The 287,897-nt window shown below is 40.0% G+C and overlaps 1 protein-coding gene and 1 long non-coding RNA gene across 5 annotated transcripts; one reads left to right on the top strand and one right to left on the bottom strand.

Moving 5' to 3' along the window:
- Positions 1 to 7,972: 7,972 nt before the first annotated feature.
- Positions 7,973 to 231,075, top strand: pik3r3b (phosphoinositide-3-kinase, regulatory subunit 3b (gamma)). 4 transcript variants are annotated; one of them, XM_066662909.1, is made up of 16 exons: positions 7,973 to 8,106; positions 8,439 to 9,308; positions 89,941 to 90,033; positions 91,242 to 91,319; positions 110,644 to 110,775; positions 117,174 to 117,375; positions 120,289 to 120,374; positions 218,299 to 218,410; positions 222,468 to 222,566; positions 222,874 to 223,054; positions 223,600 to 223,725; positions 224,130 to 224,272; positions 224,401 to 224,577; positions 224,673 to 224,747; positions 224,861 to 225,031; positions 225,495 to 231,075. In XM_066662909.1, the coding sequence occupies exons 2-16, from the start codon at positions 8,966 to 8,968 to the stop codon at positions 225,694 to 225,696; spliced, it is 2,220 nt and encodes a 739-aa protein (XP_066519006.1). In that variant the 5' UTR covers positions 7,973 to 8,106; positions 8,439 to 8,965; the 3' UTR covers positions 225,697 to 231,075. The 4 variants fall into 4 exon arrangements, with proteins under 4 accessions (XP_066519006.1, XP_066519007.1, XP_066519009.1 ...); XM_066662910.1 differs by lacking the exons at positions 7,973 to 8,106; positions 8,439 to 9,308; positions 89,941 to 90,033; ... (2 more) ...; positions 117,174 to 117,375; positions 120,289 to 120,374 and adding an exon at positions 206,477 to 206,960; XM_066662912.1 differs by lacking the exons at positions 7,973 to 8,106; positions 8,439 to 9,308; positions 89,941 to 90,033; ... (2 more) ...; positions 117,174 to 117,375; positions 120,289 to 120,374 and adding an exon at positions 206,955 to 207,079.
- LOC136690858 (uncharacterized) lies at positions 200,455 to 207,657 on the bottom strand. The gene is made up of 3 exons (XR_010801794.1): positions 207,593 to 207,657; positions 201,234 to 201,395; positions 200,455 to 200,919 (listed from the first exon to the last, which is right to left on the bottom strand). It is a non-coding gene; the product is annotated as an uncharacterized lncRNA (long non-coding RNA).
- Positions 231,076 to 287,897: the final 56,822 nt, after the last annotated feature.

The following is a 287,897-nucleotide window of genomic DNA, read 5'->3' on the forward strand; positions in this document are numbered from 1 at the left end:
ATTTCACTTATTTGCAGCTGTAAAATAAAAAGTAACAAACAATAAGAATTAGAATTAGACTCTTATCAACTGTGCGATATCTGGTACAGCACAAAAACTACCCCCAGCAGTTAAGCAGTACTCAAGCTAAACACTGATGTACCTCTGACATGTTTCCTTTCCTGACATTGCTCCCTCTCCTCCTTACCTAGACACACATACCCACTTAATGAGAGACTGACATATGTCAGTTTAGACTGTTCTACTTTTGGCATGTCATGCGTCTCAGAAAGTAGAATGTGAAAATCTGACACAATCCATTTTCTGAAATATTGCATTGTGTAGAGGTTGCTCATGAACCCATACTTGGATCCAAACATAAAACACATTAGTCTCATAGACGTTATGGAGTTATAAGTCTTTAACTTCTGGGTTAGAATTAATGTGTAGATAAGTTTAAGTTTAGCTTTAATGTTTTAAAACCATTATACATAGCATAGAATATGTACCAAACTGATATCAGTAACACATAACATGTGTTACAGTTGTGATAAGAACCACATATCAAGGATGTAATGTTGTTTTAAGCTCTCTTACAGATTGCTATGTTGGAATGTTTACAAATACGGTGCCTGAAAGCTGTGATGTTGTTTTGCTCTAGTACTGTGAGATCATTTTTGCCTAATAACCTCTCAAATACCCATTTCACATCAAACCACTGTGAGTGGCTTTGTTTTTATCTCAAGCGTTTAATTATGTAGCAGTTTTTAACCACATCCATGCAGTTTCCTTTTAAGGTATGTTTACATTTCCATCCCCAACCAAATTGAAGAAATGTATGGTTTAATTAATGGTTGAAATAAAAAGCTGTTTCCAGGCTTCCAGTGATCATATCCACAACCTCACAACATCAGCTAAAGTCCCTTAAGAACCCTTTGTAGAAAGTGTGAATGTGGATCAAACGGCCCTTTTTCAAAGAATCTCTTTTCTACAGAGGGTTTGAAAACCCAGTGGACATTAGTCTTCAACATAATAGTCAACGCTTGTGTGGATTTCTTGCTCTATGCAGACATGATAAAGAAAGTAGCCTAAGGTTTTACACTAAGACCCTAAGGCCAAGAAAGATTTCAAGGGCCGTTACATATGATGCAATCCTTTAGAAGTTTTCTTACAGAGGACTGTGTGACAGAGGAGGAAAACATGTTAAAACATTTCATCAATAGCAATAAGGATCTCAGTCAATTTGGAAAGCTTGTTCCAAATCCTGGTGATTTTAGTCAATTGAATGTTGGTCTGTGTGAGAGACACCCTCAGGGCCTGTTCACTCTTTCTTAAAAACACCTGCTCTGCCATACCCTGCTCTTACCTGATCCCATATAGATACAGCTAGTCCAGTAAGCCTCTCTGATACCTTCCATTACACACTTCATCAGTCAGTGTTTCTCCTGCTACTCCAACTCCAGACACGTTTTTTCACTCGATAAGAGGACTGTGCATTCTTTACAATTATTTCATTATTATTTTTGTAATTACATCACAGGCAGTAATCATGTACTGCTTTACCAGCTGTGGAGTTCAGCACTAGCTTGTAGCACTCATACAGTTAAAGTAAAATATAGTGTATTTACATAGGGTTAGAAGCACCAGACGTACAGACAGGCACTTGAACGCCAATGGATGAAACTCATCTTCTAGAAGACTGCTGGAGGGGGAGTAGTAAATGAAAGCATGTAAACTTCAGGATCCAACCCTGAGGGCTACCGTGTCTGCATACGTTCTTATAGAAGACTTTGGATATGGTATTGCTGTATATTGGCTAACTACACTCTATGACAGAACTCTCATATATAAATTGTGATTGAATATGACGGCAAGTAGCTCTGTATATAAGCATCATCTTCAAGCCTAATTGAAAGCGCGTGGGTGAGGGGATGTGCTGTCCGGTCCGTTCCAACTTGATCCGGATCCAGTGCTGGGCTAATTAAAAAAGGACTGGAGCACGTTCTTAGCCGGCAGCTGAAAGCAGATGTGCTCCTCCAATACATCTGGCACTGTGTGCCTTTGGCCCTGTGTGTTGGGGGGTGAGGAGCGACTCTAGCTTTGATGCACACCACAGAGGCTGGAGGAAAGGCGCTTTACAAAAACACTGCATGCGCCACAGCTAGCATAGACGCTTTGAACACTTTCTGAAGTCAGACGAGCTCTGCTTTGAATCTAGTTTCAAACAGAGGATTATTGCTGATCTCTTACCTGAACCCTCAGGGTCTTAGCAGTCCAGAGTGAGTGAGTCCTACTTCAGCAGAAGAGCTTATACACGTACAGTAGGAGTGATGTAGGTTGTAGGGCTAACATCAAGGAGGTGGAGTATTTCTATAAACTTATGTACTTTCACTTTATTTCACAGACTTGTCTTAAATGCTTAACATGATTCTAGCAAGTCTAGAAATCAATCACACAACAACATGTCAATAGTTTCTATTGTTTCCCATGTAACTACTGAATAAAAGGAACTAGAATGTGGATTTTTTTAGACATTACACAAAAAAGAACAAAAAATGTGGTGATGGTGGTTTAAACTTCCTATTAATCTAAGGTTCCTAAGTGATTCTTAGAATAAATGCTGGGCTCTAGATAACATATTTAATTAGATATGTGATATTTGGGGTTACATTATGCATAGATGTCTTTATTACAAAGTGTCCTCTTAGAATAAAATATTTAATTCTAGACATTTGAAGAACTAAACCTTGAAAAGTGGTTCTTCTATGCAAAAAATTAGCATGATCCCATGAGCTTTTTTAAAATCTAATATATGTGGATAAAATATAAAAAATATATAAAACATTAATCCTGATATATTCCTTGAGGGTACAATCACAGCAACCTAATGGGAACCAACCCATTGATAATTTATTACATTCTGAGAGTGGTGTACAAGGCATATATATATATATACCTTATTTTTGAATCTTCAGTGGACTGTCCCCAGTCTTTCATCCACTTTGGGCCTTTTGTTCTAGAGTCCGCAGTGGACCCTGGCTGTCCAAAAAACCCTGACACTGGCTGCATTGGCCACATCAGTAAACCAACCAGCTCCACTTCAGAAAATACATATTGGTACACAAAATAATCCTCTCAGCCTGGCAGCCTCGTTTGAAGAGTATTTTATGAATTTTGTGTTTAAAAATAAATTGTTTAGTTAGTCTTTTTAACGTCAAGGTTGTCATTTCAACTTTACACAATATTCCAGAGCAAATGCACTTGGGGTAATGGCCGTCTCTGCCAGAACTGCAACTAGAGCATTGAATGAAACCCAGCATTACTTTCTCAGCTTGGCTGATTCCGATGGTGAGTGAAGATTTCATTCCACTTAGATTTTTGTGCCGTCTGAGGCTGTGTGGATGCCACAAAGCTCTGTTCATGCGTGAACACTACAAGCAAAACAGTTTGTCCATCTTTGTGCATAATATGTCTTTATGCCATGGAGGAGAAGCCAGCTGACTGCCTTTCAGGTTCATTTGAGCAGTGGCTGAGCCGTTAGTGTCAAGGGGGCATTGGATGTTATTTTGTCGTCTTTTTTTTCCCCTATTATATTCTCACAAGCTTTTGCCACTGACGAAACATTTGCTTGTAAATGGTCTCAGCAGATGTGAGCACATATGGTGTAGATTATGTGTGAGGACCTAGGTCTGACAAGGTACTTTGTCTTGATTACATCTTATCCGTCATTCAGCGAAGAGGCATTGATGTCTGTCACTTTGCATTTGCATAAGAACTTGACCCTGGTGACAGCAGCTCTGCTGCAGATGGTCTAATGCACTTCAGTCTCGCGAGTTATGAAAGAACAATTAAATCATGTGTAATGAGCACTAAATCTGAAACATTATTTCTGAAACATAGGTCCTAATAATAGTATAATTACACAGATCTGTCCTAGGTAAAGGCATAAGAAAAGAGCATCCTGTTGCACTTTAAGGAGAATCAGCAAAGTCCTTACAGAAGAGCTGAAGATAAACTGAAGAGGCATATTTATTATTTGAGCATGCATCTCAGTGTGGCTGAGCATTCAAAAATACATTTCATATAAATTTTTCATCACTACTGTGCTATTTATTCAGTAAATACACAGAATAAATCATCACATGCACTGACTTCTATAGACGAGTATAGCACACATTTGAATATATTTTCTTTTTTTGAGCTGATACACACTAAAACTGGCCTCAAAAAGAGGCAGTGTGCTTTATACTTGTGTATAGAAGTCAACTTATATGATGTATTATTCTGTGTAACTTACACATTAATAATTTTTAGTCAAGTGCATTACTCCCAGATGTTCCAAAAGCACTTCAAGGTGAAATTTACCCCTGAAACAACAAATAGACTAGAATATAGAAGAAAAAGAGCTGACAGAACAGCCTCACTGCTCCTCAGTACACATTGGCAAAGACTAGAAAGTTCCCTTGGATTTGATGAGTGTGTTGGGGAGAACTTTCACATCAGTCTCAAAACTCTCAGGTGTTCAAATGAATTGTGACCTGGTGACTGTGAAAGCCAGTGTGTTTAATTTACCCCATTACACTGAGCATGTTTATACACATTAAACCATATCCTGTGGATTAGGACATTGCTTTTCTGGAATATTTCATAATCTTTTAATTAAACTTTCCCACTGGTGCAGCAACTGGACCCATATAATGGGAGCAAATTTCCTCCAAAGCAGAACAGAGCAACCAAAATTCTCTGCAGGTGTCAAAGATTTAAACTTGTACATTTCTCCTTGTGAACGCTTCACACTGAATTACATTTTGTAGAGTTTGGTGAAAGATGATGCATGTGACTATGTCTGTTTTCCTCATTCCCATAGACCAGAGACTATGGTTACAGAATAGTTTTGTGATGTTTATAGCTTTAGCTTAAGCATTTCTCTTATACTAGCTCTTTCTATGTAGTGGTGAATGGACTGTTTTTGCTGATACAGTCTGATCACGTCTCCATTTTTTCTCTGAACAAATATTTATTCTGCTGTTTTCCTTACATACCTCACTAAATCACAATCATTTCAGTCAGTGAATGTGCGTTCTGTAATTATGTCTTTCCTGAAGACCTAAATGAACTGAGCAATCTTGATCCAAATTTAAACTGGATCTCCCGTGCATTTCTGTACATGACAAAGCACAGCAGGATCAGAATAAAAATGAAAACTAATCTTACTCTGAGAGGCCCTGCTCTGTTAGTAGTGAAATATTTTCTGCACATAAAGTGCTGCACTGCACATATTTAATAGGCCAAAATCTTACTCTTTTGTTTCTCCAAATAAAAATCTATGATGTCAACTAATTTTTTCAACATTTACTAAAGCTGCAGTGCATTTACCAACAACCTCTAAGAGCGTGTGTATCATAAAGCAAATTGCATGAAATGTGTCCCAGGTTTAACTGTGCCAGCAAATGCTATACTAAATAAAATACAGCAAAGTAATATAAACCAAATACTAATATACTAAACAAAATTGGAAACAGTTTGATGTTGTTTTCCATTTAATATTTCCTAAGCCGAAAGCCTGTCGGTTCTGGACAGATACAAAATCGTCTGAATATCCAAAATGGTAGGAAACTGCTGCATGAATAATAGCCATGAATGTTGAAAGTCATGTTCTGATGATGCAGTGGCTGCTAACTTAGATGCAATGTTAACTAAATTTTAAAAAGACAAATTTCATTTTCGGTCTAACTTGATTGTGTACTCTAGATCAAAGAAAAGAAAAGAGAAGAAAAAAGAGGAGGAGCTAGACCACTGAGCTGGTTTGTCATTGAGCTTTTTTGCCAGTTCTATGCTGTTAAGGAATATTGTGATCATATATTAAAATAGTTTTATTGAATATTTCCTTAGGGTCCAGGCGTGGTGAAAGAAGAGAGGGGAGATTAAGACACTTCCAGGGGCCCTTAGAAAATGGGGGCCAAGGAAGGTTGCAGTCCTTGTATATGTGTTTCTAGGCTTCTTAATTACAATGCTTAATTTATTAATGAATAATAGAAGATTAGTTTTAGGTACAGTGCCAACGGCAGAGCATCTTCCAATGGGGCCAAAAATCTACTAATCCAATTTTAAAACCACCAGGAACATGAAATAAAAATGGACAAAACTTTACGTTTTATTCATAAGCTTCTTTATCTAATCTTCTGTTCTACCTTACATGACATAGCAAATAGTCTTGCTTTTTCACTGCTGCTTTTAAAGTGTAATGGAAAATTTTAATTACAGGTGCCTCAGGTTTCATAATGTTATTCGTGAACCATTTACTGTGACAAACAAAAAAAAAACAAACAAACAAACCCCCTGTCAAATAGGAAAACAAATCCTTGTAAAATGAAGGCCATCAAATCAGGGAATACAATGACACCCAGTTTTTAAAATTATTTAATGGTGCCGTTAATAGAACGTAAGATTATGCTGCAGTAACCACAGTCGCTGAATAGAAATGATGGAAATTTCTCAATCACAAAAACACAAAGATTTGATCTTTGTTCTTTGGAAAATATTCTTTAGAAGAACCTTCTTGAGAAGACACCTTGCAAGTGCAAACTCATGATACCACAATAAATGATGGGACTTTCATGTCATTGTCATTGGCAAGTCACAAGCCAATGCAGCCTTGTTGTTTGGGATTGATCAAGAACAAGATCCTGGTCCTTTAACTGCTCTGTTCTTAAATATTGGAATGTAGCTTGAGCAGTGAAGGTGTATGTCAGGCAAGAACAGGAGAATGTAAGATCACACAAGAACACATTGAGAAACAGCTGATGTGATGAAATGCTGTGTAAACAAATCCCTCCATGTCCTTCTTGACGTGTACAGCTCTTACAGAGTTTTTTGCTCGTAAATCAATAGCGCAACATACCTGCTGTTTCTGTGTTAAGATCATGCTCTCTTGGCCACAGAACTGTAAGAGATTGAAAGTAAATATGAATGTTGAGGGTGATCTGATGAAAGGAACGCTGGCCTCGCCTTCTATCTTTCAGCCTGAATAAATTATGAAATAAAACCATCTTAATTCTTCCCTGACTGAATTTCCATAACTGTTTGTGGAGATTTCAGTGGACTTTTAATAATCTATCTGCCTGATACAAACAAAAACAATTAACTAGCTGTATGATTTTGTATGGTTTTAAGAGGCATTTGAACTTGCTGCTGTTATTAATTGATTTTTTGTGCTACCTAAGAATGAGTTATAACAAAATTAACAGGATTTGAATATTTTGTCAGATTATAAGTTTGGTTTATTAGCATCAAGTTGCTAAGGGACAAATAAACAAAGGCCCAGGCCTACAAATCTATATTTAAATATGTATTTAGGATACTATTTACTCTCATTAAATAAACATGCAACATCTGAAATATTACTGATACAATCAATTAAAATTAAGTTTTGGTTAATTCTATAATGGTGTTCGGCCGCAGTCAGCTGACCTGAATTAAAAAACAGAAAATATTTATAGTATTCTGTGAATGATTGAGCAGTTTGATGCAGAAATATGTTGGTCATACTCTTCTGAGGGCATTAAGGAAATGCATTAATTCTCCAAACCTTTTTATATTCGCCTGAAGTACAGACAACTTCTCTCCCGCTGTTGCCCGTGACTTTGTCTGGGGTAGGCGACGGGGGCGTGGGCTCTGACGTCACACGTACAACTGTACTCCAGACTGGCTGTTTTTCTTTACACCCGCTTTTAGACAAAGCACCGCCTTCTGGGTTTTGATTGGCTGTCAGTTCATATTGCCAAGTAGTTCCCCCAGAGCCATATATATACGTATATATACGACTCTGATTTCCCCTATTGGAGTACGGGGATTTCTCGCTAGCTGGGAATATCAGCCTATAGCGCTGGAGGAGGCGCGTTGCTCTCAGCCAATCGGAGCTGAGAAGGCGGGATATGACGGAATACGGGTGTGACAAAGAACGCTGGCTGCACGTCTGAGTCGGACTCAGCCACGCAGACTTATGAGGCAAACTAAACGCGTGCTGTCTTTAAACTGACCTCGCTGGCCGTCCCGCTCCTTCTGGTTTCCGTTGGACGCGTTTGCATTTCTTTTTGCGGTCGCGACAGTTTTAGCGAGCGAGAGAAGGTAAGTTTTACACTTAGACTAGTTTCTCTGCATGCTCAAGTTGCCAATAGCCCAGTCATGCTCTCCCAAGTCACCTCCATCTGTACTCTGCCCCTGTCTCTGGGTTTGAAATTATTAGCGAATGTAAGTCTAGAAAGAAAATGTAGAAAACGGCCAGATGCAATGCATATGCTATTTCCATTCCAGTGCAGAAGTTGCTTACTACGCACTATAGCCCAAATTGTTGCATAATGAAGGGCATGCAGCTGAGTGTTTGGATAATGACAGGCAGAATAATGTAATTACTTTAGTGAAATGCCTTGTAATCATTTCTGAAAACAACACATTTTCAGGTTGCAGATTAAAGCTTCTGGAGCACCAAGTGAAGTGCACTAAGTGTGTGGATGAATGGACAGAGGGCATGCTGATGTCTGTCTTACTGTGAGCACATCTCAAACCAGAGGATAATTTAATAAATGTTACTTTACCACCCGGGGGCTACTGCCAGCTCTGCAGGACTTAGGAACGTCCACACTCTGCCCCCAAATCTGCGCTTCCACCCACTTTCCCCCACTCCTTTTCTACTCCCTCTTTTAATGGGACTGGGACTGTTACTGTGTTATCCAAATTTCTGTGTACACCACCACAGACTACGAGGGTCCGTCGAACGGATTCAGAAAGGACACAACATTGGCCTCCCCCCATCGCCATGAACTTGTAACCTCTAAGAGGAATTAATCCAAATGTTCATCAACTCTCAGGACATGCTTCAAGGACTGTTTTGAACTAGGAGTACACAGGATTTTTTTTAAAGAGACACTCGTAAATCAAGAACCTTTATACAGCAAAAGGACTTTAAAGCTCATGCAAAGTGTACATCATGAGCTCAGATAGTTTTCAGTACCGTGCACTGTTTGAGTACAAGCGGGAAAGGGGTGACGACATCTCCCTGCAACCTGGAGACCTCCTCACCGTCAGTAGGTTGGCACTCATGACTCCAGAATACCAGGAGGGTGATGAGAAAACTCCCAAGGGCTGGCTCCATGGCACTAATGAGCGCACCAAGGAGAAGGGTGACTTCCCGGGCACCTTTGTGGAGTATGTGGGGGTGGTGCGGGTGGGCCTACCTGCCGGGAAGCCCTGGCCTAGGCCTGTGCCCCCAACTCCTGGAGGGCCCCAAACACCTTTAATGCCCCAGCCTCCAGGGGCTTGTGCATCAGGGGGTAAGTGTTGGCATGTGTGGCCCTTGTGCTTTACATGTTGTGCGGATATGTGTGTGAAACTATAAAATATCAAGTAGTCATCATATTAGAAGAGTATACCTTGTGTTTTGCTGCACACTGGGATCAAGATATTGCTGTGGCGTCACAGCAGCAATTTCCAGGTCACTATTACATACAAATGAATTCTTAAAGCTGCTTCATTTAAAACAGAAATTTACAGGTTAACACAAGACAAAATGAAGAAAAAATAATAATATTAATTTGTTGTTTAGATAGCTATTCGGCCAATGGCACTGGAAGTGATTTTCGAGATTAAAGGTTGGGAAAACTCCCTTCTGATGATGTATTTTGAAGGTTGGGGGAACTTGTTAGAGTCCCCAAAACTCATAGGACATATTTGTGAAATACAGGTTGATTCTTTTCTTGAAAGAACACATGAGCAAATATAAAAATCACAATTTCTGTCCAATCAAGAAGGCAAAGATTTGTAAATCTGATACTAAAAATATTGCATTAAATGACAAATAACACATGTTACGTTTAGGGTGTAATGCCACTTTATAATAGGTTCCAAAATGTCACACATTTCTTACTGCATTATTCGTATGTAGAAAACCTGTGAACAAAGGTTTGATGATTCAGAAAATGCTGTCTGTCTAAATATTACCATGTAACTGATTCTAAGCAGTGATTTTGGATTAAGAGTCTATCTGATGTGATAAAAGGATAGGAAACCCAGGAACTAAATGCTCAAAAATCATACAATGTTTAAAGGTTATCGTCATCATATTCTACTTGGTACTGGACCTGCTTCTCCCTGGCCTTTCAGTGTCTGGCTGGGCAGGATGAGGAGGAGTGGCATGGACTGTGCTTGCGGGTGTTCATATGCTAACTAGGTCAGATGGCTAACTCTGCCTGTCCCAAGATGGCTGCATTCCCTGACTGTATGGAAGGCTTGTCTGTTCATTGTGTGCAGTTTTGGTCAGTTTTACAGTGTAAGTCTTTGATCACTCTTGGATCTCCTATAGTAGTTCCACCCAAGGCTCAGTATAATGAGCAGCGTGACTGAACTATTTCTTAGCTCCGTAAGAGAGAGGAAGAAACACGGGCTCATCGTGAATTATTGATTGCTGGTGCGTTGGGTGGCTGACATGCTACACGCAGCCAATCGTTACCAAGTGCCAAAGACTCCCTATGGAGCACTGTCAGCTCACACAGTGGAAGATTTCCTTAGGCTGGGAAATTTGGAGCTTAACAGAAAGAAAGCTTGAAAGTAGGAAGGTTAGGGCCAAGAAAATAATAGCAACCCAAGCAGAGTTGTTGAGTATGATTGTGAGCAGTGCTGATTGTATCAAGATATATGGATTAGGTGTTTAATCAGAAGTGTCACTGGTAGGAAGGTCACACCCTGCCCCCGGAATATGATGGAGGTTGTGAACTTCAAGATGCCGAGTCCTGAAGGCAGAAAATGTCGGCCTTATCTTTCCCACATCTCTGCAATTGAAGCAGCATGGATTAAGGGCATGAGACCTGTCATAGCACTTCATTTGATCACACCATGATCCCTACAATGCGCTACCTACCTAGACAGGCAACTGGCACCCTTTGAAATGGATAGAGCTCTTATCCAACGGCTTACTGAGACACTAGTTAACAGCAGTTTCATCACCTTTAGCTCCCACCCACTGCTTTGCTGAGGATGTTTGATAACAAGAGTGTAGTAACTTATTGCTAGTTAATCCTTGAATATACTGCGCGTCTTCTAAAGTCAGAGCATGTTGTAAACAGACTCTGTATCTGGGCATCTTTATTTTGCAGATTTTTATGGAGACATGAATAATGTCAGACACACCCTACATGAGTGGGGATAATACACTACATGACTCCAAACTCCTGAACTAAACACACGTTCCCTAGGTGGCACAGATAAACATGGATGTACAACTGCTCCCTGCAGTTATTGTTCGCACTGCTATTTGTGTAGATGCAAAAAGGAAAATAGTAAAGAAAAGAGCTTAAAAAATATCTTTGGGTCATGGATGGGAAGACATGGTCCACACAGTCTCTACACACTGCAGAGGGAGCTGGAAATAAGTCGAATAGCACATACTTGAATCTATGTTCCACCTTAAATGTTTCAGAGCAGACGTGCAGCAGTAACGACTCCACAATGTAGTTGTGGTTTCTTCCAGAACGAAAGGGATAATTATAATAAAGTAGGAATAAAATCTGTTAGGCATTGTTATGTGGCCTAGTATGTTGTTTTGTTACAGATACTTGTTATTTGAGGATGTGTGTGTCTAGCCCTATGTAATGTCTTTTAGTTTTCCAGGATTTGACCATTTAATCCACTGTAGAACATCACTACAGTTGTGGAAATTGTAGGTATCCTGTATCTCCTGCCTGCGTCTACTTTCTGTGCTGCGTTTTCATTGGCTGTTGACTGGACTCATTCAAACTTGGGTTGGTGAAGTGTTTACACTATGTAGATTCATCCGAAGTCAGGTAGAAAAATAGAAAATGTTTGATATGCTGCAACTGGTATAAAACCTGTGATCTGGGGGCAAAAATAAATAAATAAATAAATAGATTTGGTCGAAGCCCCCCACAGACTACCCAGCTTTCTCTCCAACTGTCAACTCACACTGCACCAGAGTCTGCAGACTACAGCCAATGAGCACAAACTCTGTCCAACTCTAAATGAGTTAAAATCGGGCTAAAAGTCGTGTAGTGTAACCCCAGCTTTAGCTAGCAGGCCAACTGAACAAAATGACATTACAAGTATATGACAAAATCTGACCCTATACATTATATGACAGTTTGTTGACACTTCTAATTAGTAATCCACTTAGAAAAGCTTTGCCCAATAGAATGGGATACTCTGAAGCAGCAGCACCTCACTCAGTCAGGTGCTTTATTGTCATTATGTAAGCACAACAAAATTACAAGCCTAATGTCTATACATTCTAAGCCAAGCGTGGACTCAAGCCATTTGTGATCCAGAACTTTTAGTCCAATATTAGTATCTGACCTCACTAATACACTCGTGGCTGAATACCATCACAGTCTTCCAGCAATGTTTTTACATCCAAGTGTAAGTTCCCAGTAGAGGATCTTACCACAGTAAAGAGGAGATAAACATCCTATGGGTGCTCATGATTTTAGATGAAACATCAGAAGAGGTAATGAAAAATGCTTTTTTTTTTTTTTGAGCATATACTTACAGTGGTATGATACAGTGTGTAAAAGGGCTTACATTTGATGATGACTGCTTGCTGCATTGCTTGCATGTAACAACTTGGTTGAAGGTTTCTAAGAAAGCCTGTGGGATTACACTACTGGGTTTTGATAAGGTGGTTAAGTCAAGGGCTTTGACGTGCATACACATTTGAAAGAGCAATATGCAAGTTGTTTTCCACATTCAGATGTTTCATGCAATTTGGATTATGCATGCTATATCAGACAACATTATAAACACACACAGCATTCACATTAAACCACTGGCTTGACACTCTGCTTTCACTTTGGACTATAGTATTATGCGAATAAGCTGAACATTGAGCATCCAGTTTGATATGTGATTGTATTATGCCCATAGTCAACCAACATGCTAAGATTAAGATAGCAAAATGTATATTTAACAACCTTCTGTTTGTAATGTGTGATAAAGTGGTTGCTGTAGGCTATGAACATATATAAATGAAAAAAAAAAAACTAACATTCAGACTCCAGCCTAAAACAAGCATGCATATATTTAATACATTGAAAGAACTATTAAAGACAAATAGAGTTCTGCACTTTAGCAAAAAATAGACCTGGACAACAGTTAAATTACAAATCACTGAGGTAGACTTTGTATGAGTTGACTATGATCATCCTCCCTATATAAACTGCTCACCAGATACTGAAGCACAGTGACGTGTGTTTAAAGAAATAATAGCAGATGAAAAACTGTTAATCTGTTATTAATGGTGGATTCAAAGCTTGTTATTGCCAAATCAATGTGCCAACAAAACAAATGAACAGTTACAGCACTAGCAACCAGCTAATCCAGTTGCTACAGAGCTGTTTAGCATGCATTATTAGAGACATTAATGGGACATAAAAGTTGATGACAGCTGTCAGTGCGTCTAATATCACATTTTGAAAGGGAAGAATATCTTTATTCAGAGGGCATTATGAAGTGAGATGCTTCGATAATGAGATTCCTCACACTTCACCCCCACCCACACACACTGAGTGTCATTAAATGGAGTGGCATCATCTGGAGATTGAGACAGACATTATACTATCCCTTGCTCATTAGGACAAATTACACCTTAAGCTTAGTCCAGCCTCACCTGTTCTTGCATAATTTGCATGGTGCCGTTTGATCCTGAAACAAGGGGCAAAATATACATGGAATATCTCTGTTTAATTTTTTTCCCCATTAACCTCTTTATCTGCAAGGGCCTGTATGCGGACCCTCACTTCACTTTCTCACTCTTTTAGCTACAAAACTTACTTAGTAGTTACCACATCATTTGTAGTCATTATTGAACAAGAAGTCTTAAGGTTAATGGCTGAATAATAAGCCTGAGGTTGAGACATTAATGGGTTGCTAACAATGTAGCCTTGCCGAACAGCAGAAAAATATCTGCTTGGGTGCCACAGGAATGTGCTTTTCTATTAATTTGACCCCTAACGATGCTCATTACTGATGAAAAGGGCAGCCAACCTTTATCCAATCCTCATCTGGTCTAATTTGCTAAAGATTTGCATATATTGAGCAATGGTTATTTCTTTAGTGACTGCAGTTTTTTTACCTACCTTAACAGCTAAGCTACATTTTAACGAGTAGGCCTAATTATTATGCCGAATTGGCCAGTAGCACCTGAGGTAGATGGCAACAACCTTGATAATTTTTTTGGGGAGGGCTGGTTTGCACAGTAGTTGTTCTCCATTTTTATTCCAATGCAAATCATTTTCTCTTACTTTGTTTCTCTTTCTCAGTCAGAAAAATGGACCATCGTGCTGGATTACACAGTTCTGGTAGTTAGATTGTTAGCGCATATAAATAATTCTAACTGCTGCTGTCTCTATTTTCCTTACTGAGATATGTTATGTTCAACAGTTTTTAAAAACCACTTGTAGTATTTATTCAGCTACTTTAAGGTGTAGATATTGTGGACATAGTTCACCATGCTAAATTCCACCTATAGATGCCCCCAGCACTGATCTGTAAAGCAGTAGACCTGTGTTCTCTGTAGTGATAGAGCATCAACACATATTTATGAGATTTTTATGCATCATTTGGGATTCAAAATGCACCACCCAAAATCAGTATCCGAGTCTTGTTCTCATGGCTGGATAACATCAAATCCTCACAGCAATGTTTCGTCATCTGCTGTAAAACTTACAGAAGATTAGTAACTCTAAAGGCAGATTTATACTTCTGCGTTTACTCAACACAGAGCCTATGCCGCAGACTATGCAAGAGCCCTACACCATTGTAAGTGTTTATACTTCTGCATTGGTTCCTGTAGTTACACTGCCACACCACTATGGTCTCAAACATCTTCCTCCATATTATGTAGTACACAATGTAGTAGTGTAGTAGAATTACTTTTATTATTCTATTTTTCCTTTGTTCAACATTTTTATCCACAAACCATGTCTGAGGAAATTTCTTGCCATGAATTTGTGCTGTCTGTGGTTTCTATAGTGTGGAGGAGAGTAGTTCTCCCTGTGCTACTTTGGTTCCACATAAACAATGTTCGTCCAATTACTGAGCAATCACAGTCATTGAGGTGTGTGTCGATGCAGTGCATAGTTATAATTCTGGAGAGGTACGCGTCCGTCTACGTAGGGTCTGCGTTGACATGTTGCCTATGGCGTAGGGTCGATTCAGAAGTATAAATTGGGTTTTACTGCAGCAAAAGAGACTACCCCACTATAATACTCTTGAGTACAGAAGAAAGGTCAGATGAGCAGGTGTCCTAATGTTTGGCAATTTATTGTAGCCAGAATTCAAAGGTCTTGCTATGTGGTTAATATGACACGGCTGCTTGTCTGGACTTACCCCAATCAAGGCTACTAAGAAGGGCTAACGATCAGACTATTGTTCAAAGATCAAATGTGAATGCTTCTTGTCTGGGATCAATGGGTTTGCAGCAGCCAGGCGTGCAGGTCATGCTGCATTGCCTCATTTGTGGCTATATTTAGTGACGGAGAGGACACAGCAGTACACTGCTGCAGACACAAAGCTGTGTCCTTTACCTGGGAATCATTAACCTGGTCTTATCTAATAGTGTAACATCTACACATTCAGACTTAAATTTTAATTTCACACTGGCCATGGTGAAATATATCAACATGTGAAATCAGTGATTTCTGTGTATTATCTTGATACTTATCACTAGGTAAAAGAAGCACAATGCTGCCTTTATTGTTGGATGCGCTGTGACAATGTCTGAAGGAATATGGGCACACATTCAGAATTCAGATTCCACTTTTCAGAGTTTTGAATGAGATACAGTAAATATGAACGCCATTGCTTTAACCTATATGGCTTAAAGGGGTCATATTATGAAAAAGCAAATTTTCATATGCAGTTACATGTTCATTTGGGTATTTGGAGCCTACCAACCCATAAATTGTGCAACAAGACCACCCAGTCAAATTTTGTGGGCTGCTTATTTCAGAACACATATTATGTGAAAGCGTGTGGGGGTGAGGGGTGTTAAACTGTGTAATACATACCAAGTTACAGCAGATAAATAAGAGGACACAGTGAAGATGGCAAATTTGAAAGTGGAAAAAATAGAACTCAGCAAAACTGTGAAATCAAGAGCTTCACACTAAATTCTCAATGCTGCATGCTCTGAGGTGGGGTGAGCCTCATTGTCATTTAAAATGTCCATTCTGAACAGGGCTGTTAAGACAGGGGATAAACTGTGCTGTGTTGCTTGATCTTAGTGGTATTTTGACCAAAGAAAATCTTAGATATTTCATTAAATTGTTTGTTTTTAAAAATGCAATGTATTGTTTAACCAATACCTCCTGTTTAAGGGGTAAATGTGGTGGTCATGTAAAATGGATTATATAAAATGGATTGGTGCATAAACCTGAACTAAACTCAAAAGTAGGCCTTGAACAAACAATAAATCAATACAACAAATGTAGGGTATTGACCCTTCAAGGGAAAAAGATAAAAGCAAAAAGTTGATGCTTTACTGAAGAGTTAAAAAAAACAAAAAGCAGTGCACTTGATTTTTAGAGAGCTTTCATAAGTAATACAAGCATCAACAGAAGCTTTTCCCCCACCTGTCCCATGTGGACCCTCCATCTTGGCAGCTGTTGAAGTGCTGTGTTACCCACCCTCTCCTTCAAAAAAAATAAAGAGGAAAAATCAGCGCTAAGTTTGGTGTTTGTGGCCCTGGACCTGAACAGCTGCGGCTCATTCGTTTCTCAATCTACATCAAGCTCCATCGTCTCCTGTGGCAGGGAGGTGCGGATTCAACTGACTTTCTGGCAGAACACTCCTTGGCCCCCACACTGATTTAACTCCACTCAACTCCACTGTGGCTGCGAATGTGGTGGAGCAATTTTACCTATTTAACCTTCTTAAAATGTGATTAAGCCCTCCAGATATTACGGCATCAATTAGAATTTCCTAAGCAAAAGTGGCTCTGCAAAACCCAGATGGACGTAGGCCAGTTGAATGTGGCTGCCCCAGAAAAAGTGGTGAGGAAATGGCATGCCAGCTTGTGATTCACTGGGGATAGCAGGGGACTATAACTTTTAAAAATAGCTTTTGTAGCTCTTAAAAAATCATTAGTAACCCTTCCTATAAATCCTGTTTTCATAACACTTTAAAAATGCATTAATAAGTTGTTATATGTCACTAACCTTAACAAACAATATATAATATATATTCCACAATTAACATGTTATAGAATCTAATGTTATGAAGTCATACACTCCTATTTTGTGAAGCGTTAGACATGGAATCATTATTACTTAAGAGAAGTTCACTTCTAACACCATAGTGATACTTCCTAGCAAGCATTACTGAAATCTCTAGTTGCAGATTTGTAACATATAACATTAACACATTTAAGACCTTTTTGGATCAGTACAATTAATCAATGGGAGAGCCAGCATGGTGGAAAAGTAGTTAAGTCCATGTGACATGCCGATGTAGTGCAGTTAGTGTAGCAGCCAAATTGCTGAGATCAAATTTAAAAAGAAGGGCTTTACTAGGAGTTTTCCATGAGGCAGATTTTCTTCCTGGTGCACTGAAAAAAAGTAGAGCATTCACTTCCCATGCAGAGCTCCCGAGTGGGTGCGAATTTGCACCCGTTAAACTAATTCTGCATTGGACTGGCTTCACATCCTATAAACAGGGCCGACAATGTGTTTAATCTCTGCAGTACTGTAGCTTTTTAATGTTTCTGAGATAAATAGCCCCTGTTTCCAGAGCTAGCATGTGCATTAAACTGGCAGTTTATAGCCATTGCCTAGGGGGCAGTTGAAAATTAAAAGCATTGCTATTCATGAGAAACAATCAAGCAGATGAATGTTTTCCTCTTTGAAGGAAAAAAAGAGGGTTTATTTCAACCAGTATCTTAATGTTACAAAAAGAAAGTCAGGTGTTTGGAGAACAGACCAGATTGAGTTGTGCTTGGTCAGCACTGCCTTCGGAGATAGTGGCCTGTGGGATGTTCCAGGGTGTCATACAGGCGTCTGCCTATAGGGACAAACCTGGAGCCCACTGACAAGTGTACAAAACAATCCATCGCAAATGACCAATTATTTATTTAGTCATAATTGTAATCTCACTGGTAAAAGCTACCCTCTAAAACCATTGCACATTCCTATCAGCTCTGAGGTAGAAGAGAAAATACAAGGTTGTACAAAAACATCTACCACTATGTAAAGTGCACAGAGTGTGTGGTTTCTGAATAATAATGTATTCTGTGTGGTTGGGCTGTTGTCTTCTTTCTCCATCTGTTTAATTTAAGCTAGATTAGATGCTTCAAAAGATTGTTGTCCAAATTTGCAGCAGTTATTTTACATTGATGTTATTCGCAGTTCAAAATGCACTGCAACATCTGTTGCAGGTAGCACACACATGCACACAGATTAATTAAAACAAATTTTATTTTATGTTATATTAAGATTTTAAGTTATGTTAGGATTTTATTAGTTACTGTAATTTGTTTACAAAAATTACATCTGGAGTGTGTTACTCTTCTTCTGTGATAAGTAATCACATTGTACCACATTGTTACCACATTACCCCAACTCTGCATTTGACCTTGGTCAAATCTGATCTGGCTTCCAGTTTTAAAGCAAAATGTATCAAGACACCATTAAGAATATTAATCTAAAATGTTGCATAAGCTATGCAAATGAAATTAAATTGATTCCATTGTGTTGCATTGTACATACCTTTGCACATATGTGCTTTGTTGATTTTCCAACAAATGCAAATTAGCACAGTTCCCACGCAGAAACACAAAGCCCACATATGTTTTTGGAATAGCTAAACTTGTTTTTGAGTTAAAAGTGCTATATAAGCAGCGTGTATTTTTTTTTTTTCCCAGATCATTTGAAATGCAGGTCGGCGGCTTTGCTCACACAGCATTTCGCCTGCAGTTCATCATTTGCTGCTTGGTGCATTTTGAACAGGCATTTTCATTCTGTGATCACACTCTAACTGTGATATCAAAGGAGCGGCATCCTTCAAGACTGGCAACAACCCCTCCTGGTCATGAACAATGAGTGTGTTTCTATGTAAATCCCCATCCCTGCAATTCCACCTCAAAGCGATGCCAAGCCAGCATGAAGCTGTGGCTTTTAATGTGTATGTATGCTGTTTCAGACTGCTATTGTGTGTCCTCAGTATGTCTGTTTTTCACGAGTCCTGCAGATGATGATAAACACTTCCTTTGCACGGGAGAACGTTGTGCCATAAATCTGTTTTTGTCTGCACTGGTGTGTGGTGGCTCAGGACAGAGACTTTATAAAAATCGGGGGGAGAAAAGCTCAAACCAGTTCAAACTGCTTCTCAATATCACCCTTTCACTAGCTATTTATGATCACCAGTAAAGAAGACACATGCTTTTTATGACCTTATTTTATATCCCCTTTCGGCTGTGCATTTTAGATGTGGTCTTAAGCCTCTGGCTACATTTGCCTCAGTGTAATGTCCACTGAAGGAAATGCACCAGTACGATTGGAATGTGATGCCTCTTGTATTTGTCTTATGTTTCTGTGGTTGTTTTCAGAGACGCGTTGGTTTATATTTGCTTTTTTTATAGGCTTTCAGACGGGTAGAAGACAAGTGGATGACACAAGCTTAAAGGAAAGCTTAAAGGAAAGAAACAAGCATCCATGCTTTCAGGGGCGTATGGTTGTATGTGCAGTAAAGATTCTTAACACAAGTACCTGCTGTGAGAATGGCAATGGCAGTAAATTAGTCAGAATTATTAGAAATAGAAAAAATGTAATACAATGAAACATGTCACTCTTTTAACTTTAGCTGCTGACAGTCATGATAAATTTGCCAGATTAACAGCCTGGAGAAACAAGGACATTTCAGATGCACTCTTTTGACAATGTTTGATGGACATAGGATGGACATGCAGGACTTCATTACAGTTACAGTTCCATGACCAGCAAGATAACTTTTTATATATTCTATAATTTAGCAGTTTAATAGATCCATTAAGGCATTAACTTTTGTGTGTTTTGCATCGCCGGCAAAATGGGCATGGCTAAGGTTGGAGACAGAATCAGAGGTGTAAACAGTCCTACATTTTGGTTCGGCAGTGTTAGCATAGCATCTGTTTTGAAACTCTAACAATCAGTGCTTCCTCCATGTTGGTTCAGACAGATGCGTCATAGGTCACATAGCCAGAGCAGCAGCGCTATTGGTAGGGGGATGCAAATTTATGGGTCAAAGTTCACCACAGTTGAAATTCGCAGACAGTGTCTTATTTGGAGATCTAGAGCTCCTCCCAACCTGCATACTGTGAAATAAGCCTGGTATAAAATAAGTGGTTCTGATTTTATGCTTCATTATACATAGACTGCAGGCACAGTAAAGTTGGCCCGCCTCCTTCTCTGGGACTCTCCAATCACAGGACTTATGTTTGTGTGAGAATGAAATGATGAGGTTAAACAGAGCAAAACATATTAATGAGTGCCTTGAGAAATAAGAGTACCGACTAAGTATGACAAAAACAATACCGGAGAAGAAAGAGAACCAAGTTAAAATGGCTAAAAACTAGAGCTCCTGCTTCTCACTCCTTACTCCTGGGTTCTCGTGCTGAACTGGGGCTTGTTCTTATTTAAAGCAAAGACTTTACTGAAGCTTAAAGAATTAAGCTCCAGTTTCTCTCTGACTGTTGTATAAATGTTTTTTGCCCTGTTAACAGGTTGCCATGAGCCTCATTTTCTCCTGAGGACGTATAGGACTGGTTTATCACACTCAGATTAAGCTGGAATCTGAAGTACAAAAGCTTTATACTGGTAAATCACCATTGGTTTTCCAGTGCAGTTGCAGACATAATCCTAGTCCAGGAAACCAGCTCATGATATGCTCCTATATCCTCTCATCATGTTTTTGTCTGAAACAGAACAGATTGAGACAGTCTCTTAGAGAGACTGTGTTTAGGTGGTCATCATTGTTATGCAACAAAACTGCAGTGGCCCACTGCACTGACACACTAATATTAGTAACTCTTCCTGGAGGCACTCTGTCTTTGATGGGTAACTGTTTTGTCAAGTGCATACAAAGCGAAGAGCCTCACACGATCGCACGCACACCACACATACACACAAGCATGCAGATGCACATATACTCACACACGTGCAAACCTCTCTCTAATACAATTTAGAGGTCATACAGTGGGCAGAGTGATGTTATATGTACACTTCCATTTGCATTAGCTGGACGACCTGCAAATTGGTGCAAGCCATTAACACTAATGCATCGCTGGAAAGCAAAGTTTGCTGCAGGCAACTTGCACAGCAGAACTTACTTAATCAACACTCCAGGGGCTTTCCAAAGCTGTTCAATTCTCTTGCTCCCTGGCAGGATTTCAGCATGAGCCAAGAGCTGGAGATTAGTCCTACCAGTTTAATACACCGAGCCAAAAGGACACACACAAATGAAATCTTGGCAAGTATAATCACCTCAAATCTGGTCCGTGTAGCTGATAGTTCTCATTATGAGGATTCAGTTAGAATGTTGTAAGATGCCTTTTAAGGCATTTTATTTTAGCAAAAATACCTTATTATAGGTGATCTGACTTTATTTAATTAGATAGAACTATAGACTGGTCATCACAGACCAAAATAAATACAAGAGCGAGGAAATCAGCAGGAGTTTGAAGTTTATCTTCTGGTACATTTCAAACCCCTCATGCCCATACCAGGGCTTTCTTCTCCGTTGAATGGTGTTCTTGTTTTGGCGTTTAGGAACTGGGGGAAGGCATGCAAATCATGCCATAACGAGAGTGTGAGAGAGGAAAGGAGGGAGGGATGGAGAGGAAGAGTAAAGCCTATCCAGTTGTGGGTGAAATCATGCCAACTGAGAGTGAGCTGCGGAGAAGAGAGCCTCTGTCTTCTGGGATATGCTGGGACTAACCGTCCATTCACTGTCCTTCATGGAGATTCTCATTGCCTCTTAATATCCGCCTTTCAAGAAAGAGGCTTCGTTCAAGATGACGGGACATTTTTGTCATTCTTGGTTTAAACCAATCTAGGAGTCTTTTATTTGTCAGGATTAATAACAGTTTTCCCGACTACTGAGGAAGAGGGAACACAGCGTGCTGAGATTAATGTATCATAGCATGAGATTACAAACTTTTTAATGAAGGACGTATAATACTGAGCAAAACAAGACATCCCCTGCATTTATTACCACTTAAAAACAGTGATTAATGCATTCATTTTTTCAGTAGTGGGAAAGAAATGTACCTAAAAAAAAATGCACAGGAAGCTCATCAAATAATGTTTTCAAACTTTACGTTCAATCTTTGCCTTATATTTTCCATTCTGTTTGGCAGACATACTTTGAGCTTTGAAATACTTTTCCACACCTCCAAAGTTCATTCTAAAATGTATTTCTGCCTCTCACCATCCAAGTAATACTTAACACATTCAGAGGTGTTGACGTTTGAGCTCTGAGTTCTCGCAAATGCTGTACTATTCAAATTATTATAGTAAATAATAACTAGATTAAATACAAACACAAACAAATTAAAAGCCGTAATAAAAGCATAACATATTCACATACAGAATATACTTACTGTAATAATGTTATTTCTATTAATTCTAATATTAGAATGATTTTAGCAAATATACTAGTAAACTAGTGCTTAACACATGATGTTGTGTTTTTTTTTTTTAACGCAAATTAATACTTTTACCAAATTTGGCCACAATTTACTCTTTTTACAGAGACCAGTGACATATTAATGGTTTTATTTAACAATGTAAACACAGCATCTCTACTACATTTTATTTTTGCTGAAATATGTATTCAGTTTCATATTTATCCCTCCTTCCTCCTCTTGTTCATCACTTGCCAGTTTGTCATGCCTACCACACTACATGTTTTCTCCCTCCCAAATATACAATGAAGTGCCAGCATTTTAACTTTAATCATGATTAATCACAAAATATTGTGGTAATAAACACAATTCGTTTTTTCCAAACTATTGACACGATTAAAATAAACTCTTACTGCTCAGATAAATAGCTTTTTTTTAAATCTAATTTTCTCAAGTACCCAAAACATCTGCACAGAAATATATCTCTATGTAAATTAAAAATATAAAAAATGAATAATGTATCTAAAATAAGTTTTGGCTGTTAACTAAATAAAAGAAGAAACACTTTTGCCCATTAGTGTTCTGTAGGAAATTAAGAATTCTTTTGTACCTTCTGTTAAGCTGGGACTGTTCATACATTCCCCTAGCAAGAGAAGTTTAGATTAGCTTTAAGTTTGCCAAAGACAGCAGTTTGCCCGTCTTCCTGAGCTGTGCCCTGGAGTTAAAGAGCTGCTCCGCATCCCTTACCTTCTGTCTTCTTTCATCTTCTCTGTAAACCTACAGTGTCTCTGGAAGAGACAGCGGTCGGTCCAGCGAGATTAATGATGCTTCTGTAAATATGGCCTAAGGAGCTGTGTTGACACAGGTGCTGCTCTTTTTGCCATGGCCTTGTCCCCAGTTTGTTCTGCTTTTACTAATAGTTAGCATTAGTCTGTTAACTCTGACTATATGTTCTGGCCAGTGCACTTAGACCATGTGGAACACATGAATCACAAAGAAAAATGTACATGTTTCAAGGCAGATGATTCCAGGGTTTCACTAAACACACAAAAACACTGGAGGTATTTGATTTGCACACACAAGAACCTGCTAATCCAGGTTTTACCCATATTAGCGGTTTATGGGATGGATGTTTGCTAAGGCAGCTAAGGTTAAGCAAATAGTAGCAGTACACTGCAGGTAGGTTTCTTCCAGAAGTGACCACGGGCATTTAAGGTCACCCACTCAGAATCAAACATGTGAGAGGTGATCTGTGATGTTGCGTGCCACTGTCATGGAAAGTTGGCGCGTCTGAGCTGGAGTGATGGCGGCCTGGAGGCAGCCTTGGCTCTCACTCGTCTCAGCTGTCTCCAAGACGCCAAGGATTTCCACTAGGAAGGTGAACACTTTGATTTTCTATTCATCTTTGGGCACATGCGTCAGGAGCTTGGTGGTTGAGGGAAAAATCAAAGATTCGCAGAGATCAGAGAGGCAGCTCTGCTAACTCGGTCAAATTCACATTACAGCAAAAAACACTCATACAAATAAAGGTTATCCATCGTGGCAGAGAGGCTGTTACTCTGGCGCCACTAACAGTTTGAAGGTCAGGCATTAGCAGCAGTGGGAGTGCTGGCCTCTCTCTCCTTCTCTTTACATTTAAGACACGTCTGTAATAGGAGATGACATTTTCTTCTTGACTTTAGATTCTCTGGTCATTTTCTTTTTTCCCCCTCTGCATCTTTCAGTGAACCCTCAGTTTAGCTCTTTCTCTGAGCTAATTTTATCCTTTTATCCAGTCTCAGAAGAGTGCTGTCCTATCAACAGGCCATTTTCAGGGGATGATCTCTTTTCATGCATGCCAAGAGTCACAAAAGCTGGTTTGTGGAGGATTTGAAGTTGTGTCGAGAACCAGTGTTGAGGCATTAATCCTCATAAGTTCTTGCAATTTTCTTGTAGATATGAAGCACGGCATGTAGTTTGCTTTAAAAAAATACATTTAAGAGCTCATTTAGTCACTCATTCAGGCAGTCGCTCACTCAGTTATGTTTAGTAAATATAATAATCTAATTTGAAATAAAGGGGTGTTTTGCACTGCACAGTAAAACACCAGCGCGGTTCCATTCCTTCATTTCAAAATGAAAGCACTTTTGATTGAACAGACTGTTTAGACCTAGTGATACAGTGGCTGGTTTGGGTACACATGGGCAGGGCTCAATGTGTAACCGTAGTTGATAAGGAGAGCTGGTTGCTGATCCGATCATAAATGGCCACAGCAACCTTAATGTTGAGGTGTAGGACTCAACAGGAATTTTGGTGGTGGCAGATAGGAAGTGGGGTGGGAATAGTGTCAACAGTAAAACAACAAATAAAATTTGATAATGAAATTTGAGCCACTTTTACCTTCTGTGTGAATGTAGCAATTGTGTCACACCAGCTGGCCATTTTAAAACCCAGGCCTGGCACCTGAATCCAAGGTCCGGATTTAGGTTTCCACAAAATTTTGCAATATTACTTCCGTGACTTTCAGAAATGTTGCCTAAAAAACTTTTACTCTCATAAGGTACTGCACATCAAAAAGTAGACCCTCAATCGCTCACGTTAGCCCAGATCTTGTTGCTCTCTCAGTGGAGCTTGGATCTCAGTGATGTCAACCTTGATAGTTTTTCTGCTTTGGAACGTGTTGGGATTTCAGTGCTTGCAGAGCTCTTTAACTGCTTTACTGCTTTCCCACTCATTTTATTCCCCCAAGACACTCACATGAGCTCACTTGGATGGTGTTTTGTTTTTAATGCTTGCATTTCCAAGACTTGGTCTGAACTGCCCTTGAACCTCTCTTATGGGTTTGGCCCCTTGTCCCCTGGCTCCAGTATGGCCCCACTCTTCCTTCTCCTTCCCCCTCTCTGTCTCTACGCCTCAACCCTGTCCTTTGTGGTACGCCTGTGGACGTTCCAGTCCTCTCCATTCTGCTTTCCTCGCCCTTGGATAAGGAGAGTGTTGCAAAAACTGAAAATGATGGATGGAGATTTTGTTTCTTGGCTTTGCGTGCTCTTCATTTGAATGGAGGTGAAAGGAAAGGGGTCACCACCACAAAGACTCAAATTCCTGTCTTTTCAGAAATGTTCTTTTTGTGTCCTTGATGTTGTCTGCAGCTCGGCTCCATCAGGGTTATGCAGGAGGTGCCGCAGTCCCCATGGAGGACTTGGACTATTTGAAGCACATGCTCTGGTGATGGGGCCCTTCACATCATCCTAATCAAAGCAGTAAGCTCAGGAAGTTCTAAAAGTTCACTTTGTCGTTCACTTGGCGGTCTTTCCTTGGAGACGGGACCACTGATGACATTTCGTTTGCTTGTTCTCGCCTATTTTCAAAAGATAAATTGTGACGCTTCAGTTTGCTGAAGTCCTTGGCTTAAGATGAAGACTATGAAGTCAAAAGGACATGGTGAGAGTTGAGTTGGCGAAGGGATAAAGTTGGTTGTCTGTTGGCTGTTGGGGGTTATTGTTCCTAAGGTGACGGAACAGGAACATACTAACACTATGGAACCACCTCTCAGCAGAGCATGTGAAAGTTACTAACTATGCAGCCAGAGTCACTTTGAGAGAGAGGGAGAGAGAGGCCATGACTGTTGAAAGGCCTTGGTTTCAGTCCCATGGCATGAACTGAGTTTGCATCGATGGTGCTAGTAAACAGTGAGTGACTGCCATAGCAACGGAGGGACGTTCTCAGTCTTCTGTGGCACACTTGTGGCTTCAGTGAGCAGTTGCTCGGGTCCAGAATGGACCGCATAATGGCAGGGTGTGCTTGGATCAAGGCCCCCCTTGGCCCTTGCTGGGCCCCTTGCCAAACTAACAGCAGAGCAGAGCAAAGCCAGGCCTCTGGATTGGTCATAATTCAGCTTGAAGGGAAACTCCCTGGTCTAACTAGTGTGGTCTCTACCTGCCACGCTAAGCTTGTGTCCATTAGGACAAATTTGGATGCAATGTTTACAAGTCAGTTCTCAATTCTAGAGTCTCAGTCGAGTGAGAGTTGGGTTTTGAGCCTTCAGCTGAGAAATGTAAAAGGGTCATTGTAGTGGTACCCTCAAGGGTACTTATTCAGTACTGTTAGTTCGGTACTAGTTAAAAGTTGTGTTTATTTCATACACTCAATTTCATCTCCGGGTGGCAGGTGGTGTTGCAGTCACACAGCTCCAGGGACCTGGAGGTTGTGGGTTCAAGTCCCACTCCAGGTGACTGTTTGTGAGGAGTTTGGTGTGTTCTCCCCATGTCCGCGTGTGTTTCCTCTGGGTGCTCTGGTTTCCTCCCACGGTCCCACATGCCTCAATGATATGTGAATTAGTGACTCAAAAGTGTCTGTAGGTGTGTGTTTGTGTTTGTGTGTGTGTCGCCCTGTGAAGGACTGGCTCCCCCCTCCAGGGTGTGTTACTGCCTTGTGCCCAGTGAGGCTCCGGATCCACTGCGACTCTGAACTGGATAAGTGATTACAGACAATGAATGAATTTTATCTCAGTACTTGTATTATGTTTTTTTGTATTTTACACAGTTCTGTAGTGAAATCTTACAAACATTCACCTCTTTCTGGAGAAGAGAATGTAATGTACCTTTAGGGAACACAACTGGACTTTAAGACCACTGTTGTATCTATAAAGGCACAGGCAAAGTAGAGTTTTGAGTTTTAAAATGACTTCAAATAATGACCCTTTTAATGACAAAGGACAGAAATATGGTGCTTACTTAAATGTTTAAAGGAATTGGGCAAAGATACCACATTGAAATTGTGGATTTGTCTGTTGTTGTTTTTTTATTGTGTAAGCCATCTAGCTTGCTCAAAATTTAGTCCAACTAATATTTTAGATTTAAAGGATTGTGATATGTGCTTGTTTACACTTCAGCTAGATTAGCTAGTAGGGTGGAGGCCTGACTTTTTGCTTAATTGACTATTTGAGTTTAAATTTTTTTGGGGGAAAAAATTTGTTTAACCCTATAAAGCCAAACATATCAAATATGATACTTGATCTTTAGAGGTGGCTCTTACATCATCTAATGAAGAGAAATACTGAAACAAACTTCCATCCTTTTGAGACAAGTGTTCACTGTGAATGAAGTGGAAGCTTTTTCATGCATTTACCAAACCATTACAAGTTGTTGTTATCATCATGAAATCACAGGAAATCTCAAGGCTACTTCTTTTGCTAAACTGAAGCAACTACAGGTATGATTTATATGATGTTACTTGTAGTAAAACTAAGCATTTCCATTGTATTTCCATTTCCATTATATTCCATTGCAGGTGTATTCTACCTGTCAAATCCTCATTAATTTTAATAAATATTCAGAAAATTCAGTCTGTTCTTTACAGCTGCAAAACATGTTTAGACAATTTTACAAAATATTTTTATGAAACAAATGTATTTTTAGTTTTCCAAAAGCCTTTGTGTGCGCAAAATGTGTTCGCTCAGTTGTCGACATAGATTTCGTGAGACAGATTCAGAGGAAGAAGATGATGATACAGATGAGTGTGGGAGGTCTCTAGAATGACCTCATACCTCAAGCCAAGGTTCAGACGGTAACAGAAACAACTTTAGTTTCTCTAAATATGGAAACACAGCTGTGCAGATCAACAAAAAAGAGCCTTTGTGGTTTTGGTGTTTTATTACCATCTGTATATGAAATGTAAAAAGGTCAGAGAGAAGAACAGAGTACTCATAGGTCAAGGACCTCTCATCGGCTCAATGTTACATTTTCCTGAAAAGTTCTGAAGAACAGAGACAATCATTTGATTATCGATTGTTTCATTGAAATTAATCAAAATTAAGACAGAATTGTAAAAAAAGTCTGAAGAACTGTTTTACCTGATGCAGTGAACTAAATGAAAGACCAAAAAAAAAAAAAAAAAATTGGTAAATGCCTTAATATGATGCATTCAGAAATTATATAATCCAAAATTTATACATTAATAACATTTAGATTTAGCCACGTGTGATTTTATTGTGTTATTATTTAATATGTCAGGCTTTAAAGGGTTAAAAATCAATTTGATTTTCTATTGTTACTCCTTTTCATTTAACTGCCATATGTCTGAACCAAATATATTTCTGAATTCTGTGCTCCAATGGAGTGCACTATAAAACTTGACAGTTGGTTAAGCGCAGATACCGGCTAGTTCTGTTAGCCAGTTAGCAGCTCAAGTATTGGAGCTCAGATTCTTCGATTATTAAATAATTTACGCTGTGAAAGGTCAGTTATTAACACTGACTGAAAGCCCTTCCCTCATGGCTAGTTGTATACTTGTTAGTCCAACTTTAACCTAGTTTCAAGTCATTCTGCTCTTTTTTTGCCATATTTATTAGTGTTGTGTTCTGTCTGTGAGATTGCAGATTTTCAAAAAAACTGTTTATTAGTTCTGTTTACTAATTGATGCCATTGCTGTTTTTAAGTTCAGTACAGTTTTCAGTTCGCAAGTTAATAATTAATGGAATTTGATATTTTTGTGTGTTAAAACTTACTTAACAAAGCACTATTAAATGTATTCAGACAGGCCTGACTCATAAATAAATATTCCCAAAAAACTATACCCCTTTAGATTTTATAATTGATTCGTAAAGAGCCCAGTCATCGCTCTGTGTGTGTTTGTGTGTAAAAAAACAAGCCCAATATTCTCTTCCTTATCCAATAATCTCTGGTGGTATGGTCCCAGATGTTGTTTTGGATTCTGATGGTAGTTTCAGTGAAATATGATAAATGAGGGACCCTCTATGACACAGAGAAGCTTATTGTGCTTCAGTGTCAGATTAAAATTTGTATTGATATTGTATTTGCAGCTATGTTTTAGATTCTCAGTTACAGTCCCACAGAGGTCTGGGAATAAACTCTCCCAGACTGAGCTGCCCTGACACCACTCTTTATTTGTACTGTTAAGGAACCTGCTGGTTTCCAGTAGAGTGCAGTAGTGTGGGAGAGAAGGAGAACGTTAGCAAAATGGGGCCATGGTGGAGCGATTAGCTGCAGCTCCTTTGTTTTACCTGCTCTCTCTCGCGCTCAAGCAGAGCTCAGGCCAAGAGCTAGTGATTCCTGCCAAGGCACATTAGCCACCCTGCAGATCTCCCTCCACACACTGCTTTCTCCCTCTCTCTCTCTCTCCCTCCTCTTTTTTCCTTTCACCATCTCTTTCTGTTTTCCCCACTCTTACTTTTCTCTTGTTCTCATTGTGACTCACACATTCACTCTATCTCTCTCACAGTAATTTTGCCTCTCATTCTTTCTCACTATTTCTTTTTCACTCTCTTTCTGCCTCTCTCTCTCTCACTCGGCCTACCTTTCTCTTTATCGCTCTCAGCTTTGCTCTTTCCCTCTTCATGATTGCTCTCTCTTACTCTCTCACCAGTATCTTTCTTTACTTCTCTCCCATCCTTTCTCTGCCTTCCTCTCTCTCTCCCACACTCTCTCCCTCCCCTCACTTATTTTCTGTTTTTGCCTGTCACTTTCATCTTTGTCTCCTTTTTTCCTCTATTTCTGCTCTACATTTCTCTTCCTCTCTTCATCTTTCCATCCTTCTCTTTCTCTCAAGCTCTCTTCATCTGCCTTGGTTCTACCTCTCTTCATCTTTGTCTATAAAGTACATACATACTCTTGCTCAGTCACACTCATCTTTATCTAGGTTCTTTCTCTCTCTCTCTCTGTTTCTGATTTGATTACCCAGCACTAGTCTGCAGTTCAATTTCCTTCATTTGTTCACGTTCATTTTTTTTCACCAGAATGCCCGTCTCACTGTTGCTCCTAATCATCCGTCTTCATCAGACTTCGTTAAAGCTTTTAAGCTGAGGGTGTTTTTCAGCTCACTCTTCTCTCTGATTTAGGGTTTCTGCCCTATTCTTTAAGAGCACCAGAGCGTCTTTGCTGCGTGAAATGAAATACGTCCGCTTCTTTGGGCACCGTCTCATTTTGGTTAGTCTCAGGCACGGTGTCATTTGGAAGGAATTGCTTAAAATGGTCATGAGTTGCAGACTGAATTGTAAAACCATTTTACTCAAATGCTACCCACAAGCAAATTGAAGGCTGCTGGGCGTCTTGGCGGTCGTGACCCTTTGACACCTCTGGAAATCCTTCAATTGCCCGTCTGAGGCGGTGGGATTATGAGTGAGGGAGTGGGTTAGGGTCCAGTTCACCAGTGTAGATTTCAGATGATAAGGAATATAGAAAAAAACTTTCATATTTCCACGGCACCGTCAGAGGTAGCAGCACTAGGGCAGTGGCAGCGACAGACAGGGACGTGGCTGACAGGACTAATGGTGGGAAGATATTAAGGTGTTTTTTTTTTTTTCTTTTTTTTTTTTTAAAGCTGTGCTCATTGGGGAAATTACAGTCATTGACTGGACAGACAGCTTCAAGTACCTTAAAGACACAGCGGTGCGCTCACTTCAGCTCCACAGACTGTCACTCAGCCTCCTCCCAGCCTCTCCCCCCTGCAATTTCTCAACACTCTTAAGTGTCAGGGTTCTATCATTTCTACCATCACCTCCTCATTCCACTTCTCTCTCCTTCCATTCTCATCCTTCCTTCTTTCTTTCTCTCTGTCCTTATTTCTCCAGCACAGCCTCTCTCTCTCTTTCACTCACTCACTCTCTATCCCACCTCACAAAGCACATATGAAGAGCAGGAAATCATCAGTTTAGCTTAGGCGCATCCCAAAATAGATATGCAGCACCATAGATAAAGATCAAAGAGCATGAGCTACTCCTCTGTTCCTTCTCTCTCTCTCTCTCTCTCTCTCTCTCTCTCTCAGTGGAAATGAGGGCAAGTTGAGGCAGGGTGGGGGGTGAAGGGGTGGGAGGAAGAGGAGGAGGAGGAGATTGAGGAAGAGGCGGTGTACTAAGCCTCGGGGATGAGGGGAGTGATTAGGATTTGAGTTAAATTTGGAAGAGGGGAGACACAAGAGGGAAGGTTTTCTCTTTTCTTATTGAAATAGACTGGGCTTTTTGCTGGTGTGTGTGTGTGTGTTTCTGGTGGAAATGTAGCTCATTCTAACACTCAGCTTAATTAAAGCGTGCGCAGCAGCCAGTGTTCCAGCTCAGCAGGGAAGTTGCCCAGAGAAAAGCAGATCACTTAAAAATAATTTTTATATGCACCACATGACATAGAGTAAGATTCTGGTTCCTTTCTTTCTGTCTATAAAAATATAAACATTTCCAAAACAGTTCTTAATTCCTGAGTATTTTCTTTTCTCTGGAGTGCGACATATCTGCAGCGTGCAGCTGGGAGCGGAGGAACTGTGTTCTTCATTGTGCCGCAGAGAGACAAAGCTGTTACTTTTTCCACACTGATGAAGGCATGTGTAGTGAACTATTCTGAACTATGGCCAAAAAATTGAAACCACACTTTGCTCTGATATTTATACATTACATATATTATCTCTTATACAGAGAGACTGAGCTCTGACCATGTCACACAGGGGGTTAACATGGTGCTGGGGGTCTTAGATAAGGGCGGTCACTGGTGCACTGTGCTGTGGTTATTACCTGAACAGGGAATCAAACCCTAGTCTTGTACACAGACCACACAGCAGTTTTAACTTCTACACGTCACCAGTCACTGTTACATAATTTACTGCAGCTGAGGACCCTCAGCAACCTTCCCTGTGTTTAAACACCCTGGCCACTTTATTAGAAACACCTTCCCTGTGTTTAAACACCCTGGCCACTTTATTAGAAAAACACTTTCCTTTGTTTAAACACCCTGGCCACTTTATTAGAAACACCTTCCCTGTGTTTAAACACCCTGGCCACTTTATTAGAAACACCTTCCCTGTGTTTAAACACCCTGGCCACTTTATTAGAAAAACACTTTCCTTTGTTTAAACACCCTGGCCACTTTATTAGAAACACCTTCCCTGTGTTTAAACACTCTGGCCACTTTATTAGAAAAACACTTTCCTTTGTTTAAACACCCTGGCCACTTTATTAGAAACACCTTCCCTGTGTTTAAACACCCTGGCCACTTTATTAGAAACACCTTCCCTGTGTTTAAACACTCTGGCCACTTTATTAGAAACACCTTCCCTGTGTTTAAACACTCTGGCCACTTTATTAGAAACACCTTCCCTGTGTTTAAACACTCTGGCCACTTTATTAGAAACACCTTCCCTGTGTTTAAACACTCTGGCCACTTTATTAGAAACACCTTCCCTGTGTTTAAACACTCTGGCCACTTTATTAGAAACACCTTCCCTGTGTTTAAACACTCTGGCCACTTTATTAGAAACACCTTCCCTGTGTTTAAACACTCTGGCCACTTTATTAGAAACACATTCCCTGTGTTTAAACACTCTGGCCACTTTATTAGAAACACCTTCCCTGTACTTTAACACTGGCTAAATGGACTAATTATTTCTTTTATTATATTACACAAATCGGTGTGCTCTACGGTAGTCTGACCACTGACAAATTGCTAGCTGATGACTCACAGGTATTCATGTAGTTTGGGACTTGCTACAGTCCCAAACTACTTACCCGCAAGATGGAACTTCAAGTGACATGTTTCATATAAAGTAGCCAGTGGCTGTATTTGCACTTTATTAAATACTACATTTGACAGTTAATGATTAAGTACTGAAGGGGTTTGGCAAAAATGACTGTACTTTTGGCAGACTTTATGAAGGTCTGTGACTTGTCAAAACACTCACAGATAAGTCACCAAGGTCATCTGAGCATGCGCACATGCTCATGGCAGTGTTCCAGTATCTGTGGCTTAAATCTTTTCCAGAAGAGCAAAACCTGCCACTGCAGGAACAGGGGGCATATTCTCACGGTATAAGATTTTGTTATTAACACTTTTAATTTTAGATGTTTGATGAAGAGGTCCATTTATATATTTTTGGCCTTATGCCATGAGACATCAGCCCAAATTCATTTTTTAACCAATAACAATATGACACTGATATCACCTCAGATAGAATGGAGGGTAAATTAACATTTCATTCATGTAATATTTAAAAATATGAATTTTACTCTTGATTTTTATTAGTCTGCATGCATATAGCTCCAGATTTTATTTTGGTCAAATGTTCAGATCCCACCTCACATTGTCCAGAAATCCCAGGCCCAGTTCCATTCACTGAATGCATGGAACAAATAAAAATGGAGCTTAGGAAATACCACCCCCCCCCAACCCCCTTTCCAAAAAATAAAATAAAGAAATAGTACATATTCTATATTCATTCAAAATGTTAACCAGCTATTCAGCTCAGTTTCAAATATTTAATATCAGATATGACCAAAGAGCTAATGCTGTGTTAGCCTGCCAGCTTGGTAGCTAGCTAGCTAACTAAGAAGTTATATAGGAGCTGATCTGGAAATTGTAGGGTTTACCCAACTTTTTTAACCACTGCATCACTGGATATCACACATCATTAACTGGGATTGTGCAGTTGTTTAGCCTTTTGACAGATGGTATTACAGAGTGAGGGTTGTGAAAGGAAGAGTATATTGAGTGTTGATGCTACGGAGACAAAAGTTTGAACAGGGATATATTTGGAGCTGTGGAAGAGCTCTGCGCTCTTTCGCGGCTTAGAAGAGATATGAGGAGCTTATCTGATTTGGCATTAAAGGTATCTGCCTGTTATTCCCCACTGCACTCAGATCTCTCTGGAGTAGTGGATGTGACATGCTGTCACCCTCAGTAAATCACATGAGCTTTAATGTAATTTTATGCATTTTTTTTATACATTCATTCATCCCACCCATTATTTATTTTATTTCTATGCATTTGAGCGCTCATGCAAAAAATGCGCCGCACTTGCCTCTAAACCTTCGCTGTGATCCCGCTTACATCAGCTCAGGCCATTTTTTTTCTTTTTTTTTTTTGCTTGTGCTCACACCTTTGCACATATTAAAGCGCTAGCACTTCCTTTGTGTATCAGGCCCCTGGAGTTTTACGCTAACAGAAAAGAGTGGGGAGTGTGATTTCCATCGCCTGGTTACAGTTATCCGAGGGAGAAAAAAAAAAGATGAACAACAAAGAAATTCCGTATTTTCCCTCATTCTCTGGAGCTTCAAAGGGGACCACCTACCCCACTCCCCCCACTTTCTCATCTTTTCGCTGGGTTCCCCAGAGGACAGAAAGAGACTCAACAGGAAACTGATGCTTAACAAAAACTATTACCATTTCCTGTCAGTTTCAGCGATGAGCCTCTGCTCTTCCTGTGAAGGCGATAGTGGGGGACAGATTCAAATACAGAATTCTAACTGTCATCGTCCCACATGACAGCGACTGTGGAGCAGTATGAGTGTAAGAGCCGTGTGCAGATGGCGCTCCTGTTGTGAGTGATAGGAAAACTCATCCATTAAACAAAGGCAAGCCTCGCAGGTAACTTTTCCTCTCAATATTTGATGCCCCTGCCGCACTGCTCCTGTCGTCGTTACCTCCATCACACTCACTACATCAAGCTCTCCGGCTGTGGTGGTGGGGGGGCAGCAGCTTTTTTTAGTTCTTGACATTCCCTAGAGGACTGCCAGGCTGTCCATGTACTTACGACTATGTACTGCCAAATGCCAGGTCTCTGTCTTGATATGCGAGTGGCTTTGTGGTAAGGGGGAATGTCATGGCAAAAATATAACATGATACTTGGAAAACTTTCAGCTTCACTTTCAACTTTTCAGTAAGGTTTATATCAGGATATTCAGTTTGTCTGATAGTTTTAATTAGCGGAATACAACAGCAAGAGAGTGGTGTTATGTTTTTTGGATTTTAAACCGTTTAAACCATATAAAAATAGACAACGCATGGTTAATATTTCACTCTGCTAGATTCTATTCATTTAATGTACAAATGTGTACTGTAATGTACTATTATACAAATTTGGTATTTAAAATTGGTTGGAAAAACAATATTTATTCTTCTTGAAGCAATACATATAAAATGTTTTCTTCACTTCTGATGTTTTAACAAACATTGAATAAGTGTCCCACAGACTGATTTGCAAATTGTGTTCTTTTTCCATATTCTTTTTCTCATAAATGGCCTAGTAGTTGATCAGTGTTGTTGAGGCACTTACTGTACCTATTGTGTACTTATTAAAGCACAACCTGACATGCTTTCCTGCAGTAATAATACCATATTATCATAATGCCTTTCCCATTTGGCTTTGTGTGTGGCTTTGTTTTGCAGAGTAAAGTCCTCTGGGAGAACTGCACACATCTTATTTTCTTTTATGGAGGAAGACATACTGGATGATCCTATTACAGTCCTAGCTTTCAGTAGTGTACATTTGAATATTTGTATTTAAAACTGTTTACAACTTCCCTGACTAGCCTTTAATGATGACCAAACACTGAGTTCAGCCTCAATTAACAGTGGCTCAGTATTATCTGGAACAATCATCTCCTCCCCATGGATTACCACTCACCTTCACTAAACACACGCTACTCACAGGCTCTCGCCACCTATTACACGCGCACCGTCCCACTCTCACGCATTCTTACTAGACCTTTAGCACATATGCACTATAATCTCATCCCTGCATTAATCTTCCTGAGCTCTCAGTGAATCCGCTCAGCCATCCCCTCTAGTTCTCATTATCCCACTCTCTAATTTTACCTCTGCACTCAGCTCATTCTTCCATTTTACCTTCACTCTGAAATAATACACTTCGGAAGCTTTAAAAATCACACACCCACAGCCTGAATATCCAGCTTGATCTTAAGGTGGGCAACCTGTATTATATGGAGAAATTGGAATTCTGAAGCTAAACCAGTTTAGCTTCATAGTTAGATTTATCTCCAGAGTCACTCAGATGGAACATTTTTCTTATTTTATTTCCTTGCAATTTTTTTGTTTGTTTTCAAATCAGAAAGCAAAAAAAGGGGTCTGTTGTGCCTTAACTCTTTAATCGCTGTCTTAAGTTCTTTAGCTTAACATGCCCTCAGACATCGTCACGAGTAATGCTGAACGTACCTACTATTTTTTGGTTCCAGATGGGAAGGGACATTTGGGGTTCCGGAGCCTATTTATGTTCGTGGAAGTGTCCAGTTTGCACACCTCTGTAATTCCCTAAGAACAAACCACAAGAAAAACTGCTACAATGAATCTCTCACATAGATAACAGCTACAGCCCTACCCAGTACATATTCTATAGAGTATACACACACACACACACACATACACACAGTGGTAAAGTAGTTTTACACATAGCTGCTGCAGAAATGATGTTTCTACAGTTCAATTAAACTTTAGTTAATTAGCAGTTAATCCTAGTTAAAGAAATGCCGCCGGGTTCATCTCACACATGTCTGCACACTCATTCTTTTGAGAATGTTTCTCCCCTCTTCGTCTCGCTGCTCTGTTCCTGTAGACATGGATTTCTGACCCACTGAGCCTGTTACTGATCCTGTTATGAGTACTGTAATATCATCTGGTACGTTTTGCATATCAGGCCTAATCAAACCGTGTCTGTTATGAGAAGAGAGAGCTTCAGTGTTTTGTACATTTATAAAAACAAAAGGTTAATTTTAAGTAAGCTTCACTAAAGGTGTGTTTGCTTTACAGTTCATATGTAATGGTCAAACCACTTGTTTTGTAACTTAGTAAGTGACACCATGAATTAGGCCTACATTTACATTGTCCCTGTCCAATGAAAAACAGCTATCAATGAAAGCCAGCATTTCTATTTGAAGCATTTCTATTGTTGCATGAAATCTTCACACAGAGTGAAGGACTAGAGGTATGCAACTAGACGTAGAATTAGCTGAATCCAGGGGGGTGTAGTTTTCATTTACAAATACTATGAATAGGGTGGCTGCTACATGTTGGCAATTACAATTACACTGTGTAGTAAAGTTATTCAGTTTAGTTATAAAGACATAATATCACACATAACATTGGAAAGTCATAGGTAAATGTTTTAAACAAAAGAGATTTAAAAAAGTTGTTAAGCAATAAGTCATGACGACATATTTTTGCCATTTACCTTAACATATCAAATAAAGTTTTGTGATTTCAACTGGATTTTATGAGTTTTCAGCCTTTCAACTCAGGTTTTTTAATTACTCCAATGAAGAAGAAATTAGGAGTTAAATGAACTTGAAATGGTGAGTTATGGTTATGGGTGGGACTTTGGTACGCACAGGAAGAGCTCCCAGAATGCACCGCGGGACCACCTTTTTCACTTTTTTGAGATTTTATTTTCACTGTTGTGTGCTGTGAGGGTGGGAGTAATATATATGATGCTTTTAGGTCATTTATTGGTGTTTGGACCTATTAGGTCTTTCTTTGTAGCGAGAAATGTGTGTGAAACACTGAAGCTTTGGTAAGGTTCCGGCTGAGTCCCTTTACAAGACATGCTCAAACGGTGCCTGTCGCTTTTTCTTATTCTCTGATGTTCTTTTCAGAGAGTTTTAATTAAAGGCAACTATGACGCTGGACTTTCTTCCTGACACTAATCATCACAAATAATTAAATTAAAAAATGCAATGTCAGTTCTTCTTTTAACATAAATAACTACGTTGGAATGAGTCATGTACTTTCAAATCAACTTGGGAAAGAAATGTAATGCAAAGCCAAACTTGGCTTAAAGTCATGAGTTGAAATAAATATTAATTCTAATTGGATTTAACTTAAAATTTTAAGGCAACTTTTGAATTCATGTTTTTGAGTTGAAGCTGGTAAAATGTTTTTACAGCGCAGGACCTATTTCAAACCATTATGAAAAGATTGAGAGGAAACTGGGTGCTTAACAATCATACAAGACCTGGCACATCACCACAGCTATAAACTGTACATGAGTTAGAACATGTTTTACTAGGATAGAATCATTCGTACAACGTATATGAAATGCATGCTCAGCCTTTATGGATTTAAAGGTTACTTTCTAAATTGTGTCCCATGGGGAAAAAACATTTTTTTCAGATTTTGTCTTTGAAAGTGTTGAGAAAACAATATTTCAGTCATCTACAAATCTAAAACAGTCCACATGCGGTGAGATGACAGCTCTGATACTGAGAAAAGTAATAGAGAAAAATCTGCAGATCTCATGCAAAGAACCTGCAGTTCTGTGGTGTTTAGGACTTATTTGGGACAACCTGGATCCTGAGAAAAAGAAAATGCAGCCAACTTCTCTCACTATAGAAGAGTAAAACTAAAGAACTGATACATATATAAACTCTAGTCAGTTATAACATTATAGCCACTTTATTTCTACACTCACTGTCCATTCTCTCAGCTCCACAATTCAGGAGATGACCCTGAATATGAGTATGACATGTACATACAATTACACACAAAAAGTGTGTGAATGCATGCATTAAACACCACCTCTGTTGTTCAAGGATAACTTTGTCTATTTGTACATTAATATCAGCTTTTTTGCCAGTCAGAACTGACAGGTGCTCCCCTCCATTCTGAGATTGTGTAATCCTCCTAGATTTATCCTTTTTGTTTTTCTCCTACCTTCAATCGCACTCTCGTTCTGCGTCATGTACACAGTAGATGAGAAGGGAAAGAGGTGGCGTCCATCATTCTGCCAGCAGCGTTAATTATTAAAGCCAAACTGAGTATAAAACAATGGACCATAATCTGGCCAGTGATGGACTCGTTCCCACTGGAACGCCTATGATACGTGGGCATTACTTACAGAGCGTTTGAGTTAGACACAGAGACAAAGAGAGAGAGACAGAGCAAAAAAAAAAAAAAGAAAAGTGCAGCACACTGTAGGGCTGTGCCATAACGTATTTTGTGCAAAAATATCACAAAATATTTTAAATGATAAAAAAAAAATCTATATTGTGATTATCATGTGGAACGGTGGAAATTTGCTATGTGTTCAATAATTTGCTCCAAAAGAAGAGTGACTTCAGTCGTATGGAGGTGGTTTGAATATAAAATATATTTATTTATTTATTTATTGGTATATTATAGTTGTTTACAAAATAAGCAAATGTTTACACATTTATTTGTTGTTTCTTCTGAATGTTTGAAATTGTTAGATTGGTACTAAAACATAATGTAATTAAATATAATTTAAATAGGAAATTCAATATATTATTAAATTAATATTAGTATTAGTATAACATTAACTTTGTTGCAATAGAGTGTTCTTGAAATTAATAAAATTTGTTTTCAGTGCTTTATCATATCGCCAAGAATATTGTTATTGCCAAAAAACCCTGAAATATTGTGCTATTTTTTAGGGCCATATCGCCCACCTCTAGCACATAGTAACACACCAGTTCTAGTCAGTTTCACTGCATTGATTTGAATGATCCACCACCCAGGTACCTGCTCTGTGGTTGTCCTTTGTGGGTCCTCACCTTTGAAGAACTGGGTGCAAGGAAGCAAACAATGTATGCAGAGCAACAGATGGATTGAAGTCTGTAATTTTAGAGCTAAAATGTGCTCCTTTATGATCAGTGAAGAATGAGCTGAGAGCATGAACAGATAATATAGATTTAAGGATGTGGTTGTAATGTTATGGTGGCTGTGTGTGTGTGTTTGTGTGTGTATGTGTGTGAGAGAGAATTTGAGACAGCAGAACACAACATAAAACTTACTTTTCCCCACACGCTAGAATATCCTTAAACTAAATCTGAACACTCTTTCTACGTTCCGGTCATGGTCTGCATCTATTAAACTCCCAGAGGACGACAGCATGGGAGGAGAAACTATGTATTTTGTCTCACTGAATCAAATCTAACCTTATAATTGGATCAATTATTAAAATGGATTATTCCAAAAGACTGCACACATCGATTAGGTTAAAGGGGCTATTTTTAAATATCGCTGCCTCTGCAGAAAGGTATATGTAGAGACAGACACACACACACACACACACACACAGTGTTGCAGTAAACCACAGCCACAATGCAGAAGGAATAGATAAGATATAAACTCCTGATATTGCTGTTTCTGATCCCACCATGGACAGTGAAGCTGAGAGAACGGACAGTGAGTGTAGAAACAAGCAGGTGGCTTTAATGTTATGCCACATGGTTTTAAATGCATGACTGCTTTGTTCATTTGTGTTCTGATATACTTAAGGCAGCTGATGTTTTTTTCAACAGCAGAAACCTTCAAACTGATGAGTTGAGTTTTTGACTTGACAGCGAAGACTTTGCTGGAAGAAATCTTTTCCGTCTCAGTGTTCCTCCAGTGCCAGCACTTTTTGGACGTGCAGTGAAGGCAGTAGTGCCCTTTCAGAATTAGAGTTAGATCTCGTTGGCAGAGCAGCCGGATTGGGCGGTGTGATTAGTCAGGGTTTTCACTGTGCTCTGAATGAAGCTCTGTTGGAGACGGCTTTGCTTTGTAGCGAAGCGCCGTGGAGTGTGTGCCTGTGTAATTCACCCATTGTTCAGAGCAAGAGAACAAGCGCTTTTCTCTTTCTCTCTTCTCACTGTGCCCAACCGAGCAGATACAGAAATATAGACGGAATGAGAGAAAGCTCTTGCATGTCAGGAGAATGTCCCTGTATTGGTGTCGGTGTGTGTGTGTGTCTGTGTGTGTGCATAGAGGCTCAGTATTAGTGTGCTGGCTTTAATTTATTCTGCACGCTCATAGCGTGAGAGGAGAGGGGCTTAGCTGGCTCTTTGTCACAATGAGAAGTTCTTAAGCCATTAACTCCACTATCTTTTTCTCTCTCTCTCTCTCTCTCTCTCTCTCTCTCTCTCTCTCTCTCTCTCTCTCTCTCATTCTCTCAGGCTCTGTCCTTCTCTGAATGTATATTACTCTGTCCATCGCTCTCTTTCTCTACTGCAGTCCCTCTGTTGCTCTGCGGTCTCTCTCTAATTTCACTCTATCTTTCTCAGTCTCATGTCTCTCTCTTTCTTTCTCCCTCTCTCTCTCTCTCTCTCTCTCCCTCTGCTCTCACCCTTGGCCCCATTAAAGAACAATAGGAGCACACTCTATAACTGTTATTACTATTGCTTTAAATCCTGTTTTTTGCTAAAGGTATAAATGGTTTCACCTGTTTTTATCTTTTGAACATGTTGATGTCATTGAGGTTTCTATTGAATTGTCTCCTCATCGGCATCAGGTGATGCACAGCATTCTTTTGTAGGACACATTATGCAAATGACAGTGAAGAAATTGGCAACTGAATGTGTGTATTGTTGCTGAGTAAAAGTAAAGTGTGTAGTAAAAAACTACTCACGTAGCAGAACAAAGCTGTAGAATCACAGCCTGATACAAAACACCAAACCAAACGCTGTTCAAACTAAACATTACTCCTCTTTACACCAAGAAATGAGGCAGACGACAAAATCCTCGGTGTGTGTTTGTGTGTGTGTGATGTTGTATTCTCACTTAATTTTCTTAATTTTTTTGTTTTGATGCTCTTTTCTTTGCTTCCAGTTTTGTTGACAGTAGTTTGTGACCTTTTGTTGATATTTAGTGATGCTTTATTTATTTGCATGCATCCAGTGATTTACAATGGAATGATTGAAATGATCAGTTCCACCTTAAATGGTGGATGTGAAAAGGCGTGTTTAAAGCTGGTCTACACTGCGGGAATAACTAAAATATATCTCTGGCTTTTACGAAACAATGGAAATGGTTTAGAGCAGACAGCTGAAGACTGAGAGGTTTATTTGTCTGTTTCCGTTTTCCATTTTCAACCGGTGTTCCTTGTGATCTCTGGAAACAATCATCAGGAATTCAGAGAGTTGCATCTGTGTTGTTAAGTTTAGGAGAAACAGAGGAGGGAGGACAGTTGTTAATGGCATAACTGGAATAAGAGCAAATTTTTTTTACTGTTTTGAAACCATACTTACAACACAGTTTCTTCAACACTACACTAAACATTTGGTGTTTTTGCTCATGGGTTTCCCCTACAGTGGCAGAGTATAATTTATGGTGCTTTTCCACCACATGGTTCTGTCTCTACATGACTTGAATCAACTCGCTTAAAGCATGTCGGTTTCCACTGGCAAGGCTCCCTAGCGAAATGGAACTGTTGACGTCGCAAAACCCTGTCTCTAGGAATCGCTGGCTTTGAAAACCGCAACAATGGTGATGGAATGAGCTCTACATTTCATGGGGATTGACATATCTCTCTGGCCAATCAGTGCTCTGCAGGGTTTACACATCACCATTTAGTACCTGCTCTGCAAGGTTGGAACCCAAGCTGAGCTGGGACTGAAAACTGAAAACTACGAGTCAAGTAGTCATGTAGGTTCCATGCAGTGGAAAATTGCCATGCAGTGGGAGAAGGGGGTGGGGGGGTGGAGGTTCCTATCCTTCTCCAAATCTTACATAGTGTGGATTCTGCAGTGCTGAGCCCAGAGTGTCAAAAAGAGAGTCTCTAATCTCCCTTTTACCGGTGGAGCATCACAATTATTTTGAAGCTGTAATTTTAAGGTAAAAATAGAATGGTAGGAATACCACATCGCTACCCTCCTCTCTCTGTCACACTGCTCTTTATCCTCTGCTGTCTGTTAAAGATTTGTTGTAATCTTAGAATTCATTCTTGTTTGGAATTGATGTGTGTGTGACACACAGAACTGAAGTTGCCTGATATTAAATTTTTTGACCTTCGTTGTCGGTGTCTCTGCTATTCGCTTGTGTGTGTGTGTGTGGCTATAGTACGGCTTCCTATAAAAATGAGTCTGCAGTTGATATTTGTGATAAATGTTGAGGTTTAATCAGTGCTGCAGTGGTGTGTGTGTGTGTGTGTCCATATCCTTAGGTTGGGGGGGAATCACTCACACTGAGGGAAGCCTGGGGGTCTGACATCTGCCCACTGCGCTGACATGCCTTTATTAAAAGTGAGCCTATCTCTGCTGATTAGGTGTGTGATCTACAGGGCCAGTGCCCCATCTAGGTCACCCCTGCAGCCACGGGGAGATGAAATGCACCCACCCACCCAGCTCACACACACACACACACAGTTGTAGCTTAATAAAAAGACAAGCCACAGACTTATAGCCAGGTGGAGCTGCTGAAGCAAATAATAATGCAGTGATGAAGAGATACAGAAACAGGAGAGGAAGGGGTGGTAGAGTTTTGAACTCTCTCTCTCTCTCTCTGTGTGTGTGTGTGTGTGTGTGTGTGTGTGTGTGTGTGTGTGTGTGTGTGTGTGTGTGTGTGTGTGTGTGTGTGTGTGTGGTTTAGCCTAATTACTACTCCCCGGTTTGCAGGACTGCTTTAATTGGCTCATATCTCTCCTGTTAGTGGCAGTCACTTCAGCTCTAGAAATACACACACACACACACACACATTCACAGGTGCACTCACATCCGCCACTAATTTAATAATTCAACACAGCTGTCTTTAAAGATGCCCTGGGCCGCTCTCAACACAGGTTTGTGTGTGTGTGTATTTGATCTGTGTCTTTGAGGGGCTCAGGGCACAGCTGCAGAAATCTCTACCTTAACTGCAAATCCGTACACAGTGGGCCACGTGTGTACATGTCCCTGGAGGTGTGTGTGTGTGTGTGTAATATCACCTGGCTGTACACACTCTATAGGTGACTTACTCTTTGCCCTTTGTCTCTGGGGTATTTGTTTGGCTCTTTTGGAGCAGGGCACATATGTGCCTTTTGTGTTTTTGTCTCTGCAATAGTGTGTCTGTCTGAATTTTATTTACAATCAAGTGAAATGCGCAGTGTATTGATCTTCAGTACAGTGAACACTCAGAAGAAGAATTTCAGTCGGATTTGATAATACATTTTCACAGAAATGGAGTCATTTAGCATTTATTTTACTTAAATTTACAACAGCACAGCGGGCTCGAACGTTTGCTTGTTTTCAATAATTTTTTACCCTTTATCATTAGATTAGTGCAGTATATTAAACATAAATAACACAATGTACGTACGGCATCCATAGCATTTAATTTTGTGTTAATGCTAAGTGAATATTTCATGAAGTTCCATGTTACTGTACCCTGATGTTTTTTTTCTCTTCTGAATATTTAAAATCAGCCATTCTACAGTTCTGTATTTCTGTCTCTGGGTCGAGGCGAGAATGAAGCCAGCTGAGAATGACATAATAACATGCCCTACCCTAGAAAATAGGTACTCAGATGACTCTGAGCTTAGGCTGCAGCTTGGAGATGCAATGAGGTGGCAAAGCTGCTAACTGGAAATGTGTGTATTGTGTATATTCACGTAAATGTTTTTTTTTCTTTATATATATATATATATATAAAATACACTATGTGTTTGTATGAATGTTTTTGATTGTGAATATGAGTGCATGTGTGTGTGTTTGTGTTTTTCTCCTGTGTCAGGAGTTGACCTCTCTTTAGCATTCCTCTGAGTGTGCTGGCATCACTAAGCTTTTACCCAGCAGTGCTGTGTTGCCGAGGCTGGATGAATGATGAGTGTGTGTGTGTGTGTGTGTGTGTGTGTGTCGCTTGATTGACAGCTCTTTTGCAGCGGGAGGCCAAGGGGATGGCCTCAGTTCAGTATGTTCACTGTCTGCTTCACTAACACACACCAGCTATGAACATCGCTCCACACTTCTGCCCCTGCTTCGTCTCTCTTAACATGGCAGCCACTGAAAGTTCGGTTCATTTAAATGTTACTGTATATGTGTCTAATGTGTAACTGGCGAGACTTGATTTAACCTTTTGAAACATCAAGAGTCAATGTTGATTTGTCTGATATGTTTGATTTATGTTACAGTTATTTACGTATACTTTCATAAATACTATGTATATTACGTTCAGCTTGTATAAATGGCAGTGTTTATCTGTGTATTTTGTGGACGGTTTAACCTTTAGAAGATTGGCACCTACAGTACATTTAACTTATTAAATGCGACCCTGAACTGGATAAGCTGTTCCAGATAATGAATGAATGAATGAATAACAGTTATTTTATTTGATTACAAAATTATTAGTTGCAAAACAAGACTGATCAGTACTAATTTTACAAGATGTGTATATTTAACAAAATTGTAATAAATATCTAACAAATAATACCAATAGGTTTGATATCAAGAGATGTGTTTGAGTGAAAAATGAGTGAGTTAATTTTAATTTTTTTTAATTTTATTTCACTATTGATAACTCTTCTAAACTTTAATGGCCTTGTTTAGTGGGTGTCTCAAACTTATACTTTATATAAGCCATGCTCCAGCACTACCTATTCATGACAAGTGTGTATCAGTATGGGGGGCATTGTGAGGGCTTGAAGAAGCGAGTCAGTGCTTTGACATGCTTGCTGAGAGCTGATTAGACACACATGGTACAAATGGCACCTCATTAGTGCTAATGGCAGGTAAATAGATAATGCAGAAGCGATGTTATTATTGGATTAGCATAAGTCACAGCTCCACACTGTCTCTCACACGTGCATTTAAAAGCAAGTACCCTAACCCCAGACAGATGTCTGCTCCCATTTAAATGACTATGGGAGTGCTAAAATTGCCTGAAAATGCAATGTTTGCACGGTCCGTGCTATATGTATATATATTTAATATGTATGTAAATAAGGCGATTCCTTGGACATGCACCCATGAATTAATCGTTGGAATGTGTGCATGGGTGTAGACAGCATCCCCTCAGGCATTGGATACGGGGGAAATGCTATCTATAGTGTGATGGTAGGTGCGTGCGTGTGTGTGTGTGTCCTAAGCATCATGTTATGATTTGAGCTTGGGTCGTTTGTGTGTTGTGATATGGAAATGAGTTTACCTGCTGGCCCTTGATTTCTTTCCCTCTCACATCTCCCTTTATTCATTTACATAATCACCTCCACATGCACCAGAGCCCTATTTTCCCCAGCGATTGGACCTACACTCCACATTCGGCATGGTTCAGCCAATGTTGATGAACATATGGACAGTATATGATTCTCTCTCATTCATCCCCTGGGTTTATACCTCTCACTGGCCCCAGGGCAAGTCAATGCTGGCACTTTAAACAGAACTGAGACCAGGTTAATTTTACAAGCTGAAACCCAAACCCCAAAGTTTACTTTCAGTCAAATTATTCTGCACCTATATTTAAAAAAAAATTCTGGGCCATTCTCTATCTAATTTGTCAGGGACACTTACCATTAATGAAACATAACAATATCATTAATTCACTTCCAGTGTATATACACACTTGGTTCAACAAGATGGTTCTTTATTAAAGGAAATGGTTCTATATAGAACTCTGAACATTTAAAGAATCTTTTGCATGGGTAAAGGGTACTTTTGCATCAAGGGGTTCTTCAGATTGAAGGAGAATTTGTGATAGATGGTTCTGTGTAACACCTTTTAGAAAAGGGCTGGATATGGCACCAAAAGCTGTTCCTCTATTGTAACAAGCTTGACATCGTAACAATAGAAGAACAGTTTTTGGTGCCCTATAGAACCCTTCTCTAAAAGGTTTGATATATAGAACCATCTATAGCACATTCTGCATCAATCTGAAGAACCCTCATGAGGCAAAGAACCCTTTAATCTGGCAAAAGATTCTTTAAATGTTCGCGATTCTATATTGAACCATCATTGCATGTAGATAAACACCCAGAATGTACAACAGCATCTATAGCTCCTCTAATTAAATAACATTAAAACAGAACAAGCGTTAAAAGAATATCAGTCACAAAGCTGTAGGATTCATCAACAAAGGGTACTTTTAATATTTTGGAATTATCATCTTTATAATCAGTAATTATAAAGGCCTGAGTGAAAGGGTGAGTAATTAGCCAGTGAGGATGTTTTAATGTGATAGCTGTTGTGCTGAGAAAGAAAACTGAGAAATATAGATGACAAATGTAATTTAAAACTCACTAAAGCTCAATAAACAATACAGAATAATATAAATAACGTTACCTTTACATTTAAAGGGGGAATGTTCTATTTAAAAAAAAACCTGGGCAAATTTCGTGTGAGAAAGCAAGAACGGGAAGAAACAGAACAAAGTGAAAGTAACTAAAACCTGCTTTTCTGCTCCTCGCACTTCACTCCTGGGCTCGCATGCTTGAAAGTAAACAGAGACTCCTTCCCAACAGCAGCTGAAACTGGTCTGAACACTATTCAGCACATTAAGGATCTACAACTTTCAAAATCAGAAGTGAAATGTGTGTGAGGGAGTAAGTAATCAATAATTAATGTATAATCAATAATAAAATAATTAATCTCAACTTTATTACAATTTGATTATAATCACTTTGGCCTGCTATGAATAGCGGTGACATCAAGAAATATGTTAAATAAAATTGAATAATTGAGCCCTTGCAATGGAGAATTATGTATGTGAAACTTTTTGTAACAACATTATAAGCTTGTAATGACCTTGTTTGTTGGCCACTGTTTAAAATAATGCTTTTCTTTTGTTTGTAGGCTGTTTGTTTAGTGTAAACATACACTCACTTTAAAAAACTCTGAAAAGCATGCAGTGTTACCAGGTAAAGAAATGGATGATATATAGTTTTTCAGGGGAAGAGCTCAATTAAAATTTCTCTGTAAAGCACCTCAATTTAAAGCTCATTCTTTTAAGGCTTTGAGGCTCAGAATACTTTACCATCCACTGTATTGTCCACAGTATTTCCATAAAATTCAAATTCATCTTGTGCACTGACATATGAACGCCATACCATCCACAATATTTGAACATAGAGAGTAAATGAAGTATGACGTGGAAGTACTGAATAACAGATTAACAGCCATAGCGATGATGAATTATCATCATACTGGGGGCATGGGTATGACAAATGGCTTTGTGACTGCTCAGGCAGAACCCAGGCTAATTGATCATTTAAGTGGTGTATCAGTCAGCCTGTAGATTGTCCTGCGTTACATGTGTCTCATGTTAGTTCAGACTGGACGTTTACGCTCATTTTTGATACACCACCGGGTCACTCCCGTTTAGTTCCATTATCCAGACGCTGTAATCCTGGTCATGTGATCAGGTGTCATTGCTGGTCAGCAGTGCGTTTCCCTCCATCGCTCATGTCTTTGGGGATTAGGGGGTTAATTATAACTAAGGAGATGTTATGGGATTGATGTCAGATACGGTTTGATTGAGTGAATGTCTGTCCAAAGCTTGGCTCATATCACCTTAGGTCAAATCTTCCAATAGTGCAGCTCACCATCTGACCTTTTAAACAGTGTCAGAATGTTGTCAGAGTTGGATTTTGTCAGAATCCACATTGTTTATAATTCACTGGACACCTTTCTGTTTAAATAGCGATATGTCACATTTAATCTGAAGTATGTGACGTCCAATGCGTCAGCTCAGTAATCCATTACAGAGGTGAGGTGAGGTCCCTACAAAAACTGTGAACAACTCTATGAACAACTGCCCATGCTTTGCAATGAGCGCAGTAACCTTAATCTCATGTGTAGCTGATCCAGAGCATCCCATTTCACTTCGTGCTGTTATATGAAGGTTGTAAATGTCTGTGTTAGCATCTCTGTCATGCATTTCCAGGGTCCTGGACTTGTGGGTTCAAACCCCACCTCAAGACACTGGTTGTTTGGTGTGTTCTCTCTATGTCTGTGTGGGTTTCCTCTGGGTGCTCCATTTTCTTCCCACAGATCGAAAACACATCAGTAGGTGCATTAACTGTGCAATAGTGTTCATATGTGCAAGTGTGGGATGACCCAGTGATTCCAGGTAGACTCTGAACCCTAAAGAGCATAAAGCAGTTACAGAAAATGAATAAATGAATGTAAAATGTGCCTACAGACTGTTGTGCCTTATTGGTATAGACTTGTGTGGTGGTCTGATTATATAATACAGATTACACATAATCCAATTCTTCCCAACACCACACATAGACACATGCATACACAAACACACACATTCCCTTAGGAAGTCCTCTTTGTTGTAGGGTAATGTATAGATGAAGCAACATTTCAACAATGCACATGTCTCCCACACACACACACACACACACACACATTCACTCCCCGAAGAGGAATCGTGGGCTTTATTCTTTTCCAGTGGGCTGAGGAGCCTATGGGGAGAGCAGATAATAACATCTGTGTTTGATATTCATTCTGTACCTACTGTAGGTGTCGTTACACGCTTTACGCTCATTTCTGGAGAGCCGTGGGGGAGTGACAGGCTTTTTTTTCTCACTGTTGCTCACTGTGGTAACCCACACACTTGGCCACAGGCTGATTGTGCATGAATGATTAAAGTGATAATTTGGAACAAAAACACGTAACATGACTCACTAGACCCACATGGAATCAATCAGCCAGGACGTGTTTGCAGTGTGTTTGTGTCTTCAGTTCAGTACCGGGATCTTAAATACGTCTGTGTTTCTTGTGCTCATTGTACAGGTTTTGTTGATGTCTAGAGAAATCTACAGCTGTGCATTTTGTTTCAGCTGATACTAGAGGGGTATGGTTTGTTTTCACAGCAGGAGGGCTTCACCTATCTGCTCCCTCATTGCTCACTAACAGCTCAACATATTTCCTTCACAAAGATCCCACAGTGACCTGGTAATATGCTGTTATTAGTAATTTATCATATACATTTATCATTCAGTTATTGTTTAAAATATAAGATTTTCTAATTCCAATCAATTATATTCAACATTTTGCCAAAATAGTTTTGTAGAGTTTGGGAGGAGATTAACCACGGTGCTAAAAAACACCAGCTATTAGGTATAGTGTGTGTGCATGTGTTACCAGTGATTCTGATGTTGTGTAGGATGCATGAAGTTGGATGTATGTTGAGGTGAACCAGGTCAGGTGTGCAATGTGCAAATTGTATTTTATATAAACGTTATTATGTCAAATAGATGCACAGAGCAGGTAAAGGAACACTTATGTAGTTTATGTAGAAAATAGGGTGTAAAATGCATTTGTTTATTTATTTATTTATAGTATAAAATAAAATGGGTTTCCGTTGGTTTTTCCCAATTTTCGAGTTTTTCATTACTGCTGTAGGAAAATCAAAAAAGTCTTGATACTTTTACAATTTTGTTAATAAGTGTAACACTGATTAATTGATAAAGGGTATACACTTACTGTACTATAGTACAACAGGCTATATTCACTAATCAAATACATTAATACAATCATTCATTTTCTGTAAATGCTAATCCAGTTTAGGGTCTGGAGCCTACCCGGAATCACTGGGCACACGGTGGGAACGCACCCTGGACGGGGCCCCACACTCACACATTCACTCACTCACTCACACCTATGGACACTTTTCAGTAGCCAATCCACATACCAACATGTGTTTTTGGACCATGGGATTAAACTGGAGCCAAATCAAATACACAATTGAGAAACCATATCAGCCCCGCACTCCCTTGCCCCCAGTCTGTGTTTAATGTTTGCCCTTGATAAGTACCAAGGAGTTTTTCACTGTTTAGTGGAATGTTTTTATGTGCTGAGAGGTACAGCATATACTACATAGCCGCGCCAGTACTCAGTTCATCAGTTCTGTGCGGCAGGAGACTTTAATGGCTTTGATTGTTCAAGACGAGTGCAGGTGGATTTATGGAAAAAACACATTTCTTATTTACAATTCCCGATTAAAGGTGAAATAATACAATTTTACAATTTTGCCTCAAATGGTCAGAAAATTTAAATGATAAATGGCACAATGGTCACTTCCATAACTATCTCCAATGGAAATCTAAGGGTGTTTTCACACCTGTAGTTTTTGTTCTGATCCCGATCAGTTAAGAAGCTTGTGATCTTGGCTTGGTTTGGTTTGTTTTCACACCTTGGAAAAATCCAAGGCACCAAATGCGTCACCACAAACCACATGAGAATGTTCTCACCACTGATTGGTCAGATCTGACTGAGACTAAACTTTAACCAGTTTTCTGTTTACCTGCCTACTGCTTCCAATATAAAAAGCACACCCTGGCTATGAATGTCATTTAGCTCCAATCTGCGGCGTACACTTTATTGTTGGGTCGGATCAAGGTCGGATCACGTTGTCACCCGAAACGAACCACACCCTTAGGGGGTTTTCACACCTGCACTTCTTAGTCCTGTTAAATCGAACTCTGGTTCACTTTCATCCTTGGTGCGGTTTGCTTGGGCAAGTGTAAAAGAAGTAATTGCACTCAGATGCGGACCAAAACCACCGCACAGAGACCCTTGAGAGGAGGTGGTCGCAGTCTGGTTCCAAATGAACTCTGGTGTTGTTCGTTTCTGGTGAGACCCTGAGCCAACAATTTAACAATTCACTACATTTGGGGTAAAGGGGTATCTCTCTCTCTCTCTCTCTCTCTCCTTCCCTGCTCTTTCTTTCTTTGTTCTCCGTTTTCTCTCTGTTGGTCATGCTCCACTGGGTTGGTGTGATGTGTGCCAGCCTGTGCCACTCAAACATGGCACTGTGCACCTGTTCCTCTCCTCCTCGTCTTCCTCCCAGCAGTGCTGCCCTCCCCCCACTCCTCCTCCTCCTTCCCCCCTCCCTCCTGCCACCTTTTATTCCTTCTCCCTTCCTCAAAGTGCTTTTTATTAGCTCGCGTGTAAACGTGCGGTGCTTAGAAAGCGCTCGGCAGAAAGCCCTTTGTTCTCTGTTCCCAGAAGTCCTTCACTCTTCTGTTGTCCTTTCTTCTCCTCCCGCATTCTCTGTCTTTGTGCCTCAGATCCCTCCCTCTGTTTCTCTGTGTGCCTTTAACTCTCATTTGACCTCCCTTTCTGTCTCTTTGTCTTCATTTCTCTTTTTCTTTGTCAAGCCTTCTGCTACCAATGTCCTTGTAAATCACCATCTATAGAGAGAGAGAGAGAGAGAATGACATGGTCCGAAGTGAAGTTCACTAAAAGCATCATTGAAAGAGAAGTGTTTTGTAACTTCCTCTAAAGCATAACTCTCTCTAAGCCCACTTCCCCACTCACAGCCAGAGGATTAGAGGCAGCAGGACGCTGGCTGAGATCTGCAGGAGGAGGATATATATATGAGGAGGAGGTGGGCTCATAAGCTCCACAGTGGAATGCGTTCCAGAGGGAGGGATATCACCTCTCTCCTCTTTTCTACTCTCCTCCTCTTATTTTTTCCCTCGCCTCCGTGAGCCTGGAGCTCATAGCATCCCGCCACACTGCCGCAGCCAGCAACACGCTGCTTTTTCAGTTTCATTCTTACTCAAACTTAGAGAAACTTTTTACTCTCGCTTTCTCTCTTTCAGACATTCTTTCCCTCCCTGTTTCTTTCTCTTTTTCACTTCCCCATGGTCTCTTTTACAAATTCTGTCTTTCTCTTTCTTTCCTTTACACACTCTCTCTCTCTCTCACACACAAACACACACTCTCTCTTCCTTTCCTTGCACGCCCTCTCTCTTGCTCTCTGCCTATCTTTCTAGGCTCTGTCTAATAGTCTCAAGCTTTTTGTTCACTCCCACACACTCTCACTCTGTCATTCTCTTCTTCTCCCTCTCTCTCTCTCTCTCCTTCCCTGTCTCTCTTTCTTCCTTTCTTTTACCTCCCTCTTCCTTTTAGTCTTAAGCTTTTTCTTCACTCCCACACTCTCGCTATGTCACTCTGTCATTCTCCTCTCTCTCTCTCTCTCTCTCTCTCTCCCTCTCTCCGCTGCTGCTGCTCTTCTCTCTCTGGCCTAGAACACAGGTGATAAGTTTGAGTTGTGCTTTTAAAGGAACTTCATGAATATGCAATACACATGTTTATTTAAGCAGCGTGAGTGTGTGTGTGTGTGTGTGTGTGTGTGTGTGTGTCACTTTCTCTCTCTCTCTCTCTCTCTCTCTCTGGCACTTTTAGGCACACACACACATGCGCACACACACACTTCTCTCTCACTTAGTCATTCTTGTTGTGTAGAGTCCAGTCTGAACAGCAGCTGCCCCTTGGCCACCACCTGCTCTTCTCCAAGCCCCCTGCTATGGATCAGAACTCCATTTCCCACAGTGCATTTGGCAACAGAAGGCTTTCTCTGAATGTACAGTATATAATCTTATATTTGAACACTATGTACAATGCTAGAGAACACATACAGTAGAGCAGTGTTTCCCTGACTGTTTGATTTCCCCAAATACTGTGTGGAATTAAATAAAAATATGTTGTAATTATGTAAATTATGTAACCGATCCATTTGTACAGTCCCTGTAAAGTCTGTTTGTTTGGAGAATGTATACAATAGGAATGATTGCACTTAATTTTATGCAACACAACAGAACATTATCAACTAATTACCTACCTGCATACGAATGTCCAGTGGCACCTCGGTAGATTAGAGTGCAGTTCTATAGATGGAAAACAATGCTGGGGATGTGTAAGTGAAAACATAGAAACTCTGTTATCTACAGTTCGGTAGAGATAAACAGGTCAAGGCTGTTCGGCTTATGGGTGCTATTGTGTAAATCTGGAATCGTTTTAGATTCCAACCAAACAAATACAGAGATTCACTGCATGTCACTAGTGTTACACAAAGATTTATGTATTTGGAAATTACATAGGGTCATAGGGTAAGACTCTGTAAGGGTTACGGAAATTAAATCACAGTTAGATTGTAATATGTTTTGAACAGAATCCTTTTTCTAAAATGTTCTAATCATCTATTCATTTCCCAATCCTGGTCCTGGACGTTCCTGTGTCCTGCATATTTTTGTGTTTTCCGATGGGATTACCTTACAGTAGCTGAAATGATTAGAAGAGGTTTTCATCCATTTTAAATTATTCTGATAATAAAGGGAAATGAAGCAAAGAACATGATATGCCTAGATTATTTGATTAATTAAATAATGGCTGCTAGACTTATTAAATATCGATTAATCATTACTATCTTTAGGCCAAGTTCTCATCCATTAGACGACTGACAGCGTCTCTGAAATGCTTTCCCCTTTCTCATCTTAAAGTCATCTAAAATGCAGGAAGGTTGTCAGTTGTAGTAACTTGGAGTGAATTCCCTGTTTTCTTTAGCATTCACTTCTGTCATAACAGCAGCAGATGTGTCAGTGTACTGTGGACATGGAGCTCTACAGTGGGGCTCAGCACAGTTGAGATGTATGAAGGCAGCTTTAATTTGGTCTAGAAGTCATCTGAACAGCTCGCCTTTTCTCGCTTCACTTACAGGTGCATTTCTGCTGTGTGGAGCGTTTTCCTGTTCCCTTACTCTTTCCTCTGTCACCATTTCTCCTCATTATTTTCAGCCAAGTCAAGCTGGGTTGTGTGGAGGAACCTCGCTCAGGTCTGAGTTACCCTCCTGTTGAGGCTGGATGTTTAACGCATCTCGCTGCTGCTGCTCTTTGTCTATAAGCAGGTCTGTGTGCATCTCTGGATTCTCCTCCACTGCTCAGACGTATCCCCCCCACTGTGAGTACAGGACGTCCGGCTGAGTTGGAGGGTCTATCTCTTGCTATCTCTCTCTCTTTCTCTCTCTCTCTCGTTTCTTAGCCCCACCATCACCAGCCTGTTCTTATCTCTGTCTCAAAATAGCAGCCCACCCTCCCCACCACATTCATTTTTCATAGTCCTGAATTCTTGATGCCACGGCCTTCACATGTGGCTTCAAAGCGCGGCAAAGCTGCATGAATTGTGCATGAGGAGAAGTCGTACTTTCCCAAAACTCTTGCGAGACACGGGAGGGGGTGCATGAGAGGTCAGTGCCGATATGCTCACGTCACTTTACAGAGGAGTTGGGACCAGAACGAGTTTGATTCCTCCCTCTTGAACTGTTTATAGAATCCTCCACTGCTTAATCTTTACTGCCCAAGGGTGACAGACTCTGCTGCTGTGTTGTGGGGAGGGGGGAGGGGGGCACACTGCTTACATAACCCAGATTTGTGTCCTCATGTCACTGTCATCTCCTTTAAGACAGAGTTGAGATTTAGTCCATGCTCCTGTTGTCATTAAGCACAGTGACTTGAGACGTAGGCACAGCTGCTCCAGAGTGTCCCATTCTAATAGCAATACATTCTAATGTAGTACATTTTGCTTGGAATATTCTCAAGCTCCAGTCGTGTGGTGTAGTATTGCTGATCTTCATTCTGTTTGGGGCAGACTTTTGTGGAACTGCTTAAGCAGCTTAATATTATCCATCTAATAAAAGGTTTGGGCTAAAATTTGATAAGGTACGACTGGGTTTAAAAGATTTTTACTGAGGTATAGTTGGGTTTGCAAGAATTTTATAGCAGTACAGTTGGATTTGAGAGAATTTTATTGAGGTACAGTTGGGCTTCAGTGACTCTTACTGAGATACAGTTGAGTTTGAGAGAATTGTATTCAGGTAGAGTAGGGTCTGAGAGAATTTTATTGAGGTACGGTTGGGCTACAGTGACTTATAGAAAGGTACAGTTGGATTTGAGAGAGTTTTACTAAAGTGCAGTTGGGTTTGAGGGAAATCTTTTTGAGGTACAGTTGGGTTTAAGAGAAATTTATTGAGGTACAGGTGAGTTTGAGAGAATTTCATTGAGGAGCATTTGGATTTGAGGGAATTTTATTGAGGTACAGTTGGGTTTGCGAGCTGCAGTTTTGTTTAGAAAACATTTGGTTAAACTGCCATCAGGTTGGAGAGACTGGTGTTGGTCTACACTGAGGTTGCGATAGAATCCTGTTTGGTTGTGGCTGAATTTCAGGCCACAGTTGGAATGAAGTGTATTGAGGCTCTAGAGAACGTTAGACTACAAACTTGATGCTGGGGCAGAATATATGAAAAATGGATTGAAACCAATGTTTTAGGCTTGAATGAATCTATTACATTTGCCTGTAAAAGGAAGGATGATGAAGTTCATGGCACACTGCAGGAGACATGGTGTGAAACTCAAGCAGCACAAACAGACAGTGGTGTCTGTGTGTGAGAGAGAGAGCGTGCACATGTGTGTGAGTTGAGCTGTCACTGACCCCAGTAATGCAGGTTATGTCTTCCATCAATACAGTGTCTTCAGCAGGGGGCAGGAGGCGGGGGTTAATGGACAGTGCAGTCCTCCTTCTGACAGCCCACTAATAACTGGCCTCTAAGAGCAGGCGAGAAACAGAGAAAGGGAGTGAGCGATAGGGTGGACAAAATGAAGACTCACAGCACCATGAGTTTCACACACACACACACATACATGCACACACACTTGTACATTGAGCTCATGGTCTCTGAGGTGTACTTGAAGCACACAAAGACTCATAAAGCCCCAACTAAAAAGGGCTCTACGCTGTTAGACTGGGAACGAAACCATTATAGAGTCAGAATGGATCAGGAAAGTACAGAGAAGACACTGTTACGCCTTTGGACCGCTTAAAAGAGATAGTTTGGCAAAAGAACAGACAAAATGCAGTCTTCAGTATGGCTCCTGGTTGTGTTTTTAGCTATGCAGTGCACTTTTGTAGACAACGGTACATCCCAGAAGTGTAAGAACCGTAACAGGCGAGTGTATTTGAGATTACTTAGCAGCCCCACACAGCTTGAGGCGAGAGTATGATGATTTAGGCATGCAGTTAGCACAATACTAATTGGACTACATATGCTTCCTTTACTAGCTACAAAGGCCTCAGAGCTCCAGTATAAAACTTAAGACACAAAATGCAGATAAAACAGCATGTACACTAAAAACTTCGTACCCACATTTTAAACCCCTCAGCATCCTTTAAATGTGCCCCCACTGTGGACACAGACATCCAGTTGTAAAGATACACATTGTACAGTCTGTGTTTAAACACATAGCTAAGAGAACAGAGTGCTCTGGAGAAGCCTCACAGAGTCTAATTACATCTCACTCAATGCCAAGTGTGGAATAGCGGGGTATTAAACCCCCTAGAAATGAGTTATGGGACAGGGGTTCTGTGCTCTCTAGAGTGATGGTGCTCCATAAGATACCCCTGGGATGAGTTAGATGTTAATCCCTGACCTCACTGATGCATGTGGCCATCAAATCCTCACAGAAATGTTTGGAAGTAGTTTTAAGGAGAACTAGGTAGATTTCGTACCAATAATAACAGCATCAAAATCATGGAGAACAGAGAATAGAAACTCTGCTTAGGGTCAGCACTGCAGAAACTGCACTGTTTAACTTTTGGGGGAGGGTTGGAGACCACCCTCCCTCCCTCCCCCTCCTCCTAGCTGTAAAAGTGAATTACACTCTGCGGCTCTAAGGGGAGCCCAAGAGCAAAAATGAACTACAAATACTACTGATTGTCTTGAATTGAGGTAAGATTAAATGTGTAGATGTTTTTGTCCACATTGTCCCTTTAAGCCTTGGAAATGTTGTATGTGTCTGAGTTACACAATAATGTTCAGACCCCCCCCTCACTCCCCCACACCAAGGCTTCTACAGTGGCACATTGATGTCCCACAGCATGCTTATAATTCATTGCTTGCTGGTTATTAAGATCTTTGAGATGGATTGTGGTCCTACACACGAACCACTGAGCATCGCCATGAGGAGCTCTAATAACTTTATAATACGTTTAATGGCCCAGCGGTCGCCCATAAAGAGATGCTCCGAGCGCGAGCCCCAATGAGTCTCAAGGTTGATCCGCTGCTGCTGCTCGGGCACGTATGGTCCTTTTTCACTGTATCAGCATAAATTGCGTCTTAAGGAAGGGGACATTAGTGATGATGAATGCATTTTACGTTCCATTAATCACTTGGTTGAAAGGTGTGCGGAGAGTGAGGGAGATTCTTCGCTTTGTTTGCCGTCCAGTCGCTCACACATGATTTATGTTCCCCCCGGTGGTGAACGCCACCTGAATGGTGAAAAAAAAAAATAAGGTGCTCCAATCAAACTGACAAAGTGAAATACATAACGCATAACACACAGGAGCTCTGCTCGTGGAGTAACCATAAGGATACACATGCGGAGGGGCGTCTTTAACGCCGCTGTACACTGGAGGTCTGTCAGTAATTGCGTCTCGTGTCCTTCGTTTACACGAGTGTGACCAATTAACGTCCCTTTCATCTTTTAGTGGTGCCTCGTTGAGACCAGTTTCATTAGCATTATTTCCATGAAGGTTTAATTAGAAAATCCATTTTCGCCCTAAATGCTTGCAGGGTCAGCGCTTTGACCCCCGGGAACTGTGCACAATACACATCCTCAGCGTTTAGTATTCCTCTCCAGAACAGAAACACCACATTTGCAATGTATTTTACACATCTCTCGCTTTCCTCCCGAGATAAGCACCCATTCCCTCCCATTCCTGCCTGAATAGAACCAGTGCCTGGGATAAGAAAAAAAAAGGGATTAGCTTGTGTTTATCGGCTTATGAAATTTTATCTCTCTCATCGTGAATGTATTTCACCCGTATTTGTCAGTGTTTAGAGGGGAGACGCCTTTTCTAACCGCACGGATCCATCTCCGGCCCCGTGCACAGTCCGTCCTTTCTCTTTGTATCTTTGTTATGGTAAAAGTTTTATTTAGATTCCGTTCAGCTGCGTCTCATGGCTGGAGATAGGGTTTCTTTGTCTCCTCTGCCACGCTAGAAACCCAGCCGCTGGAAGAACGCAGGTAACAAAAGATACTGCCCGATTTATTATTTTTTTTTTTTTTTCTTTTTTTTTTTTTTTTACTTCAGAGGCATGAAAAATAGCCTCTGCGCCTGTTTTCTCTCCCGCTCTAATTAAACGTGAATATTAATAATTAGATCCGGGCTGTTCCTCTGGAGGAGGATCCCTTTGAATTTACTTTCTTCATTTAGCATCACATCAGGTTTTTAGTGTTTGCACACAGAGAGAGAGAGAGAGAGAGAGAGAGAGAGAGAGAGAAAGAGAGAGAGAGAGAGAGAGAGGTTGATAGGAAGAGTGACATTCACACAGAGAGAGCGAGAGAGCAAGCGAGGTTGATAGGAAGAGTGACATTCACAGAGAGTGAGCGAGAGAGCAAGCGAGGTTGATAGGAAGAGTGACATTCACAGAGAGTGAGCGAGAGAAAGAGCGAGGTTGATAGGAAGAGTGACATTCACAGAGAGAGAGAGCGAGAGAAAGAGCGAAGTTGATAGGAAGAGTGACATTCACAGAGAGAGAGAGCGAGAGAGCAAGCATGGTTGATAGGAAGAGTGACATTCTCAGAGAGAGTGAGAGAAAGAGAGAGAGTGTGAGAGAAAGAGGTTGATAAGAAGAGTGACATTCACACAGAGATTGATAGGAAGAGTGATGTTCACAAAGAGAGAGAGAGAGAGAGAGAGAGAGAGATTGATAGGAAGAGAGAAACAGAGAGAGAGATTGATAGGAAGAGGGAAACAGAGAGAGAGAGAGAGAGAGAGAGAGAGGATTTCATTTTGCACGTTTGAGTTACGGAGCAGAGTTTGATTGAAAACTGCTCTGTTAACATTTGTCGAATTCTTTTAGCCACAAATTAACAAGATACCAAGCTCAGTGAGACTGAAATTAAATAAACTAAATGCTAAGATGGCTAAGCCTGAAATTAATTTAGCAAAGTGTTAAACTCGGCAAGACTGAAATTAAATGAACCAAATGTTGGGTGAGATAGCAATTAAGAAATGCATTGGTGCTGGATGGTATCTTAATTATAAAGAAGATGACCTGGATGCTTTGGAGTAAATGGTGAAGTCAGGGCTAATAAACTGTGCTGGCTCTTCTCTAATCATCCCACGTTTCCCTGGGGAGAGTGAGTGTCCCAGGACGGAGGGAACGAGGGTGTGCGCTGTCTGAGTGGAACAGGTGGAGCGGCGGAGGAGGACTTCTTTAATTGCTTTCACACACCCCTCCTTCTTCTCATCCATCTTCATGCAGAGAGGGAACGGGGAGTTGGGGGGTGGGTAGCCCAGCACTTGTTAGTGTCTGTCATGGTCAAAACAGTGTTCTCATTACATTACTGTTCAAGAGAATCACCTTCCTGAGGTTTGAAATCAGTGTTTTCAGTAATACTTGACTGCAGTGCTGGACACATTGACATGATTTAATGATTGTTATAAGCTTGTTCTCTGAAAAAGCAGAGCCAGATATGATATAAAATTTTTGGAAATGCACCATGTTAGTATCTTATTCATCCTTAAAGCAACACGAGCTAATATTTTCACCTTAACATTACAGCTTCAAAATCATTGGTTTGCTTCATTGACCTGCAATACGGAGAATCTGTCGTTACGTCATTCATTCATCATCTGTAACCGCTTATCCAATTCAGGGTTGTTGTGGGTCCGGAGCCTAACCGAAATCACTGGGCGCAAGGTGGGAATACACCCTGGAGGGGGCACTAAACCTTCACAGGGTGACACACATTCACGGACACTTTTTAGTTGCTTATCCACCTTCCAGGGGGAGAAAACCCATGTGGACACGGGGAGAACACACCAAACTCCTCACAGACAGCTACCTGGAACGGGACTTGAACCCACAACCTCCAGATCTCTGGAGCTGTGTGGCTGCGACACTACCACTACTGTGCCACTGTGCCACCTGTTGTTACCTCAGCACTGCAGAAATTGCACTTTAACTTTGAGAATCCACACTTAGCCCCTAGATTTAAGGACAGAGTTGTAAATGTGAAGTACACAATGCAACTCTAGGGGGAGCCCTAGAGCAAAATACCAAATCTTACCTATATATTGTTCTGAAACAGTGATTATATTAAATATTACCACACAGTACCATTTTTATTGGACTAATCCTCATGACATATTCATGTAAAAAGCAGATGCCATTTTTTTATTTTATAAAAACAATTAGGAGATGCTAGGTTTTACCCATCACATCAGCACTGACACTGAACATTTTTTCACTTTTTTTTTCTTAGTTTCAGTCATGGGGATCCACTGCCCTGTATCAATCCAATTTCTAGAACCTTTGCTCTAGAACCTCTGATCCAACTCCTCACCAAGCTTCTTTTGACTTCCATTACGTGTATCAGAGCAGGGGGGCGTCAAAACTGTGGAATATTCAGGGAAGGTTACCAGTCCACTCCTATGGTCCTGTCAAGTGGTCTTGTGTGTCATTTTGCAGTATAATTTGTATAGATACATTCATTCAATCGTTGCCTGTAACCTCTTATCCAGTTCAGGGTCATGGTGGGTACTGGGCGTAAGGTGGGAACACACCCTGGACGGGGCGCCTGTCCTTGACAGGGCAACGCACACTCACATATTCACACCTATGGACACTTTTGAGTCACCCACCCACATGGACACAGGGAGAACACACTAAACTCCTCACAGACAGTAACCCTGCAAAACTACCTACTGTGCCACCATGCCACCCTTGTATAGATACAGTACTGTGCAAAACACTCAGGCACCTGGAAAAAATTTGATTTAATTAGCTATTTGCCTGAGTAGGGAGATTATTAGCTCAAAAAACAATAAAGCCCTAATAATAAAATAAAATCTTTGTTTTAGTAAGTAGTGATACTCTGTGTGAAAGTGTGGGTTTAACCCTTTCAGTGGGTTTAATCATTTAATACCTGGTTTTACCTGTTAACAAATACAGCATTATATTAAATCAAGTGTGCTGTTGATTTACTTTTACTGTATTTATGTTTGTATATTTATTGTATTAATATATAAGATTATACAAGAACCATGCTCCAATTCAATTTATCTTAAGAAGATAAATGAATGTAAATATAAGTTATAACCTTATGTGCCTAAGACTTTTACACAGTACTGTACGCCACACGTTATAGCTACAAATGAGGTGGTAGAAATCCCACACCGCTCCTCCCAGTGACCAGACATTAAACTGAACAAGTGAAAGTGGTATCAGCTGATCTTTTGCACTGATGTAGGAATTGGTGTTGGGGGAGAAGAGGTAGGTATTACACTCCTGTTCAGGACTGCCTGACTGCATGGACTGCATTTCAATGCCATGAGTGTTTATACCATATATGTATAAGTGTATATGTGTGCATATGTTGATGCTCTTCTGGTGGCCTTTACCCTACAAGAGCTGTAGTAAATGGCTTTAAGGATGGCACAGTGCAGATTGTTCTGTCACGCACGGTCTCTCCTGTCCCTTCCATTAAACTAGAACCATGCAGCGGAGTGAGTGATGATGGGGGATGTAGAGAGAGAGAGAAGAGTGGGGGATTCTTTATACACACTGAGCTGCTCCGACTCCATCACTTTCCACTGTTTAAAACACACTCCAGATCTGTTCGGAATGCCATTCCCACCGCACAGCACTCAGAGCACAAACACTCCGCTCCCAGATGCTCTCCTAGTTTACCCAGCATTCCGTCTCACAAACACTCTTTCTAAATGGCTTCCAAATCACTTCTAAATTACTCCATCATTAAGCCGGCATATTGTCCGCATTCCCACCCAGAGCAATGTTAATGAGTTAATGAGGAGCTGCAGGCAGGCGTGCTGTAGTGAGGGTCTGCTTTACTAAGGGTGTAGCGGGTGAGGGGACTGAGGAGGGTTTTGGGAAGTGCACTTCAGAGGGGTAATTAGACAGGGGGAGTGTACTTATGGGGCTGGTGGCGCTCCTCTGGTGACAGAAGGAGCAGGAGTTACTAACACAGTGACAGTTGCTTGGTGAAGCAGGGAAAATAACCCGAGATGCTGCAAAGCAAACTGCTGATCTGTGTCCTGGGACTGCTCCACCCCCCCTCTCCAACACACACACACACACACACACACATATCACAAGCACTTCACTGTAGACAGCACTCTTGGGAGACACTTCATTTCGATAGTCCACTATAGGGCTTCACAGGACTATACATCTATAATCAATGGATTTATAAACTAACTGTTCATTTGAATTATAAATTAAAAATTTCCCATCTATTAATTACTTTCCATTTTGTCAGCTTAGCATTGTCCCTGATTTTCCCCCCTTTTTATACGGAACGTCCTTTTCTGTCCCACTAGCAACAATTCTATTACGGCAGCTAACCGATGCTTGCATTGGCCGAACAACATCTGAGACGGAGGGCTGTACATCCAACACAGAAAAGAACGGCTTAAATCACTTATACAAAAGACCTCTTGCATTTTTCAGCTTCTTCTGGCCATTGCACCTATGCATATCTCTATAATGAGGGTGGGCTCTGCTGCTCATGAGTTTACCAGCATGCTGATTGGCTATTTTCACTGAGGGGTGATCCTTTGAGCCCTACAGGAGATTACCCAATATCTGATTTGGAAAGAAAACCAGGAAATAAAAACAGGAAACTGCTCTCTCTGTGTGAGCTGTGGTAAGCACAGCAGGAGGTAGAACCAAGCAACCCAACAACATCCATATCCATGGTTCCCATTAAAACTGTGTAATGTAGGCTGGTTCACTGGATAGCATCAGAGAATTCTGAATGGAATCCGTTCAAGATACAGCCTTTTTTAGGCAGAAAAATAAGGTAATTGTGTTAGTTGTAGGGGATCAGCATATTGAAGTGTGACCTTATTCTCGTTTGAGTGTCCACCACTGAAAACCTTGAAAAGCATGAGAAGGAGGAGGAGCTCTATGCCAGTCCCGACACCGGTGCTGTTCTGTAGAGGTTCTGCCTGAGCACAAGTCTTCTCAGAAGTGATATCTATTCCAGTACAATTTTCCAGGCCGCTGCCTCGCCTGCAGAGGCTCTAAAAATGATTAATCCGGCTCTTAGTGTTGGGAAGTACCCGTCTCTCAGTGGGACGGAGGAGCAGAGAGCTCATACCGGAGCTTATTTCCCGGCCTCTGAGCTATGGGACAGCTCACACCATGGAGTACAGCACTGCTGAGAGTGGATGCTTAATGCTGAAGGAACTATGAGCTGCAGGTTATTTTCAAAGACGCACAGGACGCCAAGGGAAGAGACGCACAAGAAGGGCTCCAGAGTCCCTTAATTCATTACACACAGTATTCTGACATCATATCCTGAATACTAACTCAGCCTATGTTTAACATGTACATAAATTCTTATTTGGAGGCTGTTATATTTACTACAGTGTAAATTTACTGCCTGCCTCAAATCACGACTGTGCCGACAGCAGCGATGAGTTATGTTGCTGTTGCTGTTGATCAAAGTAGGATGCAACATGGTGTGTGTGTGTGTAGTAGGCCTGCACAATATATTGTTGTTTAAAAAGTTATCTGCATTCACAATTCAGAAATTGTTGTAGTATGCAGTGCAGGAGCCTCTAGCCGATCACTGAATGTTTATACTGTACTGTATGTCAGTCTGGATTTTATTTCCCATGGATTTTATTTTTTGTGTCTTACCTGAGGCAATAGGTTTAAATATGATTTAAGTGTGTTTAATAATATGATTCATTATTTAGCAATATAATTACAGTCTGATTATAGTGATATAATGCTATCATGACAATGAAAAAAATATATAACAAACAAATTTGAAAAATAATTCAATTGAAACTTTTTTTTGAAAATTCATAAAATAAATAGCATGGGGCTCTCTGTGTCTGCATGAGTTTCCATTTAGTGCGCCTGTTTCCTCACACAGTCCAAAACCATGTTGGTATGTGGATTGGACATGCAAAAGTGTCCATCCATATGTGTGTCAGAGACAGAGTGAATGTGTAATGCCCTGGGTTGGACTGGTGTCTCGTTCAGGGTGTGTTCGTGTTTTGCGCCCCATGATCCTGGGTAGGCTCTAAACCCACCATGACCCTGAACTGGATGTTGTGGTTACAGACATTGATTGAATGACGGTATTAATGTCACCAGTTCACCGAACATTTAAAAACATTTGGATTAATTTACTGGAATTGTTATGTCAAGCACCACATCCCTAGTTCTGTACAAAATACTCATAAGCAGACTCTCCCAATAGTGGATCCAATATTCCCAAATTATTATCCAAATAATAGATCCAGTATTCCAAATATGCGGCATTTCCCAGCACTGGATCTGGTATTCACAGTATTTGTCCAAATTATGTATCTGATTTATACAAATAATAATTTGTCCAGTCACATGATTTGACATGGTCAGTCATACTCAGGCATACTCAGTTTGAGTCCAGTGTCCAGGTTTGGGCTCCTAGGGCCCACAATTCTGTACCAGAAATGTATCATTTTAACATTTTAGGCCTGGTGGACCCTCACATGACATGTGTTGACCAAGTGTGATTTGGTTGCTATGGGTGCTGCTGAATGATCCTGTTCTTTTGACTCAGAGTTCTTTTGCGTTGAGTCTCAGAGTCTAGGGTCAGCTGAACTGCTCAGCATTTCTCAGCTGTTATGTCACTGATGGCTGTTCCAGTATTAATTCTCCTTTGTGCCCCTAGAGGACTGTCAATGAAAACAAGATCACAATCTTAGGTGCCAAGTTCATGGAATGTCTTGGTACCAAATTATTGATCTATAAATTCCAAGATATTGATCTGATCTATGATTCCAGAATGCTGGTGTCCAAGATATTGATTTCATTGCTGATTTCTAAAATATGAATTCATAATTTCCAAAATGTTGATCATGGGGATAGTTTCAAATAATTTATTCATAATATCCAAGGAAGTGATCTAATCAATACATGTATTGATCTCAGGCATGACCAAAGTATTAATCCAAGACTTGGAATGTGGACTGGGAATACATTAATCTCCCTTTATTTTGTCGGACCTGACGAGTCAGGGTGGAAAATACCCAAGGAGCAAGATTTCAAAACAATATAAAAATTCCAAGAAAATGATCTAATCACTAAATTTAATATTGAGCTACTTTCGCCTGATAGAATGATGATTATTTCAGTTTGACATGTTGGGACTTGTCTAGATGGGATAATATGTGACTCCTTTATATTTTTTCATGTATTGTAATATTCATAAAAATAAATATAAGATTGCAGCTTGTTTCTCAGTATTTTTGCGCCCTAATAATGTGTGTGCGCATGTGTTCTTCACTTGGGGGGTTTGTAACACAGAGATAGCGAATAAGTCGCACAAGGAGCTCACGCATGACAGTGTTGACATGTTTTCAGTCCAGCAGCTGATGTTGTTTGTGCTGTTTTTGACTGGTGATATGTGTGTTATTTTAATTGAGCCTGCGCTGAGGCATCGCTCACATTCAAGTGGAGGTGGGAATTGGCTGCTGGATTCCTTTAGGTCTAATCTAAAGCTTCCGTGGCATCCAGGCTGAACAAAAAATACTCCCACTTTGTCTGCGTTGTTATTTACGGTGAGTTTATTACAGCCAATAGATCAAATCCTCCTACACATGCAGGGATAGGAATTTTATTCCATGTGGCCCATGTGGAAATATTTCTTCAGGCTCTGCGACAGCTCTTTGTTTTGCTGACATGTTAGCGCTGAGGCTAAGCCTGTGGTGCTGCGCTAAGCTAACGATCGCTGCTGACGGAGAGTCGATGTGAGCGGAGGCCTATAAAAACTCATTAACCCCTGATCCAAAATACTAACCACATGCGAACACCACTCCGCTTCTGGCCCTGTCACTTATCTTTTATAAGGCTCTGCCTGTGTGAATGAGATCGTAGTGCAGAGGCTACCGCAGGTGGTTTGACACCTGTCACTTCACACAGAGTGTGCTAGCTCAGGGGTCAAATCACTGGTGGCAGTTAGAAGAGTGAGAGAAGAGTGATTTTAGTCACTGAGATGGCAAAAAGCCACAGCTGTCTCTAATATGGCTAGGTGTGAGGTAAAGTTAACCAACGCTGAAAGTGTTTTCCTAAGTGGATAAGCTGAATTTTTGACAAATTTTACGCAATTCCACATCCTCCTCAACCGCCTTCCCCCACCCTACACCATTTTGGTAATTAAGAATGCTACCCACTTGCTAGGCCTCCCAAATTACAAACTCGATCAACCTGGGAGGATGAAAGCTAGCACATAATTTCTCCAATACATATTAAACCAGTCTCTGCATCTTTACAAACTGCAGCTAGCACAAGTGTCATAAAAGAGCACAACATGCTTGGAGTAGAGCACTAACTGACAACTGATAACTGCTGCTAACACAAAGCCACTGAACAGGTCAACATACGCTCAGTGGCAAAAAGAAAATAAGTAGGAGTTACATTGGAAAAATAGTGCAACAACTTTCAAAAAAAAAAATTAATTGAAACAATATGATAATTGAGGAAAACAGCACATTTTAAATGATGTTCTAATACCCTGATGGGTTACCTCTAGCTTGGATACAAGATGAGATACAGTTGGCATAAAGGCACATGTTCCGTATGACATCCTGCAGAACGGATGCACCCAGAAAGGTTAAGGAAGTGTTGAATTATGGTGGAGACATCCCTGGGAAACCTTCGCTCTTTGTGGGCGATCATTATCCTGTGCCAGCTGGAAGCTCGGACATGAGTTGCAACACGTGGCTGCAGGATTTAAATCTATTAATATATTTGTTTATTTGTCAATGAGTGTATTTTTCGGAGAATACTAAACCCCTAGTTGTGTTATGTTAGCTAACAGACGCCCACACTGCATAGCTTTGCCCTAGCTGATGAGTGGAGAGGCTGTGCTGTTTTTGACCTTCAGCCTCAAATTGCTGATGGAACTTGTAGTCTCTCACTGATAGGGGAGAGGAATAGTTCATCGCTGAGCTTGTATTATAACAACTGTTTGCTTTTTTTCAACTTACTCAGTTGCAAACCTCTAATGACGTCCTACCACTCTTGGGCTTTTATTATGTTTGGAGCCTCGAGTTGGTTCAATAACTTCTGAATTCAATATCTATTGTCAGACAGTGTCCAGGGGGAGGTTTCGAAAACCACAATGCTCACAATGGATTTAGAGTCAACAGACATTTTATCAGATAAAGACTGTGTTGATCCAAGATCAGTTTGATAGTGCTGGTGTACTCGTTCCTTCACGTACAACTGCACAATAGTGAAACACTCAGCCAAACTCTGTTCACCAGGGCCCACCGACTCAGGCCACAGTGTCCTCGTTCCAAAACTGAGGCAAAACATGCAGATCATCCACTATGATTAATGTTCTGACTTGATGCTAGAGGGAAAGGGAAATTTATTCAGTAGTTGTGCGTTACAGAGGGTTACAGAAGACACAGAGCTCAGACCTCCACTCACTTAATATTCTAAATGTCCACCATTTACTGCACTAGATACTGGAACATCGCTGTCAGGACTTGATTGCATTCAGCCACATAAAGGGGTCCATTTTATTTATTTATTTATTTTTTTAGATTTTTGATTTAAAAAAAGTCCCTCTAGTTCACCCCAATTCTCCAAGTCTCTTTCTTATTATTCTTTCTTTTTTCTTTACTTGTTACTTTCTATTTTTCACTTTCTTTTTACTCTTTCTTGCTTTCTTTTTATTCTTTCATTTATTTTTTCCTAATTTTTGATTTCTTTATTTGTTTTTGTGTCATTCTTCCTTACTTTCTTATTCTTTCTTTCTGACTTTTTTATTCTTTCCTTTTCCTTTCTTTCTTGCCATTAAAAGCCATCATAGTGCTTGGTGAAGGCTCCTATGTTGTTTCAGGGTTTAGCGTGTGTTATGTACACGATGTGTATACAATGTATACGATGTGTATACAGACACGGTGTGTCAGCGTTAAGCCCCTCTGTGAGCGCGGTGTTTGGATTGATGTTATAAAGGGCTATTAGAGATAAATTGTTAATGAGGAACAGGCAGGGCATTACACAGAACTCATTAAGATTTATTTCTCTGTAAACCCCAGCGTCTTTACCTCCTTCAGTTCAGTGCACACACACACACACACACACACACACACACACACACACACATAAAGGAAGGACCCTCAGGCTACACACACCTGGGCATCTCCTGTCTGCAGAGAGACCTCCATTTTTCTCTGTTTGCTCTGGGCCTCTCGCACCTGTACACCTGTCTGTGCAGTAACCAGGTCAAACACACACATCACACTGCCTTTTCCCACCGGACGCCTCTTCCTCCCAGTGTGTCATACGCACACACTCGCTGACCTGAGCCATACATCTGTGTCCTCCATCTATGCCTCTCTCTCTCGCTCATCATCATCTCTCATCGCTATCATTTTTTTCTTCTTCTCCTCGTTCTTCTCAATATTAGTTTATTAATTATTTTTGCTTTTTTTTTTAAAAGTTCTTTGTCTTCTGTGTTTGTCTTCTCAATGTTCTTTGTTTCTTTGCTCTTCTTTCTTTCTCTTTTTCTTTCACTCAGATTTATTGTCTCTCTCTTTGTTTCTTTGTCTCTCTACTTTTCGCATTCTTCCTCATTTTTGTTTTCATTGTTTTTTGTTCTCTCTCTTCACCCCACCTCTCTCTTGCACTGTCCAGTCCAGCTGTAGTGATCTGTTCATTAGCTCTCTTGGACAGCACAGTCAACAGCAAAATACAGCTTCACCAGAGATACTGGCCAAAGCTAATCTAGCGCAGGTGTGGAGCACCAAAATACTGTAAATCATCTGCCAGGGTAAGGTGCGTGCGTGTGTGTGTGTGTGTGTGTGTGTGTGTGTGTGTGTGTGTGTTTTGGTAACCTACAATTCCCTCACCCTCACCAATATCTCCTCCTTCATACACACCGCCATTCTATAATCAAACATCTCTCTCTGGGGTTTGAGGTGGCCATGATAGAAGTCATCAGTGATCTGTCTCTGTCTGAAGCCTGCAGAAAGAGGAGGCTGTAGACTAAAAGGGATGTCACACACAAAAAAACACAGACACACACACACACTACAGATCCTACAGACAGGCAGTAAAAGGATACCACACAACACCAGGACATTACACTAGATGTTGGAAGTATCTGTGATTATTTGATGGCCTGAGCTAGGTTTTCCATTCCTTTGATAGTGTTTTCTATGGAGATGATAACAACAAACGCAGTTAGCAGAATGATTTCACAATAAAATGGTAATGAGCATTAGGTTTAATATCATAGCATAGACCTGGGTGATAAAAAGATAGCAATATTTTTCAAGATTGACATGTCACCAGAAAAAATGTTCAATGTAACGTTCAATACTTTCAATTAAATGAGTTAACATGCAGTATTTCACTTTATGAACCAACCTCAATGAACCTGCCCTGGCTCTTAAACAGCCCATCAGAATCCTTCATAATCAACCGTGCTACAAGTGACACTCAACCAACCAATCACCTGCAACATTCTGTGCATGTTAATGTGGATAAAACCAAAGTCTTTAAAATGGACGGCTCAGCCAATTAGTGGGGCAGTTTTTATCAGAACATTAACTCTTCCAAACAAGAGTGAGAATATAGTGCTGCACACTGATTCGTAGTGAATAAAATGTGGATAACTCCTGTGTTTGTCAGTAGTGCGGTGATCTCTCTGGAGCGTGAGCATACCAGCTAATTTAGCAGTTAGCTAACAGTTAAAAACATTACACCTCATATATCATGCAGTACTACATGCTATATAATGTTGTTTTGAGGTGTTTTAATTGGTAAATTTGAGCACAGTGGGGTGATTATGAATTTTGTTTGAGTAGACAAACCGATAATTAGCCGATTAGCATCATCTTACAACAGCATATGCACAGATATAAATATGATTATACAGTCTCCAGACAAAGAGTTTTAACATGAAATAGGTTCATTTATAGCTAGTGAGGAAGAAGTGGTGATGAAGTGGCTCTGGTTGGGTTTAGACTTGGTTAAATGTGTTTTTATTTTCCAGAGCCGAGTCTGCACTGAACTGTGGAGATGATTTTGTTGTAAGAAAGTCTTTTTCATTATCTGAGCAGAATAATCAAAATAAGTCTAGTGAAATATTTAATTGTGTTTGAGGACTTGCTGAATTCTGATAAATATGATCAACAATGATAATATAATTAAATCATTAACATAAAAGAATTTTGTTATATTCACTCTAAAATTTTCAGAAGAATTTACTTTAAAAATTTTACAAAATTGATATCTATAAATATAGAATAATTTATCATGATAAAATTTTTGTACGCCCTGATCTATGACAGCTTAAAATTTGAAACCATCTCCACACATTATTAATGTAAACACTATTCAGACTCATTACTGCAGCATTCCTCAGGCCTGCAGATTCAACCCATTCATGTAGAAAACTAGTTTTTTTCTTAAGAAAAACATAGGGGCAGTATATCCCATGGAAATGTACTGATGTGACATCCCTTCAGAAGAATGTTAATGTGTGTGTGTGGGTGTGTTTTGTTGTATCCTGAGACAATAAGCTGCAAGTGTGATGATTATGAGACCCACTGGAACATAAAGGATGACAGTTCTTCAGATCTGAGGCTTTGTGTGTTTGTATGTGTGTGTATTTGCACGGCATGGGTCCTCCTACACAAGCCACAGAAAGGAATAATCAAATATTACTTCAAGCCGAGGCTTCAGGTTTCCGTGCCTTTGATTCCTACATCAGTATGAACTGTGACAAACTACCGCATCTCCTTTTATTAAGCAGCATTTATTGGAGAAAAACAGGAGACAGTGTTTGTTGTTGTTTATTTTTCCCCTATTTCTCCTGGGTCAGAGATTTATTCCAGCAGAATACGATCAAAGAAATGAAGAATGTGTGTTGTACGAAGGAGAAACGATTCATTGATTTCCTGCTGACGTGTCTCATGGCCCTCAGCGTTTCCTGCTGGCCCTGTACAGTAAACCAGCATCCAGGAACAAAGACACATCAATGACATTTGGCCTCATGCAAAGAGGCGGATTGATATATGCATTAGAGCTCCAATTAGGGCTGACAAGGACGGATGCATATCTGTACTGAAATTGCACAGGCTGCTCAATAGAAAAGAATGTAGTACAGTATGTACCATAGTACAGAAGTACCATCAGTAGAGTATTACAATAGCACTATTGGTAAAACTGTATAGTCGGTACAGTAGCACAGTCCATTGTGTAGTACGGGTTTTATAGTAGTACAGCTCGAATATCAGTGCAGTAGAACAGCGTACATTAGTACCATACTACAGTCAATAGAGTAATACAGTAGGCTCAGTGTATCTGTATATATAAATGTGTGTGTTTCCTTGTCTGTCATGTGCTCTTAGCACATGGTTTTGTTTTGTTTTGCCTTGTCATCCATGTTTCCACCTGTGCCTCATTTGTGGTCCCGCCCCTTCATCATACTTCCCAAGTGTTCACAGGTGTATATATAGCCCCTTGTTTGTTTTGATTCAGTCCTTTTCTTTATCCTGTTTGCCTTTATCTTTGGATTGTGATTCTATGTTGTTTGGTTTTGTTTGTGTTAATAAATATTACCCGCATCTACATCTGCCTCCTTGTCCCAGCCTCACAGATCCTCAGTATCTTACCAGCACTAATCGAGTGAACATTATCCGCCTCAGACCTCAGACATGTGCTGATTTTGGTTTCTGTAGAGGGTCCTCAAATCAGTCCCTCATGGATGCCAATGAAAACTGTACAGCAATGCAATCATGTCCAAATGTAAGCATAAATATATTTACTTCAGGTGTCAGATGTCACTATTCTTGCATTTTTGCATTTTTTAAAAATGATATAATTAATTATATACTTAGTGATCAAGTACTCTAAGAAATACCTGTAGATTTTTTCAGATTCATAGCAAGAGTAGAGCTGGGTTTTCTCCTGAGAGGTTAGGAACAAACCTTTTCAGAGGTTAGGTTCTGACATTGAGTAATTAGTTTTGGATCCTGAACACCACTCCAGCTCCTTCCAATGGTGCTAAATGCTTCCACTGGTCTAATGCTGTAGGGCTTTTTGCCCCATTAGCTGATGCCTGCCATTGGGCTCATGTGCCACTGCTCTAGAATATCCCACTTGGTTAGGGTGTTTTCTATGGGGAATATCCCAGTGCTGTCAGTTCACAACTGAATGATTGTTATATTGGGGGCACCTTAAAGTATAGTGCACTCTCTGACAAAAAGTACGGTAGAGGTACAATATTGGTCACTAAAGGTACAAACGGTGTAAATGTACCTTTAAAAGGTACAGCAGTGTTTAAAAGTCCAGTTTTGTTCCTTAAAGGAACATTACATTTTCTTCTCCAGAAGGAGAGATGCATGTTTGTAATATTTCATTATAGAACTGTGTCATATAAAAAAAACATAATAAAAGTCCTGGAGATAAAACAGGGCGTTTGAAATCAACATAATTTTTTTTTTTAAATCTACAATTATAATATAATACAATTATGTTCCCTAATTAAAGGTACACATATGTACCCCTGAGGGTAACACCACAGAGACAGCAAACGATATCACTACAGTGGGAAAATTTCTAACAGTGTGGATTCACTTGTTATAGGTGGCGTCTACAAAGTTTTGGACATATTGGGTATTTGCAGTGCTGTGTCCAGTTCTTTTTATAAGCTCTACAGTCATAGTTGAGAACTGTGTGTTGCATTGGATGAAAGGCTTTTATCTTTTGCCTGTGCTTTTGGTGTGCTGTGTAATATGCAAATTGGAAGAGAAATGCGGTGCATTCAATTTGGGGCTTTTGCATCGTTTATGACCTGAGGGGAAACACACATGTGCACACACATACAGGATGACGAGTGTGAGTTTATTGTCCCTGTTGTCATTACATCACAAATGTCTTTTTTTTTCTAATACATTTTTTGAACTAGTATATTTTCTCCTTCCTTTTCCCATTCTTTGTTCAGCAGCAGTGTGTGTGTGTGTGTGTGTGTGTGTGTGTGTTTGTGTGTGTGTGTACGAACACGCATGGTGGGTGCAGTGTTAGAGCCAGAGGGGGTGGATGGGCAATATCTGATAAATATTTTGTGGCTAGCAGGAGCAAGTTGGCCTACATTTACTTTCTCTCCTGCTTCTCTTAAGGGTGCCAATTACTGCAAGAAACATGACTAATCTCATCCACTCAAACACACACACACGGGCTTAAGGGCTCAGAACACACACATGCACAGATGCACCACACAGACACACGTTTGAGCTCCAAAGCAGTACACACACACACACACACACACAGAGAGTTGAAAAAATAACTTCAGTCTGCTTTTATCTCCCCTCCCTTATTAATTATGCATGCCCCAGTGGTCTAGAGCCGGGAGCTCATGAATGAGTACATTTGGGGCAAATGCAGTCTCTCTCACACAAACACTCCCTTACACAGACACACTCATACCGGAGCCACACTTTCAGGGGAGGTCTCTAATAGCCCTATAACGAGCCCCCACTAAATGAGCATTATCCTCACACTGCACTGCATTATGATGCTACCACACTGTCCCCATTTCACACACAGAACTAACACACACACACACACACACACACACACTTTCAAATGGGCTGGCCTGCGCCCTGCTGTCACACACTCACACTTACTCTACACGCTTAAATACTGGCTGCAGTGTGGCTTGCTGAGTTTTTGACAGCTCTCTCTCTCTCTCTCTCTCTCTTTCTCTCTGTTATTTCTTGAGAGAACATGTTCTGTTGCATTAAAGTATTGCCTTTGTACTTCATGATACACTGCCAGGTGAACTAGCCTTAAATATATGCAGTTTGTGTCTCATTATGAGATGTCTGTTAAATTAACCCTCTGTTGTTAAGAAGAATGTAGGAGGACTGTCACAATAATTATTGACTTATCATACAGTATATGGACATTTTCACAATAATTATTTTTGACCTCAATATTGTCCACTGTGTTAATTTGTGTGTTTGTTTACGTAAGAATGAACATCAGCATTTTAACCGCTAGCTCTGTTTTGTTCTCTGGCTCTCTCTGCTCTCTCTGTTCTGGGGCCTTTATGTCAATTTGTTTGAAAACACTGGTTTTGCTTTATTTTGGTTTTATATATTTGGTATATTTAAATATCTATGTTCCAGTTCCAGTGTCTGGATATACTTAATAAATAAGTTTTTGCCAAAGGTTAATTGTTCATTAAAGGGGTGTAATCTCGTTGTTATGCTGTTTTATAATCTTTACACCAGTGGCACAAAATGGTCTTACTATAACAATAATATCATTTTTTATCAATTGCAATTGTTTCTGGGACAATATACTGAGCACAAAAATGGCAATCATGAATGGGCTACCAAATTGTAAAAATATATAGTTAGTTAATAGGTAGTTTGTTTTAAACACTGTACCATAAAAGATGATATGTTACTTTAAAGTGTAGCACTACAGTTGCTAAGGTGCAAAAGATGAATCATGTGCCATTAAAAGGCTATTTTATGTTAACCTAGTAGTGTGCTACGGGCTGCCCTGAACACCATTTTAGAGCTTCGGCCAGGATATTCGAATATTTGTAGAGTGCGGTGGTGTATATAGTTGACATTAACAAAAGGCTGGCACACCACTGACTGTAGACCACTGCTGGTCCACCATCGGACCACTCAGATTACTGTCCTGTACAGGATATAACTCATTTATAATCTCCTCAAACAGATTTAAAATTCACAGAGACTTTTATTCTGGAAAACAAACTATAATCAATATTATCAACAACTATGAGAGATATAATAATGAGTATAGGCCTGATATAAAATGATTAAATGCTGAAAATGTTGACACTGTTATCCTTTATAAATAAGATTAGTAAATAATTATAATCCAGCACAAACGAACCTAATGAAGGAAAAAACTTACATTGGACTGTGAATGGAAGAGTGCTAAAACGAGGCATTTTGTCTAAAATCCTGTTTACTCACAAGTGGTTCTCCCAGAAAACACTGTGCAAAACACTAGTGGACCCCCAACTTTGCCCTCAGTGGGCAACAGTGGTCCATCGTCTCCTTGCTATCAGGGAATGTCCCTCTCTCCAGGCTGCACTGTGGCTCAAAGTAAGGCTTCACTCGCCACCTATATGCTCTCTAACCTGCTAACTAGCCTGCTAACTAAGAGCACAGAGTATACACAATTTAACCAGTTTGAGTGGAGGTGCTCTAATTTCAGGCACAAAGCTGACAAAATGAACTGTAACTTTGCCATGCTTTGTTGTAAGTTGGTTGTTGTAGTGTGTTTAGCTGTTTTAGACTTCGTTCAAGGCTAAATGCATGTGGTGTTGAGTGTTGCCTTTATCGCCACATTTATCACAAAAACAAATAACTTATAAACCGAATTCCGAATTCGAACGAACAAATATCTGAATAGTTGAATATTTGGGCCAGCCCTATAGTCCACAGACCCTGTCATAACATCAAACCCACCTCCTTAATTCTACAAGCATTGTCCATTTAATCACCCCACTAATACATACAGGTGTAATTCTACAATTACAGGCTGTAGTCCATCTGTTGATGATTGAAAGACAGGGAGCTACTAAAGTATGCACAGCAACAGGTGGCCTGTGGAATGTTAATACTGAAATACAAAGTGCACATGTATGATAAGTGGAACTGACCGAATAGACAATGAGTATAGAAGCAAGGAGGTGGTTTTAATATAACGGCTGATATGTGTGTGTCCACTATAGATAACTGTGTATAACATATATAGACTACAGTATGTATACTACTGATATGATATACCTAGAGTAGTCTTTATATAGGGTGGACTATTATATCTATATAAAAAATCTTGTCTGTCTTATCAGTACCTGTATGAGTAACATTTTTCCAAGCAGTGGCCTCCCCTGTGCACCACGACAGCGTAGGCCTTTCAGAGGTAGATGTGAGTCTAGATAGATTTGCTTGATTATTTGTTTGAAGATGATTGTATAGAGACTGTACATGCACAGTGATGTATATTTCTATAGTTAGAAAGGTTGGGTATATCACCTACATTTAAGAAGCATTCATATGCCAGCGTTCTGTATCGTCATGTCAGGACTTTTTTATATTTGTTTTCAGTGGGGCATACATCAACTTTTAGCATTCCTTCACAAATTACAAATGTTCCTCTCATCTAAGTTTGCCCCCCCCCCCCCTCTCTCTGTCCCTGGCTCTTGCTCACTCACTCACACTAATTGAAGAGGCATGTGATCCACACCACACCCCTCTCCTGGGCTCATCTGATTGGCTGTGGGGGAACACGCGAGGCCGAGCCCCTGCCAGGTGGCCTTTTTTTGGAAAGTTCTGACCTCCCTAAAAAAAGACTAATTCTGGCACCTGCTTTTCCTTCCTCTCTCACTATGTTCATTCCTTTCTGCCCTCTCTTTCCTCCATGCTCTCTCTCTCATTCTTTTCTTCTGTCACCTTCTTCACTCTTTCATTCTTTCTATTTTTTCCTGTCTCTCTTTACCTCACTGTCTGTCTTTCTCCCTTTTATCCTCTTTCTCTCAACTCTCCCTCCCCTGACTCTTCCTGTCTCTCTTTTTCTCCCTCGCCTTTCTGTCTGTTATTACTACTCTCACTCTTTCGTAACTTACCGTTGCTTCCTCTAAGCCTCATTTCCCCCCCCTTCCTGTCCTTCTGCCTCATCTCCCTCGTTCCTCCTCTCTCTTCCTCTGTCATTATTTTCCAAGTCTGTGAATGTAAAATAGACACAGTGAGACGTAAATGACGTGCAGACCGACTGACAGATGAGGAGGGTGTTCCAGTAAGGATATTTTAAATGCCATTTTTAATGATGTTCACTAAAGTACACCGCCAAAAAATATAAAAATCTTTCCTCATCTTTTTTTAAGCCCGTCATCGATTATTCATCAGGTGGACCTTCTTGAAGATTGCTTGAAATTAAATGGCTCATCCATTTCCCTTATGACGCTGCGCTTTCTTTTTAATCCCTGCCTGTGTGCCCCGGACCAAATTTGTGCGATCGATTGATTGCCATAATGTTTTCTTCTTATTCCTGCTGGAATAGACAATGAACACTTAATCAATACGAGGCTGAGATGCAGCATCTGTCTACAGCACAGCTCTGGACAGAGCCTTGAAATTCAATTAGTCTCCGCGACACGTTTTTGCCATTATCTAAACCAGTCAGCTGGTATAAACAGAGGTGGGAAGCGTGTGTGGCTGTTGCTGTCTTGTAAAATGTCAGGTACTTAGGCACTGCTGCAGTTTTCACTGTTGCGGCACTTAGCATCATGCCAGACTGCACGATGTGTGTGTGTGTGTGTGTGTGTGTGTGTGTTTGTGCTGCGATTCCAGTGAGGATCTGGAGCTCAGTGACTTTTACTGAGGACACAGACATGAACTGATTCTTCGCAAAGACAGATTCACAGAACCCTCCTGCTCTGATTAGGACTTCTTTTCTCCAGTGGGTTTGGTTGGTGTTTGCTGGAGAAGGAATTGTGGGTCTAAGCAGACATTCTGAGGAAAGTAAATGCAAATTATATTCAAGTTTTCAAAAATTGTTGCTGTGAGTACAAATACATATCCAGTGTAGATTTCCCCAGTGACATAGCTTTAAGGCCTAATCACTGGCATATATCAGTCAACAACAGCTACTCAGACTGTATTTTTGTGTATCTAAACAGACGGGTTGAGTCTGGAGAGTGTGAAAGAAATAAAGCACCAAAGTGAGTTTAAGCAGCTTTTTAAGATTGTATTTATCCTGCAAATGGTCCATTCTTGTGTGATTTAGCACGTAAGCTAAGCTAAACAGAATGGCAGCTGAAGTTGGGCCCCCTTATTAGCCAGCTCCTTTCCCAAATTCTCTGTTTCAAAGTACATACACAGCAGTAACGTTATGGTGCATGAGTCAGAATGGAACTGCTGCAGCATTTAAGGTGGAACAGGGAATTAGTAAAAGCCAACTTAGCAGCACCCGATGCCAACAGTTTAACGGGATGTGAGCTCCCTAATAGCTTTATTTTGTTCATTGTCACCTTACTTCTGTCACATATAAGCATGAATCTATTATCTATTTTGTTTTTGGGCTCCTACTGGTCGTAAATTTGTATAGTGGGTCATACGGTTAAATACTCTTTTAAGTATTAAAAAAATGAAATTAACATTTATAAATCATTCTAGTAGCAAACATGAATATATATATTTAATGCAGCAGCAGGTAGTGTCACAGCCACACAGCTCCAGGGACATGGAGGTTGTGGGATCAAGTCCCGCTCCAGGTCTGTGAGAAGTTAGGTGTGTTTCTTCCTGTGTCTGTGTGGGTTTCCTCTGGGTGCTCCGGTTTCCTCCCACAGTCCAAAAACACAAATTGGTAGGTGGATCTGGGTTCTGGGTAGGCTCCGGACCCACCGGGTCCCTGAACTGGATAAGTGGTTACAGACGGTGAATGAATGAATGTTTTAATGGAGATGTATGTTGCATAGACAATAAGAAGAATCATGCTCTTAAACTGACAGACACAGGAAATACATGATAGTTGATCCACTACATGTTGTGCAAGGGTAACATTTTATAATGTGGATTTTTCACCAAACTATACCTTAGAAGAATGGGACACATGTAGAAAGAGTAAAAATTAACACATGTCCAGGCACTATGCTTGAGAGACTGGACATTTGGAGCGTAGTGATATACAGACTATTAATTACTTACTAGTGAGCAATGATGAACAGAGCATTAATAACTGTACTGACTTCTGATTTAGAGGCAGAGTGTAGTTAATAAGTGTTTGGCCATACAGTATAGCTCTGAGCCTTGAGCCCTCTGACCATCACGGCTCTGGCTCCACTCAGGGGAGAGATCACTTCCCTATATCTGAGTCCACTGTGCAGCACAGGATATTTATAATCAAACTAAACGTGCTTCATACCAAGCTAAATCACATTTACCACAGGGAATGAAATAATCCAACCATTTTATCCCACAACAACTTCTCCTCAGACTGAGACCAGGCTGCGTTTCAGCCATTTACTCTTTCCAGCTGATCTGAGACCAACACTGGCCTCTCTGAGAAGATACTTTTTTTTCATTTATTTTTTTTGCTGAAGTTGGAAGGTGTTCCATTATAAGAGCTCAGTCCTAATCTCTTTCCAGATCTTAGACATTTGCCAGATGCCTCTCAGTAACAGGTAATTTTTATGATGTGTATCATGCAGTGGGATCATACTGATATTGGTTAAAGGTTCCTTTTCATGGTGTATTCTTTTATTTATTTATTTATTTATTTATTTATTTATTTATTTATTTATTTATTTATTTATTTATTTATTTATTACCTTTAACCTTAAGAAAACTTCTAGAATTATTACTGTCATTTCACTATACAAATTCAAACACATTACACAATCATTCAAATAACCATGAATCTTTGACTTAAAGTGCTTTTAAAGGTGCTAAACGCATTTTTTAATGAAATACAAATCATGTCCACAAGTTTTTAGACACCCGTTACTTAGGGAATTCATCTACTTATGGTCCTTTTCCACTACATGGGTCCGGCTTTATATGACTCGACTCAATATGGCTTGGCTCACTTAAAGCTTGACGCGCTTCCACTGGCAGGGCTCCCCGTGAAATGTAAACGGTGACGTCGCAAAACCCTGTCTCTAACAGGAATCACTGTCTTTGATAACCACAACAACGGTGGCGGTAAAGTTAGCTGCTGTTTATTCATTGTGTGTTCATGTGTTGCTTTTGTTTTTTGGACTAAACACAGCTCTGCGCCCCAGTTCTCACAGATCAATTTTACTTGTTGCACATTTCAATGAAAATTTTCGTCGGCCATCGGTCCAAGGAGCATTTAAACCTCTTTAAAACATATAGAGGTAAATTCATGAGCTGTCGTTGTGAGTCCGGTAAAAATAAATGTGGAAGTTGTTGTAACTTTAGAGATTTAACAAGCACCGAGTTTGCGCTGGATTGGAATGAGCTCTGCATTTCTTGGTGCTTGACATGGCTCTCTGGCCAATCACCATTTAGTACCTACACTGCAAGGTTGGAACCCAAAGTGAGCTGGGACTGGGACCAGGACAAGCCAAGTAGAGTCATGTAGGCTGCATGCAGTGGTAAAGCGCCATTAGGTATGCATCTCTTGTGGTCACAAACACACAGCTTTGCATGGGCAGCTCCATAGAACAACAAGAAATGAAAGGATGCAGGTAACTTTGCTCAATGCTAACCTCATTGTAACATCTGGCATAAGCATCAATTATTTATTTGTTTGTTGTAAGCATATATAATATTCATAATGCATGCTGCTGTGGTTCAGTACCAGGAAGTCTCCAGTGAAAAGCTTACAGCCTTTGAGTAAAGATGCCATTAGAGTTCCATATGTGGTTCAGAATATGGTTTACAAGACTTTTTTGTTTTGTTTTGTTTTTAAATAAGTCTCAGATGTAGGCAGACACTAAATCTGATTGGCTCGCAGACTGCTGTAGCCAGTTCTGTGAACACTAGTAAAGATATAGAAATAAAGAAATAAAGCTCTTTAGAGAGATGCAACTAGAGATCCACTTTTGGTTTCCTATAAATACATTTTTAATGTTAGTTTTCTTAAGGAACATGTATAAAGACCCTCAGCAGGGGGCTCCTGAGTGGCTCGGCGGTTTAAGCGTTGGTCTTATTTTTGGATGATTGCCAGTTCGATCCCCAGTGATTTTTCATCCATACAATCCAGGAGTCCTAAGAGAGCATAATTGCCCTCAGACTCTAGGATGGCCCCTTCCTCCCTTCATAACATGGCACTGTGCCAGCCAGCATGGGTGTCGGTCAGCTGATGTGACAGACGTGGTCAGTTAGCGTTCTCCGCTGCCGTGTGGGGCTGTGGCAGTGTGAAATGATTGACATCATGCTTGAGTTCGGCTAACAGCTTATGGGAATTGGTGTTGACTAATGACTGGGAGAATATTCAATAAAAACCAAGCAGGAGTATAAATAAATAAACAGAGATCAAATTTCACAGAACATACAGCTTCTCGACCAAGGTTTATTTAGACCTCTGTGAGTCCAGGAATCTCTGCATTTTAGCTGTTGTCACTTGGTTCTCCTTCTGCTCTGTTCTCATTTTCCAATTTTTTAATCAGTACTCTTATTTCTCTGTGCTTGTAGTGTTTGTTTAGCTCTGTTTAAACTCGTCTTTGTGCTCTCACATAAACAAACACAGGTCCAGTGCTGTGATTGGAGGAACTCAGACGAGGAGGCAGGGCACACTAAAGTCTGTACACTTGATGTAAACAATGCGAAATCAGTTTGTTTTATCCATTGTTTTCTGACTGGGTTATTTTTATTCACAGATCGTGAGTTGGTAGGTGGAGGGCCAGATCTCCAAATTAATGTTGTAATGCATGGAAAAAGTGATATTTTCATAGTATGTCCCTATGAAGTAGCTAAATACACTAATTCACTAACACAATCTTTTAGACATATGATGTGTTTCAGAATTATATTAAAAAATATATTTGTAGACTCAAATGAGTGTTCCAGCTCTCTGTAATTCAGGTAAAATTTCTCCCAGTGTTGACACTTTTTTAAATATTATGAATAAAGAGACAGATCACTGCCTCTTTCAACTCTCTAGAAGTCCTTTCCTTTGTCTCCTCTCTGAGGTAGGGCCTTTCTCCTTCACGGCTTTATTCTCTCTCTCTCTCTCTCTCTCTCTCTCTCTCTCTCTCTCTCTCTCTCTCTCTCTCTCTCTCTCTCTCGCGCTCTCTCTCTCTCTCGCTCTCTCGCTCTCTCTCTCTCTCTCTGCAGCAAACAAAGGCAGTAGAGAGTCAGCAGAGATTGGGACTCCCCCTAGTGAGGGTCTGGGTGAGCTGCAGTATATTTCTGAGGGGCTTGAAGAACATGTAGAGCATTTGCTGTGTGGTGTTAGTGGGGAGACGTACTTCCGAGTGCATAAGAAGTGCTTAGTGCAAGAACAAGGAGGACAAATAGAAAAAGCAGGGGATTTATTATGATGTTTTTTGGAGTGTGTTGGTATCCTGTATAGTCTTAGTGAGCTGACCCCTGCCTTTGGCCACTTTAATGGCTTTGTGCAGAAGTGCTGATCCTTCCAGTAATTCCTCGTCACCCTGACCACAGCAGGGCTGCCTTGTTAAATGCACACACATACACACTCGCACGCAGACACACACTCGCATGCTGCAATGAAAGCCAGAGAAATTGCTTTCTGTCCACTTAATAGAAAACGGATAACATCTGCCCGGCTCCTGTGTTCTCCTAGAGCATCCAGGCTGCTGCACTTAGAGCCTGTACAGTGACAATAGAATTCCCACTATTCCCTGCGCCTTTTACTCCCAACAGCCATTATAGCAGCATCAACAATGGACATCAGCCGCTAATTCAAATATGCTGTGGAGGTCATTTTTACCCAGCATTTGTGTGTGTGTGTGTGTGTTTTTTATAATTGATGCTAATGCATCATTAATTCCACACTCTTTTCAGCTTAGGAAGCTAAACTAATGGACTGTTCTCTGCTTACGAATGGTACAGCTGATGCTTCTGCTTTCAGCTAATGAGCATATCTGGAATCATCATAGCACCACATATCATTATTATTATTATCATTGAGAAGTCACAATCATATTTGGAAATTCATTGATTTTGGTGAGAAATACTATTATTCTTAATATTCAAATAATTTTTGGCAAGGAAATCAGATATACAATTTTTTTAAAATTATTATTACACTTCATGTAGATGAACAGGCCAAGAAATGTTGGATAAATTGCAGCACGGTGGTACAAAATAGTATCACTACCACACAGCTTCAGGTTACTGGGGCCCTGGTATCCAGGTCCTGCATTCTTTCCTCAACTTGGGTCACTGTCTGTGAGGAGTTTGGGGTGTTCTCCCTGTGTCTTTGTGGGTTTCCTCTGGGTGTTCCTGTTTTCCTTCCACAATCCAAAAACACATGTTTGCAGCTATGAGTGTGTGAGTGAGTCATACCCTGTGAGGGACTGGCACCATTTTCAGGGGGTGTTTCCTGCATTGCACTGTCACCTCTGTACCAAACAGCTTATGTATGTAAGTGTACTGGTGCAACTTGGCTGCTGGTGTATCATCAGTGATAGATGCTGCACTAGTGTGTAGAAAAGTGCAAAAGAAAGGTGTCTAAAATGTGTTTCTTTAGTTTGTTTTTAGCACTACAAGCCTTTTTTACTTTTCCGTTATTTATTTATTTGCTAAATATTAGGCTTACAGTTAAGTTTTAATAATTTTTGTCTAATGTACAATTGCAATTAAAATTTCAAACTGTACTACAGTGTAGTATTAAATATGACAAATACCATTTTATTAAAAAATAAATAAATAAGTAATAAGTATAAAAATAAGTATTTATTTGCTACATTCGTGATTGCTAACATCGAACCAAACTTTGTCTAAACCAAAACTCACACATACTTTAGGATACGATATAACAAATCAATTCACATATTTTTGCTGTGCCTTTTCCTTCATGGAACTCATAATGAATGCAGTGACTAATACATTCTTCTTGCTTGCCATTCAAACTGCTAGTTTTTAGGTTATTCTCTGTTGAATAAAATTGCAATTTTCATTTTTAATACTTCACAAGAGTTACCATAAGTTTACAAATGAGCAGGAGAATATATGTTACATAGCAAAAGCTTTAAATCTTAAATCTTAATGGTACACCCCAAAAAAATCCTCAGAGATTTTCTCAGTCCCCTCAGATGTTTGGTTTGAAAAAAAAAGTGTGTTTTGTACCGAATTTGTAAATAAGAATTTTGTATTTATTATATTTTATGCTTTTTTCCCCCCAGTATATTCAGTAGAGGTTTTCAGTCTAGTAACATGCAAAATACATTCCTAAAACCAAAGTCGAATTTGCTCTTTTCCTTGACCCCACTTGGTCTCCCGGCTCCTAGTTTGGTGAATCACTCAGAATGCTCTTGACACAAAACAGTCGAGAATGAATGAAAACAGAAGTGCTTCTATCAGTTCTTGCCCTCAGAGATATGTTTGTGCTTCTGAAACTGCCCTGAAAACCAAAAGAACACGCACAAGAAACAAATGTGACTTTGTAACCCCTCTATCCTGGGGTTAAGAGCACATGACCGTGTTGGTGTGTGTGAATTCAGCTGCATTGTTCCTGCAGCAGCAGAGCTAACACTGGAGAAGCTTGCGTCTGCTCAACGTGAACCGCCTCCTCCTGAGGAATTGCTCCAGTGATGGGCTCTGACAGCGATGCTAATCGAGCCACTGTACAGAAAACCTCTCCAAAGAAAGCCCCAAAAACCCCAGTCCTCATGACATACATCTGACTGATGGTGAAGGCATACATGCATTCTGTTTCATATGACAAGAGCTGTCATTCATAGTGTGGATATCAGAAACACAGGCAAGTGTGTGGGGATGCTGCAACAAAGGAGAGAGAAAGAGAGAGAGAGAGAATTATGATTCCAGCTCAACACTCTCACCTCTTTGCTCATTCATAAGCCATGGCTTCTCGAGGCCCGTGGAGAGATGGACGGGATGTGAAGCAATTAAATGCTCTCAGTGCTGCCGGAATACCAATGCGCTCCGGCACTAACATGTGTAATCCCAGTCTCCCTCCCATTGCCACCTGCATCACAAGACTCCCAGGTATTTACACCATTAATCTCCTTGACTTATCGTCACATACGCACCCCCACTCCACATCCCTTCTCATTCTATTCTTTCAGCCTTTTCTCCCTTTTTTTTATCACCAAAAGTATCACATCAAGTCCTGCATTTGCATAATGAGAGTTCCAGAACACTGGTTTTTCCATCCTCTTTCCCTTGTTTGGGATTGTGGTTGATTCCCAGCTGTAGGAACTTTGCCTGGGTCCAAGTTTGTCGGTGTGTATGCTAATCGCCTTTCTTTTTCAACACGGTCTCTTCCTGAGCAAGAGTGAGTGGGAGCGAGTAAGAGTGAGCGAGACCTTTGTTCCATTTCCGTTTTCAGTTTTATTTATTTATTTGTATTTTTTTTAATTATTTACCTCAGACGAGTCAGTCACATCAGCCTGAGGTGATTAGCACGGTCCCCAACAACAACCTCTTCCTGCCGTCAACAGATGCTACTGCAGGCGACTGAGTTAGGTAAATAAATATTCCCTAATTATGAAATATGGAATGGAAGATGGAGAGCTAGCGCAAAGCAGCTAGACATTGGCAACCAGTGCACATCAGCGCTAATTAGCATGGTCGCTAAGGAGGGCTGGTGAAGGCTCCCAAACAGGAACACACACACACACACATGGGGTGTCTCAGGTCCCCTAGACCCTTCCTCATACCGAAGAGACAGAAAACGCTGTTGCTTCTCCCAGGATTGCTCAACATTACACTCATGCTAATGGGATGCTAATGGAGCGCTTATCTATGCAAATGTCACACAACAAGCTGTGACTTTCGCTCCAGTCGCGCAAGTGTCATACGCCTCTGCTCGCACCTCTAACCTTTCTGCTCTGCACTTTCCTGAAAGGAAACCATGTTGACACCTCCCTCATGGATGGCACATCTACAAGATACATCCTATGTGTAGCAAAACTGCTCAGAAGTTTAGAATGAGTGAATTCACTGTTATGTTCATAAATGTTTGGATTGAAGCTATGAATTAGACAACAAACCTACTTTTTAGGGTTTTTTAATTAAAATTTTCAATTTGGTTTGAGGACAATAGAAGTTGGTAAATGTTAAGTAATGTAATTTATTAATATAGTCATGATATAAGTGCAAGCTAGAGGCCAACTTGTTGGTTAAACAACAGGACCAGTAAGTGCAAATTATTTCACTCACAGATTTCTCAGGTGTTGTTATGGAGTTCCACAGCACCTGAGTCCAGTTTTACAGTAATTTTAATCAGTTTTTCTGCTCTGAATTCATTTATTCATTCATTCATTATCTGTAACCGCTTATCCAATTCAGGGTCGCGGTGGGTCCAGAGCCTACCTGGAATCATTGGGCGGGTATACACCCTGGAGGGGGCGCCAGTCCTTCACAGGGCAACACAGACACACACACACATTCGGACACTTTTGAGTCGCCAATCGACCTACGAACGTGTGTTTTTGGACTGTGGGAGGAAACCGGAGCACCCGGAGGAAACCCACGCGGACACGGGGAGAACACACCAACTCCTCACAGACAGTCACGCGGGAATCGAACCCACAACCTCCAGGTCCCTGCAGCTGTGTGACTGCGACACTACCTGCTGCACCACCGTGCCGCCCGCTCTGAATTCTGGAAGCTCAAATAAACTCTTAATATTTTAACCTCAGTTCCTTTAAAAATGAACTACCCTACCATACCATCTCCACAGATGTAATGAGAACAATTAAAAGCCTTTTCACACAGAGTACTATTTTTTCACACATAAAAAAATTATGTGATTTTTAACACAGTGGAACATTCACACCGTGTCCGGCGCTGAAATCTGGGAATCATGGGAAAAGCTCTGAAATCATGGGAATACGCTGGAAGAGGAAGACTAAATTAATATATTGAGTAGGAACAGTGATGAATTTGTCATTTTATTGTAAACACTGAAACTAAACGCCAAAATGAATCTGACCGAGTCTCCAGAACAACACTGGGAGTTCAGCGGTGTTACCGTCAATTTGGGGAGTTTGAGGCTCTGCTTCTGCTTGTTGCTCCTCTCATTATTAAAAGGTATTATATTTTCTTTAACTTCCTCATTGTAGTTATCGTCGTGTTGGTTTATATTTTTGTGTTCTGCTATGAACTAGACGAGCTGTTCAGACGCCGCCATCCTGGCGCTTTGATTGGTCGGCCTGATTTATAATGCACTCGTCAACACAGAAAACAGAACAGGTTCTATTTCAAAATCTGATGCAGCGTTGCAGTCTGTCAGTGAAGGACACCGTTAGTATACGTGTGTTTGTTTCACACAAAACTAGAAGAAACTGACTTTGTGTCAACAGTGTAAATGCTCTGAAATTTTTTATATTAACCAGGACACAGTTGATTGTAACTCTAATGGTGTTTATATATGAGGTGGAAGCAGTAGGCTGTTGATGTTGTGAGTGGAGCTGTAACAATACCTATAGGATAAAGCTGGAGTTGGGTCAGAGTCGCGGGATGAACTGGGTATCAGTTTCTGGCTAAAGTCGTACTTATATTTATGACATCATATGCCTTCAAAAGCATTCCACAGTCATATATTATCACACATTCCTAATTGTCAGTGATATGAAGCTGAATTTAGCAGTTTATTCTGCATCTTTTTCAATGAAACTTCAAGATCGACCTTAAATGTTGCAGTAGCCACAGGTGCTAATGTAATTGCTTTGCTATTTAAGGTCAATTCTGAGAGAGCAATATTATAGCAATGTTTTATGCTTGTTATAAAGTAATAGGACATAATACACTGAAACTATATTAATCTAAGTTTATTTAGGTTTATCTAAGTTTATTGTTTGTCTAAGGAGAAGATGATGACAATGGTGGCTTAATTTGGTCATTTGTGCTGTTTCACGAGCCGTTCTTAGCCTTTATTTTTGAAGAGCGCCGCTAAAAAAAGTCTCAGTTTCAGGTGGAAAATAGCCTTCCCCCTAGACCCTACCCCTAGGCAAAACTGATGCTGTATATGAACAGCACTTTACTCGTTAGTGAACCTCCTTTAAGTTGCTGTAAATTTTACAGTGTAGAAATATTTTGTGTATGCATCCAGGACAGGATTGGTTTCAGACTGTTGAAAACGTAGTAGCACACTGGACCTCAGGGCCGGCCTGAATAATTATCAGACCAATGTAACTTCCACTTTGACATTTGTGGATTCCTCTCAGATCTGACTTGCTTGCGTGTGTGTGTTGTGTGTGTCGCTGCCGCTGAGCCACTGCCACTCAGAGACGACAGTTGTGTCTGTGCTATGCTTTGGTGAAAGTGTTGCGGACATGCTGTTCTGTATACCACTGCACTGTTTAATTGCTTCCTGACGCACACACACACACAGAGTATTTGCACAGTGTGTAGCACCGCTGGACAGGTTTACGTGTGGGACTTCATCTATAGGTCATCTGATGGCCTCTGACTGTTGCTGTACACATTCAGAACAGCATGTCAGCAACATTTTTCTAAAGTAGAGCTGCCATCTCTCAGTGCTGCTGGCTGGAACACACTCCTCACACACACACACACACACACACACACACACACGCACCTTCTATTATAACCTTGAAAGTTTTTATTTTACTGTTGTTGTTATTATTATTATTATTATTATTATTATTTATTTTATTTTATTTTATTTTTTTTATTTATGCAACACGCTATATACTGAACTAACAGAGAGAGCCCAGAATTATGAGGAAATAAAACTAACATTAAACAAGATAGAGGGCAGCCAATCCAAACATAGCTCATTTGCATATAGCACTGTGTACAGTCTTAGGCACTTTAGCACTTCTCAGCCAATACTATTTACATTCATTTATCTTGGTGGTATTTGTGTTTTCACTTGAGGTATTGACATGTTTTACTTCAGTAAATGCTGCATAAGAAATACAGAAGTAGTTAACATTTTATGCGATAGTGTAAAGAACATAAACTGTAACATGGACCATGGACACCCACCCTGTTTCATTCAGATGTACTTCGGAACTCTCAAGTAATTTACATGCCCGCTTCAGTATGGTGTGTGTGTGTTTGTGTGGACATTTTTCTGTGCGTGTGTGTGTAATTCCAGTGTGAATATGACAGCTATCCTGTTCCCTTGGGAGGGCTGCCATTGGGGGTTACCAGGGGGCTGCTAATCAGGGAATACGACATGTCAGTGGAGGGATGTCTCATGCCTCCCTCCGTCTGCTGCTCTTCACAACCCCTTTGTCTCTTTCTCTTGTGAATATTGGAAAGAGCATGGAGGATGTCTATGGTTAATCGCTCTCACTCCCCCCCCCCCTCTTTTCCTCTCACTTCTCTCTTTGTCTCTCTGTCCTCCACCTTTTCTCTCTTTCCCTCTCTCTGCCAGGCTCTGTGATGGGGGATGTTGTGGAACAGTGTTCTGTGCCGGACCAGGCCCCAGTGGTGGTGCTCAGATTGACTGAAGCTCTTGAGAGACCGGGTGAGCTCATTAAACACCATTGGCACGCCAACACACTATACACACATTCACACTTACAGTGATAGTTTGACAACAAATCAAATTCACACTATTTTTCCTTTTCCCCAAATGCACTCAGTCAGCCAGTGTGTGTATGAGGTTTGAAGTTTACTTCTCTGGTTTTGCCTTGGGGCCTTAAGGCTAATTTGGACTGGCAAGTGAAGCTTGTGGCTCTATATCCAAATGTTTCTACTAATTAGTGAATTTAGCTTTACATTGCACTGATTACTGAGAGTAAATTTCAGCCAAGCACCAGCTTATACACTGCCTAGCCAAAAAAAATCACTCTCTAATGTTGTACAGGAATTGTCCATTAGATCAGCCACAGTTTCCATATAGGTGCACTTTGCAGTTCCACAGTTACAGACTGTAGTCCATCTGTTTCTCTGCATACATTGTTTGCTCATTGAGTCTGAATGTTGTGGAACATTCTTAGCACTGCTGTGTCTGATCCAGTCATATCAGTGAAACACCCTAACATGCCAACCCATATTATTATATTTCCTTTGTAGTGTTCCAGTGGGGGTCCTAACTATTGAAGAAAAGTGTGAAAGAGGGCTACTAATGTATGCAGAATGTTGGGTGGTGAATAACACACCACTAACACACCAGTACATTTGTGTAACTGCAGTGCTGTTAATGATCCACCACCCAAATCATACCTGCTTTGTTGTGGTCTGTGAGGGTCCTGATCAATAAATAACAGGGTGAAAGGGGGCTAACAAAGTTTGCAGAGCAAACAGTGGACTACAGTCTGTAATTGTAGAACTATAAAGTGCACCTCTAAGGAAAATGGAGCTGAGAAAATAGACAATGGGTGTAGAATATTCGTGGTTGACCATGATATGACCGGCAGAAATGGGACAACTAAGATTGCCCAGTACAGTGAGTTGTTTGTGTCTGTGAATATTGACACTGATATTCCAAGTCTAATCATGTCACTAGAAAGAGTGCTAGCAGTCATCAGATGCCTGAAATTCCTTTGTGCTATTGACTTTATTACTGTCACAGCAGAGTGCTCTTACTCTAACTATACAACAGATTTTAAACAGGAAGAAAAAATGTAACTCGTATCCAATTTCAGCACTTATTCATCCACTCTGTTTCAAATTTCAATGATTTATTTCTGTGTTATGGTACAAATTTGCATTTTCTCATGAATATTTCAGGCTGGGAAAATGAGCCACTCTATAGAACACCGCCCATTTCAACTGGACCCCCTGAATTATGCCAGGCTCTGGACACAGGTCAGTGAAGATATGTTCTTCATAGCATTTTTGAAGATTGTAAAAAATAAAAAAAATAATATATATATATATATATCACTGAATATATTAAATACATGTTTTCATAAATATTACATAACTATCTCATTTACTAAGGAATGTAGCAGCAGTGTCTATGTCTGAAGTGCAAATCCGTGTGGGAAAGTGCTGGGAAAGTTTGAGCTGAAGTTCAGGTTAGCTCCACAAGGGAGTGCTCTGACTCTGTACTTTTTTCGGCTGTGCAACTTCCAAAAATATCTGAGTGGCACTGGCAGAATTTGAAAGTGAACTTACCCTGAAAAGTGATCACCTGAAAGCTCATTTGTGTGGGTTTCACTGAATAAGTGTGAGTCAGGTTATTGATATATCATAATCCCTTGGGACACACACAAACATACCCACACATAAGTATACACACAAACGCATTCACGTGTAATATCTATTGCAGATTATTAACACAATTTTATTGTTCCTGAGATATTTCTGAAGACATGAGATACTCTTTTTGACTTTAGCATACAAAAGTGTGCGCCTCACTTCATTTATTTAATAATGCACATTCCAGGGCCATTTCCTGCACCATGTGAGAGAGAAAATGTGATAATCCTACTGCACATTTCTGTGAAAAGCTTAAAGCATGTTTCCTACTTATGTGAATGTACCACTAGGACTGAAATATTTGTCTTCATTTAATTATTTATTTAATATTGCCATTTGAAAGAGTGCAGTTTTAATTCTAGTATGAACAAGAATTATGTCTTAACAAGTTTTAACAGGGTTATTTAACTATTATATAACTTCAGAGGCAACCAAACACTACAACGTGACAACCACAAATAGTCAAGAGTACATGTTAGTACTTGTAAATATTGTGGACTTACAAAAGCCTGATAAAATGATCTGTTGGCTTAGGTAGAATGTATCTTGTAGAAGGGAAAGTCCTTGCACATACAGAGCCATGTAGAAACGCATACAGTAAGACTGGAGCTCACCATGTTTGAAATGCCCCTCAATAAATGTGTAGATTAGAACTTAATTTGGGAAATCTAATACAATATGAATAAACCTGGTGCCCATACAGAGAGTATAGAAATTCTGACATATATGTGTGCTGACACATTCACTCAACAGCTCACTACCTTGACTCAGAAGCATGCATGTAACTGCCTCGGGCGACTCGTAAATGCACACATCCAGCAGGAGAGAGTGGATTGACGTATGAGCTCTGACATTGTGTGCATACTGGAGTATGGGCACTTCATACATGTCAGATCTCTTTAAGGGTTTTTTTTTTCTAGAGGTTTATTTATGGGTTTTAAATGCACGATCAAAGTACTACAGTTCTATACAACACTGGGAGCACCAACATGGTGGTTTTTGCCTTGATTGAAGCTGGTATCTCACACACACACACACACACACACCCTGGTTTGATGCCAGTAAACACTAGTATTTTATGCTCTTTATTGGTGTAAATACATTTTTCATTTACTCAGGAGAAATGGCAACATGTGTTTTCTTCTGCTGTGCATTTTGACATAAGCTCAGCTCCTCTCTGTGAAAAGCCCCTTGTGAGCCTTTTTTCCAGCTTCCACTGAGAGGGAGCCATATTGAAGTTATAGTTTGGAAAAAAAATGTACACAGTTTTTCCTTAAATTCCTTATGTGGTAAAATATTAATATTATAATATTAATGTAATAAATAATATCATCTAAACGTAGCATATAAATCCTAATATAAACTTTAAAACACTCGGAAAATGTACGTTTGCTATTGCTATACTATAGATAGGTTTGTAGACACTTCTTATAATTAGTGAATTCAGATTCTTTAAGGTGCACCTGTAATAGACACTCATTGAGCTGTGTATGCTCTCTACTGGCTCTGTGATCTCTGTAATTATAATAGCACAGCATGCAATGAAAAGGAACCCTCTGGATCAGCCATAGGTGGGCCTGAGGTCACCATACCCTATGCCTAGCTGGAACTGGACTGAATGATATAAAGCCCACCAACACTGTAATGGCATTCTCTGTGGTTATGATGCTCCAGCCAATATATTTGGAAAAATGTTTGGATCCAAAGCTAATCATCCAACATCCGAACCAGGCCTTCAAATCATGACAGAAATGTTCCCAGCCCTAGTGTTAAGCTTTCACAGAAACAGAGAACAAACTACCTATTAATACCCTTAATTTCGGAAGAAATGTTGTATGAGCAGGTGTCCATAAACCATATGGTGTATGTACTTTTTCCACGCGTCCTATTGGGTGTGCTCGGGGTCTGTTTACTGTTATGTAACGGATCAGTTAGATGGTGGAAATACTAATGTTATTACGCATCCTTCTCTGCAGCCTCTTGGCATTCACGCACTGTGGGTGCCATTTAAAGGGATGGCCAAGAAGTGGCGTAGTCGAGCGGCCTCAGAAACCAGAACCCAGAGAAAACATTACCTCACCCAGAGCCGAGCAGTGGGGCGCTTTCACTCGCCGCCCATTTGCAAAACGTTGGGTCGTCGTCATGGAGATGGCTGGATGGTTTTAGCCAGGGTTTACGCCTTTGGGAAATGCATCACCAAAGAGAGTTACCTGAAATATGGGAGATGCTAGGCATATAGATTATTATGTGATGGAAACAGGTGGTGCTGATAGAGGTGGCGCTGCTTTTCTGAAAAGAAAGAAAGAATTGACTTCAGTGATGACATATATATATAATTCATTATCACAACAATATATAAAAGCAGTGAAAGCACTCTCCTCGAAACAATCCTCCAACTTTGTGTGAGTGCATTTTCATTTCTTTTCTTTATTGATTTCTGATTGCTTCTTTGCCTTCTGTAGGGTTTTATTTGACAGCTATCAGGTTCTGAGGCTGGTGAAGCAGGAAAGCTAAATGAATAAAGGAAGCAGAGAGACACGACTTGGTGAAATGGAAGGATTGACAGCAAATTACATGCAGAACACACTTACCCATGTAGTAATTTCATATACAGCCTGTGCATGATGAGTGCACATAACGTCATACGTACATGACAAACATGGCACACAGACACAAAGACAGACTCTCTCTTCTCACCAGTGGCCAGGAAAAGAAGTTCCGGCTTCAGTCTCCCTGGATACAGTGACACACACAGACACACACACTAGCGGCGCTAACCTGTACCCGGCTCCAGCCCTTCTGTCTCCCCTTCTTTCCTTGCTCCCTCTCTCCCTCTTTCTCTGTCCCTCTGTCTCTCTCAGTGTGCTACTCCCCTCTCCCCTGCTCCTCTGTCCCCCTGTTCCCCTGTTCTTTCTTGGGGATGGAAGAGGCTGACATCAGCAAAACACAATTTCAAAATCGCTGCTCTCATCTTCCTCCCAGGCTCAGCTCCCCATTGGCTGCCAATGATGTCATCCTGTCCCATATGCCATAGTCAATAACCTATTAGAGGCCAGTATTTTACAGTCAGCTGGACCAGGAGAGGGCTACTGCTGCCTAAGCTCTTCCACGCCTTTTGTTTTACTGGAGTCGTTTAGTGAGCACCCTGATTAACAAGTTCAAGGGGCTTTAGAGGGAGATGCACTGTAAAAGATTTCAGGGAGAAGTATAGTGTATGTGCAGTTTCAGTTTATATTTTTATATTTATTAAATTATTGATGGTCAGATAAAAGTATTTTTCCTTATAGGTTTAGGAGTAGCTTTGTGTTGTGTACACATTATACCCATCAAGCACCACGCAGAAACTTTATTAATGTACTTTCCAGCAAAAGCCATTTATTTATCAGGAGATATGTCTGAGGAAGATAATATATAAGAATTGACTTGAAGTGACGTTATGAGGAAAAATGATCAAAATGTATACAGAAAGTGCAACTCCTAATAATCAGGCAAGACAGTCAACATCAGATAAACAGTCCTTAAAACAATTATCTTTGAGAAACAGGAGAAAATCTAGATCCACTCTGGCTTCAGACTAGAAATCCACAGGTGTTTCTGTGGAACGTGACCCAGAAATGGACTAAATGTGAAATGATGATGGTGATGATGAAATTTCAGTGAATTCTTTCTCTCTGAATAGACAACTCAACATCATGAGTCTGAAAAGACATATACCTGTGAAATTTCTGAAAAAAAGTTATTTTCCACCTTATTTTTCCACTAATTTAATTGAATGATCTTAGAAGTTTTGGCAAAATATATTTCCTAAAATATACATAGCTTTTTAGCACAACATGGAACAGGGTCTTTTTATATTAATGTGTTATATATATATATATATATATATATATATATATATATATATATATATATATATTAAAATTAAAGTGTTAATATAGTACCAGTCAAAAGTTTGGACACATTCTCATTAGTCATTGGTGGAATAGGGCTATTAACTCTATAGAACTGTGTGCCTGTGTACATTAAGAAGGTGAGCAGTTCTACAAGTTAACTCTTGACGAAGCCACAGCTGTTCATTGAAAACCATTCCAGGTGACGACAGCTGATTGTGAGAACGCAGAGAGGGTGCAAAACTGTCATCAAAGCAAAATGGGACTACTTTGAAGAATCTAAAGTATAATCTAACATATTCTGGTTGGTTTAACTTTTTTTGTCTACTACATAATTCCATAAGTGTTCCTTCATAGTTTTAATGTTTTCCATATTCATTTACTATGTAGAAAATAATAAAAAACTAAGAAAAAACATTGCATGAGATGTCCAAACTTTTGACTGGTTCTGTACATTCACAGTATGTGGAAAATGGCCCAAAACAAAAGAAACCCTCCTTGAGCGGGCGTGTCCAACATGGTACTGGTACTGTATATAGGTATTCTTTAACCCTGTGTTTAAACCTGTACACTATTTTGAGGTTCAACATTTCGTAGCAGTGCCTGATAGTTTTCAGTGTGCTCAAACAATCCCACAGTGGACTGCAAAATGTAGTGTACAGCACATGCACACTACTGGATAGTGGATACCAATAATCAGTAGTGTCCGCAATCTTTCACTGCCCTCCTGATTTCAGTTCCCTGTAATAGTGCACTGTTTAGTGAGCAATATAGGGAATAGTGAATAGGGAGCCATTGTGAACACAGTGTACATTTCCAGTTTCTTCGGTACCTTCGGTCTGTGCACTTTTACTCTAAATTGGCTTTGGCCAAATCTATGTGGTCAAGTCTATTGTGGTCATTCAGTGATCTTGATTCTCATCCCCAGCCATGACTTTTAGAATGAACTATCACAATGTAGTCACGTATCAGATCTGCGTAGCCTGTGTATGAGGTCATTAAACCATTATCCCAGCATGTGAATGTGAAAGTAAAGCTCAGGTGCACTGGGGAATTCAGGACAGGGGATGACACATCTTCAGCTTCCTTTCTCAGTGTTATACTCCTATATTCAATGTGCACGTCTCTCTCTCTCTCTTTCTCTCTCTCGCACTTCCTCTCTGCAGATGTCACACGAAGTGTATTACTGCCAGTGATGTCATCTCTCAGCTATTTTGCTTTCAAACATGCCCACACGTACACACGCATACACGTACACACACACATGCACAGCCACACGTACGCACATGCACACACAAGTGGTGATCTGTCATTGGCTGAGAGATGTTTTGGTTGTCTGACCCAAGTGCTTGCTGGACTGTGGAGCTCAGAGCTTCTCCTAATCTCACACCCTGCTAGCCAACGCGCACTTCATACAGGACCACTGACATGTTGACTCACACTTGCTGATTAAGAAGGTCTGTTGTGATTATATTTTTAATTTGTAGATGATACTTAATAATAATAATAATAATAATAATAACAAATAATAATAAATATAGTGGATAATAATAAATAGAATTATAATAAATATAATTCCATTGTATTTATCTTACATTAATTTTTTTATCAATTAATTCATTCACATTCACTATCTGTAACAGCTTATCAAATTCAGGGTCGCAATGGTCTCCGGAGCCTACCCTGAATCACTGGGTGCAAAGCAGGAGCACAGCCTGGAGGGGGCTCCATTCCTTCACAGGGCAATACACACACACATTCACTCACACACTCACAACTACGGACACTTTTTGAGTTGCCAATCCGCCTACCCACGTGTGTTTTTGGACAGTGGGAGGAAACCCACGCAGACATGGGGAGAACACACCCAACTTCTCACAGACAGTCACCCGGAGCAGGACTTGAACCCACAACCTCCAGGTCCCTGGAGCTGTGTGACTGCGACACTAGCTGCTGCACCACCCTTTTATTTTATATTAAAAATCCATAAATAAAAGCTGTGATTAATTACATCAATTTTTTTTGTTTTTTATTATTATTTTTTTTAATAGATCAACAGCTCTATTTTTCCTGATCATACTGAGGAACATAGTTATCCTTACCTGCTCAAATATTATCTTTTCTGGCCAAATGCAATCAGTTGCTCACAGCAATGTTCCAACATCTATTGTAAAACTTTTCTCTGTCTCTCTCTCTCTCTCTCACATGCACCACTAGCAGTTACATCTTCCCTCGTCCTTCCTCCGCGTCCCTCCTCTTCGGTCCTCTGTCAAAATGGCAATTTAAACTATTTCAGTCACATTATATTTACGCATTATATCTGCCCAGAGTGGGCTTTTTCACTGGGAGCGGGAGAGTAGTCATTTGGGAAGAGCGTGTAATCTACAGTATGCTTGGCTGTCTTTTTTTAAAGAATATAATTGCTTCCTGAAGTGGCGTATCATCTCGTGTTTCAGTGTGTTATCTCCAGGCCTCAGCTCTGCTGTGAGGTAAAGGCCTAATCACCTGAGACATGCCTGAGGGAGTGGTATATAATGATGTATACTGTATTTAGTGCAGTAATTCTATACCCTAGATCTGCATGTGCTGATGGCATTGAGGCTGAGTGGAAGCCTCTGGTGTCTGCTCTGGCTTTGTTCCTCTTTTTTCAGGCCAGAGTGTTTACACTCAACTCTCTTTACTTCATTCTTCACACTCATCACCTTCTCCGCACACTCCCACACACACAAAGAATCCCAGGCCCATGCACCCCACCCTTGTGCTGTCCTGAGCGGGTAAACAAAAGCATGCCACGAGGGTCCGGAGCTCAGACCCAATCTCTCCTCAACAGCACAGAGGCACGATACCGGACTCTCACACTCACGCAGCGTGCAGATATTCGAGCAGGACGTTGTTGTTGTGGGGACGGCATTCTTTTTTCAGCCCCTAACATCCACAGCACAAACCGTTTCGAAACACACCACAGTTTATTCTTTATGGTGTAGGGGGAATCCATAATAATACGACTACAGTTTCTCTGAAGAGCGTTCCCAGGAAAAATATAAAAAAGAGAATATAGCAGGGACCGCCATGGAAGCAATACATGGTTTATACATGGTTTATAGAAATTCTGCTTTGAGGGTCCTTTGGGGTCTTTTCATTATACAGTATGAGTCAAAAGTTTTGGGGGCATATTCTTGGGGGGGCAAATATCTCTCCTAAAGCAGGTTTTTTTTTTATATCATTATCATGAAAATGGAAAGACACCACACTAAAGGCGTAGAATTAGCATGGATGGTGGTGATGTGTCCCCACCAATATCCAGCAATTATTGAATTGTCCCCACCAATAATTTGATCCCCTCCACAAAAAAACACAAAAAAACTAAACAAAAAAAAATCTGTCTCATTAATATAGAGGTGCAAAAAGAGTTAAATCACATTTTCTTCTCGAGTCCTACCTCCCTGCAACACATATAGCCAGTGTGACTGGATGTGCCTTTCCCTGCTGCCAAGTGAGTCTCTGTAGTTTGGTTGTTAGCAGCGCCAAAACTGGAAGGAAAATTCTCCAGTCATAAGCGAGTATTATTGTTCAAGACTCAGGTGCATTGTGGGTGACATATGGGTGTCAAAAGTGAGTGAGGATGGCAGCAAAAAAGAAGGTGGACATAAGGAGCTATTTTTCAAAGAAATGTGTAAGTCACTTAAAGTCAAGTTCGCTAACGAAATGTGTCCATCATAATAGCAGGAGGTTAAAATGTCTGTAGCTATGAATAACATGGTCTGGAAATTAACTGCACAACAAACTTCCAATTGTCAGTTCTCTTACATTGTCGTTTTATCACGGAGGAACGGGAATAAAAAATCTACACCGTTGCACCACACTATACAAAGCTGATTTTAGGAACTACGAATGTGCTTCTTGAGGCCTGAGTTATTGTTTGTTTTACAGTATAAACATTTGCACAAAAAATTAACCAAGCCCCAAATGATAAGACATTATGCTTTTAATTTGGAAAAACAGTTGATATTTCTCGCTAGTTAAACTTTGTATTTAATATAAGAATGAATATTCTGTATAGGATTTAAATCTGGACTAAATATTTGAGCCTGATGAAACTGCTTTGTGACCGTTGCCTTGTTGAAATATAGTCTGGCTGATGCTCTTTAGTCTTGGCAGGCTAGTGTTTCTGCAATAATCTACGCAACATTTGTTGTTAATACCATTAAAAGCTTAATGGCTTGGCCTATATTTTATGCACGAGAGCGTATGTACTGTCTCAGTTCTCTGAGTTATTCACTTGTGGGTGTTTCATGAACATGTCAGAGTGAGGGAAGTTTGGCATATCCTGAAGGCCAGTGGTCATCTGGCCTGCTGTGGTCACTGCTTTCACTCAAAAATGAGGGCTGTCATCTCCTCCACTGATTTCCATCACAGTTTCTGAAGGTTAGAGTTTACTGCAACAGTTTTCTTCGTCAAACTGACACAACCAGGACCTTACATCAGACTTAACATAACACTACTGTGTACTTTAGTTCAGTATAGGGCAACTAACACATGCACAAACAAATACACATAAAACTGTGTACATGCAGTCATGCAATGTGCAGTGTCAGTGCCTCTGTAAATGAGCATTGAAGACTGTTCCTTCAATATGAAGTATTCTCATAATAATGATAATGAACTCTCCTCACCTGGCACATGCAACATTTCTCTTTATATGAAGGGTAATTAAAGGTACTAATAGGTATTTTGTCACCCTTTGCTGCAGTAACAGCGTCTGCTCATCAGGGTATGCTTTAAACTACATTGTGGAAATACAGTACCAGTCAAATATCTTGACACTCCCACTCATGGAGGGTTTCCTTTGTTTCGGGCCATTTTCCACATACTGTGAATTTACAGTACCAGTCAAAAGTTTGGACACATCTCATTCACCTGGAATGGTTTTCAGTGAACAGCCGTGGCCTTGTGAAGAGTTAATTTGTAGAACTGCTCACCTTCTTACTGTGTTTGAGACCATAGCCTGGGTTGTGCAGAGGTAGGGCTGGTACACAGTTCTATACAGTGAATAGCCTTATTCCACCAACGACTAATGAAAAGATGTGTCCAAACTTTTGACTGGCACTTTATTTCTGTGAGGATTTGATGACATTGTGAAAATTATAAGACCAAGTACTAATGCTGTGATTAACTCTGGATCACAAACACCGCTCCAACTTCACCACCTCAGAGAACACAGTGACACAACTCCCAAACAAACCCACTTTAAGAGGGGCTTTATACCCCTCTTGCCCATGACTGGCACTGAGCTCATGCGTGGCTGCTGAGTGTCCCATTCTGTTTCAAGTTTTCTGTGAAGATTATACAAGCTGTGAGGGCACTGCCGAACCTCTTTGTCCAGAATTGGTGAACATTAAACTAGTAAAAGTTGGAAACTCAGTATGCTTATGTCAAATTTTAATATAGTGCAAATGATAGTTTAATGATTTTATGCTTCCTCTGACAATACATATAAGTACATATCCATCATTTTTCATCTTCTTTCATCAGCACTTATTTTATTTTTTATTTATTATTTTATGTTTTATTTTATTTATATTGTTTATATATATATATATATATATATATATATATATATATATATATATATATATATATATATATATATATATATATATATATATATAATCTCATACATGTTTGCCCAAGACAAATGCCTTCTATGTGCAACACGGGGGGGGGGGGTGGATAAATATTTACATGTCAACAAACATGACTTACTAAGCTTCCATCCACATTACCCCTAAATGTTCTTTATATGCTTGTTGCCCTAGAGCCTCAGATAGCCCTGTGCAAGCCTGTGCTGGCCCGCTGGCCCTGGGTTCTGCAGAATGTCACCGTCTGCATGCCTGTCTGTGAGTAGACTCTTAAATAAGGAACACAAAAGCTCTTGGGTCTCTTGTGTCGCAGCTGAGAGAGATTGTTGACAGGGCATGCTGTGGGTAAACAGATGAAGATGGAGGAGGTGATGGGAAAAACTCAGACACTGGGTCAGGGGTTCTGGGTCGGGGCACATGTTGGCTTAAAGGGGTTTCAGGAACTGTCCCCAAGCTAAAAGTAGGAAACCCACTCTTAAAAAATAAACAAACAAACAAAAAGAGTTGACTATGTGTAGGATTGCTACCTCGTGTCTTTTAAATCCCGTAGTTATGAATAGTGCTGGGCGATATGAGCACAAATCAATATCATTATTAATTGTACATTTGACCCCAATTACGATTAATTAACGATTATTTTGTTCTTGGATTTTTGATCCTCAGAATTCAGTGACAAGGCTTGTACTGTAAATATCCTCCAGATTTAAATATGGGATGTTTTTTCTAATGTTGCTAGGAGCTTGTTGGTGTGTGATTGTGCTTTGGTTGCTGAAACTGTTTTTTCTCAGTGTTCACATTTTACTTTTTTTTCAGTTTCGTTTTAATTAAAGTCAAAACACAGCACGTCCACACCATAGACACTGTGTATTTCTTTGGTACGGGCTGCTTGAGTCACTTGGTCAGCCTCTGCATTTAGGTGGAGACATAACAGAATTAAAATTATCGATATAATCGATATATAGACAATATTATGTTGATTAGAAGTTCTGAATGTCAATCTCGATTAATTTTCGATTACTTGCCCAGCCATAGTTATTAACCCGAAAAAAGGTATTTATCAGCTATTTCTCCTTCTAGCTCACTGAAACCAGTGGTGGAATTCTGTCAAAAGTGAAAATCCCATAGTTTCAGTCAATTCTGTTTGAACTGCAGTAAAGAGAAATAGTTATTTGAATCATTTTAGAAAAGCTATTGTTGCATGCTTTTTTTAATGATTTTTTTTGTCTGCTTTTGTTATTGGTGGTGATATTTTAGTATGTGTTGTGCTGTGAGTGGGCGTTCAGTGTAGTGTAAGTACTGTCAGATACATGCTGATTTTGTTGTACAAACCAATCCTAACTGTGATTATTGAGAGGTAAATATACATAGATTTACATTTCAATGAACAGAAATGAAGAGTTAAAGCTGATTTGTACTGTTGTTAAGCTCAACATATTTAGCCTCTGTGTAGTAATGGCAGTGTCAGACTTCATATCGAGTATAATTGATTATAGCTGCACTAGTAATCATACAGTAGTGAGAGGGGTGTTTTTTAAATGTGGCTGCTGTGTTGGTTCAGATGAGGAGAGCAGAGTGAGAGTCCTAAGCTGTGGAGGAAACGCTTTGATGTGTGGGTGAAAATGCAGAGTGAGGGAAGTGGAGGGGCGCAAAAATGAATTCAAATCCATCTCTGCCACTGCACTGAGCTTTCATACATGTGAAATCACATTGCAATACATCAAACCATCATGCGTTCTGCATACAAACACACACACAAGCACCCACACACTGTGATTCCTTACTTAAAATCCATTTTCCTCCAGGTGTGATGGATTAGAAATGAACTGAATGTTCACTCTCCTGATTTCCATTACTTTAGCATGCTGCCCCGTGCGACCAGTGCACACACATATATATATATATATATATATATATATATATATATATATATATATATATAATTTGTATAGCATTACTTTATCAACATGTTGTAATGGAGTAACATTTGGCAATATAAAAGTAATGTAATACAATGAAAATTGTATTACAAGCTTTTTCTAAGATAAATAAATAAATAATAATAATTATATCATTATACTCTGTAAACTGTGAAACCTGCTTAGTTGCTTCACCTTTTAGATGTAAAATCAGAGACAGTAAACAGCTGCACAGTTTGTGTTGGTCATCCTTTATTCCTTCACCAGTGGTCTTATGACGCTGGCCACAGGACACTGTTGGCTGGATATTTTTGCTTGTTGAACCATGTTCAGTTCAGCTTTGATATTGAGGTGTTTAAAAACTCAAGCAACACTGCTGTGTCTGATCCACTCATGCCAGCACACTACACATTACCAAACCAATAATTCATAAGCCAAAATACCTGCTCTGCGGCAGTCCTGTGGGGGTCCTGAAAATTGAAAAGCAGGATGAAAATGGGCTAACAAAGTATGCAGAGCAACAGACAGACTGCATTGTTTAAGTGTGGAACCAAAAATTTACCCCTGTATTGAAAGCAGAGCTGATTAAATGGCCAATGAGTGTAGAGCCATGCTTCAATGATATTGCTGATCAGTGTATATGACTAAAATGCACTAAGATTGTTTGTTTATTAAAATATCACATTCAAGAACATCTCATGAATATTAAAATACAAAGTTTGGGAGTTTTAATATCTGTGCTTTCATAACTGAAAGACACTCATGGTTTAAGCTTGGCTCAGAGCTCTGTCCCATGCCAGAAAACTAATGTCACCAATTGCGTTCACATCTCAATACAACATGGATATGCCAAGCAGCCTAAAGTCATTCCTTTGTCCAATCTGGGTCTCTCTCTCTCTCTCTTTCTCTTCATAGGAATTCTTATGAATTGTTGAAGTAAATTATGGACTAATCAGATCTGCCGTTTCCATAGCAGCAATTCACTTATCTACCTTTTTTAATGTAGTAGCCTGTGACTTTGGCTTTTTAGGCAACAGTGCACTTTCTATGAAACACAATTGCAGCATTTACTCTTCTGAACCTCTTGAACCTGCTCCCGTGGCATGACTCAAAGCTGAAAGCCGAGGGAGTGATGAGATAATGCAGTAATGAGAATTATGGTGTGGCTGATTGGGTTAAGAAGAGAGAGCAGCACCACTGTCTTATTCGGACCATACTGACCATGCCAGAGAGCTTTAATCCTTCCTGTTAGAGTTCATTGGCTAACTTTCCTAGAAATTATTCTGATTATTTGGCACTGCCCCCACACACTGCTTCTTCCTTTTGACAAGGCCCGTTATCCTGGAGTCAAGACAAATGACTGAGGCCCTTTGGAAATGAAGTGAACTGTATCAAGCACTTCTTTGGAGCTGATTTGACGACAGTTGCTAAGCCATTAAAGCCATAATACTGTGTTTGCTTCATAAACAACATCAGTGACCCAAGCCTTTACACAGGCTAGGGCTTGGTTGCTTGAATAGTGTGTGTATGTGTGTGTTTGCGTGTGCATTAGGAAGCAATCACTCCAATATAGTTAGTCTTCAGTCAGCAGTTATTGCTGTAGCACATTAGCTTTCTATTGACAGGCCAGTGCTGGGTGGTGGGTCTTTATGTCCAACTACCTGACGCTTGGTATAATAGCCTCATTAGAAGCTGTAGCTGTGTTTCCATCCAAACATTTCACAAATGTTTTGCGCAATAAAGAAATATCATCAGGAAAAAAAATAGCTAAATAAGTTGTGGTTCCAGCTACTACACTGGGGCTTTTGCTAAGATCAGAATTGTTTTACAGACGGTTATATCAAAAACACACTTTATATCAAAAAGTTAGATTCAATATTTATTTGTTGGGGCTTCTGTGTGGAGAGAACTCATTCTTAACATTTTGACAGGAAAGTAAATGCTGTGTGGACTGTTTGTGCCGTGCTGTATATGTGCATTGTAGTGCATGTTTAATAATCTGCACATTATGGCCCAGGTGGTGTGGGTGTGGACAGGGAGTGGTCCTAAGGTGTGGATAGGAGTGAAGAAGAAGAGAGTTGGGGGAGTCCATTAAAAGGCTCTGAGGCGAACTGTGACACATGAGCATTAGGTATGAACCAGTCATTGTTTATTTGGAAAACCGCTTTCCATCCCTCTTGTTCACATTTGGACATTTTGATATTCTAACTTTTCCACCTTGTCCAAGTGTAGAAATCTTCTTTGCGAAATTTGGGCCTTTTCCATTTTACGCATATTTTCATAGTCTGTGACGACTCATTCTTTCGGCAGTGGTTTTTCTAAGGAGATTACTCAAACTGTGTGTGCCACTCAGAGTATTGGCAAACACTCATTAGAAGAGACAAATGTTTGGATGCATATTGAATGAGACTCTGCTGAATGGTTCCTAGCTTCTAGTTTCAGTTCTTGAGCCTGAGACTCCCTCTCTCTCTCTCTCTCTCTCTCTCTCTCTCTGTGTGTGCGTTCTTGGGGTAATAGAGGTGTCTTTTATAGATTATGGGGTTGAAATAAGTTTTTCCTCTTCTTTTAAAACTCATTCAGGGTCTGCAGGTCAGTGGTTAAAACCCATCTGTAGAGTAACTGGGCAGCAGAGAAAGACCAGCTGGGCCGGCTTTAGCCTGAGTGACTGATGACCCTTAGCTTACGGGTCAAAGTGATGAGTCGTTCCTGTGCTTTCAACTCCGCGTATGGCCTATAGTCCTGACCCCTAAAGCCAGTCAGACACGCCCTAATCCTGTCTGAATAGGGTCTTTGTCATGTAACTTCTCTAACCACCTTTTAACCAAATGGCATTGGTGCGAGTAAACCCAGGGTGAGTTTGGGAGGTGAGGGGGTCTGTCCAAAGCTGAGGCCCCTGACTGGAGATGTGTTTTCACATTTTCAGCATAAGGCACCAGGCCCAAATATAAAGCCAAAGTGGATCAATAGACCGGACCAGACGGAATGGGAGGCCTAAATTTGACAGTGAATTCAATTGACAGGCATGTAAATGGCTGAAGTGGAAGATTGGAGAAGGAAGGAGGGGTAGACCAAAGCCTGATTGATGAGCTGAAGAAGTCTGTTAGTATTGTTTGTGTGTGTGTGTGTGTGTGTGTTGAAGTGCCAGCCATCGATAAATTCACCTACACTGTGAAGATCAAGCCACACAAGAGGAAGCAATCTATTTAGGCCAAGAATGAAAAGCTGGAAGATGAGCATCCACTGTGAAGATGATTAGAAACATTGGAAATATATGTAGATGCACTGACCTTTAAGTCAGACCAATACATGAGACTCGTCGAGGGAGGTTTTGATCAATAGGGGTTAGTTTCTCGCTTGGCTGTGTTTCCCTGCAGATAACATAGAAAAGTACCATGGTAATCAGGGCCAGCATTATTCCAGTGCAGGTTATCAGCCATATGAGCCATATATGCCAGACTATAATGCCCAGCAATGGCTAGGAACTCTGCTAGAGGTGGGCAAGGCCTCTGGTCAAAGTTCTGTACACATCCCTTTTTATTAATGAATTCTACTACTTGAAAGGTACCCTCTATGGAAACAGATGATAACTTGTATCACTATAGAATCACTTCAGACAAATTGTCAGGGCCAGGTGCTGACTCAATGGGTATAAACCCATGCAGCATTGGGTTGGGAAACACTGGAACTGTGTTCTCTGGAGTGTTGGAGCAGTGAGGATATTTGGCAAGAATTGAAGTGGCGTTCGTGATACTAACAAATCTTCATAACACACTTCGAAAATCATGCAGTCAAATCCTACCAGAAATATTTCTACATCTGGTGAAAGGCCTTTTCCAAAGAGGTGAAGCTATGTCTGAAGCAAAAAGGGATGCTAACACATTTTTAGGAACACAAATTAGAGGCTTGTTAAGTTCTTGTTTTCTTGCATACTAATGCATGAGTTAGACATTTATAAATGATTAATTTACTATGCCTTAAGCTTTCGTCATGAACATCTTAATGATATGGAAATCACTAATAATTACAATATTACTTGTAATATGACTTTGTATTGTATTTATTTGCATTTCCATATTTAGATTTTTAGGGCATTCTTTACTACCTTCAAAAAAATAATATTCATTTTAACAAACTTTTGTTCTTTAATATTTTTGGGGTTGGACTTGTCATTAAACAACATGCAAATGAGCATATGGTTTATATGGTTATTGAGTGGAAAACACACTGACACAACCCAATGAATAGATACAGAATAAGTGATGCGGACTCAGTAAATACTTATTCGGTGCCTTTTTGAATATGGAACACTTCTTGGTTTATTAGTGACTTATTAAATCTATTTTAACTTGCATATAGCAATAAACCTGCTACTACCTAGAACCCACATAAATCAAAGTCCTGCTCAATAAATTGCACTATAGGGTTTTAAGAAAGTGTTTGCTGTGCATTATTGCATCTAATAATGCAATTATCAGTGATTTCCACATAACAGACCCCCAGTTAAGAACTAATAAAGGTGACAGTGAATAATGCTTATTTCATAGTTAGTAAATAATTTATAAATATCTAATTTATGCAGTACTGAGCTAAAAACAAGACCTTAATTAGCCTCTAATTTGTATTCTTTAACATAAAGTGTTACCATGGAAAAACTATGATCAATTCAAGAACAAGTAATTCATGTATTTATATCATCTCCAATAGGATACTGCTAACTTCCTGTACATGGGCATAAACAGGAAGCCATTGGCACGTTTGCAGCTTGTACAAAAGGCAGCTGCAGGGATGCTGACCGACACTAAGAAAAGGGACCATATCACCCCAGTTTTAGCATCACTCCATTTAATTGTTTTTAATGCAAAGTTTTTAAATGTTTTCAAGGCTTTACTCAGGCAAGCGCTATTATACATCCCTGAGTTACTCAGTCCATACTCTGCTAAAAAGCTTTTAACATCCTCCCGTTGGCTGTTCCTCTTTCTCAAAGATAGAAAGGGGTTGTTAACGTGCCTTTTCTAGATTTAATACACATCTTTATATATTTTGATTGTTAATATGTTTGTTTTAACCATCTTTTATTTTGTTTTTTTATATTAATGTTATATGATATTTGTTCAGCTTGCGTCAACCCTGTCATGTGAAATGTGTTCTATATATAAATTTTACTTTCCTAATTTCTTACATATTTCTACACCTAATATAACAAGAAATGATGAATAAGAAGGTTAACAGATAACAGCTTAGTATAATGTGCTGTTGAGGGTGGTAGATTTAATATTGTGGTCATTGCATGATAACCCAGGTCACATTGCTTGTTTATTGTATATTGCTTTTCGATTTGTAGTTTATTACATCATTTGAACACAGCAGCTGTTCTTCACATTGTGGGGAAAAATGATGAATGGAGCAATAGAAATTCTCCAAAATTACTTGGAATAAAATCTTTTTATACTGCCTTCCACTGAAAGTTAAGAAGGACTTTCTTTCCCTTGTTAAGTTGCTCTTTAAGAGATATAAGGTGTTTTTTTTTTCTCACAGCAGTGATATAATACAAGGATACACAATGGTGCCAAAGGCTCGTGGGCATACATATAAAAATGTAATGTAGTTACTGTCCCCTTGCTAGTGATGACTGTGCTCTGTGTTGGAAGCTAAAGCCTTGGATGAACGGTGGAGAACAGAAATTTGCTAAGAGAAGTAGAACTGGCCAAGGGTCTTTTTATTAATTCACTTTAGTTTGAATGTATTTTCCAGTCAATGCCGTGTTGTTCTGCTGATGTTACCCCTACTGTGCGTGTGTGTGTGTGTGTGTGTGTGTGTGTGTGTGTGTGTGTGTGTGTGTGTGTGTGTGTGTCCTGAAGCTCTTTCCTCTTTACAGCAGCAGGTCTACAAACTAATCACGTTCAGTGAGGGAGAAGGTCATCAGTGCAGCTTAATGGGCTTTTCATCTCACTGCAAGCCCATGATGAGGAAACTTCACAATTAGTCAGGGGTCCGATCAATTCCATAAGATTTTATCGGCAGGGGTCAGCTGCGTCTTACACTGGGACATTTAGGGTGCTCAAAATGAGCAATTTGAAAAATAGGATAAAAAACACTTTTATGATATACTAAATGTGATAAAGTGAAAAAGTTTAGAAATACATTACAAATGAATATCTATAGCTACAGTTCGTCTGCAGCTTTTTACAGCTATGATACAAATTCCGTCTTCTTTTCAGAAAGCCAGCGATGACCTTCTCAGACCACCCGCCTAACCCAAATCATTCAGCTTCCTAAAATAGAAAGTAAAACAGGGTAATCTAGTGCAGACTTTGTGGGGAGAACGCTCTTTATCATTATCATCATGTGCGAGGTTTTTCCTGCAAGTTTGCAACCGCTAAAACACTGCTTAGCGGGATGGAGGTTAACCTAAATTCAGCGTTTCTTTAAGTCAGGTGCCAATGAATTACAATGCTGCACACTGTTATACAACGCAGTGCAATACACATATATACCACGTGTCAGTCAGTTGTAGATGTCAAAACCTCTTAACTCTGTAATCTAAGCATTTTGATCCTTATGTAGAGAAAATGTGTGCATTCTTACAGACAGACCTCTTTAAAACAAGGCGTCTTAACACCATGCAAGCCTTGCAGTTCATTGACTGTATGAAGTGCTTTCCATATTCTACAGCCCTGCTATTAAACAGACAGGAACTATGTATAAATCCATAGTTATATCCCACCTATAAATTAAGAGGCTTCAATCTGGAATGCACGAGAGCACAGTCAGCTCCTTTTACGTCTTCTCAATATATCAATATGCCTTTATAATTTCAGCATAATCAAGGCCCTTTAAAATCCCTACTGTATAATTGCAGTCTTCCAAGCCACCATTATCTGAGACAGTGAATTATCGACTGGTCAGCTTCCACTCAAAGTTCCAGTCTTTATGAAGCCTGGGCCAGAGCTGGTGAGGAAGTGATCGCTCGTAGTGGACTCCTGACCTTTGGAAAATGGATAAAATGTATGAAATGGACAGTGTAATTGTATCCCAATTACCTTGCTATGCACCGAGATTTTGATGTGCTTTACACATCTGACAGAGCCAGGATGTTCCCATTCTAATCCACGAATGTGCTCCATCAGTCACGAGCCCCGGACTGCAGTGCTGTTTATACATTGAGGTTAAACCTAACATAAGTAGATAGGTCTGTCATTTATTTCTGGTTGGATTTGATTCACACACTTGATGTGTGACAGCTTCGCAATGTGATGCTGTGCCACATTTAAATGTTTGCTTGCTGTTTCCACAAAATCTCAAGGGTTCACCACAGTGTATATTTAATGAACTCTTGTAGATATGACAGGTTTTATTTTTCTGTATCAGTATCATAGAGATGCATATTCTGACAATTAGCATATGTGATATTGAGCAGTCCTATCAGTGAGTGAGTGTGTAGTTTGTCTGTATTTAACCCTCTCTCTCTCTCTCTCTCTCTCAGACCCAGCTGCAGTGGAGTGTGAGCAGTATGACTTGTCTGTGTTGGCGGATGCTCTGAGGTTTTATCTGCAGGATCTGCCATGTCCCCTCATCCCCGCTGTGCTCTACAGTGAGCTGGTGTATACTGCTCAGGGTAAGACCCCCAGATCCCCACCACAGTAGAGTAAATCCCAAACACACTAAACATAATGGAGCTATTAATATATATGTGTCAATACTCCAAAACCTGGGAAGAGCCAACAAGGAAATAAAGGCAATATGTCATTTTCTTCTCTCCCTCTTTAATGTATGTTAATATTAAAATAATAATAACCACTTGATTAAAATAGTCCTGCATTCATTATGTTGTATAAATGCATTTAGTAGGTGTTATTTGGTGCACATACATGACATAGCCTTGTTATTTGGTAATATTTATAATTAAATGCAGAGCACATTATTAATTCTCTACCACACCCTAGAACAACATGCTTGTCTACAATATTCTTATGAACACATTATAATCCCTTAAGGAAACTCATGTGCTCTAGTTTATTACAGTGACATGCATGTACCAATAACTGCTTAAGAACAATGCAGGCTTATGCCAGACATGATATGATACTATGTATCCCCCCAAGTGCCCTTGAATGCATTTATGAAGCATCATCCTGAAGTGTTTCTGAAATATTTCCAGTGCTTTCACAAAGGAGTCACGCTGCAAGACCTCAGTCACACAGCACATCAGTGTTTTTTGGGGTATAAATTATTCATAGATCAGAGGCTGTACAGCCTGAAATAAGCTAATGCGTGTGTGTGTCCTGTTCAAAGGCATAACAGCGCTCGTATCACACTGTTCAGTGAGCAGAGGGTTTTGGTGTGGGTGAGTGTGTGTGTGTGTGTGTGGTGTGTTTTTTAGCGGGGGTGCTAACATGCCCGAGGGTGAGATGACACCATTTCTCCCTAACCTTGTTCTGAATTACTCCCACCGACACTAGCACACACACATGTTCGCTCACATGCATACACACACATGCACAGACACTCATGTAGAGAATCTATGTGTGTATGTGTATAGACACACACATTGTATGTGTTCATGAGTGTGTGTGTGTGTGCAGTCTGACTTCTCCTTTAGCATGGTCTGATTGCTGTAGAGGCTGCCCTGATTTCGCTCGGACAGGCTGGCTGAATTATGTAAGCTCTGTTCTCTCAGCTCTGCCTCATGATGATGACTGCACTGGCCCAGATCTCAGCCCTTCTATATGTGCCACTTTCTCTCAGTACGTGATGGTGCATTTATCTCAAATGAGCAAGGCCCTGTGTCACCATTACCACAATTATAGACCATTAGTCCAAATCCAACATCATTTCACTGAATGGGAGAATGTTTAAAGCTTCTCAGAACCTTCACAGGACTTTCATAACTATGATATAGATCCCCAAAAAATGTCTAAAAAATCTATTTATATGCTGTTTACTCATTTTTAACATCATTTGGAGACAGCTGTAGGTCATAGTGGAACTTAAAGAATGGAACTTAAAGACAAATATAAAATAGAAAAATTTATAAATTATATTTATAGAAAAATATAAAATCCTGATGCGCCCACTTACATTGAAATTTGAATTTGTATTTCTCCTAAATAGGCCTTTCTAGAAAGTGTTATAATTGGTGCCTGTTTGAATTAAGCTTTAATATAGATGTTTATGTTGTAAAGGGTTACCAGACTTTCTTCTGTGCCCATTTTTATCAGATTTGCCGACAAAGGACATTTTATATTTGATCTTAAAGAGAATTCTACATTAAGGAGTCCCATTCTTGGTTTGTATTTGAGCTGTATAGGTCTAGCCACAATTTTTAAATATGTACACAGCAGTTTGACTATTAAGAAGCATAAGGGGTGGTTTAATTCTCACAATGTCAAATTTTCCACCAGGATCAGCCTCTTTCTTTGGATCCCTCTCATGTGTCTGGTCCATGTGATAAAATCAACAGCTCCACTCTCCACTCCACTCAAGGTCTATTCACTTTGAGTCTTGTCAAATCATACCCTGACAAAAAATCTGAGGCATGAGATGAGAGTGAGAGTGGAGGTGTCTTTCACAAGCTCCAAAGTTAGTTAGTAAATTGTAGTGGAAAGTGAGTCAAAATGTTGCCGTTAAACAGGGATGGGAAATATGAATTATAATATCAGTGCACTTTTATAGGTACATTATAGGTATCTTCAGGACTTCTGAGAAGCTCAGCATTGTATGGAAGTAAAAAATGACCACGTATCAGCTCAAAAATACATTTTTAAAAGTATATTAGTAGTCCAAATAAGTTTGAACCCCTGCCAATAATACATATTCTTCTGATTTTCTAAAGGAATCTAGTTGATCTCCTACAGGGAAGAAATTTAAATATGGAATTTCAGTACCAGTTTGTATCATGTGGGTTAAAATGTGCAGTAATATTCGTTAATGGACCGGCACCCTGTTCAGGGCTTGTCCCTGCCTCCTGTCTAATGATTCCAGGTAGGCCCTGGACCCACTATTCAGGATGGAATCCTTACAGAAAATGCATTAAAGAATGAAGGCAATAACCCATGTTAAGCAGACAAAACAAAATTTAAATAACTATATATAGATGCTTTCCAGTATCCTGCATTTTATGTTCCAAAGGCCTGCTAGCTTCACCGTGCTTCTGAGCAGATATGGCACTAATCGTTGTCGTTAATTGTTACTTTATAGCTGAGGCTGATCTGAATGGCATCTTTCACTGTTATCTGTCAGAGCATATAAGCCTGAAGTGTCAGTGTCCATCTGGCCTACTGGGGGTACCATGTCCACATCCAGGAACGTGATTGGTCATCTTCTTGTCTGCCCTTCCCCCTGGATGTCCTATGCTGAGTCCAGATGGACTTGGGCAAGTTCCCAGCCATGGCCTACAACCCGTGGCCTTTATTGACCAGGGGTCACTATGCGTCGATAATGGACAGCAGTGTGTGGGGGTTTGTCTTCTGCAGATAGCTTGAAATGCATCTTTGCATTTGCAGAATTTAAAAGCCATGGGTGTGTGTGTGTGTGTGTGCGTGTTTGTGTGTTTTTTCATAGCGTATTTGTCTGAGGGTCCTAGGCCAAGGTCAAAGTGTTAACCCACATTTTAGACCAGCAGATTGCCAAACATTTATCACTGGGCTCCCCACCTTCCATTACCTTTGACCCCTGGACACTTATCTTATATAAGCACTCAGACTGGGGTACCTTAACCGGCCACACTTTAAGGAATCTGCCGACTGTGGTCATTTTTAGTGGAAATGTAATCTTCAGGAGGCTGGCAGCGTGTTCAAGTATGTGAGCAGCTTTTAAAAGCTGGTCTTTATCTACACTGAAAGTGTTGTGGCAAAGGAGACATATAAAGGTGAAAAAACATAGGAACTGTACACTGTAACAAAAGGTCCTTAAGGGTTATTTAATGGTGGTCATTACTGTTATACAATGGGAAACCTGTTTTGAAGGTTTCTTAAAGAACCACTTCAAAACACACATAAGGGTTGAAGTATGTTTATAAGCCAAATAACATTTTTTGTAAACATTAAAAAACCATTTTGGTCAAGAGCTGGGCAATTTAATATACAGTATGATCATATTTGTCATTACCATAAGTCATTTCAAATATACTTTTCCAAACACACTGTGGATATACATAAAGCCTCTGAGACTTAAATAAATGCACAAGAGAATTTTCAGTTATCCTGCTCTTATTGACATGTATTCCAAACAATATAAATATCACTTTGACATGTCTGTAACTATAGTGATTAATCCTATAGCTCATATTATAAAGCTGTTGAAAATGACTCATTGTTCTGGTTCTTGGAGAGATGGATGAATAACCCTCCAGGGTGATGTATGAGCAGCACTACGCCGATTTAGAATGAGCCTGAAGCACAGATGTTGGTCTGTTTGGTGTGGGAAAGTCCTTTTGAGAAGAGCTTGTCAATACACTGGTCACTGTCTAAATAAGAGCTTTGTTCCACTGTGCATTGGCAGACAATAGGCTGCAATGCTGCACTAAGATAGCACGCTAAGAGCTGCTGGGCTTATGGGTTTTATTCCTTATGGATAGTATTTGGCATCTTCATTGTTACTGGTCCCATTTGAGTTAGGATCACAATATGTAACACTGATATTAGTGGAATAAATTCGATTCTAAGGAAAAATTATACAATGTTTTTCTTTATAGCAAATATAATTAACCTTCCAAATCACTGTATTTGTTTGTTTGTGTGTTTAAAGCATTATAAGGCCACTGATAAATTATTTCACATTTTATATAGTGTTTTATGTACAAACATTATAGTTGTTAAAAATTGGCAACTGGAATTTTTGTTCATTCTGATTTTATACAAGACTTTAACTGCTCAACAGCCTATGGTTGCCATTCTCATCTAGATGAAATGCTACAAAAGACAGTCACTGTGTCTACAATGCTATGTTGTTGTAGTACTGTCTTGCTGAAATAACCATGGACTTTCCAGCAAAAAATATTGTCTTAATTGTGAAATACAAGCACAATTTATTTTTTGATGCATTCGAAGACTCTATTATGTGCCAGCGATTTCAAGTTTCTAAAACATGAACAAGTGAACAGTTTGGATTAGGATTCTAGGAATGGCTACTACCATTGTTTTTTTCATTAAGGCCCGGTCACACTGTAGTATTTGCATGCGAAATTCCATTAATTTCTATAAGATTCGCAGAGATAATTTCACTTAGGCAACTTCTGGGCGAATAAAATTTGCCTGCAAATTTTGTGTCGAGTTCAGCTGTGGTGAACTTTGACCTGGGAATTCGTGTCCCCTGACCAATCGCGCTGCTGGACTGGCTGTGTGACCTATGATGCATCTGTCTGAGCCAACATAGCACAAAACAGGAGATATATAACTAATTTTGTGCGGATTACAAATTACAACACAAACAAGAGTCGGCTTGGTATGCAGTCAGTCAGGACGTAGGATTAGATGGTAGTTATGTTTTTTTCAGGTGTTTTTAATAGTTGTGATAGCACCTTAGCTGGTTGGTTAAAAAGCTACACAAAGCCAGACAAGATTCAAATTTAGTAACTAGCTTCTGTCCAAAATACATACCTATACTTAAACATAAAGTGGTGTTAGCAGTTTTATAAGTCTTTCGATACTCTATACACAATGATATATGCCAATATTTAGAACTATTGCAGCTATGCTAGCGATGTTCCTCAGTGAAACTACCGAACCTAAATGGAGGACTGTTTACACCACTGATTTCCTTCCCTGACCTTAGCCACACCCATTTCAGGAGGTGAGGTGAAATGCAGAAACACAGTGTGACTGGGCCTTTAGGCTACACACATTCCAAAGCAATGCTAAATCATGGGAAAATGTGATTTGATTTTTATGTGGAATTTTTTTTTTGCAGAAGCAATGCTTAAAATTATGAATGTGGGGAACAAAACATATTTGCTACATGAAGATAATCTCAACCTACATGACATTATTTCATTTGAAGAGGCCATACAAGGACTAAAACTTATGTAATTGTTGAGAGAGAGAGAGAGACAGAGTGTGTGTGTGTGTGTGTGTGTGTGTGTGTGTGTGTGTGTGCGCGCGCGCGCGCATGTGCTGTAGGGGGATGAAATGCTGACTCAGCCTCTTCATCTTTTTTTCTGGTGTCTGCTGCTGAACTCCCTTATGTGACAAACTCCGCGTCTCTGTGGCCTGTTCCAGTAATGACAGCTCACCCCACCTTCCTGCCCCCCACCCCGGCAACACACACATACAACCCTGGCCTTCCCAGCACAGAGAGACAAACCACTAAAGCAGGAAATACCCAGCTGCAGCACTTTCCAAAAGGCTGCTCACAAAGCACAAAACGTGGAAGAGGTGCTGGGATGAAAATTAGGCCAGAGACGTGACTGATGACTCTTATGTGCAAAGCACTAGGCCTACACCCAAAAGAAATGTACTGGAGTCAGGTATCAGGTAGTCCTACGTATTATGCCTATATGTGTTGACTGACTGAAAATACCATGCATTTTGCCATATATTTTGCACATTTGTAATACACTAACAGGTTATTACAGTTTATCACTGCATTTTGGTGGAACTGCGTTTCACAAGTGACATAGAACCCTTCTTGTGGTGAACTGGCCTTGAAACATACTTCTAGAATACAGCTACACTGAACAGACAGAACAGTAGCGTGTGGCACACTGACTACTATGTAGAACTCCTTTATTTATGCACTCCTTATAGAAGGTTATAATGACTCCTTCCCAGTGAAACAATAACACAGAACAACAGGCCACACACCTCAGAGAACAAACTGTGTTGCCTTTTGCTTTTCCACACTGTTCTGCGATATGTGGAGGGATTACACTGTGTACCTGCATCCCATGGCTCACTGTTATGTCACTTGCAATACAATGCAAAATGGTTCTTCTGGATTTGTCCGAATGTAAACTTGCTGGAAAGTTTTACCAACTTTTGGAATTGAATTATTGAATGACCGCTGTCATCTTCACAGAAACCCAGAGTCTGGAGGAGTGTGGTCAGCAGCTGAAGAGAATTCTGGACTCACCCAGCATCCCAGAGTCCAACCACCAGCTTTTGGTCTGTCTGACCCGACACCTCAGTAAAGTAGCTCAGAGCGGAGGAGCTGCTCAGACCAGCCCCAGACTCCTGGCCCAGGCCTACAACGAGGCCGTCTTCAAAAACAATCACTTCAGGTTAGTAACATACTGAAAGACAAACAGAACTTTTAGTTTATCCCTAGTCAAGGCTTTGAGTCAAGGCCAACTGAATGTCTGAAACTTGGTCAACATGACACTACACTTCAGTAGAGTCTATCTTGGATTTTTTAATATTTTATTTTAGAGCTAAATGATTAATCAACTTTATATTGACAGAATTTGCTGAAATATACATAATCACAATATGTACTTTTGATTACAACTTTACACTTTGTTAAGGGGGAAATCTAAGTTGATATGTTGAACCAATGAAAACCAACCATAGTTAGGTTCTGTGACATCACAACCATGAGTAACTGTAACTCTATTTGCTGCTTTGAAACTAATTTCCGATTAGAACTCTTCCAAACACTGCTCTTAGATCTGTTATATTTGCACTGGTGATGACCGAATGCTTACCTGGTTTTATAGTAATGCAGTTTCGGAGTGCACATGCTTGTTATACTATTAATAATATGAGTTAAATTAGGCCTTTCATATCAATTGATATTGGCCTTGAGATGTTCATTTTGTTCAAGCCCAAAAATGTAATCAAAAATAAATAAAATCTATTCTCCAGGAGGCACATTACTGATGAAGGGCTTGACTCATGTAGGTTGTAATAATCTTTTTTTTTTTTTTTTTTTTAAAGCGAACACAGCTTCTTATATAATGTTTTCATTTTAATATTCTATAAAATCATTCTCCACCGCATGATAATACATTCACATATTGCTTTTTTTTTTTTTTACAGGCTGCATGCATTTCCCATGATTGTGCTTTTGAAAACCACATCACTGTAATGATTGCACTATTAACTTTTTTTTAATTTGAGTCACAGAGGGAACACAGTGATAGATTGCAAGGGTGTAAAAGTAATCCCGAGGCCTCAAATATTTCTCACATCTCATCACAATTACATTGTAAGCAGTGCCACCATAAACCCTATAAAGTGGCTCACTGAATAGAGGATTTTAATAAGTTTAATAGGGAATAGTGTGCTTGTGAGTCATTGGGTTTACAGCATGTGTATTGTGCTCCACTAACTGGCCTCACTCTGATTTGATTGTGATCTGCTTTCCTGTCTCAATGCCAAGTGAAGGAACAGCAATGGGACTTTCCTTCTCCTCAGTGTCAGCCACTGCCATGAGATTAAGGGGGGCGGAGTTGGAGGGGTGGATCTTTATTATGCCTCAAACAGTCATTTTGTTTAGCCATCAGGTTTAGCTCATGTTGATGATTGTGGTCATATAAGCCTTATAGGATGCAGAAATAGGCCTTGACTTATATACTTAAAAAGTAATAGTGTCCTGGTTACCATACATAGTGTACATAAGGGAACCTGACACCTACATAACCCTCCATAAACATTTACATTTAGCTACAAAGTGAGGAAAATTATGGAGGTGTCCATGACAAGAAGTATTGTTAACTGTGTATGTACTAATCTAAAACTTAGATTCTTTTAATGCAGGGAAGTAGTGCTTTAAATAGTGACATCACTTTGACATCACTCACTGAGCTCAGTGTTTAGAATAACTTCCTGGATTATCTGAGTTGAAATATCACTGGCAAAGAATCCTTGTCTTTGATTTTTCCTAGTCAGAGTTTGGAAAATCAGAGATAAGATTCTAACCTATGGGTCATTTATTACAAGGCCTGCATTAGAAACATAATAATACCTTAAACAAACTGACTATTGTTAGCTTAGTGTATGTCATAATGACATCATGCTAAAGATTACTAAAACAACTAAGGGCAGCTGTGAAGGAATGTCAAAAACAGCTGAAAGGTCTAGTCAATGGTTGTCGATAAGGAGAGCACAGATTACTTGGGGAAATGCACAGTAGAGTTGCTGTTGTGGTTGTTGGTGATGTAGCATGTAAAGTTCACATGGAACTGGTGGCACTGAGCATGCATTAACAGTACCAATGGGGTTAGGTACATCCTTAGCCGTAGCCTTAGTGTGAAACACAGATAAGGGGAGGTGCCTACCTGATGACCCCTGTGAAGTGCTAGTGATACAGTGGCTGTATGAAGAGTGGGTCTATGAAGAGTGTGTGGTGGGCCCTAGCTGAAGCTCTAATGGATTGGCATAAGATATTTGACCTTATCTTGTGTATGATTATAATTAGTTTAAGCAAGACTAGGCTGTATTTTTACCTTGAAATTACAGCTTCGAAATCAATGTGAAGATCCACTGACATGTAATAGGGAGAATAGAGCCGCTATGTAATTGCACTATGTAACTTTTGGAGGACGATAGGAATCCACCCAAGGAGGAAAAATACCAAATGTTACCTAGTGTTCCTTTAAATCACAGTCACGATATTGGTTAGAAATCTTATGATTAGGTATTTCTCCCAAATAGTTTAGCCCTCCTTTCTCCCGAAATAGATGTTCTATCAAGCTGACATCAGACCTGCTTACGTAGGTGTCCTGCAGATGTCAATTCAAAGAACATTGTTTCAATCGAAATAAAATGTGATTTTTCCTGTTACCAAACCTTGTATTTCTGAAATGGTACATTTAATTGTAGCCAATACATTTATTTTAACATGTACTGACATGAAAGAGAGTGGAGCTGAGGCTCTAAACAGGAGTATGCTGTGCTTCCAAGCACATCAGCCGCTGTATCTCATGACGTGACTGAGAGCATCTCGTGACATTGAGAATGGAGCGTGAGCAGCTTAACCTGTGAGTGGGCTTGCGTGTGGGAATGTGTCTTGTGCGCTCGCTTGTGTGTGTGTGTGCGAACACACAAACACAGATTGTGAATAAAAGTGTGACCTTGATCAAACAGCTATGTGCAGAGATTGAAATCTTTTTTACTGACCTCTTATTTCAAAGCTTTGTGAACTGTAGTTGAACTGCAGTAACTGAGGGTCTCTTCTCTCCCTCCGTTTGCAGCGCGGATGTGAACCCGGAGCATCACGTGAAGATTCTGGAGGCTCTCATTGTGGTTGGAGGCCTGATGGAGATGCAAGCTGCTCCAGGTAGGACAGCCCTGCATTGGGCCTTTTTCAGTTTTAGCAGCTTTGTCTTCTACAGGAGCATTCCAGTGCGGGGCTGAACGGTTAGATTTGCTGACTTTATACAGTCCTTAACACAGATTCAGCACACACTCACAATCCCTTGCTAGTCTCTATAATATTCTTCTTATTCTATTCATGCTTGTCAGGCCTTATTAAAGCAATGATCTACATGAGGTCATGCAGGGATGGTATAAGGTGAATGATTATAATGCTTGAGCTGGTGTATCTACAGTATCAGTTGCATTTGCATTGTCATTTTTAATTTTAGACTATGTTTGCCAGGCAACATAAGTCTGTCCCAAAACCTAGTGAGCTAGTAGGCACTGACTGCATAAACAGCTGTTTAAGTAGGCAGCATTCTAACGGTCATCTGTCCTCATGCATCACGGCTTATTCCCGCCCACCGCTTGCAACTGGTTTTTACTTACCTCAGCAGCTAGCGTCTCATCAGCTTTCCAGCGCGGTGGATTCTACTCTTCCCATTTTTATTGCGATTTTAATTATTTCCGCCTTGGGATAAGAACGAAATGGATGGGGGCTATTATTGCCTTGCATCATTGGATTGCCTTAGAAGCTAAGGAAGGGTTTGGTGCTGCCTTAAAATTCGTCCAAATTAAGATAACTTAGTAGACAGCATAATGAGGTATCTAAGAATTGGGACAGCCTACGTGTCAAGAGCACGCACACTGTGACATAAAATGCTCTCTTGTTAGGTTTTGGACAGACCCATAATAATCCTTTGTAAATTTATGTAGTGCTTCTTTGGATTTTAGTGCTCTATTACATACTGTATACTCTAGCTGCGTTCTAAACACTTTGTGGCAGTGTCAGAAGACTACATTTGTCTTTTTCAATGGGAAGCATCCTTTGTATTTAGTCTTTTTTTTCTTTTTTTTTTTGAGAGAGATTTCAAGGACCTTCCCAATGCTATCTTTGTGTCCTTTGTTTCCCCATAATTCACAGAGCACCTACAACACAGGAAAAACACCGAATGTTGTGGAAGCCAATGTCTTAAATCATATTTATAATAATATTAATAATAATGTTTTATGCTCTTAAACTGGCCCTTGGGTTCTTTTTTCAATTACTTTTCCATTTCAGTGAGGAAAGTAATATTTCAAACTAAAAGATGTAGAGTTTTCCAATGACCACCTGTAGCCTTGTGGGCTGTTCCACTGTAAGTGCTGTCAGTTTCTCTGGAGGAATCTATTGGTGGACTGTCCTACTGAGGCTGTAGCCTAGGTTTTGGACCGCATCATCTGTCTTAAGGCTGATTTTTGCTTCTGCATTGACTCAACGCAAAGCCGTATCCTGTACAACAGCACTACACCGCTGTGAGTGGTTTTACTTGTGCGTTGGTGTCTGTTTCGCTCTGCAATTACACCACCAAACCACTAGGGCTGCATCACAAATATCTTCCTCAAGCTTATGTATTACACAATGTAGTGGTGTAGTAGTATAGTTTATAAATCTGTGAAGTGCAGTATTTAGGGAGTAGGGTGCTGATTTGAACAGAGCATAGTTTACATGTAGTGCCAGGACAGCAACAAATGCAAAGCCAGCACTTTTTCCCCATGCGTTCCTGCTTCTCATTGCAAAGTTTTTTTTCCCAGAGGTGTCTGTATTCTTTCCTTTTTCCACCTTTTTATTCGTTCCCTGACATCCAAGCCAGGGTCTGAGGAAGTCTCTCACCATGAATTTGCTGCTGTCTGCAGTCTCTGTGTTTATGTTTCTGGACTTCTTTGGTTCAACTTGAGCCATGTTCACCTGACTGCCGACCAATCACAGTCGTTGTGGTCTGCGTCGATGAGAGGCATGGTTACATTTTGGGGAGATATGCCAGGCTACAGCATAGGGTACGGCGTAGGCTTTTGCGTCATTGCTTGTGGCGTACAGTTTGCCACAGAAGCATAGACTGGCCTTTATCCAAAAGGGTTTTAGAAATGGTTTATATTGGCAAAATATGTTTATGGGTATTTTTTAAGGAATGTTGGGTCCATGTTGGGAAGGTATCCTTTGGCTCTAATCCGATATCTTTTTATATAAGCTTCAGAATATGATGACTCACAGTAGCCTCACATGTTGGGTGGTCATACTAGAGAGGCTACTGAGTTTTCACTTGTTATCTTTACCTCCCGCTTGTGTTATAAATCAGTAGTTGGATGCATGTTTATTATTATTATTATTATTATTATTATTATTATTATTATTATTTCACTGAGTGTGTGTGAATTCAAAGTATTGGACATATCAGTAATGAACTACATGAAAATCAAGCTATGGCGTTATAGTAGAACATGAACTTGATTTCCCACTGCCCAGTGAGGTCGTTTTGAGTTGTGTCCATTTTGTAGGTGGTATGGTCATGAAACAGTGTCCCTTCAGAAAACTGGTTCCCCTCAAAGAAACTGGGTTCTTGAAGTCATGAATCCCAAACCAGTCTGGTCTAGCTTTAGCATATAGTTTAATCATTGTTAGCTCCTCGTTAGTGATTATATTTGTTAGTGCTGTTGTACCTCTGACTCCTGTGGCGGTGATTAAGTCTCTCCTAAATGAAATCAGCCAAGTGTGTGTGTGTATGTGTGTGTTTATATGTCTCAGTATGGTAGTAACTGATGCCGGTTTATGAGGGGGCAGTGAATGTATGTGGAGAGATGGCAGAGAAAAAGAGAGGAGAGGAATTGTGGATGATGCTTGTATCCGGACCCTGGCTCTGCATTAGGGACAGGGTTGAAGCCTGGCAGCAGAGCTGCACTGAGTCTGGTCTTTTTTTTTTTTTTTTTGCTGGAGTTGCTGGCAGCCAGGCCTCGCTCTCTGCTCTGTTTTGTGGTTTAATGAAAAGACTTTGACTCTGGGCCTGTTACAGTTCTCTCAGCTGGAGTTTATTTAACTTATGTATTTCTCACACAGGCAGGGTGACCTGGCTCCTCTATTTACTACCATTATTATCACCTGTCAAAACACTGGGTTTTGGTCACGGAACCACAAAAGTGACATTTTTCTGGGTTTGTCCTGTGATTCATTATAAATGTAAAGTTCTGATACCTGGGAAAATGACACAGGCCAAACATTATTCTAAATAGACACCTTAACAACAATGAACCGCCATGTGAGGCTACATGAACAGAGCTTATATAGCAAGATGTAAGGTAATACACCTGTGTTAAGTCACATGACTACCTAAGCTCACATGTGCAGGGCGTGGCCAAAGGAAATGAGGAAAAAATGTGGACCCAAGACAAACAAATAAACCCAGAATGTACAGAAATGAAACCTGACAAGTGCAAAAAGGATTAGTAACTTACCACATGAATACAGAATTCAGATGAATCTGTTGTGCATATTGAGTATTATTCATTCATTCATTCGTTCGTTCATTCATTATCTGTAGCCGCTTATCCAGTTCTGGGTCGTGGTGTGTCCAGAGCCTACCTGGAATCATTGGGCACAAGGCAGGAATACAACCTACAGGGGGCGCCAGTCCTTCCCGAGGCAACACAGACACACACGTTCACTCACATCCACTCACAGCTATGGACACTTTTGAGTCACCAATCCATCTACCAACATGTGTTTTTGGACTGTGAGAGGAAACCGGAGCACCCAGAGGAAACCCATGCTGACAGGAGGAGAACACAACAAACTCCTCACAGACAGTCACCCCGAGCGGGTCCCTGGAGCTGTGTATGCAAACGACAAAGAAATGAATGCCAGTTATTAGTAGTAGCATGTATTTAAAACATGTTGGAAACCTGGAGCTCACAAGCACGCGGATGTACAGGTTTCAGAAGTAACTTCAGCTGTTTCAGTAGAGAGTGTTCGTGGGCCAGCGCTGATGTGTTTGATTAAGGAAAGCCACGTTGTGGTTGTGTGTAAAATGTGCTTTTCTCAGTTAGTGTGGAGCATGAGGTCACGGTCAGTGTGAACAGCAGCTCTTCTCTGCCAGCCTCCGCTACCCCTGCTTCTCTAGCTCCATTAATGACTGTAATGTACAGGTCAGAAGTCACACCAGGCCGGGTGGGGGGTGGAGGGGGGCGGTCAGCTCAGAAGAACCCAGGCGTGCTCAGCCTCTCAGATGTGCCAGTCCTACTATAATACATTTGAAGGTGGGGATTGATGATTGTGTCCATTTTAGAATGTTACAACCAGTTGCTATCACCTTATATCTCATGATTACAAAATAGGGTTTATCTCAAACGCAGTGTGAAAGCATTAAATAATTGAGAATTGCACCCGAGTAGTGAGATTGACTGTAGGAATTCTCGGTAGCTGATGTTTAGAATTTTTCACATACATACATTTGACACAGATACTGATAAACGATTTGGCCGAAGGTCAACCATAAGGTCAAAGTCTTGTAATATTAGTTGGTAGTTTGTCACTCTTTTCTGCAATAAACCTCTACTTTAAGAATTGCTTTATCTAATTAACAGAACATAGCTGTGAGGTTTTGCTGGCAATCCGCCTGGAGAAGATTGATGTGGTCAGGTACCTACATTGGATGATTAGTTCTGAATCACAAATGAATCACACTCCCCTTCATGTTTTATCACAATAGAGCATTCACTGATCCATAGCTCAATGCTGGGAGACTTTAGCCAACAATTGGCATTGTGCCTCATGACCTTAGCCTCATTTGCAGCTGCTCCAGAGAGTCCTGTTCTATTGACAGTGTGTTTATGATTTCAGTATCATTTTTTCATCCCTGAAAATAAAGGGGATTGTGCATATGTTTGATATTTCATGAAGCATTGAAATGCAACCTAGAATGGTCAAGCTGTATGTAAATTAGGAGCAGTGGGCACTGGAGGAGCCTGGTGTTCTTTTTGCGTGCAGTCAGGCTTGGCACTTTGTGTTCATGGCCCACTTCAAGCCACTGCAGGCAGGCAATCTGTCAGCTATTGGGCAAACAAAGTAGTACCCCACCTCTAATTCTGCACTCACACACTCTCTCTCTCACACACACACACACACACACACACACACACACAGGAGGAAACAAAACAACCCATCCATTCGCATTACAGCTCCTCATTTATTCTCCCAGTTATTTCTTATTTTTCTCCTCCCAGAGGCACGCGAGGCTGTGGCCTGAGAACGGCTGCCTGCCTCCTCTGCCTCCAGCTCCACTCTCAGCCTCTAATACTCTCCAGCTTGCTCAGGTTTTCATGGTGAAACATTGTGTTTAAAGAGCAATCTTTGGCGGTTGTTTTGGACTCACCTCCTCTTGGATGACTGAGCCTGTCAAAGGCTGATAGATTCATTATGTGTGTGAGTAAGAAAATGAGAGAGAGCGAGCGAGAGAGAGATGAAAAGAAAGCAGGAAAGGCAGAGGCAGAGACCTTGTACTGTTCAAAATAAGGCAAAATGAGGTCAGCGTTGAAGAGAAGTCGAGCTGAATAGTAAGTAGTTAGTTGAACGTCTGCAAACCACAGAGAAACGTACAGTGAACTGGTGGAGGTTGTAAAAAGTTGTATGAGTGTAAGATGTCAGGTGATGTGTATAAATCTGCACAAAGGTTTTAAGCTATTTATCTGAGCTGTAAGATGTACTTGCTCAGAAATAACAACTTAATGTTAAAATCATTACAGTATTACAGTATTGATATTCTGTGTGTGAATGTGTGGGTTTAACCCTTTCCAAACTTCACCTTGTGGCAGTTCAGTGTTATTTGAGGTTACCATCTAATACCTAGTTTTACTGATTAATAAATACTTCATTATGTATTGATTTAACAAATCCTTACAATTAAGGAGTGCATCTGGAGACTGCATCTTGAGAAATGTGGCTCTTCACACTCACATGACATGAAAGATTTGCCCCAGTGTTAAATTCACCCAAAGTGCAGTTCAACAGTAAGCGCAGTAGCTGTAGGAACTTCAGCTCAATTGTCTTACGGTTGATCACAGGAAGGGGACATGGTTTTCCATCAGCCATAACTGTTCAACCAAAACATACTGAAAATATGGTTTTATATAACATTTACATTTAGGGCTTTTAACATATTTTTACTCAGAGCGACTTACAAAAATATACTTATCTAGTTTAGAATTCAAAAGATATCTGAAGCTTAGATGCTGCTAAATACAAAGTCAGTGTGGTTACCTATACGCAATTATTACATTTACTACACTTTGCCTGAATGTCGAAGAAAAGTAGTAAATGTGTACTAAGCCTTTAATATGTGCAGAATACATATTTAAGAACACTTGAAAGAGTCCTGCTTAATTGATGACAGATTTGCAGCAAACCAGTTTAGCCCAGCAATAAAATACCTGTCGGTCACAGGCTTAATAAGAAAGCACAGTGTAACTCTGACTGTGATAATCAATCTCTGTGGGTGTGAGTCAAGTTTGGGTTTGGGCTGAGCAGGACCAGTCAGGCCTGTGTGATCAGGTCTCAGACTCCTGGATCCCTACCAGTGTAGACCTCCAGCAGAGAATAAGAAAGGCTATGGGTTGATTTCCTCTGTTTACCCTTGTGTGTGTACAATATATGACTCATCACAATAGTCCAAGTCCAGTAGACTTAGAGATGTATCCTCAGCCTCTGATTATGAGGTCAGTAAAAGGCCACAACATGCACTGACCAGGATCTCTGCAAGAAGAAAGTAAGTGCACTTTTCTTTCATTCTCCCTCTGGTCAAGTTTTTCCCTCTGATTATGCTGAGTCATCTTACCACTGATTGTTCTCATTGTCCTAAAGCCCAGAGTTTAACCTGCTCTACGCAAACACACAGTAACACGCATATACACACACCCATGTGTGTGTGTGTGTGTGTGGGGGGGGGGGGGGGTGACCTCCTGGAATTCCCCACTAGCTGACCCTGTGTCCCAGCTGACCCAGTGAAAATGACCACTGCTGTCCTCTCAGCTGCTCGCAATCACATGCTTCAGTGTACCATGTAATAATCTCTTAACTGCCCTGACTATGGCCTTTGTTCTGCAGCTCTGTTTTCCCTTCCTTTCCTCTTTCCCATCTTTCCATGCAGGCCCATTTGTCAAGAGTGAGCTCAAATCTGAGGCCGTTCGGGCAGAATTGATGTACTGTAAGTATCAAGTGTCTCAAAGATGGAGGAGTGCTGCTTCTGGATCAATCTTTGCTAAATTCCCTTGTAGATTTTGCATGGCTTTGCAAATTTTGCCAGCCATATGAAAGAGGAAAGTTTTTGAATTTTAATAACTAGGGTCCTGTTATGATGGAGGAGGTGTCAGCCAGTATCATAAAGTCGGTCTAGCTAACTTATTACCAGTGATACATTCAGAAACTTTGTTATAGCCTCTTTAACTCATGAACATCTGACCCCAGAGTAGTGAGACTCATGCAGATAATTGACAGCATGAGGAACTGGAGAGTGGCCATTTGTCTTGTCTTCTACAGTGTTTTCTATCACTGCTTAAAAGTGGCACCTGTCTGTACTGTGAATTTTTGAGCAATTGCATAAACATATCCAGGTTTGGAATTTATAGATAGGCATTGTTTTTTTTTTTCTTTGAAGAATTGCTGCTTGTTTTATGATCAGTTTATAATCCATTTTTATAATCTCCAGCGGAAAGCACAATAAACCCCAGTAGAATATACTGGGATGCTCTGGAGAAGCCACACATAAGCCTATGTAAATTAAAATATATATATATATATATATATATATATATATATATGTTTGTTTCTCATATCTTTGTCTATTTTACCAGCTCCACTGAGCATAGAGGTGCCCTTTGCCATTCTAAAATTAGAGTGTAGTTCATCTGTTGCTCTGCATACTTTCCTAGCCCCCTTTCAACCTGTTCTTCAATGGTCAGCAGCATAATGGGACCACCAGGGAGTCAGTCTAATCTGGCTGGTGGATCATTCTCAGCTCTGCAGTGACACTGACGTCATGGTGGTGGTGTGTTAATGTGTGTTGTGCTGGTACGAGTGGATCAGAAACAGCAATGCTGCTCAAATTTATAAATCCCTCACAGTCACTGCTGAACTTAGAATAATACACCGACCAAAACTATACAATCATGAGCATTGTGTTGTCTGTCATGTGTCTGCTGATGAATGATTAGAGAAAGACTACGGTGGGCAACTAGTTTAAAATCTCCAGCAGCAGTACTGCTGTGTTTGATCCACTCTTAACAGCACAGCACACTAAAAATTTAATGCCGTGTCAGTGTCACTGCATCCCAAAAATACCTGCTCTTTGGTGGTCTTGACAATTGAAAAGTAGGGTGAGAAGGGGTTAACTAAGTATGCATTGCAAGAGATGGACACATAGACTAAGTGCACTTATATATAGTTTGTGGAGATAATAAAATAAACAGTGACTGTAAAATCAAAGAGGTACTTCTAATGCTATGGCTGATCTGTTTACATTTAAGCTTTCATCTCCTATGTTTTATGAAAATTTTATGGCTAAAACAGTCAAATTATTGCCACAGCAACCATCTGAAGAGCATCAGTTCTGCACAGCCTGCCCCTGTCTTGGCTGCACCGTCCTCGATTGACCCACAAGTTGAACCGAGTGCTCCGAAATGGACCAACACTCCACCATCCTGCCCACAGAGCCCAAAAATAATACTGGGAAATCCTTGAGGGACAGATTAGAGCATGACCAGCAAGAAACTGGTCCTAGATCAGCAGTTTGAGATATTACATAAGTCCCCCGGATTAGAAGCTCTGAGCCTGGATCAAATGTCTTCTCTGCATACCTGAGCCACTGAGAGACAGCAGGCACTATGTACTGAAAAGGAAGAAGAACAACAAAAATAAAATCTACAGTTGTTTCCCTGCAACGTATTTCTTCCTGCGTCAGCATATATCCTGTCCATCGCCAGTTACATGTGTCAGCTTTCCGACTTTCATTTCCCCTCCTTTGAGGAAAACTAACTTGAAGCCTGATGGAACTTGCCATGACACTCGTTATTCCAAGTGTTTTCATTTTTTTCCCCCCTTGCTCTAAAAAAGAGCCTTTCAGACAACATTAACATCAAACTCTCCTCATGCTCTGTGAACTAATCCAAGCTTTTCATTTAGCATTACGCTCAGCTCTACTTCTTAACTGGAACAGATGCACATTCTCTCAGAGGGACAGACGAGGATACACACATACACACATGGGAAATGTTCGGTAACTATTTCAGTTAATACCATGTTTAGAAATACACTGTATTTCCCAATCTTTGTAGGCCGCCCCCATATAACACAGCTTAAAGTGCAGGTGTTCACTACTGCACACACAGCTTATATAATCGTCACAGGAAAGTGTGAAATCAAACGGGATGCTCTAATTTTACTGAGCATGAGCCTTAGGTCAACTGGTTCAACACCAATTTTGGGCAAGAGAGGTACAAATCCTCACAGACATAGGGCTGTGCAGCATGATGGAAATGCTCTGTTTCTGTTTCTAGTGACTGATACGCAATAATCATTATATCGTGAATAGGAATATATAATATTTCATACAGAAATGTTATTCATTTCTCTTTATTTTGTGGTGTGGTGATTGGATATGTTTAATCCCATTGGGATAAAACATCAGTTTCCTCCCTCAATCATTAACCATCGCTGGCTAAGACTCCCCCAGTCACAGACAATGCCACCAACCTGGGATGTTTAAGGCAAGCACATTAACTGCCCTTAATGGAGTCATTGGACATTTCAGTGTGCTAGCGGAGAATGCCAAATGCTCAAAGCTGCCCTGCAAGCCAACAGCCACCCAATCTGGATAGTGTCTTACGAGTGATTGGGGAAGTTCAAGGCCCTTCCTGCACTCTTGTCTTGGCTCAAGCATCATCAGGGGAGCAAACCAGCGCTCTCCCAATGATGGGGCTAATGCAACATTTGGAAGCCATTTTTCAGTCCGCCATATTATTAAAAAGATCACTTTTTGAGTGCATTAGCTCCTAACAACACAAACTGTGAAATAAAACGACCCTGTCAGGTGTTTGTGGCCTGAGTCTAAAAACATGGGAGAAACGAGCCATTCTGGTTTTTTGTGCTACATCTTGGGTAGATGACAAGCACATCAGAATTAGTTTGATAGTGTGGGAATGGTACTGTGATGTTTGAGCATGTCACAGGTATAATTTTAAAGCCCCAGAGAAGTGTGTAAAACTTGTGGAAAGGGTGTCATTTGTCCCTTTTAAATGTACATTAAGGAAAGGTTAAGCCCAGGACAAAGCCATGTCCCACTTGCCTTTCTGATTACAGCATTTCTTCCTTAAAAAGATACTGATCTTCTTAAGGTTGCATTAATCTTAGAGCCCTGCCTGTTCTAACACTGGGGAATGAAGCTCTGATTGGTATGACAGGGCTGATTTTAAGCCGGTTAACTGGGTTTAATGCAGATAAGGTGATTCCAAGCAAAACTGGCAGAAGCTGATGTTTGATGTTGTTCCTGTTGTTGCCGTTGTTTCACCCTGTAAAAGTCACTGAAATAGTCTCATCTTGATATGACTGTTCAGAGCGTGAGAGATGTGCTTTTCTATTAGTTAAGTGATTTTTTGGACTAATTGAAAGTGTTTTCTGTGAAAAGACTGATCCAAGAGGCAGCAGGCAAAGCAAGCTTTTAGTTTGCTACATAGATTCGCAAAGAACAAACAAACTCTATCTAGGCTGTGCATAAATAATAATAAAGGACAGAATATTAGAAGGAAATTAAAGAGTGGGTAATAAGATTTATAAAATAAACTTGACCACGTTTCACTGGAGGAATGGCAGGACCATGTACAAGAATGCTCACATTAATGTGAATAAGACATTTAATAACTGTTCACATGTATAAAACATCTAACAATAATGTAATTAATTATGAAAGGATTTTGCATCTTATGTAAATACATACATTCATATGTTTATTGTCTATTACAAAGTCCATATAATTAGGTAATACCATTACTGGTCACACTATTATACTCCCCTACTTTATTGGTCCACATAGATCACCTGCACAGATTTGGTGCTTTTCCACCACATGGGTTCAGCTCTACATGACTCAGCACGGCTCGGCTCGCTTAAATCTTGTTGCTTTTCCACTGAGTCCCCTGTGAAATGGAGACAGTGACATCGCAAAACCCTGTCTCTAACAGGAATCACTGGGTTTGAAAACCACAACAACAGTTCTCACAGATCAGTTTTACTTGTTGCACGTTCAGCTTTCACTGAAAATTTTCGTTGGCCATCGGCCCAAGGAGGATTTAAACCTCTTCCAAATACGTTGAGGTAAAGTTACAAGCTGCCGTTGTGAATTTGATAAAAAGAAATGTGAAAGCTGCTATAACTTTAGAGATTTAACAACCAATGTTTTGTGCTTGATTTAAATGAGCTCTGCTTATTGTGGTGATTAACATGGCTGTAGCCAGTCAGCGCTCTGTCACAATTTAGTACCTAGTGAGCTGGGACTTACCTGGTTCCAGGGACCAGGTACCAGATTTGGCCAGTGGAAAAGCAAAAGAGTTGTGTAGGTTCCATGCAGTGGACAAGTGCTGTTTGTGTGTTGGTCATCCTGTAGTCAAGTGGTCTTCAAATCCGGACCTTTGATACAGGTTCCAGGCCAGGGGTTTATAATGGCTTTTGTGACGCTATAGCAGCAATTGTTTATGCAACTGTCTGTCCACAGTGGACCGTTGTAAAATCTAAAAAAGACCTGGAACCCGGATAAAAGATTCAGATTTGAAGACCTCTGCTCTAGTCCTTGATCAATGCTCACAAAACACGACCCTCAAGATGCTGTTGCTTGGATATTTTTTGGCTGGTGGACCATTCTTTGTGTAGCAGTGACTATACTGTGTTTAATAACTCCAGTAGCACTGCTGTGTCTGATCCACTCAGGCCATCGCAACAGACACTAACACACCAGAGAATGATCCACCAGCCAAATAATATCTGCTCTGTTGGTGTTACAGTGGGGATGACCATAGATGGACAGCGTGAAAGGGCCTAACAAAGCATGCAGAGCAACAGATAGAATGCAGTCTGTAATTGTAGATCTACGAAGTGTACCTCTATGGTCATTGGAGCTGGTAAATTTGACAATAAGTTTAGAGACAAGATCATTGTATATGTTTACAATATTTTGCCAGTCACAGGGTTAGACGGAAATGTGCCTAACGTGACTAACATGCTCATGACTCAGCAACTCTGGTGGGAGAAAGCTCCCATTGGCAGCTTTTAAAAATTTCTCAGTGGAAACAGAACTGTTAATGCTGCTTCAGAGAGATGACTCCTCTTCTCAGAGTAGCACTTTTTACTGAAACAGCTGGATTAGGTGCTGAGTGAATGTGTGTGTGTGTGTGAGATTAATTGATTATAAAGTCTTTGGTGTTGTGACAGTAATTAGATTGATAGGTACCAGTGTAGCATTCCCTACTAATTTATAAACTCTCTGTTTTTTTCCAGCATAAAGTCCTGCACTGTGCACTTAAGAGTGCTTGTTGTTGAGCGATTGCAACATGTCATTGATTGCAGTTGATTGTATTGGTATATTGATTTGAATTTTTGTCCACTGATCCAGATCAATGTTTGAATACAGCTCATCTTGCTCTTGCATGGCCTTAAATCAACTTAACTTATGGCTGGAAATATGTGGACACCCGCTCGTCCAACATTTCTAATGATAACAAGGGAGTGGGAAGACTTCACATCAGATGATTTAACATTTATATGAGGATTTAATTGCATTCATAAATGAAGCCAGGTACTAATGCTGGATGTGAAGGACTTGTAGCCTATGTTGGGATTCTTAAAATTCTGAAAATATTTCATTCAAAACAAAAACAGGCCTTTTATCATGACTGTGTGCAGTGTGTGAATTATTGAGAAGGCTGCTCCAGAGTTAATGCTGCTGGAGATCATAAAGGCTGGAAGGAGAGTTTAGTTGAAAAGTGTTTTGATTGTCATGTTAACCCACAGAGCTCACATTGTGGAGATGGTTGAGGGGTCTGTGTGTTTAAGAGCTTGAATAAAATCGACCATCTACCATTAATTACTTCTTTAAGGCTTGATACTTTTTCCAATTTGTATATCACACGTGTGTAACAATTATTTTACAGTTTATTTAGTATATGTTTAAGTTAAAAGCTTGCCATATGTTAAATATTAAGAAATTTGTGATAAGTTAAGCTGTATCTACGCTTCATCTCCCCACATTCACCCGCCTACTCTCCATTATTCCACCCACCCCCCACCTCCCGTCATACAGCCAGTGCCTGTGTTACTCCTCCAGCCTGTCGTTTATTACTGTTACCACTGTATTTCTTTTTTATTTTTAGTAATGCTACATGTATTTTTTTTTTACTAATTTGAGAGTTTTGTAAACATATATCAGTGCAAAAATGTGACTTTCGGGATGGGCTGAAACGCATTAATTGCTTTTCCATTATTTTGAACGGGGAAAATTGACTCGAGAAATGAACTTTTCTACTTACGAACCGGGTCACGGAACGGATCAAGTTCGTAAGTAGAGGGTCCACTGTGTATATATACACACATATATATATATATATAAAATGGCAACCAATGACATACTTGTCACAATGCATTCTGTGTTATCTTTTGGTAACACTTTCTATAAATACAATGCATGGGAGTCCTCAAATACATGTACAACATGTTATAATGCATTCAAAAGGCATTATAACTATCAAAGTGCATGTACTCTACATTAGGCATTACACAATGTCATCAAGAAGTGCATTATAAATAATTGGCATTGTTCATTGTTGTTATTAAGTCTAGGATATAACACTGACAGACCCTCCACACTTTGAAAACACAGTGGATGTGTTTTGAACAGAAGAATGCCCACCGTTGTGGTAATGCTGTCCAGAGCTAGGCCTATTAAGCAGCATGTTGTGGTCAGTTATAATTTTGAATCTACCCAGCTTTGAAGCTCTGTTGCATTAAGTGGTAGGTGAATGATGGTGTCACTGGCCTTTGGGGGTAGGGTGGTCTGGACATTACAAAGTCTCCTCGGAGCTTCATGTGTCCAGAAGCTCGGGGCACAGTCTGGCTGTAATGACTGATGCTGACCGCACCACAGGGTAAAGGGAGGGGTCAAGGGCATGACCTTTGCTCTCCTGGGAAGCCAAGCTCATTACCCAGCAAGCCATGTTTAAATAGAGCGTGGCCATGTGTGCAGTATCTCACTGAAAATGAATCCTTAAGGAACAGTATATCTGTTTCTTACATCTTTACATTTGAAGTTCTCACACTGCTCTGCTTTTATTAAAGCCTGCTTGGGAGTGTGGGGGGTTTTGCCTGAGTGGTCAAGCATGATCTCTTGCTCCCTGTGGCAATGGGGCTTCCAGTTCACTCCTACATTATAAATAGCCTATTGTTTGCCCACAGCCCGTTCTTGGCCTCTGGGACCCCTAACCAAAATATGGTTTTGTGGTTCTCGAGGCCTAGGCCTATAACTAGCCTTAGCCCACTGCCTGCATTTTGTACACATTCAGAATAAGCTGTGGTCAGAAATTAAGTTTATACTCCCTGGATGGTTTCTAGCTGACCAGAGAAGATATTCTGTTACATGGCAAAGGAAGATTCTCTGCTGAAAGTCTATTTTCGTCTGTGTCACTGCTCGATCTCTATGGAAACAAGCCCTATGTGTTTAACAAAATAAACTACATGGTTCAAATTTCTGTATAAGCTACATGTAAATTAACTTCTAAGAATTAGATGAGAATTAGTGGTGAAAATACAAATACTTGAGAAAATAAACTCTATATTAAAAACTAAGTAAATAATAGATTTCAGTCACTCTCCAGGGTTCGGGTCAGAACTAGTTCAGCCAAATCTCAGCTGCTTGCAAAATAGAGACCTTGGACCCTTTACAACCATAACCAGCTTGAGTGAAATTAGGGGAGGGGGGGCGATTTTTGGACTTGGGTTACCGTGCCTTTTTTTTTTCCATAGAGGCTGCATAACAGAAATCAGTTTTGCAAAGCGTATCTAAGTTTTATTGAGTTTGAACGAGGTATTCATGAAACTGGTTGGTTTCTAAAGAATTCATATACAGATCATATGATAAAGTCAACTAGGCGTTGGTACACAACATTTAATGCCTTCCTTCCTGGTTTGCATTTTATTGCAAACCAAAGGCCCCAGTTTCAAATTGATATTTAGGAAGACGTTTAATTGCAGCTTAATAACACCTAATAAATGCATTTATAATGTGTTATATGACGTACATAATCATAACACTTCATTAAACCATATTGTAATGTTAGTGTTATGTATTATGTGTATATTATATATGCTTTATAACACCTAATGTATATGTTTATAGAGCATTACGAATTTAGGAATATTATGCAGTCTTACTGGATTTTCTATTTAGAGACTTAGACCTGCAAAAAAACAGCCCTGTTTTACCTCATTTATTGTTTCCACCGGATGAGAAAAGAGCTAAAACCCGCTCTCTTGAATAGTGGGTGTGTATGTGTTATGTGGTGTGTTCAGGTGTGTGTCCTTGTGTACTAACAAATTCTACCACAACTATTCGACCTTGACTTTTCTTTGTTTCTCTCTTTCTTTCTTTCTCTGCCAGTTCTCTCTATCTCTCTCTTTCTCTCACACTCTCTCTCTCTCTCTCTCGTTAGGACCAGAGGTGAAGAGATGATCCACAGCAGCTAATTAAACAAATTAGTCACATGCAGGCGCAAATGTCATATGCAGATCAACTGGCATGCTGCCAAACACAGGACTCAGTTCAGAGTGATAGAGGAGAATAAAAACTGCTGTTTAGGTAAGGGGTTTGAGGAGCCGAGCTAAAGAATGGCAGAACATGATTAAACATGATCTCTGGGGTGCGGAGATTGGAAAGATATTCCTTTTTTTGCACAGATGTCTTTGTTGAGAAGGCGTAATACATTGCAGTGTTGATATCAAACAATACAGACCTTTCACTCTGAGCATAGATCTGAGACATCCCTCGACCTTCATGATGAAGGAGTTCTTATCATGTCGTGTGTGTATTTGCATGTGTGTGTTTTCAGGTGTGTTCAGAACAAAAGGGAAAATCCCGTAGTACGATCACCTCCTTCATTTATTTGATTTCCATTCAAGACTGCAGTTAAAAACAAGGTATTCCTTTATCAGCCAGTATTTCTGTGGAGATTTAAGAGATACAAGGTAAGGGAATAGAGGTGCAAAGTCAGAGGAAGGTAATAAGGTCACTGAAAAAATAATTTAAAATGATTAAAAAGTATTTGAAATGATTAAATGACAGAAAAAAGGGACTCATTACCGCCATGCAGAACTTGGCAAAACTTCACATCAACAGTATTTAAAGCTTTCGCCAGAGATAGAATAAAACCATGCTGGTGTTCTAGGAATAATGGACTGCCACAGGGAACATCATTAAATGTGTTTGGGAATACTAGTGAAATCCAAAACAAGCAACTTTCCCAAGCTGTCTGACTTTGTAATGAGGATACTGAGAAAATAGTGCTACATTTAAAGAGCTTTTCCTTGAGGACTGTTTTAAAACAATGTCATAGGCATCAGCCAGAATATGGAATTATTTCATACACTATTTATATGTGAGAGAGCTTTTAGAGGTATTATATGTCATGGATGTGTGTTCGGGTCAGCTCCACCACCATGAACAATTCTGACTGGAAGCATTTTTATTTAATTTTGCACTTTTGACTTTTTAAATCTGAATTCCAGCAGGAGAGGCATGTGTTGCCACGGTGATGTACTGTGTGCTGGTAGAAAGTGATGCGTTGTCATGAATAAGAAAATGCAGTATTAGATTGTGCTACGTGTAAAATAAGCTGGCTAAGCAAGAATTCCTGTTTTGTGAAAGATTCCCTGACAAATATATAATGCACATGGGAGATACGTAGAGCTATATAGGCACATACAGTGACAATGCATATAAACAAAATGTGTGTGTGTGTGTGTGTGTGTGCGCGCACATATCCTTCTGTATTTACGTGCTTGGCTGTGTGTGAACTTGTGTTTATTACATTTATAGCCACCCAGACTGCTCATCATGACTTGGCCAGTATATGCGGGTGAGACTGCTCTTCAGTGGCTAATAAAAAAAAAAAAAGGTGCACGTTGAATAGAGAGCGCCCAAGCCATCTGTGTGTTTTTTTTTTTTTGTTTTTTTTTTGGGTAAGCATTTCCAGTCAGTGTCATCAGCATGTGTCAACCCTAATCCATATAGTTTTTGCGGTCTGCTGTTTGCCCTACTTACTGCATTTGTGCCAGCTTGTGAGGTGTGTGACTCTGCAGAGAGAGAGAGAGAGACACAGACAGAGAGTGAGAGGCGGAGGCTAGCGTGTCTGAGAATGGTCAACACGCAGAGTTGAAGGGTGAGACAGGGACAGACTGTCAAAAGATGTTTGTCAATGCCAAACACTTGTTACCTGAGAGGGAAAAATGGGAGGATAGGGAGATAAAATAATAGATGTAGACAAGAGGACAAGAAAGTAAACTTAATCCAGAACAGATAAAGTTTTGCTTGCACTACATGTTGTCGGCCAATATTTTAGTCACAAATAAGTCGAGAATTTAATTTTTATCATCATCTGATAATGGAATTCCAGCTTATAAATACAACTGATAACTTGGCACTCCACTTTTGGCTCCCTCCTAATGCAGGCAATGGAGGCTTTCCAAGTTTCCAGCTGGATACACCAGAACTGTAGTTTGAATGTATTCAGGCAAGTTAAAAAAAACTCTTAAATGCTAAGATAATGGAAACACAGCAAGATATTTAGTGTAATTAGAGCACAGAATCGAATTGTTCCAGTGCTCCATATAATCTAAAGCAGCTTAAATTAGAAGCTAGCTTAGTTTTAAGTTGTTTTACCCAGACGTCATACATGGATTACACTGTGAACTTATTTGTAGTCTCTTGCGACAGGGACCTAACTCAATTTGGTAACTTAGATTTAAATAAATCAGGTTTAGAAACATGAAGAATGTGGTGACTCTGTTGAGCTGCTAGTGAGCAATGAGTAGATAAGAGAGGAAGTAAATAAGTAAATTATTGTTTATGTTTACATAAAAACACAATAAATTACAAAATACACTAAATGAGAACTCCCTATATTGAAACAGTTAACGCCTCTCCACAATGAAGGTCATGATGCAGTAAAACCATTGAATAATTACACATTTTGATGGTGATCAACAAGCAGAAAATTCACAATGCACAAGCAGGAAGGGTGATATTTGGCCAACCACTGATATATAGAAGAAAATAACTCCTAATTTTGATAATACTGGAATAGTGGAGATATCAAACTGTGCTGTATGCAACTTTTTTTAATTTGCTTGAAATTCATTTTTCATACAGCGTGCAGCCTGAATAATGTGAAGAGAACACCAGGATAAATCAAGATGTGGAATAAGGCCTGACCAGGAAGCTGAGGCTGGGCCCTGGAGCAGCTCTTTGTCTGGTCGTCCTAAAGTCTTAATGCAGTGTGATTTATGGGGCCTAGCCCCAGGCCACGTTTGAGGAGCTTTATGTGGCCGAGCAGTTTGGGCAGTGCTGTTTTACAGGTCATCTGTGCCGTCACTGATCCCATCCCACTCCCACACATGGAGATTAATGGTATGACATTACGTGCCTTTTACTAACCCAGAGAGCAGTAGTTCAAGGTGAGGCAGTATGAAGATGTGAAATGGAGCCTGATATTGTCCCGGGCCACGGCGTGTAAAACCACTTCTAATTCCTGCTCACATTTCAATAAAACACTGGCTTTACCTCTCCTTTCACACTGCTGGCCTTTACGGGAAGGCTGGGAATCATAATGTTAGAGTGGAGAGACAGTAGCCAACACGTAATTACAGCCTAAGCATCACACAAACACATGCACACACAAATACACTATATCTATCTATCTATCTATTTATCTATCTATCTATCTATCTATCTATCTATCTGTCAAATAATACTTAATATAGTCTTTTATGTCAATAATTTGTTGTTTTTCCAAATTTTCTTCCCAATCACCAGTAATTAATTCTGTCTCTCCCAATCACACACCCCTTTCCACCAATATGGAATAGGTTCAGTTCCTGTTTGCAAACCTTATTTGCAACCATTGGCTCAAATCCATCAACATAATTTGGTTCTTCAAAGGTTTATTCCCTGCTTGAACCAAAAAATAGTAGGTTCTTCAGTGCAAACTCTGATGGCTGTGGGTGACTCTGGGTGTGTTGAGATAAAGAAGCTCCAGAAAGAGCTCTAAAATAAAGGGTTATTGTGTAGTGGAGCTGGATAGAGTTGTATACAGTGTGTTATATATACAAATAAAATACATAAATAACAGGAAAATGCTACATCTGTATATTTTTCTAGGGCTGTGCTCAACATGACACAAGGTGCGTTGGCTATGTTTCTCCACTGTTCACATGCTTAGTACTTGGCAACATTTCCATGTGTATCATGTATCAGTGTGATTCAAACCCACTATAAACAGTGGATTAACCATGACTCTGTCCTGACTCTATCCATTTATCTTATCTCCAGTGCACAGTATTTCTTCAAGCACAAAGTCTTCCTCTGAGATGACTGAGGTCAGCCCACTGCTTCCTTTCTAATTGCCATTAATGCAACATAATTAAATATTTAATCACATTGGATTTTAAAGTAAACACTCCAGATATGTCACATCAGCTAATATAAACCTGCAGTCTACAATTAACAGAGCTTATGTTTAGACAGCTTTGCCATTTCTGAGCCTGATTTCACATTTTACAAAAAAAACAAACAAACTAATAAATAAAGCAAGCATTTTAATGAATACATTTTAATAAAATTTTAATTTAAGAAAAGCAAGTGTCAGACACTCAGCATGTCTTGGCTGCTTGACTGAGACTGAGGTGAAATATGTACATTTTTTGTACACTGAACAGTTGGTTAGAGCTTTTGCTTGATGTGAGGGGAAGGAGGCTTGTTTGTGAGGTTGCTGTCGGCAACATGTTCCGTATTCACGGGAACATGTTGATGTAGTCTCAGTATCTCTGATGGTGCAGAGCTATAATGACGCAGGTCACAGGGGATCCATATTGGAGCCCTGCTGGTGGGCAGGAGCAGAGCGAGAGAGAGTGAGGTCATTGCTGGCAGAGCGGTCAGTAGCCCTCTGAGCAGTGCAGCTGTCCTCTGTCCTCCCTGCTGTCCTCCTCTCCTGAGACACACAGCACACGCTCAGCATCATGGCTTTGACCGTGATGTTAGCCCAAAGCCTTGAACTCCAGGACCAGGGGTCAAGTAGGTTTGACCTACAGTGACCAACCCCCTTACCCTCACCTCCTTTAGTGTCTCCTCACGTTCTGTCCATCTCTCAGTGTTTACGTCATGAATAAAGCTGTGCATGTCCATGTGTTTCTGGAAGATGAGCCAAATGAGTTTCAACAGCAGAGCACAAAATATGAACTGTTCCAAACCCTGGACTTTAGCCCTTAAATTCATAACTCATTGCTGAAGTCTACTGACCCCTGTGCTGTTCATCCAGACTTCCTTCTGAATTCAGATTATACCAGCCGTGTGTGTCACCAGCTAAATGTCTGTGTCACCTTAAAGCAGCTCATTTCACTGATCATAAATACTGTCTACAAATATTTGGACATGTAGTGTATGTAGTACCATTATAGTGAACACAATACCTGTATCTGTACCATTTTTAATATAAGACTACACTTTACAGAAGATAACACGTTTACTATGTTATTAATTATGTTGAAAGCACCTTAAAGGTCATTAATAACCATTTGTAACACAGAGATAGAAAGGGCAACCGTGACTTCTTTTTTTGTCTAATACTCAAAGTGTCAGAGAAATGACTGAAAATGCCAAGGTTAAAAATAAACTAAGAACTGAGGATGTGAATTTAATCAGTTCACGCATTGAAATTAGTGTCTAAAAAGACTTTATGCTCAGTCAATTGATAAAACGTGGTGGATAAATGGTTAAATATATTAACAAATTCAACACCCTCCATAATTATTGGCACCCCTGGTTAAGAAGTGTTCTTTAGCGTCTAATAAATTATATATATATATTAAATACTATAGGACAACAGTGCAAAAAAAGATAAAAATCTAAGCTTTAATTCAAGTGCCTTTATTTGGTGTGGAAAAAAAAATCACATATTAAGAAATAAATCTTTTGAATGAAATCATGTGTGCCACAGTTATTGGCACCCCTGGTATTAGCACTTTGTCCTCCTTTTGCCAACAAGACGGCACTTAATCTTCTCCTATAACTCTTCACAAGATGGGAGAATACAGAAAGAGATATCTTCGACTATTCCTCTTTGCACAACCTCTCTAAATCGTCCAGAGGCTTCTCCTTTGTACTCTCCTCTTCAGCTCACCCCATGGGTTTTCTATTGGGTTGAGGTCTAGGGACTGAGATGGGGACATTTAACACATTTTAACTAGGGGTGCCAATAATTATGGAGGGTGCTGTATGTGCTGAAACTGACAGGGATAATGTCAGCTGACGGAGAAGACAAAGTAATGTGAGTACTGCAATTTCTAGGGATGAACAGTGTAGATAGATGTAGATGGATGTGGGTTCATTATTTAGCAAACCACAAGTCACGTCTGTGCTACATCATTTTTAATCCTTTATAAGTGTAGACTTATTTTAAAATGGTACCCCTGCATCACATATAGTGCAATGTATATGTGAAAAAAATCATTACAGTTTTTATCCTACCATTCAAACAGCCGTGTTCTTCAGCCTATGGCTCATTTTAGTAGATAGCTATGTTCTAAACTATGCTGCCAGAAGTCACACACTGTTTGGGATTATTTAAGACAGCTCAGGTCAGTTAGAGGCAAGTGTGTGATGATCCGGTCGTCCAGTGCACTTTAAAACTGCTGCAACTGTTCTGTCTGCAAAATTCCATTTATGTCAGTGTGATTCACGGCGACAGGCGAATGTAGAGTATGCGATTTCTGGACGAATAAATTGAGTGTAAATTTCACATTCAGCTTTAATGAGCTTTGATATCTGACCAGCACTGACTGCTGTGTTTCTGAACTGGAGATATTTTAAACCTCTTATTATGGATTACAAAACACAACACACTCAAGTGTAACAATAAATGCAGAGCTTGCAAAACTCTGAGGATTCCTCATTTTTGCCACTACTGCTACAACACTAGTGCTATTCAGATATGACACTGCTGACGCAACATGGAGGTCTGTTTACAGCACTGATTTCCAGCCCCTCTTGGTCCATTTCACAGAAGCCAAAAGCAAAACCCCTGTGTAACTACAGCTTAAAGCTAAAACTAGCAAGTCAGAATTGGTTGACACCACATGTATCACCTTGTAAGGACTGTACATGTGTTATATTTGTATAATAGTTGCTTGGTATTGTAGCAAGAGGATGATGAATGAAAGTAACACAATTTATATGAGCATGGAATCTATTACCTGTGGGTAGAATACAGCATAAATACACCAATAACATTAAGATACAGATTTAGGCCAGAACACCTTGGTCAGTTTCTAAGTCTCCTGGTTTTGTACAAACTTTACTAGCTGTGCTGAGGAATGTAGCGTAAATAATAGAGAGATTTTCTGTGCTCCACACAAAATACCTTTCCCTATAGAAATACCAGAAGACAAAAATCTGTGGAGTTTTCGCTGGGTGCGAGGGGTTACATAACCTCGGTAAACTGAGCCCTGACCGAACCTCCTGTGATGTGGCCCAGGGGGCAACCTGCTGATTTAGTGCTTCAGAAGTATTTAATTCTCTAAGAGTCTCCGCTGTAGGTCTGGTAGTTTTAGCTGCTCGCACATAGCACGATACTCTGTATATAATTAATGATTAGAAATGATACATCCCTCAGACTCTTACTTAATAAACAGCATGAGAGGTCCAGAAGAAGAGCATGTTCCAACTTCCCAGAGTTTCGAGAACTGAAATGTTCGGTATGTTCTGCTCGCACTGCTTTTGGCTTCTGAAGGAGGGGATAGAGTGCTGCCAGGAGAGCACAGTTTTGGCTTTGCGTGTTCGTTTGGTCCGACTTTCTTACTGCTTTATTTATTTATTTTTCTTTAGAGTTGCCTATCAATTAAGAAATAATGATTAATTGCATTGTACCTTCTTAAGACCGAAGCTTTTAGTAATGGATATTCAAATGTAAAATGAGGAAATCAATGTAAGATCAACACAGTGGAATTATACTTATACTAGTAGTCTATAAAATTAGTAGTGTTTAAAAAATGTAATCACAAAAATAATGTTAAAATACTAGTACTTCCTTGTTTTTGAGAGGGAGATTAATGTTTGTTTGTGATATGAACAACAGCTGTTATAATATCTCAGGGTAGTTTTGATAATTATTTTAAATTAGAGTCTCTTTAATTTGCCGAGTATAATTTCAGGGAGGGCAATGTAGTTTGTGGCCCAAACAATCAAACTCCTCGATGTTCCAGCTTCAACAGCTTACTAAAGTGAGGTTTAAGACTAAACAGGAGCTCTCTCTGCATGTGTGTGTGTGAGAGAGAGAGAGGGAGAGAGAGAGAGAGAGACAAGAGAGAGGAGGAATGGTAAAAATTTGTTTCAGCATAAATAATAAATAGCATCTACCGTCTGGAAAAAAAAAGTTAATATGTCACTATACTTTGTATAAAAAAAAAAAATTATTAGTGAATTATGTAAAAAAGAAATTGCCAAATTTGGGGAAAAAAATGAGTAATTAGCGTTAAAATGTTAATGTTCCTGTGTGTTGACACATGCATTTTTACAGCACTATTTTAGTTTTTCATTGGGCTTCCAGGAGTCACACGTGTTGTGGGCAGATAGAGACATGACGCCGTAGCTATAAAGTATATTAATGAATGCTGTAATATCCCCATACTTGAGTTAATCTGTAACTGCTTCATTTTGATCAGACTCACAGTGGGTCAGGAGCCTCCCCAGAATCATTTGGTCCAAGGCAGCAACACACCCTTGTCAGGACCCCAGTCCAATCAAAACACATCACACACTCACCCAGTCACTCACACACTCACACCTGTAGGTAATTCACACAGCCAATCCATCTTCCAACCTGTGTTTTGGGATCACTGGAAGAAAGCAGATATTCAAATATTAAGTTTAATATCATAAGTAGACAAATAGTATGTGAGTAACACTCATAAATGTCATTTTCACAGTGCCCCACACATGTACAACTCAGAGTACATTGTCATTCTTACTCTCAGTACATGCCTCCTCCATCTGAAACCATGCAGTCATTACATTCCATTGGCCTATGAATTCCTACACCCTTCTCCCAATATAGATGTAAAACACCCACAAACTAAAGCTAACACTGCACTTTTCCCCTCTCAGTCAATGTTTTCTTTGCGATCCAGAGTAGAGGAGTGAAACAACAGTAAGTGTGTCACTCAGGAGACGGCAGCGAGGGAGTGCTGTTGAGGAGAGCTGCCACACTGTAGTGTAAATCCAGATGCGGTGTGTTAGAAAGGCCTGACCCATGTTAGAGATGCAGGAGCTCAAGGCTGTTTAATTGAATTAGCAAGGCAGCGCTGGAGCTCAGTGGTGCCTGGTCTTAGTCCTGCTTTAGGACCTTAATCTGATTGCCTGTTCCAGAGGCATTTTGCATGGTTAGCTAAAGGGATTCTCCCTGACTAAAGAGTTTGGATTTCATTACCTAGAAACCAGGAGAGGCTCTCACTCGATCCAATCAGTGCTGCCGTCTGGCTCCTGCCCTGCCAGTGCCGGACTTGGAATGGACACTGGAGATCAGCCGGTGTCAAGTTGGGGTCAGAAGGTGACAAAAGCTTTGTTGCGACGCTTTGTTCGGTGTCCGGCTGCAGTCAGACGTGCATCTACATTTACATTTATGGCATTTGGGAGATGCTTTTCTCCAGAGTGATTTACGGTGTAATCAGGTTAGATGGATGTGGTGTTAGGAGTCTTGCCCAGGGACTTTTATTGGTGTAGTGTTGTGTGTTTATACAAGCAGGGATTCCTAGGCTACATATGAAGCAATGATTCCTTTCCATCATTTTATTATTATTATTATTATTATTATTATTATTATTATTATTGACTGTATTGTGAAATTTCAGGTTGCACACAATGAAGTCCCCAGTGTCAATTTAACACTCAGTGTTCATATGGTTCTGTCAGGAATGAAGTAAGCATTTTAGGTGTTAGTATCTTTTATAGGTGGTAATTCAACCCTGGAGAGTTTTACTCTGTAGTAAATTGAAAAGAATATTCATTAATAAAATGAGTACCCATGGGATCTTTCTTAGATGGAGAGGTCACAAAGCCAAAACACGATTTTGCGTGAGTTTGGGGTTCTGGAGTTTTGCTGTTTGATATAAACTAGCATTCAAAAGATTAATACAGCCATTCACATGTTTGAGAGAATTCTTATGAATAATGTTAAACTAAATGCAGTTCTATATATAACATGATTCTGTAATGTTTGCATTTCAAACCAAATCAAATCCAAATCCAGTCAAATCAGGTTTTATTGTGACATCACATTTAACAATTAGGTGCATAGTCCCTCCCAGTAGTGAATACACAAGCAATATAAGTAAAAATGTAAACACATGATAACTTACACTATACATACAATATACAAACAGCAATGCGCTGATAAAATATACAGGTATTGATGTAGATTTTACAGATTTCACACAATTTGTCAACAAATTTGATGATAAGCAGAGCTGTAAATAGTTGTAAAGCCTTCAGAATCAGGTTAAAAATGTAATGAATTGTAATATAATTCTTTTGCTGTTAGACTGTTGTTTTAATGTAAATGTGTTCTCCTCTAAGCACATAAAGCTGTCTAATGTTGTGGCATTGTCTCATTTCCATATTCAGGTCATTAAGCCACTGGTAGCGTTTTAAGTAAGCAGCTGTGCTTTGTTTAAGAGGGTTAATGATTTCACTGAACTGAGGATGTTTTATGTATGGTGCAGGTTGTAGGATGTGTAAGTCTACATTACATTAATGAACACACACTTGACGCTGGGCTTTTTTGCTGTCACAGATTTCCATTTCCAGTCGATGACAGATAGCCTTAGGTTAAAACTGTAAATAAAATTCATTCTCTCAAACTCCAGCGGAGATTTCTCAGTTCAGTTGAAATTTTGAGAGCGAGTGACGGAAATAAAATACGACCTTGTGCTTTATGTCTTTACTAAGTGGGTGCCAGGTCATGAGTGTTTCTCGGGGGCACCACAGAGGTGATAGTCTTTGGTGATGGGAAGTGCTCGACTTCTACTTTACTGTGATGAGAGACGTTACCGGCTCTTTCATAATGCAGCTTTTACGTCCTTTTAAACTGCACCAATTACAGCATGACGCGGGAGCGTAAACTGCTTTCCCCTCAAAGCCCTGCTGCCCAGAGACTGCTGCTTAATACAATTAAAGACGTCCCAGTGCCTGAGCTCCCAATCCAGGCTTTACTGACCAGGAGCAGATGTCAGGCCAAGACAGTGGGAAGACCTCACCCGTCCCCAGAGACAAAACAGAAGGGACGTAGTCATTTCCATCGAAGGCCGTCCAGTCAACACGGCTATTTGTTGATGGAAAATGGCTTTGTCGGTTGAACGCTTGAGGAGCATTTGCTAAATTGGATTAAAGATAGTTTGTTTTGGTCTTGCCATGGTTTAGTCTTTATTTCTCACAGATGCTGCAAGCTCCTTTATTTCTGTAGACACTAACTGACAATATTGGTTCATTTTTCTTATTTTAAATGTTTTATTTCACACAACAACATGACATACACCCATTAATAGTGACACGACCCTGGTGTTGTTTGAAAAGTATGTGATTGCAGTACTGAACCTGTGTTGTTCACTTATTATAATACAGCTCAGAATTTAATATTAACTTCATAAGGCTAAATGACGTCTACATAAGCCTTTCATGATAACTGACATACACCTGCATAAATAATGCCTCATAATTGACTTTTGAATATGTAAAGGCTTATTCCAACATGCATTTATCTTCAAAAAAAGCAGTTCTGTCATCCTAAAAAGTGTTTCTGCAACTAATATTTTATGGAACAAGTCTTTGTTTTAACAACACACTGTTATAACATGCTAATAACAGTTATTTAATCTACCTAGTCCAACAAAACTGTCTCACTAATGCAGTGTAGGTTCAGCTAATATTTGTCATCTAGCTTCTGTATATGTCCCCAGTCCTATGATGTAAAAATAACGAAACCATATTACTTTGTTACTACGTTATTACTAAACCATAACCTTTAAGGTTCTACAGTCAGGTATCTCATGAGACAAGCTGTTTTTTTACATTATTTTTTGTCAGTCATGATACTATCAATCTCCCCTCCCCTACTTTTCTCCCTCACGTCCGCACACAACAAGATGCCAAATCATTTACAGTTAGAGTCGAGGCTAATATGAACCACATGTTGATATGAAAATGTTATGATATTATTTTTGGCTGACAGATTCCTGAGTGCGTAGCTTTTTCTCCTGCTGTGGTCTGGAAGTCAAGGCCATCTGCAAACTTCAGAGGCTCCAAGGGCCTAATCATACAGTAATAATTCTCATCTCTCACTCACCCTCACTTTCTCTCTGATTCCATGACATTAATATAACAATCTTATCACACCCAGCTCTGACACCGCTGAAGAGAAATGCTGGTAATGATTAGGTTTGGCAAAATCAATTAGACATCACCCAGGAATCATAAAACAATATAATCTCTCAGACCTGTTTCTCTAAATGCCAGTGGCCACATCTGCACAATGAAGTGATTAGGACTTTTACTGCATTTACTGCCACATATCACAGGAGCACAAGTTACGAGCCTGGGCCAGGAAGCAACAGATAAAGATTCATTTATAAAGGATGCTCATCATTACACTGCCCACTCGCGTTAATCATTTATCAACATGCCACTCTGCAGCACTTAGTCATTATAAATCCTGATTAGCTCAGAGTAATTACTGAAAGATAACAGCAAGAGAGGCTGATTATGAAGTTAATTATTATGACCCCCCTTCTATAGCACACAGTCCTTTGGGCCAAAATACTCTGTCTCTCTCTCTCTCTCTCTCGCTCTCTCTCTCTCTGTGTGTGTGATAAAGAGAGAGAGATTTTGGCCAGAATAAAACATAGTTCAGTGTAAAACAAAAAGCAGTAGTCCACACTATGAGATTTGATAAATTACATAAGAACCTGAAGTCAGTGATTTTCAAAATAGAGGCCTCAGTACATTTTCTGTTTTAAAATCTTAGTGCAGTATAAAGGAGCATCCTGTAAATAAAAGTCCTGTAAAGGTCTTGTAATGAGTGAAAGGTTATTAATATGTGTCTCAGAGTTTTCTGAATGTTTTACTAGACAAAAAGTAAATGTGTGATGGGAGAAGGATGTGAAACATAATATAATACTGAGGCTTTCTTTAGTGATGGATGCACTTTGAGGTTGTTTTTTTTGTTGTTGTTGTTGTTTTTTTTTGTTTTCTTTTTTATGAGATGTTTTTGTTGTTTTTATAAATTAATGTATTTATTTTTCTATTTTATTTTTTAATAAGTGTCTGTCCAGGCTCAGTCAATGATCAGGTGGTTAAGCGTGTTAAGAAGAACCATAAAACGTGACCAGCATTTGCCATGTGTTTTTATTTGTGTGTTTTCTTGTTGCAGAAATCGTGACTTGTGACACAAACATTTGAAACTTAATAAACATTTTCAAGCTGTTTATCTGTTAGCGTTAAAGGGCCAGTAGAACCAGAATGCAGACTAACAAAGTAAAAATATTTTGATTTCATGTTAATATTTATTACTAAATATCTCTTAAATCTTGGTTAAAAGACTTTGTTTGAGCCATATTTGACTGAACTGTGTCTCGGTGCAGAAGATATTAGTGCCCTCAGTATGTTAACATGCATGGGTCCTACATAGCTGAGTGGCTGATGGGTAAAGAACTCCTTGCCATAAATCTGTAGGTAGGCTGTAGGCTTCTGAGAAAGAACCCTTGTAAAATCCAATGGTAAACCATAGCATACTCCAGTGCCTGGTAGTGCAGTATTGTGAGCAGGCAGTGGTCCCACTGGAACATTCCTCCACTGTGGCTTCATAGCTTTGGCCTGATGCGTTTTATTATATTTCCTTAAATCATAATGGGATTCCCAAAGAACCTAAGGCCATAAATCTGCTTTTTAATAACCCTTCGATTTCAGAGAGAAAAAAAAAGAATGAAAAAATGACTATTGCAGGGCTGTTTAGCCAGAAGAATGGAATTAGACAGCGGCATGTTTAGGGCAGTGATCTGGTGATGTGGGTTTGGAGAGGCTGGCTCTTCTAAAGTCTCTGGCCCTTAAGCTCTGCTGCAGTTTGAGATGAAGAAGAGACGGCTATTCTTAGGGCCTTGGTTAACATGCAAGATACATAGGGAAAAATGTAAAAACAGCAGCCCTGAACTTTTAATGAGGGAGTCGAGCCCCTTCTGTGAAAGAAGAAAGATGATCACGATGGTCCCAGGCCTGAGGAACGAGAGAGAGAGAGAGAGAGAGAGAGAGAGAGAGAGAGAGAGAGTGCGTGAGATGCCCCCTAGGCAGACTTCAGAACAGAGCTGCTCTCCTCCTCACATTCTCACGCCATCCCTCTGCTCCACTTTTTCCTCCTTCTGAGAGACAGAGCCCACTTTCAGCAAGAGTCTCACTCACTTTTTCCTCCTCTTCATTTCCTCTGTCCAGTTATATAAGCTGAGGAACAAACAGAAAATTCTTCTACAGTGATGGTAGTCAGGCAATCAGTGCAGAACTGATTACGGCCTCTTTTTTTTCTTTCTTCTAGTACATCGGCCTGACAGATTCCAGGCCATTTAGCTGTATGTGTGTGTACAGAAACATCACACTGCTACCCTGAGCAGCTTTTCTTTGTCAGTTTCAATAATTTAACACACACACTTCTTGTAGCCAAATGGCTGTGGACACATGGTCCTCAAATATTTCTTCACTTCTTCTCATTAAAATTCTGTATGAATTTGTCTCCTGGTGGCTGAGATCACAGCTCCTACTCTCCTGGAAAGCTTTATAGGAGATGTTGGGAGATTGCTGTGAGGGTTTGATATTTGATGGCAATTCAGTCATGAGTGCATTAGTGAGGTCAGATACAGAAACACAGTTCCAGCTCACCTCAGATATATTTCATAACTTTATGGTTCTTTTCCACTGCAAGGTACCTTCTCTATGTGACTCTACTCAGCTCTGCTTGCTTTTTGGCCCCTGGTACCTGGTTACTTATCCACTACTCACAAAGGCATATGCGCTTACTGACTGACTGACCGATACCTAATGTTGAAACGCGCATGCACGTAGGAACTGTTAATTAAGCCGTATTTCACAGAGGGAACTTAAGGTGGTGCCACTACACCACTGCACCATCTGTTGTTAGTTCACGAAATAAATATGGAACCGTTCGGCTGTGACCAGAGGTCCTCTTTTCCCTGGACAAGAACTCTTTTTGGGACCTAAAAATGTGTGTTCAAGGGGTCAGAGAGTTGAGAGCTGAATTCGGACACATTCGTGCTGCTTCTGCACTGTAGGTCCACCATCCACCACGGTGCAGCTCAGTGTTTTACTGGAGCCTCGAACAGAAATGTGTTGAACTTTGTTGAGGTAATATTTATCATAGTCTCTTCTTTATGTTTGGAGAATGTTTCTGTGACCCAGCCTTTTGTTTTCTTCTATATATTTAACAAAGTCATCTTGTCTGTCCCTATAACGACACGAATACACGGACACATCTCACCGTTACTGACTTTCTGACGAGTAAATTACAGTTTTTTGTTTAACTTTACACGAACACGGACAGAATATCCAGATTATTAAAACAGAACACCAGAGCGAGGTGTTACTCAAAATAAACGAGTTTGTGAATTTATCACAGTCCTGTTTTATCAGTCAGACCCTTATTGAAATGTAAGTCAGTAATAAGTATCTAGTTCCCAGCGATGCCATGTTCCTTTATTAAGCATAGTTTACTTGGTTGATAAAATGTTAAGGTGCTTGGTTTTAGAAATGTTCAAAAACCAGTACTAAACAAATTTTCTTTATTTGTTATTGTTGTAAACAAAGATTTTATTATGAAGCACTAAAGCTTCTCCAGACCTTCCAATGACAAGGGCATGTATTTTGGGCTTTCCTGTTTTTGAAATGCCAGAAAAACCTCTGTGACAATGGCTATATGGCTAATGGCTTGCCTAGTTTCTCTTTGCTCTTGTTTTGCAAGACATCACAGCATGCACTGTGTGTATGGCACTTGAAATTTCATCCACATTGCACAACACAGTTCCACCAATCCACTCTGTTTTACTGCTAAAAACATCCAGCTAAACAACCATACATGTTACTCTACCTCATGTCAACATTTAGAGAAAGTAAAACCATGACTGTAAAGAGAGTAGAAGTGTGTATATAGGAATGAGTCATAAGTGAGGGGGGCAGGAAGGTTCTGGGTTGTGGAAGGCAGGCTCTCTGGGGCCTGGAAAGCAGTAGCAGCTTTGGGCCGAGCTCCAGCCACCGCTCGCACCCACAGCTCAGCCACCCTCTCTTGGGCAGCCCTTGGCTGGCCGCCCCTTGTCTCTCCGGCTCTTTATTGATAGAATGCGGCTCCCAGGCCGCACTCGCTTTGCCTAATGATGCTGTCAGAAAAGAATGTGCTCCCAAGAAGCCACTGGGCCTCCACATCGCACGCAACCTAACCAGAGTCCTTTTCATGTACTTCTTTATTTACCTACTCTCAAGCTCCCTCCATTTTTTTAAGCCGCTCTTGGCACCCATACCCAGAACCAGGGATCGTTTATCACCAAAGATGGTGCTGGTGTGTTCCCTAAAAGTACCTCATGCCACACTAAAAGGAACAGTTTAAAAGTCAGCCAAAATTCTCATTTCCACAATAGCCCCCACCACCACCCACCAACCCGAATGTAATCAATCTGCCGAGTTTGGTGTCCAGGGTTTGCTTCTGTAGTTTCCTACTGGAGCTATGGAGCTAATGCAGCTAACAAAGTGATGGAATTGTATTTCCTTCTCATTAGCTCTGCAAGCAGACCTTCTCCACTGTGTGTTATGGGTTGTGATGATCTCAATTAGGCTTAAAGGGAATGCTTTGGTGCAGCATTTATACAGCTATATGGCACCATAATAACCCCTTTATGACAAATAACATGGACATTTTTAAAACTTATTCTAATAGGAATCATGTCCGTGAAAACCATTTTGCCAGCTTTGATGTCAAATTAATGCAACGTCTCTGTTAGTGATTTTGATTTGACATGAATCTGTCATGACACTTTTTGGGCTGAAATGACATAGTCATTCTTTAGGTGTTTAGATAGGTATCACACAGGAGAGGGAGTGTTTTTATACTTAGTATCAGGCTGTAGGCCACAGCACAACCCCGAGTGTAATACAGAGCTTTTTACAGCAGTTCTACAAATGCAATTTTACAGTAATATTTTAACAGCAATAAGCAATAGCAGATTATAATCTGTCTAAGTAATAACCTATTTGACTCCACCTACACAGATTGCTCTGTGAATGGACAGGGGCTGAACTGTTGCTAAAATGATCTTGCAAACTAGTCCATGACTTTATGTAGATCTACATTATCACAGTCCAGTGCAGTTCTCTCAACGGCCATCGAAGAGATGATGATGAAGAAGAAGAAGAAACACTATTATTGATCCCCTTAGGGAAATGGCTTCTCTGCATTTGACCTATCTGTGGTAGTGAACACACAAACACGCACTAGTGAGCAATCCTTCATGAACACTGGGGGCTGCCAACAACCTCGGTGCCTGAGGAGCAGTCTGGGGGTTAGGTGCCTTGCTCGAGGGCACTTCAGCCGTGAAGGATTTTTTACTTTCTGGTCCGGGGAATTGAACCAGCTGGAAGCAGGTGGCTGCTGATGCTGTTGAGCTCCCCATTAAACATATGAGAGCAAGATGGAGTGATTAATGTACAATTAAAAAACCCAGTGCTGTTAAACTTGAACTTACTGGTGAATTTACTATCAACTTGACATGAGAACTGACCAATATAACCTTGATGATAAATGAGGCTTTTGTGAATTAATGTTCATAAGGTTTTGATAGATCTGTGTCAGTCATGAAGAATGTGAAGGTGTCATGTTGCCTTCCAGTGCCCTTCTTTAAAGTGTTACTAAGTGTTTTATGTGGTTTACATGGACAGAAGTTGAGACTAAAAGGTCGTACTTCTGCTTTTATCTTACGTTACATAGGGATGGTTTCTCAGACAGGGATTAAGCCTAGTCCTGGATTACACAGCTTTTTGAATTGTAATTTTCCTCTGCATGGAGAAGCTTAATCCCTGTCTGGGAAACCAGCCCAGCGAGTATTTTATTATACTATTTATCTTAGTTTGTAGTATGTAGATATTCACATTTGCAGTCTGCAAATACAATTTTCTAAGGCTACAATGTGCTTCACACTAAAATGGCAAAAAGAGGGAAGAAATAAAACTAAAATATACATACAATGCTAATTCTCTTCATCGCAGAAGTTATTTCTTGCATTGTTCATTCATAGATTAATTGTCTGTAATAGTTTAGTTCAGGGTTACAGTGTGTCTGAAGCCCACCTGGAATCACTGGGTGCAAGGTGGAAGCACACCCTGGAGGGAGCGCCAGTCCTTCGTAGGGTGAAACACACTCACACATTCACATCTATGCAATCTAACTCCTCACAGACAGTTACCCAGAGCAGGGCTCGAACCCACAACCCCAGGAACCTGGAGCTGTGTGACAGCGACACTACCTGCTGTGTCACACAATGCTGATTATAAAAAAATGGATCTTTGAAATGATGAGGGAATATAGATTTACCCCCTCTTCTGTTCCATACACATGTTGTCCTGTAGCATTCTCCAAACATGTCTCTTTTCCCCGAAGCCGCAGTGTTAGCATTCCGGAGGTCTAGTCAGGGTGAGGCCTGATCTGGGAGTGAAAGAAGGAGGAAGGCGGGAAAAAAAATCCCCTCAACCTCAGACTATCCCATCCTGAGGCTTCTGTCCGAGTCTGAGCGGTTCCCAGGCAGCGGCGGCGGCAATGACGTATCGGCAACATTTCCAGCGAGAGGAGCAGGAATAGTATGTGGCCTCACTAGTGCTGTATACTTACAGCGGCTTCCACAGCTCCACTCAGCACCCTGCCGTGCCAGCGTTGTTCCACTGCATGTTCCCACATATATTTGGCCTGTTTGTTTATTGCTGATTCGCATTGCTGAGGTCACCCATGCATGCCCTGCGCAGATGCACATAAATCAGCCCTGACGTTGCCACAGAATCAACGTCTCAACTCCCTTTCGTTAAGGAGACATGAAAAGGCCAAAGCAAAAGTGACAGGAGAACTTTTTGAAGACACTTAGTTAGATATTTATAATGGTTTTTAGGACATATACAATGTGTAGGTTCTCTGCAGATTGTGTTCATTTATTTTACAGGGAAATTTCATCATGCAAATCCATAAATTTTTTCTGCTTAAATAAAATACAGAGCTAAGTTAAAGTGAACTGAAAGACAGAGTTGTAGTGAACCATTTTAATCATATAGAAATAATCTGTCAGCCTAATCCTAATAGAAATTAGAGATGTGCTTGAATATGCTTACATTTTTATAGCACAGACATAACTTTACAGGACTTTGCTTTGTCACTAATGGGGAATCCCATTTCACTCTTTAGCCCTACCACTTTAGCCCTACTGCTTTAGCCCTACACCTTAGCCCTACTGCTTTAGCCCTACTGCTTTAGCCCTACACCTTAGCCCTACTGCTTTAGCCCTACCACTTTAGCCCTACTGTTTTAGCCCTACACCTTAGCCCTACTGCTTTAGCCCTACCACTTTAGCCCTACTGCTTTAGCCCTACCACTTTAGCCCTACTGCTTTAGCCCTACACCTTAGCCCTACTGCTTTAGCCCTACCACTTTAGCCCTACCGCTTTAGCCCTACTGCTTTAGCCCTACTACTTTTGCCCTACCCCTCAGCCCTACTACTTTAACCCTACCACTTTAGCCCTACCCCTCAGCCCTAACACTTTAGCTCTACCCACTAGCCCTACTCCTTAGGCCTACCACTTTAGCCCTACCCCTATCCGGGAACCTACCCGGAAACACTGGGTGCTGGAAACACACCCGGGAGAGGTCGGCAGTCCTTCACAGGGTGTCACACAATCACACATTCACTCACACCCATGGACACCTTTGAGTCCCCAATTCACCTACCAGCGTGTGTTTTTGGACCGTGGGAGGAAACCGGAGCACCTGGAGGAAACCCACATTAACACGGGGAGAACACACCAAACTTCTCACAGATAGTCACCCCGAACAGGGCTCAAATCCAAAACCCCAAGACCTGGGGAAAGCCTTTGAAGGCATATAATTCCGTAAATGTAACTATGTTAAAGTTCAGCAGCCTTCTTTGTAATGTCACTGGAGACTGGCTGTCGTGTGCTGCTGAAACGCTGCTCTTTTTTGTGATCTGATAACACAACAGGCTCTTGAAGGGCTGTTGTAGGCGAGCAGTTCCTCAGTTCCAAGGGGCAAGATAACACTTGAAAACAAGGGCTAGAGATAAAATTAAGAAATGGAATTCACCCTAGTTGTTTAAGTTGACCAGAATATTTCATGATGATTTGTAACTCATTATCAGTGTTTTTTATCAGCACAGTCCGAGAACAGCATCCACGGCCTCTGATCAGCTGTTAGACTGATTGTACTAAAGTTCCCCACGCTACTGCTGTTACTGTTTATTCTTCTCTGGCTGATGCTTGGCATTGAGCGTGGTGACCCTAGGTCAGTCACAGTTGTGAGACCTCAGCAAAGACAAACAAACGAGAATATCAGGCGTAAACCGTGAGGCTTTACAAGTAGGTTTTAGTGAAATAAATACTTGTGTGAAAGGTTTATAGATAATGCCTTCCAGTAAAGCATTACACACAGTGCCCACATTCATCTAAACTATTTAGATTATTTGACCGATACACAGAGAATCAACTGCAGGGCGTAATGTAGGATATCTCTGCTTTATACAATCGTCCAAAAGTCAAAAAGGTTTCCTTAGAAGAAGAAGAAAAAAACCTCCCCTGAGACAGTTACTCCCTGCTGAGAGGTCAGTCCACACAGAGATAACATTAGCCCCAAATGGGCCTAAGCAAACAGGATTGACCCATTTCATCTCTTACAGGACATCCAGCCTGGCCAATCATTTAATCTGATTAATTCATAATGAACAATTATATTAATCCACAGAGATCCCTCTTTTAATGAGGCCAAATAAGCCAAGATAACGAACCTGCATCATTGATTCTTGGTGTAGCGGTTCAGAGACAGTAGGAGCCTCAGAGACAAGGCCCGGCTCAGCTTGATTGAATGATGGCTTTGGGATAAAAGAGACTTGGATGAGATTGAACAAATGCAGCCTTCACTCCTCATAAAACCAATTTGGTGATGCACATGATCTGCAAGGTCTGCAGATACCTGAGTGGTAATATCCATTGATTGGGGATACAAAAATCTTAATCTAAAACGTTAAACTGCCGTTCTACAGAGAACACACTTCTGCACGTTAATGCACAGTCATCATTTATTTGTTAAACTGAACATATTCTGGAATAAAGCTGTACATTTTGGGCTTTTTTTTTGTTTTATTTAACATTAACTCACATTGAAATGTCAAAACATTTTATCTGTCTCTATTCAGTTGAGGTTTCATCTCCCATTTTTGAGATTGGAAAGTGATTTTTTTTTTTTTTTTTTGATTCACTGGTTTGTCATGTGTATGTGTTTACCTGTTCTCTTTTCTCTCTTTCACCCTGTCTGACTCTGCTTTATCTCATTTTGTTTATTGCATACAGAAGCGTGCACACACACACACACTTTTACAGCAGTGTAGTTGTGGTCTTGTGAAAACAGTCTGATTCCCCTCAAACACAGCGTTGTCCTCAGTGCGTTTGATCTGTCTGATCTTTCTGAGAAAAAGCCTGAAGAGCTACAGGCAAAACACTCACGCTGTTGTTCAGACTAGAGACAAGAAAAGGAGTTTAACATAAAAATAATCCTTCCTCAGTGACTTGGTGCCTGTTTATAGATGTGCTCTCACTTTGTTAGGAGTCAAGCCCAAAGTATTTTATCATTATCAGACAGAAACCTTAATGAAGTACATTTGTACATTTGTACAATGAAGTACATTAGTACATTTTCAAATCATTCAGTTACGACAGAACAATCAATAATGCTTCATATGAGCCTTGTACTTATTTGGATTCAGAAATGCTCTTTGCAGAGTATATGTCCTCTATATATATATATATATATATATATATAGTATGTTTATTCAGGCGGTGAGCATTCAGACTTCATGATCCTGATAAGAGTTTTTATGGCAGAAAGCTGCTTTGGTGATTGTAAATGAATAGAAGAGTATTTGTGGTTAATTTGTCAGTCTCAGTGTAAGCAGCTCATACGTCTACTCTCCATGTGCTTTCTAAATAAACATATGGCCACCATTGCTTTGCGTAGTATCTACTTCCTGGAAATTCAATGTATTCTCATGAATAGAAAAATATGGCAAACAGAATTGCTTGGAAATAATGGTGCAGCTGTAATCATTGTTTATTTGTTCTGTGGAAAAGGCCTGTACATTTAAGATTTTTTTTTTTTCCTCTATGTGACAAACCCAGTAAATAAATAAAAAAATGTGTCTTGAAATTTGTAGGAAAACACTGTTGTGTCACAATTTTATTTCATATGGACCAACAGAAGAGTTTGTAAATTAAAAATATAGTAGTAATTTAAAATAAAAGCTTTTCTCTGTAAAGTTATCAAGCTTCTAATTATTTTTTGTTAATCAGGGTGTGATAGAATTGATCAAGAATTGGAACAAATCGTTTCAGTCATTCTCACTGTTAATATTATTAACTATGGAGCATAAAGTCCCCCACCCCGCCCATTGAAGAAAAAAAAAGAGACAAAAGCATGTACACAGTAAATGGAGTGTAGTGGCTGGTGTCTGCGGATGTTTTGCAGTTGAGGAATGTGAGCGCGAAACACATCTGAAAGCAGTTAAGCGCCCCAGTGGCCCCCATAAACATCAGTGCTCCTGCTAACTCCACAGGATTTGTTTACTACGGTGGCGCTGCTTCCAGTGCTGTTATCTGCCTCTGTAAGTTAAAGCTCCCACTCCGAATGCAGAAGAACACAGGGGCGAAAGCGGATGATATGCTTCTATAGACTAGAGATCTAAGGCCTCATAATACAATACTATTAACCTATATGCCTGTGCTTACACCTCCAAGGGATGAATCCAATAACGACCATTAAATCTTGTTCTGTGTAGTTTTATGAATAGGAATTATTGTGTATTGTGTAATTAAGGTTTGATTTTTGCATTTAAATGTATGAAAGCAGCTTCATCAATTCAGTCTAGTATATGTCCATGGCAAAGTTTATTGCTGGAAAGCAATAAACTTTTTTTTTTTTTTTTTTGTAAAATTAACATCGCTGTTATTGACACACACACACACACACACACACACACACATATACACACATATATATATTCCTTCCTTCTCTTGTTAATTTAATATTTTGCAGATTATTTTCAGGACTGTCTCAAAGATTGTTTTGTCGCTTGTTGGTGAGGTTTATGTGTATAGTATCATTTTAAAGTGCTATTGTCATGTATTCTGCCCTGGTTCTGTGTGAAGAGGACTGTTCCATCACTGACTTCACCACATATTAACCACACACACACACACACACACACACACACACACACACACAGTCTGTATTTCTCTCTGCTACTGATGATCGCGTGCACAGCATCTTTCACTTCAGCAATGGAGAGACGACTGGCATGTAGTAGGTCGGAGAGTGAGGGTGGTGTAGGGTGTTCTGAAAGCTCTGCATCATCAGGAGTGTTGGGTGGGGGCCTGGGGGGGGTCCCAGAGCACAACCCTTTCTCTTTTCGTGCTGAAGTGATGGGGCAGGTCACTGGTCCTGACAGCCTTCAGGCTCCACTGCTCCAGCAGCAGCACGCCACGGCCTTGGAAAGCGATATGTTAGTAGTGTGTGTGTGTGTGTATGTATGCTGTTGCGTGCCTTCTCCTTCAGCCTCTCACGCTATTCCAGTTCCCTGATTGAGTACTGTGGTTCTCTCTCTCTCGCTCATTCCCTCTCTCCAGGGGTTTTAGAGCAGATACTGACAGGGCTCTTAGCTTGATAAAGTGCTTGTATTGATCTCTTCACCTTGCTACACATCAATACCAGCCACAACTCCAGCAGAAGAAAAAAAGAGAGCATGCTTTTATTTCTAATAAGTACTTTCTTAGGTTTTTATATTACCTTCTACTTTCTGCACAAACTCCAACTCGTTCCAGTCCGATCTTCCGTCAGGTTTACAATTTGGACCTGTCTCTATCTTAAGAGAAATGTGCCCAAATGTGAGCATCACTTACCTAGGACCAAATCTCAACGTTCCTAATGAGGTACATTAACGACAGTGTCACGTTACTTAGTGAGAAAAATGAAGTAGATTATGTCAGAACGTCATGACAAATGTGCCAATAAAAACAATCCAGTGTGTATAGGGGAAAACATGCATTCCATTGCTTTACATTGCATTTAGTTTCTACTGAAAATGTACCATGCTGGAGTTACACCTCCATGAAAATACTGAATACAGCCTGGAGGAAAAGTGTGGCTTTGCCCTTAGGCAGGGGTATGCCTTGCTTTTGGAGGAGGGTAGGAAACAAACCCCCTTCCCTAACTTTTGATTTAAGGGCAGTGCTGTTAAAGTGAATTACACTCTGAAATATAGAAAACAAAATTAATATATACGATATAAAGACAACAATATAGCTGCATTCTCCACAGCCCTGGATACAGTCTAGTTCTATGGAAAGAAGGGTACAGGCTCACATTATAAATACGTGCAATACTTAATCTATGCATAAATATGCTTCGACTACAAATGTTTCATTTGACCTCAAAGACGGGCTTCATTTTTGTCCAACGTAATTTACATTTGCTGAGTCATGTGAAAGGCTGGGTGCACTCAGACACCCTCAGAAATAAATCGGGAACTCATTTCTTCAGAATGCTGACCCAAATATTCAGAGGCTCATTTGCATATTGTAGCCTTCGGTGATAGCAGTATTGCAAATGTCAGAAATTGCTACAACAACTAAGAAACGATACCTAGTGTGGCCCTAGAAAGGACGTAGACGGGAAAACTGTCAGAAAGTCAGAAAATGGTCGTGGATTGCGTTATCGTCAGGAGAAGACGGTCTGGAGTATAATTTTTAGGGTTTAAAATGATGTAAAAATTATGTTCCTTTTCATTTCAACTGACATTTTGCTTAGTAATGTGTCATTCAAGGTATAGATTAAACTAATAAATAATCATAATGTTCATCTATTAAGCCCTAGTTTCATTGTTAGGTCCCACATGAAGTAAAGCTGTATCATATCATCAGGGTATAAAAGCCACAATATGTGTTTCCTTGAGAGTTCTCACCAGTAACTTGAGCACTTCTGCTTTTTACAACACCTGAACAAAGGTCAGAGTTCAGAATGCCTGGCTGCTGACCGTTGTCTCAAGCCCAGAGCAAACAGGCCGTGCCGGAGCGAGCCAGGGAGCAGAGTGTGTGTTGTGTGTATTTGGTTAGGGTCTTATCCCGTGCAGTATAATTCCCTCAAACAAAAGGCTACAGTGTTTAGTGGCCTACGTGGGATTAGCAACATGACTCCCCCCTGTACTGCTTCACCAGAACAGAGCAGACTGGACACTAAGGGAGGGGTTTCAGAGAGGTTTCAGCACTTGGATATGTCTTTTGTGAAGGTTTCTGTTGAATAGTAAAAACAACCTGAATCATAATGACAAAGGTATGTGTATATGTACACCAATCAGCCACAAGATTAAAGACACTGTGAAGAGACATGAACAACATTGACTGTCTAATTACTTGTGAAGCAGCAAGTAAACAGGAAGAAATGGGCAGGAATAATTGTGATGGTATAAGGTTTTGCTTGGAGCGTCTCCAAAATGGCAAGCCTTGTGGGCTGTTCCAAGTATGGTGTAAGGGAGGAGAACCAGCAGGGTAAAGGGTGCCTAAGGCTCATTGATTAACAGCTGACTATCATAAACAGCATTAACTTTTTCATCATTTTGTTCTACTGTATTTGCACTACTTTTGCGCATCAACAAGCCTTATTTATTTAATCATTTATATATATATATATATATATATATATATATATATATATATATATATATATATATATATATATATATATATATATATATATTAGCACAGCGTATTCTCACCTAGAGGACTGCATCGGCACGAAGGGATTCACCCAGCATAGAGTACCAATCCACAGACCTTCATTCACATATACACTCAGTCTCACACACACAAGGACAGTTTCAAAGTAGCCAATACCTAACTTCTATGATTTTTGGAATGTGAAGGGAAACCCTGGAGGACACCCGGTCACTAAGAGGCGAACCTGCTTACCACAAAGCCACCATGCCAAAAATCCTTGAGCCCACGACCCTGGTTGTCCTTCCTTGGACCACATGTGTATGATATAGAGTAGCAAAAAACAGAGTAGAACCATGTCAAGTGGAGTAGGGACCCTGCCATGGAACTGCACTTTTGTTTACATACTGGAAAACACCCCACAAGACATGCCACTTAGAAAGATTCTCTGACAAAAAATGTTTTATATTTATAACAGTTTGTCTGTTGTGGCTCAGACCCATACTCTTGCTCATATTCTTTCTTCCATCATTGACTACAAGAACTTCCCAACCCCTTGACAAATGTCTTTGTAACAAGTTAATCAATGTTATTCACTTCACCTGGTTTTAATCTTGTGGCTGATCAGTGTGCAGGGGGACTCAAAATCTCAGGACTCCCTTTTATTTCTTTGACATGCTACATGACCACCTTACCATTGGAAAAAAAACTTGCACTTGATACAATATGGCAGCTTTTCAACATGGCGGCCAATTTTCCAGACATAGCCTAAAATATATGCCCCCTCACCCATTACTTGCTGGGGTGTTCAGATCAAAGGGTATCCTGTGACTTTTGACTCACCCTGTATATGTGGACGTATATCGGAGTGTGTTTCTCCTGTAGTTTGGCGGTTATTCGTGTTGTCACCTAGACAGTGTTTGTTGAATAAACACATTGGTTTCTTGTTGATTTTGGATGGTTGGATTTGTTTTGTACATATATGGCCAAATGTTTGAGGACACCTTATTATCCATAAGGGAATTAATAGAGAGTTTGTCTCTTTTAACTTCAGTTACAGCGTCTGCTGTTGTGAGAAAGCTTTGCAGTAGATCTTGGAACATTTCTGAGAGGATGTAATGGCGTTCATCCACACAAATATCACTGAGCTCAGGGACTGGTGTAGAATGATTAGTTTTGGACCTCAAACTCCAATCCAGCTCACTCTTTATGCTTTTAGAGGCATAAAACACTACAGAAGTTTGGTAGTGTTGCTGTACTGTGATGATTTGATTGCATTCAACAGCACAAACCTTAACGAGGTCAGATACTGATGTTGAACGATAATGTGTCACAGAATTATTAAATGGAGCTGCATTACACCAGAGAATAGTTTTACTGTTATACAGTCCAATTAGTGGGGGTTAAGACCACTGTCTTGATGACACTTGGTAGTGGACATGGTGACCTTAGTCTTGTGCTGCTGCTCAAGAGCCTCCTGTTACATTGGATGTTATTTTTATGTGGAGGTTTTACAAGGTCATTCAATAAAAGATGAGACAAAATGTTTTTTCTAAGTGTATTTATGCCAGTTTTTTTACAATGTTAGTTGTTTTCATGATATTTGTTGTCACCTAAATACATTTGAGTCCTTGCTGATTCTGGATTGTTAGATCAGATTGGTTTTGTACATCCAGGTAAGCTGTGTTTAATTAGAAGCAAAGGCAGACAGAGACCCAGGGGAGAGGGTCACCTAGTGGGGTAAGGAGTGTGACCTCAGTGGTGGTGTGGTTGATGTCTCAGTCTCTGTCCTGCATTAAGCTGTCTCAGGCATGAGCTTATGTTTCTAAATTATACACATGCAGTTTGTGGGAAATCCAAGCCTCCACTTACTGAGCCTGTCCTTTCTCTGAACCTGGCGCTGAGGAAAACCCCGTCTTTTGGACTTAATTCCTGCATCCTCAGCAGAGGCTTTGGCTGGTGTGGGAAACAAAGGCGACAGACTGCGCTCTGACATTCTTCCTGAAATACGTTGCAGGCCGTAAGTAATCAGAAAGTGACAGTTACTGCTTTCCTTGTTGTCGACTTGACTTATGTTTATAATACTCACATTTAGACATTGAATGATAACGCATCGTAATACTACAGCAGTGTCTGTGAGTTATCCACTATGCTACACAGTCACACATGCACAGGTTAACAAATGTCTCGTTAACTTCTGGCTTGTATTAATAGTTTTAGTGAGAATACATTCCTTAATTCCATGCATTTTGGAAATAATTTAAATCAGTAAAATGTGGCCCTGTGCATATTCAAGACCATTAGGAGGAAATGCATATGGTACATTTTATATAGTTTGTAATTTGCATGTAGTGAAACATATCTAAAATGGCAGAGTGCTGTGTGTCACTCTGTAAAGCCTGAAATATTCTTTTGAATCAGACTCTGTTTGACTCTTTGAATATTAAAGTTACACGCACACACAGGCTCAAAAACGTTGGTTACTTGAGTAATGTTAGTGAGGGCTCTACTCACTGTGCTGATTTGTACAGAACATTATTCTGGTGGCTGTTCTTGAAAGCTGATTTATTGATGTCTGAGTCATAAAATAGCCTACAGCCTGAACAAAGCAAGTTGAAAATGGTTTTAGACAGTACTAAACATAGCTTACCTACATGTACACTGCATGGCTGAAGTTGGGGGATTTGAGTATAATCTGAATGGGCAAATGAAACACAGCACCACCCCTGATACAAAATGTTCTTCCACACATTTCATTCCAAACCTGCCACTTATACGTAGTGCAGCATCAAGTAAATGTGTAGAATGTTATAATAAAATTTGAATGAACAGACTGTAAAATGTTTTCATGATTCTTTGAATCATGAAAATGATCACTTTACAGGTGAAGGAAATACACTTAACGTTTTATAGCAGTTAATGTAAAAGACAAAAAATGTAAAGTTAAAGACATTTGTCCTAGTATTTAACATGGTGGACATGGCTACTTATGCAAATAGAGGTAACAACTCTTCACTTGTAAAGGCTAGAGCTGAGCCAATGCAAGAGTAGTGCCACTGTTGGCATAGCGACATGGGTGCAGCAGAGGCCAGCGAATGTGGGTGTGAGTTTATCTGACCTCCAGAGAACCTTTATAGCTTGGATGAGCTAAAGCTGCCATGCTCATTCATGATCTACTTTCTCCTGCCTACACTCCCTTAATCTGCACTCTTAATCTGCTCATTCTTCGCTCGCATGCCACAGACTTTGTAATCTACAGTCAGTTTGATTCTGTGCTCTCTTAATCTACCTATTCATCCTTCCTCTGATCTGTGCTGTACACACTGCAAACGCCGTCCCAATCCTCCCTTGGATAATGTGCACTTCTTTTATATCACTAGGAGTGTGCTCCCTTCTTACAGTTTTGTACAGCTTTATTGGGCCCTGGTTCTGAGCCCTGCGCAGTTTAGTGCTTATCCCTGCTCAGATACTTCATCAGCCAATTATAAGGTCCTTTGTGTCCAAGAAACAGCAATAAGAATGTGCAGCCTTGTGCTCTACAGTTACATACCCTCACCACGGCCTCTAACAGCCTGTCGTCCCACTGTGTCTGGAGGAAAGCTTGGTTTGGTACAGTGTGTTCACGCTTATTCGAGCACATTATGAGAGCTCCTCCAAAGGGCTGTGGTATAAGCCTTAAGCTAATGGTCAGTGCATTAAGTGAGAGCACTGACTCAAAATGGCACTTTTCATCAAGGCCAATAAAAACATTTAGTTTACTTATTAAAAGCTTAACTGAATGGTTCCAAACAGGGGCTTTCTGTTAATGTTCCTGCTCAGACCTGTGCTACACATTCTGGATGTAAGTTCTAATGACTAGAAAGCTTTTATTTACCTTCATTCACCGCATAGTGCCCACCAATTACACTTGGGTTTAGGGCTGTGCCATATCGTATCGTTCGCAGTAATATCGCTATAATTTTTAAGTCAGTATCATGATAATGACTTTGTAACTTGTTTATATAATGACATTATGCAGTTTTGCGTAATATGACGTACATTCATTACACAAGTCATGTAGGAACAGTGGCATGTGTGCTGGAAAGTTGCTCTGCTGTGGAAGAATGAGCTCCAAAATGTGAGTGATGTTATTTGTGTGGAGGTGGTTTGGTTACAAAATATCAGATGTAGAACAAACCACTGTAATTGTAAGATATGAAAGAATCCTGCAACAACAAAACGCAGCAAGTCTGTTTCACCACCTCAAGCAGAAACACTCTGAGGAGAGTTCCACAGATGATGAGAGCTCTAACCCAAGCGGACAGGCCACACTGATTCAGCACAGCAACTGTTCCATATTTGTTTTGTTATTTACTGTGAAGCTTTAAGGGTATTTTTTTTTTTTAAGTTTTGTGTTTGCTGTTTATATGCACACACATTATTTCCTGCACTATTGTTCTGGGGTACATTTATAAGCTAAATGATTTCTTTTTTGCAAAATCAGAATCTTGGTAAATTACTGTTGTTTACAAAATAAGCAAATGTTTACACTTTTTTTGTTGGTTCTCTTGAATGTTTGAAAATGTTACATTTGTATTAGAATTGAAGTACTTATTGTAATCAAATTAACATTAATATAACATAATTGTTGGAGTTGTATGTTCTCGAAATGAATAAAAGTGTTTATTAATGTTTTATCATATCGCCAAATATATCGTTATCTGCAAAATACCCTGAAATATCGTGATATTATTTTAGGGCTATATTGCCCACCCCTACTCAGGAGTCAGGTTTTTACTGCAGAGAAGTGACTTGATAAGACATTATTATTTATTTTATTTAAGTTTAATGTTTATTTATTATTTTAACACATATGTTTAACTGAAATCTAAGCAGAAGCATGTACAACTAAAGATAATATAATTGAATCCCACTGAAGAACCATACATGTGACATTAGAGTTAAACATCCTTGAGCCTGAAATGATTTTCTTTGATGTTCTCTATTTAAAATTAAACATTCACTACTTAAAGCAGCATTTCTTCTGTTTATTGGACTATATTTTTTAATGTAAACACATGCTCAGGCTGAAAAACGGGACAGTCAATCAGTGCTACTATATTGTTATTCATTGGAAGGGCTCAGATAATATTGCATTTACATTTCATATTATGTTTCAGTTATGTTTTAGGATTCGGTGTATTCACTCTGTGTCTGTATTCCAGCTTCTATTCTTTCAGGAGGGTGGCTTTTATTTTTTAACACCTCCAAATTTCAGTCATAGAAGTTGGTTGCATTTTCTGTTTCTCACAATCCATGTACAGAAACACATTCACTGAGGTTGGATCTGAGCTCTGGGGTGGCCAGTTCATTGTTCTGAGAACAACAGCGGCTTCTTTGTTTGATTTGCCAGTGGGTTTTTTTTCCTTCGTCTGTTTTGTCCACTTCTTTTTCTTTGACATTCATAGTCCATTTATCTTTTATCTAATGTCATCAGAAAAACGAATCTCCTCCTGAAACATGAATAAATTTTCCTTAATGGCCCATTTTAAAAATGAAACGAATCAAAGACATTCTCTGACTTTCAAACTTCCTCTGTAATTAATAACAGAAATGAACCCCCTTGACTTGGGCTGTGATAGATGCCGGCGGCAGTTGCTGAAATGAATACATTTATTTTGACCACAGTCCAGGGCAATAGTGAGCGGTTACCTCTGCTCTAGGGTTTACTGGACTGCTTTACAGTACAGTGTGGACATGCACTCTCCAGCCAGGAAGCCCAGGAGGTCTCATCACGAGGCCTACCACACCTCACTTCACCTCAGCCTAAACCTGGCATCAGCCGCACACACACACACACCCCAACCCCCTCCGCCCCTCCACTTCTTTTTCTTCCAGACTGGAGCAAAGCCCAAGCAGAGAGCACAATTAAGTCAATACCACCTGCTGTCTTGATGTTTCAGTTCCAGATATTTGGCTTGGTTTTTTGTTCTCAATTACCTTCGCACTGTAGTCCGAGGGTACTCGTACTCGCATATATGAATTCAGCATTTATTTGCGTTCAGCACTTATTAGCATTTGGGCAGTGTTCTTGTTTTGAGGCTAATGCACACTGTCTGAAAAACTGTCACTGTGGAGGTACCTTTTGCTATCTCTGTGGTGGTGCCCTCAAGGATACCTTGGCCTTTAATAATACCTGTACCTTTAATTAGGGAACATTATTATACCTTATTTAGTTATAACTATAGATTGTAAAATTCTGTTGATCTCACATGCCCCATTTCATATGATGTACCTCTACCATACCTTTGCCCAGTGACTCCTATTGGAATAGTATGGTGTTCCTAACCAAGCTGGGAACTGAACCTTTGTAGCTGTTTGGAGTTTTCATATTTAGATGTACATTTATGGCATCATTGTACAGAGTGACTTTTAATCATGTATCAGAGAAAGGCATTAGGGGACTTAGCATTAGAAGACTTTTTTTAAAGGCCCAACCTGGGAATCAAACCCTTGTATATTGTACGTACGTGTGTGTGTGTGTGTGTGTGTGTGTGTGTGTGTGTGTGTGTGTGTGGAGGTGTGGAGGGGTGACGGTGTTATCCACCACACTATACCACCCACACCATTTATTTACTGTATCCTCTTTTGTTGGCCTTATGATACCGGAGCCTACCCTGGGTTATTCAAAAGGTCAAGTTGACCTATCTAATAATTTTCCTTTGAAAGGGAGAACAGGGTAGATCCCATAGCCATTAGTGCTCTTAGAAAGGCTACTTAAATGCCAGGCTGTAATTCCCTGTTGTATGAAGGGACTTTAAGAGAAAATGAGCCTGTTACATAAGATTTCAGGCTTCATCCTCTGAGAGGGGAATGGAAAAGGAGTGAGGCCTGCAGCTTTTAGCCCCCAAGCATTCCGCAGAGACTCTGACACACCATAAGTAGATTAGGGAGACGTTGGGTCACTGTCCTCTAGTGAACCCGGCTGTGGTGGGGGACTGGATCAGTTAAAGCCCCTCCACCACTAACACTACCCCCAAGCCCCCAGGGCAGGAGCTCAGCACGAGGCTTCACACTGGAACGCAGGCCTCGCAGGCTGGAAGACAGGGTCGAGTAGTGTTGGGAAGCTTGCTACAAGTAGCAGTGATTAGCTTAACTGATTTCCTTCAGTAGCTTGATGGTAGTGAAGCAAAATTACTTTCTGAGCATCTTATTTAGATGTGTACTGTGATTAGAGCTGTAACACACTCACACCCACAAGAGCAGCCAACTGGTTCACTGACCTGCCTCTTATATAAACACTCATTTAGATTTAGAGACACACTCTTTAGATCCTGTAGCTATAACTCCACCCTCGAAAACAACCCATTGATTCTCTGACTCCACCCACATCAGATAAACATACATCAGGGTAATGTTCATCTACCTCACTCTAAAGATACAGTGGCCATAGCACCACGCACAAGAACAGCACCATCAGAGAGACACTCATTTATGTCATTGTTAATGCTCACTTTGATAATATTTTAAACGCATTTAAGCTGTACATTTTTAATGCATTTGTATTGTATATTATATGTTGTTTTAACAAAATCATAAATGTTCTGCGATAATGTTTTTGTATTAGAATCTCCCAAAATTCACAGCAAAATGCAACATCACACTGTAATTTATGAACCAAATGTGTTATTGTAAAAAATGTATTGTGTAAATCATTGTAAAATTACAGCAATTTTTACAGTGAGTGTGTAGCTAAATACATGTTCAGACAGCATCATAGCAACCTTTAAATTTGTATAAACCTGTGCATCACATGGTACAACACACTTACCCTTAAACACTTACATCCATTGACACTTTTTGAATAGTCAGTCCACCTACTGGCATGTGTTTTTGGAGGAAACCCACACAGACACAGGGAGAACACACCAAACTCCTTATGGCCAGTGACCTTAGCACCCTAGAGAGAGAGAGAGAGAGAGAGAGAGAGAGATTAGCTATGTATCAAGTTTCATATTTGACATGAGCATTGATGTGACCTGCCATTGATCCATGATCCACAGCTGCACACTATCCCCCAACCACAGCTTCTTTTGTGTGTGTGACAGAGTGCACATATTTGTGTGTGTGTGTGTGTGTGTGAGAGAGAGAGAGAGAGAGAGATTTTTGTGTGTGTTTGCATGAATGAGAGTGCTGCCATAGCTAAAGGTCTGCACTCCCTTATTTCCCCTGGGTGCCACACAAGCACTTAATAATTATAATCCCACTCAGTGTACATAAACCTATTACTTTAAATACCTTAATGCATGTGGCCCAGGTACGTGTTTCTGTTTCATAGGTAATAAGAGTCCAGTGTGGGAATGCTGAGGTAATGATGTTTCTGACTGATGCTGTAGTTTATTCTGGTCTTCACTCTTAGCTTGCTGTCTTCAGTATTGTAATAAATGTACTGTAAACAGTGTAAAGAACTGAAAAAGCCAGAAACCATACTTTTATTTAATTTCTAGTCAAACCAGCTATGAAGTATTAATTATTGATAGATTAAATAAAAAGTTATACACCTAACTACCCATGTTCTTCTTTTAATGCATTGATATCTCTGCCTTTATTGCAGCTTGGGGTCTTTTCAAGGGACACCTGTTCAGTTTCTCTAAGAAGTCTATAGTGATATTTTCCACAATTCCACAGTTCAGTTTTTGAGGCTGGTTGCATTTTACATTTCCCACAAGCCGCTTAATGCCTAACACATTAATTAAAGCTGACATCTGGGGTCTGGAGTGGTCCATCTATTGTTCTGAGAACACAAGCAGCTTCTTTGTTTGATTTGTGAAGATATTTATTTATTTATTTATTTACTTTCCCCCCCCCCAACCACACATCCTTTCAAATGACTTTTCACAGTAGACAAATAGACAGAAACAGACAACCCGACAGCTGATTTTCTCCAGTGTCCCAGATTTGAAAGCCTTAACGGATGTTTATCTGATGATGACAGAAGTGGTGGTCTGCCAGATGTTGCATGTCTTATTTTCTTAATTGTTTATATTTATTCTGGCACCACTTTAAAATAGGGCTAGTTATTAAGGTTTATAAATTGTTTACAGTCAGTTTTAACGATTATTAATTTGGTTGTATACGCAATAAATATCATTAATAATCATTTTTAACACACAGATAGAAAGGGTAACAGTGACAAATAGTGAACTCTCATCCATCTACACAGTTAAACCTCAGACCTTGCCACATACTGACTTACGTTGTCTTCTCCTTAGGTCCACATTAAGCCTGCCAGCTTCTGCACATATTTGTTAATGTTTAACCATTTAACTACTCATTTTAAACAATTAATCACAGATAGAACATGTTCTTTAGACATTGATGATAATGTGGTGCCCCTTAATATGTGAACGGACTAAATTCACATTCTCAGATCTGAGCTCATTCTTAACCTCAACATTTTCCGTGATTTGTCTTACACATGGAGTATTAGATATAAAAGAAGAAAACTAGAGAATTTATATTCTTGCTGCTTTTTCCCCTTTTTGTGTGGCAGTGATATACTGTATTACCTCATTTAAAAATTAATAACTTGTACTTAATATTGCTTTGACTGGAAGTAAATAATTGAAGAGTGGTCTTTGGCTACACTACTGTATATTTATACATGTATAATGATGTGATACATGGGGCAACACTGCAACGCTAGATTTAGACTTAGATTACTGTAATGGCCATTTGTGCTCTGCAGAGTGATGTGTCATATTTGCTGTCAGGTCCCAAGGTCTTGCCGTGTGTGTTTGTGTGTGTGTGTGTGTGTGTGTGTGTTGAATATGAACATGCAGATTAAAAATAAAGACATAAAATAATATTCAGAACTCACATTGTAAAAAAAAAAAGGTTTCGGGTTTTAACAGATACCAGAGAGTTATATTTACATCCCTTTTCACATTTCTATGAAACCAGTAAAGCGCAGTGAAAATGTAAAGTTCTCACCACATAGAAAGGTATGTCTGCTAAGGACACATTTATCATATACATTGTCATTTTCATTTAATCACTTGATTGTTTAAATTTTTAGCCATTCATATGTCTATATAACTGCTGTGCACAACTAACAATATGAGCTTAAATGTAAATATGCAATATGTACTTATACACAGGTATTTATCACAGCTCAAAGCTCATTTGCTGGAAACTCTAGCTGCTGGATAACTGTCCATTATTCACTACAGCCTGGAGAAGCTATAGTAGCCCATCTTAATGACCTCTCCCTGCTCAGCTACGCTTTGTTCTTTGGTCTAACCAGCACTGAAACCTGGCTTAATGTAGCTTTGTGTGAGAGCTCAGGTCAGAGGGGTGTACGCAGTGGACGAGGGTCAGCTGCCAGGTGGATCATGGGAGGAGATGAGTGTGAAGGAGCAGGTAGTGATGACTTTCACCCTCTTACCCTTGGGAGGCTAATGATGCCACAAAGCCGCCATTGTGCCACCGTACAGCCCTCTTTAACACTGATAACAAATTAGCCGAGCTGCAGATTAAAGCAGTGGGAGCCACGGGGGGAGCAGCCGAAAGGTGGCCATGAATCTTCTGCGGTAATTCTTCTGCACGCGCCATTTCTGCTCAGGAGCCTCATCATAAAGAGAGAAGTATAGTTTTCTACAGGAAGTGCGGCGAGGAAAAGCTGTGCTTTTTTACTGAACAATGCGTCATTATCATCTTGAGATGCATTTGGTTCACATGCACACACATATACACACACACACACACATACACACACACATACAAAATATTATTTAGAGAGACTTCCATTCAGAGCCAGTCCAGACTTCCCTGGGGCCCTAAGTGAAATGTTAAAGGGCCCTCCTACCTAAACTCTGTGAAGCAAAATGTGACCATTTTTTGCCAGTTGCACCTGACCCTACACTAGTACTCTCCCTCCTTTTTTAGTGAATTCTGTAACATCTGCAGCACTTAAGGTGGAATAGAAGAAAAAAGAACAAACATAGCTGTTTGTCCTCCATCCTGCAGCCTTGTGTCACCTTTATATGATGCAGTAGTTTTATCCAGGCGCCTGCACCTGCTTCACTGTTTAAGGTGTAACACAAACGTCCAATATGCCAGTTAGTGTGATTGTGTGAATATTGCGGTGGCATTTAAGGTTTAACTGAAATTAGCACTTGGGAGAAACTGTCATTTTTTAATGTGGAATTGAACAGTAAGTTTGGGGAAGTTTAAACTATTAATAGACTGTTATATAAAAACATCAGTTTATGTTTACTTTTCTGCATCAAAGTTTGGTCCGTGACACTGTGGATTCTGCGAGGCTTTTAAGGTGGAGAGAAGCTGCACCAGCGCAGTGCACGACATCCCTTAATAATGTTCGTAGACCATAATTTATTAGCAATACAACCTCGAGAAGAACAGTCACAGGTTTAACTCACTGCTGTTCCCACACCTCAGTCTTGTGGAGTCTTTTTTTCCCTCTTTTCATTTCCTGAAGCATAGTTTCACTTCATCTTCTGATGATAAACTAACTCTCCCTAACTATATGCGAGTGGGAGACGAGGGGACCTTCATTAATTATCTTCCGTTTAACAGGGACATATGTGAAAGGCACATATGTCTAAGCACAGCAGTTCCTTTGGTCCATTCCATATCAGGAGTCCTAAGAGAGCTCAATGGGTCTCTGGGTAGGTTGTTGGGTGGGATAGCCCACTCCTTCCCTTCAGCTCAAGGCACAGTGCTAGCCAGCACAGGTCTCTGTGCAGTGACGTGGCATTAGTGGTAGTGTGAAAAAAAGACGTGCTGGATGCCATCACATGTGTTGACTATGGATCTTTGGCAGTAATATTCAGTGAATATTCAAATATTTTTGTGGAAATCAATGTGCCACGAGGAGCTAACCAGAGCTTCGTGGAGGTGGTCTAATTCTAGGCATTGTAACTGTAACTTTTTTTTTTTTGACAACAACAAACACAAAGAAGCCCAGCCACAAGGATAAAAAAAATTGCAGCATGCAGCTCACAGCTCAGACGATAAAACACCTATATATTCAGCTTCAACTACGATGAATGTGTGGAACCAAAGCCAAAACCTTGTTTGAGAGGGAGAGGGAGAAAGAGAGTGATGGTAAGGGTGAGAGCTATGAGATTTAATCTATATTTCCACATATGAATATTGTAACCTACACACTGAACCTATATCAATTCACTCTGAAGTAATTTGTTTACATTTTGTGTGTTTACAACCAATACATTATGCAGCAGTTTAGAACGTAAGTGGAATTAATGCGTGTTGTTTGAGGCATGTGTGTTGCTGTACACATGCAGCTGGAGGGTATAAGCTTTTATGAGATGCCCGTGAGCCTGTGTTAGCCTTGTAACTTCACTGCAGAACTAAAGAGTCTGAGAACTAAACTCTGGAACACTATCATTTCTTGGCTGATGGACTGCAGTTAGGGAAGAGGGGGGGAACGTACAGGTTTGATTTTTCTGCTGAACTATTGCTTTAAGCTAGCTCCTTCAAGGTCTTCATCATTATATAAAGTGTGGACTGATACAGGTCTACTACCTTTACTCTCAGGACTCCACTCTCAAGCAAGCTTTCATCAAGTCTCTCGCTGCTCGGATCGAATCGCATGAAACGTACACCATGCTGCGAGGGCTCTGTGTGTGTGTGCGTGTGTGTTTGTGTGTGTGTGTGCGTGCACGCCCACTGCAGACAGGCGATATTGGTGTGTAAGAAATCAATGCTGTATTTTAATTTTGATGTCAGTCACGGCTCACTTTGTCCTCCAGGCTGGAGCGCTACAATTCTTTTCCTTCTCCCCCCTATTGGACAACATAATTTGAAATGGGTCTCGAAGGAAATCTCCCATTGATTTGACCTGTCATGAATGTGACTGTACTGTAAATGGATAGGGTGTTCCTCCAGAAAACAATAAAGTTCACTCACACAACGTTCTGTACTGTACACTGAGTTCAGCTTAACCGCTGTGGCTTTTGCAGAGGATTAATTGTAATAACCTGTTAATAGACTAGTAATACACTGTTAATAGACTACTCATGTAAACGTTCAGAATGTAAAAGTACATCTTAGCACGGCAATAAGCAGAAGTAGTGAACTCACACTAACTTCAAATGTGGAGAAATTATATGCTGTGTGTGTGTGTGTGTGTGTGTGTGTGTGTGTGTGTTTTCATTCATTTTCTTAAATATTTCCTGGCATTTTAGAAGAACAGACAAACTAATAGGAAAAAGCGACAATATCAGGTCCAGTCAAACTCCAGCACTTAGTACAATGACTCTTACCAAATGTTGCTGTTGCGGGGGAGGGTCTTATGTTATAAACACACCCTTGTTTTTCAGAAGTTGCTTAATGATTCCACAGGTCCAGTGCTTAGGCGTTCTAACAAATAACAAATACATGTACTGTATTGACCCTTAACCCTCTGGAGCCAGCGAGTCAAATTCGACCATTGTTTCAAGTAATATCTTAGCAATAACTCAGCACAGGTGTACAGTTCAAACGCTCTCTGGATGTGTAGAAACTGCTCTTTTCACTGCATTTTATCCTGAGATTGTACAGAACTTACATCCCGAGTTGCGAGCCTGTGAAAAAGCTTGAGACACACCTCCTCTGCCTCTTGCCTAACTGGTGCCTAACTGGTGGATTCACTTGTCTGTCATTTGCATCTCTTCTGTAAGTGGTGAATTTGTGCGTCTATCAAAGTTTTGGCTTGAAATTGACCAATGAAATATCAAGAAATCACTAAGGCCTTACCCATCCCTTCAGTTACCCTCCATGTTTTATTCAGTCAACGTCAGAGAAACAGCTTGAAAAAGTTTGCATGCACCGAAGTTGGTGCAGCGCCTTTTAAAAGCAGTGCCAAGGAGAACGGACTACAGAGACTGAAGGGTTTTATTCATGACGAAGAGGAATACGAAAATAAATTGTATCCATTTGAAGATGAGTAAGTGGAGATGTTTAGTGTTTGGCTTAAATGCTGCTTATGTGCACAACGCATGTTACTGAGTATGTGATAGAGTAGCCATGAATTTTAACAAAAAATTCTGTCCCTTATTAATATTTATTTCACATAATAAGAATTCAAAGTTTGTCCAGAGATTGAGTGGATGTTGTAAGCAGAGAGTGTGGTAAAAGTGAAGGAGAGAGAGTGTGTGGCACAGAAAGACATCCGTACTCTAGAGCTTCTCTCTCAGCTCAAAATGATGTTCCTGTGAAAGAAATCACAGCCAGGAGAAAATCTTTGGCCTCAGCACATCTTATGGCTCATTGTGTTTGTAAAGAAGGAGATACATTGTCCTCATCACTGATGCAGCTCTAGTGCACCAGCGTGAAGGCTCTTCTTATGAAAACTAGCAGGGCTGCTAACAGTTTGAGCAATGAGTGCAATTTCCACATTCGTTTTTTTTTGGGGTGGCGGCATGATGTGGAAAAAATAGCCTTGCATTGTGATTTAACTGCTGCGTATTCGTTTTCATTCATTCATCTTCTCTAAGTGCTTCATCCTGATCAAGGTCATGGTGGGTCCAGAACACACCCAGAAGCTCAGGGCGTCACCAGTTTAGCCACTCCTGCTACATACTGAGACTGTAATATGTTTTACAACACTGTGGTGTTTTCAAAGAGGCAGGCAACAGGTCTTTTGATTGCATTTGTTTTTTAACGGTTCCTTTCATTCATGACCAGTTGGAAATAATTGGTGGTCACTGACTGACTGAACACTGGAGGGAGGTGACCACAGGGAAGAGGAAATCACTCAAGGCTAGGCATCACACAAAGGGGAAAGCTGCCGACACGCAACAAATAGGATGTAAATACAACACCGCCATAAACAATAACTGAACAAAAACACCACAAAACGTCCAAATAACAGAGCAGCAGGGCATCGGTGGAGCTGTGACCTCACCCACTGTTTCATCTGTTTTACACAAACACACACACACACACACACACACACACACACGGTTCAGTGTGTACCGCTCCACATGGCAAGGGACCCCACAGCAACATAAAAACATACTGGTGAGCCCTGATGTAGTAAGTGGTCATTAACTGCATTATTGTGTCCAAAATGATTTGCTGTTCGACCTGAACGTCTTCATTTATTCAAACATTCAAAGAACATCTGTGATTGGTTAACATGCTCCCAGAACACACACACAACAACACACACACACACACACAAAAATACAAAACGTGCTCAGCCCTTTTCCACCAAAAGAACTGGTTCTGTTAAGGTTTCTAGGAATCATGTTTTTATCCAGGGAACCGGCCCATGTTTCCACCAGTTTTGATGGGAACCGTAGATATGTCATCAGTGAGGGGGGTGTAACAGGGAAGCGCAGCTCCATTGTTGGCATGGCTTTCATCTTTCTGGAGCTACTTTAGCTCCACACTGCCACGAACGCCATCATGGTTTGTGCTGAAGAAACTACTATTCTTTGTTACTATTTATTTATGTTGGTGGAAATGTGCAGAACACTTGCAAATTAGGTTCTCGAACCAGTTCTGCGTTGGTGAAAAGGGGCTTGTATTGATCAATTAGAGGATCATTATTGTATTGCATACCTCTGTAGAATTAATATAAAATTAATACAAGATCAACATTGCAATAGCGGATAATGAATGCTATATTGTGTAGGTCCTAATCGATGTTGACCCCAGTGTCTTGCCCATTTAGTTCATGTTTATGAATGGTGTACTAACACCGTGTTTTGAATGGTGTACTAACACCGTGTTTTGAATGGTGTACTAACATCGTGTTTTGAATGGTGTACTAACACCGTGTTTTGAATGGTGTACTAACACCGTGTTTTGAATGGTGTACTAACATTGTGTTTCGAATGATGTACTAACCTTGTTACGACTGTCTTCTACACCGCGATGCTATTAAAGGTTAAATGGTGGAGTAGTGGAAGAGCAGGGAACAGAAGAGAGTGCAGATTAGAAGCATACATTTTAATTGGAGTCTGACAGGAGGTCAGCAGAGCCTGAAAAAATACAGATTAAAACACATCTTCAGGAGCCTGATTATTTTCTCCCAAGAGCCCAGTCTCTCAAACAAACACACACACACACACACACACACATATACACAGATAGAGAGAGAGAGATTGTTCAGTTTATAATGGTATTGATCTTGAATCACCCAGCAGGTAATCAGAGGGATAAGAGCTTGAGATTTTAATGATGAAGGCATGATTAGAGCATGCAGATAGTGATGTGCCACGCTGCGCAATTCATACTCACTAACACGCACTGTTTCTGTCACTCTCCTCCAGGTACATAGCACAGTTTGAATGGATTTAGCAAAACAGCGCCACCAGTGAACAGGAGCTTATTTAATAATTGTAAAATAACTACAAATAATAACAAATCACAATATACAGATGATACAAATAATTGAGCTCTCCATTTCAGTAGAATGTGAACTAACCTATTTCTGAACGTTTTCCAAAAACACCAAATGTGACTGAAATGCCTGGCTTTCAAATGGAGCCAACAAATCAGAAATAGAATAGCATTAATCGCCAAGTATGTTACACATACAAGGAATTTGTTTTGTTGAGAGCAGACATGTATGACATGTAACATACTAACAGACTGGACACACACATAGGCTATTAACAAGCAATAAACTAAGCCAAAAATACAAGAAATAAAGAGCCCTGGAGAGGAGCTGTATGTACATTTGCCAGTAAGAATATCAATAGAACAACTACTGTATGCAGAATATTACAGAATGCTATGATTCATTCAATGATATGATACAGAAATGCTTCATGTTCCTATGATTTGACGAGGACAACTTGTCACAGCATGTTTTCCTCAAGGGTATGCGTATATAACATCATCATTTAACAAATTATAACCTGTAAACATCTTAATATTGTTACAGTGTTCTTATGAAAACTTTATAATGCATTATTTAACCTGACTTTAACAGTCAATGCAGTTAAAAATGATTGCTCTACAAGGGTTCTTTATTAAAGCATTTATTATTGACATCGTGACAATAGAGGAACTGTTTTTGGTGCTGAATAGAACCCTTTTCTGTAAAGTGCTACATAGAGCCATTCTTCATCAATGTGAAGAACCCTTTCATGATGCAAAGAACCCTTCTTCAAGTGTTCATGGTTCTGTATAAGATCTTTTCATTTGAATTAAAAACCATTGTAGAAACATCAATTTTAAGGGTGTACATCAAAGATGGTTGTGTAATGTGGTGTATTTACATAAAAATGATGAGTATATTTCACATAAATCAAAGCAGTTCAGTGCATCGTTTTTGTTTAAGCACAGTGTGAGTAAAAGAGTATTGCAGGTTCCCTGTGACACTCTTGTAGATCTGCTGGTGTGTGGACTGAAAGTGTGAGGAGATGGATGCTGTGTGGAGTGAGCTTGATGTCATGGCGGTGCTTGAGAGAACGTAAATCAAGGATGGGCCTAATCAGAGCTCCGTGACAGCTTCACCTACCGTTTGAATGAGTATGAAGATATGAATGAGGTGAAATAATGTGCCCTTCGCTGCCATCACCACCTCACGGCTCTTCTCTCCACCGCTTCGTTCTCTGTTTCTCTGTGAGAGGAGGCAGAAGCAGTAGGGAGTTATCTTATGAAACGTGTCCTATATCTGATCTCCTTGATTATGTGTTGCAGAGGGATGACATGCTTCAGGAATCAGAGATGCTGCAGCGCATTTCTAACCCAGCAGCTTCCCCTCTCACTTACACCCTTTATAGCCACTGTAACTCTCTCTCTCTCTCTCTCTCTCTTTCTCTCTCTCTCTCTCTCTCTCTCTGTTTTCACAATATAATTGACATCTTCTATTTTCAAATTAATGAAAAATGTATTTTGGAGAGAAAATGTTGTTTTTTGACAACCACTCAACTGTGAATATATCATTCATGTCATGTACGTTTTGATCAGAATCTGAGAGTATGGTCATTGTAATAGAGCCTAATAGGCATGGGTAGAGACTTTAGGCTCAGCACAGCTGTATCAGTCTCTTGTTGAACACTCATGTCCTCTCTTCTCCTCCTCTCCTCTCCTTTCCTCTCCCCTCCCCTCTCCGCTTTTCCCCTGCTCTCCTTTGTTCTCCCGTTCCCTAACTCCCGCAATCTTGTTATCAAGGAGCTGCAACCGAGCGAGTATCAAATCGGGACAGAGGAGGCCTTACAAATGAAAGAGCGGCACTTTCCGAGCTAGCCCTGGCTGGATTTGCATTATTGACCCCGCGTCCCTATTGTGAGAGCTCCTGCGCGTGTTTGATTGGCCGGATTACTGTAGCTATTATGGAGAAAATGGCCCTGTCCGTCAGAGAGCCGGAGTGGTGTATCAGCGGCTCCGGGAGATTTTCTGCAGGTTCACATGACGGACGGGGTTCAGAGCCTGAAAGCACGGCTCGGTTCAGCTCGGCGGGTAAACGGGATTTCTGCACAGGCATGAAGTCTCTCCGGATTTAGGGCCTTGTTTAGCCCTCATCTCTCAGTCATTCATATGGGGCAAAAAGAAGCGTCATCCTGCTGCTTTGTCCTGGGCTGCTGAATGGGTGGGTTGAAGGATATGAGAAAGGAGATGGGGGCGAGTGGGGGCGGGGGAGTGAGGGGTGGGCGGGTTACTGGAGGTGAAATGAGGCTAGCTGAGGCCTTGAGATGAGAGGGACAGAGAGACAGAGGAGAACGAAGCATGATGGGGCTTTACATCAACAGCTGACCCAATCAGGCCCCGTCTTTCATAGGCCCCGGGTCTTATCGCCACAGCAATAGCTTGTTAACCACAGGGGGAGATAGTGAGAATGTGGGTAGATGTGTGTTTTTTTGGGGGGTTTTTTTTCCATGCCTGAAGAGGTAATTTGTTATCGTGTGGACAGCCGGCTTTTGACAGTATAATCTAATGGCACCATCTACAAGGGCTGCTCCACTGTGCTCCCTTTGAATACCACATTCTTATGCATGAAGATACGTCATGCACATGCTCCCTGTGTTGAAACAGTTGACCGTTTTCCTTTTAAGACCTCACCTTATAGCACTTCACTTATTCTGCAGCTCAGCACATACACAGGCAAGAGATACCATCATCATGGCCAGCCATATCCAGACCTTCCATAAAGCCATTGCTTTCAGTTTAATGGCCACTTCAAGCCAGCAGTCATGGAACCATATCTACCACAGTTCATTCCACCACAGATATCCTTAAAGGATGGGCAGCACTGGTGCTATATTGTTGACTTGGTCATTACACACCTTGGTTGACACCAGGGGTGTGGAAGTTGAATCACCAACGTTGATTTTGGAATGTCAGGATCAACAGAGGTGCTGGATACTAGAGCAGTGTTCATAAGCCTCATGAAAACTGACATCGACCTTCGTTAACTTCTATCAAGACATATTCTAATCAACGTCATTTGCCGTGAAGGTTGTTTTTACCAACATGTGACACAGTATCTGATGTGAGGCTGGTATAATTGTGGTTGTGGTGTGACACATTCTTGGCTGGAAGGTTACACTGGCAAAATACTGATAATGTGATAGCGCTTGGCAAGTTTGACTTGTTGAACCAACAGCAAACATTTTCAGCGACTCTTGGGCAAACTGACATTCATTTGAACTTATATAAGATTCAAGCAAGTGCCACCCTATCAGCATTGCATTGTGTCAAATGGTGCTTTTGCACTGTATCTACTCAGTTCTACTTGTTTACTACTTGGTTGATTTTCCACTATAAGTCCCCATGCCCTCCAGCATGTAGTCAGTGACATCACAAAACAGTCTCCAACAGGAACCATGGGCTTTGGGAACAACAACAACAGCAGCTGTAAAGTTAAACATTGTTTACATATTGTGTAGTTTTTTTTTTTGTTTGTTTGTTTTTTAGGACTTGATACAGCATGGAGCCCCAATCCATTTGAACTTCTACAAAAGACCATGGCGTAATTTTACAAGCAAAAACAAATATGATCTCGAATGTATGTTGAGATTTTGCAGATGGCTAGTATGTGCTGGATGTCTGCATTTCATCGTGCAGTCAAGTCTGTCCAGCCAGTCAGTGTCCTGCAGTGTTTACATGTCAAGCAGGGATTAAAAATGCACTCAGATCCACATAGCAGGTACCTGATTTGTCTAATGAAGAAGCAACAAAGCCGAGTGCAGTCGAGTAGAGTAGGAACCATGATGTGGAAAGCAGCAAAAGTCATACGCACATATCCAATAGGTCAGTTGTTATAACATGGTACATCATGCCATGCCACAACCCAGTGTCAGAAAGAATGTGTTATCTGCGTTAGGTATTATGCAATGACAGGCAATATCTACTAAATTATGTCTTTTACAGGTGTGCAATGATTGTCATGAATGGTATATGTAGGGGCATGAAGCTGTATATGATAGCAGTGTTTATGACAGGCAGCACTCATTGGAATAAGCCTTTGTATGTGTTTATGTCGGTGTATTCTAATTTTAATGAACCGCTTATGTCAATGTCATGTACCTTTATGAATACTGTATAATAGATTATAATATCATTTACTAATAATACAGTTGCAGGGTATTTAAAAGACAAAACTGCTTTTGTGCATGTGTTTTCCAAAATAACCAGAATCAGCTCATGGTCAAATCTGAGATGTTATCACTGTGAGGTCAGAGATTTACACTCGTAGTTGTCACCTATAGAGGCTCGTTTTTCTCCTGGCCGCCTCGCCCTGGGGAGCCCTTCATCAGTGTCTTTGTTTGCCATTGTTGGTCTCTGAGTCCAGACATCAACCCCCTCTACAGGTACGGATCAGGAGAGGTCAGCAGTGGAGGTCAGCCCGCCTCCCGGCCACGGCATAAATCCACAGCCACCTAACAATGGGCCTCTCCATGTGGGGATGAATAATGACACCACGGCCCGGCCCAACTGTGCCCTGTGTCCAAGTGATAAGGCAAATATAGTTATAGCCTTGGTGTAATAACCCAGCTGAAGAGCCTCAATGCTCTGTCTGTGTCAGGCCTGCTATTCTCTCAGCTCTTAATAATTGATACTGAAGATCAATGATCATCTGGCGCTTTGTACGAACCAGTTTTACACAACATACAACTTCGGTTGGGTTGTGTGATGCTCCAGTCACTGTTGAACTCATTGTGTGCCACACGTATAGTCAGTCATTAAGTTCTAAAAGCTCCGTTATGAAGGATAATAAAAATATTGAGCAGTGTGTCATAGTGAATTCAGAGAGAAATAGTCAGATCTTTATTATTTAAAGAGAGAGCACTGATTTACCTCTATTTTGAGCAAATTTAAGTGTATGCGCAGCTGTCTGAGAACATTACTTTAACAGGAACAACCCTAAAGGTAGAATCATGTTATTATGCCTCAGTTTGTGATAAATACTATCTGACATACTGACGTAATGCAGACTTACCTTATATCTGTGTATCTTTTTTTATTATTATTAAATCATCAATCCCTCTGGCACAATATGTGTTTATTCATGTTTATTTCATGCCTGATGAGATAGTCTATATGGCCTAAAGTTTCTAAACATCTGCTCACCAGTACCTGTCCACCTTATTTGCAGTGACAGATTCTTCTCTTCTAGGAAGGCTTTCAGATAGATGCTGGAACATTTCTGTGAGCATCTGATGGCATTCAGTCAAGAGTACATCAGTGAGGTCAGTCATTGTCTGTAACCGCTTATCCAGTTCAGGTTCTCTGTGTATCCCGGGCCTACCTGGGCATGGCGGGAACACACCCTGGATGGGGCACATTAGTGACGTATTGATATTCATTAGATTTAGATTGCAATAATAAAAATAAAGGGCATATTGAACTTATGCTCATGTCCAGCTGGTCCACAGCATTCTATTTCATGTCATGGCTTTTTTTTGGAGATTCTCCAAAGTGTGAATTTGCTTATCTACAGTGGGAACACTTTGAAGTAGCGGAATTAATGAATTATAAGTGTGAATTTATGTCATATAAAGAAAAAAATACACATCTCGTATAAAGCATTTATAAATCATTGCGGACACAGGGTTCGTGGGAAGTGTTATTGTTCTTTCTATCATGCTGTCCGTGTGCTTTATTTGTGCTCTATCAACATTATTTCTGCTCCTCATGAGAGCCCTTCCACCCCTGACGCTGCTACATCTGGCGAATGCCACAGTGAGGGATGTCACTTGTGCATAATTGTCAGTTGTAAGGGGGCTGCTGCTCTTTTGATGAGGTGAAAAGGGGAGAGTGAGAGAGGGGAGAGGACAGGGAGAGCACTGGGTTAAACAGAGGACCATGGGGAAGGGGGAAGAGGAAACAGACACCCAAGTGGACAGAGCCCACTGCTCTTCAGTGAAGGTACTGTGAGAGAGCGTGTCCCTGCTATCTCATTAGTTGTTCACTAATCTATGTATCATAATTTAGCAAAATATATTATTATTTCCAGTAAATCACAATCAGGGCAGATCTTGGCATGTTTAAATGGAAAATAATGTTTTAACCAGTTGAGGTGTATTTGCAGAAGTTAACAAAGCACTTTAAATGTCTGTCAAAGTGAAAAACGATGGTGTTAATACTTGTAACTCTAGTTTTTAACTGATTGTGAACTGAAACACCACATCATGTAAATAGTTCTAGATTATATTCAGATGTAAAGCACCACATGCAACTGGTTTTAACTCACTCACTCGTTCAAATACATACTTAGACGCTCACGGTTATTGACTGCACCAAAACATATGCTATTTTTCACATACTCACTCACATATAGGGGCTGCGCCACAAGGGGTTGCTATTCAGTCCTCTGCATCAGTGACCCTTTGTGTTCTTGTTTACAATTTGGCACCAAAGGAATTCTAGAATCTGCAAGAAAATATGGTGTAAGTCAGGAAAGGATTTTAAAATTAAGATATAAAAAAATGTCAGGTTAGGGCCATTTCTATTGGTCCATTCATAATGATAGTTTCTTGACATGTTACAACAAGTTGCTTTGTTATGTAGATTGTTTTTGTGTGGTTCTATGAAAATACCAATGTCCAATTTTTTGTTCATTGTCATATTCATTGGTGTACTCAGATCAGGACAACCCTGTTGGACACACATTGACAAAGACTACTGTTATAAAAGACTAACACTGTGGTGTAATCTGTCCAAAGCATGTAACACATTCATGCTGAAAGTAAACTAGGTTTTCAATTGCTAGCGATATGAAATGCAAACTTGCAAGAATTAGCTGTCACACCAAATAATAAAGGGTGATGATTAGTGTACACTCTGCTGGGAACACAATCAGGGTGATTGTTGGCCGTGTTTGTTTCTGGGAAATGTAATATGATTTGCTTGTGTTTGCTTTAAAAGCTGGCGACTCCAGTCAGATTAGTATGTTGACGATGTAATCTGTCAGGCTTTACCATGAACACCTTACTGTATGTACACAAGCAAACGGCGCGCTGTAAACGTCCCTCAAGCCAAATGCGATTCACTTCATTCATTTTGTTGTTTATGCGTCGTTAATGTCCTGATCATGCTGAATTAGTCAGTCCATCAGTCACGTTTGTCACTGCTCAGATTGTCCGCAGAGCATGATGGGTCTGATACGTGTTGATTGTAGAGGACTTTGTTTGTGTGGTCAACATAAAGGGAAATTATGTTTGGACGTGTGTCCAGCTGATCAGCTGAAGCAGTGGTGGGCTTTGCCAGGCTGTAGACATCCTGATAATTATAATAATGTCATGCTTTACATTCTGTGCTAATTCTATGAGGAAAACATCAGTAAAAATGCTACCAAAAGACATATTTCATCTTACACTGAAGAGTTAAGACGGTAAGAGTTTTCATTTTAACACATTATTTTATATTATTAAAAAAAAGTGAAAATATATAATAAATAAAACCTTGTTCTTTTATAAGAATTGAAAGGTTCTTTTAATCCCTGCTATTTAGACTGAAACAGCATCATGATTCAAATCACTACAGAAAATAAGACGTATAGACAGGCATCTGGAGGCATGTGGATGGTGGAGAGAACTCTAAATGTAGAAAAACATGAAAAGAGACAAATAGGTTGCTCTATTCCTTATCCATAGGTGGATAATATTGACTTTGTGCTGTTACTCTTACATTACTAAAGGAGGAACTGACTCCAAATTTGGGAGACTGCACACTACATGAAATGAAACACAGTCCTGCAAAACTAATGACTTACAAATTACTTTCTGTGATGATTCAAATAGTGAAAAAAAATTACGAACAAGTTAAAGTTCAAACACAGACAGGTGAACACAAATATTGGGGGGTGTTTGTATTACTGTGAGAAAGGCAGTTCTCCAGAACTGTCTAGGCTGTCTTTAAGTAATATTATCAAATATCAGAAATTCGGTTTCCTCATTATTGGTATCAGTTACAAAAAAAATGTATAACAGTCTGGCACTAGCTACATGTGCATTCACACCACACACACACGCACATACACACATAGATATGCAAACCATGCATTCATAAAGCACAAACACAAAGCAACAAAAGAAAGGAAGATAACAGGGAGAAATGGCTTTTCTCTTTGTCACAGTTACCTGACGTGTGTTTGTTCGTGGCCTGTAGGTGCACAGGTGCCACTCGATGATTTGAATATATAAATATATGCTGACTGGTAGCAGAAATAAGTGTGTGTGTGTGTGTGTGTGTGTGTGTGTGTGTGTGTGTGAGAGAGAAAGCGAGAGAGAGAGATACAGAAAGAAAGAACAGGGCTTTAATATGCAGCAGCTGCTACTTGATCAGAGCCACTGGGCAGATGACACTGCATTCTGAACTCTCTCAGCAGACTAGACCCTCAGGGCAGGGTGGGACCGCAATTATCTGCCTGTGTGTGTGTGTGTGTGTGTGTCTGTCTGTCTGCCTGCCTGCCTGCCTGCCTGTCTGTGTGTGTGCATGTGTTCACACTCATGGGAGTGACAGCACATGTACAAAGATGAGTCTTCACTCTAAAAGGTGTTTAAAAAAATGTAAAAAAAAAAAAGGAATGATTTATACTTCACTATGAGTGGTACACTGTATAAATGTTTATTTAAACGGTGGTATTCTGCTCTAATAAATGTACATACTCAACAATGCCCAATTTAATTTAGATGACATCATCAAAAGCAATGTTTTACCTCAGTTCAATCTTTAAAAACATTTCAAATTTACATTTGCATTCATTTATTTACAACACAGGTTCGATTACTCAAGGTTGATGCCATCACACGACAAAAAATCAACACCAAGTCTAGCAGTGCTGCCTTTCAAAACACAGCATAAAATAGATATTGAACATGAACACAAATCTTTTAGACAGAAACTGAGAAGTGTGTTGTCATTCAAGGTTTAGTTTCAACATTTTTTAAAGCTGCTCCAAATTTACAGTAGTTGCTAAAAATGCATTTTTGAGTATGAAGAGAGCAATTGCTAGCAAGCTGACTGTCGATATTATAATAGTTTAATAGGCTGCAGTCAGGATGAGAATTAAAATTTAAGTTATTGATTTTTAAGACACCTTCCAGTGAAAATGCCTTTACTTCATTAATACCTCGTGTGGAGTGTTTATACAGGAAATAAATAGGGCGGCACGGTGGCACAGCAGGTATTGGCACAGTCACACAGCTACAGGGACCTGGAAGTTGTGGCTTCAAGTCCCACTCCGGGTGACTGTCTGTGAGGAGTTTGGTGTGTTCTCCCCGTATCCGCTTATCCACTTTTAAGTAAAAGGAGTGTTTTCTGGGAAATAACTTTCAAATATGCCGTTCTGATGAACAGATGGGAGTTTTAATGGTTTCAGTGATCATCAGAGGGGGACTTTGTTAGGTTTAGGATTAAGTTGTAAGTTACTGAAGTTAAATCTAAGGTTAGAATAAGTGTTAGGTTAAAGGTTGTAGGAAGGTTTAACTGAACCGAGAGTGTAGATAAGCATCTATAGCGCTTCCTTAACTAAAGAGTGACCTGGAAAAGACTTGAACCTTAATTTACTCTTTACTGCCCTTCACTGCTTAAATATTAGGACGTTTCCTGGGCCCACTGTTCTCTCGTTGGTCATTGGCAGAGTGTGGTGGGGTGAGGCCAGTGCAGTGGAGCAGGCAGCTGGAGGAGACACAGGGTGTATCATGTTCTCTCTCCATAAAGCCAGATTAATTCACACAGATTGTCCTCCATTAATCCTATTAGGGGAAGCCAAATCTACAGGCGAGAGCACCCCGGCTTACTCTGAACTGTACAGCTATGAGCACGTCCCTCTCTCGCCTTCCCCTCTCGCCTCTCCTTCATCATCCTTGTTCTCTCTCCACACTCCTCCACTTCTCTTCCATCTCTCTGAGCCCAAACTCTTCTCTGTGTTTTTACTGGAATCAAATTTGGAAACTTGCTTATGAGATAATCTAACAAAATGGGATTCCACTTCAGCTTCATTTCAGAAAGCACTGTTACGTCAAACCCTCTGCCTTCAGCCTAAATATAATTCTTCAGCTTAGACGTTGCTATTAGTAGTCTGGTTCTTTAGTTTTGCACCGGAACTCATGTTCTAGATAGTGGCATCAATGAGTTAGCAGAAATTGATGGAGTTAATCACAATAATTGACTGATTAATTATGAAATTTTGGAGGGGAAGTAAAACAAAAAAAAAAAGTCCATGTGCTGTACTAGAAAAGAGTAATGCGTGTTAAACTGGTTAGAGGAATCTGTTTATATATATATATATATATATATATCTCGGTTTAGTTCTGATTATTTCTGAATTCAGATCTCTTAATTTGCTGAAAAAAATCTCTCAGAAAGTTCTTGTTATTGTGATACTTTTAGCTAAACTTCCATCTTGAAGATTTTTTAAATAAAAAAAGTGGCCGTCCAGCACCCTGGGGGATCTCTTCTCAGTCATAATTTTTTCTGTGCCTGTGCCTTTCAGTAATTCAGACAGGTAAACATCTGTGTGGACATTATGGGAGGAAGCTGTACTCTGACATAATGAATAATGTTTAATTAGTATTAAAAAATTAACCCATTAAGGTTTCCAGATAACGAGAGTTAACGTGTTAATGTTGACAGCAGTTGTTGTAGCTAATTTAGCTAGTAACAGAAGCTTGAGGACACCAGGCAGCACTCTGTGAGATCTGTCCCAGAATCATTACACTTTTGCCTCATACCTGATGGAGATGGAATCCCTGCTAGACCGTTATAGACCAGGTACCAGCAAAACAAGCTTATGGACCATGTCAGGGCAACACCTATACTAGAGACAGAAAAAACTTCCAGGAACACACTCTGATCAGGGCTTAATGCAACTAGATGCTGGTGCTGCCCTTTACACTGTATCAAACACAACACTGAAAATGTAGCATATTAACTCTAGAAGGATGATGACCAGCTGAACCACTACAAGACCAGCATTAACCCTCTTAAAGGTGTTCTAAGTCATTTTGGAGCTATTCATCATGAAATTCTTCCTTAGTTTAAATGGCAGTGTTTTAAAATGATGAAAATATGAAAAGCAACAAATGCAGGAATACCAGGTTTTGTTCCAGTTGTCAAGTATTTAAAAAATGGCTACATTTTGTCTAGGAATATTGGGAAATCTATGTTTTGTAAAATGGTGAAATTGGCCACTGCTTTCTTTCACCCTTGTATCTGGGTGGTGTGTGTTTTATAGTGCTATGCTTAGCCTCATGTGTGTTACTGGATAGTGTCAGTGTAATCTGTGTCCAGCAGGGAATGTGGAAGCATGAGGTGTGAGGCCTGAGCTGATTGGCTCTGGCTTTTGGGGTGAGGGTGAGGAGGCTTGACCTGATTGGCTGATGTGAGGTTATAACCCCGCCTCAATCTCTCTGCTCAGGTGTTCTGCTCTGACTAGCTCTTATAAACCCTATTAAACACAGCTAGTCTGGTCCTACACGAGCTAGAGCTAAAGCTATACTAAGCCAAGCCTCGGAGGAGGCCACAGGGAGCAGATGTTAGGCTTCAGTGTTGGGCATTAAACTGTTGAAGTCAGGCCAAGGTGAAGTTAACCCCTTAAACCCCAGTCTTTTTTATTTATTTCCTAACTTTAATAGCTTTTTATATACCACAGTTTATTATTAAGTCATTTTAAAGCAATATTGGAACCAATGAGACCATATGTAATAGTTACATTTGTATGCAAACATCTGATTACCACTTTGTTGGCTTTCTGAAACTGACTACACACCCTCTAGAGAAAACATTTCTGTACAATTCAGTGTCATTGCTTATTTGCTGAATTTAAAATGCACTGTGTGGACTAAAGTCCTTAAGGGTATTCCTTAATGGAAGTTATAGTCTTTAATGGGAGCTTGTATCAGCCTCTGAACATTTCTGTGAGGTTTTGGTGGCAAGTAGATTAATGAGGTCTGGTTGATTAGTTCTCGATCACTTCAGCTTGTATTGTTGTATTAGGTTTGAATACGTTAGCTCTTAAGAAATGCATGTGTGCTATATTTTGCCTCAACAGTTCCAGCTAGTTCTAATCACACAAGCATTAGATCGTTTTGTCACCCTAGGATTTGACAGGTGGCCTTTAGTGGACCTCAAAATTCCAGTCTCCTCTCTCTCTCTCTCTCTCTCATATATAGTGGTGGTTATTCATCTTCATCAGGCAGAAGAAGTGACATGGCAGAGGCCTGAATAATTGAGGAGGTGCTCTAATGATTGGCTGCTCAGTTAACAAAGCAGAGAGTGCGCTGGGTCAGTGCGAGTGCTGGTGTCAGTTGTCGTGCTCTGAGGTGATGTCATTGCCTCAGACACATTTCTCTATGAGCCTCTGCACAGAGTGGGTTACACAATCAGGATCATTCACACAGACACAGCAGCACATCTGTGAGGTGTGTGTTATAGTCATAGGCAAAAAATGCGAGCATCTCTGGTTAAATGCCAAGTTTGATTTTTTTTTTTTTTTTTTAAGTGTAAATAAGCACACACCCTCCACAGAAAACACAATTCTGAACATTTAAATGGTAATTACTGTGTGTTCACTGAATTTAACAAATAAACATAGAATGTGGCATTTTGTCTTTTGTTTTTTCATTTGTCATTATTTTCCAATACGTTAAACTGATATAAATGAGTTAAGACAGATTTGTGCTTACAACTGAATACCTTGGAGGGCTAGAAGGGGTCATACTGGTCTTGAAATGTTGGTATTTAGAAACATGCTATATGATCTTGATGGCCAAAACCCTTGCATAAGACTGTATATCGTTATAAAATGGCAAACATAAACCATACCTTCTCAGACTCATGTTAAAGATTCTGTTCTTTATTGTAAGAGAGAGTTAGGCCGGCAGCACGTCTCTCCTGACCTTTCAGTGCATGCCGTGTGGCTATGGGGCAAGTCGCACTTAAATTTGCTCAGAAATTGAATCTGGGATAAGTGAGAGCTATTAGTACACTGATTATGGGCCATCATGTCCGCCCATCATGTGCCTCTGCACTAGAACTGATAATGCGCTCATGTGAGGCCAGCTGCCAAAGTCAAATTCAGCGTTTGATTCGATTTGCGTTTCCCACGGCTAGTTCAGACATGAACGACACAGCTGCATATGCAAATTAGCCTCCTCGCATCAATCTGGGCATGGGGACCACTTTCATCTTTCATGGGACGGAATGGATGGGTGGGTGAGTGTCTGTATCCCATCGCCATAGATATGAGTGTTAGGATAAGCAGACTTTTCTGTCTTTCATTCTGGGCTGTATTTTTTATTGGGTTGTTTGTGTGTGTGTGTGTGTGTGTGTGTGTGTGTGTGTGTGTGTGTGTGTGTGTGTGTGTGTGTGTTTATTTCTCTTTCATCTGAATTAATTCAGTATGGAGGTCACGAAAGTAAATAGCACTCTTGCTTTCCTCAGATGGGACATTTGACTGAGCACAAAGAGCCCTAATAGAATGTGAGCAAAGAGCCTTTTCACTGAGATCATGTGCCTGAGCCGCCCAGTCCATCGGGCTACATCAGCAGACATTATTATTACCCATTTTCCTCTCGTATGAAAGTCAGGCCAGAGCCTGAATGAAACTAAGCTTGGTTCTTGAATTCAGCCACATCTCAAACTTCATAATTAACATTACCCTTTATATATATAGGATATATATATATCCTACTAACAATCACCATCCATTAATCTATACGTATGTACTGTGTATCCAAAAATGAAAATGAGAATCAGTGAACCTACAGCAGGGTCATGTTCACCCAAGGCTCACTGATGCGTGAGAGGAGCTAGCCTGTCTGGCCTGTCTGGTTCAGTCACACAGAGGAGATATTGTTGCACAAGTTGTGTAAAAAAAATAAACGCTGGCTATGATAGAACTTGCTGTACAGCTGTGCCCATGCTGACCCCTTCACTCCTTCAGCTGATTGTCCTGTTCTCCTTCCTTGGAACACATTTGGCTGATAGTACCCACTGCATACTAGGAACACCCCAAAAGAAATTCAGTTAGGAGATGCTCTGACTAAACAATTACAACTGCCACAATTTGGCCATTGGCAAGTCTCTCAGACTCTCATGCTTCCAACATCATGAACTGACTGTTCTTTTGCCTATGCTGTTCATTGACTTATTCATAAGAAAATGCTTTCAATTTCCTACATTTCAAAGGCATTGCTCATCTCGATGTGAACAGGAACATATCTCAATTTGAGCATTTTCTATAACAGTATTTGTTTTAAAAATGAAATTGTGAACAATATCAAGATCAACACTGATCTCCCAAAGGTTCTCTATCAGTTTCAGCTCAAGTGTCTGGGCTGGTGGTTTCATTATTGCAATGTTACCAGCTTTAAGAAGTGCTTTCCCCATTTTGCAGTGTGACAAGGGACATTCTCTTGCATAAAAACACTGTACTGTAATTCTGCCTCTTTGTGAATGTGTGTATGTGTGTGTGTGCGTGCAGCGTAGCATGGAGCTATGGCGTGTGTTTGAATGCAGTGTGAGAAATGTGGGACAATGAGTCCTGGCTAATTTCAGATGTGGCCCTTCTAATCAGTGCAGCATGACTAGAGAGGGGAAAAAATGTGCTGATTCTTTTTTATCTCTGCCTCTGGCTCTGGTCAGAGAGATATTGTACTGCTCACGCAGTCATTTTCCTCACCCTCTGTTTAGTCTGCTGTGGTTAACCCTTTCCCTCATGAAGAACAATGTGCTGTATTTGCTCCTCCTTCATATCTCCCAATGTCTTGCACATCCTTCTCTCTCTTTCTCTCCGTCTCTGTATATACACATGTATGCCACCCTAGTCCCAGGTCATTTCTTGACACTCTGCAATCCAGGAGGATTTAGTGCCAATTACTGTATATCATCATGTCATACTGTGAAACATTAACAGAAATGGACATCAAAATTATAGGCATCAGAGGGATGGGACACTGGGATGCCATATTGGAATCACAAAAAATACTTCATATAACTAAACTAAACAGCACAATTTTTATATTCCTTATGGTGAAAAGAGAATGTATGGTAATAAAATGAATAGTGACTGTTTTTGTGGCTAACGTTCATTCATTCATTCATAGTCTGTAACCGCTTATCCAGTTCAGGGTCACGGTGGGTCCAGAGCATACTCTGAATCATTGGGCGCAAGGCGGGAACACACCCTGGAGGGGGCGCCAGTCCTTCGCAGGGCCACACACACACTCACACATTCACTCACACCTATGGACACCAATCCACCTACCAACCTGTGCTTTTATTTTTGGACCATGGGAGGAAACCGGAGCAACTGGAGGAAACCCACACTGACACAGGGAGAACACCAAACTCCTCACAGACAGTCACCTGGAGCTGGACTTGAACCCACAACCTCCAGGTCCCTGGACCCGTGTGATTGTGACACCACCTGCTGCACCACTGTGCCGCCCTGTGGCTAACATCTACACAGAAATATTACAAGGGGAGAAAAAAAAATAAAAGTAAATTTTGCATGAATAAATGGACAGAGAAAAGGGAACCTTCAGGACTGGTCTCTAATCACAGGAATCAGAGTTCTTGAGCTTGAGCTTTTTGCATTTTCTTCATGGACATTCAGGACCATCACAGTGTTCTTCTTGTAGTTTAACAAGTTCATGCTTGTAACATTTTTTAATTACACTGGTCAAAACGCTTTAGTGTTTCTTTTTTTGGCCTTTCCCAAAGCACTAGGTGCAAGTGGATGAATTGGAATTGAAGGATTGATTGTGGTTGTGGTCCAGGGTGTGTGTTCAGTTCATAAAAGCAAAGCCCTCACTGTCCAGTGTGAAAAATGTAGGCAACTAGCCTTAGTGTCCATATACTTCGGTGAGATCCTCTCATTTGCTGGACCTTAATTTCCCCTCAATCGCTTACTGGCAGGGCCCTTGATTCTGTCAATATTTTGCGTACATCATGTGGTCACTCTCTAGTTTATTACTGGTCCACTCAAAAATCCATTTCAGCTTTGGGCATTCTCTTGAATTTCTGCTTGCGGCGTCCAGTTCCCAAAAAGGAGGTGTTTCATTTTCTACAGTATGTGAGTGGGCGAGATGGGAATTTGCATGACATGCAACTGGACACATTTTCTTTGGTGTGAGTGAGTGTGTGTGTGTGTGTGTGTGTGTGTGTTTGAGAGAGAGAGAGAGAGAGAGAGAAACTTTAAATGCATGAATGCATTGCAATGCAAATTATAATAAAATAAGTGTATTACTGATATCTTTTGCATTTATGTTTGTCAACTTTTCATATGTACTCACATCATAACTTCAAAACATAACTTTTCAAAAATTTTGAAATAATTTCCATTAATTTTGGATTATTTCTATTGGTTCATTCTCTATGTAACTTATAGACGCAACAAAGGGAAGTTGGTGTGTTTAAGTAACGTCAAAAAAAAAAAAAAGGTCCAAGGAAAGAACAATTGAAAAAACAAGGCTCTATTCGAGCAGTGACATTCTCATATATAATAACTTACTCTTGCTGGTTGTTAAAGTGCTGATTAATTAATAAGCAACATTTTTTGGCACTTTACTGTAGGTGTGCATTTATAAGACTATACGACACTTACACATCTTTCTATAACAACTGATGTAAGCCTACATGGACATTTATAAAGGCTTATTCCAACACTTTCTATTGCATCAGAAAGCTAGCTTTATCAAAGTGCTACCCAAATATTTCAGTATTCCTTGTGCTCCTGGATTCCCTGGAATCCATGTGTATGCACCTGGTCCCGGAAGGCCGGTGGGGGGGACCACACTTTTGCTTATGCACAGCCGTTAGCCCTTGAAGGCTGGGTTTGGCTCAGCTGGGACACTGGCAATTGCTTCTGTCTCAGGTTTCAGTAGAACTGCCAGTCTAGACCACTCTCTGGAACCTGATTGGAGATGACAGTGTTGCTAAGTGATGAGCCATGCCACTGTACTTCTCCGTTTCACACCTCCAAAACTGTGCATTTAGAACAAGTTAGGCTGTTTTGGTCGCTGTTACTGCTAAGAGTAAGAATGCATTTTACAGGTGTCATGAAGGCTGTTTAAAAAACAAAGTAGGTAACAAATGATTCATTACTAATTTAAACTTATGTGCAGCCAAACACAAATCAGCCAAAACATCCCAATTACTTCCTTGTAACTACATTCATTGTCCATTTAATCAGCTCCACTGGTCGTACAGACACAATTTGTAGACCTACAGTTACAGTGTCTGTTGCTCTGCATACAGTTTTTACTGTTCCTCCGTGGTCTTGACTACCACAGGACCACCACAGTCCAGTTATGATTTGAGTGGTGGATCATTCTCAGTGCTACAGTGACTCTGATGAGGTGGTGGTGTGTTAGTGTGTGTTTTGCTGGTATGAGTGGATCAGGCACAGCAGGGCTGTTGGAGTTTTTAAACCCATCTGTGTCACTGTTGGACTGAGTATAGCCCAAAACCAACCACTAGTTATGTAGCCAATGGTGTCCCTTGACTACTGAAAAAGGGCTAAAGGACAATTAACACAAACTGTGTAACAGCAGATGAGTTGCTGTTTCTGTCGTTGGAGAACCAGCAGTGTAAGTGTGTAACAGTGTGAACAGTGATTGAGCACATTGTGTTAAAACTTTACCTTATTACATCATCAGCTAAATTTAACATGTGGGTTGAGAGAGGGTACGGTGTAAAATGTGGCCTATGCCAAAATGATGATATGTATTTAATTATTTATAGCATTTTATGTTCTTTTATACTGTTTTTTTACAAACCTGCCAAGTAAATGGAGACTTTATGGTGTTGTTAAGTAATTTTAAGTAGACTGCTTTTCACTGTCAAAACAAAACCTGACATAATTTGAGCATTCCTGCTGCGACTGCTGCTGTTTACAGGGTGTCAGAGTTATTGATGAAGAGTCCAATAGAAAGGGTCTGAACTTCCTTGGAATTAAATCAAGAACATTGTTAGCATTTGGGAGGTTTTGTTAGGACCGCAACATGATGTAGTTTCTGAGGCTGTGTGACAAGCTGTTTTCTCTGGACAAACAGAGAAACCAAGCTGGGCTCCACATCTAGAGGAAGGCTGGTTTTAAGCGTGTGAGGAGATCAGCATCAAAACAGACAAGTTTAAGTTTCAGCAAAACCACTGTAGAAGTCTGTACTATGTTGGTGTCAGTAAGCAGACTGTTTTAATGTTTCCCTAGCCAGTATTGAAATAAATATTTTAATGCGTTACTGCATGCTTAAGTGTAATTATCACCATGTCAACATTTCAACATTTTCACAATACTTATAGCATCAGTCCCACCTCTACCATTACTTATTTTGAAATGCGTAATTATTTTACTTGATATGGTACTAAAACTTGACAAAATTGGTGATTTTCTTTTTTTTTTTTTTTATTAAAGGCTACTCTAAAATCTCAAATCTATAAAATATATAGTTATTAGAATATTATCCTTGCTTCCTCTCCCCATTTTAAAAATCTTGATAATTTCCTCTGCTAGTGTGAGATATTGGATCAGTGTGTCCACCTCTAAGCCCCTTTGTGTTTAATAGAGGAGTGACCACTCCCAGTGGGAGGTCTTGCTTACATTTGCACCTTCCTGGTAAGCTGATTTGTCTTCTACACCCCCAAAGGTTGTAAAAAAACCCCTCTACATCATTAATCCTTTTCTGTTGGTGTTTTCACATTATTTGCCTTAGTTATAATAGATATCTGTCCTCTGTAGCAATGTTGAGAGTTATATTCTCAAATATAATATAAGGGTATATGTATTTAGAATAGTAATATGTAGTATCTAAAATCACATACATCTGTGGTTGAAGAGCTCCTTTTTTTGCATGTGTGTGTGTGTGTTTATAGGCAAACATGCATGTAATGGATTAAATGTTTAATACTGTAAAGCTGTTTTGATATATCATCAACTCAATTAGGAAAAGCAGACTGGAGTGGAACAATTGAAGTTATAGAACCAGAAAGTAGTAGCATATTTTCGATGTCCAAAGAAAAAAACATCTCAGTTTTTGTCCATTTTTAGTTGTCCACATTATTTGAACACAGCAGCTGTCCTAGAAAATGTCTTGTCCATTAAACCACATAAATATACAGTATTTGAACTAAATTTTGTATCTTCAAAAAGTAACTGTAAGGGGGAGTAAAAATATTCTTAACTATATATATATATATATATATATATATATATATATATATATATATATATGTTACACAATGTTATCTGGGCGGTGTCTATATATATATACCACACACACACATATGCCCCAGCCTTTTGGAGGCTCAGTAACAACTGTATAAAACATAGATAATTAAAAAAGGGTTAAAGTATTAGTAAAGTGTTGTAAGCTTTTACAACACAGCATTGGTTCTCCTGTATATGGGTGGTATTGAGGCCCACCCACAGAAATTCCTGCTGTGTTGGAGGCCCATTGTTCTGTGTGATGTAAGAGTAAACAGCACCTCATCTATACTGCAGCACAGTCATAAAGCACCGCTCTGTTTGGTGCTCGCTCCCGTGGCTTTGTACTCTGTATTTAACCCCCACAGGCTGGACTCTGGGCTTGGTCAGACAGCTGTGACGCTGCTGCTGCTGCTGACCCTTTGAAGTTTCATCCGCTGGCGTCCAGTGAGAGGGTGGAGTTTATGGACATGTCATAGGCCTGATTAAAAGAGTGGCCCTTCTTAAAGTTGCTTTGTAATTTGTAGTGATTCAGTTGACAGTGACTCCGCCCCCATTCTTTTCCCACTTCTGTGTTTGAAAGCTCTCTGAAAAAGTGGACAAATTGGTCTTTCAGAAGTTTAGGGACACAGTTCCCAGACATTCTACATCCTAGGTTTTATATTCAGTAAGTCCAATGGATATAGTCTGAACAGTCCTTAAGTAATACAGTCATGTGCAAAAGCTTGGACAACCCTGGTTAAACTGCTTATATAGGTGAATGTGAAAATAAGTGCACAATACATTGAGTTATTATTAATTATTTTCATTTAATAAATCATTTTAACTCATAATTTGACCAGTGGTGTTCATATGACAGTAGAACTATTTAACAGAGCTATGGACCTGCTACAAGGTCCTGGTTAATAAAGTGGTTAATTTGTGGGGACAGCTCAGATAACTTGGGAATTAGCACCGATCACAAATGATGTCAGCACTGATCATTAGACAATAATAAACCATATACAGGTGTTAAAAGCACTTCTGAGCCAAATAGACAAAAATGTAATTTAGGTGAGCACAAATGCATTTTTTTATATATTTTGTTGGTAAAACTCACTTATTGCACTTTTGAGACACTCTCATTTGAAGTTTGAATATTGAAACAGTCTCTGGATTGAGCAAGTTAGTACGGCTTGTGTTCTTTTGTAATTTGTTTGATAATTATATGATTTCCATTGAGGTTTCATGCTGGGGTGAACAAACTATCCAATAAAGCACTTCTCTCTTGCACTCAGTTACAATTACACCTAGCACCTGATGCCTGAATCATCCCCTGACACATGACTGAACACACACTCACTCTCTCTCTCTCTCTCTCACACTCACACACTTACACACACACACACACACACACACTAGCTCATTCTGAGTTCCTGCAACTCCCACAGTTGTGGTTGCTAAGCACTTGAATTGCCTCCATACAGAGATGGGAACCCTGCACATCCAACTGAGGCCCTTCTTCCACAAAACCTTGAACTATAGGTAGAAAATGCACATAATATCACAGTTTATTTCACTGTTGCAGCTTTACCCACTGCTTTTAGACTGCTAGTAATAGTCATTATACTTGACTAATAATGGTTATTTTTATCTACTATGGAATATACATTAACTGTTATACGTTATTTAGAAAACACTAATATGTCCATCTAAGTACTCCACCAAACAACTTTACTATCATAAAGAGAAGCTATTAAACCAAACAAAAAATAGTGTAATACATCAAAAAACATTGTACATAAATAATACTCTATGTAAGTATGAGTATGAGTTTAATTGTATGTCCACACACTGCAGTTTACAGAGATTACAGAGATTAATGGGTTAAAATGTTGGAAATGCTAGATGCATACTAAGTGAAAGTAGGCTAGAGCAGAGTGTCTCCGGATTTCCACACAACAGATTGATTCAGACTTCTCAACACAGAGCTTCTTTCACATGAATGTTGCTCTTCTGTCTCATTCTGGGGCAGTGACAACATGTGATTCTGCAAACCAAGGTCAGCTTCTCTCTGTCTCTATCTCTCACTGTCTATCTCTGTCCTTCCCACTATCTCTCTTTCTCTCTCTCTCTCTCTCTCTCTCTCTCTCTCTTTGTAAACATATATGAACTGTTCTAAAGTGTAATCCTGCAAGGCCTCTGTCCTGGTCTACTTCCTATAGTCAAGAGACACATACTTTCTCCCTCTAATCCTTTGCAGGTTAAGGAATCTATTCATAAATCACAAAACTGAAGTTTACTCTTCTAATCATGACCCTGTATTAAACTGACAGAGGCTTGCAAACCTTCATCTCCTTCACCCCTACATCAGAGCATGGAAACAATTGTACGTGTTTGGTACATTGTTCATCTTAATTACATATTTATCTACACTACATGGACCAATGTTTGTGGACACTCCTCCCTCAAATAAGGGGTTTCACCCATTGCTGACACAATTGCTGTTCAGCTGCACATATCCATAGAAAAGCACTGACCAATAGTACAGGGCATTCTGGAGCAGCAGCACCTGATCTTAAGGTCTCTATGCTGTGTATACTATCCTTTGGGCCGTGGAATAGTGGAACTGCATTCCCTCCATCCAATACCTATGGGAAGAGCTGGGATCAATTCCTGACCTCACTAATTTCCTTGTGGCTAAATGCAACCAAATCCACAGCATCCAAAGTAGTAGTCCACAAACATTTGGTCATACTGTATATTTCAGTAGAGAGAGTTCAGGACTAACTTTTTTAGGCCTGTGTTTCTGTTTGTTTAAAAATCACACAGCTACAAATTAAATAAGAAAGAAAAAATCTCATACCAGCACAAGACAAAGCTGTAACCTTTCATTAAAATCACATAATAATTCAAAGTGTCTTATATTGAGGAATTGATTAAAGTCAATTTGATCATTGTTATTGCTGGTGGTTTACTGAATTGCTTTGAACAGACTTGATTCAAGTCTGTTAATTTACATTATCATATAGTACTATTACAGTGAAACCCATTATTATGTAGTACATTAGCAGAGTTCTTGTCAAAAATAAGATGCTAATTTGGTTGATGTAATAAGTGTCTGTTGAAAAAAAAATGTGTACCTCCATTTTTATTGTTTTCCATTGCTGATGATGAACAGATCAATATAAATTGAAATCAAATATATTTATATTAACTTGGGTTAAAAGAATGTCTTTGTTTTAATGCCATTTGTGTAGAACTAGTGTATGCCTTTGAAAGCAGTCAAGTCAAAGCAGCTCTTTTCAAATTGTGACTGTGACTTCTAAGGGTTAACAGTCCCCCCCTAGACCCTTAAAGGGGAACGACTGTCGGTTTGAAATCATAGAAACTTCAGTCGACAATAGCAAGCCTCAAGATGTCCCTGTTTGTTTTACAGCTCTTATCTTATCTCTGGCTGATAGGGTGCTTGTACAGTAGTATCAATAGCCACTTAATCAGTAGTGGAAGCTGTAAATCTGAGAAGGGTGTGTGGATGCATCTCGCTGATATCCTATCTGAGTCATTCTAATGCAGCTTGGCTAGGTAAGGGTTAAAGAGTCTGTCCATTATCCGCCGGGCCACAGAATGCTGAGCCATGGTGCTCGCTGCCATGACAACCAGAGAGGGGGGGGTGGTGTTGGAGTTGGCAAAGTTGCAGGGGAGAAAGAAAGAGAAGTAGGTGAAAAGGGAGAGAGAGAGAGAATTGTAATCACAATCTTTATGCCTTGGTGCGGGAGGCAACTTGCATATATATCTACACACGCATATAATAAAAGCATATTGTGCATTGCAATGCACAATCCAAATACACAAATCAAATCAAAAATGCAAACATCTCTTATTCCTTCATTTTAAATGACAATACTTATAATATTATTAAAATAAAACTTGTTCACAATGGGTCTTAACACAGAGCTACCTTATAAATATTAAGGAGAAGGAAAGCAGCGGGAAGTAAGTGGGTGCCGGCAGCTTGTTACCGTGTGTCACCAGAGTATTGCATCAGTCCAATGGGGACGCTCACATTGCAGGATGACATCACCCCTCCGGCTCTGAGGATGGGTTGAGAGAGCCTGTTCTTCTACAGAGAGGGAGAGAGAGAGCAGGGGGAGGAGAAGTGTGTCTATAGTCTCAGCTGTGTGATAAGCCTTCAAAGACGGTGTATGTGTGTGTGTCTTTCTGTCTGTCCAACCCTCATTTTTTTTTTTTTGCAGAGTCATTAACACATGAGTGCCTGTTGTAAAGGACCTATAGATATTCCACATAATTTCTCATCCTGCCTGGCTGAATCCAGATCCAGATGAATCCTCAGCGAGTAAACAAATGTAGTAGCAGCATAAAATGGAGAGAACTTTCCAGACAGGGAGCCTAATCGTTTAACTCAAATCGGAGCGTGCATTATCCGAGACACATGACTCCAGCCATAAGAGTCCATTAGTGCAGCTCAATGAGGGGAAAAAATACAGCCAGATATCAAGCCATGTTTCAAATTGTATCTGATAACTTTTTTTGAATTTCTAATGTCTGTCTGGCCTGTAAAATGCTTGCACTCAGATAAGCTGTATGTCGTAAATTTCTCATATCAGTCCATTAGAGAGTGCCTTCATGATCTGCCTTGGCCATAATGGCCATCAACTGATGGTTTGTTGGTAACAATTGCTAATAAATATTTCTGTCTGTGCTAAATTGTGCTCCAGGTCTGTAGTTTTTCCTGCCATTTGAGTTCATTATTCTGCATTTTTCGTTTCTATTATGGCATGTTCAATAGTAATGTGCACCAAATGTTTCTGTTTTAGCATGTGTGTTAACTTGAGGCATAAATTTGTATTTCCAGGTTAGCATGTCCTATTTCCCTTATAGCATTTTATGGTATGTGCTCTTAATTTGTTTTATAGTTTAGGTAGTTAGTTAGTTAGGTAGTTTTACTGACAAATCAGTGTAGCAAATTCTTTTCATCATGAGATTGTTAAAATTGTTATTAAAATATAAGGTTTTTTTTGTATGAGCAGCACGGTGACACAGCAGGTAGTGTCGCAGTAACACAGCTCCAGGGACCTGGAGGTTGTGGATTCAGGTCCCGCTCCGGGTGACTGTCTGTGAGCAGTTTGGTGTGTTCTCCCTGTGTCTGCTTGGGTTTCCTCCGGGTGCTCCGGTTTCCTCCCATGGTCCTGTGTCCCTGAACTGGATAAGCGGTTACAGACAATGAATGAATGAATGATTTATTTTTTCTATTGGCACATAATTGTCCTTATTTAGAGACATAATGCTTAAAGTATTATGTTTTTATTATTATCATTATGAATTATTTACCAAATGGAGTAGACAATGACTACATAGAATGACTTAGGATAAGTTAAAAAAGAAATAAATCACATTAATTTACTCCATTTTGTTTTGTTTTTTTTAAGTATTCCACACCATTTCTCAAAATGTATGTAGAGTAAAAAGTACGTAGATGTGCTCTGCTTTTTGCATGCTGTATTTATTTGAAGTCCCTGTTTGCATCAGTCTACAAAATTCTTAAACTCAAGCTAGTGTGACAAAACCATAGCCCCAGCTACAGGACCTGAAAGCCTAAGCTTAGGGTTAGTGGGACAGAGTGTACTCTGCTTGGGTGTTACCATATGGAGAAGGCAGCATTAACATTAGAGCTAGCCTATGCAGCATTACAGCGAGTACATGCCTCTCCAGATGTCCTCTGCTGCCAGCAGATTGCAGGAGGCTGCTGCTGCCTCAGTGACTCTGAGAGACGCTCCGTATGGCTTAGGCACACACTTTCCAATATCACATTTCCAAACAGAGAGAGGGAAAGAAAGAAAGGAAAAGACAGAGAGAGATTGAGACAGAGAGAGTGACCTGCTTCTGATGAGCTCAGCAAAAAAAAAAAAAAAAGCGATCTCTCTCACCGTGTGTAATTTACAATGGAGAGAAAACAATTTCTCTCTGCTAGAGAGCAATGGCATTACCTCTTTTTTTTCCTTTTAGGTTTCTGAAACTTTATGAATTATGCATAGGAGACAGCGACAGTTACACAACAGCGATGGTTGTGTGCATCTCTGATTCTGCACTTATGTCTATGTTTAGCAAGAGGGCTGTGGAACAGTCTATTCACATCTACACTGAAACTGTACATTGTGCTCGAGTTGCTAAGGTCACAGAAAAATATAACAGTGCCTAGGGCTACTGCATAATCTACATAATCAGCTCAGAAACAGCTGAGATAAACTTCTGTCTCCCAGCAAACAGCCTGCTTTGTTAGTGCATGTTGTTCAATGTCACCCACTTTACTGTCACAATACTATACGTTTCAAACTTTCCACAGGCCCAATTTTTGTGTCTGTCTTGCTGGTGTAAAGCATTTTTAAACTAGGTCTTGTAGCCAAGCAGATTACAATTTCCCTGCTAGTCATGTCTGCCCTTTGGCTCAAAGACAGCAATCTACATGCAAAGAGGCAGTGTGGAATGAGGCAATTCAGCTCATAAAATATAACATGCCAACAATTCACAGCTGAACCCCTTGAATTGAAAAAGCCGCAGTATCCGCCTGATGAAAAAATCAAGGCAGGAATACATTTAAAAAGGGAATGAAACTCTAAAGCTGCTACTACAGTTCTAACTAATATTTCCAACATGGTCAAGCACAAAGCCACGGGTTTGTTTGTCTTTGCCCGGTTAGAAGACCAGTACAGGCCAAGGCCTTAGAGCAAATTGCATTACTCTATTAAGACATCTAGAGAGGCACTTCTGTTGTCACTGGTTTCTTCTGGATTTGAGGCTCAGTCATCATGTGGTTGTCCCTGAATTCATTGTCCTATTGATGTAATTTTATGTTCCGATCCAAACCAAATGCCAAATTTTAATAGTATTGAAAAAATCTTTCCATTTTTCTTGTTTACATGACCCTATTATTTCACTACTTGTTTTTAATTTTTGTTACACTGAAACCATTCATGGCTAGAGCCTGCCAAAGACTCTAAATTTTGATAACTTCTATGTTGTGTTTGGAATTATGATGATGATGAAATCTGGTACTGCACTCAAACAAGACATCAGTACAGTTAAGACACTCACACATGCTGCACTCGCTCTTTGGCATGCACGACTTTGTTTGCCTCTGTATTTGGTTTCTATGGCCACCTCATGAACTAACACTCAAATCCCCATGGTCACCTGTGCATGTGTGCAGACCTTCAGGGTAAAAGCAGCTAACAATATGGTTGAACCCCAAGAGGCACACTTAATCTCAAATGTAAGGCTGGCTCACCTGATTATAAAGTAATAATCTTAACCACTTTTGAGCCTTGAATTGCAGGCTTGTAATTATGAATGCAATTTGCAAATAGGTGAATGTGTCATTATAGTTTGGTTACAGGAGATTAACTTTTTTTCCCACAGCTCTCGTGGATTATCATTGTGAGTCAGTTCCTAGATATTGCTTTGTATCCATCTGTCCTCACTGGACGGAGGCACATACAGTGACAATTAGGCAAGTTTGACACACATGAAAAAAGAGCCTGTGGCAGGCATGAGCCATACGGGAGGGGGTGGGGATCGGGGCGGCGAGGGCTGGTGTCCTATGAGTCTTGCATTAAATAGATGCTCTTATTGTTATGTCTGTTTTACACAGGGCATTGTAGACTGGTGACCTTGCAGGTGATATGCAGATCTGACAGATGTGTAAAAAGAGCACATGGCACACAGGGGAAAAAAGCCTGTTGTCCATTCACACTTTGATTTAAAAGTCTTGGGAACATCAAAGGCCAGACAAAATATTGCAACTTGAGATTCTCTTAGAACAGTGCTACCCAAACATGTGTGTGCACACAAGAAACCACACACATGTTCACACACATTTGCCAACAGAATTTAAGTTTAAACTATATATTCTTCTATTTCTATGTATCTTCTCGTTACTTAGCTAAATAAACCACCTCTTCATAAAATGTTCATGCTTTACTTGCCAGTGGTTGGTTAATGCTTGTGCTTTTGTGCTTTGTTTTACAATGAGGGTAGACAAACTTTCCCTATGAAATCATTAGTAATTGGCAAATCAGTCTATGCAAAATTTCAGAGAGGAACATGTGAAAAAAGTCTTAAACTGACACCTTAAGTTTTTAGAAACTTCTTACTAGAAAGTGAGCAATTACATTAAATAATTTTGTACCGGGGACTAAACTGAACATTTTAAAGTCCATATTCCCCCAATATCACTAGTGTACAACTATGGCAGTAAATTATATTTTTTAATATATAATGTATATTTTATAATAATGAATAAATAATGAAATATTATTCTGTATCAGGTCTACATCTGTACTTTTCCATTAATATACACAAACACCCAAAAGACTACATATTCATAAGTTTACTATTAATACAGTAACATGCTTTACACTTTAAATAATACTTCTGCCTTCATTAACAAATTTATATGAACATATTTGTGTAATTATTGTGTGTTTTCTGCTTGTGTCTTTTGTTTTGTCTATTGTCCTTTCAATACTGTTCTACATTCTTTATCTAGTATGGCACTGGAGATTTAGCCTGTGTTTCATTTTGCTCTACAACTATGTATTAATATATCGACAACACTGAATTGAAATATCTTGATTAAATAGATTGTAAAATAACTACATTTTTGTTGTATGTGGTGGTTGGAAAACTGGACATAAACCACCGGGCCCAGGAGGTTTGAGTTCGTGTGCAGAATGTTTCAGTCCAAAGGCCTAAGCTCCTTCTTTCCCTCTCTCGTTTTTCTTTTCCCCTTTGCTTTTCCACCTCTTAGTAACCGTTCGACCAATGAGATTTTGACTTTTGTTTTTCTGCCGCGCTCACTGGATCCTGCGGTAATGAAAAAATAAAAATTCAAAGCTCCTACTTTGGCAACAGAGTTGGAGAAGCGCCTCGTTCTGATTGGCTCCCAAATCTGAGTCTGCGTGCTGCAGAAAGCGCGTGAGCGGCGGGACAGTACCATTCCGTGGGAAAGAGAGGGGGGATCAACCATGATGTCACTAGAGCCTGAAGTACTGCTTGACTTAATTCTGACTGAAACCGAAATGAGCACTTTTCTCTCTGTCTTTCAGTTTACCAGTCAATTTACCAAGACTTAAAATTAGTGTTATGACCTTGTTAAGGCACTTTTTTTCAGGTCTGTAGTGCACTGCTCGTCGGATAAAGTGTACCCCTCGCGGAGAGTTGGACCCTCCCTCATGAAGTGAAAGGTGGTGTGCTGAGAGCTGTTGAAATGAAGCCCACTGTTCGCCTATGGGAGGACGGAGTGGATAGTAGAGCTGGTATCTACTCTCTATTCTGTCTGTCTAACATGCTTGAAGCAGTGATAATATTAGAAGGGTGAAGCCTGGTGCTGGGACAATTTTAAAGACACCCACTTTTACGCTGAAGCAGGTATTCAGATCGGGAACTGAGAAACTGAACGTCTAAGGTAGCTCAGGAGAATTCAGACCAGAGCTGTAGCTATATGTTTTTACATCACCTCGAGAGAGACAAGTGTCATTTCATCATTGGAGACACAAGACAATGTACAATACAGTGTGGAATACAGAGAAAGACGATGACGACTGGAGGGATGTGATGATGCCCTACTCCACAGAACTCATATTTTACATTGAGATGGACCAGCCACCAGGTATTGATCCAACTTTGCTCCAAACTTGCTTTATTGTTGCTCTGAATGAACTTGATTCGTATTAGTGCAGCCTACATTGATTCCAAATGAAGACAGAATATTACTGCAACACAATAAAGGTTCGTATTTTCACTTACATTTGTAAAATTGTGTGGAAACGATACATTTTATTCGTGTGGAGCCGATGTGCACATTTTATAGAGGCATATTCAGAGCCCGTTTACAGTAGGTCTTCTACAGCAGCTTTTTCAATGAGCAACAGTGCAGCTTAGCATAGACTTGTGGTCTTAACCTGTAGGTTTTCATTTCTCTCTATTTTCTAGGATTTCCTTTCATTCTTCAGCTCTAAATTATTTTATATACCCTGCTTATTTTACAATAGGATGGTGAAATAGTGTGTTTTGACAGTATGTGCTCTTTTCGTGCGCCATCTCAAACCGGCTTTTCAACACAGCGCTCCTCTGCACACTGCCTTCACCTCAACTTCTACACCCAGTCCGGTCATGAAACAATGTTAGTTCGACGTGAACATGTCTTACTCCGTTTTTGGGACGGTCATTGTTTCACAATTAGCTCATATAGCCCGCTTCCAACCTTTAAAACCCGGTAAAGCATGTCCCGGTTTGTCTTACTTGTTCGACACAACTGAAAGCAGTGTCAGAGAGAAGCCGGTGCCTTTATCTTCAGAGGTCTGTCGTTTGTGTTGTTTTGGTTTAAAAGTGGCCGTTATAGCACTACACGGTCGTGCAGTGTGGGGGAAAGTGTATTAAAAATGCGCCTGAGATGCTGAATCTTTACAGTAGCCGTGTCTATATCTTTGAATGCGGTCCTGAAAGCGACTACAATAGCTTTAGCCGAGAAGAGTCCAGCCACCTTTATTTGCATAAACTCAAAAAAAAAAGGACAGAAGCATTAAGTCTTCTGTCCTCTGTTCGCTTACTTTTAAAACGGACTGAAACCAGTTTATACTCAATAATCCAAGAACAATATAGTCTTTTCTGTAAGTGTCATAGTTCTGAGCCCCTGTATACTTAAATGGTGAATGTAGTCCAGTACAATAGGAATGGGGGAGGGTACTCCAGCTTTGAAAAGGCCGTTACAACTCAATGGATCCAGCTTTATGATGCATCTGCCAGTTCCTTCAGAGATAGTTTTATTCTTCATGGTCAACACATAATACACACTTGCTGTTATTTACATCTGTATATTAATAAAAGAAGAATGTACAAGGCACATCACAATTTAGTTTCAGTGTACACTGGCAAGAATATAAAATGATCTGTGACGCATATTCACATTACCCCTAAAATGTAAATTATTATTTTGCTTATATCAGTATATGGTATGAGCTACAGAATATGAGCTATAGAATATATATACTTTAACATGTGTAATTACATGTTACATAGCATAGTAACTGATTAGCATTTTTTAAAAACACAATGAAAAGTTGTGGCTTCAAACATATATTTAGGGCAAGCATATATCTGCTGCCTATTTATAACTGGAAGTATAAATGCTTTAAGTTTCCTCCTTCAAACCAGGTCGTGTCAACCTATTCTACTTTATAATGTCTGTGGCTTTGTATGAGTTTATTTTACAGTAGGACTGAATCACAGTATCTCTGTATTATTAGGCATTATTATTAGGTTGTTGCCATCTTAATCAGTGGATGCACTCCTGTCTTTCTTTATGCTGAATTATTTTAGTGAATATATATTTGGCCTGCAGTCTCATACTATTTTCTCCAGTTGAGTTAATTCCCAGTTCCAGAATGTAATTCCTTCAGAACCTTCTCAACATCCCTCTTTGTAAAGTTTCTTAGTTCACTTTACAGTGTTATTTGCACCAATGTCTCCTTTTCAGATGGGGTGCTTTCCTTTTTCACATGCGGTCTGTGGTAATTTATTAAGCATGACTTTGACACTATTTTATAGCTATTCACAATGATGTCATAGTCTCAAGACTGGACCCTATTCAGGAGCTACAGGCATAGCTGACAATGGCTCATTAATCCAGGCCGTTAATTCTTGATGGGATGATTCCTGCAATAAAGGCTCAGATGACTCTTTGCGAGCGGAGTATGTGAAAGGAGGCAGTGTTGGAGTCGAGGCTTGGCGAACATGGGCTGTAATTTTATGTTAACATTGTCAGAGGTTTCCAAGCTTGGTGTTTTAAGCCACGATTAGCTGAAACCAAGCGCAAACAGTAACTGATGACATGAAACTGCTGCACCAAGGAGCTGTTATGTAATAACTGTGCTTTGTCTTCATTCTTTTCATGATGATCCTTCTCTTTTTTTAAATTACCATTTGATTGTGAAAGCTGCCAAGATATTTTAGGGTAATCCCATTTGTGTAATGATTACTAACATAGCCCAGTTTTTAATGTGATACATGCTATTCAATTGCATGACATAAGCTCACAAAACGTTCAAGAGTGCATGGCGTATGTTGAGTTCTTTGAAAAAAGCAGATACATTACATTTTAACACAATTTCTGTGGGGGGAAAAAGCTTTTCCGATTGAGCTTTGATAGTTTGAATCAGGCAGGAGGATTCAGGCAGAAGTAGGGGTTGAATAGTCCTTCGATTGTGCTGCTGCGGGAATGAATGAGCGCTGCTCTGTGTGATCAATCCCCACATTCATCTTATGTCCTACACTGCCACTGCGCACTGCTTTATGGTGAAAGAGAGCGAGGGAAAGCACTTTACAGATAAAGCTTACTCGCTCTTGCTCTCTCTCACCATTCGCTCTTTAGTGTCTTTCGACCCTATCGCTACACAGAACCCACGGAATATCATTTCGCTGTACATAGCCCCTTTTATTGTCTTATCAGCTGTCTCTTCCTGTGGCCAGCCCTTGTGTCACTTTGTGTGTGTGTGTGTGTGTGTGTGTGTGTGTGTGTGTGTGTGTGTGTGTGTGTGTGTGTATGTGTGTAGCAGCACAGGGACTCTCTGAGAAGTTGGGGGCCGAGAATCTTCAGACCCAGGGGAGCATGAACAGAAATGTGTGCAGGAAGTGGCTCCTGGTGCAGATGTTCATTAGAATATTTATTATAGTGCAACTCAAATGTAAAAGGCTCAGTGGCCACCCAGAGCTAACACTGGGGACAGAGTGTGTGTGTGTATGTGTGCGTAGTGAGTGTGTATCAGTCAGAGACAGGCGCTTTGTTCCATTGCACTGCACAATGAACACAGGTGGCACTCCACCCCCAAGGGGAACTGTCCTTCAGTTGGAAGGCACTGACCACTCTCCACATTGAATGTGTCAGCCAGTGTGGGTGGTGGTCACTTTTTTTTTTTGTTAGGTCAGAGAGTAGAAGAGTGGACTTCAGCCTAAAGGTCACAATGCATGGAAAATGAACACTGAGTAGGGGTTGGACGGTATATTAATTAAAATGTATTTATTATTTTGTAATTTGTTTCATACTGTGTCTGATGCACGTGTGCATCCGAAGTGCACTGAAATATGATTTATCTTCAGTACAGAAGTAAAAGAAATGCCAACATCCATTATGTTTTTATTTCTTTATTTAGAGCTTGGTGACAAAATAAATCTCACAGAAAAGTAATTTCCTTAAAAGACGCGTATGATCAAATATGCACAAAAATTCACATGCACAGGTGATGTTTTATCTTATTAAGGAAAATAACTTTTTAAATTAGAATAGTGGAGAAATTCACTTAAAATATCATCAGTATGTCTGTTAATATAAATGTTTTTAGTGCATAAACAAACGGATGCTATTGTTAATATATGAACCATATTAAACCATACCACTGCTACTGGACTTTTTAAACGTTGTGTATAAGAGGACGATTTTGAGCACTGTGGCAGATATTTATTAATTAAATGTGTGTGTGTGCGTGTGCACACGCATTGCACTGGGGAGGGGCTACTTTCCTTTGTCAGTTGTTGCCACTGAGCTCAGGAATATGTGCCATTACATAGGAACACAGTGGCCAATGCTTCACATTGCTTCTTTGTCATTGTGCTTTTTTCTCTTCTTCGTCCTCTCTTTTTTTCATTCTCTTTTCATTTTCTTCATCTTCTCCTTTGTCCCTCTGTCTTTTGCCATCCGTTCTTTTGTCCTTTTTCACTATCCCTCTCTCTTCATGCTCCTTTTCAGTTTTTCTTCATTTATTCTTTTCCTTTCTCTGTCCCTCTCCTTTTCTCTTCTCCTTGTCCACCTTTTCTTTTTCTGTCATGATCTTGCTCTCTGTCAAGCTGTCCTTGTTATATCCTCCTCCTCTGGAGTTTCACCACATCAGTGTAATGTATTGCAGACGAAGGCAGTTGTAGAAGTCATAGTTGTTAAAATGTTCCTTTACTCTGGAAGATTCAGGATTCTTCTGGAGTTTCCATGAAGGCTATTTAAGACAAGGGTACAAAGTTACTTGGCGTGCTTGTGTGTGTGTGTGTGTGCGTGCATTCACATTCGTGTCTTGTCTTTCTGGGAGGAGCCTTCATTCTACCTCCTCCTCCTCCTCTAACCATTCCCCTGGGCTTTTGCTCTTTCTCTCTGTCTCATATGGTTCTCTCCTCCTCCCTCTCGCTTTCTCATTGGCTGCTGCCCACGTCTCCATTCAGAGGCTTCGTTAAGGCGGCCGTGTCTGAATTTAGGAGCAGGGATTTTCCCTCTGGCTTCAGTCAGAGAGGCAGGGGAGAGGTGGAGAGAGAGAGGGAGAGTGAGGGGAGGGAGAGAAAGAGAGGACTTGTGTCACGGAGAGCTGAGTGCACTTTGCACACATGCAGCTGAAAGAGGAAGCAGCGGAGGAAGGTAAGTGTGCCACTGTCTCTTTCTCCCTCTCTCTTTTTCTTTTACTATCCTCCTTTTCCTACACTCTATATTCGTCAGAGCTGTCACTCCACTCCTCTGCCTGCATGCGTTTCTATTGTGCAAGACTGAATGGGGGGGGGGGGGGGCAACGGAAGCTTAGTGGCAATTAGCGTGCATTTGTCCTTTTGTGTATCGCAAAGCATCCACAGTTCTGTTTGGATGGAGTCACGCTTCAGTGCTTGACAGTGCCATTGTCATCATCCCTATGTGGTAACCATGAACGGATGACTTTAATGTTATTAATAATGATGCCTTTCTCAAACTTAGCAGTGTTTTAAATATAACCCCAGTATTTGTAGTTTAAAATCCAGGATGGCAGCATGCATCTGTGAGGAGTTGTCAGTTGCACTGTCATTGTCACTGTAGTACTCTGAGCAGACAACTTGAATTATTTTTCTAATAATAATAATTATGTTTCTTTTATATATGGATTTTCCCTACCATAAGATTCCTTAGCAGTTTTCCAAAGTTGTGGATGAGCACAATGTTGTTAAGTCTTCAGAAGTAGTTTTAAAGGAGAGATGGGGTCCATTCTCAGAACAATGTCAAAGTTTAGTGGTAGTAGCACTTTCTTGGATTACTGTGCCTCCTGATACATTGACGAGGGAATTGCTAGCTGCGAATCAGTTGTTTTGCTTTGTGAACTTAACGGAATGTGGCTTGCAGTTAGACCTGTGATGACTGCATATATATATTCTTAAAGCATTTTTTGTTGTGCTGACACTCTCTGGCGTGTTGTTTAAACCAGACATTTAATTCATTCCCCCTGGACAGGGACATAAAAACCCACGCATGTCGCACTTCTCAGTATCACTGCCATCTCTCAACTGCCACACGCCTTTTCTCATGCTAATGTGGCTTCTAATTTGTCCACACATATGCTAAACAAAGATGTGCGCATGTCCTGCCTGAAAGCAGGATGGCTGGCAGTCGGCCGTATGTGTGTGCGTGCGCGTGCATGCATGCAGTAATCCTACCTGTGAATCAAAAGTTTTCTTTCTGTTTTTTTGGTCCCACAGACAATAATTGACATGATATAACTAAACATCTTGTGATGAAGGTGGTGCTATGTGTCCATATTTGGGCTTTGGGCTGTAAAAGTAGCAGTGATGCTGTGTGTCCAGTTGGTAACACTTGTCATGCCACTGGAGGCATGTGAAAGGGGCTGAGATGCAGTCTCCTTTGTTCAGAGCTCCACTGCTGGAATGCACAGGTTGTACATCACTGTGTTATTGCTCTTCTTTTGTTTGCTTCCTTTCTCATAATCTCTCTCAACATGACCCAGTTTGTCACTGTGAATTTCTTTGTCACAAAGGCAAAAAAAGGAAGGGTGTTTTTTTAGCATGGTATGTGCACTGTAATTTCAATGTGAGTTATTCAGGGACAGAGATAGATGTGTTAACTCAGTGTTGCAAATATAATTAAGCTTTTTAATGGATGGTGAAAATAATGGCAGTTTAAAAAGCCTTTTGTACATATGCAAGCTATTGTAACACTAGCGGAATACAAGGGTAGATAATATATATGATAATAATATGATAAAATATAATATAATTTTGTAGTGTCTACACATTTTTAGATCCGTTCAGTTCAGTCTTAAATAGGATATAAGGAAATGTATTTCATTTTATTGTGTGTGTGTGTGTGTGTGTGTGTGTGTGTGTGTGTGTGTGTAGGAAAGAGTTGGACACGCACTTGCAGAAAGAGCTGACCGTGGAAAACTAGTGGGCAGGAATGTGAGGTTTCAGCTCGGCTGGTGCACCTGCCTTTTAGCTGCTTTGTGTGTGTGTGTGTGTGTGTGTGTGCGTCTGTGTGTATGTAGAGGGGGGTTGCAGCCCACAGAGGCATTTCCCTTTCTCGTGGCAGCCTGCTGCCCTGATACTGTAGACCTGAATGGGGCTTTGTGACGAAATTAAATACATCAGTCCTGCGTCTAGGTGTTTTTTATATTTGGGACCTGGCATTGTAGAACGTTAATAATCTGCAGTTTAATTCCAGATCATTTGTTCTAAATGTTTAGATAACTAGCAGTTTATATATATATATATATAATTATTGTCCACTGTCTAATTAAAAACATGTATCTCCACTATTGTGAATTTTTAATTTTCTACATCATTTGAACACAGCAGCCATCCTTCACAATGTGTGAAAATATCATGATGAACGGACCAATATAAATGCTCTAAAATGACTTGCAATAAATTATTTTTACTTTCACTTCCATTGAAAGTTAAGAAGGTCTAACGGTCTCCTGTGAAGTTAATATTGTGGTAGAATCATGTTCATTGGACAGTGACGATATCTGCGAATGCAAACTGTAGAACTACATATTTGAAATATTAGTCAAACCTGTCTGATATTGATAATTTGATAATGATACCCATGAGAATCCAATATCAGTGTGTATCCTTAAACATGGGGCACATTTTGCTCAAGGGTGATATTTTTTGTGGAATATCACAATTGATTACATAAATGTAATTACATATGCATGTATCATATGTATAGGATGATTTGTAAAATGTCCTTACATTTGAATGGAAGTCAAGCTGAAATGATTTAGGAACTTTCAGGCTGTTCCTAAAGGCCTACTCACCTACTCACCACAAACACTGGACAAAATGTAAATAGCAGCTGACTTTTTCAAATTTATTACATAAACGTCCATCAACAGTGACAATGTTTAGCAGTAAATATAGGACACATGACCTGTACATGCTAGCACTGTATGCAGTCTATTGTGTGTGTGTGTGTGTGCTGGAAAAAATTTCAGTCAAAAGCACAATCTGTTCTGTAACGCAGATACTTCCTTTCATGTCACCGCATGGAGCTTTTTTCAATGTATAATTGATCTGATAATTATTGTTTCAGCCTCGAAGCTGAGAGAGGGGCATAAATCTTAAGTGATGCATACAGAACTCCCTTTCAGTAGCTGTGCTGCTGTAAATGGTCTCCAGCCAGGTGACTACTGTTACCTCTGAAGGTTTTGACAGCAGGAAAGTGCACAGGCAGGCCACATTCTGGAGCGCTTTTTTTCCCTCTTTTTCCTTTATGAGGGTTCCTTCTCTCTCATGCTCACTATGTGTTTCTCACTTTTCCCTTTCAAAGGGCTAAATGTGCCTTTTCCTCTCCCTGGCTCCCTGGCTTTCTGCCTCTGTCCCCAGTGAGGCTGAAAGGTAAGGGTGTGTGTGAATGTGTGCACCTGCGGAAGCTGAGGTTGGAATTGGTTGGTGGTGGTGTGTGTGTGTAAGAGAGAGCGGGAGAGAGAGAGTGTCTGTGTCAAGGCAGCTCGTTTTTTGACTGGTCCGTGCTGCTCACCCCACTGTGCTGAGGTACTGCCTCTTGGCCGGTGTGCGTAAAACCCGCCCTAGGGTGTGTGTCCTGTCTGACTCGCCCCACACTCGCACACCGGCAGCGCAGAAATCTCCAGCACTGCTTTTAATTAATCAAGTGCTCAAAGAAAACCATTCATACCTCTTTTTTTCCCCCTCTTACTGAAAGCTAAGAGAATTTTTTAAGGCACCATGCTTGAATAATGACTTGTGAAGTCTCTTAAACATGGTGTGACATGTAAAGGGAAGCTCTTTAAAAAAAAAAAGTTATTTACTTTTATACTTATTTAAATCCAGGCAACCACACAGGCGCATGCCAAAGTCATAGTCTGAAATGGGGGCTCTGCTAAAGTTTTTCAGCTTGTAGTTTTAATTTTCAGAGAACTGAATCTAATTGTGTCCTGTGTAGAGATTGTTAACTTACTTTTACCAATTAACCAAATATTTTATTCCGATTTTGTGTTTTCCTATTTCTCCACAAAGCGTACTTCACAACACAACAGAAAAGTCGGGTTACATTTTAGATTAAATATATAAAAAATGTTCTGTACTATGTGAATATGAGCCAAATCTGTCTATTTATGTTTTTTAAATGAGCCTGGCACTAAGAAATGGGACGTTACGGAGTATGGAGGCAGGGATGAATCATCTCCTGGCTTCACTGAGCATTGCGTGTCCCTGTCTGGTTTTATTTTAGTGACCCTCAGTGCTCAGGATCCTCTGGTCAGGCCAGGGTGAGTCCTGATATTCACTCAGCTCTATCCCGGCCAGAGGAGCCCACAGACTTCCACAATGAACCTCAACACACTTACCTCTATTTACATAACTTGACACATAACAACCCTTCTCGTTTGTATGCGGAGGCCCTCACAGCTGTGTGTGATTTATTTAAATATTATACACATACTTAAGCCTTTAAAAAATGATTGTTATTTACTGATTCAGAATTTTTTCATTCTTAAAGTTCTTGTAGAGATTTAGCAATACCAGTTTTGCATTTCCGATACCAATACTGATGAACCTTGAGTATCGACAAATAGTAGTCTTTCATTTTCTTTTATTCTTATGTATTTTTAATCGAAGCACTTGATATATATGCACATCTAAACAGTGTCTAGCACACTCCGACTATAACACTCCACTGCCAAACAGGAAGAAATATGTTGATATTAACGACATCATAACACAAACTTAGTTTGTTATTTCAGACTACACCTGTTACAAGACTGGGCTGGATTTGTTGTTGTTGTATATTTTTCAATATCTGATCACATCCCTCTTTAAAATGTATAAAGCTCTTTGGTCCCTGCATACTAGAATGTTAAGTGCTTAAATTTGTATTTGATTAACAGTAGTGATTCCAAACACATTAGTAGTTATTACAAACTTTTGCTTCTTACATGTTCCATACTCTATATCAAGGTTGTAGAATTTGATTGTTTTTACAAAGTTCTTAACAGAAAATGCCTGGGGTTTGATCTTTGGTTTGGCTTTAAAGCTGTTGCAACAGCTCTGAACTCTAAAAAGGAGACCAGTCCGTTGAGGATGGTGCTGTATGTGTCAGGCACTCTGTCGCAGGCTTTAGTCTGGGTCAAGAGAAGTTTAGTTTGGCTTGGCTCTGAGAACGGCCTGAACACTGCACCCTCTGTAAATTCGGTTGGAGTTAAAGCTTTCTCTTATTTTTTCTCCCCTCCCTCAAAGCCAGTACCTCTTCCTTGCCAGCTGCACCTGGCCGGGCATTTGCTGGATTGCCAAAGCCACTACACACACACCTCAACCTAGACTTGCACACATAACACACACACTGAGAAATACTTTTAACCACAAGCACCATAAACCAACAGCTTTTAATCTTTAAAAATCCCAGTCAGAGCGTTACACCCCTGTAGAATATACACCACCTCTAGCTCAGGATAATTACACTGGAATCGCTCTCCATCAGGCAATATATCGCAGATTTGCATGTCGTTAGCCTTGTTCTGTGGCTGCCTCATTTAGCCACACATGGAATTGATTGCCCTGGGCTTGGAGGGTTTAGCAGCTTAATGTCAGTGGAGGAGGAGATAGAAGAATAAACCCCGGAGAGGGGACAGTAAAGGCATCTCACACACATACTAATGTTTCCATGCACACAACCCACATTTCAGGGATTGATTGAACCCTGATGAATGGCCATGTTGAACATCAACTTCATTCCGATCCTCCTCCATTCATGACCGGGAACAGCTCAGCATCATCTCTGGCTTTCACACACACTCTTGCATCAGCTGTTAAAATGTGTTTGGGCAATAACAGACCAAACACTATTCTAGTCACGTACTCATTCAGGGCCTTTTGTTTACCACAAATGAAACACATACAGCATAAAAGCCATGTGGGTGCTGATGTGTGTCTTCATTTAGTTGTGTTTAGCTAACAGCCTGGGAGTGGCATTAATCAAAATTAGTTCAGTTTGTCAACTTGTTGGTGTATGTGTTTGTTTTCACATGTTTTCAGGACAAATTTGAATTCTGAGGAATAAAAATTGTTCAGACTTTTTTTCCATCAACTTCCATTTTAAATTAAATGTTCATTTTATTTTTCTTGATATTATTTAGTTTTGTTTCCCCTTAATGCTTAATAATTTTCTGAATACAGTATTTAGTTTTGGCAACTTTGATACCTGTTAGATAACTGGGGACATATGCGTCCCATGGCAATACTAGAACAAACAGTGTATGTTAATTTGATCTAATAGTGTGCCTTGGAATGAGTTTTTTGTAGTAATAATATATTCGTGCTCTGTGAAGCAGGTGGGGCCCCTTGCTAGTCTCTACAGCCTTTCTTCTTAAGCCAGGCAGTCGATTTTTGGTCTCTCAGAGGTGTCGACTCAAATTTAGATTCCCCACACTGCAGAAACATGTGTCTGTGGGCTAGCTGTGTGTGTATGTCTTGTTCTCGTAATTAATTAACAGCGGCATGCTGTCTGCTTAATTGAGACATCCAATAAGTTCAGTTATTTAAGCTGGATGAGCTCAGAGACTAAACTCATAACATTGGCCTATCACACTCTAGGGCTTCAATAGAAAAGGTTATAACACAGCTGAGTATCAGTCATTACAATCAGAGCCAGGCAGTGATTTGGCTATATGTTAAAACATATTCTTCATTTTCTCTTTCAGCTCTTCCTCCCAAACCAGCCAAACCCATGACTCCTGTGAACAGCAATGGGGTGAAGGAGGCAGCAAGTAGCTCATTACAGGAAGCAGAGTGGTACTGGGGAGATATATCAAGGTAAGGTGCTTCTCTCTTTCATTCTCTCTCTCTTCTATCATATGGAGCATGGTGACCAGGTCTATAAACTTGCCTGCACACAGTCACCAGTAAGAAATGAGGTCCTTCATGCTGAGGAAATAAAATTCAGAAAACACTGTACCATTGCTCAAATGCGTTTTTTTACTTTGTTTTTTATTCATGTTTAATTCTTTATTCTCAATTAACTCTTGATTGAAAAAAGCTATTAATTGTAATACAAAATATTACAAGTAGTTTTATGAAGATCAGTTCAGTCTTTATTACTGTCTCTCAAAGAGAAAATCGATTAGCAGCACTCATTCTTACATAAACAATTTAAAACACAGTAAACAACATACGCTGACTTTACATTCACATGTTCTTCTTAATAAGCAGCATAATTACTCTAGGGAAAAAGATTTGATGTCAAAATTGACTCAATAAATGCCATATAATGTAGAGTCATAAGCTTAGAGCACACTTGGAACTTGCTAGGTTTCCTTAAAAAACCCCACTGACATTTCTTGATGATCTTAATGATGTGTTTTGGTCAAAACTTTTCAGCTACTTATTCCTTCTACTGCTATCCCATTAATTGTTGTAGAGTGAGTGTCCTTATTCTCTCACCTGAAAGAATCTCTCGCTTTAAGGATGGATCCACAACCACTGCACAAAATCAGCCACGATCAGATCATGACTGTCCCCATTATTTCTAAGAGAAGACTAACTATGACTCGTCTGCTAACGTATTATGCATTATTATTTTACATACTGCGTAGGGGTGGGTGATATGGCCCCAAAATTATATCACGATATTTTATGACGAAACAATGAAAAATACTTTTATTAATTTCAAGAACACACTACTGCAAGGGAAAATAAATGTTATATTATTATTAATTATATTAAATATATGTAATATATATTAAAAGTATTAAACTGTATTATTTATTAAACATTTTATTTTACTATAAATGTAATTACAATCATTGAGAGCCACTTTCCACCGTACTTCACTGTGCCTAAATGACTTATGTAAAGAACGTATGTCATATTATGGCTAATTGAATGATGTCGTTAGGTAAACATGTTAGAATATCACATTATCGGCATATTGACTTTTTAAAATGGTTTTAAAAATGATGATGATATTATTGCGAACGATAAAATATGGCACAGCCCTAATAACACTGCATAACACGAGTTTCTTTTCTACAAGATCTTAACAGAAAGCAGTTTCATAAGTGACAGACAGACTTTTATTTCATGATTATTAAAGCAAATTCTAATCATGCATCTCTAATTGAAATTATTTGTAGTATTATATTTGTATATGGATCATAGAATATTATATTAATTTCATATCTTATAAAGCAGAACTGTATATGGTAACATTTCTGGTTACAGTTTGTCAAACTGTCAGTACATCCCTAGATATTCTATAAGCCCTCTGTTGTAGGTGATGGGTTTATGGAGTCATGAGGTTTGTTGTGGATGAGATAGGGATAAAAGGCTCCACAGGTTTCCATGGAGCAGGCTTTCTCTCTGTGTGAAGATGAAATGATTCCATTCTGTATTACACGCACACACACACACACACCACCCGTCCTGATCTCCCCTGCTGCATCATGTTCTCAGCTTCCACACACTCTGCTGCTAAGAGAATAGGAGGCTTGAAGTGAGAGTTTGGCAAAAAGAATTAATTCACACAATTTCCCACTTACCTCTCATGATCAGACAAGACATCTTTGGGGTCCAAAATGTGTTACTATAGTATTGCCCTGGAGCAAGGATGCTACCAAGTAATGGAAGCTCAAAGCCACTAATTAGTTAGCTGCCTGCCTTAATCACCACACATTAACCTCAACCCATGGCAAGCTGTTAAGCAATCTCAAATAGATTTCTTCTGTGGTTTCTACACTGTGTAATATACTGTTATCTATAAAAGTGGAAAAAAGTGTGCGTCATAACTATAAATAGTAGTAGCAGCCATACTGAAGCTTGCACTTTTGCTTTAACAGAGAGTCATAGCTGCTGCTTTTTTTTTCCTTGAGCCAGTAAAACTTATTTTATTCCTCTCTTCCGTTCACCCTCCCCTCCCCTCGCCACTCTTGGAGGCCTGGCTGCTTGGCAGCTGCTGTAGATTAAAGCTGAAGGGTAAGCGGGAGTGGGGAGGAGAGAAACTGGGAGAAAAGAAAAGAAGGGAAAAAAAGAGGTGCGTTTTAGCCAGATAGGATAGGGATAGAAGAGCCTAAATCTCCAAAATGTCAAGCAGCCCGGCCCATTTCCTAGCAAGCCCCATAAAACTCTCAGGTTTTAGCAGATTAGAGTGCTGCTTAGTGACCGACTTTATCCTCGTTTGATGTCGACCGTGTAGAAATGCAGCTAAGGTGCTCTAAGAATAAGGCAGACATCTGAGACCACTGCAGATCCCCCTCAACACCCGCAGCAGCACAGGACTCCGCTCCCAGTGCAAGCCTTCAGCCCCTTGTAGAGTGACCTGAAATCTTGGCTATTCTCAGAGTTTGAGACCAGAAACTGGTCAGCTAAGTGGTCAGCTCTAGAACGAAACCCTATAAAGGTGACCTTATAGAGGTGTAAAACCAAACGTAATTGAATTTTCAGGTTAAATACTTTAGCTTATTGAAATAAGGGTGGAATTTCTGATAGCTATATGTCAGTGTTTATATACTGAATAGGGGATATTTTATTATGAACTGAACTTGAATGTTCTTTCATGCACACATGGCAATAACATTATTTAATTTTTGCTGTAGTTTTCAGGACTTCAGGCACATTTTAAAGTTGAGCTGAGCAGAATTTATGGAACATGGCATTAATGTTTGCCTACAACGTCACAATAATTGGCTTAGTTTAGAAACATAATATGACAAAAACATTCATAAAATTAAAAAAATTCATTTTTACCAAAGAGCATTCCACAGCCAACATCGTGCTTAGTCTGTTTTGTCTGTGTTTTGGCCCAGGGATGTACTTCATGCTCTGATTGCTCAAATTATTTGACGGTTGCCCTGTTCACAATACATTAGCTTCTAAAATAGGCCAACCCCCAACATATCTCTGCCTCATGCACCACAGCCTAAAAGTGCAGCCGTATCAGTGCCAGGGCCTCTGCTCCAGACTGACTAAATGGGCTCCAGGAGACTGTGGGCTTAAAGTTTCCCCAACACTGCTGCTGATGAGGTGGAAGCAATGTTGTGTCATAGTGTTTTTACCTCAGCTGCCCAGAGCAGGCTAAATATACCCCCTCCTGAGAGCACTGGAGGTGAGGTCAGCTGAGCTCTGGCATGACCGGACTGGCCAGGGCAAGGCTGCCCGTCAGGGTCCAGACAGTGAGGGGGGTTGCGAGTTGAGGAGAAAGGGCTCTATCCCCAGCTTCCTTCTGTCAGACCAGGGACAAACATGGCAAGACAAGGCAAGCCATTGAGTTTGTCCACTCTTACCCATCTAGAAGGGATTGTCGCAACTGATCTGACAGTTTATTAAGGTTATTAGCCTCTTATTATTTCAAATAAGTTTAGTTAAATACAATTACGTGGTGTTTGGATATTAAGACAATTTGCCAAGCATATGTCTAAGATTTTGAACATAGCCTGAACTTTTTTTTTGTCGGATTGTGATGCATCCGAGTGTTGTTATAGCCCTGGTTTTAAAATGCTCCATAGTGTCTGTGTGAGCTGGAGAGATGTTAGTGGGAGACTGGGACATGGTTAAGGAAGGTAAAATGTTCTGAGATGTCTCACTTGCTCCCAGACGGCAGCACCAGACCGCACGGTCACAGGCTGCTGCTTCTGCCCTCCGCCACACCAAACACACACACACACACACATGCACACACGTAAGTCTGACTGCCAGCCATCCTGCTTTCATGTCAGTAATGGGGCACAGGGCAGAGGAGGACTGGTTTTTACCTGTAATTGCTAATTTGTCAGTGCAAGCTCTGACATACCGTACGTGCCCTAACCCAGCTGTTTCAAATCTCTCTCTCTCTCTCTCTCTCTCTCTCTCTCTCTCTCTCCTATTTTTTGCCATGCAGGGAAGAGGTGAATGATAAATTGCGAGACATGCCAGATGGAACCTTCTTGGTACGGGATGCCTCTACAAAGATGCAGGGAGATTACACGCTAACTCTAAGGTAACCACAATATTTTAAAATCATATCTTTCCACGTTTTCTAAGATGTAGGCATGCAAAAATTTGAGCACACCCGATTTTGTAGGTTCTGAAGATTTTCTCTTGGAGTTTGCCCAATTTAATATTAGACTTTTATTAGTTTTCTGAGTTTAAAATATTAGAGGAAAATCAAAGACTAATATATGAAATACAAAAGGTTTTCTTTTTCCCCCCAGTGTATTTAAATCAACAAATAAATAGTTATGGTGCATTCTGAGTTTGGATGCGTACATATTTCCACTTATATTTCAATTCATTGTTTCATTTAGGAAAGGCGGCAACAATAAGCTAATAAAGATCTACCACCGCGACGGCAAGTATGGTTTCTCAGACCCGCTCACCTTCAGCTCAGTGGTGGAGCTCATCAGTCACTACAGACACGAGTCCCTGGCTCAGTACAACACAAAACTGGACGTCAAGCTCATGTATCCCATCTCTCGCTTCCAGCAGGTAAACAGTGCAGCCTATCACTCTCCTTTACAAATTCCATATATTCCTTTACTTCACCTAAAGCAAGTCGCTTTGTCTCTTTCTCTCCTTGTGTTTGCCCCTCTCCTCGCCCATGGCCTTGCTCTAAGAGCATTTGCTCAATGAACACTGCAGCTTGTTGCGAGCGAAAGTGCCGAGGCAGCAGGATGTTCGTGGCATGAAATATTACTGTGCTTATTTGCCACTGCAGCGCACTCTGTAAATAATTGCACACATCCACAATGTCGAAAGGCCATCCAGGCATTTATTAGTTTTTTTTTTCCCCTCCCTTTCCTTGCCCCGTGCCCTCGCTGTGTCTGTCGGAGGCACTCAGGTGCTCATTATTTAGGGGGGTTCCACAAAAGTACATCCTCCCGAGGCAATCCAGGATTCAGAGATTTTTATTAATGATTCCTAGAAATTCACTCAGTCTGTAAGCACAATCTATAGCAAGCAGGGTACGTTCCTTAAACCCCAGCCCATTTTCCTCAGTTCTTTACATCACTAATTCTTCTTTGCTTTCTCAGGATCAGCTGGTAAAAGAAGATAACATTGATGCTGTGGGGAAGAAACTCCAGGAATATCACAATCAGTATCAGGAGAAGAGCAAAGAGTACGATCGACTGTATGAAGAGTACACAAAGACCTCACAGGTATTAACAAATCAGGTTTATCTCCTAAAGCTTATTCAGTTACTACTTTACAAATCAGTGGCATATGTCTATATTGGCCATAGGGGTAAACAAAGAAAGCCTTGTCTGTGCTGGGTATTTAAGTAATTAAATACATAAACAAGTAATTATGTGAGCCTAAGTGGTATAACTATGGTTTTATCTTGGCGTAGAAACATGAGAAAATAACAGTAACCCACAAAAGAATAGAACAAAACTAATTTGAGATAATTTAATAGCAAAAAACTCAGTAAAGCAGTAAACTAAACTGAACTTGGACAATATAAGCTTACATTCAGCACTGAATAAAGCTCTTGATGAACTAACTGGTAAATCAATCGGAAGAGCTATTGAATGAATTGATTTTTCTTTGCCTTCGATTGCAGGAGATTCAGATGAAGCGCACAGCAATAGAAGCCTTCAATGAGACCATCAAGATATTCGAAGAGCAGTGTCACACGCAGGAGCGCTACAGCAAGGAGTATATTGAGCGCTTCCGCAGAGAGGGCAACGACAAAGAGATCGAAAGGTACACTCAGGCTAGAATAATCATTCTTAATGCTGAAGGCTACCGTGAAGGTCACCCTTCAGTTCGTCAGACGTCTGAAGCCCCAGCTAGGAGCTGTTATATACTTAAACACTCCATTGTCTCCTCAGGATCATGATGAACTACGCCAAACTGAAGTCACGTCTGGGTGAAATCCATGACAGCAAGATCCGCCTGGAGCAGGACTTAAAGACACAAGCTCTGGACAACAGGGAGACAGACAAAAAGATGAACAGCTTAAAGCCAGATCTCATCCAGTTGAGGAAAATCAGAGACCAGTATCTTGTGTAAGCAACACACCACTTTTATTTCACATAGTTCAGGAAAAGTTGTGCTTGTGAACTCTTCCCTCTTCAACTCATCATGTCTTTCTTTCTTCTAGCTGGCTCAACCACAAAGGGGTACGACAGAAACGAATTAACGACTGGCTAGGCATCAAAAACGAGAACACAGACGAGTAAGTTCACAAAGAGAGCAGTATTTTCCAGTTGACCTCCCCTTTGCGTTTTTAAAATGAGTACTTTTGTACTAGTGTTTCTGTAATATAACTGTGCTTTTTCTTTGGCCCAGTGCTTATTTTGTGAGTGAAGAGGATGAGAACCTGCCGCACTATGATGAGAAGAGCTGGTTTGTTGGGGACCTGAACCGCACACAGGCCGAGGATCTGCTCCTAGGAAAACCTGATGGGGCCTTCCTCATCCGGGAGAGCAGCAAGAAGGGCTGCTACGCCTGCTCCGTTGTGTAAGTAGCCATTTTATGTATGGTTGTAGAAATGAATGACAGCTAATTACTAATGGCGTAGGTGGAACAAATTCAGTAATATTCAGTAAAGTATGTTTGCTTTGTATCGTTGTATCATTTGAATACAGCAGCTGTCCATCAGGTTGCGTGACAATTGATGAATGGAGCAGTAAAAAAAAAAATCTTTTTTACACTGACCTTCACTGAATGTTAAGAAGGTTTTTTCTTTCACCTCTAAACGTCCTATTTTGGAGATGAATGTTTTTCATTGGACAGCTGTCACATTTTTCTGGTGTAGTTTGGATTGAACTGAAGAGTCTATAACAGACAAAAAGCTGGTCCATAGCTTCAGTAAATAAATGAGAGTCTCATTTTGATGAGACTAATGTTTATAAACAAAACTAGAAAAACAGTGCTGGTAATATGTGTAGTGATATGTTCTCTTTGTGTGTTCTCTCTGCAGTGTTGAGGGCGAGGTGAAGCACTGTGTGATCTACAGCACGCCCCGTGGTTTCGGCTTCGCCGAGCCTTATAACCTGTACAGCACTCTCAAAGACCTTGTTCTGCACTATCACCAGACCTCACTGGTCCAGCACAACGACTCGCTCAATGTGCGGCTGGCCTACCCTGTGTACGCACAGATGCCCTCAGGCCCTCGCAGATGAGGCTCCACCTGCCCAAACACACCTACCTACACACCAACGGAAAAAAAAACATGCCGTCACAAAAACGAAACAAAACAACAAAAAAATAACACAACAAACACTTGCTGCAACACACACGTCAGCCACCTTGGAGTTCTATATTTTTACTAGAACAATTTGGAGGGCATTCTTTCTAAAGACTGCTTGATTTGCACAAGGAAGTTTTAAATGTTTGTGAATGTGAAAAAAAGAAGGAAGCAGAAGAGGCGAGTTTCAGGTGACCCGCGCTGCTACCTAAACTCCAGCTGGGACTTTTTACACGCTCCATTTGAACCTTTTTTTTTCATTCACTTTTTTTTTTTGTTTTATTTTTTTCATTGTTATTCAGTTATGCTTTGTTTTTGTTCCATCTTTCTAAACTAAATGCAAGGCAGGAAAATGTCTCTCTCTCTCTCTGTGTGAGTTGAAAAAGCAAAAACTATGTAGCAAATGGACGCCTGACATTTTCCAGAGTGTTTCTCACAGTGACTGCTGCTGAACAAGGGATTGTGGGATGGGACGGGACAGGACTGGGGGGTGGGGGGCACATGTTGAGAGGGCACAAGTGAAAATGTGTTGTAGTCTTAAAAAAAAACAACAAAAAAACAAAAAAAAAAAAAGTAAAAGCTTGCTTTCATACCAACCTTAGAGGAGAGCTGTTCACATTTTGTTTTGTTTGTTTTCTTGCTGGATCTGCTTTTGATTTTTTTTTTTAATCCTTTCCAAGCAGTAAAGGTGTTGTTACAGTCCATTTCAGAGACCAAAGTTGGCATGGGGAGGATGTCCCATTTAGGTTTTTTTTTTTTCTTTTTGTTTTTGTTCTGTTGACATGTTTTAATGAGAGTGAGAGGAGTGCTTATGCTAAAAAAATTAATAAACCACACATAAAATAGAGTTCTTGACCTGCGCCCTGTGCTGAAGCGCTTGTGTCTTTCTTACCAAAATCGCATGCACAGATATGATCGATATAAAGCACTTATTTGATATGGAAATTATTAACTACATCTGCACGTTTCATACACCAAATTAAAACCACACCGCGTGAAGAAAACTAGAAAGAGAAAACATGAAACACTATTTGATGTGTGGTTTTAAAACAATATAGAATTTCTATGCTAATATCTTTTATTTTTATTTGTTGATTATTTTTTTTACTTGGTATTTGTTAAGTGGACATTCAGAAATAAGCTTTGAATTGCTCAGTGTACAACAAACAAGCAGTGGTTCAGTGATGAGAAAGACATGCTTTAGGCTAAGAAAACTTGAAGACAGTGCAATCCAACATTGTATTTGATAGTATGTTCGGTCTAAGACAGATGCACGAAATAAGCTCCAAGGCACCAACCAGTGAGCGATAATCACGTGCACTTAGACGTGTTTTTTTTTTTTTTTTTTACCTTTTTAGTTTGTTTTTCCTTGGAGAAAAAAAATGTTCATCTTTCTATCAGGTGCTTCTCCTTAAACCAAGTGGATGCATTTTTTGTTAAAACAGAGGAAACAGACAACATTCAACCATTTGGCAACCTGTTGGTTTTCATGTCGCACAATAAAACCTTTTCAAAAATCAACTGATATTTTTGCAGCAATATGCACAACATTCTGTTTGACTGCATCACTCCCTGTTTAGACTGGACATGAGGACCCAAACATGCAATGTTTGAGTGTCTTTTTTTTTTTTTTTTTTTGTATTTTCACTGAGTTTCTGAAATTGAAGTTTATGTCCCACCTGCATAATCCAAATCCTGTTTTAAGGCCCCTGCTGACAGACGCTTTAAACACAGGCTAATTTACTGCCTTTCAACAAGCACAGGGCAGCTGGTGGGCCTCCATTTGTCCTTTTGATGCAACATTTCTCCTGTTATTTTATTTCTTTTTTTCCCGAGCTCTGTTTGAAGCAGTAACCAGAGTAATCTGTCTTTTACTGATTTATTCTATGCATTGGTGGCCACATCCACATATCTCTTCTTGTCTACTGTACCCAACAGCATGGAGGTTGGGAAATGAGATTCAATTTGAAATAGGTCAATTGCACAGACAGTATTTTTCTTTTTTCTGATATTTCATGAGATATTGGCTACTTTAAAGCCAGAATAAACATGAAAAATGAGGCACAAGGCCAGAATGCAACACTGGTTTGTTGAGCTAGATTTGTCCAGCCAGTTTGTTTGAATCAGCATGGGCTTCTTTATAATGGCCGAAAATGCAGAAATACCATTATTTGTTGGAAAATTGGGTAAATCTTTTAAAGTAAAAGCCTCTTATTGAGCCCAGAGCTCGTCATAGAACAGGACTTGGAGAGGGTCAGGCGTTGAAACATAGTTTTCTCTCTCTGCCCTCTTCATTTCAGCCCTGCTGAGGGCATGCACCATGGCAACTACAATAAGAGCAACAGAGCTCCTCCTGAATCCCTTTTTTGGCTCTTGGTGGGGCATAATTGGCTGAGAAAAGAGCATCAGTGGTGCTTCCCCATGCACAGCAGGACACTAGAGTCTGGTCAAATGGATGGCCCCTTTCACTGCCTGCTCTCCACACTTTGCTTGGGGTCTGCAGAAGGACAGGTCTGTGTCCACCACCATACTTTACTTTTGATTCCTTCAGCCAATATTTCTCTTGTGGACTGTGCCCCACACAAACAGCAGCAGCCCTGTTGGCATGTACAGGGTTGGCATTTCTTTGTTGTTCTGTAAGACCACGTAGACTGCTTGGACATTGTCTAGCTCTCTTTATTTCCTTCCTCTTGCAAAGATCCAGATTGTTCAATTAACCTGGACCCCCAAGGGGTCCGCTCTCTATTACTTGAACTATAGCATTGCTCACTGTTGAATGTCTTTATATTGCATATATACATATATTAAAGAAGAGGAAATCCCTTTTATGACAGGAGTTGATTGCGTTTGAGATATATGTACACGTTTATACACTTTTATTCCGAGACACGGTTGTTGTTTTGTTCTTGTTCTTTAAGGGGTTTGCTTTAACTAAAACTATGACTGTTTATTGGATACTGCTGTCCAATATTGCACACATTATTTTTGAAGAGACTTTTTAGAGTAACGTACAAGGCCGGCAACAGACGCATTTTGTGTTGTACAAACTCATCCCATGTTCGTACATGACATTTACTGAAGATTTGTTTTGGACTGGGTTGTACATTTTCCTTTGTGTTTTTTTTTTTAAATCACTCTTTTTCCCAGGCATTGAGACCAAAGATTTGAGTTAGTGTTACTGTCTCCTAGCTAGTGAGAGTTTTGAAGGGAAACAGTGTATTTCTCTTGGTTAGTTTTTTATCCATTGCCTTGCTTCCGTGCAAACTCGATTTGATTGGGTTTTCATTGTTCTTTATTTGTTTGAAGAAATAATGCCAACCTATTATTAATAGGGTTTAAATAGTCCAGAATTTAGCATGTGCTTATGCGGTAACATGGGTGTGATGGGATGAATTCTTTCCATTCAAAAACTAGAGTTCTAGAGTCGTTTGGCGGCTTAACTAATTTGGCAGTTTTTCACCCATCCAAGTCAGGCCGTTACGAAATGCTCACAACAGAGTTCACAACTCTTCTTTTCCACTTATTAGGAAGTGCTGGAATAGTTTTCTGTGTGCCATTGATGCGTTTTCCCATTTCAACTGTAATTAGGCTTCTGTTAGCATCGCACCTCCAACAGAATCCAGTGTTTGTCTCAATTTGGTGAAATGCCTGCCCAAGCTGGGGGCATCACTTTTCTCTCCTTCGGAACTGTGTATGGCGAGAGAAAGGAAAACTCTTCTCGAAAGGAAACATGCTCATCTTTCTCTGCAGGGCAGAAAGCTGTGGAGTTTGTTGGCGTTCTTTGTCCATGCACTCCACAAAGCATGCAATATTCCATTACTTTTCTTTTTTTTCATTTTCCTTCCTACAAGGTTTCAGGGACAAAAAAAACATGAAAAACATAAGCATTGCATTGGGGGTTTGTATGAGAGATATGTTTACCAGAGGAGAAAAAAAAATGCTTGTGCATTTTTTTTTTTTTTTTTGTATTGATGTGGGAATGGGATGGGGGACAGATTTTAAAACACAAAAAAATTCTATCGAAATAAAAGAAAAACAGCTCAATGGTGCATTACTTCAGAAGCTCAAAGGGTTTGGGCATGAACCAAAACAGCCTTCTCCATTCCACCTTTAGAAGCGAGTGAGTTTTCAGTCCGAAGACCAGGCTTAGGCTTTGGTTTTTCTTTTTCTTTCTTTTTTTTTTTTTTTTTTTTTTTTTGTTCTTTTTTAATTTTAATAATCTCTTCAGGACTGTTAACTAACAATGTCTGTTTCTCTTGCCCCGTCTCGTGCAGTTCTGCAAAGTTTTATTTGCAGTCGGGTTTGAATATGTGCTGATTCTCATTGGGAGTCTTTTATGTTCTTACCACTGCTGTCACATCACAACACCCAGCACAGCTCAACGGAGAAAAGCTTCTTATTATTAAGAAAAAAATTGAAAGAAAAGAAAAGAAAAAAAAGAAAAAAATGAGAAAAGAAAGAAAAAACTATAAAGACTCTCACTCTCCCTCCCACTTTGACATACGTACAAACCCAGCATGCTTCTTTGGTACTCTTGACTGTTGTTTTGTGTAAAAAAGAAAAAGGTTTAAAAAAAAGAAAAAAGACGTTGAAACAAGAACTGTTATTTGTCTGTTTATGGTGTAGTCAGATATAAATTTTGATATAGCTTATTAAAAAAACAAAAAAAACACTGCTTTTCTTTTCAGCTGAAATAAGTTTGAACCCTGTGTTTCAGTGGACAATGCAAAATGATATTGTTCTTAAATACTGAGAATGAGGGCCAACGTCAAGAACGGCCAAAACAACACGTCTTCAGTAGAATTTACAGGATTTTGTTGCTCATAACGACGACAAATCCATTCCTAATTGTCACAGTTTGCTCTTAAAACCCGATGTATTTTCAATTAAAATTTAAAAAGCAAAAATTGCACACTATTTCATACAAAATCAGCCCACCACCAGCAGCAGGATTCTTCTTGTACTTTTATAGACTCAGCTTGAGCAATAAGCCACGGGCCCCAGCTCTCCATGTCCAACAGTTCCACATTGGAAATATCAAACTGGTTCTAGTCCCACTCCCGTACCTTCACATATCAGTAATCCAAATGCATCTTCAGTTCCCAAACCCCAGGGAACAGTCCGTGTAGAGAAATCCTCTTTCTCAGTATTTGAATATCATCCTTGCTACAGGCTTCTTGGTATTCCTCAGTTATGTTTTCCACCATATTTTCTTGTATCCGTTACAATAGTTTGTATTGGTTGTAGACTCTCCATTTGTTATGAGATGAACTCATGTATATTCTCAATGGAACTCCACGATATTCATTTCTCTTGCAGAATAAAGAAAAATATTTTGTCCAAGCTGTTCATTGTGTGTCTGTTGAATGTTCTCATGTATTTCTACAGGAAGTTCTATGTTTAATATTCATTCATTATCTGTAACCACTTATCCAGTTCAAGGTCGCGGTCAAGTTTAATATTTACATTCATTATATATACACTATATATATTAATATATATTATAATAATATATACATTCATTCATTCATTCATTCATTCATTCTTTCATTGTCTCGAACCGCTTATCTAGACACACCCTGGAGGGGACGCCAGTCCTTCACAGGGTGACACACACACACATTCATTCATTCATTATCTGTAAGCGCTTATCCAGTTCAGGGTCGCGGTGGGTCCAGAGCCTACCTGGAATCATTGGGCGCAAGGCGGGAATACACCCTGGAGGGGGCACCAATCCTTCACAAGGCAACACACACCTGTGGACACTTTTGAGTCGCCAATCCAGCTACCAACGTGTGTTTTTGGATCGTGGGAGGGGACCGGAGCACCCGGAGGAAAGCCACACGGACACAGGGAGAACACACCAAACTCCTCACAGACAATCACCTGGAGTAGGACTACCTTCTGTGTCACTGTGCCGCCCCTAATATATATATATATAATACTGTGCAAAATTTTTAGGCACCAGTGATTATGAGATTTAAAAAGCTATTTATCTGAGCAGTAAGTGTTTACTAATAAACAAACAAACAACATATAATGCCCAACATTAGAATTAAACCAAATAACATTATTCCAGTGTGATACTCTGTGTGAATGTGTTGGTTTAACTTTTTCCAAATCCCTCCTCGTTGCAGTTTGTATTATTGAGGTTATTATCCAATACCTATTTTTAGCGGTTAATAAATAATTATTTTAAATAATGTGTGCTGTAGGGCGGCACGGTGGTGCAGCAGGAATTGTCGCAGTCACACAGTTCCAGGATCCTGGGGGTTGTGGCTTTGATTCCCGCTCTGGGTGACTGTCTGTGAGGAGTTGGTGTGTTCTCCCCGTGTCCGCGTGGGTTTCCTCCGGGTGCTCCGGTTTCCTCCCACAGTCCAAAAAAACACACGTTGATAGGTGGATTGGCAACTCAAAAAAGTGTCCGTGTGTGTGTGTGTGTGTGTCTGTGTTGCCCTGTGAAGGACTGGCGCCCCCTCCAGGGTGTATTCCCGCCTTGCGCCCAATGATTCCAGGTAGGCTCTGGACCCACCGCGACCCTGAATTGGATAAGCGGTTACATATAATGAATGAATGAATGAATGAATGAATGTGTGCTGTTGATTTAACAAATTAATTCGGGAGCCTACCCGGAATCATTGGGTGCAAGACAGGAACACAACCTGGAGGGGGTGCCAGTCCTTCACAGGGCAACACAGACACACTTTTGAGTCACCTACCTACGTGTGTTTTTTTTAACCGTGGGAGGAAACCCATGCGGACATGGGGAGAACACACCAAACTCCTCCCAGGAGTCCCTGGAGCTGTGTGACTGCGACATTACCTGCACCGCCACCCTGCTGTCTATGTAATGTGACCTCTATCTGACATTAGCCTTAACAAATCACACTCCTAAACTGACCCACATGCACAAAGGACTGTGCTTCAGATGCTGACCATAAGCAAATATCCGTCTGTTTCATACAAAGAGCTTTCATGTTTTTCAAAGGACTGGGACCAGACTGGTGTTTTACTGTGCAGCTCTATATCACAACACCTCCCTTTTTCTTTCAAATGAGCTCTGTGTTTAAAACAGAGTATTAATTAAAGATTTTAAAGAATATTAAAACATGTCACAAGTGCAAATTTCCCAGGTCTCTTGCAACCACAAGGTCTCCAAAGAGATGAGCACATGAATTTAATAGATAGAGATTTAAAGGGAAACTCTACAATTGTGGGGAATCCTGGTTTGTTCACGTTCAGAATCCTAGCGTCTTTTAAGGTGGAATGGTATGTTTCAGGAGAAAAATAATGTCAGTTCCATTCATTCATTCATTATCTGTAAGCGATTATCCAATTCAGGGTCGTGGTGGGTCCAGAGCCTACCTGGAATCATTGGGCGCAAGGCGGGAATACACCCTGCAGGGGGCGCCAGTTCTTCACAGGGCAACACAGACACACACACATTCACGGACACTTTGGAGTCACAAATCCACCTACCAACGTGTGTTTTTGGACTGTGGGAGGAAACCGGAGCACCCAGAGGAAACTCACGCGGACACGGGGAGAACACACCAACTCTTCATAGACAGTCACCCGAAGCGGGAATCAAACCCACAACCTCCAGGTCCCTGGAGCTGTGTGACTGCAACACTACCTGCTGCACCACCGTGCCACCCACATCAGTTCCATCAACAGCTAAAATAAAACAATATTACCCACTTTTGGAGCAAGAATAGAACAATATCATCATCCCAGTTTATGCATTTCAACCTTTGGCAGTCTCTTCATTGTCTAAATTCCTCCAAAATTTTGCTCTTCTGCCGTGAGCATAGGGAGCATGCCTAGCATACAAGACTGAGACACTTGGTTTTTTAACCATTTACAGACATTGGGGCTTCATAAACACATTAGATCGGTTTTGAGCATGCAAACAGACTGGAGGAAATATATCCTTTAATTTTTTTTAAAAAATTGTTTATAATCATGAATGTTGCTTTTAGGCATCTTCATACCATCTTAATGAATTTAAAACTGACTAAGAAAAGAAAAAAACGAAAACTAAAAAATGTAAAATGTAAAAAAGAAGCTCGTTTCATGTTAATACAAATTGATTTGTGCGATTTGTGCTGTTCACACAGCCACACAAAGCCCACATCTGTGTCACATATGAAGAAACACTTTTACTAGCTGTGTGAACAGCTGAGTGATATCATTGTTGTCACTGAAACTGATTTATAAACTCTGTGATTGGACCACAATGAAGAAAAGGAATAGCGTAAAAATTAGGCAGTGTCTGGAATGTCACAAATGCTGTCTACTAAGGCAGTGTTTTGAATGAGGATATGGCCAAGTCATGTCTGAAATAAATGGTTGTATCCATTTTTGAAAGCAGCATACATGTATCCTTTGCTGCAGTACTATTTCCATGAGCTAGCACAGTCAGCAGCACTCATCGGAAGAAAATGGCTAAAGCCTGGAGCAGGAATGTGGTGGATCCAGCAAATCTTTGGTCCAGACCTAGACCAGAGTCCACCAGCTGAGCACCACTGATACTTTGGATGTAAGCATATGCTACATGTTATAAATGTATTTAGGTTATTAATGAATTAACAGTAGTGAAGTAGTCATTTTACTGCTTAGTGTTGGATAATGTTGGAAAGTGATAAATAAATAAGACATAAATTGTATTCAGACCATGTTTGAGTGCAGTGTATTTGGTGGTTTGTATTTCAATATCTGTGTATTACAGCATTTTCATGGTGGACTCTTTATCTATTGCAGCTCACTCTTATATTTGCAGTTATCTAATGCAGTCTTCTCAGTGTAGAATTCACTTTATACTGATTTATGAATTATGTAAGAGTTTCCTATTCCACATTGACAAATCTTTTTCCTTTTTTCCCCTCTACAAATCTAGGTCTGTATTAATACTGTCTGGACTGTCACTCTCCAGAGAGACAACGCAACCTTCAGCACTTTCCTTTCATCTTCTCTCTCTCTCCCAGTTCTTGAAAAAAAATAATAAAGTGGAGCACCCTGTGCATATTTTAATTAATTGAAGAGCTTTTCTAATTTCCAGAGAGCACAATATTTTGCATGCTGGCTTGGATACCAAAAATCTTGATGCAGAGCTGCTAACTCTTTCTTTTAAAAATGGCAAGTATGCAGAATATGAATGATATGAGCCAAAACCTCAGCCAAATGAGTAGAGGATTCTCTAATAAGTATTTTTCTGAGGTGTTATTATTATGGTTTTGATTAAGTGTGAACACTCTCACTGTTATAATTTCAAGCTCTGACATTATCTTAGGTTATTTGAGTGCATTTTTCACAGGAATAAATATATCAAGTATTACTATATAGTATGTCTATCAAATATAAGGTGTACAAATATTTTTTAAAAATCTTTTGTGTAACATAAAAATTCAATCATTCTCCTGCTCATTTGTCATTTTATGGAAACTGTTGTGAAGTACTAAAAATTACAACAAAAAAAAGTCTTAAAAAAGTATTAGTATAAAGTATTAAAACCGCTAAGTTCATGAGGACCAACACAGATATCACCTTTTTAAGATTGTCTAAACCAAAACTCACACGTACTTGAAGATACAATATTATCTTCAGGAACAGAACATATCGATGCACTTGATTTTTTCCTTCATGGAACTCATAACAAATGCAGTGATAAATAAATTCTTCTCACATGACATTTTCAAGCTACTTTTAGGTTATTTTTTGCAGTATAAAATTACTACTGACATAAATACTATAAAAATTACAATAACATGACAAAAAAGAGAATCTTGAAGTTTTGAATTATAGTTATACACTTCACAAAAATGCTGAAATGTATTGAATATCAGGGGTGGCACGGTGGTGAAGCAGGTAGTGTCGCAGTCACACAGCTCCAGGGACCTGGAGGTTGTGGGTTCGATTCCTGCTCTGAGTGACTGTCTGTGAGGAGTTTGGTGTGTTCTCCCGGTGTCCACGTGGGTTTCCTCCGGGTGCTCCAGTTTCCTCCCACAGTCCAAAAACACACGATGGTAGGTGGATTGTTGACTCAGAATTGTCTGTGAGTGAATGTGTGTGTGAACTGGCGCCCCCTCCAGGGTGTAATCCCGCCTTGCGCCCAATGATTCCAGGTAGGCTCTGGACCCATCGGGACCCTGAACTGGATACGTGATTTCAGATAATGAATGAATGTATTGAATATCTAATAAATACTAAACCTACTGAAACCTTCCCATCTACGCATCATCACTGTACACACTTAAAAATGATGGTCCTACAAGGCTTTTTTAGTAAAGAAAATGGTTCTACACAGAACCCTAAACTCTCAAAGAACTTTTTGCATGAATAAAGTATATAGGGGTTCTCCAGACTGATGAAGAATGGGCTGTAAATGGTTATATATAGGACCTTTATATGGCACTTTATATTCTACATGGCACCAAAAACGGTTCCTCTAGTGAAACAATCTTGACCTCATAACAATAGAAGGACCCTCTTTTGTGGCACGTTGAACCCTTTTCTGAAAGGTCCTATACAGAACCACCTACAGCACATTCTTCATCAGTCTGAAGAAACCCTTCATGATCAAAGTGATGATGCAAAGTGTTCTTTAAGGTTCATGGTTCTGTAAAGAACCATTTTCTTTATCTATTCTGGACATAGAAGTTCAATCATGCACATGCATCTTGTGTAACTTCCAAAGAAAAGCAAAGAATTAAAGCCACACATGAGCCTCAAACCTCCATGCCTAATTCTCTAATTCCAAACATAGGCCAGAGAGGTCTGTGCACTGAATTCTAGAGCAGTGAAGCAGCTTTTTGCAGAGCTCCATCCAGTACCTTTGGGAAGGCACAGAGATTTCAAGTCTGTCGACTAGACTACAAGACATCTGAGAAAATGAGAACAGAGTGTAGCACAGTGTATAGCAGAGACAGAAAAAGTAGTCTGTGTGAAAGTCTGTGTGTGTGTGTGTGTGTGTGCCTGCAAGGCCTCATTAAACTTGATGCAGGTCCGTCATTGGGAATGGAGATGAGAGGCGCTGACAGCTTCCATTCACTGATCTATAAAGGGCAGGGTTCAGCGTATCTTTACATTCTTTATCAACTACCCTGGTCCAGAGGGAGTGAGTAGTCCAGCAGGGGAGAGAGAAGGGCTGAGGGTCAGAGCCGAGTCCAGCTCCTCGCATGGACCTTAGAAAATACAATAATAGCAAAGTCAATACCATCCGAGTGCCGTCGCTCAATAGCATGACACTCTGCTAGTTTCTGTTATTAAAAGATGAAGCTCCACTGGCCTCAAGGATATTAATCCATAAACTGATTGTCTCCCTGAACCAATCAAGCTTTTTTTCCCTACATATGTCACTAATTTGAGATAGCTAGAAGGGCATATCTCCCTACAGCAGCCTCCATCAATCTGAATCAGTTACATACAAGTCAAAAAGTCACTTCTCTATTATCCAGAACATCAATGGTACCTTTCAGTGAGTAAAGACAAGTTCCATGACTTCCATGATAAGCTCTGACCTTCTAGAACAGAACTGGCACTTGGGGAACTGCTTGAATTTTTTGACGTCATCAACTTTAAATCTCTATGCAAAACATCCAGCAGCCCTGACAGTGATGGATGAGGACTGGAAGGGTTTAATAATACGTAGGCACTTCATGCTTTTACTGCGCACATAATCAGCCAGGTCTGCTGGACCCTCGAGACCACCCGCCCTATTCTTTTTGGAATTTATTTTAACTCACCATTGTCATCCATCAAACCGTCCATGCATCGATGCTGACTGTAATCAAATAACTCGATTATCTGATTAGTCATTACATCATCTGTTTCCCTAATGGACACAAGTTACATCTCTCTCTCTCTTTCTATATACAGTACCAGTCAAATGTTTGGACAACCCCACTCAGGGAGGGTTTCTTTTGTTTTGGGCCATTTTCCACATATTGTGAATGTACAGTACCAGTCAAAATTTGGACATCTCATTCAATGTTTTTTCTTAGTTTTTTATTATTTTCTACATAGTAAATGAATATGAAAGACATTAAAACTATGAAGGAACACTTATGGAATTATGTAGTAAGCAAAAAAGTGGTAAATAAACTAGAATAAGTTTTATATTTTAGATTCTTCAAAGTAACCAATTTTTGCATTGATGAAAGCTTTGCACACTCTTGGTGTTCTCTCAATCAGCTTCATGAGGTCGTCACCTGGAATGGGTTTCACTTAATAGATGTGGTCTCGCCAAGAGTTAAATTGTAGATCTGCTTGCATTCTTAATGTGTTTGAGACCATAGCCAGAGGTAGCGCTGGTACACAGTTCTATACATTGAATAGCCCTATTCAACCAATGACTAATGAGAAAATGTGTCCAAACTTTTGACTGGTGCTGTATATTTTCATCTCTCTTAGTTTATTTCTTCTTACTCTGTCATACTCTCTTTTCTTCCTTCTCTCTCTTTTTCTATCATTTTCATTTCACTTTTATTTTCATTTTTTCCCTTGTTCAGTTTAATTTTCACTTTCTCTTTGTTCCACTTCACCTCATTATTTGACTCTCTCTCTCTCTCTCTCTCTCTCTCTCTCTCTCTCTCTCTCTCTCTCTCTCTCTCTCTCTTCAGACAACCCGCATACCAGCCTCCTCCTACGTATCTCAATGTCCTCTTCATTCTGTTCTATCTGCTGGAGCAAAGGCTTCTTCATCTCTGATCAAATATTGACTTAGCTTCATCTCTATGGAGTTCTAGGCCCTGTTTTGTAGATTTTGTAGATTCAGAAAAGAAGAAGAAAAAAACAGCAAACAGTTATTAAAAAGCTACTTGAGTCTTGACCCAAGCAATACACGAATGTGGATCACATATGGTCGGCCCAGCTGGGTACCAGAAAGTTTTGTTCATGCTTTAAAGGTTGGCCCCCATGGGGCCAACCAGGGTCAGTGGTGGAACCTGGGTGGGTTAAACATAAGGTCCTTCTGTGCAGCCCGTTTGACAACACAAAACCTCTTTAAATAAAGACAACCAAGTATAGACCCATGTGGATCCCACATGTAGAGAGAAACTGGGCTGCCCAATAACAGCAGCCCACCTGGGTCCCACTGCTCAGAGCCCATGCCTATACTAAGCCTGTCAAATGTATGTTTAACCAGTGTGACCCCACGGAATGTCTTGGCTGGATGGTATCTCATAGGGCTGCAATGAAACGATATTAACTTAACATTAATTAATTTGTTCATTCATTCATTTTCTGTAACTGTTTCATTCTCATCAGCGTTGAGGTAGTTCTGGAGTCTACCTAGAATCACTGGGCACAAGGCAGGAGCATATGCTGAACTGGGCACTAGTCCATCACAGGGCTCCAGACGTGCTGCTCCCCTGAACTGGATAAGTGATCACACAATGAATGAAGGAGTGAAAGAATGAATAAACAAACAAATGACTGAACAAATATTTACAAAATAACTTATCGTGCAGAGTCATACACCTGTGTAATAATTACCCTGGGGGTGTAGTAACACTCTTCCATCGCTGATGGAAATGATGCCTCTGTTTATTTATCACAGATAATTCATGAAGGTCACTGTGTCCAGTCAGATGGGAATGATTGTGAGAGTTAGCATTGCCAGGTGTCACCCATCAGACCACTCCGCTCTCCCAAGGCCTTGTTAATCACAGCTAGTGGAAAGAAAAAATAACATCTCCAGGCAGATAATTCTAGTCATCTGACCATATTTATCATCTGAACTCTCCATAGCAAGGTTTTTTCCACCATCAGGCAGACAGCCTTCAGGAAAGGTCTTTTTTGACAAGATGTAGGGTCTGGTGTGTGCTGGAGCCTGTCACTAACAAGGCCTGAGTGCAGACGAATGTGTTCCCAATAGAGGGAAAGAGTTGCTAGTGAATTATGGCTGGACTCACAACTTCACTCACATTTCAAAGTCAGGAACCAATGTAAAGGCGTAACACTAATGAAAACATCTTTCTGTAGGTAAGGCCTTCTCTGGGCATTACTGGCAAAACACATTTGAGTCCACTACTGGCACAGTTTCCCCTCCACAAACTCTGCTGACAGGTAATGTACCACTTTTGACCTCATCTTTCAGGTGCAGGATATGTGTGTATCCAAACACAACTACACACAAACTCACACTAATGCAGTGCGAACTTGGGCCTGTAAAAGCAGGAGTGGTCAAGCTCAAAATTCTCCAAACAGAGGAAGAAAGCAAAAGTAAAGGGAAGGTAAGGAGAGAAGGACGGGGCTGAAGAAGGAAGAAGGATGTTGCTGTTGGCTCAAGGAAAGGTACAGAAGCAATTCAGATGGTGGGAGGAGGGAGGGGACATGGAGGGGTACAGACTTCATAGATCGGCCTCAGAAACCACAGCAGAATGCGTTTCTTGCCAAATCAAACTCTAAAGTGCCCCCTAATGTGTTTGACATGTTCATAACTAGGTAATAATCCTGTAGTTAAGAGGTAACCCTAAGAGATACAATTTGTTATACTGTTCAAATATAAGTATGTAACTCCATAGTTAGTCAGCAGCATTTCCATTGCATTGGCATTTTCTATTGAACAGTTGGAGTGAGTGTTTGTTTCTATGTAAAGACGTGACAAAAATGTGCAAAACTATACACACAACTTTTATATAATTCCAATCAAAATAAATGTAATCACAGACACTCGCTACAGTTCAGGATCTACGTGTAGCTGTGGACCACATCACTTAGAGATTGAATGTTTGATACTTGACAATATCCAAGGCCAGGAGTCTGCCTCATTCTTTCTGGTGGGTAAAATAGCCCTCTTTCTCCTCTCATTATTAAGCACACTGTAAGCTAACACATATGTTGGTCATCTTTTAGCGAAAGAAACATACAGTACTGTGCAAAAGTTTTTGGCACCAGAGATTATGAGATTTAAAAAGCTATTTATCTGAGCAGTAAGTATTTATTTACTGATAAACAACAAATAAACAACAAATAAGTCCCACCATTAGAATAAAACCAAATATCATTATTCCAGTAAGTGTGATACTCTGTGTGTGAATGTGTTGGTTTAACTTTTTCCAAATCTCTCCTTGTGGCAGTCCGTATTATTTAGGGTATCATCCAATACCTAAATAATGATATAAATAATGATTTTTAATTATGTGTACTGTTGATTAAACAAATTAATGCAATCAAGGAGAATCTGAACAAAACATTGTTCTTCAAACTCATTCATTACTTTATAGAAAAAAAACTATCTTATATTTCTTATTTGTTTACATATATTTTTTGTATTTACTGTGATTATATATAACTTAATACAAGCACCACGCTTACTGTGAAGGCATTAGTTTAAATATATATAATTATCTTAGGTGCCTAAGACTTCTGTACAGAATTATTTGAAGTGAGGTAGTAAGTACAAATGCTCACTACATTTCACTGTAAGGTCTGTTAAGATTCTCTTAGTTCCTCACACTTTTTCAATACCTGGAACCTATTATATATTTCAGTGTATTGAAACTTGCCAACATGTTACTCAAACTAATTGTCTAGTATTATTTTTATTCTCCTGTATACTGTCTGCTGACGTGAATGAGGTGAGTATTCACAACTCTACCTGTTGACTTATACTGTACCATGAGCACAGTAGTTTTTGGCTGGAGAATATGTGTATGGCTGTGTCCATGTGAAGGTGGGCTAAAATGACAGGATATGTGGTCAGACGACAAAAAAAAAACTGCAAGGTAATGTTTATAAAAATAGCAGTGACCTACAGGTTCCTTTCAATGGCCTCCTTCTAACCCTGCGTCTATTACTGTGCTCTGATATAGCTGTAGTGGAGTGAAGACTTTGTGAATGAGAGGCAGTGTTCTAAGGGCCAGGAGGGGTGTGTCCTGGTCTAATGGCCAGCTCCTCCACCCTCAGCTCATGTTAAAGAAACTCCAGGGGTTTGTTTAAGTCGTGGCCTTGTGTTTCGACGCTCTGGCCCTGACCACATGTTTGGGAAAAGCTCCAGTTCCTGCAGTGTCTGTTGAAGCGGTCAGGAAAGCGGCAGTGTTATGAGAAGCTTTCAGCAGATGGCAGGCTCCTGTTTTAGTGCTTTAACTCTTACAGCTCCATTAGGTAGCTAACAACCCTTCTGCCAAAAGCCAGTTGTTTGTCATAATCGGATCTGGTTTATATGGTTCTCGAGATTTTAGCAGGAAAAGAGCACTGACTAGTTTCTCTGCAACTTGAGTCTAACTTTGAATAGTCAAAGCAAAACTAGTCTACACTGACTCATTAAAATCACACACATTTCCCCTGGTTTCCAGCATGCTCAGCACTTACATGGACAAACCAATGAAATCCTGAGTTTCACTTTAGTGATGTTATTGCTTTGGATCTATTTGCTATTGGGAGTGGCACAGTAGTTTATTCAAGTTTTAAAAAAAGCTACTCTTGATGAATACTCCCCAGCAAATTGCAGCAGAAGATAGATTTTAGAGACCCTCATTGGCCTATTTAAAAGCACCCTAGAGAGTTATGCAGATATATATACACATTAAAGCATCACTAGGTAAGATTTGGTATTTTTGTTCCTAGGGTTACAGTTACAGAGTATTTTAAAGCTCTGCCCTGAAATCTAGGAAGTGAGGGAGTGGTTTCCTACCCACATCCAAATGCTACATAGTGCAGTTTCTGCAGTGCTGAGTACAAAGTAGGAATGACAGGGGCTCTAAACACCCTATTACAAGTCAGTGAAGCATCACTATGATTTTTAAGCTGTGATTTTAAGGGAAAACTAGTGTTGATTTAATACCTAAGAAAATAGTATCCTCCTAAGACACTTTTGTGTTTGACTGGTTTCTTAAAACACAATGATTGTGAATTCTGTGTCCTAATACTGTTCCTATGTGAAGTTAGAAATCTGTGTTCATCCCACAAGCTATATGCACATCCAAACCGAAAACTTCAGATTGTATTTACCATTGTGTTCATTGTGTACAATTTAGATTATATTTCTATTAAACTGCCAATTTCTTTGGCGTTATTTACTGTTTATATTAATAATACATGTTGCATAAGCTGATCTCAAGCCAACATTTATATTTACAATTTTTTAAATGTTCCCACTATAGTGTAGAGGGTACTTAGGAAATGTCAGAAAGTGAAATCACACATTTCCTCTTTGCTAGTACACTAGGAAAAGCTGAGGTCACACTCTCTGGCTTTCAGAGAGCTTTCCTTTGGGGGAAATTTAGCCTATGAGGCCGATGAAGGACATCTTTTAAAAGTGCACTAATTAAATAACAAGGGGAAAAGGCCATGAAGGAATGGAACACTAAACATGGGCAGAGTAAGACAAACAGTGAGGAGCAGGAGGGAAATTTACTCTGAATAAGCTCACGTGAGCACTGGAAAAGCCCAGCTCTGCGGTGGAAATGTACAACATAAGGCTTCACTCCCTTTTTCACTGTTTAACATCGACTGAGGTCAGACAAACCAAAAATCATGGCAGATATGAAATATATACAAATGAAAGAAAGAGCAGAGCTGTGTGTTTTTGATCAGAAGTGAGTTTCAGTGTGTACCGAAGGATAAATGGCATTGCATCCGACTAAACCCTCCAAAATACTCTACAAATCATAGATACATTGACTGATTTATCCATTATATTGCACTGATGCCAGTTCATTATCTTTCTCTAAGTGTGGGGAACACTGAAGGCTCATCTAGGCCTTTAGGGTAAGTCTAATGAGTCCTCAGAACTAAAATTTACATTTCTGTCATATTTAGTTTTAGCAAAATATGTTTTCATTTAAATCTTTCAAATACTTATAAAAGAAATGTTATTATTATTTCATTGTTACGTTTTGTAGTCCAGTCAAAGATGCAGTCAAGTTTGTATCATACTGGTTAGTTAAGTTTTCAGGAGCTAAAAAGAAGGCCATAGACATTTAGAATATCCAACAATAACGTAACCGCAAAAATCAAGCTGTTTTTTTAACTGCAGTGTGTATGATATATTTAGTAGGGGAAAAAAGTGTTTATATTACTCCAATTCCTAGATACACTGCAATATAACCAAGATTTAGTAACGTACAACATGTTAATGCACATCTCAAGCTTTAAACATGTTTAATGTCTTTTGCAATCTTCACAAAAGTGCATCTTCTTTAGCTTAGCGCTAACATAATATTAATTAGCATTGTCTTAGTGGGTTATATTTATTTATCCATTTTTTTTAAAGCTCATGTCCTGAACTGAAGCAGGGAAATTGTCAGCTTGGCACTGGTCTTTGTGCAGTCTTTTAGTTTTAGGCTGAATTCAAAACTGTAGAACAATTTGTGCTTTAGTTACAGCACATGACTAATTTACATAAGTATTTTCAGCACATTTTCAGGTATTAACCATTAAATTATATGTGGGTTAAGTGAGAGATGTTTGAGGTCTGTCTATTTCATTAACCTGGAATGATGTCTGTGTTGGAAGACCCCTGTTTAGCTTTGTGACAGTTAAACAGTCAGTTTTTGATTACGTAAAGACAATTAGCTGAGACTCAATGTATTTACCTACAGTGAACACTTGATCTTCTGAAGTGATTCCACATTACGGAATGATTCTGAAAGTTCACTTTGAAAGTGGTATTTCATTACACTGGATTAGAACACCTGCTGAATGAGTACATCTAAATATATAAATATATACAGCAGACAAGACACAAAGTGACTGTGTGTGACTACTATAACACTGTTTTTTCAAACTAATGGTGTACCCCACCCCAACCAGCAAGACTGCCACTCCCTGCATACACTAATTATAGCTGTACACTCACACAGAGAGAGAGAGACCTCTATAATGTTAGTACTCCCTGAGGATTAGGAGGAAAATAAAGAGAGACAACTGTGCATGAAAAAATAGAAGGAGAGAGAGAGAGTTAGAGAGAGAGAGAGAGAGAGAGAGAGAGAGAGAGAGAGTAACAGAGAGAGAGGCTTGCAGACAGACAGAGAGAAAGTACACAGAGACAAAAAGCTTCAGTGTGTGGAGGTGGATATGTCACTGGCTGCACATCTTTAGACAGATCCAGTGTGTGCCTCAGGCCTACAGAGAGAGAGAGAGAGAGGGAGAGAGAGAAAGAGAGAGAGAGAGAGAGAGAGAGAGAGAGAGAGAGAGAGAGAGAGAGAGAGAGAGAGAGAGAGAGAGAGTGTGTGAAAGAGTGTATAGATGAGTGCAGAGTGGCTGTACTGACTGGAGCCAGAGCCCATTGAGGAGCTCAGCTGACCCTCACACATTCAGCCTGACCAGCACTGCTGGCCTTATCACATGCCCGGGTCATGGCAACACCTGATACCAGCACAATAACCTCTCAGTGCTGCCTAGACTGGACCTGCCTTTGCGTGTGGGAGAGACTGTGAGTCGCTCTCAGTGGAAGTGTGAACTGAAACAGGGAGCTTTTAAAGGTGGTATTAGCAGTTAGCGCTCAGGCATATAATGGCATGGAAATAAGCCAGAACATTCTGTGATGCCAGGTCATAATGCAGTTAAAAGAAAAAAAAAGAAAAGAAAAGAAAAGAAAGAATTCTACCTTTAATCCTTTACATGATCGAACACTTAACCATAACCAAGTCTCACCAGTCTCTAACCTGTTTGATTGTGAGCAGAAATGTAGCTCTCATTTTTAACCAGAGTGCAGGTAATGAGCACTGTGGGATCTGTGCTAAAATAAGTGAAACAGCTGTCTAACTGTTGGCTCTATAATCGGGAGATGGCCTGGCTCTCTGGGCGAATGGGACGGCCTTCCAGCGCCCCTGATTACTTACCTGATTCTAGCCGGTGCAGTTAGACCTAGGCAGCCTGTGGTTGGCTTCACATGTCTTGGAGGAAGCAAGACCTAGTCTTGACCCTGTGGCAGTGTTGTATGTTATTCTGGGAGTCCTAGCTAATGGGTGGAATTGGTGATGGTTAAATAGAGGAGAAAATTTGGTAATAAATAAATAAAGGCTGTGTTTTGAGAACTACAAATTGTTTAAATCTAAATTCAGACTATTTCCTCATTTCACTAACCACTGCTGCATTTTTACATTCATAAATAAGAATTTGTTTACAAACCATTGAGAACATAATAATATAAATGATCATTTTGCTGTGCAAGACATTTCTTGCAGCAATAACATTGTCTTAGGCCTCAGCAGGCACAGCAGTACAAAACAACACATATTCAACACTGAAAACAAAACAAAAAACAGCAACATATTAATCCTGTACATCTTTTGGTTCACTTTTGGTTAATGTATTAGGTATAGAAACAAGCATTTGTCTTAAAGGTTCTTAGGTTTCTGCGTATACCATATATGTCCATATTGGACAAATATCTAGGGACTAATTTGTGTTCAAATATGTGTGTGTTTTTGCATATTATGCAAATTAGCGCAAAATCTATGTGGATGGAGATTATAGGTTCCTGAGGCTTTTCTGTAGGGTCTGACCTGAGGAATCAGGGGGAAAAAGAATTTTGTTTCTACATCACATGGGGTAGAAGATACAAACTTGACACTTTGCGCTTTGCTACAGGCCACCATAAGGCAAATCAGTGTCATTTTTGTTGCCCACCGAGATGCACGCAAACTACTACTCTCCAAGTGTGGTGTCTGTATGAGCTACCATCTCTTTTAAAAAAACGAATTTTACAGGAGAAAAAGAATAATAATAAGAAGAGGACACTCTTCTTCTTCACGCTGCATGCTTGAACTCTAAGAAGTTTTGTTCACGATCTCTAACATCAGATTTACCATCTTGATAAACCAAAACTGTTGGGTCCGGAGCCGACCCAGAATCACTGGGCACAAGGCAGGAATACACTCTGGAGGGTCAGTCCTTCACAAGGTGACACACACACACACACATCTACAGACACTTTTGAGTCACCAATCCACCTACCAACGTGTGTTTTTGGATTGTAAGAGGAAACTGTAGCACCCGGAGGAAACCCACACAGAGACGGGGAGAACACACCAAACTCCTCAGAGACAGTTACCCAGAGCAGGACCTGAACCCACCACCTCCAGGCAAAGGTGTAGATTTGCTCTTGACATTGGTGGGGACCTATGAATCTACAACCACCCGCTCCCCCACCCCTACTGCGCCACTACCTGCTGCTCCACAATGCTGCATTAAATACTTCTAGCGTACCTATATGTTTTAGGTTATTGTCATTTTTACTGGTACACAAGGTTTACCATAAATTGAGAACTACACTGGTATAGTTTTGTTTATTAGGTAAAGAGTGGACTGTAATGCCCAACTGTATGCCTTTATTTACCCAGGCTAAAGGGTTGTACACCTGCATGTCCTGAAGAGACTGAAGACACTCCAGTGATGATTTAGGGCTAGCTAAACTGTCAACATTAGGTTACTGATGGCCACTTTAATCACTGAGCTACTGAAGTTCTGCTTAAGTGACTTCAAAGTAACTGTTTACATATTTGGAGCAGTTTTTATAAGTCCAAGTCTTTGCTTTGGTGTCACTCAGCTAATTCCACTGGCGAGAAGCTGCTAGCTGAAGGGAGTGTGTTATGGGAAGTGCTTCGTGCTGGAAGTGTTCTGATTCATGTGGTGCACAAAGAGAATAAACAGTGTGGGCTGAATTACAGTACACTTCCATGTCAGAGAGATGTTTACAGTAGCCTAATGTGATCTCCTCAGGCAATGACCATCCTGCCAAGACACACACACACAGCGGTCAAGTCCACACAATGTAACTTCATCAATACACACGCAAATCAGCTCGTGGTCATTTAACATTTAAGCTCTAAATACACAGACTTACACAGTGCAGCCTGCATTAGTTGTATTGTAGTGAAAATATGAAATGGACAATCACACACCAAATGCAGACACACACACACACACACATACACACAGTGAAGTACAGGCCTCTGATCATTAATCACCTGAAAATGTCTCCACTTCTATTTTCCACTGCCGTGAGAAGCAGCTCCAGACTCCTGGAGAGGCTCAAACTATTTTCCCCTCTGTGCTCTTCCAACTTTCCTTCTGCACCCCCCAACACACACACACACACACACACACACACACACTTCTCATTCACTCTTCAGTCTGTTCAGCTCTCATTCAGCTCCAGCTGGCACAGTGCAGACTGCCCTCTTCATCCCAGCTCACATTCACACGCACACACACATACACACCCATACACACCCACCACAGACCCTTTTTTTTTTTGCAGTATGCTGTGAGGTCAAAACCTTATATCTCCTATATTGTAACAGCATACTGGAGTTAATGGAATATGATTTCTGTCCAAATAATTTTGGACTGCTTCTTTTCATCCATTCATTTGGCATTTTGGCAAGTTCTGATAAAAATGTCCAAGAAACACAAAATTAAATACCAGGTCCTGAAAGCGATTAACCACACACCCGCACACACAAAATGTGATTGCCAACACATGGTAAGTGGTGTTGACTTTAAGGTGTGCAGGATAATAAACACAATTGTCTATTGTCGGGAAATGAGTGTATGACTTGTTTATTGTAAGTTGTGATAATTAGTTTCATCATTATCTCAGGAACACTGGTCACTGGGGTGGGGTGGTGGGGGGTTCACTACAAATAACAGCAGCTGAGATCTCCCTGAAAAGAAAAAAGCAGAACTAAAATGAGAAGCAGAAGTGTTATGCTAGAATCATGTTGTATGGTATTTCTTACGATTGACAGCTTGAATGCTTTTGCAGTGACATACATTGGCACCCCACAGACGATGATGGAGAGTGTGTAGTCAAACAAAGGCACATGGGCCATATTAGCTCTGTCACTCACTCTGTTGCTTTTATCCTAGTTGTTGACATCAGTCTGGGAATTAAACCCTCAGGTCACTTACACAGAGGTCAGTACGAGAGGTCATGGTTGTTAATAAAGTGGCAGATGTTGTTTTGTGTTTTAGTTGCCCTGCTGTGCCTTAAACCCAAATCTAAACCTCAAACTAACACTAATATCCTGGTCGTAATCTTTAACCATAACACTGGTATACAGTAAGTCCAATTCAGCTTGTATTATCTCCAGTGAGAAGCATGAGACAAAATGGAATTTTCTAGAACTAAATCTTAGCTTAAGCTCACCACAATGAAGCCAAGCATCATGTAGAAGGTTATGAAGCACTGCACTGGGTTGTGGAGCAGAGGAACTGAATTTTCTATAGTGATAGAGGACTGTTTAGTACCTTTGGGATGAACCAGAATGGTGTTTGTTTTCCAGGACTAATCATTCAACATCAGTATCTGACCTTTCTAATTCTGCTGTGGATGAATGCCATCAAATCCTTGCAAACATGATCCAAGATTTTGTCTGAGGTTTTCCCATAAAAGTACAATGTGTTAATGCAGAAAAAAGGACAAACTACCTATTAACAGTAGAAAGTGAAAGTTCTTTTTTTTTAGATTTAAATTAATGGGAAATATAAACACAATATGAAGTACTTTTTCAGAAAACACATTTTTTACCTTGTGTCGGTCCACTTTAAGCTTTCTCATTTGCTACTCATTTTTCACTGAAGTATCAACAGCACTGTTTTCTCATTGCAAAGACATGAACCAACACTGCTTTGTCAGTTTCTAAGCAAATGTCAGTAATGGATCACGAGGAGGGGCTAGACCTCCGCACACGAGCCCCACACCTCCCTCTCTGTTCTTCTTTCTCTCTGTGTCCAGGTTGTGCAATGCACTGAAACTGCTGCCAAGCAGAAAAACCTTTCTCCATTGGTCTGTGTGTGTCTGAGAGGGAGAGAGAGAGAGAGAGAGAGAGAGAGAGAGAGAGAGAGGAGAAAGCCGGTGAGCCAGAGACAGCCAGAACCCCATCATTTCACTGGCATGCCATTGGCTGCGTGGCGAGCAGCAGGTGTCCTATCAGAGTAAGTGAGCTGTGTGTTTAGTAAGGATTAGGCGAGCGGGGCCAGGGATGTTCCCAGGGAAGATCCACTCCAATCCGGGCCAGTGGATTAGCTTTTTCCCTCTGCTCTGCCATATAGTGAACCAGGGCTCTGGACCCATTGGATTTCCTCACTTCCCCTATAGGGTCAGGAGGCCTGGGCTGGGAGCAACCTTTTCCTTATATCCCTGCTTATCGTCCACAGGGTTGTACTGAAAGTATTAACGTCATTAGGGACATTAGGATGTGACAGGCGGGTGTGAGGCACTAGAGCTGGGTTACTGGGTTCAACAGAAGGAGGTGATGAAGAACAGCAAGCCACAGAGGGACAGAAGGTACAGAGATGGTTTGGGTATAAGGCTAAAGCAATTACAGATGTTACAGGTGGGAATGGAATAAAGTTCCAGAGTCTAATGATATTTGTGTTTTCCATAGGTCAGTTTACTTAGAAAACTATGAAATAAACTGAGATGTTCTGGAGCAGCTGAATATGAGCCAGTCAGGTTACCATCCCCAATGACAGTATAAAGACCCTGGGAACTGGGCTGTAGAGCAGTGGAACTGTGTTCTCTGGCCTGATAGAACACTGTCCAAAGTGTTTTATTTTTGGATTGACTTCTGCCTTCGAGCACCTTTTTTGATCCAGAAATAATCATTATCTGACTCAGTCTCATGGCTGAATACAATCAAATCATTACAGAAATATTGCAGCATCTAGGGAAAAAATCTCTCACTTCAAGTGCAGAAGCTATTACTGTGGGAAAGGTAGAAAAATTACATCCTATTAATATCATTAATATCAGAAAAAATGGTTGAGCAGATGTTCATAAACGTTTGCTCACGAAGTGTACATATTCATAATATAATTCAGTGTAACGTTAACCCATCTTCTCTTTGACATAACACTTGTCAGGTGTTATTCCTTGTAATAACATTGTAACAACTGCCTAATGCTAAAATCAAGCTAAATTTACATATGAACTGCATATGTCATACTCTCATTACATCATATGACATACAAAGTCATGACACAACCTTGTGTGAAAAAATATAACATCACTGGACATAGGTGTTATTGTCAACTTGACATAGTAGCCATGTCCACTGGACATAAACTGACATTTATTTAGGTCTATTCCAGTTATCACAAAGAACTTCTGGAGGTGCCATGAAGCCTTTTGAGCACAGTGAAGTGTTATCATATTAAAACAAAATAATTCAGACGGCTTTAGATGCAATCTCCTCGTTTCTCCTTTTGATTGGGTCATTACAGACTTAGTGACAAATTCTGTTTACCTCTGTCAACTTTCAGAGAATCCTGACTCAGAGGTGAGATAAACTAATCCACCTGTAAATTCCACAGACCCTCACACTCGCCACCTCTCTGTAGTTGTACCCAAGTTGAAGAGGTTCTCTGACCCACCTCATGCCTCTCAATCCCTCTCTCTGCCTGCCAGACAACACTCTCTCTCTCTCTCTCACACACACACACACACACACACACACACACACACACCAGAGCCGCCAACCAATCACATGCCTCAGGCTGCCCAAGCCTCAGCCAATCAGCTCCTCGTTGCTAGGTTGGAGCAACTTCTATATCCTGTCCACGGGTTTCTGTACATCATAGCCCTCATCTTAAAGCGAGGGAGAAAAAGACAGAGAGAGAGAGAGAGAGAGAGAGAGAGAGAGAGAGAGAGAGAGAGAGAGAGAGAGAGAGAGAGAAGAGGGAATTTAAAGTGCGTCACAAACAAAACCCTTGAAAAACGGCGTTCCAATCAAACCAAAGTAAACAAATTTTGGCCAAAAATGCCCTTAAGCACTAATTTTTCAAACATAGTGCTCATCTGGTCAGTTTCAGAGTGAGTAGAGGACACTGAGTGGACTCCGTTCAGCGCTGGACAGAAGTTGCCATGCCAGAGCTGTCTGCCCACCCCACCGACAGAGGAGGGAGAGGACGGTGGCCATGAAAGACACACACAGACACACACACAGCCCAGAACACACTCATACACAAAATAAATGGTTACTCTGTCTGATTAACTATGTGCTCTTTCATATTCATTCAATATATGGCCAAAAGTTTGTAACCCAATGTTTCTTTTTTAGATCAATGGTATTATAGAGACTTTGTCTCCCTATTCCTTGCAGCAAGAGCTTCTGCTCTCCTAGGAAGGCTTTACACAAAATATTTGTTAAAAAAATTGGTAAAATATTAGTAAAGTAAGGTCATAGAAGTAGAATTTTCTGGATCACAATGACTAATCCAACATATTTAAATTGCTTGGTACTCCACCCCTGCAGAGAACAGGGGTGGGTGGATGTGAGGGTGGGTGCTTTATACTTGTCAGTGTTTGACAGTGTTTAGCATGGTAACCTTAGGCTTCTGTGCTAGGTACAGAGCATCCCACACTAATGATATTGCTGGTTATTGTCCATTATATAGTGCTCATCAGGGTTTGTTGCTAAGTGTGAACACACCTTGAAAAACCTGCTCTGTACATATACAAAGATCTTCCCTTAGGCTAAAGAGATATTAAAACAACCAGCTGTTTTAAGAGGTCACATATGTGTTCTACATGTTCTACATGTTACTGACAGCTTCCACTAGAGGGCAGACAAAAGAACACTGACCATGAAGAACATCTGGATTTACATAATGTAAACATGATAACACTCTGAAAGATTAACCACTGGATAGTTCTAAGAACACGGTAGGAAAAGTAATGAGTGTGCCTCCTTCATAGGTGATATGTAAGGCCATGAAAGTTTTGACAATGGTGAGTATGTGTCTTTTTCTTCAAAACTGTCCTCATATTGTGAGTGCTTGTACTGCCCCAGCATTTTTGTGTACTGCACTTTATGTACACATAGCATTAATTTCTAAAGACAAGCATAACCAATGCACCAAGCAGATGCAGAATAAGCAAGGCAGCCATCATTGTGTACATGTGCATGTAATTAAAAGCAAGTTGAATGCTGGTTCCTGTTGAACTCCCTTTTGTATCAAAAGCCAGCTTGGGTAATCAGTCTTTTATTACATTAAATCACAAATAAATAGACCTGTGTGGTAACTGGGGTCAGGTAGGTAAAGTCCAGGAACAAAGCTCTTTAAATGGCTTACAACATCTGAGCTGATTCTGGTTGCTTGTTACTGATGGCCAACATCTGGGCTAAGTTGAAAATAGCTATAATTTGATAATTTTGCCAAACTATGCCTTTAGGAATAGATTCCTCCAAAAGTAACATTTTGTGTTGACATTAAATGCGTATTACACATTACTTACATAGTAGTTGCAGATTAATTGATAGCACTTATTGGATAATAAGCTTGGAGTTCAAGAGTGCAATGCATGTATAGGAGCTCCTGCCAGCACACCTTGCTCTAATAGTAGCTCTGAATGTGTCTGGACATAAATCATGATATTTGATTTGCATGCTGTTTCATAAGGGACTATTAAATATCTATATCATGTGGTAATCATAAAGCAAAGTACTAAACCTTCTTCATAAAGTAGTTCCATATGTCCTCCAGCAGAAAATACGGTTAGATGATCACAGATGGGGTTTTAGCTCATGCATGTTATCTCCATAAGTTCTTTGTTTAATGGCTTCACGTGTTCACCCATATTACGCTATAAAGCCTGGAAGTCTTGTTTACAGATGCACAGCCACAAACTATCTCTGACCACTGCAGTACTTCTCTATGAAATAACTTGAATTCCTGCTGAGCACAGTTGAAAGAAAGGCACTGGAGAAAAGGCAGAATCTTTGAAGGCTCCAGAGTGTTATACAGTGAAGCAACTACTTTTTAAAGCAGAGTGAAACATAAAGCCTGCCTCTAAGATGTGATCTCACAAAAAAAAGTCCCAGCTTTTTCTAATGAGCACTTATGAATCTGCAGTAGTGTAAACCTTTGGTGGGCTTTGCCATTGCACATAGGGGTCTCTATAGGAATCTGTTTTACAAGTGTCTGGTGCTCCAGCTTTTGCATCGTTAAACACACATTACTCTGTGTGAAAATGTATGTTAAACATTTACATTTGCTCCTAATACAGTGATCTGTACACTACACTATATTGTCATTATGTTGTGGACACATACTCACATCCAGCATTTGTGAGTTGAAGGGTAATAACAGGTATTTTCACATTTGCTACAGCTTTTTTCATATTGGAAGGCTGATTTCACTAAGGATTTGCTGGCATTCAGCCACATAATAGAGAGTTCAAATACTGATTCTGAATGATTAGTTCTGGATCACAAACATCACTTTAAATCACCACAAAGGTATTGCACCTTCACTCCACTGAACACAGTTCTAGTGCTCCACAGATCGATGCTAGAGGGGCTTTTTATCCGTCTGATGGACTCTTGGTATTGGGCATAGTGATCATACACTTAAGTGCAGCCATTTCGTGGCTTTCTTTTTCATGGGGATTATACCAAACTTTACTGAACTCTGTGTGAGAGCTGAATTTACTCATTGAGGGGTGTCCTCAAACTTTTGGGTATACAGTGCCTGACACTCCTTAATTGCACAACCTCAAGACTTTTCAATGTCAGAGCTGTTTGCCACATGCTGCAGGACTGGGAGGGTGAAGTGTGGGCTAATGTGATTCCTCTGTGACATGTGGCTCCAAAATAAGCCATCCCTCCCCACCCGGCAAGAGCATGACCGCACTCTTATGAGTTCTACATTAGCATTGCTGTGATGTTTTTAAAACTAAACCTCTGGTCCTGGCTGAAGGTCCTGCGAGGAGAAGGGGCTTGGGGGGTGGGGGGGTGGGGCAGTCTGGTAATTGAAGTGACTGGGACCCTGACACAGTTCTATGAGCATGATTTGCATGGCTTCCATCAACACTCTACACACAAAACTGACAGCTATTTATCCCAACTGGATCCAACTTGCTACATTATTTACAGCAATTAAATCAAAGGTTATGTTTCATAGCAATGCTATTCAGGGGTCTAATCTGTAGTATTGTGAAATAGACAGACCACTTTCTTTTTATTTATAGTATTTTGTATTATTTGGTCTTCAATTAAAACCCTTATAAACTCATCTATGTTCAAGTAAATAATAATAAAAATAATAATAAAATGCCTTTAAAGTTGCTTAGATATAGAAATATAGATATAAAAAGTCCCACTCAGCAAGTTCAATGAATTTGTTCCTGGAATAAGATATGTGATTTTATTTATTTATTTATTTATTTATTTATTTATTTATTAAATCACATGGTACACATCAGTTTGCCTTTACAGTTTGTGTTTTTACTTACTGTGACATCACTGACTGGGTGTGGCCAGAGGAGAAACACTTCTGCATGTTTGACCTTAAGAGCAGTGTGGCTGTGAACTTTGTTAAAAATACTTTTATGAAGCAAAGAAATAAAGGTTTGGTAACTTTGCGTTGAGAATCATAGCATTTACTGGTGAAAGTAAACATAATGAAATCTACAAATAATCATTTTAATTTTTTAGAATTTAAAGGAAAAAAATAAGCATTTTATTTAATGAACTACAATTACAGATTATTAAAGTCATTTTACAGTACACTGTAGAAATAATACTATTTTATGTAAAAAAAATGCCATATTGTCATAAAACATAAAATAACAGTTTGTAATTAATTTATATTCCATGCTTATACTTTTGCAGGAATATGTATGCAATTAATTATTTTTAAAACAATGTCGGTTTATGATGCCAGAAAACCTAGCTTCCTCAGATTGTTTGTTTAAAACTGTCTTTGGAACACTGCAGTTTGAAAGTGGAAATACTCAGCTGAGGCTTTAACTGCTGGTTTTGCTCATGCCACATTTTCCAGTGTATGAACCACATGACAATGACATGTTAACAAGGTCAAGTACTTAATATTCACTGATGTTCACAGTAATATTTAATTTCCATTCAAAACAGTCAAGTTCGGGGTATTCTTTTTTAGGGGCATTTCTTTGGAGACAAACAGAAAATTATCTTGCATGAGAGAAGTCTAAATAATAAAAGTCTAATTTGGTGTGTGGGTTTGAAAGGATGCGTCAGGCAGAACAGAGAGGATATATTTTTGACAGTGACAATACATTCCTTCTGGTCTGTAATAGTTTCAGAGATGAAAAGCTCTTCAGATACAAAACTAGCTTGTAACTCGTTCAGGAATTGCTCCAAAAGTGGTGCCATTTACTGCTTTACACTGCTGACCCATGACTGTGCAGCGATGCACAGCTCAAATCATATCATCAAGTTCGCTGATGACACTTTGGTGGGTCTCATCAGTAAGAACGACGAGTCAGCATACAGAGAGGAGGTGCAGCGGCTAACTGACTGGTGTGAAGTCAACAACCTGTCTCTGAACGTGGACAAAACCAAAGAGATGGTTGTACACTTCAGAAAAACAAGGGGTGAGCACTCACCGCTGAACATCGACAACTCTGCTGTGGAGATTGTCAGGAATACCAAATTCCTTGGTGTTCACCTAGCGGATGATCTCATCTGGTCCACTAACACCAGTAACATCAGAAAGAAAGCCCAACAACGCCTCTAATTTCTGCAAAGTCTGAAGAAGTTTCATCTCCCACCTCCTATCCTCACCACTTTTTACAGAGGAGTCATCGGGAGCATCATGACCAGCTGCATCACTGTCTGGTTTGGAAACTGCACTGTGGCAGATCACAAGTCCCTCCAGTGGATTGTGAGGACAGCTGAGAAGATTATCAGTGTGTCTCTTCCCTCCATCAGAGACATTTACACCACTCGCTGCACCCGCAAAGCACTCAGCATTGTGGGAGATCACACACACCCTTCACACACACTCTTCAACCTACTGCCGTCTGGAAAAGGTATCGAAGCATTTGAGCCCTCACATCCAGACTCCGTAACAGCTCCGTAACCCCCCCCACACACACACACCCAACTTCACAAAACACTGGTTTGTTGGACTGAAAATGATGCACGGAAAATGAGTGTACTGTTTACACATATCCTGTTTACATCATGGTTACATCCAGTTACCGTTTACAGCACAAATACACTTTAAATTGCAGTGTCCCCCCCCCTCACCTTAACAGTTCACTTTAATGTGTGTGAACTGTTTTATGTTTGCACTAGCTTTGCACTAGTTGCACTTTAATGTTGTGTATTGTTTTATGTAGCACCTTGGTCCTGGAGGAACGCTATTTCGTTTCACTGTGTATTGTAAACACTGTATACTGCTGAAATGACAATAAACTTCTTGAACTTGCTTTGCCTTAAAGACACTGAGTGTCCTTGCTCATGGCAGTAAATACAAAGCGTAATTATCATCTTGGTCAGTAATTGCATTGTATAATTAATTTTGTAGCTGACACAGTGAGGCTTGTAAAAAATTTGAAAACATGATATATCTTGGCGTATACAGTTTGGGAATCTTGCTAGGGAAGAAGCAACAGAAGCATCATTAAAGCAATACTGCACATATGCTCATTAGTAACATTGCTGTGAACAGATATGTGCTACTTTGTTGATAGTGATGTGCTCTAAGCTGCAGAAGAGTGCGGTAATAATTCTCCTGGACGATGCACTGTCCTGATGTGCTCTTTGATCCGGGTTCATGCTAAGGACATGAGAACTCCCCCAGAGGAAGGGCAGTTACCACAGGAGTACACCCTGGTGGTCTTGCCCTTTCTGCCATAGCCATTCTTGACAGAGATCCTCCTTCATTAGCGCTGTAACTCTTCACATTAACCGACTGTGGGTCAACTCAGCTGAAGGACCATTAAAAAATCATGAAAAGGTCTGTGAAGACAAATAACAAGGATACAGGCAGTGAGCCAAACTAACTCACAGACATTTGTCCATTCTTCCCTGTGTGGAGAGAGTGTAGCGGTGGGCTTTAGCTGATCCCTGTGTATGAGAGGCCGAGTGTGCTGGATAAAATGCAAGGGCACACTCGCGCGCCTTGTGATGATTTTTTCATGCCGCTGCCTCTGCCCAGCACTGGGCTCAGAAGCTGTAGCCTCCCGCCAGGCAGTGGAGCGGGGGTGCCTGGTTAAAAAGCATGCAGAGAGCCCAGGGGCCCCCCAGGACCAGACAGATAGCAGTCTGGGGCCGCGGTCAACTGGAGTTCAGCCCTTTGAAAAGTGCTGGCAGACTGTGAGCAAGCCAAGGATTGGACATCTTCCTGCCACATAGCAATGTATGAATTCAGCTCATTTCTGTCTCTTTCTCTCTTAAAAGGCAGAGTTAAGTAGAGGGCAGAATAAAAACTTCTCTCTACATCTGGCTAATGTATATGTCTGGCCCAACTCTGATCAGTCCCAAAGGGACATCTCTGAAGAAAAGAACAATATCCCACAAGACACGTGCAGTGTACATTCGCATTCAAAAGGGTGCAGTCGTGATCGAATCAAATGTTTTTTGGATTTTTGTAAGTGGAACATCTGTTAACTCACCCCCCCACAATGAAATTAAAATTCCCCCTATAATTGTGAGGAATTGTATCTCTCTGTTTTGTTTACCCCATATCTTTTAAGGCGGAACGGTATGTTTGTTTGTATGTGGTTTCAGTTACCACAGAAATTAATTTGTAACTTGAGTTGTTTTGTTTTGTAGCTAGCTCTTTCAGGAATGCAGTTAGCTGTCTCCCGAATTTGGAGCTATTTCCACTTTAAGTGATCAGAAACAGCAAAAATAAGTCTATATTACCTACTTACAGCGCAGTCACAATATCCTCACTTTGGTTCATGCATTTCTAAGTTTGGAGTTCTCTCCATTGGCTAAAAAATACTCCAAATGCCTATGCAATAAGCAGAGAGAGAGAGAGAGAGAGAGAGAGAGAGAGAGAGAGAGAGAGAGAGAGAAAGAAAGCCTTGCATATCATCTTTTAACTCATTTATAGATACTAGGGCTTTGTAAACACATCAGATTAGTTTTAAACATGCAAATAGACTAGAGAGCAGCAAATGGTGAGGAAACACCTGAATTTTATAAAAAGTGTTTATTGATTACAGTCGTGTACTACGCCTATAAGTGAGGTATTTTCATAATTTCAGGAGTTTCATAATTACAGTTTTAATAATCTATCAGTCATTTTCATGTCATGAAACAGACAATTTACAGAGATCCTACTAAATTTTGTATTAACAGATTTCTCTTCAAACGTATTGGGACAAAAGCATGAAATATTAAAGATGACATAAATTTTGCACAGGAAATATCTTATATTTATGCATAGCAAATAAAAGCATTAGTTTTTCCTATTATTATTATTATTTCAAGAAGCATGTCATTTGCCCATAGTGCACCTAAATTTTGTACATCTGTCTGTGGGGTTTTAGAACTTGTTGCAGAGAGGCAGGAGACAAAAAAGTAAGTTTCCACGCTATGCATCTTATATTGCCTCATCTCACCACTTTCTCGAAATCCTAAGGGTTTCACTGTAACACTCTTTAAGGTTACCACATAACCGTGAGCATAATGCTCTACAATATTTCAAACAGGTATTCTTTTGGGCAATTTTACTCATGGGTCTTAATTAGAAAAAGGATGGTATGTTGCTTGGGTCATCTGCATTGTTTATTGATCACGTCCCAATTAGTGTGTGAGTAAACAGCTTCATTTTTATTCATTTTTCATTTCAGCTAATGTAGTTATCTTAATCTTTACATAAAACCTATAAGGAATATGCTGTAGATATAAATATAGTGTTGAGGGTGGGATTATAAAAAGACCAATGTTATTATAGTATCCAGTCCCCCTGTTTCAGAAATTATAATTTGAAAATGTATATTTCAATTCAGTGTAAAACTCTGAAGACCTCAAAATACTCTGGGTTCAGGTTGAGTAATTGAGTACCAATCCTAATTCATCATCGTTTTGTCATGCAGCCACACTGTAGATAAAGTAACTTTAAAAACTGTGTAATTACACATTAACAATAAACATAACAATGTGCCACGTATAGTTAATATATGTACTCCTATATATCAGCTTTTGTTTAACTCATGTAGTGACATGTATTTATGCAGTAACTATCATAATATACACTCCATAAAGAACCATTTTTGTTAAAGAAATGTGTGTGTTAAGAAACTTTTTAACCTGGAGGTTTTGGGTTCAAGTCTCGCTCCGGATGACTGTGTGTGAGGAGTTTGGTTTGTTCTCCGCATGGGTTTCCTCCAGGTGCTCCGGTTTCCTCCCACCGTCCAAAAACAGGTAGGTGGATTGGCGACTCAAAAAGTATCCCTAGGTGTGACTGTGTGAGTTAATGTGAGTGCGTGATGCCCTGTGTGTTCCTGCCTTGCGCCCAGTAAATACGGTAGGTTACGGACCCACCACGACCCTGAACTGGATAAGCTGTTACAATGAATGAATTCATTGTCATTCATCCTATGGCATCACTCAAAGAACATTTTGTAGCTACCTTATTTTTTAAGAGTACAATGTAATAACATGAGTAAAATTAAACTGGACACACTGGCGTGAATTTTCTTAAGATATCCTATAACAGTGAATGTATTTTCAGTAATAACTTACAGATTATAAAGAGGGACCAAAATCTGTAGTTGATTTAATGATTTGTTCCAGGTCAGTGTCGTTCTACAAGAATAAAGTAAACCTCAAACTAGAATAGACATTTTAAATTGTTTGTGGTCTTGGTCAAATTAAGCACAGCCTGTCTACTACTATCACTCTAAAGAAAATCCCTGTTTCACTGTAAACTTTAGTCAAAGAACCTGAAAATTCACAGCATCACTTTGCATCACTTTGAGATTGGCAAAAATTGAATTAAACACTGATATCACAGCATGGTCCCCTAGACCCCCAGTCTCTAAAATGCACTGCTCTGACACACCATTCACTCTGTCACTCTCATGCTCACTTTTTGGACCGGTTCTGATATAATCCTTTAAGTAGCCCTTTCAATTTGTTTACACTGGTGACTGTTGTTTATGTAAAATGTGTGAATCATTTAGAATATTGGGCAGCATTTGTGCTGTGAAAAGCGTCCGCTGATAGCTGAATTCTAGAGAGTCTTTTATGCATCCTTGATGCAACCTGCAATCCAGTCCTGATGAAAACATGTTCTGTCTGAAATATATCATTTTACAGAGGACAAAAATGTTTTGATTTTCCTAAATAAAATCTAACATTACTGGACTAAATGGATACAGACCTGTAGCCCTTACCTCTGTAGTCCTGCAGCTTTTTTTTAATAGCCAATTTGAAGGCCATTACAAATGCTGTATACACAATAGATTAATATAATAGTCTCCTCAGACTGGCATATGTATAGCCATTTATATCTGCATATGTACAGACACCCACACACCCACACTCTTTAGCTCCTTTCACATGGCTTACAATATTTCAAGCAATATGAAATGTTCAGATTTTCACAGATATCTGTATGATTGGCAATCATGATCACTGAGAATATTTATTTATCTGTATATATATATATATATATATATATATATATATTCTCAGTGATCATGATATATATATATATATATATATATATATATATATATATATATATATATATATATATATATATATAGGGTGGGCCGGGCCATTTTGGATCCAACTTTTATTTTTTCAATGGGAAGAGCGTCATGTGACACATCAAACTAGCACAGGCTTCCAGTATCCATAGGTTCAGGTGCTGCACATCTCGTACCTTCACAGCATAGACAATGGCCTTCAGATGAGCCCCAAGATAAAAGTCTAAAGGGGTCAGATCGGGAGACCTTGCGGGCCATTTAACTGGCCAACGATGACCAATCCACTTTCCAGGAAACTGTACATCTAGGAATACTCTAACCTGACACCCATAATGTGGTGCTGCACCATCTTGCTGGAAAAACTCAGGGAACATGCCAGCTTCAGTGCATAAAGAGGAAAATATATCATCATGTAGCAATTTCGCATATCCAGTGGCCTTGAGGTTACCATTGATTAAGAATGGCCCCACTATCTTTGTACTCCATATACCACACCATAATATCAAGATGTGCTGCACCTGAAACTACGGATACTGGAAGCCTGTGCTAGCATTTCTCCTGCGGTGTTGCTATCAGTGTGTGAAGAGTGGGAGAAGAGGGTTGCATTGACAATCAACACAATGGGCAGCACTTTGAACACATTTTAAGTGGTCAGAAACTTGTAAATAACTCATGAAAGAATAAAGTTACTAAAGTTGTTTTTCTTGAGAAATTCCCGATACGTTTGATATGTCACATGACCCTCTTCCCATTGAAAAAACAAAAGTTGGATCCAAAATGGCCGACTTCAAAATGGCACCCATGGTCACCAACCATCTTGAAAAGTTTCCCCCCTCCCATATAGTAATGTGCCACAAACAGGAAGTTAATATCATCAACCATTTTCATTTTATTAAGGTGTATCCATATAAATGGCCCACCCTATATATATTACACTAATGAAATAGTGACATGTTGTGGAGTTGGCTCTGATTTGGAAGAGGCCATAACTCAGTCCAAGCTCCCCTCCTGTGTGAACCACAAATTGGGGCAGTAGGAGCCTTAGCCACCGCCACCAAGGCCAGAGAAATCCATAAAGAGGAATTAAGTGGAAGGTAATTATTTCTCCATCAGATACACAGGCAGCCAAGATGTTGAAGTGGTGGGGATTAGCAATGGCAGTGTTCCAGTGTTATCAGTGGCCACAGGGGAAACTGCACAAAAAGGTGAGCGGGCTGTCTCTCTTTATCTCTATAGAGATTATAAAGTGTGGGGGGAAAGGTAAATAACTGCATTTCTGGGTGAGGTTTCATATCAGACTGAACCTGTTTGTGCACTTCTTTACAGTGTTGAATGAACAGCACTGTTTTGAGTAGTAGTTAATTACACACTGTATGTCTTTGTTTGACATGTGTGTTTATCTGTCAGAGGTGGGTAGTGACTAGTTACATTGGCTAAAAAAATTGTGTCAAAATTTGCATAATCAAAAAATTCTCTCTGTATTTTCTCTGTGTATTTTTTAACCCACTTTCCCACTGTTCTTCAGTGATCAGGCACCGCACAAGACCATCAAAGTATCATCACAGAGAAGGTAAACCCTGTGCTCAGGGCTTACAAAGAAGGCAAAGCAACAGATGGACTACAAAGTAATTGTTAAACTATGATCACTGGAGCTTATCAAATTGAAAATGAGTGGAGAAGCAAGTAGGTGACTTTTAGGTGGTGTTATGGCTGGTCTTTGTTCCTCTGCGGAAAGATTCTGGGTGTATTTAGAAGTTCCACCACTGTCCAAATATAACATTTTAGTACATAGTACTTTGACTCATATAACATTAGTTTTACTTGAGCATGAATTTAGACTTCACACGTTGAGCTTTGTTTCTCCGCTAGATATTTCTTTTTGCCCCCTGCCTCTCTGCATATCTACATGTGTTTCCACTTCAGCATTGAGTTACTGAGTGTGTAATTGCTACTGAATGATCATTTTGGACTGTTGACATGAAATCTCTACACACCACAGCCATGACCTCAAACTTGTAACTTAACACACCAGTTGGAATTGGCACTGTAACCCTTCAGTGACCAGGGCTGAATTTTCTGTGTGCACTGAGGTCAAAAGTTCAATCATGTATAAATAGAGGGCTTGCAATTATACATGTGGTTCATAAGCTGGTGAGCACTCAGTATTAATATATTTAATCCACTTACACTACAGCGTAACACAGATTAGCATATTTTTAAATCTGGCTTCCCAGTTGAAAGTCAAGCCTATTCCTGGATTTAAAAAGACAGCTTGGATCGTAATTGAGGGTACATTTGGACTGTCAGTGGATTTTTATCTTATTCTGTGCCTGGTTAAAAGCACTTCTTATGTTTTACAATTATTTCAAAAAGATGGTGAAATTATTAAAACAAATGTCTATAACATTATACAATGATACAGTGCAAAAACAAAAAGAATAAAAAATAAATTACTGTACAAACTAAGAAAACACGTTTTAACAGAGTTATATTACAGCACTTTTGTGTAATAACCCTGTCTATACAGTCCTGTTCAGAACCAGTTTCAGCACCTGTCGCATTTTATGAGAAGGAGGAACACATAGCTCATCACTACCCAGGCTGAGGAGCAGTGAGAAGGGAGTGAACAGAAGCTGACAGTTTTGTAGCTTTTACTTAGATCTCTGTGATTGTCCTGCAGTCATTTGGGTGTATTTTATATCGTTTCACACAAGAAAGTTAACACACACCTAAATAATCAAACAAACAAATAAACAAATAAATAAATAACATAGTCTGCCTAATTTTGCGGTTTGTGTGTTGAGAGTCACTCCGTATAACCCAAATATATGTGTACAGCACAGAACAAGTGAGTTTTTCACAGTATGTCCGCTTTAACATATTCATCAAATATTGTCATTTAATCCTTGATTATTTGTTAGATTCAAATCCTAACCATGTTATTTTCCATTTCCTGTGTGAGGTGTGATTTTGTACTGGACTTGAGGCACACTTCAATTGGACAATTATTTAATTAAACGTCAGCAGGCATTTTTTAATCAAGATACATATCCTCATGCTTCATTGTAAATATTGTTTTATTAGCTGTATATACAAGTTTCTAAACTACTGGTGCTGTATCATAGTGTGCACTGTGGATAGATTTGCCAAATCTTACTTCAGAAGCACATATTTCACAAAGAAAAGACCAAGTTCATTTGAAAACACTGTCTACGGGAGTCTGCACAAGATACGCTTTCAGATATAAATGTTGAAAAATTTGTTTTCTTTAATCTGTGTCCAAAAACAGCCCTGGTGGGCATGTCTGAGAGATGAAGCGCTTCACCGCTGAGACGTTTCTTCAAATTAGGCCTGTCCCATTGCACTCGTCAATCCAAAATTGTTGATTTATCTTCAGTGCGTTGTGAGGAATCCTTTAGTGGATTGTGGTCAATATACACCCCGTGTGATACAGTGATCATAGCCGCTGATATATCGAGTGGTTGATAAAACCGCCTGGAGACTCGTCAGACCCCTCAATAACCCTCATCATTGGGAATGTGTTTTAAAAAATAGGCCAATGGAAATATGCATATTTAAACAATTTTCAACCTTTCACTACCCCCTGTGTGGCTGCCTGTGTGTGGTTGTTTAGGGAGTTGTCTAGTCTCATAATAGCAGCAGACAGATGCCTGCCTTATTAGACATGCTGCTGAAGCCAGCTGAGTAGTGTATGTTTGAGTGTGTGTGTGTGTGTCCATGAGATAGATTGAGCCTATCTCCGTAGAGAGTGTGAAGGCCTTTCTGGGTCATCTCCCTCCAAAACACAGTGCTATCAAAGTCCTGCACAAATTCTTTGTCTTTTATCTGAAGGAGCTCTTCGCCGTCTTTGTCATGGCAACAGCTCGGCTCTTACTTCATGATTTTAATTATCCCCTATGAGACCCGAGTAGTTTGTCACGAGCTCGTCAACAATTCCCACCGTGGCCTCGGATTACCCCTCCGTACCCTTCTATATCTATCTCTCTCCCTCTCATACACACTAACCCCCCTTTTCTCACCCTCCCCTCTCCTTCTATCATCACTCCTCCTCTTGCGCTATCGCTCCTCAGCCCTCTCGCGCTCAAATCAATGTTCCACACTCGCAGACAGCTCTGGAGTCAAACTCCGGTCACCACTCTCACTTGCATCATGTGGGATCGACAGGAAGATTGAAACATTCGGCTGCATTTTAACCAGCTTTGCACCTCCGTAACTTCATATGAGGGCAAAGAGAAAGAAAGCAAGAGAAAGGCAAAAGAACAGTGCGAGGAAGGGAGGGATATCTCTCTCTTTATGTAAAAGAAATAAAACCTGTTTGAGCGAAAAAACAGCTGTACAAATCTATTTCGTTGCACCGGAGTTCAACTTGGAGTTCTTCTCCAAGTCCTTAACTTGATTACCTTGGGTGCGCCTGGGGCATATTCACTCAATAAAGTTTGCACAGTAGCCTTCAAGTGCAAACATAACTTTATGGCCAAATGTTTGCTGACAACTGTTAAACCAGCATTTCTTCTGAAATCAAGAGCATTCAAATGTAATTTTTAATTGTATTATTCCTCTTTGCTGCAATAATAGCCTCTGCTCTCCTGGAAAGCCTTTACACAACATATTAGCACACTGCTGTGAAAGACTGATTGTATTCAGCTATGTATTTATCAGGGAGGTCAGGTACTGATGTTGGAAGATTAGTTATGGATCACAAAGACCACTCCAACTCATTCCAAAAGTATTGGATGGAGCTGCATGACTTCAGAAAATGAAGCCATGTGCAGGAGGGCTTTATATCCCATTAGTTTCTAACACTTGGCATTGGACATGGTGACTACAAGCTCATGTGCAGCTGCTCCAGAATGTCCCATTCTATTTTCAGTGTCTTCCTATGGATATGGTGCAAATAATTTGTGCACAGTTTAACACCTCTGTCAACAGTGAGCCCACCATAATTAGTGTAAATCAGAAGCATAAACATAAATTGGGGCATATGCACCTTATATTAAAAAGTTTTTAGTTATGTTTTGTGTAAACTTTGCAGTGGGGTTCATGCCAAAAAAAAAAAGAAAAAGAAAAAACTGTGGGTGGGGGAGTCTATATTGTTTTCTCTATTGGGAAAATGTTGTTTTTCAAAATAACTGTTACTATTATTGTGTAATTTAACCAGCTTTTCACCTCCATAACTTCAAATGATGGGAGAGAGGGGGAAAAAGCAAGAGGGAGGGAAAACTATGGTGCAGGAGGAGGAGGGAAGAAGATGAGTATTTCTCTTTTTAAATATAAAAACCTGCTTTAGCAAACAGCAGCTTTAAGCAACTTTTTAGCTCAACCAGAGTTCAACTTTGAGTTCATCTCCAAGTCCTCAACTTGATTACCTTGTGTGCGCCTGAGGCGTATACACTCTCCCAATCAAGTTTGCACAGAAGCGTTCAACTGCAGACACACTCCGCTCAGCTGTCAGTTTTGTAAGAAAGAGTGAAGGAAAAACAAGATGTGCTATGATTTCAGAAGCACGGAGGGTGGGGGGGGACAACAACATGAGATCAACAACATGAGATCCTTCTAGGGAAATGCTGCGCTACTCTATGCTCATTTCACTGTAATACACTAATACTAATAATACACTAAATAATACTAAACTTATACATAAAATTGCCTTTTCATTGGTGCACCAAACTTTTGTACACTCAAATACTCTTTCACAAAGCACGATTCCTACATAGATTTTGTGTATGATGGCTATAAAAATAGAGCAACTCCATCCACTTTTATATTTAGCCCATGGTTGTTAACTGGAAAATTTTTTTTTTTCCGGAGAAACATTATTAGTCTTCAATAGACATTAAAGGTTACTGTGATGAAAAATGACATTTGGAATGCATTAGCACACTCATTTGGAGATCTGGAGCACCTACTAACCCACACACACTGAAATAAAACAACCCAGTCTAGGTCAGCCGTGTTGGCTCTTACACTTAATAGCTAAGCTGTGATTTTAACATATACTTCAGTTGCAAACCTAACAGAATATTTCTACACTAAACACCACTTGTGCATTATTTTGAAGTTGTATCATGTTCAGATAAGGAAATGTGTGTCTAAGCTCTTTTCATCTAAGCTGTATTCGACCGACTTGCTCCAAACCTGATGTACTGTGGTATTTATGAATGACAACATGACTGCAGAGGTCTTTAGTGTCACTAAAGGCATTACCATGCCACCAAGCCTAAGCATAGTCTAACGTCAGTCACTCAAACTCTGATCTAATGCCCTTGCAAGCTAATTCTCCTCTTAGTGCACTGACCTTTGTGAGACTAAATGATTCATTCCATAAACTGATTCATTCCATTCAATAAAACAGTAGAGTCATTAAGCATCCTGTAGCATAACCAATCAATGCTGACAGTTGCTGAAGAACAGAGTATGCATTAAGGAAGTATATAATTGTCAAAGGCAGTCAGCTCATAAATCACTAGCCGACTTGATAATCATATCAGTCAGACAGCGATCAATTCAAAGTCATTTTGAAGCTATTGACTGTGCTTAATCAACATGCAGTACAAAAGGCCAAGTACTACTTTTGTGTTTGTGTTCACCTCAGGCAAAAGGCACTAAATATGGCCAAAGACCATAGACAATCAGGGGTTTCATGTGTTTTCTGATATCTAACAATCCAGTAGGACGTTGGTTGCCACATTGCTGCATAACGGGCCCTGCTCTTCTTACATTTTATACTGGAAAACCTCTGTGAGAGATATCTTTGCTTTTAGCCAAATATTACTGAGGACAGAAAGTTGCCTTAGAAAAGTATTAAAGGAGTGGACACTCTGGAGCAGCTTACCATTCAATATCATATCATACCTGATTCAATACAATATCATACCTGAATTAACACATGATTTTGTGGCTGATCGCCATCAAAGCATCAAAGAAATGTCCATAATATAGCCTTCCTAGACAAGTACAGTCCGTTACTGCACAAAAGAGGACAAACCCAGTATTGATGCCCTTCCTTTTAGAAGACACAGGCGGAATGTGTGTCCATATAGTTTAAGTATTTTACAATATTTTCCTTTGTATGCATGTGCATTATTTCCATAGATTTATTTCACACCACCTGAGATTTGTTCTTCAGTTTCCTCATGTTTGGCAATAACTGTGCTGATGTAATATTAATACATAATTACATAGCTGTGCGAATCAAGGAAACAACAGGTAATGGATTTGAATGAGCAGCAAATGCCTGATGAGGAACATGTGGTGAAGCCAGGATTTGATGATGAAGAATGTGTTTTTCTCATTTATACCAAATTCTCCTCAGGACCATTATCCCTCCTCAACCTCTTCTCCTGGCTCTGTGCAGCTGAGGATAAAATGCTCTGAGAGTGAAGTGTTTTCCCCTGGTGTGAAGGAGTGTGTGTAACACACAGAGCTAGTGACAGCTGCACAGTGACTCACCCTTCTCTCTGTTTCACTCTCTCTCTCGCACACACACACCTCCAACACACACACACACACCTCCAACACACAGGCACACATACACACACACACACACACACACACCTCCAACACACACACACACACCTCCAACACACAGGCACACATACACAAACACACACACACACACACACACACCTCCAACAAACACACACACACCTCCAACACACAGGCACACACACACACACACACACCTTCAACACACTTCTCCTGCTGCTACCCACTCCCATTCAGGATCCAAGTGCAAGGTCATTTTACTTGATTCTTAAAATATGGCATATGAGCAATAATGCTTGGAAGCTATTCATCATGACACTTTCTGATTTCTGATAAAACATTTGAAAATATATTAGACTGAATAATCTTATTTATTTGATGTACCAGCCATAGAGGTGTGTTCCTGTGAGCCATTAAACTAAGATATTACTATTATCTAAGATTCAAGGCCTACATTCACAGAGTGTAATTAGTCTGACTTCAAAAAAATTAATAAGAACACATGTAACTAATTTTATACATATTGTTCCCACCACACATCTGACTGAGGAGTGTTGTATCACAGTTAACAGCACTTTTTTTTAAACTGAGACAAATGGATTTTGCATTCAAATATTAATCTGCATATTTTCATTTTTCTCTGGAATAGATACATTATTGCACCTCCATTCCACCTTAAATAATGCAGCAGTTAGAGTACATTGTGTTGACCGCATTCCATATTAAGTAACGCATGAGACATATTTTGGTGATTACACTCACTGCTTAATACGTAAATAAAATTGTGTATTTTTGGTAAATAGGTATTAAACAGGTTTAAATGTCCCGTGCATACTTTCTCCTGTAACACATGGGTATGTGACCAACTCTCTTAGTAATGACACCAGCACTGGTAAGGAGTATATCATTCTCTTGAAGTAGTCTTTGTCAGTTTCATTAACTCAGCGCTACTGTAAATGCCTGAATGGAACACAACACTGACACTCCCGCAAATCCCACACAAACCACAGTTCTTAGTGCCTTACTGAAGTGGAGTGATCTGCAACATCACACCTCAGTTTTCAAACTGGAGCAGCAGATGACTGAAATTAAATTACATTAAATATAATGAGAGAGAGAGAGAGAGAGAGAGAGGTGAGAGCAACTCCAGAAGAACTTTCTTACTCCTTTGTCCACCCCCACTCTCTCTCTCTAGTGTGTTCCAACTATGATTGAAGAGTGTGTCTGTGTATTCTCAGGCTTTATAAACATCCTCCTGCTACTCATTCACAGCCAGAGTGCATACATACACACACACAGCAGATTAGAAATGGGCAGGTAGTCTGACTGTGACACAACACAGAGCTCTGGGTCATGCACTACACAGTGCAAAGAGCAGCACTCAGGTGTGTGTGTGTGTGTAGTTCCTTGGCTCATATATTTCACTGCAATTTGATGGTTATTTAAAACTGTATAGAATTGTGTTTCCACACCATGAACAATTTCAGAGCCTTGGAGGAGTGTAGATCCTGCCAGAGGCTTCATTTCACTCATTGAGTTCTAATTTTAATGTGTGTGTGTGAGACAGGTATTTACTCTTCATGATGTTGGTGTTAATTAAAGGCATTTGAACTAAGAGAACAAAGCCTGTCCAACCCATCAAGGGCACTTTTTAATGACCACATGTGCCTACATGTTTCCTTTTTAAAAGATGACTAGACGTGACAAATTTGGAAGGACAGGAAAGGACTGCCTGTAATGTCCAGGTGAGGAGGATTTGACGCTTTGTTAACTCAGGGCTTTGATACTTACAGAGAAATTTGAGGCTTTGTTAATTGGGGAATACAGGCCTGCAGCCAGGACAAAACAGAAATAACCAATACAGTTATTAAACGGCTGCATGAGGTGATCAGACCTTTATGCAAATCCCTGCTGTTAAAGCAAACGACCACTTAAACCGCAATTAGACATAAACCTCTCCATTCTATCCACACACTTCCACAGATCTGACACTGTAAAATAATATCATGTGGTAACAAGCAACATAGCTGTTTTCTTTCAACTCTAATTAATGCTGTAAAAGAAACATTCAAAAGCAGCATATGGATGGACTGACATACCAGTAAAACACCACTTTTCTCATGTCCCATTTCTGACACTGATGTACCTTGAACTTGGAATTTACTGCTAATCTGTTTGGAAGATGTTCTGGTCACTTCGGTTACCATTCGTAATATCAGTCTCTTTAATTTGTCATCAGTCTTCTTCTTGAGGCCACATCCAGGGAGGTTGACTACAGTCCCATAGGTATTAATGGTCTGAATAATATATGCAACTCTAGTAACAGGAACTTCAAGCTGCTTGGAGATGGTCTTATAGCCTTTGCCTTTAACATGTTTGTCTATGATTTTCTTTCTAATCCCCTGAGACAACTCTTGTCTTAGATTTCTGTGGTCCATGTTGAGTGTGGTATACACCGTGATGCCAAACCGCACAGTGACTACTTTTCATGATCAGTTTTATTAAAGCCAGTTTAATTAATTTGTTTACCAAAATTATTCTGTTGAACCACAATTAAAAGCAATGTCTGATTTTCATTATTTCATTTTAGTAATTTTTAAAATTATTATTACTTTTGTCAGTTTCAAGTTATTTCAGTGATTACAGTGGGGTATTTCTTCCTTTTACAGAAAGGTACCAACAATGTGTAGTGTTCTGATCATGAAATTTACTGGCATCATGGGCATTAAAGTTATCACTCATATCAGTAACATTTGCTGGCTTATGAGTCTCTAACAAAACATCCCTGAGTAATATTCATTTATCCTCTGAGTAAAATGTCATTGCTTGTTGATGGCTCAGGAGACTTAATGGCTATTCTGTTAAAGTCCGCTAGATATGAAGAAGACATGGCCAGATAAAAATGATTAGTTATTCACAGCTTTAAAACTAAGAAAATGCTAAGTCTTGGGTTTCTCCAACACAATTATTTCTTCTTTAAAGTATATGTGTTTTTTTTCCACATTTGTACTTCTGTGTACAACTCCCTGTTCCCCCCCAAAAATCAATCTTAGAAGAGAACTCCTTTGCTATTCATTAGACAGTGTCCCTGCCAGCAAACGTGATAGACTTAATCCATCTGTATGTGCTTAGCACAGGCATATCCTCAGCCTTCCGTCTGCAGTTTTCAACTGAAATCAGTGCATGACTTGACCTGAACCTAGAATGAACTGACCGTCTATTTGCTCATCCTTATAAGTAACAGGTAAAACCCCCTTAAGCAGGCCCTGGAGGTGTTGATCTGCATCAGCTAACCTTCAGCCTTCTTCCTTTGACTGTAAGCCTTTCTTATTTCTTTGTGTAAGATTGACTAACCTCAGTTCCCCTCACTGTAGAACAGGGAAATACAAACATATTAAGAGGAGAGGACGTGCGCTTCCTTACAGAAGAAACACAAGCCTTACTTCACGTAAAGGAATACATATTGTATTGTTAAAATGCAAAGCTTGTGTAGAACAAAACGTCAAGTTTAGCATCAGCCTCTTTCTGATTTCTTGAGTTGTTTTAGACTTTTAAACAAAGTGCGATGAATGTAATATAAACAAAGAGTAAACAGAGAATATAGATCTGTTACTCTGTCACAATCCTCTAATACAGTCAGCCTCGATGAAGCTAAACCTCAATTAATATGCCTTTGCAACAATATCTGGCATAAAGCCAACACACAATTCCACAATGAGTATCATAGTGTTAGTCAAACATGGTGGTAGCAGTGTCGTGTAGGGAATGCTTATGTGCAATACGTAACAATTCTGTGCCATCATTCTCTGCCTTCTGGAGAAAGATTGGTCTGTGATACGAAGCATAAGCATAAATGGGAGAATTGGCAAATAGAATTAGCAATATTTAAAAAAAAAATAAAAAGTGACATTATATATAAAAATATATAACTGTAAAAAATAAAGGTGTTAGAGTGGCCTAGCCAAAGTTATGGCAAGAAACACAATGAGATACTATGGCAAGATGAACAGCTTATGGCTGAAAACACTCCTGTTTCTGGTTTTATCTGGCTGAAGTTGCTGGTGTTTGTGATGCAACTAGTTATGTTAAGACATTTACTTTATTTCTTGGGTGTTGCAATTTTTTTTAAAATTAAAACTGTGCATTATCATGTACTCCTTGTAATATGTATAAAGATGAGAGACTATTTGGTGAGACAAATAAGGAGAACAGGCCTTTTTACTGTAAATAAAAATAACTAGTTGTGGCTGATAACAAAATTTTAAATATATAATGGGGAACCCAGGTTAGACCTTTGATGTTTAACTGATATGTATCTTTCAGTTGTGTTTTGAGCACATACTGTTCCTCTAAGCTGTCTTATTAGCATGCTTGAGCTTTGTCTATAGCTGATTACTCACCCAGCTTGTCAATTCTGCTAATGTAAACACTGCCAAAGACCCTTAGAGAGACTTAAGGTAAGCAGCCTCCATATGTATGGCACCCACTGAGGAAATCCCACACACTTTCCATGTACTTTCACATAAGAACTTTTACTTTTCTGGCAAAGTTTTAGACTCATTGATGAAAAAAAAATAATAATAATAATTTTATCATATGTCACAAGTTCTGGCATGCCTACAACAATCATATGAACAACTGATTCAAGTTAATGTTCACTGAAAGATGTTCCTGTATTTTCCACACAGTTTGCCTTATATATGAGAACTCATTCATGACTACCTCTTTCATTGGGGTATGATTATGATAGAATGTTAATCATTAGCATATTTCAGAAACAAACATCAGTGAAATTACACAAAATAAAAAATAGGTGACCTATAAAAATCAAGAAAAGGCAAACAAAAAGAAAAAAGCAAGCTGCTAACAATGGAAATGGCCTATAACTAAGTCTTTAAAAATGTCAGATGCATTAAACCAGTCAGGAAAAAGTTATTTGGAAAATTTGCAAATTTGCAGAAGGTGCTCACATTTTGGGATCACCAAGTGCCCAAAACATCAGATAGAATGTCCATGTGAGCAGCTTATTTGGAAGGTGTGCCAGACGCCTTTTTTATATGACCACAAATGGAAGTAAATGGGATTCATTAAAAGTTACTGGATCTTTAAATGGAATTGGGTCCATGGTCAAATGACACAAAATAGAGTATGTTGGCAATGAATACCCAAAAATGTGTTTGGAATAGAAAAAAGTAGCATGGTTACATTATCCCCACATGTTAAATATGACTGAAATTCTGTGACATTTTGGGTCTGTTTTGTCCTCCTAAGGCCCTAGGAATCTTGTAGGATAAATGGAATCATGGACTTCTTTTATATTGTCTATTTCCCTCTGTTAACAAGTAAAACTGAGTTGGGATTGGCTCTTCCCACAAGATAATGTCAAAAAACACACCCAGATTCACACAAAGATGAGTACTGCATTACCATGGTCTTCCAAAGCCTCCCGACCTACAGCTCATAGAAAAACTTTTTGAACAGTGAGGGAGTCCAAAAGATTTCATCTAGGATTTCGAAGAAGATTCATTGCTGTGATGTTGGCAAAGGGAGGTTGTTCAAAATGCCAACAAATATGGAGCTGTCTGTATATGAGCTTTTACACTGTGCCAAGGTTTGAACCAGAAACAACAAAGAGTATTCCAAAGACTTTAAACTACACTTTTTCATTATTTTCCATCACTGACTTGAAGAAATGTACCCCCAAAATACTCTGGATTAAACAGACAAGAATGTGATCTGAAAACCTGAGAAAGGCCTTTCTCTTTGATCTAACACCTTTTTAAGGCTAGATCAGAATGAGGCGGAATGAACAATACCTGAGATTTATTACATTTTGATAATGGTTTAGATCTTGTTTTCACTCTGTTTACAGTTTGTCAACAGTGATGTGGAATATGGGGTCTTCTGCTATCTGTATAGCCGCTTGCTAATGATAATGGAAAATGCTGGAGGAAAACCTTACACTGGGCTTATCTCTTTCCTTTGAGACTCCTTTGGTATTAGGCCCATTTTTAAAAATTATGAGTATTTAATTGTCTCATAATGTAAATGTTAATTTGTTTGAAGCTTTTAAATAATTGATGAGCAGCATGATTTTTCAAGCCTGTCTTTCAGTGCTACAGTTTCTCTGCTACAGACATAAATGAATGAAGGACCTGTCTACATAGATATATAATTGGCAGACATCAGCATGTACTGACTGCCAGGAGAGGCATTTGGTATTCACTGACTTCTAAATAAAATGCTGTTCACATAACTTAAACGTGCCACCCCCAACACACACACACATACATTTTATATATATACATTTATATATATGTTGATAAATCAAAATATTGGAAGACTTACACCATGGAAGGCTCACACATCTTGAATAATAGATGTCTTTCCATCCATTCCCTAGTATAAATATGTACATATACCTTATGAATAATTAATAGATTAATTTCAAACGGTCTGTGGCAGGGCCCATCCTCATGGGCTTTCTGTTCAAATGAGCATTCGCCCACCACAAATCATGCTATTTGTGGCATCAGTTGCTTTGCCATCCCAAAGGATTTATTTGGTCGTTTTTATGGAGCTCTGTCCACAAAGGCATTCTTTCACAGCTCCTGCTAGGCTGGACAGGCTTCACACAACGCTGGCAAAAATCCCACAGAACATAATGAATTTTGGTCTGAGCTTAGACTCGCTACATAACATGAGTTTAAAATAATACAAGCTGCCAAGCTGTTGAAGCTAATTGAATATAGGCTGTTCAGAAACAACAACAAATCTGCCTTGATGCTGACATTCATCTCTTCTAGCAGTGTTACCTTTCATGTGCATACAAAATAAATCAGTTAAAATTAATGAGGAATTCCACTTAATTATGGCATAATTCAGTCTGTGACACGTGAGCCATGTAAGTCATTCAAAGTGTTGTAATGTGAATAGTAGAGCTGAACATGGCATGCAGAGAATTATTACAACATTTCTTTACAATAATGGTGAGTGAAGCCATGAGTTATGATGTCTAAAATGTATAAGTACGAAAAACCCTGTCCACTCACTGTTGAATTTATTGGTCCACCTTGTAGATGTAAAGTCAGAGACAGTAGCTCATCGGTCACTGCACATTGTTTTGTTGGTCATTCTCTAGTCCTTCATCAGTGGTCACTGATCGCTGCCCACAGCACACTGTTGGATAGAGGTTTTTGGTTTTTGGCAGTGACAAGCAAGTTTAAAAGCTCCAACAGCACTGCTGTGTCTGAGCCACCCATAACAGCACAACAAACTAGCACACTACACCACTACGTCAGTGGCACTGCAGTGCTGAAAATGATCCACCAGCCAAACAATACCTACTTTCTGGTGGCCTCTCTGGGTACTGACCAATGAAATGCACAATAAAAAATTACTAGTAAAGTATGCAGAGCAACAGGTGGGCTGTTACAGTCTGTAATGGTTGAACAACAAAGCTGAACTCTCTGCTAAGTAAAGCAGATACAATGAACAAAAAATGTTGAAAACTGTCAAATGTTTTGCTGATGAGCATAATTTCTAACAACTAAATTATTTAATAATTGAGCCAACGTAGTGTTTGTAAATATTTAATGCAATCAATTTCTATGATAAAGCTTTTATAAGCATGAACAATTTCAGACATCTGGTTCCTATTACCTCTAATGCTGTGACATGGTGAATTTCTTGAGAAAGAAACCTTGCTAAATTAATATAACTTCATGATGAATTATATTCATGTACAAAATCTATGTAATGTACAAAATCTGTGGAATTAATATTTAATAAGATGCTATGTATTCCCATTCAGTGCTACAACTGGGTTCTCTGCTACAGTTTTTCATGAAGTTGAATGGTTTTGTGGCCAACATTCTGTAGTGCAGAGCACACAGCTTGAACATAGCTCCTTTACCAATCCCCAGAGGGAAATTACAGTAAGAGGTGGTCTTACTGGTCCAGGGGACAGACAGGATTTAGTCCCTTTGCTTGTCATTGAGACAAAGCAGTTACAATAGGGGGTTAGCCATTACCAGCTAACTCTCTTAAATCTGGTATACTCAGGGACTCAAGGATGAACTGATGCAACAAACAGGATTTATCAACATTTAGCTTTGCACTGCAGTTTTGAACAGATATTTGAGTCATTGTGCACTATGGTCTTCTGGTGTTGACCAGAATTAGAAATTAAACCTTGAAATTTGGGTTTTAAAAAAAAATGAATGACTCATTTGAAGGTGGTATTAGATAACAGCTGAAAGACCTGTAACCTGATAAAGCCAGCCATCACCACGTGATATGACATGGTTCATGACAAAATAAAGCATATGTAAATAATTAGACTTTAACCAGAGATATGTGTATCGGCTGAGGGCCAGCAGTCTGGCACTTTGGCACTAAACCTGTGTTCACATTAGAAAGCACTATGTGGCTCCAGTACAAGGCAGATGTGAGGCCTGCGATGGAGTTCACCTTGACGTTGTCTCTTCTGCATGGAGGAGTATTGAGTAAATAAGAACAAAGACCCCCCAATAATACCGGAGACAAGTGATAAAGAAGTATCTGTAGACCAGTTTTTCAGGGCTCTAAGATGGAATATTTGTGAAATTATAATTCGCTAATATTATACAATTTGGGCATAATAGCGATGGCAGCCAGTTATTCTGGTTATGACCTGGAGCCTCCATGACACTGATCAGGATGACTGATGGGGAATCTATGGGGGTTTAGGACCCTTGCTCATGGGCACTTCAGCTGTGAGTGTTGACAGAGGAGAAAGCACTGTTCCTTCACTCCTCCTATTACAGCTTTAAAGTGATGTTATAACACCTACCTTAAAGCTTTTCCAGAAGAGTAAAAGCTGTTACTGCAGCAAACGGGGACAAACTATGAGCCCTTCCCTTTCAGAAGGAATGCGGGGTGAGTAAGTGTCCAGAAACATTTGGCTATAAAATGTACCTTGTTTTGCTTTGGACAGTGACAATATGCAGTGTCTGGATAGGGAAAAGATTACTAATGGAGGCACACTGGATTTTTTCTTATTGTGGCATTCATTTCTGAGGTGGAGGGCGGTGGGTAGATGATTCTATTCTGTAACAGTGCTTATGAGATTAGTTTACATTGAGGTTTTCAAAGCAAGCTATTGAGCTTTTGGCAAGATGCAGTATAAACCATCATTAATTGTTCCCATGCAACTGTAAGGTGCCAGGGGAGAGCAGTGATAAATGGGGATCTGGAGATGCTCAATGCTTTGAGGGAAGATGAAAGCAAGGCACAAGACTCTCCAGGCTTCTGAGCAGATCACGCACGTGCGCACACACATTTATTTTTATACACACACACATGCATATACACAGATATATATTTATCTCAGAAACATATTGATGTAGACACTGCTTCAACAGTTAGGATCCACATCACCAGAGGAAACACTCTGCAAACACACACTGAGGAAACTTTAAACATGCACAGACTGGAAATGATGAAATAGATGGAATAGATTGGAAAAAAAGCCTTTTATAACCACGGTGATCTGGCATTAACAGGCAGATCCTTATTTAAGCTAAATATATACACACTAAAAGCTTTAACCCTTCAAAGTCTACAGTTATTACTATGTCTCTGCTGTAGTCTTAATAATGCCATTGCAGGACTGTGCCTATGTCAGAGACCAGCCCTCACTGTTTTAATTTATGGTCAATATTTTTTACTTGCTAACTATTCAGTGTGTTTGTGTGTGTGTGTGTGTGTGCCCTGAAATGTACAGGATCCCTGCGTTGTGCCCAAAAATACATTTAGGATCTGGACAACGTACAATTGTTGGAAAAAATATTTTACATAATAGAAAATACCAAACCATAACAACCGTACCCAGCAAAGCACCAACACTGATACCATAAAAAAATAAATAGCACTTTAAGCTTCCATCACGGAGAGACAAGATAAAAAAACAACAACTTTGTTCTTTGCTTGAGATCTGAACAAATCCACAGGTGTTTCTGTCACTTCTTCCACTTTGAGAAGACAAATAAACTCTGTAGGTCTGAAAGGATGTGTAGACAAGAAGATTTTTTTTCTCTCTCCATTTTTGAGAACTTCTCCGTCCAGATGACTACGAAAACGGCTGCATTGTTATGCCAGTCCAGTAGGGGGCCATAAAACCTCTTAAAGAGAGACATCAAAATACCACAAAGCATGAGAGAAACACAGAGGTTTAATCCCAAATCACTTCATACTCCCCATGTAGTGCACTACACAAGTCATGAAATTACTGAACCTAGATCTTAATAATTCTAATACAACGTAATTTTATATTTATTCATATCTGGGAATCTGAATTCTAGTGATATCTGAACATATACCTCATGTAATTCACTATATAGGGAGTGTGGAACTATTTGAATTTCAGCCAAAGACAGACAGGCTGTGTGATGTCAGTTAGCGCAGTTTACTTTGTCCACACAAAAAGATAAAAAATGGCATTTTCTTAAAACCTCCACCTTGGAAACCATTTTCAAAACCTACGTTTTCTATTAATAAAATGCCTTTTTTTTCATGTGGACAAAACTCTTCACTTTTAATATGTTTTATTGACTGTAACAGGGTCTGAGAAAATTAAGCAGATGAATGTATAAGTCAAACAAAGAATTGCTGTGTTCTGTGCTTGGGGTAAATTACTCTGTCTAGACTCTAGGAGTAAAGGACTAGAACCAGACACCACTCTAGAATCTAGGACTTCAAAGACGGCACTTTGGAGTTCTAAAAAATATTTCTATAATAAAAGCAAAGGAATGACTCTCTGAAACAGTGAATCTTATGTTCAGTCGTAAAGATTCCTTTATAATATATTATTCATATTAAAATATGTCCTTGGCCACAAAACAATACAAATGCAGTACTGATGGACTCTAAATTTGTGCTCTAATTGAAACTCTGTGGAGCATAGCCGCAGATGAGGAGATCCTTCAGTAGAAGCTCATAGAGAATGAGAAGCATGGAGTGTTGTGTTAGCATGTTAATGCAGGTAAATGTTTTTATGCTGGAGTGTACCCTTGAGGCAGGGACACAGCACCATTGCAGCAACAGCTGATTAGCACAAAGCTTTCTACTTCTTAATGGTCCAGTACTGATAATGAGGCTGTCATAAGGGGCTTTGCTACTGTATGGATTCCTCTTGCTCAGCCTTCTGTTCAGGGTTAAGGTAAAGTGGATGAAGCCTATAAGCCATTCACCAGAAGAACATTTGCCTTGGAGAACAAGAGAGGATCATTCTGTAGAGCAGCAAAATGAACATTATTAGTGTCCCATAAGCTCCTTAGCAGTGAAGATACAGAGACGTGGAGGCGTAACCAACAAAAGAGACAAAGGATAGAGAGGGAGGGAGAGAGGAAAAAAAGGAGAGAGAGAGAGAGAGAGAGAGAGAGAGAGAGAGAGGATAGTCTACACTGTTAAGAAGTTGAGGGGGCATGAGAAGAAGTAGAAAGAGCTGCGGAAGTAAAGAAGGGATGATGTGATGGAGCCAAAAACAAAGCAGACAGACAAAGGAAGAGGAGGTTAAATGGAGGGGTGAGAGAGAAACAGAGAGCAAAAGGGATGGAGACAATGGGGAAGGGGGAGGTCATAAAATAAAAAATATATACAAGTAAGTGGAAAGGCTGGTGAGTTGTTGGGTTGGTGAGTCAGTGTGTCAGAAACGCAGAGGAAGTGTTGGAAAACAGTTGAACCTCTGAGAAACTCCTGATCAAAGCTTACCCCCAATTCTCATTCCTCTCTCTCCTTTGATGGATGTATTTTTAGTTTCTCCCCAACTCTCACGAGCGCCAGACGAAGCCCTGTATCAAATATTCCGTGTAATCTGCCAGAATCCAGCCAAACTTTTAATAAACTGACATCCCACCACTGCTAACTGACAAGAAAGTAAGCCCCCTAAAATGGCTCCTCGTCCTTATTAAACATTCCTCGTTTATTCCGGATTCTCTTTCTGCCAATTCACTCTGGAACGTCCCACCAGAAGACACCGTGTGTCACACTCACACCGACACTGATCACACTCTCATTCTGCATCTCAATTCCATCATCAGCATTTACACAGCACACTCTAAACATCAATCAGGACTTCTGACACACTCAGACTCAGAGAGAGTGCAAGAGATGGTGAGAGTAGGGGAGCGAGAGAGAGAGAGAGAGAGAGAGAGAGAGAGAGAGAGAGAGAGGGAACTGAACTTTCAGAAGTGTTTAAGAACTGCTAGACTAACCTCATTAAGTTCTCTGGTGGAGGTCTGGTTTTTGGGCGCTATTCAACTAAGGCCCTGCTGGAATGAGTCCAGTGCTCCACTTTCCTCCAAAGGCTTTGAGTTCCATTACGTAATCAACTGATCAACTGGACAGTGGAAAACCAAAGTTAGGGTCACCACTGCAGCCACTGTACTGCTGTATGAGTTATGAATAGATTTAAGACGTGCGTCATTTTCCATCACCATCATAACTCAACAATGTGAATAGAGCTACAGTCAAAGGTAACATATAGAGAGGATGGATGGGGTACTGATAACTGAAATAGGAAATAAAAAAAATAAAAAAAAAGTGTTTGCATGTATACACTGTGACTTCTGAAACAAAACTTGTATGTATTCCTTACACTGAGGTATTTAAACATGTGACTGGTATCTCAAAATGAGAGCAGTATTTATGACGTGTATGTGTTGTGTCACATTTCTGTTCTGTAGGCCGGTAGCCCACTGCAGGTGTGAGTTTAGTACTGACTTTTGGTTAAAAGAAAGAGAAAGGAAGCTGAAAATAGACAAAATACTCAGAAGACAGTTAACTTTGTTTTCACAGGTATGAGACCTTTTCCTCAAAGTATATGTTCGCTGGAAAAATCATTTGTTGTGGTGTGCTAATCACAAGTGCCAGTATAGAGCTTGTCTTGTTTTGCTTAAATTTGTGGATACCACCCATCGCTATACAGAACTTGAGAGAGAGAGAGAGAGAGAGAGAGAGAGAGAGAGAACTGAAATTTCCCAAGTGTTTAAGAACTGCCAGACTAACCTCATTTTTATATATATATATCATTTTATCAGCGGCATTGGCCACATGTATGCACTTTGTTCTACAATTATAGATTGTAGTTCATCTGTTGTTTTGAATACTTTGGACCCCCAGGACACTAGAGGGCAGGTATTCAGCGCTGCAGTCACACTGACATGGTTGTGTAGTGTGTTAGTTTGTGTTGTGCTGATACAAATGGTTCAGACACAGCAGGGTTGCTGAGAATTTTACAGCCTTCAGAGTCACTGCTGAACTGAGAACAGTCCACCAACTAAAATCAACCAGCCAACAGCTTCCTCTGTCCATTGATGAAGGATTAGGGGAAGATTAACACAAACTATGCAGCAACAGATAAGAGCAACTGTCTCAGACTTTACCAGGTGGATCAACAAGGTAGACCACCGTAATTGTAGAAATACAGAATGTAACTATATGGTGAGTGGAGCTGATAAATGGATATGTTGGGGAAACAAGGAGATCACTTTTAATGTTATGGCTGATCAGTTTTTGTCTCTTTGTACATGGATTCATTCCTAATTTACAATTAGATAGTAACATTTTATATGTTTGATATTATTAACCTTGTCATGCATATTTCCTTGTGAATTATATGTATAAAATATGTATAGTCTGTGTGTATAAAGGCATGTATAAATACATTTCATAAACATTCTCCAGCAGATTTTGTCAGTGCTTCAGTTCTGTTGCAGGGTCTTTGTTCTCTATTGTAATTCTGTCTCTTACCACAGGGTGGCAGTGAATTGATATCTTTTTATGATATAGACACCTGTCTGCACTTAAGTGTTTTTATGTGTCATTAGTGTTTGTGGATATAGAAGTATAAATAATCCTCTTCAGCCACCGTATCACAATATTTAATCCGCTATTCTTATCAGCGGAAACCCCTGGATGATACTAGCCCTGGCTTATTTTTATAAAATCGGAATTAAATATTAAATAAAATGTGGATACCCTTAGTTTCTCAATAAAATGTTGATAGATTAAAGGCCTCATGGGAAATCCAATTTCTTAAATAAACTGAGGTGTAACCTGTACAAGTTATACCTTCAAAATAAACAAACAAACAAACAAACAAAAAAAGACATTGACTTTTCCACTGTGAATGGCCTCTGAACAGAGAATCCAATCAAATGCTGCCCTCCTATGGTTTGATTTCATAACTAATGTTCAAGCTAAAAGGGGTCTTTTTAATCATCGTTAATTAGATTTATTCTGCATGACTGACTGATGGTGACCTGTCATAAAGTTAGAAATGAGACTCTGTTAAAGCAGAAACGATGAGATAGACAAAAGAAAACAATGACAGCTCTGCACTGCTATGGGCAGAATGGAGGAGGTTGGAAATCATTAAAAAAAACAACTTTTTCCATCCAAAAGTTATGCCTTCGTTACGGCAGTGAGCCAGAGGCAAGGCGAGGCTGGGGTTTATTTATTTATTTATTTATTTATTTATTTAGGGAAACATAGGGCTGTGCTGAATTATTGATAACCCTGCAGAGCTCAACATAAACACACAAACATTTAACTCCCACACTACCAACACACACAATTCTGGGTCTCAGAACGTGGTGGTGTGTGTAGTGTGAGGCAGGAGAAGAACTCTCTTATTAAAGGTGCAGCTGGGATCTGAGCTCAGGGCTCACGCTGCTGCTCCACTCTGAGTGAGCTGTCTGCTTTATAGATCGGAGAGAGAGAGAGAGAGAGAGAGAGAGAGAGAAATGAAAAATGGTGAGAGGTATAGAGGAAGGAGAGGAGGAAAGGATGAGGGAGCAAAGAGGGCAGAAAAAGGTAGAATGTGAAATTAGGAGGAAAGATAAATGTGAAAGAGGTAGGAACAAAAGGATTAGGTAGTATAAAAGGGGGGACAGGAGAGAAGAGAGACAAAAGGGAGACAGATGTAGAAAAGAGATACAGAGGTCGTTGAGCAAGACAAAGGAGCTGGAGAGAGATTAAGGAAAAGGAAGGAAAAAAGGAGGATAAAGAAAAGAAGGAAAGGGGAGAGAAAGAAACAGGAGAAAAGGATAGAGAGAAAGTAAGAGGAGGGAGAGATAATATAAGGAAAATATAAGAAAGGGAAAAAGTGAACAAGAGAGAGTGAAAGAAGAATTAAGCAAAAAAAAGAAAAAGGAAGAATGAAGCAAAAGGGGGAGAGAAATACAAAAGGAAATGGATAGAAAAATGAAGTGGTAGAGACAAAACATGAAAAAAGAGGAGAATGAAAATAACAGACAGAGAGAGAGAGAGAGAAATAACTAACAAATAAATGGAAGTCAAAGCAGAACCCCAGAGGCGAAGAAGTATGTCTAGGGAGGAAAGTATGTGTACAGTAAAGTCTGTGTATGGTAAAGTTATCAAGTGAATGAGTGCGTATGTATATGAGCATATGTTTGTGCAGGTGTGCATGTGTGTGTGTGTTTGCAGGAGGACTCTCCTTTACCTCCCCCCAGGGAACAGGTCCCGAGTGTATGCGGGACGGGATATTTTATCTTGGCTGACATCCCAATCAATCAGTAAGACAGAGATGGAGCCCCCCACTGCTGCTGCCCCTATACCGGACCACCACACACACACACACACACACACTGTCATTATCACAGAGACTTAAAGAGAAATTCATATAGCCTCACTGTTAAAGTCCAGGCAGCACTTGGTTTTGATTGTCCACAATAGAAGGTTCACATGTAGCCACGTGCTCCAGTGAGTTTCATTTTGGTCTAAATCCATGCTGAAGTCTAGCCATGGTTTTTCTTTTTCAAAGTTACTTCAAATACTTCTCATAGTATGGACTTAATATGTAAAAAGGTCTCAAACTAATGAAACATTCATTCATTCATCATCTGTAAGCGCTTATCCAGTTCAGGGTCGCAGTGGGTCCGGAGCCTACCCGGAATCACCGGGCGCAAGGCAGGAACACCCCCTGGAGGGGGCGCCAGTTTTTCACAGGGCGACTAACAAAATAGGCATCTCATAATGAGTGTATAATCTTACACTATATTTATTACCTCATAGGAATGAATTTCTAATATTTGATTGCTTAGGACTGCGATCTGAACTGGATAAACGGTTACAGACAATGAATGAATGAATAAGTAATTGCTTAGGTTCATAATAATGACTCACTATCTCATAACAACGATTTAGTGTCTCAAAATAACTTGGAATGTTATAATAATGAGAAAGATAGAATCTCACTGTCTAGATCGTAAATATGGGAAACTAAATTATGACTCACTAAATCATTTTTCAAGAGGTGGAAATGGGCTTCCATATTTCACTGCTACCTCAGATGAGGAAAGAGAAATAAAAAAAATATATATCATATTTATTATTCTTTAGTTGCAAACCCAAACAATACACCTCTCACCCAGTAGGTAGCATCAGTTAATTTATAGCTCTGGGTCCCCTTCACTCATCCAACTGCATTTTCACACACTATTACCTCAGCAGCCATCCAGCCTCCATATTGTCCAGTGTGCGTGCGTACAGTAGCCTACATATATATCATACCGAATAAGGCTCATTAAATACCTGGCAACCTGCTGCCACAGAGAACAATTAGCCCACAGCGTGGCCAGCAGCCTGCCATTCCTCTATGTCACACTGCAGCCAGATGGAGCTGATCGCTAATGCTTAATTTCATACTGGACTAAAGATTAAAACATTTATTAAACCGTGAAGAGCACACCTCAGTTTGGAATAAGGGGTGATGCACCTGTTTACATGCTAAATACTGTTCAACATACAGGGAGACGGCCTCCAAAACTGCTAATACAGGAGCAGGTGGCCTGCAGGGGGGCCAAATTAAGCTCAGCAGAAATTAAAATACTGATAGAAACCTCCTGTCAGGACTCGCACAGACAGGAGACGCAGGATATTGTCAAGCTGCAGTTCCACAGGTAGCCGAGGCACAATAATTCATCCGTGAATTAAGTTTTTTTTGTGGTGTTACGCATGCTATAAGCATTCAGTGGGGCCACTGAGTCACACGGTAGGTTTTTGTGTGTGTATTTTTTTTTTAATAATCTTGCTAAATTTTGATCACATTGAAAGTTTATGTTTCTTTTGGGCGGCACAGTGGTGTCACAGTCACAGCTCCAGGGGCCTGGAGGTTGTGGGTTCGATTCCCGCTCCGGGTGACTGTCTGTGAGGAGTTGGTGTGTTTTCCCCGTGTCCGCGTGGGTTTCTTCCGGGTGCTCCGGTTTCCTCCCACAGTCCAAAAACACACGTTGGTAGGTGGATTGGCGACTCAAAAGTGTGTGAATATGTGTGCGTTTCCCTGTGAATTACTGGCGCCCCCTCCAGGGTGTATTCCTACCTTGCGCCCAATGATTCCAGGTAGGCTCTGGACCCACTGCGACTCTGAACTGGATAAGTGTTTACAGATGATGGATGGATGTTTAAAGTTAATATGTCTATATCCACTTTAAACAGATACATATTTTTATTTTGTTGTTTAAAGTAGGTTTCTTTATTTTAAAAAAACAAACATTTTGATCTAACGACTCATCGTTGTATTTTCTTGTGTTCTTCTTTCTTACATAAATGTAGCAGTTCATTCAGCACTTAAATATACTTACCTAAATTTACTTGTGTAACTCCACTGAAAAAAAAAATCCTCTTATGTGTTGTGTCCATGCTCCTACTGTGAGAATACATCTCAGCACTAGGAAGAAACAGGAAAATCAGTAGGTGTGTCAGTAACATAAAAATTATCATAATAAATCACTTTGTTTACTTACAATCCAAAATCTAAGATGCTAATGTTCACCTCTGGCAGGTCAATGTTCTTATTCTTGAATCTACCATTAACGACAGGAAGTCATCATCACACACGCTCAGAAAACCTGTCACTGTGAGGGTGACTTCAAGGGTATGCATTCACTACCTTTAGTTAGGGAACAGAATTGTACCATATTCTATATTAATTGTAGATTGCTGTGTTGATTTTATACGTCCCATTTCATCTTTATAATGAAAGCATACAAATATGCACTTCTTTTGGAAATGAGAATGTAATGTACCCTTAGGAAAAACAGCTGGACTCTAAACAAGTGCTGTACCTTTAAAAGGTACTTTTACACTGTTTGTACCTTTCTTTCTAGGAGTGTAGCAGCTCCTGCAGAAATTTCCTAAACTTCATATAACATCTGATAGTATTTGATTTGTTTAACTTTCACACAAGCATCTAAATACACAACTTATGTGAATCTGCAATGGTTCAAGGAAGTATTTGAAAGATTAGATGCATGATCCATTTGTGTGAGAAAGGGGAATATCAAAGAAAAAAATTTAATTCTGTTCAAATATATATTTTTATTTTCATAGGTGGTGTAGGCAATGTTCTCGCATTGCCTACTCGCATGCAGGAGGGAGCTAGCAGGGGCAAAATACATGTGAGAAAGGAGGGAAAAGTTATCTAGCCGCTCTGCGATGATGTGTGTTCAGTGCGGAGCCCCCATTAGAGTGGGCTGTCAGGCAGCAGTGGACCAGGCTAGGGGGCCACATAGAAAAGAAAGAATGAAGAATAAAGGAGAGAGAGAGAACGAGAGAACATTGGAATGAGTTTGCCCTGGTCATGTAGAGCAGGTGCCAGATACAGAGGCAGCCAGCAATCCATCACCAGCAGCAGCCACCTGTCAGAGGAAAGAAGCAGAGATGAAGGGAAAGAAAAAGAGAGGGGGCAGTTGTAGACACAGACACACACAAACACACCCTGTCAAACACCTCCACCCCCCACGGCTTCTCATCACAAAACTACACCCACATGGGAGACTTCAGGAGGCAGGGTCAGGCCTGTTGTCTTCCTGTTTGATACAAATGCATGTATTCTTACACACACACACAGCAGGTGGGCAGACACTCACACATTTGTATGCAAAACTTTAAACACTGGTGAAATGACACATTTGGTTGATTTTCTAGGTGAGATTATACTTACGCGACCTTGACAGAGAACAAACGAAATACAACTTTGTTAATTTTAGTTCACAATTTGATGAACATTATCTATGTTATATATGCGCCCAAACTTTGAAAATATACTGTAATTTTGCTCGCATCCGCTATAGTACATAGGTAGCAATTTTCTCTTTTAAAATCAACATCATTTAATATGTGCACAAACATTAGCATACAGTTATAGAGATAAAAGCATGTAAGAAGCACTAAAC

The sequence above is a fragment of the Hoplias malabaricus genome, chromosome 3, assembly GCF_029633855.1.
Source record: "Hoplias malabaricus isolate fHopMal1 chromosome 3, fHopMal1.hap1, whole genome shotgun sequence".
Classification (NCBI taxonomy): Eukaryota; Metazoa; Chordata; class Actinopteri; order Characiformes; family Erythrinidae; genus Hoplias; species Hoplias malabaricus.

Excerpts from the sequence above, each read along its gene's own strand:
- pik3r3b (XM_066662909.1), top strand. The coding sequence starts at position 8,966 with ATGAGCTCAGATAGTTTTCAGTACCGTGCACTGTTTGAGTACAAGCGG. Across the intron at positions 222,567-222,873 it reads GATTACACGCTAACTCTAAG|GAAAGGCGGCAACAATAAGC; the intron begins GTAACCACAATA and ends TGTTTCATTTAG. Across the intron at positions 224,273-224,400 it reads AACGACAAAGAGATCGAAAG|GATCATGATGAACTACGCCA; the intron begins GTACACTCAGGC and ends TTGTCTCCTCAG.